This window comes from Symphalangus syndactylus, chromosome 14 (assembly GCF_028878055.3).
Source record: "Symphalangus syndactylus isolate Jambi chromosome 14, NHGRI_mSymSyn1-v2.1_pri, whole genome shotgun sequence".
In the NCBI taxonomy this organism is placed as follows: Eukaryota; Metazoa; Chordata; class Mammalia; order Primates; family Hylobatidae; genus Symphalangus; species Symphalangus syndactylus.
The window spans coordinates 41,813,599-42,101,956 of record NC_072436.2 but is presented as its reverse complement, the minus strand read 5'-3'; the positions used below and the strand labels follow the sequence as shown (position 1 = coordinate 42,101,956).

At 41.9% G+C, this 288,358-nt stretch overlaps 5 protein-coding genes and 3 pseudogenes across 5 annotated transcripts; 3 read left to right on the top strand and 5 right to left on the bottom strand.

Annotated features, from left to right (window-relative positions):
• Positions 1–47,900: 47,900 nt before the first annotated feature.
• LOC129462951 (serine/arginine-rich splicing factor 3-like) lies at positions 47,901–48,373 on the top strand (annotated as a pseudogene).
• A 3,859-nt stretch (positions 48,374–52,232) lies between these two features.
• On the bottom strand, positions 52,233–52,721 carry LOC129462128 (large ribosomal subunit protein eL22-like; annotated as a pseudogene).
• A 56,348-nt stretch (positions 52,722–109,069) lies between these two features.
• On the top strand, positions 109,070–111,397 carry LOC129462950 (glycosylphosphatidylinositol anchor attachment 1 protein-like). The gene is given in 3 exon segments (XM_063617042.1): positions 109,070–109,572; positions 109,803–109,836; positions 110,761–111,397. Coding segments are annotated over 3 exon segments (1,149 nt in total). The 3' UTR covers positions 111,373–111,397.
• A 537-nt stretch (positions 111,398–111,934) lies between these two features.
• On the bottom strand, positions 111,935–118,784 carry LOC129462949 (zinc finger and BTB domain-containing protein 45-like; annotated as a pseudogene).
• Positions 118,785–123,760: 4,976 nt separating this feature from the next.
• On the top strand, positions 123,761–138,355 carry LOC129462948 (zinc finger protein 532-like). Its single transcript, XM_055243422.1, is given in 9 exon segments — positions 123,761–124,137; positions 124,343–124,481; positions 133,479–133,497; positions 135,199–135,315; positions 135,318–136,350; positions 136,352–136,854; positions 136,857–137,354; positions 137,357–137,481; positions 137,483–138,355. Coding segments are annotated over 9 exon segments (3,684 nt in total).
• A 12,040-nt stretch (positions 138,356–150,395) lies between these two features.
• On the bottom strand, positions 150,396–169,430 carry LOC129462947 (uncharacterized). Its single transcript, XM_063616647.1, has 6 exons — positions 159,409–169,430; positions 159,105–159,184; positions 156,046–156,206; positions 155,770–155,934; positions 153,602–153,725; positions 150,396–150,448 (listed from the first exon to the last, which is right to left on the bottom strand). Exons 1-5 carry the CDS (start codon positions 159,741–159,743, stop codon positions 153,672–153,674), a joined length of 795 nt encoding a protein of 264 aa, XP_063472717.1. The 5' UTR covers positions 159,744–169,430; the 3' UTR covers positions 150,396–150,448; positions 153,602–153,671.
• On the bottom strand, positions 169,422–276,972 carry LOC129461778 (ankyrin repeat domain-containing protein 36B-like). The gene is given in 41 exon segments (XM_063616643.1): positions 169,422–171,301; positions 180,252–180,353; positions 185,622–185,651; positions 186,151–186,216; positions 186,218–186,245; positions 186,584–186,654; positions 188,174–188,326; positions 189,735–190,652; positions 191,780–191,963; positions 194,396–194,609; positions 202,163–202,304; positions 204,960–205,033; positions 208,942–209,014; positions 209,105–209,133; positions 211,110–211,182; positions 211,277–211,305; positions 212,980–213,052; positions 213,147–213,175; positions 214,848–214,920; positions 215,015–215,043; positions 216,716–216,788; positions 216,883–216,911; positions 218,584–218,656; positions 218,751–218,779; positions 221,075–221,147; positions 221,242–221,270; positions 227,485–227,557; positions 227,647–227,675; positions 231,240–231,312; positions 231,398–231,426; positions 233,561–233,600; positions 237,393–237,457; positions 237,878–237,938; positions 240,453–240,519; positions 243,290–243,320; positions 261,465–261,532; positions 263,986–264,123; positions 265,528–265,634; positions 270,015–270,188; positions 270,355–270,469; positions 275,695–276,972. Coding segments are annotated over 39 exon segments (3,855 nt in total). The 5' UTR covers positions 275,892–276,972; the 3' UTR covers positions 169,422–171,301; positions 180,252–180,353; positions 185,622–185,627.
• Positions 273,651–275,493, bottom strand: LOC129461780 (jun dimerization protein 2-like). The gene has a single exon (XM_055241141.2). The coding sequence runs from the start codon at positions 275,485–275,487 to the stop codon at positions 274,936–274,938; it is 552 nt and encodes a 183-aa protein (XP_055097116.2). The 5' UTR covers positions 275,488–275,493; the 3' UTR covers positions 273,651–274,935.
• Positions 276,973–288,358: the final 11,386 nt, after the last annotated feature.

Below are 288,358 nucleotides of genomic sequence, written 5' to 3'. Positions count from 1 at the left end.
AGTCTGGATGTTTCTTTTTCAAGTGATTACTTTGCAAAAAATTGTATTTAATAGAAAAGTAGGACTGTGCACCTGGCTAGGTGGCTACTATAAAAATGACAGCACCCAGTGTTGGCAAGGATGCAGAGCAAGTGGGGGCTTTGCTGCTGGAAATATAAATTTCACTTTGTCAAACTTTTTGACATTATCTATGAAAGTTAAACATTCACACACACTGTGACCCAGCAATTCTCCTAAATTCATAGATACAGTCCCTGAAAGACACGTACAAGAATACGATTTGTAAGAATAAAAAACTAGAAGCAAACTAAATGTCCATCAACAGCAGAACTTGTATCCGTGCAATGGGGGACAGTAAGCAGTTAGCGTGCAGTAACTGCAGTCTTCTCAATGCAGAGGAATCCCATGAACACAAGGTTAGGTGGGAAGAGACAGACACTAAAGAATGCATACTGGGTGGTTCAATTTATGTGAAGTTCAAAAAGAGGTAAAACTACTAATGTATGAAGTTAGGACTCCAGAGGAGGGTCTCTCAGAAGGGGCGCTCGAGCCTGGAAAGTGGGTACTGAAGGTTTCCGGGTTGTGCTCAGCAATGTGCTGCTTATACGCATGCCTGTACCTTGTGAAAATTCTTTTTATTTGTACGTGTATTCAAGCACTTTGCTAAATTTACATTATATTTCAGTAAAAGTTCACATTAAAAAAGAAAGGCAGGATTATGAAGATGTCTTCGGTTGGAGGTGGGGATAGATGTTTAAGATGGAGAGTAATGAAGTAGCACTGAAAACTAGAGGAGGAAACTTTTAGAGGAGTTTAAAAGAACATTTTACCTTTAATGATTTTTAAAAGGCTAAGCACAGAAACCCAAGAATTCAAAGAAAAGTGGCAAGGAGTCCCATAGCACCGAGACTGGAGAAGCATAAGGGGGAGGCAGAGCCCTGGGTGGTCTCAGGAGACAGCAGTGAGGCCAATAGAGGTCATTTGCGGGGTCCTGGCATCCAGTTGGAGGGCAACTGGTCCCAGCATGTCCCCACAGCCTGAGCTGTGTGTGTGCTCTTGCCCAGCATTCAGCCCACAGAGCTTCATGGAGCACTTACCATGGGCCAAGAGGCTCTTCCCGCTCAGTGGACACCAAACTCCCTGTGGGACTGATCTACTGTGTTCTCTGGGGCAGAGATGCGGCCTCTCTTCCAGCATTTCCCAGACTTGCCTGGGTGATGGCATCACTGAGGCACTTGCCATAAACACGGGTTCCCAAGCCCATTACGTGGAGGTTCTGATCTGGTTGGTCTGAGGTGGGGTCCAGGACCCCAGGCTCTTCTTTCAACCAGACTAGTTGAAGAAACAGTGCTGTCATGCAAGGGGATGCTCTTTTAGAAAGAATAAACACATTACTGTAAATGGTGAGATAATGTTTTGAAAATAATCCAAGATATTGTCAAAATATAATTTCCTGTTGGGAAAAAGGAAAAGGGGGAGGGACCCTGACAGTGAGCCTGGCAGTAAAGTTGCTGGATAGAAACACAGGATGCCCAGTTAAATGTGAATCTCAGATACACAATGAATGTTTTAGTATGAGTATTTCCTAATTATTGCACCAGATGTACTTATACTAAATTTCTTGTTTATTTGAAATTCAGACGTAGCTGGATACTCTGTATTTGTATTTGCTAGATGGGGCTGCCTCTCCAGGAAGGGCGGAAAAGGCTTTGGAAACTTGCTCCAGCTGTCTGTGTGTAGTGGCAGGGCACAGGGAACTTCACCCAAAATATGGCTCCCTGGTATGGTATTTTGAATTAAATGCCCTTAGGGATCAGCAGATGGTAGAAGACACTTTTTCCCTACCTACATGAAGACGGGACAGACCTGCCAAGGAGAAAAATTGTTCCCCAAGTACCTCCGGCCCCGTCCCTTTGTTTTCATTAACTGAACTCATAGCAAGGCGTGATGGCTCACATCTGTAATCTTAACTGTCTGGGAGGTCGAGGCAGGAAGACTGCTTGAGGCCAGGATTTCCAGACCAACCTGGGCAACATGGCAGGTCCCATCTCTATTATTTACGTATATGCATCAAAGGAAGGAAGGAAGACTGAAGACTATTAACAAGCCTGGACATTTTGTCACAAAGCACTGTCCACTCCCCGGCCCTGACTTTGTCACAGACCTTTGCATGTTCTTCAAGCCCACTGAATTCCCTTAAAAATCATTTACCACCTCCCCCCGCCGAAATCTTCCACACTTCCCCATCTCCCTTTTCCCTAAGAAGGAAGGTGTATACTTTTCTTTTTTTTTGGAGATGGAGTCTTGCTCTGTCGCCCAGGCTGGAGTGCAGCGGCGTGATGTCGGCTCACTGCAACCTCTGCCTCCTGAGTTCAAGCAATTCTCCTGCCTCACCCTCCCGAGTAGCTAGGATTACAGGTGCCTGCCACCAGGCCCAGCTAATTTTTGTACTTTTAGTGGAGACAGGGTTTCACCATATTGGCCAGGCTGGTCTCGAACTCCTGACCTCAGGTGGTCCGCCTGCCTCGGCCTCTCAAAGTGCTGGGATTATAAGCATGAGCCACTGTGCCCAGCCTGGAAGTAGGGTATATAAGAATCTGTACCCACTAGGATGTCAGGCTGTCACTGTGATTCTCCGGTGTGCACGGTGATGATATATTTGCATGCCTTTTCTCTTATTAATCTGCCTTTTTGTGAGTTGATTTTTCAGTGAACCTTCTGGGGGTGAAGAGGAAGCTTCCCAGCTGAAATGGCCATGGGCAGGGGGTCTTAGGTAGACTCTCAGGAGGCCAGACACAGAGTAAATACGACTTCCAATACATGGGCCAGTCACTTCCCGTGTTCATGTTGGCTGGGGGCCTGGGCTCCTCTGGTCAGTGACCATGCGCCTGGCCGGCTGTACTGCTCCACCGAGCGCTGAACTCGTAGTCTCCACTAAGCACACTCCCTGTCTGGCTGACCTTGCAGGACCCTTTGCCCAAATCACTTCCAGGAACCTCCTGCCCAGGCCCGGCATTCTCCACCTGACCTTTTGTGACTCCTCAGGGCACTGTTGCTTGGGGGTCCCTTTTTGACAATTCACTGTGTCTTTACTGGTATTGTGTGCCAACAGTTATTCATCATTTTCACTCTGAGTGGAGACTATTTCATATTTTTCTTTCATCTGGTTTAAAGTTTAATAATGCTTTTAGTTTCCCCCATATATTATTAGAAGCAAAACCCTATTTTTTTTTTTTTTTTTTTTTTTGATAGAGTCTTGCTCTCTCTCCCAGGCTGGAGTGCACTGGCAAGATCTCGGCTCACTGCAACCTCCACCTCCCAGGCTCAAGCGATTCTCCTGCCTCAGCCTCCACACTAGCTGAGATTACAGCCACACACCATCATGCCTGGCTAATTTTTGTGTTTTTAGTAGAAATGGGGTTTCACCATGTTGGCCAGGCTAGTTGCCAACTCCTGACCACAAATGATCCACCCGCCTTAGCCTCCCAAAGTACTGGGATTACAGGCGTAAGCCACCACACCCGGTCTTACTTTATTTATTTTTTTTTTTTTTGAGGCAGCATCTCCCTCTGTCGCCCAGGCTGTAGTACAGTGGCATGATCTCAACTCACTGCAACCTCTGCCTCCCAGGTTTAAGCCATTTTCTGCCTCAGCCTCCCAAGTAGCTGGGATTACAGGCATGTGCCACCACACCCAGCTAATTTTTGTATTTTTAGTAGAGATGAGGTTTCACCATCTTGTCCAGGCTGGTCTTGAACTCCTGACCTCGTAATCCACCTGCCTCGGTCTCCCAAAGTGCTGGGATTACAAGCGTGAGCCACTGCACCTGGCCTTTTTTTTTTTTTTTTTTTTTGAGATGGACTCTTGCTCTGTCGTCCAGGATGGAGTGCAGTGGCACGATCTTGGCTCACTGCAGCCTCTGTCTCCCAGGTTCCAGCAATTCTCCTGCCTCAGCCTCCTGAGTAGCTGGGATTACAGGCACACACTACCACACCTGGCTAATTTTTGTATTTTTTAGTAGAGACAGGGTTTCACCATGTTGGCCAGGCTGGACTTGAACTCCTGACCTCAGGTGATCCACCCGCCTCAGCCTCGCTAAGTGCTGGGATTACAGGCAGAGCCACTGTGCCCAGCTGGCCTTACATATTTTCAATATTTAATTTAATTAATTAATTAATTTTTTGAGATGGAGTCTCTGTCACCCAGGCTGGAGTGCAGTGGTGCAATCTCAGCTCACTGCAGTCTCCACCTCCCGAGTTCCAGCAATTCTCCAGCCTCAGCCTCCTGAGTAGCTAGGATTACAGGCACCCACCATCATGCCTGGATAATTTTTGTATTTTTGTAGAGACAGGGTTTTACCATGTTGGCCAGGCTGGTCTTGAACTCCTGACCTCAGATGATCCTCCTGCCTCAGCCTCCCAAAGTGCTGGGATTACAGGCATGAGCCACCACGCCCAGCCCTCTTTCTTTTTTAATAGCTGCATACTATTCCATTGTGCAGATGTGCACATGATCATTTAGCCAGGCCACCATTGATGAACATGTGGAACAAACAGTGTCACAATGAATACGCTCATGAGTACATAGGTTTGCACTTACACCAGTATATCTAGGATAATTACTGAAGAATAGAATCCCTGGATCTAAGGGTACATATGTATATTTCAAATCTTGGCCAATATTATCAAATTGCCTTTGTAGAGGTTGTACCAATTTACGTATTGACAAGCAACATATGAAGTGTCACGTTTCTCACACCCTCAGAAACCTAGCATGTGTTTTGATCTTGAGGCAAAAGCTGTTTGCTGAACACTCATCCTGTGCACAGCATTCTGCTGGGTGCTGCAAGCATGTAGAAGGCTGTGATAGGGAGCAGCCCTTGCCCCCCGGGCGGCCTAGTAGACCTCCCCTGCTGGGCACAGCAGCCCCATGAGATCAGCAGCAATGTTCAAGTCAGTGAGGTTCACAGAGGGCATGTGGATTGGGGATGTTGGTTTGCTGTGGTTCTGGTTTATTTTAAATGGCTGTCAGTTTGTGGGAAGGGTTATATGAAGGTCACAAAACAAAGGAGGAAATGGTTCAGATTCAGAGGGCAAGGGAGGGACAGGGACAGAGTGAGGATGAATGGTTTCTGGAGTCATCAACTGCTGGAGAGTCGGGAAGAGCATGGAGCACAAGGAGGAGAGAGAGTTTTGGGTAAAACCCCCCCCAAAAAACAAAATCTAAACCATGAGGGAAGATATATGGGTGTTTAAAAACACCTGGAAAATTTCATAGAACAGTTATTTTTAAAGGGGCTTGTAGTTAATTTCATAAATTTTAGAATTTCCTTGTCTCCCAGACTCTGGCTTTCATATCTCAATACCTTTTTATTTTTAGTTTTTAGGTGGTTTTGCCACTTTGCTCAATCACATCGGTATCTTGGGGAGCACTAGCAGTGTTGTGGGGAGCTGGGAGAAGGCGGGGAGGGCCCTGGGTTTGTGTTGAAGCAAGTTAAGCCCTGAGCCAGTGGCCACTGGAAGTTCTATGGGAGGCTGGACACTTCTTAGGTGAAACTGGAGAATCAAGCTCAAATCATGTTTGAGTCAATTGGTTTTAGTACTTTTTTTTTCTTTGAGATGGAGCCTTACTCTGTTGCCCAGGCTGGAGTGCAGTAGCACGATCTCAGCTCACTGCAATCTCCACCTCCCAGGTTCACACCATTCTCCTGCCTCAGCCTTTGGAGTAGCTGGGATTACAGGCGCCCGCCACCATGCCCGGCTAATTTTTGTATTTTTAGTAGAGACGGGGTTTCACCATGTTGGTCAGGCTGATCTTGAACTCCTGACCTCGTGATTTGCCCGCCTTGGCCTCCCAATGTGCTGGGATTACAGGCGTAAGCCACTGCGTCCAGCTTCTTACTATTTTTTTTAAGACTGAGTCTCATTCTGTTATCCCGGTTGGAGTGCAGTGACATGATCTCGGCTCACAGTAACCTCTACCTTCTGGCCTCGAGCAATCTTCCTGTCTCAGCCTCCTGAGTAGCTGGGACCAGATGCGTGTGCCACCATGCCCAGATAACTTATTGTATTTTTTTGTAGAGATGGGGTTTCACCATGTTGCCCAGGCTGGTCTTGAAATCCTGAGCTCAAGCGATCTGCCTCCCAAAGTGCTGGGATTACAGGCATGAGCCACTGTGCCTGGTCAGTTTCAGTACTTTCATTTAAACCCATTGTAGATGTGATAAATGTACATAAAGTTGTTTTCATTTCTAATCGTAAAGTTGCTGGCTTGAACAGGAAAGAGCTTACCTCTTAAATATGCCTATGTAAATAAAATAATGCTCACAGTCCCATAAATGTTTTATAAAAGATATTTGTCCTTTAAATGCAGCCTCTTCTCCCACATAGAGAACATTTGACTTTTTTTCACTCGGGAGGATTTTCTTTGTGTAGCTGCCATGAGCCGACACATCTGGGTCTGTGTGCCTTGCCGGCCACTTATAGGGCTCAATGCACTAAGTTAAGTGGCTCATTCAGTTATTTATTTGTATCAACAAAGACTTTATTTGGGGGGTTATAATTCAGAGCGTCGTGAGCTCCTGCATGCTGAGCCCTGTATCCTTTTGAGAGTCCCCGTTTGATTTTTGAGCACTTCTTGTATTTTGGCTCCATAAGACGTTCAGGCCCATCTTGTATTTTCCCTGCCCCAACCCTAGAACCAACTCCTCTCTGAGGAACCCTGGTTTCTCTTCTTGGAGAATGGGCTCTAGAAACAATATCTGGGAGCAGGGCGTGCTCTTGTTACTAAGGTGTCACTGCTAGATTTTCTCAGTCAACAGACCTAGCAATGCCTGTATCTACAGTGACTCATGCTCACACATCTGTGTGCACTTCTGTCATTTCTAAGTATGTATGTCTGTTTTTTGAGATTAATACAGAGACGGGGTCTTGCTATGTTGCCCAGGCTGGTTTTGAACTCCTGGCCTCAAGCAGTCCTCCCACCTTGGCCTCCCAAAGTGCTGAGATTACAGGTGTGAGCCACTGAACCTGGTCCGTGTATATCTATTTAAACCTCCATGAATTCATATCCACACCTGTGAGGCTGATCTCACACCATAAGTTCAACCTAGCCTCATTTGTAACTTATTTCTCCAGTTGTGGAAAACCTGGCTGTCCTCGACCACAGTACATTTACTGTCTTCAACCCGAGTGTACACCTGCCTCTGTGAGGAGAAAATCCACACCTGCTCTGTAGCAACTGTGTGCCATTCTTATGGTCCTGGCCTGATGGGATCCAGCCACAGAACTGCCTTCCAAAGTTCCTTAGGTCAGGGGATTTTTTTTTTTTTTTTTAAACAGGGTCTGACTCTGTTGCTCAGGATTGAGTGCAGTGGTGCGATCGTGGCTCACTGCAGCCTCAGACCTCCTGGGCTCAGGTGATCCTTCCACCTCAGCCTCCTGAGTAGCCGGGACTACAGATGTGCGCCACCATGTCCAGTTAATTTTTCTGTATTTTTTACAGAGATGGGCTTTTCACCATGTTGCTCAGGCTGGGTCAGGAGATTTTAATGATGACATGAACAAACCAGAAAACAGAAAAATAGTGATAGGAAAGGACAGCCTGGGTGGGAGAGGGTGGTAAGACAGAAGGAAAATGACACCACAGGGTCTTGGGACCAGCAATGCTTGGCTGGGAAACTGCTCCGCATGTGTGGCTGCGACCTGTCTTGTTGGAGTGTACGTTCTGTTTGGTTTTCAGTCCCGAGGAGTCACAGAGTTGCCTATTTCTCGGGGCAACAGCAGGAAAGGCCCTTCTGAGGCCTGTGGTGCCCTGTGGATGAGATCTTGGGGTCCAGGCCTTTGCAACCCCTCCCTGGGACAAGCTGCTGTATAGACCGGGCCTCGTTCCTCAGAGGACACTCTCTGATGGCTTTGGCTCTGTGAAGGCTCTCCAGTGAACACTTGTTCTTCCTGGGCACACTCTCAGGAGCGTGACCCCTGCAGTCCCCTGACAGGGGCAGCCTCCTGTGAGCTGAAAAGAGACTCTGTTGGAGCCCTACTTTTCCTTTAGAATCAATGTAAAATTGCCGGGCATGGCGCTCATGCCTGTAATCCCAGCACTTTGGGAGGCCGAGGTGGGTGGATCATGAGGTCAAGAGATCAAGACCATCCTGGCCAACCAACGTGGTGAAACCTCATCTCTACTAAAAATACAAAAATTAGCTGGGCGTAGTGGCGCACACCTGTAGTCCCAGCTACTTGGGAGGCTGAGGCAGGAGAGTCTCTTGAACCCAGCAGGTGGAGGTTGCAGTGAGCTGAGATTGTGCCACTGCACTCCAGCCTGGGTGACAGAGCAAGACTCCGTCTCAAAAAAAAAAAAAAAAGAATCGATGTAAAATTGTTTCCTCTTCCTCAACGCTGTCTATAGCTTCCTTTCCTGGCCTACATTTATTTTCTTTCTTTCCTTCCTTCCTTCCTTCCTTCCTTCCTTCCTTCCTTCCTTCCTTCCTTCCTTCCTTCCTTTTTAGAGATGGAGTTTCACTCTTGTCACCCAGGCGGAGTGCAATGGCGTGATCTCGGCTCACTGCAACCTCTGCCTTCTGGGTTTAAGTGACCCTCCTGCCTCAGCCTCCCAAGTAGGTGGGATTACAGGCACCCAAGACCACGCCCAGCTAATTTTTGTATTTTTAGTAGAGGCGGCGGGGTTTTACCATATTGACCAGGCTGATCTTGAACTCCTGACCTCAGGTGATCCACCCGCCTCGGCCTCCCAAAGTGCTGAGATTACAGGCGTGAGCCACCGCGCCCGGCCTGGATGACATTTTCTAAGAATGTGTTACCTCTGCCTGAAAATCTGGTAGGCAGTTAGGAACAGCCCTGGGAGCTGCAGACAGGCTTTTCGAAAGACCCAGAACAGCATGCCTGGGCAGCAGAGAGAGCTTGCCAAATAGGTGCACATGGGTTGGGGGACATGTGACATTCCATAGGCCTCCTAGATGGACCTTTGCAGCCTGAATTCTAACACCTTTTTTCAAATCCAGTGAGGACAAATAACAGGGTTGAACTTACATTTAAACTGGGCACCTTTATCTTGTGCTAGCATCTGGGGTCAGCAGGCATAGAAGAGCAGAGAGGTCAGCAGGCAACAATTCCTGGTGAGATTTGCAAGGAGCTGTAGCATATTTTCAATACCTGCTTCTCATTAGCAGTGACAAAATCCAGCCAGGCCTTCAACTGAGATTTTTTTCCCGCTACATTCTGGTTCAGCAAACTCTAAAATTCCTTCTGCCAAACGCTCTCTTCCTTCCTTCCCCCCTCATCTCTGCTCAATTTCTAAAAGCATAGTCAAGCACTTAAAGGGAAATTTCATCCATATGAGTTGGATTATCTACACTTAACTCATAAATGCTGCTCTTTTGTAAGAGTTATTCCATTGCCAAGTGTCTCTGAACAACAAAATGTTTTTCCAAAAAAAAGTGATAACTGAACTCCAAAAATTAGTATCTGTGTTCACTCTCTCTCCTTACCTAAATTGTATTCGATTTAACCAGCATTTATGAAATTTCCTGAGCTGGATTATGTACCTATTGGGGGTATGCACGTAGGGTACAAAGATCAAAGCTCTTTGGTGCCTGTTCTCTAGGAGTTATTGGTCCAATGAGGGAAACAGCTACCCACCATGGTACTGTGAACCCTGAATGTATCTGAGACAGGTCTCAGTCAATTCAGGAAATTCATTTTGCCAAAGTTAAGGATGCATGCCAGTGACACAGCCTCACAAGGTCCTGCTATGTGCCCAAGGTGGTCAGAGCACAGCTTGGTTTTATACATTTTAGGGAGATGGGAGACATCAATCAACGTATGTAAGATGAACATTGGTTCAGTCTGGAAAAGCGGGACAACTCGAAGCAAAGGTGGGACAACTCGGAAGTGGTGGGAGCACTTCCAGGTCATAGGTAGATGAGAGACAAATGGTTGCATTCTTTTGAGTTTCTGATTAGCCTTTCCAAAGGAGGCAGTCAGATACGCCTTTATCTCAGTGAGCAGAGAGGGATGACTTTGAATAGAATGGAAGGCAGGTTTGCCCTAAGCAGTTCCTAGCTTGACTTTCCCATTTAGCTTAGTGATTTGGGGGCCTCAAGATTTATTTTCCTTTCACAGTACCATTATTAATTAAGTTCTTAGCATGCTCCTGGCACGTGTGACAAAGGAGGCCACCCAGGGGCAGAGGAATCCCAGAGACCCTTGAGAATGAGCAAGTTGCTTAAGGCAGCACAGCCAGTGAGGGACTGAGCCAGGCCTGCCTTCCTCACCATCAGTAAGCTCCTGAGAAACACCTTGGGTATGGAAGGGGAGTGCGGGGCAGGGCTGGGGTTGCGGTGGGGGGTGGGTAGAATTCTGCTAAGCCTAGGCCTACCCCTTCCTGATTTTGTTTTTTCCCTTTGCCCCACCTTCTTCCTTCATGTACACTCAGTAACCAGGGAGTTCTGGACATTGACCTTGTGATTATCTCTTCTCAGCCTAGTCCTGGCTTTGTTTTCTGTTTTTCATGTCATTGATGGGGCACCTCCTAGGTCAGGGACAGCCAGATCTGCAGGTTTGACAATGTTCAACCATAAACACCAGAGCAATCAGCTCTGTCCTGCTGCAAGGCAGGTTCTTTATAAATGACAGAGCAAAGACCTTGGGTCTCTCCTGGCACTACAGAACTTGAGGCTAAAAATACATAGGAATGATGGGAAGTGTTTACGATAGCCGTTGCCAGAAGCCTAGCAAGTGTGTTTAAAGACAAATGGAAAAATGCACTGATGTTCAAGTAACACAACCAGGCCCCATCAGCTGTGGATTATTGGGAGAGAAATTTCTCTTAGATGACAGGTTTTTAGTGGATACCACATTAGCAATAGTGGTCTCAGTCTAAACGCGGGGACATGTGGACAGAGCCACCCAGAGCCACAGGTCGGTGATCAATCAGTGCCGCCAGGCATAAGGCTGGGTTGGACCGGGGCCTGGTGGGGCTGGTCTCTGAGCTCACTCAGGCCTGTTTCTAGGGCTCTGCTCTGAGCTGGATCCAAGCAGGAACTCCCAGGACTACCCTGCACTTGGCTAGGGCAGCTTAGCTTCAGGGGCCAGGCTAGGTCTAAAATGAATTTCCGAGAGTTCTGCCAGCCTCCAGAAAGGGGACTTGGGGGTACCTCAGGTATCTCCTGGGTTGCAAGCTCTGGTTCCTTCTGCCCCCAGAAGGGGTAAGGAGGGGATAGGGAGGGACAAGCAACCAGAACACAAATCTATAGAGTAAAACAGAGCCTCTGGACACATGCAGCCCTGTTTCCACCCCCAACTTTAGGCCCCCTGGAAAGTTCATTACCAGTTTTTTGTTTTTTTTTTTTTGAGGCAGAGTCTTGCTCTGTCACCCAGGCTAGAGTGCAGTGGCACGATCTTGGCTCATTGCAAACTCCACCTCCCGGGTTCAAGCAATTCTCCTGCCTCAGCCTCCCAAGTGGCTGGGATTACAGGCGCCCGCCACCGTGCCCAGCTAATTTTTGTATTTTTTAGTAGAGACGAGGTTTCACCATCTTGGCCAGGCTGGTCTTGAACTCCTGACCTCATGTTCCACCCGCCTCGGCCACCTAAAGTGCTGGGATTACAGGTGTGAGCCACCATGCCCGGCCCGTGATCAGTTTTCAATTTCTGCCTATCAAACCAAAATCCATCCCTTGCACATTTTAGGTTTTTGTGTTCTGAATCAGGAGTGGATAAAATGTGGCAGCAGAAAAAAGCCAGACACAAAAGGCCACATGGTACGTGATTCTATTTAGGGGAACTGTCCATGATAGGCAAACACACAAAACAGAAGGCAGAGAGGGGGTTGCCTCAGGCTGGGGGCGGTGGGCAGGGTGCTGGGTTTACAGCAGAGGGGTGGCAGATCTCCTTGGGGTAATAAAGTGTTCTAAAGTGGTTATGGTGGTGGCAGATGCACAACTCTGAGAACAGACTCTAAACCACTGAGTTGTTTACCTTAGGGGGTGGTTTTTATAGTATGCAAATTATATCTCAATAAAAATCAAATGTGAGAGCAGAACTGAGAGAAACAAAATCCAAGCTGAGAGGCCGTCTGCTTCTCTCCTTGTTAGGAAGGTCCTTAGGTTTTTGTTTGGTTTTGGCTCAGCTGGAGGCCGAGGCCGTGTGGGAGAAAGCAAGGAAGCCTGTGGGAGGGAGGCCCACTTCCCCACTGCGGCCCAGTGCCATTTCTCCTTTCCCTAAATCAATCATTTGGTTTCCCAAGAAGCAGCTAAGTGGCTGCCTGCATAAATTCACCTCTGAAATTGCACAGTGAAGGGCCCACATGCGCCTCATTCCCCATCTTTTAACTGTGACTCATTCAACTTGTATTTCTTTTTTTTCTTTTTTTTTTTTTTTGAGATGAAGTCTTGCTCTTGTCCCCTAGGCTGGAGTGCAATGGCGCGATCTCAGCTCGCTGCAACCTCCACCTCCTGGGTTCAAGCGATTCTCGTGCCTCAGCCTCCTGAAGAGCTGGGATTACAGGTGCCCACCACGGCGTCAGACATGTCTCATTATACTGTCTGCCCTTTTGGAATTCAGGCACAGATTACCAGCATTAACATCAACACAGAGACCTTAAGACTGATAGAGCAGACTCTTTAAGTCTGATAAGAAACATTTGCAGTCTGTTCTCTCTGAAGCCTGCTACCTGAATGCTTTGTCTGCTTGATAAAACCTTGGTCTCCACAACCCCTTATTTTTATTTTTTATTTTTTGAGAGGGAGTCTCACTCTATCGCCCAGGCTGAAGTGTAGTGGCACGATCTCAGTTCACTGCAACCTCCACCTCCTGGGTTCAAGTGATTCTTAGGCCTCACCCTCCCGAGTAAGCTGGGATTGCAAGTGTGTGCCACCATGCCCAGCTGGTTTTTTCTATTTTTAGCAGAGACAGGGTTTCGCTGTGTTGGCCAGGCTGGCCTCAAGTGATCCACCGGCTTCGGCCTCCCAAAGTGCTGGTATTACAGGTGTGAGCCACCACGCCCAGCCCACAACCCCTGGTGGGAGATAATTGAATTATGGGGTGGTTTCCCCCATACTGTTCTCGTGGTAGTGAGTAAGTCTCACAACATTTGATGATTTTATAAAGGGTTTGCCCTTTCACTTGACTCTTATTTCTCTCTCTTGCCTGCCACCATATAAGACGTGGCTTTCACCTTCTGCCCTGATTGTGAGGCCTCCTCAGCCATGTGGAAATGTGAGTCCGTTAAACCTCTTTTCATTTACAAATTACCCATGTCAGGTATGTCTTTATCAGCAGCATGAAAACAGACTAATATACCAATGTTCATGTTAAATATGTTGATTGATGTCTCATGTCTCCCTAAAATTTATAAAACCAAACTGTGTTCTGACCACCTTGGGCACATGTCTTTAAGACCTCCTGAGGCTGTGTCATGGGTGCGCATCTTCAACCTTGGCAAAATAACTGAGACCTGCCTCAGATATTCAGGGTCCACAGCAGGGTTGCCACAAACCTTTAATTTGTAAAAAATGTAATAGCTGCAAAGTGCAGTAAAGCAAAGCAAAACGAAATGAGGTATGCCTGTGTGTGTGCATGTGTGTGTGTACAAACATTGAGTATCTCTTATAATGTGGTTTGGGTCTGTGTCCCCACCAAATCTCATGTTGAATTGTAATCCCCAATGTTGGAGGTGGGGCCTGGTGGGAGGAGAGTGGATCATGGGGGTGGATTTCTCATGAATGGCTTGGGACCATCCCCTGGGTAATTTCCTCAGGATAGTGAGTTCTCACTATGTTTGTTTAAAAGTGTGTGGCATCTCCCCTTTCACTCTCTTTGCTCCTGCTCTGGCAGTGTGACAGGTAAGCTTCTTTTTTGCCTTCTGCCATGACTGGAAGCTTCCTGAGGCCTCCCCAAAATCAGAAGCCTGCTATGGTTCCTCTACAGCCTGCAGAGCTGTGAGCCAACTAAACGTCTTTTTTTTTTTTTGAGATGGAGTCTCACTCTGTCATCAGGCTGGAGTGCAGTGGCACAATCTCGGCTCACTGCAACCTCTGCCTCCCAGGTTCAAGCGATTCTCCTGCCTCAGCCTCCCGAGTAGCTGGGACTACAGGCACGCATCACCCACGCCCAGCTAATTTTTGTATTTTTAGTACAGACAAGGTTTCTCCATGTTGGCCAGGATGGTCTCAATCTCTTGACCTTGTGATCTGCCCGGCTCAGCCTCCCAAAGTGCTGGGATTACAAGCGTGAGCCAGTGTGACCAGCCTGAAACCTCTTTTCTTTATAATTTACTCAATCTCAGGTACTTCTTTATAGCAATGTGAGAACAGCCTATTATACCTTATTTGAAAAGCTTGAGACCACAAGTGTTTTTTTTTTTTTTTTTTTTTTTTTTTGAGAAGGAGTCTCGCTCTTTCACCCAGGCTTGAGCGCAGTGGCGCGATCTCGGCTCACTGCAGGCTCCGCCCCCCGGGGTTCACGCCATTCTCCTGCCTCAGCCTCCCGCGTAGCTGGGACTACAGGCACCCGCTACCTCACCCGGCTAATTTTTTGTATTTTTAGTAGAGACGGGGTTTCACCGTGTTAGCCAGGATGGTCTCGATCTCCTGACCTCGTGATTCGCCCGCCTCGGCCTCCCAAAGTGCTGGGATTACAGGTGTGAGCCACCGCGCCCGGCCTCACAAGTGTTATTTTTGGATTTTGGAATATTTGCATTATGCTTACCAGTTCAGCATCCCTAATCTGAAAATCCGAAATGTGAAGAGCTCCAATGAGCATTTCCTTTCAGCATCACGTTGGCATTCAAAAAGTTTTGGATTTTGGAGCATTTTGGATTTGGGATTTTCTAATTAGGGATACTCAATCTGTATGTGTATATCCATAGGGATGTGTGTGTGTGTGTGTGTGTGTGTGTGTGTGTGTGTGTGTGTATCTCCAGATTTGGGAAGTTTTTGGCCATTATTTCTTCAAAGACTTTTCAGTTCCACTCTCTGTTTCCTTCTATGACTCCACCAATAGCAATATTAGCTCTTTTGTTATTGTCATATGGGTCCCTGGTCCCCTTCTTCTCCAGTCTGTTTTCTCTATTGCTCAGATGGGGTAAATTCTACTGATTTGTTATCAGGATCTCTGATTCTATCTCCTCTCATTTCCTTATACTATTGAGCCCACTCAGTGAGTTTTAAAATTTCATTTCTTGTATTTTCTTGTTCCATCATTTCCATTTGAATCCTTTTTATAACTTCTCTTTCTTTGCAAATATTTTTTTTTTTCTTAAGGGAATTCTTAATTGCTTGTTGAAACATTTCTATATTGGCTGCTTTAAAACCCTTGCCAGATAATTCCAACATGAGATTCATCTTGGTGTTAATGTCTATTGACTTTTCTCATTCAGGTTGTGATTTTCCTGCTTCTTGGTTTGATGAATAATTTTCAACTCTACCCTGGATATTTTGGATACTAATTTTGAGACTCTGGATCCTCTGTAATCTCTTTGTATTTACCCAGTAGTCCCCTGCTGAGATGCAGCATGAAAGCTTATGATTGTGAATTCTGTTTCCCATGGGTCCTGCCAACACCATCTCAGCAAACATGGAACCAGCAGGTGCTACCGGTGGGGGTGGTGGTTCAGCTTGATTGATGCTGGACCCCACTGATACTACCTTGGTGGGAAAATCGGGGTATCACCTGCTTCTATCAGATAGGAGATAGATAGAAATTAATGACTTTTGCTTCAGCTATCAAATCTTTGCTCAGCTCTGCTGACACCACTAGACGGGGAAATTGGAGCACTGGCACCTGCTTCCATGGGACAGAGGTATAGGGGGAAAGACCAGCTTCTTACTCAGTTTTGCTAAAACTGCTGGGGGCAGTTTTTCCATTAACTTTTAGCTGGAGTGTGGTTGAATTTGCCAAAAAGGTTTTTTGGTTGTTAGGCCAGTTTTCTCAGCACTTTAGTTAGGGAGGACAGGATTTGGGGGGAATTTCTCTTCCTTCTCCTTCAGCTCCTTTTCTTTTCTCTTCCCTCTCTTCCCCTCCTCCTCTCTCACTTTTTCTTTTTTTTTTTTTTTTTGAGACGGAGTCTCACTCTGTTGCCCAGGCTGCAGTGTAGTGGCCTGATCTCGGCTCACTGCAACCTCCACCTCCCGGGTTCAGGTGATTCTCCTGCCTCAGCCTCCCAAGTAGCTGCGATTACAGGCGCCTGCCACCACGCCTGGCTAATTTTTTGTATTGTTAGTAGAGACAGCGTTTCACCATTTTGGCCTGGCTGGTCTCAAACTCCTGACCTCGTGATCTGCCTGCCTCAGCCTCCCACTGTCCTGGGATTACAGGCATGAGCCACCATGCCCAACCAAGATCATAAAGACTTCCTCCCCGATTTTCTTCAGAAGTTATATAGTTTTATATCTTATATTTAGGTCTATGATCTATTTCAAATTACTTTTTGTATATATGTGAAATAAGGGTTGAGTTTCATTTTGCTTCCTTGTGGGTATCTGATTATTTCATCACCATTTGTTGAAAAGACTATCTTTTGCCTATTGTGTCACCTTGGCATAATTGTCAGAGATGAAATACATGGATTCATTTCTGGAATATGTTCTGTTCCATTGATTTACATGCCTACTCTTATGCCATTCCTAAAGTCTTGACAACCTTAGCTTCTTGGTCTTAAAATTGGTTAGTATAATTCCTCCAACCATTGTTCTTTTTCAAACTTGTTTTGGCTATTTTGGGTATTTTACATTTTCATACAAGCTTAAGTTTAAAAATACCTGCTGAGATTTTATTGGAACTGTATTAAATCTATATAGCAACTGGGGAGAATTGACATATTAACAATAGCGAGTATTGTAATTCATGAACATGGTACACCTCTCCATTTATATAAATCTTTTTTTTTTGAGACAGGGTCTCACTCTGTCGCTCAGGCTGGAGTACAGTGGCATGATCACAGCTCACTGCAGCCTCAAACTCCTGGGCTCAAGTGATCCTCCTACCTCAGTCTCCTCAGTAGCTGAGACCACAGGTGCACACCACCATGCCCAGCTAATTTTTAAATTTTTTGTAGAGACAGAATCTTATTATGTTGTCCAGCCTGGTCTGGAAGTCCTGGACTCAAGCAATCCTCCTGCCTTGGCCTTCCAAAGTACTGGGGTTATAGGTGTGAGCCACCACACTTGCCCACTTATGTAAATTAAAGAAAAGTTTCTCTCAATGTCTTGAAGTTTTCAATGTACAGGTTTGCACTTCTTTTGTTTGATTTATCCCTAGGCATTTCATATTTGTGTATGCTAATATAAAAGGCATTTTTTTTGGCTGGGCGCAGTAGCTCATGCCTGTAATCCCAGCACTTTGGGAGGCTGAGGTGGGCAGATCACCTGAGGTTGGGAGTTCGAGACCAGCCTGACCAACATGGAGAAACCCTGTCTCTACTAAAAATACAAAAATTAGCATGGTGGCACATGCCTGTAATCCCAGCTACTCGGGAGGCTGAGGCAAGAGAATTGCTTGAACCTGGGAGGCGGAGGTTGCGATAAGCCAAGATTGTGCCATTGCACTCCAGCCTGGGCAATAAGAGCAAAACTCTGTCTCAAAAAAAAAAAAAGGCTTGTCTCCCCTGAATTTAAAATTCCAAAAGTTAGTTGCTAGTGTTTAGAACTACAATAGATTTTTGTATAAATATTTTGTATCCTGTGATTTTGCAAAATTCAAAAGTTTAAGTATCTTTTTTGTAACTTCTTTGGAATGGTTTATATAGACAATTATGCCATCTGCAAATTAGGATATTTATTTCCTCTTTCTGATCTGTTTACCTTTTGATTCTTTGCTTTGCTTTATTGTACTAGGTAGGACCTCCAGTAAAATGTTAATTAGAAGTGGTGAGAGAAAACATCCTTCCCTTATTCATTATCTTAGGAGGAAAGCATTTATTCTTTCATTATTAAGTGTGATGTTAGTTTAAAGTTTTTTTTTTGTTTTTTGTTTTTTGTTTGTTTTTTTTTTTTTGAGATGGACTCTCTGTCATCCGGGCTGGAGTGCAGTGGCGCGATCTCGGCTCACTGCAACCTCCGCCTCCCGGGTTCAAGTGATTCTTCTGCCTCAGCCTCCCAAGTAGCTGGGATTACAGGCATGTGCCACCATGCCCAGCTAATTTTTGTATTTTTAGTAGAGACAGGGTTTTGCCATGTTGGCCAGGCTGGTCTCAAACTCCTGACCTCAGGTGATCCACCCGCCTCAGCCTCCTTGTGCTGGGATTACAGTCGTGAGCCACTGCACCCAGCCTGTGCTTCACTTTGGATCTATTGCTGTGTCTATAAATTAACCCAGTTTTTTTTTTTGTAGTGTTTAATCTGCTGTTAATCTCACCTAGTGTATTTGTTCATTTTAGACCCTGTATTAAATGGTCCACTTACGTCTTTTAAATTTAAACATTTTATTTCTCTTAGCCAGGTGTGGTGGCATAAGCCTGTAGTCCCAGCTACTCAGGAGGCTGAGGCAGGAGAATCGCTTGAACCTGGGAGGTAGAGGTTGCAGTGAGCTGAGATCACGCCACTGCACTCCAGCCTGGACGACCGAGTGAGACCCCATCTCAGAAAAAAAAAATACATAAATAAATAAATAAAAATAAAAATTGTATTTTTCTATTTATGATGTTTTTCTATAGATCCTGAATATATTTATAATATTTAGAGTTACCCATTTTAAGGTTCTTGTATGCTCATTCTATCATCTCTGTCAATTCTTGATGTGTTTGTATTAATTGAGATTTTCCTTCTAGTTGTGGGTCACAATTTTTACCTTCTTTGCATGACAGCTTTTTTTTTTTTAATTTAGGTGCTGTATTTGTGAATTTTACATTGTTACATGCTGGAATTTTTTTGCATTCTTTTAAAGAGCATTAATTAGCTGGGCGTGGTGGCACGCACTTGTAGTCCCAGCTACTTGGGAGGCTGAGGCTGGAGAATCTCTTGAACCTGGGAGGCAGAGGTTGCAGTGAGCCAAGATTGTGCCAGCCTGGGCAACACAGTGAGATCCGTCTCAAAAAAAAAAAAAAAAGCATTGTACGTTGTTTCGCAAGCAGTTAAATTCCCTGCAGATATTTTTGTGGGTTGGTTGGAAAGGTTTGTTTGAGTGGGTATAAGGCGGCCTTTGTTCTAGAGCCACTTTAACCCCAGTTGTAAGGTGTGCCCCTTCTGAGGACTCTGTGTCCCAGGTTGTGAAGCCTCCTTACCTGCCTATGTGGGTTCTGGCAGTCTTGTCACCTACTGCTCTCTGGCGATTCTTTCTCGTGACCGTGGAATGTCATTCCACGCGTGCACTAGTCGGTTCTCAAAGGATCAAGGGCACGCCTCTGCAGAGCTCCGAACGCCCTTCCTTTGCGCGTTTTCTTTAGTACACTGCTCTGTGTATTCCAGTTGTCTTGGCCTCTTCATTCTACAGTTGACTCGTGAACAATGAGGGGGCTAGGAGGACTGACCCCCACCCGCCTCCCTGTGCAGTCAAAAACCCACATATAACTTTTGATTTCCTCCAAACTTAACTAATATAGCCTATTGTTGACCAAAAGCCTTACCAATGACCAGAACAATCAGTTAATGCATATTTGGTGTGTCATATGTGTTTTATACTGTAGTCTCACAATAAGCTAGAGAAAAGAATCTTCTAAGAAAATCATAAGGAAGAGAAAATATATTATTTATTAAGCGGAAGCGGATCATCATAAAGGTCTTCACCCTCATCATCTTCATGTTGCATAGGCTGAGAAGGAGGAGGAGGAGGGGTTGGTTGCGTTGTCTCCAGGGTGGCTGAGGCAGAAGAAAATCCTTGTATATGTGGCGTGCACAGCTGCACAGCTCAAACCCATATTGTTCAGGGGTCAACTGTTAGCTGTGTAGTGATTTTCTCTCAGCTTCTCAGCTCAGTGAGACCTCGATGGGGGACCAGCGGAAGGGAGGGCTCTTCAGCTTCTCCGCCCTGTGCTGCAGCCCAGACTTCGCCTCCAGTAAGTAAGCCAAGGCAATCACAGGGCTTATCTGGTTTGTTTCTCTTCTCTCAGGAATTGCTTCCTTTGCTTCCTCGCACTGCCTGTTGCTCAGTCTCTGAAAATAGCACTCATTTATTTTGTTTGTTTAAGTTTTTATGGCAGGAAGATAGTTCCTGTAGCAGATTGTCTTCCATGGGTGGAAGCTGACGTTCTGGATAATTTTTTAATGGTTACTTTTATATTGTTTTCCCCATTTAAAAAGTTCTTGCCAAAAAGAAATCTTAAGTCCATTTATAGTTAAGTAGTGTGTAGCGTCCGGAATGTTTTATAATACATTCAAGGTCAGAGTAAAAACATTAATGATCATACTTGTGTGGACCCAGAAAATCTGAGACAGGTCTCGGTTAATTTAGAAAGTTTTATTTTGCCAAGGTTGAGAACATGCGCCTGTGATACAGCCTCAGGAAGTCCTGATGACGTACCTAAGGTGGTTGGGGCACAGCTTGATTTTATACATTTTAGGGAGATGCGAGACATCGATATATGTAAGAAGTAGATTGGTTCGGTCTGGAAATGTGGACAACTGCAAGCGAAGGCAGGAAGACTGGATGGAAGTGGGGAGGGGGCTTCCAGGTCACAGACAAATGGTTGCATTCTTTTGAGTGTCTGATTAGCCTTTCCAAAGGAGGCAATCAGATATGCGTTTATCTCAGTGAGCAGAGGGATAACTTTGAATAGAATGGGAGGCAGGTTTGCCCTAAGCAGTCCTCAGCTTGAATTTTCCTTTCAGCTTAGTGATTTTGGCGGTCCAAGATATTTTCATTCGCATTTGCAAACAAATGTGAATACTTGCAAGTCTTATGGGGGATGCTGGTAAACCTTGTGGAGCCCATGCGAATACAAAACTTCTAATGAAGACGTGGCAAGCAGAGAAGATAAGGAAAGACTCAACAGATCCCAGGAGTCAATGTCATTAGAGGGCAGATGTGGTGACTTCTCCCCCGAAGGACATGGCCTAGCAACAGGTGGGAAGGTGATGGGGGAGGAAAGCGGGGGTTTAGGGAAAGGCAAGGGCAAAAGAGCGTTTGTGAATGACACAAACTTTAGAAACTACAAAGGAGGGACGTTCAGCCTCACGGCCTCTCGTGGCCGAGGGAAAGCAGTGGAGCTGAAGGTGCAGGAGACGCGTTCACAGGAGATGGGCTTCGGGCTCAGCCTTGCCGCTTGCTTTATAGAAGGAGAGACTGGGAAGATCGGTCCCCTTGTGCAGAGGCAGCATGCAAGCACACGAGCCCAAACCCCATGAGGAGCTCCTCCTGCAATTGGGGGCAGTCTCTTCATAAAAGGCGAGTCGGAAAAAAACACATTATTTTCTCTCATAGGGATTTTCCCTTCGAACCTTGTTAACCCAGAATATCTGAGACAGGTCTCAGTCAATTTAGAAAGTTTATTTTGCCAGCGTTGGGGACACGCCTGTGACACGGCCTCAGGATGTCCTGACAACATGTGCCCAAGGTGGTTGGGGGTACAGTTTGCTTTTATACATTTTAGGGAGACATAAGACATCAATCAGTATGTGTCAGCTGTACAATGGTTTGGCCTAGTAAGGCGGGAAGTGGGGGGCCTCCAGGTCAGAAGTAGATAAGGGACAAAAGGTTGCATTCCTTTGAGTCCTTGATCAGCCTTCCACTGAATACGCAGTTTAGTCTGGTTCAGTGAATCTGCATTTTTACATAAACAATAGGGCAGAAGAAGCAATCAAATACGCATGTGTCTCGGGTGAGCCTTAGAGGGATGACTTCTAGAGTTCTGTCTGCCCTTTGTCCACAAGGAATTTCCTGTGGGCAAATTGTGAGGGAGGTATCTTAGTAGCGATCTTAATTTAGGAGTAAAACGGAGGCAGGTTTGCCTGACATAGTTCCCAGCTTGACTCTTCTCTTGGCTTAGTGACTTTGGGGTCCTTAGATTTATTTTCCTTTCACAACCTTTACTTGAGTAAAAGTTTCTCCTTTAGAAACCACAAAGGCCAGTCAGTCCCTGAGCTTCTGGTTCTTTTGTCTCCTTAGTGACTATACCTGTGTGCCGTTTCACCACACACCTTTGAATCCCTTTAAATTCTGCTGAGGTACAGTAAACAATCACCTACCTACGTGGTTTGACCGGAGGGATCCCCAGAAGAGTGGTCTTCTGAAATGCTGCTGCCATGTGTTTGCCTCAATGCCAGGAGTCCCTCTGTGTGGTGCCTCCAGGCAGCGGCAGGGGACGTGGCAAGCCGGCCACCCTGCAGCCCCACATGAGTGTGACTTGGTGTGTTAGCTTCCAGTCCTCATGACAGTGACAGAGACCAGGCCATGGAGGAATGGGAAAAGAGTGGAACCTGGGATGTGGAAAGCCCTGTAGAGAGAACAAATTTGGAGGGTTAAAAAACCCCAGTGGTAGAGGGCATTAAAGCAGGCGATCAGAAAGAGGAGATGAAGAGACTACACAACCAAACTCTGCCCATACCATTCCTTGTGTCAGGTCGGGATCAGTGGCTCATGCTTAGTCACTGCTTTGCATTCGTACATCTTCTGTGCAACCTATGCTCCACGGCTGACCTGCTACCCACCACCTGAACTCTGGTCCGAAGGCGTCCTGCAGCAAGCCAGAGCATGTTCCATGTCGCCTGATTGTGCAGACGTGGTCTGGGCACCACCGTGTCTACCTTCTGTACTCCACAAAGAGATAACAAACCACCAGCCACACAGTAAGACATACTCTTGTAGTCAGATTTTATTTTGGAGCGTTCCTTCTATTCTGACCTTAGCTTTCTGTACTTCTGTCCTCTGCAACATCGGAGGGTTTGTATTGCTGGGAGTTTTGAAAGTGCTAGGCTGAGGGTCACAGCCAGTTTATTTCCCCACATCTTTCCTTCTCTTAGCCGCATTCTTTGGGTTCTGAATCAGTCTTTCTTTTTTTTTTTTTTAATTGCAACTACGTCATAGGTATATTGTTTTTTCCTGGAAACAGAGGTGGGGCTGCTTAGGTGATGATGACCTGTTCATTCCCAGACCTCAGCTCCGGTATGAGTAGGTCTCACTGAATCCCAACCCACACCCTACATCCTAACCTCATAATAGCATGATAATTATATCACAAAAATAGCAAACAAGGACGATCAAATTTGGGGGTGGGGGCTAGGAGAGGAATGTTCAAAAAGATTTGTCATTCTGAGTTACAGGGTTTCCGAATTAACAAAAAATAACCACTTGAGAGCTAAAGTAATAGGAAAAATAAATACATATTAACCAAACAACATTAGCACTAATTAAGGTCCAAATGTTTAAAATAATTGGCCAGAGGGGAAACTGCTGAGCTCCCAGGCATTTACCAAGCGCTGAGATTCGCTGGCTGTTGTTATTAATCACTGAGCTTTGAGTTGTAAGCATTTTATATCAAATTCTGCCACTGAGCTGTGTTGTGCAACTCTAATCGAATAGCACTGTGTCTTTGGAGCCACGTCTGTTGCCTAACATGGTATGTTCACATTCATTCAGACACTGCATAAATTAAAAAACCACGTTTTTATTTTCTGTATTTTATTTATTTATTTTTCAGATGGAGTCTCGCTCTGCCGCCCAGGCTGGAGTGCAATGGCACGATCTCGGCTCACTGCAACCTCTGCCTCCTGGGTTCAAGCAGTTCTCCTGCCTCATCCTTCTGAGTAGCTGGGATTACAGGCACATGACACCACGCCCAACTAATTTTTGTATTTTTAGTAGAGATGAGGTTTCACCATGTTGGCCAGGCTGGTCTCAAACTCCTGACCTCAGGTGATCCACCCGCCTCAGCCTCCAAAAGAACTGGGATTACAGGCGTGAGCCACCACGCCCAACCTATTTTCTGTATTTTAATTGTACTTCACCTTGTAGTTTGTTTTTCCAGCTGTTTTTCCAGTGTGTTTTATCTAACACACACTGTCAGAATTATATTCCTAAAACACCACCTTGCAAACGTCCTCCCTCTGCCCAAAAGTGAAGGTTGCCAATTACCTGTTGATGAGGTCCACGCCGCGTAAATCGGCTCTTGTCATGGAGAACTGGTGGACACCATGAATAGCAGTGCTGTAAAATGGACTGGAGCTGCCAATCGCTTCTCCCACTGCCAATCACTTCTCCCACCGAGGGAGAGACTACGTAGGCTGAGGGTGGTGGGTTAAATTAAATGACCCCTCTGCCCAGAGTTTTATTGGCCCTGGGGTTGAAACTTGAAACTATCAAGTCAGTCAGATGATATCTCCCCCACATCTGGAAGTGGGCTGAGAAACCCCTTTTTAGTGAGCCTTGAACAGAGCTGCTCAGCAGTTTTACCTGCTCCCTGTTCCCCGCTGAGCTTTGCACAGCACAGAGAACTGCTCTAGAAAGGAAAAAATAAAGCATGGACCAAGCATGGTGGCTCACGCCTGTAATCCTAACACTGGGAGGCCGAGGTGGAAGCATCACTTGAGCCAAGGAGTTTGAGACCAGCCAGGGCAACACAGCAAAATCCCATCTCTACAAAACATTTAAAAATCTTAGCTGGGTGTGGTGGCACGCGCCTATGGTCCCAGCTTCTTGGGAAGGCTGAGGTGGGAGGTTGAGGCTGCAGTGAGCTATGATCACACCACTGCACTCCAGCCTGGGCAACAGAGAGAGACCTGGTCTCAAAAAAATAACAAATAAAAATAAAAAAATTAAAGTAAGCCAGGCGCGGTGGCTCAGGCCTGTAATCCCAGCACTTTGGGAGGCCGAGGCAGGTGGATCACCTGAGGTCAGGAGTTCGAGAACAGCCTGAATAACATGGTGAAACCTCATCTCTACTAAAAAATACAAAAATTAGCTGGGCATGGTGGCAGGCGCCTGTAATCCCAGCTACTCGGGAGGCCGAGGCAGAAGAATCACTTGAACCTGGGAGGCGGAGGTTGCAGTGGGCCGAGATTGTGCCATTGCACTCCAGCCTGGGTGACAGGAACGAAACTTCATCTCAAAAAGAAATTAAAGCAGACATGTATAAAGGGCATCAAAGACTCAATAAGAGAAACAGCAGCAATTCAGTCTAAGTCAGAATCATACAGGATGCTCAAACCCCTTTAGGAATTACAAAATGAAGCAATGAGAAATCATTTTTTGGCCAATGATATTGGCAAATTAAAAACAAACTGGAGGCCATTGCACTCCAGCCTGGGCAACAGGGCAAGACTCCATCTCAAAATAAATAAATAAATAAATAAATAAATAAATAAATAAATAAATAAAAAATAAAAATGGGGCCAGGCACAGTGGCTCACGCCTGTAATCCCACCACTTTGGGAGGCTGAGGCGGGCGGATCGGGAGTTCTAGACTAGCTTGACCAATATGGAGAAACCCTGTCTCTACCAAAAATATAAAAATTAGCTGGGCGTGGTTGTGCATGCCTGTAATCCCAGCTACCCGGGAAGGCTGAGGCAGTAGAATTGCTTGAACTTGGGAGGCGGAGATTGCGGTGAGCCGAGATCGCGCCATTGCGCTCCAGCCTGGGCAACAAGAGCAAAACTCTGTCACAAAAAACAAACCAAAAAAATCCCGAAGTAGAATATATGCAGCGAGGGTGGGTGGGTAGGCAGGAAGATGCTTAGTTAGACCCAAATAGCATGGGGCTTCCTAGTGGCTTTCTTGCCGTCTTCTGGAGTGGCGTTGAAGCTTGCTCTGGCTCAGTCCCTGTGTGCGTCCATGAGGTCATAGTTCCATGAGGTTCCATCCAGCTCAAGCTCTGTGGCTGGGCCTGAGCCCCAGGGCGTTGTGTGGAGCCACTCCCGAGCCAGGACTCAGGCAGAGCCATCCCTGGGTCTCAGGCAGAGCCATTCTGGTTCAGTGCAGTGGACTCCCAAATATGAACTTGGGGGTGGGAGTTCAGGTCTCAGTTCCCAAGGAGCTCTTGGACTCTTACAAGAATGGAGCCACCGCCTCCACAGTTCTGCCAACCCAGGTTTTAGGAAATGGTTATCTAATGGACATCTCAAATCCAAACTTCTAAAGAGGAAATCTTGATCTCAGCCCCCCACAAAAAATAACAGTTTCCACCTGCACCTTTACCAGAGATGGGGCAGGTAAAGGTACCCCTAGTTGCTAAAGAGACAAACCAGTGACCAGAAGCTTGGTGTCATCTGGGTTCCTCTTTCTTAGATTCATGCCCCACGTATTAGAATATTCTTCCAAATGCATTCAAAATCCAGCCTCTTCTCATGACCAACACCTGGTGGGAGCTGCTACCACCTCTCACCAGGGCTGGGCCGGGGCCTCCTGTCTGTTCTTCTGCCCCTGTCCCCAGTTTATTCTCAGAGCAGCAGACCAGGAGCTCCTTGTGTGGTATCAATTAGGCCGTGCCACCCCTTGCGCACACTGGCATTGCTGCCCATTTCACGCAGATGCGGAGCCAAAGTCTTATTGGGAAAGAAGAAAGGCCACATGACTTCTCCAGTGTCACTTCCACTTCAGCCCACTGGCCCTGCCAGTCCTTGGAGAGGCCAGGCTCAGCCCTGCCCTAGGGCCTCTGCAATGGTCATTCCCTCTGCCCAAGATTCCCTTTGCTCAGAAGTCTATGTGACTACATCCTTACCTCCTTTAAGACTTTGTTCAAGTCTTCCTGCTGATGCCTGCCCTGACCGCTGCCCTCCCCAAGGCCTCCAGTCCCCTGAAACCTGCTCTGCCCTCTCCCATGGCACCAATTCCCTCTGATAGCCCTTATAATTCTGTTACTTATTATGGGCATTGTCTGTCCCCCACTTCTTTGACTTATGAAGACAAAGGTCATTCTTTTGTCCACTGAGGGGTTCTGAGCACTAGAAATGATGCTTGGTGCACAGTAGGCACTCAGTAAGTATTTGTCTGATGAGTGAATGAATGAATGAATGAGTGAATGAGCAATGGCTGTCAGGTTACTTCAGATACGAGGATGGAGCACCCAGGGGTTCTTCACAAAGATGGGGTGCCCAGGGGACTGCCCCTCACTTTCCACAGCAGGAAGCCTGGTCCTGCATTGATGCGAGTCCCCTAGAGGTGCCCAGTTTCAGCTCCACCGAGGGAGGTGTGCCACCAGGGCCATATAGTGCTGTCACAGACATTGAGTTGGAGAGGGAAGACCCACCAGCTGCTCACAGTACAACTGCCAGGAGAGAGAGGGCTGGAGGGACAAAAGGAGATATTACATCTTTCTCTATTTTATTCTGAATTGCTGGGATTTTAGCATTTAACAAATATTACCTTTTTGATAAAATAATTCACAATTTATTTATATAAACATATTTTAAATTCAGATCTACTGCCTAGTAACCCCCTTGCAGGAAATTGATGTTTACTCTAACCAGTGACATGTTTTGCAGTGCTTTCTTAAGGTGAAATTCACATTTCAAACCCTTTAGAGGCTGTAGCACAACTGCTGACAAAAAGAACCCAACTGGTTCTTTTCTTGCCTTCTATCCCCTATGACTGGCGTCTGCTTCCACTTAGATTTGACACAGCACCATTCCTTCTCCCAACTCATCCTAAAGAAACCCAGGGGAAGCAGTGCTAAGATTATGGGCTTACTGGAAAGCAATCTACACTGATTATACCCTTAGCCAGGCTGACATGCAGTTGTAAATATCCACGTTGCCAAATGGATTATAAAACACTGCTACAATTCTGTATTCATAGGTACCTTGCTGCAGCTTCTAAGCTCTCCAGATTCCTCCACCACCCGCCCTGCCCTCCCTATCCTCCCATGACCCAGCCACTGAAGGGAGAACAGGGCCCAGCAGGGATGGCTTTTAGGCCAGCACCCGCCTGTTCTGACTGGTTAGCACCCATGACGGGCTGGTTGTTCAATAGTTTGAATAGCCTTCTGCCCATTTAACCCCCCTTTTCTTCTAATGTTCAGAGCTCTTTAGTCTCATACCTTTTTTCTCTGTCAACCACACCACTTAAAAGTGTTGAATAAGTACCTAAATGTTTAGATGTAAATAAAACAATGCAGAACTTCTTGTTTGAACCTCTCAGATAAGCTCTCCTTGGCTGTATTGCAAAGCCCAAAGCCTGCCCTGTGGAAAGTGGCATAGAGGGTGTGGCCTAGACCACAGGTGCCAGCACCTCAGCAGTGCAAGTACCATCCTGTACTGAGGGAACATTGGTCTGGGCTTAGATAAACCTACTTGGCATCAGTTCTGAGAAGGTTTTCCTTTGTACCTCTAAAGCAAGACCCCAGGCCAGGCACAGTAGCTCACACCTGTAATCCAAACACGGAGGGAGGCTGAGATGGGAGCATCACTTGAGCCAGGGAGTTCGAGACCAACCTGGGCAACATGGCAAAACCCCATTTCTACAAAAAATTAAAAATTTCTTTTAGATGAAGAAAATTAGAAAATTTTAGCTGGGCGTGGTGGCACACACCTGTAGTCCCAGCTACTTGAGCCTGGGAGGCTGAGGCTGCAGTGAGCTATGATCACACCACTGCACTCCAACCTGGGCAACAGAGCAAGATCCTGTCTCTGAAAAAACAAAATAAGGCCGAGTGTGGTGGCTCACACATGTAATCCCAGCACTTTAGAAGGCAGAGGCGGGTGAATTGCTTGAGTCCAGGAGTTCAAGAGCAGCCCGGGCAACATGGCGAAACCCCATCTCTACAAAAAGTAAAAAAATTAGCTGGCGTGGTGGTGCATGCCTGTAGTCCCAGCTACTTGGGAGGCTGAAGGTTGCAGTGAGCCAAGACTGTGCCACTGTACTCCATCCTAAGCAACAGAGTGAGACCCTGTCTCAAAATAAATAAATAAATTAAATTTAAAAATAACAAAACAAGGCTGGGCACGGTGGTTCACTCCTGTGATCTCAGCAATTTGGGCGGCTGAGGCAGGTAGATCATCTGAGGTCAGGGGTTCGAGACCAGCCTGGCCAACATGATGAAACCCTGTCTCTACTAAAAATACAAAAATAAGCTGGGTGTGGTGGTGGGCACCTGTAATCCCAGCTACTCGGGAGGCTGAGGCAGGGAGAATCACTTGAACCCGGGAGGCAGGGGTTGCAGCGAGCTGAGATTGTGCAATTGCACACCAGCCTGGGCAACAGAGCAAGGCTCCCTCTCAAAAATAAATAAATAGATAAATAAATAAATAAATAAGTAAATAAATAATAAAAAATAAAAATGAGGCCAGGTGCAGTGGGTCACGCCTATAATCCCAACACTTTGGGAGGCCAAGGTGGGTGGATCACCTGAGGTAGGGAGTTCAAGACCAGCCTGACCAACATGGAGAAACCCCATCTCTACTAAAAATACAAAAAAAATTAGCCAGGCATGGGGGTGCATGCCTGTAATTCCAGCTACTCGGGAGGCTGAGGCAGGAGAATTGCTTGAACCCAGAAGGCAGAGGTTGCAGTGGGCCGAGATCACGCCATTGCACTCCAGCCTAGGCAACAAGAGGGAAACTCTGTCTCAAAAATAAAATAAAATAAAATAATAAAAATAACAAAACAAAACAAAACTTTAGCTTTGCTGCCAGCCAGGGAAACAATCAGCTGCTGCCACCATGCAGTGTGGGGTTTGGAGTCTGATGCCCCGCTCTGGGAGCCAGTTCCAGGGCTTTGCAATCCTGCTGCCCCTCACTCTGTTGCCCTAGACAGACCACTGAGCCTGGCTGCGCTGCAATTCCTTATCTAGAGGTGGAAATCATCACAGCACCTACCCTCTAGGGTTGTAAAGATGAAACAAGATAATGCATGCGATGCCCTTGGCACTGTGCCTGGCACAAGGGAAGGGCTCATAAAAGCCCTCAGCTCTAGCACATTATCATTTATATATGGCAGGAAGGTCTTTGATAATATTTAAAACAAATACTTGTATAATAAGAGTGGGCAAATTAGAGAAACAAAACGATTTTAAAAGTGATTTACTCGCTGGGCATGGTGGCTCACGCTTGTAATCCCAGCACTTTGGGAGGCTGAGGAGGGCAGATCACCTGAGGTCCAGAGTTTGAGTCCAGCCTGACCTACATGGTGAAAGCCCATCTGTATTAAAAATACAAAATTAGCCAGGGGTGGTGGTACATGCCTGTAATCCCAACTACTCAGGAGGCTGAGACAGGAGAATTGCTTGAACCTGGGAGATGGAGGTTGCAGTAAGCTGAGATCATGCCACTGCACTCCTGCCTGGGTGACAGAGCAAGACTCCATCTCAAAAAAAAAAAAAAAGCCGGGCGCAGTGGCTCATGCCTGTAATCCCAGCACTTTGGGACTTTGGGAGGCCGAGACGGGTGGATCACTTGAGGTCAGGAGTTTGAGGGCAGTCTGGCCAACGTGGTGAAACCCTGTCTCTACTAAAAATACAAAAATTAGTCAGGGGTGGTGGCACATGCCTGTAGTCCCAGCTACTCGGGAGGCTGAGGTGGGAGAATTGCTTCAACTCAGGAGGTGGAGGTTGCAGTGAGCTGAGATCATGCCATTGTACTCCAGCCTGGGCAACAGAGTGAGACTCTGTCTCAAAAAAAAAGAAAGGGATTTACTCTATCAGTTATATGTGGATTCCGTCCCCCATTGCCTATTTCTAACAGGAATTTGTGTGAAACCGTGGCTTTAAAATGAAATTTGGAGACACTCAAAAGTATGCCTGGGCCAAGCCTGGTGTTGGCACAAGGTGGGGCTGAAGTCTCACCTCTGCGAGGTGCCAAAGCCTCAAGGAAGCCAGAAACAGTGGCCATGTGTCCAGACCCCACCACCAAGGCCCTGGCCCGAGAGGTCCTGGGGGGCAGCCGTGGCTTTGGAGAGCGTTCCAGGTGCATCTGGTGAGTTCTACCTTCAACTACCAACAGCAGAAAGCACAGAGTCAGGGAGAAGTGAGCAGAGCATGGGAAGCAGGGAGTGAGGGAGGGGTGAGAGGAGACCTGGGGAAGGATAGGCTGAACCCCCTGGGCACTTTAGTTGTGTCAAGGCAGCAGCCTTGGCATGGAAAGTGGGATGGTTGATGATTCCCAAGACAGCAAGGTGTGTTCATAATAGGAAGGGGATTCAGCTCTGCTAAGGTGGCAAGGTAGCTAGTTTATGGGACATTCTCTCGGGTGGAGATGCCTGTGCCCTGCGCTGAGATCTCCTCCCTATGCCTTCTCTCTGCCTGCCCACATCCAGTCCCAGGGCTTCAAATGCTGTCTGTAAGCTGGTGACACATGTGCATAGGTCTTCTGAGTTCCAGCTTCCTATCTGCCCCTGGGGACCTGATATCTCCTCAGGGACAACTGAAAGGCAGCACAACCTTGACATGGCCAAGTGAGAACTTCAACTGCCCCGGCAAGTCCCCTGCAACTGTCTTCAGCAGCACTGTCCCTACGCCCAGTAACTTAGGCCGGCATTCTCTCTGTCCTTCTTGAGCCCACCTCTCCTCCCACTCTGTAAACATCACCATTTCCGAACCCCTCATGTCCAGCCATTCCTACCAATGCCAGGGGTGGGACGCAGCAGACCACTCTGTCCCTCCCCTGGGACCCTGCAGTGGCTCCTCACTAGCCTCCCACACCTGCCCTTGCCCCCATAGCTTCGCTGCACAGCAGCCAGGAGAGTCTTGCCAAGTCAAATAAGCCACTCTCTTGTTTCACAAGCCTCCAGTGGCTTTCACTCTTGATAAACCCCCAAATCCTTGCCTGCACGGTTCTGAGGCTTGCAGGACCAGCTTACCATCATCTCTGTGCCCCATCCTTCTACACTCTGATGCCCACTGGCTATGCAGAAGCCTGAGGAAGCCTCGCTGGCCTGGCCTGCCCTCCAACAAGCTGTGCACCAGCCTATCCTGGCCTCTGCTTGAAGGGCTGTCCTGGAGACCCCTGCCTCCTCCTTGCTCAAATCACACAATTATGAGGGGCCTTTCCACACTCAGAGTGAAGCAGCCCCCTTTGTTTCGGTCTGTTTTCTCTTTTGCGTGGCACTTAGCACCTGAAAGTGTCCGTTTTGTGTTTATCATCTGTTAAGCCCACTTCAGTGCAAGCCCTTCATGGCTGCCTGCAGTCTAGGCTGCTGCTCGCTTCTCCCTGCCTTCCCACTCACCACTAGGCCATGTGCCTCAGGGCCAGAGTCTACACTGCGGTGCATCCTGCCTGGCTCCTTCCTTGTCATCGAGGCTGATGCACCCAGCTGGTCCAGAGCTCGGGAAGAGGGTGATTTGCAATACCACGCTCCATTTTGGTTTTGAACAAATTGCTGTTGACTGCTGGATTTTTCTTTCCTCCTCAGATGAAAGATTGCATGTCCAGGTAGGCTGTTAAAACAGGCCTCCTAGAAATCTTTTCCCCAGTGGGCTCAGGGCTGCCCTGGCCGGCTGTGTCAAGTGACAGGCCTGGAATGGAGAAAACCAGGGTCAGTGGTCAGATGGATCCTGCCGGCCCTGCCTGACTCTGGCCACTCATTCTCAGGCTGACACCAGAGCCTCGCCCTCTCTGGGGCCTAAGCATCCTGTGCCCTCACTCTCAGGGCTATGTAGAACTTTCATGGGTCCTGGGCATTTTTGCCTTCCTGGGCCTTTTCCACTATAAAAAATTATTTATTTTATTTTATTTTTTTGAGACTGAGTCTTGCTCTGTCACCTAGGCTGGAGTACAATGGCATGATCTCCGCTCACGGCAACCTCTGCCTCCTGGGTTCAAGTGATTCTCCTGCCTCTGCGTCCCAAGTAGCTGGGATTGCAGGCGCGTGCCAGGAGGCCCTGCTAATTTTTTGTATTTTTAGTAGAGACGGGGGTTTCACCATGTTGGCCAGGATGGTCTTGAACTCCTGACCTTGTGATCTGCCCACCTTGGCCTCTCAAAGTGCTGGGATTACAGGTGTAAGCCATCAAGCATGGCCTAAAAAATTATATTTTACAATGATATTGGCATAAAGGCAAATATAATCTAGGCCGATTCATGATTATATATTCATTATTATATCTATTCATTTTTCTTCTGATTTTAAAAGAAATGAAAATGAAAGTCATATTCACGGCCCCTAAAGCAAGTCTCATGGGTCCTGCGCTGTGTGCCAGAGCGAGAGTGGGCGAGAGTGGGCTCTGCTTCGCTCCTCTGCATGGCCCTGCATTGGGGGGATGGTATCTGAGACAGGAGAAAACTTCTGTTTGACGGAATGTGAAAAAAATCCAACTTGAGGGTACAACCAGGGGAGGGCCAGCCCAGCCCTGCTTTAAACTTCAGCAGCCTTCCTCCACCTAGGTCTCTTGAAACCCTCCCTCCCCTTGAACTGGCCACCTGACATTTCACATTCAGACCACCTCTCCTCCAGAGCAGGGTTTCTGGAAGCACGGTGCAGACCCACTTGGGGGAGGAGAGATGGTGAACTGCAAATTCTGAGTCCCACCCAGTTGGAAATCTCCAGGACAGGTTCAGGGTTCTGCATCATTAATAAGCCCTCCTGGTAAGGCTTAGGGCCACTGAAGTTTGAGAAAAACTCCCTGAAGTCTAAATACAAACATCACTTCATCCCCTACAAAGGACAGCCTTGATTAGGAGGTAGAAGCTAAGCAGGAGCAGATGGGCCAGAGGGGCCAGCAAGGGCTGAGTGTCAGCTCCAGAATGTGCCTCTGAGCTGAGTGACAAGGAAACCCACGCAGCCTCTCAGTGCTCCAGCTTCTTCAGCTGGAAATTGGGAATAACAGCACCCACTTCACTGGGTTGGAAATCAATTGAGACCGTGAATTTGTGTTTGGTAAGCTGTGAGGAGAATGTTAGGGACTAGCTCTGCAGCAGTGGTCATGGTCTTGGGGTTCTTGGCCTGCAGGGGTCCGTGATCCTTGTGCCCAGAGAGTCCATGAGATCAGGATAAAAACACTCAACAGCTAGGAATGAAAGAAAACTTCCTCAGGCCGTTAAAGGGCATCTGCAAAGAGCCCACAGCTAACATCATGATTGAAAGCTCTCAATGAATGATTGATTGAATGATCGAAAGCTTTCCTCCTAAGATCACTCCGTTTTTGCTACTCTCACACTCAACATGATACTTCCAACAACAGATGTGTGGGTTTTCCCCATACAGCAATTCTCCAGGGGACACCAGCTGGATATCCTACAATTTAACTCAGTTCTGACACTATCTACCTGGAGTTGGAGTCAGATCCCACAGGTTAATGGCTCAGGCCCACAGGACTGCCCCCACTTCAGACGCCAATCACAAGTAGTAGGTTACCCACAACTACATGGAGGTTCTTTTTTCTTTTTTCGATAGGGTCTTTCTCTGTCACCCAGGCTAGAGTACAGTGGTGTGATCTCAGCTAACTGCAGCCTCTACCTCTGGGGCTCAAGTGATCCTCCCACCTCAGCCTCTTGAACAGCTGGAACAATAGGCACGTGCCATTATACCTGGCTAATTTGTGTGTGTGTGTGTTTTTCTCTTTTTTAAAAAGTTTTTATTTTATTTTATTTTTTTGAGACACAGTCTCGCTCTGTCACCAGGCTGGAGTGCAGTGGCATGATATCGGCTCACTGCAACCTCTGCCTCCCAGGTTCTAGTGATTCTCCTGCCTCAGCCTCCTGAGTAGCTGGGACTACAGGCACTCACCACCGCACCTAGCTAATTTTTGTATTTTTAGTAGAGATGGGGTTTCACCATGTTGGCCAGGATGGTCTTGATCTCTTGACCTGGTGATCTGCCTGCCTTGGCCTCCCAAAGTGCTGGAATTACAGACGTGAGCCACAGTGCCCGGCCTTTATTTTATTTTTATTTATTTATTTTTTTTGAGACAGGGTCTCTCTGTATTGCCCAGGCTGGAGTGCAGTGGTGTCATCTTGGCTCATTGCAACCTCTGCCTCCCAGGTTCAAGTGAGTCTCCTGCCTCATCCTTTGAGTAGCTGGAGTTAGAGGTGTGTGCCACCACCACCCGGCTAATTATCGTAGTTTTAGTAGAGACAGGTTTTCACCATGTTGATCAGACTGGTCTCGAACTCCTGACCTCAGGTCATCCACCTGCCTTGGCCTCCCAAAGTGTTGGGATTATAGGTGTGAGCCACCACGCCTGGGCTTGTGCTATTTTTAAAATTTTAGTTTCATTATAAATCCCATAGTAGGTTTTTTTTGAGGGGGGCGGGGTATGGAGTTTCGCTCTTATTGCCCAGGCTGGGGTGCAATAGTGTGATCTCGGCTCATTGCAACCTCTGCTTTTGGGTTCAGGCGATTCTCCCGCTTCAGCCTCCCAGATAGCTGGGATTACAGACATATGCTACCACATCCAGATAATTTTGTATTTTTAGTAGAGATGGGGTTTCACCGTGTTGGCCAGGATGGTCTTGATCTCTTGACCTCATGATCTGCCAGCCTCGGCCTCCCAAAGTACTGGGATTACAGGCTCGAGCCACCACACCTGGCCCATGAATTATATCTTAATAAAGCTGTTAAAAAAATTGGAAGGACTGGGGGGAGTCCATAGATACCTTAGATCAACAAGGGGTCTGCTTAGAAGACCTTTTCAGAAGCATTGACCAAGGCGATTCCACTGGGCATCATGAATTTCAAGGCTCAGCCACAGTGATGATTATTCTTTAAGCAAAAATTCATTTATTTCTCTTCCTTGACCAACATTTATGTAGATCAAAATTTGATGTCAAGCCTCAAGCTGGGAGTAACAGGAGGAAGTGAGCCTCTGGAAACTGCTGTTCTACCGAGGACTCGTGATTGGCTGCACCTGGCTGGATTCTGGACCATCACTGCCCTTACCAGCCAGCTTCGGCCAGCTAAAGTCAGCTGCTCTTTGTGGTTGACATAAATTTCATTTGACATTTCTACTGACTTCAGAAACTTTTGCCAATAGAACATGCGATGGGGAGACCAGTATGAAATACTGAACCTCCTCCCACACGCCTCCAAGCCCTTGTGTGACATTCTGATCATTATATATATACACACACATATATATCAATCTTTATACACACACACATACACTCACACACATATATATATAGTCCCTTCAGTGACACAGCATCACTGTGACAGCCACTATAGCAGCACTTGCAACCTATCAGTGGTTCTTAATTCTGGCTACATCTTAGAATCACCTGAGGAGCTTTAAAAAAAAATGGCAACGTGTGGGCTCCATCCCAGACAAATTGAAACCAAATCTCTTTCACAGGTAAGACCTGAGTATTAGAGTCTTTTAAAAGCCCTAGAGGTGATTCTTATGCACCATGCGGGGCTGAGAATCACTAGGCAGGCAGTGAGGTAATGCAGTTCCCCTACTGAAGTGCAGGCCTGTAAGAACTTGGCGTGCCAAATGTAAATTCTCAAGGCAGGGATCCAGGCACTAAATAATGCCATCATTGTTTACAGTTCTGATGGGACCTAATCCGTCATTTCATCCAATCTCCTTAGTTTTCACATGTGTAAATAACTCCAAAGATGTGAGTTGCCAAGGTTACCTGATTTGCTCTTGTCCCCAGAAGATCTGGGAGCCCCTTCAGGCTGGGACCTCGCGGCAGGGCACTGCTTTCTGGCAAAAGCCCTCTGTCTCCTGATTGTCACTGGCCCAGCTCCAAAGGAGGGCGGCCCTTCTAGCACAATGCCAGATGTGGGCACCTTTCTAGCTAGGCCTCTCTTCACCCAGCTCAGCAGCCTTGCTCACCTGAGATGAATGCCTATCAAGTCACAGACGCCACCAAGAGGGCTAGCGCAGCATCACTAAGATCACACAGAATGTGCCGCTGTGATCAGGATGTGAGCTGCCCCAAAACAAGATGGGGCAACGGCATTTCTGGAACTGCCAGAAATATTAATTCATATCATTACTACAAGTTCCTTCTTGAAGACTTCTGAGTAGACACTTGTTAGTATTTACAAGGACATTAAAAACCTCCCTTGGAAACACGAACTTTCTTTTTTGTACACGCTGCGGCTTTCTTCCTTTGCACCCTCTCCCAAGGAAGCAAAACCAGACATGTTTACTCAGCAGCTAAATGCTGTTATACCAGAAATTCCACACTGTGCCACAGGCTGATGGAACACGGGACGTGTGATTTGTTTCCAAAGTGGCAGACTCATAAAAGCTAAGCCTGTGCAGAAACACGCTGGGCGTGCATAAAAAATAATGAGATCAGGGATGCCTCAGCAGGCAAGTATCAGAGCAGAGACGGAATCAGAATTGCTGTGCTGGAATTTGCTCAGAGGGTGCCTTTTACTGGTCCATTTAAGGCCCAGAGATAAAAAACAGCATTGATCTCCAAGGCCGCACGGCTAGAGGCAGAAGCAGGATGAGGCCATCAAAAAGGGTGGTGGCTGTTTTGGTCTTCCAATTCAGTGTTTTCCTCACAAATATCAATCCACCGGTTTTTAACTTTTCCATTTCTTTCAGTATTTTATTTTATATATGAATATGTCACCCTCAGCCCTAGGTGCTGGATGCCCGCTAGTGTCTGCCAGTCAGAGGGAACACCATGGCTGCATGGGTGCAGCTGGCAAGGTGGCCCTACAACTAGGGGCCTCCTGAGCGAGCAGCCACCTTGCCCCAATTCCCACCAGCCTGCCCGTGGGCCACTCCTCTCTAGGTGGGCTCTAGGTGGTCTCCACGGAGCCCACTTGGCCTCAAGAATCCTTTGCAGCCAGTTGGCTCATTTAGGGATTTAGGCAACACGTTTGCTTCAGTGGGAACACAAGGAAGTCCTATTGCTCAAAGTCAAATGGTCTACAGTGCTTTAGTGAGGCGTGTGTGTGTATGTGGAGTGGGGTGAAGAGGAGGATGGCAGGCTAAGAGGCCATCCAGGTTAAAACTGATTTTAGTGTTGGCTGAGCTGAGAAGGTTGGAGCCATCCTGCCAGCACTAGGCCCTGGGGCCCTGCGGACTTGTTTGTCGGCATCCTGGAGCATAGCCCAGAGAACTTGTTGAAGAGCATCTTGATTCTGCTTGCAGGACACCTCCCCTTTCATAGAGGAGTTAATCTACACTAAGACCTGCTGGCCACAGGCCAGACACGGAAAGAGGCAGAGCCTGGGACTGCTCCGGCTCAGTGTGAACATGCTCATAGCTGGAAAGGAGGGTTCACAGCCCACAGCTCTCTAGTGTTTGTAAAACTCTCTCCCATCTCTGTACCGTTCTCAAGAACAGCACATTCCCCCATTGGTCCTTCTCTTTTTTTTTTCAATTTTTATTTTAAGATCCAGGTTACATGTGCAGGATGTGCAGGTTTGTTACATAGATAAACGTGTGCCATGGTGGTTTGCTGCACAGATCAACCCATCGCCTAGGTGTTAAGCCCAGCATCCATTAGCTATTCTTCCAATGCTGTCCCTTCCCTCACCCTCCCCACGACAGGCCTCAGTGTGTGTTGTTCGCCGCCATGTGTCCTTGTGTTCTCATTGTTCAGCTCCCACTTATAAGTGAGAACATGTGTTTGGTTTTCTGTTCCTGCATTAGTTTGCTGAAGATAATGGCTTCCAACTCCATCTATGTCCCTGCAAAGGACATGATCGTGTTCCTTTTTATGGCTGCATGGTACTCCATGGTGTATATGTACCACATTTTCTATCATTGATGGGCATTTGGGTTGATCCCATGTCTTTGCTATTGTGAATAGTGCTGCAGTGAACATACAGTCATGTATCTTTATAATGGAATGATTTATATTCCATTGCGTCTATACCCAGTAATGGGATTGCTGGTTCATATGGTATTTCTGCTTCCAGATCTTTGAGGAATCACCACACTGTCTTCTCCAATGTTTGAACTAATTTACACTCCCACTAACAGTTTAAAAGTGTCTTTTTCTCCACAACCTCACCAGCATCTGTTGTTATTATTGACATTCTTTTTTTTTTTTTTTTTTTTTTTTTTTCTAATTTTGAGACAGAATCTCACTCTGTCACCCAGGCTGGAGTGCAGTGGTATGATCTTGGCTCATTGCAATCTCTGCTTCCCAGATTCAAGCTGTTCTACTGCCTCAGCCTCCTGAGTGGCTGGAACTACAGGTGTGTGCCACACGCTTGGCTAATTTTTGTATTTTTAGTAGAGACGTTTCACCCCATGTTGGCCAGGCTGGTCTCAAACTCCTGACCTCAAGTGATCCACCAGCTTTGGCCCCCCAAAGTGCTGGGATTACAGGTATGAGCTACCACACCTGGCCAATAATCGCCATTCTGACTGGAATAAGATGGTATCTCATTGTGGTTTCAATTTACATTTCTATAATGATCAGTGATGTTGAGCTTTTTTTCATATATTTGTTGGCTGCATGAATGTCTTCTTTTGAGAAGTATCTGTTTATGTCCTTTGCCTACTTTTTAATGGGGTTTTTTTCCTGTAAATTTGTTTAAGTTCCCTGTAGACTCTGGACATGAGAATTTGTCAGATGGATAGACTGCAAAACTTTTCTCCCATTCTGTATAGGTTGTCTATTCACTCTGCTGATAGTTTCTTTTACTGTACAGAAGCTCTTTAGTTTAATTAGATTCCATTTGTCAATTTTTGATTTTGTTGCAATTGCTTTTGGCATTTTCATCATGAAATCTTTGCCCATGCCTATGCCCTGAATGGTATTGCCTAGATTTTCTTCTAGCGTTTTTATAGTTTTGGGTTTTACATTTAAGTCTTTAATCCATCTTGTGTTAATTTTTGTGTAAGGTGTAACAAAGGGGCCCAGTTTCAATTTTCTGCATATGGCTAGCTGGTTTTCCCAGCACATTTATTAACTAGGGAATCCTTCCCCCATTGCTTGTTTTTGTCAGGTTTGTCAAAGATCAGATGGTTGTAGGTCTGCAGTCTTATTTCTGAGTTCCGTATTTTGTTCCATTGGTCTATGTGTCTGTTTTTGTACCAGCACCATACTGTTTTGGTTACTATAGCCTTGTAGTATCATTTGAAGTCAGGTAGTGTGATGCCTCCAGCTTTGTTCTTTTTGCTTAGGATTGTCTTGGCTTTTCAGGCTCCTTTTTGGTTCCATATGAATCTTAAAATATATTTTTCTAATTCTGTGAAGAATGTCAATGGTAGTTTAATGGGAATAGCATTGCACCTATAAATTACTTTGGGCAGTGTGGCCATTTTCACGATATTGATTTTTCCTACCCATGAGCATGGAATGTTTTTCCATTTGTTTGTGTCCTCTCTGATTTCCTTGAGCAGTGGTTCTTGAAGAGGTCCTTCACTTCCATCAATCCTTCTCTTATTGGACACAGTTATTCTCAACATGGAAGGGGGACAGGTGGCGGGCACACCTCTCAGAACACTGTTGGATTTGGGTGGGTCTTAGGTGAGTTTTAAAAGCCAAACCCCAAGGGTGCACCTTGTACCCCACCACTGAGCTTAACCTGGGTCCTGCAGTGAGCTGGCAAGGCACCTGCAGTGAGATAAAACCTTGAAACTCAAATTGCCGGTTTTCTCGCCAGCTTTTGCACCCCTCCTCCCAGAAGCTTCAGGAAGCCAGCCTGCCTCCAGGGAAGTCAGGACTTTGTGGCAGGACTACAAAGATAACAGAAGAGGGAATGTATGGTCTTTACTTCTGAGACTCCAAAAGTAGGGAGGGCACGGAGGTATGCCAGGCCAGAGGCAGTTGGGTCTGGGCACCCCACCCCCAAAGGGGTTCTTGGACTAGGGTAAGTGAAAGCAGTGTTAGGCCTCCCCTTGGGGGAGGTGAGGCAAACCTGAGTCAAGCAAGGTGGGAGAACAGGGTGATCAGAGGCTGCTGGCACCTTGGTGGCAGTGCTTACTCACTCATGGGCTCCCTCTGTAATTACTTGCTGAGTGGCCACCGTGTGCCAGGCTGCTCTAGATACTGGGGATTCTGCAGTGACAGAACAGACCAAAGCCCCTGCTCCCCTCAGAGCACATCCCAGGTGGGAGGACGACAGTGAACACAGGAGTGACTTAGCCCTCCCCTCCCTCTTGGTTGTTCCTCACTTGCAGGAGGAGGTCCTCCCACCTGCGCCCAGATACCTCTTGGGGCCCAAGTGTACTCCTGGATGCCTGTGAGCTCCACATCCACTCCACAGGGTGAGGGTCTCGATGCCAGAAAGTGGAGGGGGTGGAAGAGAAGGAGCTAGTGCCTGGTCACGATGGCCTAGACAGGGGGGAAACCCATGGTGCTTGGGTATCAACAACCACCTTATCTAAATTGCACTTCAGCATGGTGCCATGAACTTTCATTAGTGGGGAGATGAACTCCCTCCCTGTGGGCTGGCATTTCTTGCTGCTGTCATGCCATCCTGGGGCTCTGTGGGAAGCAGTGGTATTTTTAACTGGGACCATGTTCAGGACCTCTGTCACCTCATTCTGTCAGTCTTCTTGCTGAGGACTCTCGGGAGAAAAGTCAGTGTTTACGGTGCCGGAAATGGTACTTTTTCTGAACGCTGCTTTGAGTTTCATATTTTTACACTGCAAGTTACAAAACTGAGGTTGTATCTTTTTTTTTTTTTCTTTTTTGAGATGGAGTCTTGCTCTGTCATCCAGGCTGGAGTGCAGTGGTGTGATCTTGGCTCACTGCAACCTCCGCCTCCCAGGTTCAAGCGACTCTCTTGCCTCAGCCTCCTGAGTAGCTAGGATTCCAGGCATGTGCCACCACACCTGGCTAATTTTTGTATTTTTAGTAGAGACAGAGTTTCACCACATTGGTCAGGCTGGTCTCAAACTCCTGACCACAGGTGATCCACCTGCCTTGGCCTTCCAGAGTGCTGGGATTACAGGTGTGAGCCACTGCTCCCAGCTGAGGCTGGTTTTTGTTTTTGCTTTTGGGGTGTGTGTGTGTGTGTGTGTGTTTCCCACCTGCAGAACGGAGGTGGCCAGGTGCAGTGGCTTATGCCTGTAATCCCAGCACTTTGGGAGGCTGACGCAGGCGGATCACTTGAGGTCAGAAATTCGAGACCAGCCCGGCCAACATAGCAAAACCCTGTCTCTACTAAAAATACAAGAGTAGCGGGGCGTGGTGGCTTGCACGCCAGTAGTCCCAACTACTTGGGAAGCTGAGGCAAGAGAATCGCTTGAACTCTGGAGGCGGAGGTTGCAGTGAGCCGGGATCGCGCCACTGCACTCCAGCCTGGTGACAGAGCCAGACCCTATCTCAATAAAAACCCCCCAAAAACAAAAAACAAATGAACAAACAAACAAAAACAAAACAAAACTGGAGGTGATGATGCCCCCTCCAGGATCCCTTTGTGAAGGGTGAAGATTATACAGGCAGGGTCCATGTCACAGAGGAGACCATTTCCAAGGATGCTGTGTGATTATTAACCACTTTCGCTACTAGGCTGCTAACAAGCTGCATGATCCTGGTCAGCTTCCTAACCTCACCAGTCCTGCTAACCAAGGAGTCTTCGAGTTTTTTTTAGTTTTTGTGTTTTACATTTTCCCAAAGGCCTGTGGCTAGGAAGGGGCTGAAACAGGGCTAAATGTGCAAGTGCTCTGGAGAGTGGGGAGCCACACCCTCTGGCCCACCGCAGGGAATCCACCGCTGAGAGGGAATGTGGTCGAGGACAGGCTTGGAGAACCTTTGGGGCCTCCCAGTAGATCCCAGTGGACAGAGGCAGGGAGGTGCTCTCACACTGGCTGCGTGCCACTACATGACATGCCCTGTTAATCAATTACCTCAGGAGATGGTGCTTGGCTCCCGCCAACCTCAGGGCTGCATGCTGGGACTGAATGAGAACCAGCTAGATGGAAGCCCTAACTTCAGGGGGCTACAGTTGGGGGCGCATGGGGTCAGGCACCATGTACTGCCCTGGTGCTTCCTAAACCACAAGCACTGTGCACCACCTTCATGGTTTCTGCTCTGATACCGAAACTGGTAGTTTCTAATACCTCCCTTGAAATCAACTCACATCTTTTACTATGAAAAGAAAACAAGCAATGTTCTAATACGTTAAGAAAACACTTAAGTATTAAAACAACAACAAACTGTTTATCTATGGGGTAGTCTGCCCCATATCTTACTTGATAAACACCAGAGATACAAATAACCTGTGGGAAACAATGAACTTTTTGAAGGGATGCTCACCACAGTCCCATGAGATTGGTTTTATCTTTCCCATTTTTCAGATGCGAAAATGAAGGTCAAGATTTGAGGTCTTACTTAAGGTCACCTAGCTAGTAGTGGATGGAGCTGGGACTCCAAGCCAAGTCTGTATCCTGGAAGTCTGTGTCCTTTTCACTACGTGTACCTGCTCAATGGATCCTTTATTCCTGAAACCCTATTTCACATAACACACCTGCACCTGGGGTGGGATGACTGATTTGCCCTCTCACAAACTCCCAACACAACCGGAGGCTCAGGTCCAGCGAGTCAGTGATGGCCACCCCTCCACAGAGAGCACATCTGATGATGCCCTGGGGCACAGAGGGCGTCCAGTGCTCAGAGTGGCCTCATGCTAACTGAAGACTTAGTTTTGTTTTGTTTTTTTGTTTTTTTTTGAGACGGAGTCTCACTCTGTCTCCCAGGCTGGAGTGCAGTGGTGCATCTCCGCTCACTGCAAGCTCCGCCTCCCGGGTTCACGCCATTCTCCTGCCTCAGCCTCCCATGTAGCTGGGACCACAGGAGCCTGCCACCACGCCCGGCTAATTTTCTGTATTTTTTTAGTAGAGACGGGATTTCATGGTGTTATCCAGGATGGTCTTGATCTCCTGACCTTGTGATCTGCCTGCCTTGGCCTCCCAAAGTGCTGGGATTACAGGCGTGAGCCACTGTGACCAGCAATACTATATTTTAAAGAATATATATACAGTGGTGTGCTAGTAAAGGTTTGGTTCTCTAGATTGAAAAGGAAAAAAGCCCCAATTACTGATTTCTATGGTGTAAATGCTCCCACCATAGCTGATTTCAAGCTTTCAGTGGTTTAACAGTCAGCTTGCTAAATTCCTGAAAATTGAATATTTGGTACCATCTGGCTCAAGCACACCACTGTATGTGTAGTAAAAGGATTAAAAAAATGCAGGGCAGACAAAATCCCCAAATGGCTGGAGAGCATTCAGCTGTTACTGGCCTTTTTGGACAGAGCGCAGATTTAACAGCTCTGCCATGTGAAGACGGCTGCTGACTTTGCAAGAGGGAGGAGCACACTGCCCTAGGACTCCCAGTCCAGCAAAGTCAGTGCTGGAAGGCCATGACTTTCCAACTTATTTTTTCATCTCTGACCAGCAGACGTTCCTTCACGTAGGAGAAATGAACTCTATTTTGTAGACGGGTTGAAAACATCAATATAAAAGATATTTACTTCTGGTTCCAAATGGCACACACCCAAACATGTTTTCATGACAAAACAATTTCTCTAATTCTATTTGTATTTTTCTTATTTAAAAAATACAAAGCTGGCTGGGTGCAGTGGTTCATGCCTGTAACCCCAGCACTTTGGGAGGCTGAGGCGGGCGGATAACTTGAGGTCAGGAATTTGAGCCCAGCCTGGCCAACAAGGCAAAACCCCATCTCTACTGAAAATACAAAAATTAGCTGGGTGTGGTCACTAATCCCAGCTGTAATCCCAGCTACACGGGAAGTTGAGGCAGAAAAATCGCTTGAACCTGGGAAGTAGAGGTTGCAGTGAGCCGAAATCACGCCACTACACTCCATACTGGGCGACAGAGTGAGACTCTGTCTCAATTAAAAACAAAAACAAAAACAAAACACTATTGGAGATGTGGTAAAGGTAACTGAAGACCAGAAAGGAAAACTCCCAGGTGTCCTGGCTGGAGGAAGGAGGGAAGTGCAGTGTGGTGGTATATTAGTCTGTTTTCACACTGCTATAAAGAACTTCCCTGAGACTGGGTAATTTATAAAGGAAAGAGGTTTAATTGACTTATAGTTCCACATGGCTGGGGATGCTTCAGGAAACTGACAATCATGGCGGAAGGGGAAGCAGGCACCTTCTTCACAAGGCGGCAGGAGAGAGCATGTGAAGGAGGAACTGTCAAACACGTATAAAACCATCAGATCTTGTCAGAACTCCCTCAGTATCAGGAGAACGGCATGGGGGAACTGCCCCCATGATCCAATCACCTTTCTCCCTCAACACGTGGGGATTACAGGTCCCTCCCCCAACACATGGGGATTACAATTTGAGAAGAGATTTGGGTGGGGACACAGAGCCAAACCATATCAGGTAGATTGTGACGTTGACACCTAAGCCCTGGCCAGGAACACGTTATATCATTTTGAGGAAAGGTTCAGAGAAAGAGACACCTTGTTGTCCATCACATGGGCTTTGAAAAGCTGTTTCTTTGGATGGGTTGAATAAACCTCTTGCTGATCTGCTTGTGTTTTCTAAGAGGTGTTCCTTGAAAGATGTAAGAATAAAAAGTGAGTTTACTCCAGAGAGCATCCAGTTGACTTGGTCCCCTTTGAGGCTACTTCAGAAAGAAGAATGACTAGCTTCAGACCTTCCTCCAGTGTCTCCATGACCACAGAGGAAGGGATGTGTAAGACGGACAACTGGATGACTTGTAAAAGTTAATAGAAGTGAAGCAGAGACAGAGAGAAGTAAAATGCATTCATGAGGTATTCAGTTTGGGGACTGCCTTAGTTCAAGCTGCGATAACAACGTACCACAGATTTGGTGGCTCATGAACAACATATATTTCTCACATTTCTAGAGGCTAGAAGTCTGAGATCAAGGTGCCAGCGTGGTCTAGTTCTGGTGACAGTCCTCTTCTGGGTTGCAGACAGCTGACTTCGTGTGTCCTCACATAGTGGAAAAGTTGAGGGATCTCTCTGGGGTCTCTCTCTTTTTCTTTTTTGAGACAGAGTCTCACTCTGTTGCCAGGCTGGAGTGCAGTGGTGCGATCTCAGCTCACTACAACCTCCGCCTCGTGGATTCCAGTGATTCTCCTGCCTCAGCCTCCTGAGTAGCTGAGACTACAGGCACGTGCCACCATGCCTGGCTAATTTTTGTATTTTTAGTAGAGACAGGGGTTTCACCATGTATGTCAGGCTGGTCTTGAACTCCTGACCTTGTGATCTGCCTGCCTTGGCCTCCCAAAGTGCTGGGATTACAGGCGTGAGCCACCATGCCTGGCCAGGGGCCTTTTTTGTTGTTGTTTGTTTGAGACAGAGTTTCACTCTTGTTGCCCAGGCTGGAGTGCAATGGTGCAATCTTGGCTCACCACAACCTCTGCCTCCCAGGTTCAAGTGATTCTCCTGCCTCACCCTCCCAAGTAGCTGCGATTACAGGCACGCACCACCACGCCTGGCTAATTTTGTATTTTTAGCAGAGACAGGGTTTCTCCACGTTGGTCAGGCTGCTCTCCAACTCCCGACCTCAGGTGATCTGTCCACCTTGGGCTCCCAAATTGCTGGGATTACAGGTATGAGCCACCTTGCCCGGCCAAGAGGCCTCTTTTATAAGGGCACTAATCCTTGTCACTTTATTACCTCCCTAAATGCCCCACCTTCTAATATCTTCACCTGGGGTTTAGGATTTCAACATATGAGTTTTTGGGGACACATTCACTTTATTTGCGGCAACCAAAGGAGAAATTAAAAATAAGTGTAAAATTTTAAATTTTTTGTGTCGGGGGTTGGTCCAATAGTAGGAGAATTAGTTGGAGTAAATATTGGAAGATGACCCAATATTTGAAACATCCTCCAATGGATTCCATGTGTCCAATTCAAATTGCTCAATTTTTAATATTTTTTTTTTTTGAGATGGTGTCTTGCTCTGTTGCCCAGGCTGGAGTGCAGTGGCGTGATCTCAGCTAACCGCATCTCTGCCTCCCAGGTTCAAGCAATTCTCCTGCCTTAGCCTCCTGAGTAGCTGGGACTATAGGTGTTCACCACCATGCCCAGCTAATTCTTGTATTTTTAGTAGAGACAGGGTTTCACCACATTGGCCAGGCTGATCTCGAACTCCTGACCTTGCGATCCGCCCCGTTTGGCCTCCCAAAGTGCTGGGATTATAGTTGTGAGCCACTGCGCACAGCCACCAGGCTGATCTTGAACTCCTGACCTCAGGTGATCCCCCAGCCTCGGCCTCCCAAAGTGCTGGGATTACAGGCAGGAGCCACCACGTCTGGCCTGTTTCATTTCTTAAGCTGGAAGGTTTGATACTTAAGTATTTTTCTTCTTTCTCTTTTTCTTTTTCTTTTTTTTTGGCGGGGAGGGCAGGGTCTCACTCTGTCACCCAGACTGGAGGGCAATGGCACCATCATGACTCACCACAGCCTCCACCTGCCAGGGCTCAGGTGATCCTCCCACCTTGGCTTCCCAAGTAGCTGGGACTACAGGCTGACACTATCATGCCCAGCTAATTTTATTTATGTATTTATTTTTTGTAGAGACAGGGTTTTGCCATGTTGCCCAGGCTGGTCTCAAACTCCTGGGCTCAAGAGGTTCACCTGCCTCAGCCTCCCAAAGCGTTGGGATTAAAGGCGTGAACCAGCATGCCTGGCCATAAGTGTACATATTATTGTTTATTCTCTTTTGAATGCTGTGAGTAAAGTATTCATTAATTGCAGACCTAGATCCTGGACAGACCTAGGCCGCCTTCTCACAACACTGTTTCCTTGAAAATGTATCAAGTTCAGTGTGGAATAATGTATGTTGGGAACTGGTCACCTGCTTTGTTTACTGTGAAGCCCTTGGTCTGTGGCACTGTTCCTGCCATGGGAATGCGCACAAGCCTGGAGTCTCCATCACAAGGAGAATATAAAAGACTCATGGGAAACCAAGGCAGGGACTTCCGTCTGTCAACACAAACCACATACATCTTCATCTTTTTTTTTTTTTTGAGACAGAGTCTTGCTCTGTCCCCCGGGCTGGAGTGCAATGGCGTGGTCTCGGCTTACTGCAACCTCTGCCTCCCGGGTTCAAGTGACTCCTGCTTCAGCCTCTCGAGTAGCTGGGACTATAGGCACGTGCCACTGCACCTCGCTAATTTTTATGTTTTTAATAGAGAACTGGGTTTCGTCATGTTGGCCAGGCCGGTCTCGAACTCCTGGCCTCGTGATCCGCCTGACTTGGTTTATGTGGGTTTATGCAGGCAATCTTGGAAACAATGGCAACAAGACTGAATTGGAACAGACTTTTGGCTACTATGGACCACTCTGAAGTGTGTGGGTTGCTAGAAACCCTCCTGGCTTTGCTTTTGTTGAATATGAAGATCCCTGAGATGCAGCTGATGTGGTCTGAGAACTAGATGGAAGAACACTACGTGGCCGCTGTGTAAGAGTGGAACTGTCGAACGGTGAAAAAAGAAGTAGAAATCGTGGCCCACCTCCCTCTTGGGGTCATCGTCCTTAAGATGATTATTGTAGGAGGAGTCCTCCACGTCGTCGCAGATCTCCAAGAAGGAGAAACTTCTCTTGCAGCCGGAGCAGTTCACTTTCTAGAGTTAGGAGAAGAGAGAGATCGCTGTCTTGGGAGTGAAATCACAAGCCATGTGATCCTTCTCTAGGTTTCGTAGCCCATCTAGGTCAAATGAAAAAAAAAAAAGCTGACTCCATCAGCTACTATAAGGATTATTCACAATCAAATGGAATTTTACCATGGAATGCAAAGATGTTTCAACAGAAGAAAATCAATCAATGTAGTACATCACATTATTTGAACAGAAGAAAAAAATCACATTATCATCTCAATTGACATGGAAAAAGCATTTGAGGAAATAACACCCTTTCATAATAAATACTCTCAGCAAATTAGTAACAGAGGGAAAATTTCTCAACATGATAGAGTGTGTTTCTGGAAAACTTACAGCTAACATTATATTCAATGGTAAAAAACTGAATGAGTTCCCCTTAAGACAAGGGACGAGAAAAAGATTCCCACTGCTATTTGACACTGAATTGAAAGTTCTAGCCAGACAAGAAAAGGCATGGTGGCTCGTGCCTGTAATCCCAGCACTTTATGAGGCCAAGGTGGGCGGATCCTTTGAACTCAGGAGTTTGAGACCAGCCTGAGCAACATAGTGACACCTTGTCTCTACAAAAAATACACACAAAAAAACAAAAAATAAAAAACAAAACTGAGCATGGTGGCACAAACCTGTAGTCCCAGTTACCCAGGAGGCTGAGGTGGGAGGATTGCTTGAACCCGAGAGACTGAGGTTGCAGTGAGCCAAGATTTCACCACCACACTCCAGCCTGGACAACAGAGCCAGATCCTGATTAAAAAAAAAAAAAAAAAAAAAAAAAAGTCGGCTGGGCGCAGTGTCTCATGCCTGTAATCCCAGCACTTTGGGAGGCCGACGCAGGCCACAGGCGGATCACCTGAGGTCAGGAGTTCAAGACTAGCCTAGCCAATATGGCAAAACCCTGTCAGTACAAAAAATGCAAAAATTAGTCTGGCATGATGTCGAGTGCCTGTAATCCCAGCTACTCGGGAGGCTGAGGCGGGAGAATTGCTTGAATCTGAGAGGTGGAGGTCCCAGTAAGCTGAGATCATGCCATTGCACTCCAGCCAGGGTGACAGAGAAAGACTCCATCTCCAAAAAAAAAAAAAAAAAGTCATCCAAATCTAAAGGAATAGGTGAAACTATTTCTATTTATAGATGACATAATCCTTTGTATACAAAACCCCAGAGAATCCACAAGAAAGCTCAGAGCTAATAAATGAATTCAGCAAAGTTGCAGTGTACAAAATCAACACACAAAAACAAATTGTTTTCTATATACCAGAAGGAAATTAAGAAAGAAATTCCATTTACAATAGCATCTAAAAAATTACTTAGAAATAAATCTAACTGAAGAGGTGAAAGATTGATACACTGAAAACTATAAAAGATAAAAACTACAAAAAAATTAAAAAGATCAAAGTAATTGAAAATACATTCTGTGTTCGTGGATAGGAAGACTTACCATTGTTAAGATGTCAAAACTACTGAAAGTGATCAGCAAATTCAATAAAATATCTTCTAAAATTCCACAGCCTATTTTTTTCCCACAAATAGGGAAGCTGATCCTCAAATTTACATAGAATTGAAAGTGACCCTGAATCTCCAAAACAATCTTTATAAGGAAGAATAGAGTTGGAAGACTCATACTTTCTGATTTCAAAACTTACTACAAAGCTACAGTAATTAAAACAGAATAGCATTGGCATAAGGACAGACATATCCAATGAAATAGTACAGAGACTCAGAAAAAGTCTCATATATATGGTCAATGGATTCTTTCTTTTTTATTTTTAATTGACACATAATAATTGCACACATAATAATTGCACAATAATTATGGGGTACAGTGTGATATTTTGATACATGTATACAAAGTTTGATGCTCAAATCAGGGTAATTATCATATCCATCACCTCAAACATTTATAATTTCTTTGTGGTAGGAACATTAAAAATCTTCTGTTCTAGCTATTAAAAATATACAATAAATTATTGTTAACTATAGTCACACTACAATGTTATAGAGCATTAGAACATTTTCCTCTTATCCAGCTATAATTTTTTGTCCATTAACTAACCTCCCACTATTCTTCCCACCTCCCTGCCTTTCCTAGCCTTTAATAACCACTATTGTACTCTTTACTTCTATGAGCTCAACTTTTTAATCTTCCACATATAAGTGAGAACATGTGGTATTTATCTTTCTGTGCCTGGCTTATTTCAGTTAACATGAAATCCTCTAGGTTCATTCATGTTGTAAATGAGAGAATTTTATTTTTTATGGCTGAATAGTATTCTATTGTGGTTATAGACCACATTTTATTTATCCATTAATTTGTTGGTGAGCAGGTTGATATCATATCTTGGCCATTATGCATAGTGTGGCAATAAACACAGTAATGCAGATCTCTCTCTCTCTTTTTCTTTTTTAGTAGCCATGTGTTAGCCACTTTAACAGAAAATGTGATCAAAACTTGATTACAAGAGTTCAAAAAGAGAAAAACCAGTGAGTTTCAATTTTATTACGTTTTTAAATCTGGGACTAGTTTAAAAAAATTTTTTTTTAACTTAAGTGCTAACTTCAGCCCAGGGTTTTTTTACAATCAAACTAAAAATTACTTACTACATGGGAAAATTAATGCAACAAATAAGTAAAATTTGTAAACTCAAGCCACAAACTTATAGTTAATAATCAAGGTAAGAGACATTGCCAAAGAGCAACTGATGCCTCAGTGAAGTTTGAAAGAAACTCTGCCTTCTGTGAAGGCAGAGAAGAAATATGCAAGCAATTCTGCTTCAAAGAAATTTGCATAGAAATGGAAAATGCTAGAACCTTTAACACAAGTGAAATTGCAAAGCCTCAACATGTTCAGCTCAATCCACAGAGCACCAAATGTTAAATTGGAGCCAAGGTAGGATTAAACATTGAATTTCCAGCTATGCAACTCGCAGAGCACAATTTCAGGTGTGGAAACCATCCATAGGCAAGTTCTTTTAAAAACATGAATTTCATACACCGTAAATTCTAAAACACACCCTTCTGCATTATTGTTCAAATTTCAGAAGGGCACCACAAGGCATCAGGGTCTTTCAAAGTCACTCACGGCAACAATTGCATCTTTTTTCCCAGCCTTGGTAGCCCCCTTCCGCGGTTCTCTAGCCTCTGCACGAACTGCAGCACACCACTGTTTGTAGAATGACTTCTGACATTAAATCCAGTCATGGCCTAAGTCGCATGAGGCAGCTATTTCCCAGGCACCTCCCATCTCTTTGGCATGGGAGGCTTCTCAGCCACTTACTTCTTCAGGCCCCACACAGGAGGCCACATCTGGAAGCACTATTCCTCCAGCTCCCTCTGCTGGAGACCAAAGTGACAGATTGTTGCAAAGACTTGTAGAAACAGATTACTTACACATTCATTTTCGTACACATTTAGTTAATTTAGAACCTGGGACTTTTACAATTGATTCCCCAAACCCCTTTATGGAGAGTGACGGACTGTGCAGCAACGCTGAAGGAGCACAGTTTCTCTCTCTACGAGGAAGAGGATTAGTAGACATAATTGTGTGCATCAAGAGAAATTTGTATTAAAAAAATCAAAGTAAGATGAATGGCCCAAAAACCTGCATTTTATTGACACTGTCATTTTCCCAGAAAATCTTAGAAAGATGTCACATTTTCTTTTAATGAATGAGAGGAGCCCACTTGTATCCCTGAATCATTCTTTGGGAAAAACCACAGAAATGATTGACAGTTAAATTTTTAAAAATAAAATGGTCACTCCCTTCAGCCCACACCTACACACCCTCATCTGCCTGCCCAATGGCTATCAGTTCCGTCAAGTCACCCTCTCCTTCTACTCTAGTATTACCACAAGAATTGACATTTTCAAGCCGAAAAAAAAAAGAAGTCATGTCACAAATAAGTGAGTGGAGGCCCAAAGGAAGCCCTTTGACTATGATTTCCAGTTTTCTCTTCAATCAATACTGCAGAGATACAAGGATAAACCACCATTTTGGTTCCCAAGTTTTATTCAAGAACTCACACAAAATATTCCAGATAAATGAAATTTAATCCTCGTCTTCCTCTTCTTCTTCGTCCTGGTTAATTTGGAAGGAACGTAATTTGTAACTCTCTTTGCTGTTAGCAACTATGCACAACCAATCACGAAGATTATTCTTCTTCAAATATTTTTTGGTGAGATATTTCAAATACCTTTTGGAAAAAGGCACCTTGGATGTTACGGTGATCTTGCTCTTGCTCCTTTCGACGGTCACCACCCCTCCACCAAGGTTCCCAGCTTTTCCGTTCACTTTGATCCTTTCTTGCAAAAACTGCTCAAAATTGGCAGCATCCACGATTCCATCTTCTACGGGGTGGGTGCAACCAAGAGTGAACTTCAGAACCTGCTTTTTTTGCCCCCTTCACCACAAGCTTTCTCACGGGCACCATGGCAGCAGCGGAGGCAGAAAGCCAGATATCTCTCTAACATACTGATTTTCTTTCCTTTGGATGTATGTCCAGTGGTGGGATTGCTGGATCATATGGTAGTTTAATTTTTAGTTTTTTGAGGAACCTCCATACTGTTTTCCACAATGGCTGTACTAATTTACATATCCACTAACAGTGTAAAAGAATTCCCTTTAATCTGCATCCTCTCCAGTATTTGTTATTTTTTTTGTCTTTTTGGTAACAGCTATTTTAACTGGGGTGAAATGAAGTCTCATTGCAGTTTAGATTTGCATTTCCCTGATGGTTAGTGATATTAAGCATTTTTTCTTATACTTGTTGGCCATTTGTAGATCTTTTGAGAAATGTCTACTTAGATCATTTGCCCATTTAAAAACATTGGGTTATTTGTTGTTGCGTTTTATTTGCTGTTATTTGAGTTCTTGGTTTATTCTGGATATTAATCCCTTGTCAAATGAGTAGTTTGTAAATAGTTTCTCCCATTCTGCAAGTTGACTCTTTACTCTTTGATTGTTTGCTTTTCTGTGCAGAGGCTTTTTAGTTTGATATAATCCCATTTGTCTATTTTTGTTTTGTTGCCTGTGCTTTTGTGGTCTCATCTATAAAATCTTTGCCCAGCTCAATGACCTAAGCATTTTCCTTATGTTTTCTTCCAGTAGTTTTGTAGTTTTGGGTCTTGCATTTAAGTCTGTAATCCATTTTGAGTTTATTTTTGTATATGGTGAGAGATAGGGGTCTAGTTTTATTCTTCTGCATATGGACATGCAGTTTTCTCAGTACCACTTATTTATTGTTTATTTATTTATTTTGAGACAGAGTTTCACTCCTGTTGCCCAGGCTGGAGTGCAAAGGCACAATCTCAGCTCACCACAACCTCTGCCTCCCGGGTTCAAGCGATTCTCCTGCCTCAGCCTCCCGAGTAGCTGGGACTACAGGCATGAACCACCATGCCCAGCTAATTTTGTATTTTTAATAGAGACAGGATCTCTCCATGTTTGTCAGGCTGGTCTCAAACTCCCGACCTCAGGTGATCCACCTGCCTCGGCCTCCCAAAGTGCTGGGATTCAGGCGTGAGCCACCATGCCCGGCCTTCTCAGTACCATTTATTAAAGAGGCTGTCCTTTTGCCAATGTGTATTCTTTTGTCAATGTATATTCTTTGTTGAAAATCAGTTGGCTGTAGATACTTGTATTTATTTCTGGTTTCTCTATTCTGTTTCAGTAGTCTATATATCTGCTTTTATGTCAGTACTATGCTTTTCTGGTTACTATTTTATAGTATATTTTGAGGTCAGGTAGTGTGATGCCTCCAGCTTTGTTCTTTTTCTCAGGTTTGCTTTGGCTAGTCAGAGTCTTTTGTGGTTCCATATGAATTTTAGGATTTTTAAAAATTTTTTTGCAAAGAATATAATTGATATTTTGATAGGGATTGCACTTAATCTGTAGATTACTTGGAATAATGTGGTCATTTTAACAATATTAATTCTCCCAACCCATGAACACGGAGTGTCTTTCCACTTTTAGGTCCTCTTTAATTTTTTTCATCAGTCTTTTATTGTTTTCAGTGTAGATGTCTTTCACCTCCTTGGTTAAATTTATTCCTAGGCATTTTTTGGTAGTCTTTTAAAATACGATTGCTTTCTTGATGTTTTATTCAGAAAGTTTGTTATTGGTGTATAGAAATGCTACTGATTTTTGTATGTTGATTTTATATTCTCAACTTTACTGAATCTATTTATCAGTTCTAAGACTTTTTGGTAGTCTTAGACCTTGGCAAATAAACTTTTTTATTTTTTTATTCTTGAGACGGAGTCTTGCTCTGTTGCCCAGGCTGGAGTACAGTGGCGGGATCTCGGATCACTGCAAGCTCCGCCTCCTGGGTTCACACCACTCTCCTGCCTCAGCCTCCCGAGTAGCTGGGACTACAGACACTCACCACCACGCCCGGCTAATTTTTTGTATTTTTTAGTAGAGACGGGGCTTCACCGTGTTAGCCAGGATGGTCTCGATCTCCTGACCTCATGATCCACCCGCCTCGACCTCCTAAAGTGCTGGGATTACAGGCTTGAGCCACCACAACTGGCCAGCAAAATAAACTTCTAAATTGATTGAGACCTGTCTCAGACACTTTTCTGGTGTATGCTTGCTTTGTGAAATGAATTTAGAATTCCCTCCCTTTCAATTTTTGGAGGAGTTTGAGAAGAATCAGAGTGAGTTCTTTAAAAGTTTGGTGGAATTCAGCAGTGAAAGTTTTTCTTCATATGCATGGGGAAAATTCTCTCCCCAAACCATGTTTTCCTCTACTCTCCTATCTCAACAATCATCTACACAGAAGAAAACTTCTATGACTAGATGTATGGGGATCTTTCCCCGCAACCAAGCAGCAGACACCAGCTGAATGTTCTTCAATTCTGTTCTAACACTATTTACATGGAGATAGTGCCAGATCCCACAGGTTAAGGACTCAGTCCCCAGGCCTCTTCTCTCCTTCCCCTCAACCACCGGTCCCAAGTCCAGGTCTTTGGAACTTCCGACTGATTGCCTTCAAGTTGAAGTTCCCACAACACCCTCTTTGGATTTAATTAATTTGTTAGAGTGGCTCCCAGAACTCAGGGAAACACTTACATTTACTGGTATACTATGAAGTATATTTTAAAGGATACAGATAAACAACCAGATGAAGAGATATATAGGATGAGGTCTGCAAGGGTCCCAAACGCAGGAGCTTCTGATCCTGTGGAGTTGGAGTGCGCCACCCTCCCAGCATGTGAGCGAGTTTTTCTTCACCTTCCTGTCGGCCTCCATGTGTTCAGCTATCAGGAAGCTCACTGAACCCTGTCTTCTTGGATTTTTATGGAAGTTTCATGGCAGCAGCATTCCTCCCACAGAGGTATAGGGTGAGACCCTCTCAAGACTCACAATCAGAAAGGCAGGGGAACATTAAAGTGAAAGGAGGGCAGGAGAATGTCAGAGGCCTGTCCCTGAGACTTAATGCTCCCAACATTATAACAAAAGTCTGTATCAAGGGCTATGGGAATTATGATCCAGAAACTGTGGATGAAAACCAAACAGGGACAATTTGACTTCCTCTTTTCCAACTTGGATGCATTGATTTCTTTCCCTTGTCTAAGTGCTCTGGCTAAGACTTACGGTGCTATCTGAGTAAGAGTGTAAAAGTGGGCATCCTTGTCTTGCTCCAGTTCTTAGAGGAGAGGTTTTTAGCATTTTCCTGTTCTATATGACATTGGCTGTGGGTATGCCATCTATGGCTTTTATTATGTTGAAGTATGTTCCTTCTATACCTAATTTGTTGAGGGGTTTTATCATGAAGGGATATTGAATTTTATCACATGCTTTTTCCGTATATGAATATTAAGTTTATTTATTTATTTATTTTTGCATCAGGGTCTGGCTCTGTCATCCAGGCTGGAGTGCAGTGGTGTCATCTCAGCTCACTGCAACCTCTGCCTCCGGGCTTAAGCGATCCTCCCACCTTAGCCTCCCTAATAGCTGGGACCACAGGCACTCGCCACCACACCTAGCCAATTATTGTATTTTTTGTAGAAACGGTTTTTACCACATTGCCCAGGCTGGTCTCCAACTCTTGAGCTCAAGCAATCCACCGGCCTTGGCCTCCCAAAGTGCTGGGATTACAGGCATGAGCCACCGCGCCCAGCTGAGTTATCTTTTTTGCTATGGTTTCTATTGATGTGATGTGTCACATTTATTGAGTGGTGTGTCTTGAACTATTTTTGCATCCTTGGAGTAAATCCCTCTAGGCCATAGCATATAATCTTTTTGATGTTCTGTTGGATTTGATATGCTAGTATTTTGTTGAAGGTTTTTCTATCTATGTTTATCAGGGATATTGGCCTGTACTTTTCTTTTTTGCTGTGTCTTTTTCTGGTTTTGGTGTCAGGGTAATGCTGGTGTGAAAAGAAAATAAAATCTTGAGACCTCAAACTCACTATGCCAAAGGGAAAAGTGAAGCTTGGAAACTGAGTCAAGCAAAAAACTGCCTTTCTTCTTGTTCTTAAAGCAACAGCTGCAAGATAGATGGGCATGCATCTCCTCAGGTGGCCTCCCTCACCCTGATAATGTAAATTAACAGCTTATCTTTATGAGTATAGGATAAGGCAAGGTTAGAAATCATCCCCCTACCTACTCTGAGATAAATGCATAATTGGCCTCTTTCTCTACGTTTACTTTATCTTACGTAAAATGAAGATTTACTGAGCACAAGACAAATACATAATTGATTGTCCCTTTACTCCCTCCTTTTATGTGCAACATGTGGATTCAGTGAGTGCTAATCAAAGCCTCATAAGAATATGACCACTTACTTCACTGCATATCCTCCCTCTTCTTTTTCTTTCATCTTTCTCCTCCTGCCCACATTTTCCACTTTAAATATTGAAGCCCTCAAAACCCACTTTGGAAAAATCTAGGCCCCAAATTCTACTGTGACTTGTGTCTCTTTTTCCCGGGTATATCCTCGAACTTGGCAAAATAAACTTCTAAATTGACTGAGGCCTGTCTCAGACACTTTTTTGGTTTACACTGGCTTTGTGAAATGAATTTGGAATTCCATTTCTTTCCATTTTTTGGAAGAGTTTAAGAAGAATTGGAGTGAGTTCTTCAAAAGTTTGGTAGAACTCAGCAGTGAAACTATCTGGTCCTGAGTTTTTCTTTTTGGGAGACTTTTATTTATTACTGATTTAATCTCATTGCCCGTTATTGGTCTGGTCATGCTTTTTATTTCTTTCTGGTTTAATTCTGGTGGGTTATATGTGTCTAGAAATATATCCATTTCTTTTAGGTTTTTCAATTTCTTGGCATATAGTTCTTTGTAATCTCTAATGATTCATTGTATTTCTTTCTTTCTTTTTTTTTTTTTTAGGTGGAGTTTTGCTCTTGTTGCCCAGGCTAGAGTGCAATGGCGTGATCTCGGCTCACCACAACCCCGCCCCCACCAGGTTCAAGCTATTCTCCTGCCTCAGCCTCCCAAGTAGCTGGGATTACAGGCGTGTGCCACCATGCCCAACTAATTTTGTATTTTTAGTAGAGATGGGATTTCTCCATGTTGGTCAGGCTGGTCTCAAACTCCCAACCTCAGGTGATCTGCCCACCTCGGCCTCCCAAAGTGCTGGGATTACAGATGCGAGTCACTGCGTCCAGCCGATTCATTGTACTTCTGTGGTATCACTTGTAATGTTATCTCCTTTTTCACTTCTGATTTTATTTATTTGGGTTTTCTGTCTCTTTTTTTAATTAGTCTAGCTAATGGTTTGGCAATTTAGTCTATCTTTTCAAAAAACCAACTTTTCACTTTATTGATCTTTTATATATAGTTTAGTCTCTATTTTGTTTGTTTCTGCTCTGATCTTTATTATTTCTTTCTTTCTACTAATTTCCTTCTGCTAATTTGGTTTGTCCTACATTTTCTAGTTCCTTGAGGTGCATTTTTGTTTATTTAAAATCTGTTTTTTTCGATGTCGGCATTTATTACTATAAACTTCCCTCTTAGCACTGCTTTTGCTTTATCCCATAGCTTTTGGTATGCTGTGTTTCTGATTTCATTTGTTTCAAGAAACTTTCAGATTTTCTTCTGAATTCATTAACCCATTGGTCCTTCAGAATCATGTTGTTTAATTTCCATGTATTTGTACAATTTCCAAAGTTCCTCTTGTCATTGATTTATAGTTTTGTTTCACTGTGATCAGAAAATATATTTGATATAGTTTCAATTTTAAAAGCATTGTTGGACTTGTTTTGTGTCTGTACATATGGTCTATTCTGAAGAATGTTCCATGTGCTGATGAGAAGAATGTGTGTTCTACAGCTGTTGGATGAAATGTTCTGTGTCTGTTAGGTCTATTTGGTCTAAAGTGCAGTTTAAATCTGATGTTTCTATGTTGATTTACTGTCTAGATGATCTGTCCAGCGCTGAGAGTGGTGTGTTGAAGTCCTCTACCGTTATTGTACTGGGATCTCTCTCTCCTTTTAGATCTAATAATATTTGCTTTATCTATCTGGTTTCCCCAGTGTTAGGTGCTAATATATTTATAATTGTTATCCTTTTGCTGAACTGTGCCCTTTATCATTATGTAATGACCTTCTTTGACTCTTGTTAAAGTTTATGTTATCTCAGTATATCCAACCATGTTTCTTGTAGGTTTGTGTTTTCCTGGAATATCTTTTTACATCTCTTTACTTTTAGTCTGTGTGTGTGTCTTTTTAAAAAAATTAAACTTTTTTTGTGGGTACATAATAGGTGTATTTATTTATGGTGTACATGAGACATTTTGGCATAGGTATCCATCCCCTCAAGCATTTATCCTTTGTGTTACAAACAATCCAGTTTTATCTCTTTTAGTTATGTTAACATGTACAGTTTAGTTATAATTGACTACAGTTCTCCTGCTCTGCCATCAGATAGTAGGTCTTATTCATTCTTTCTAACATTTTTTTGGTATCCATTAACCATGCCTACCACCCCTCTGTCCACCCATTTCCCTTCCTAGGTTCTGGGAACAGTCCTTGTATTCTCTATCTTCATAAGTTCAATTGTTTTGATTTTTAGATCTCACGATTAAGTGAGAACATGCAATATTTGTCTTTCTCTGCCTGGCTTATTTCACTTAACATAATGACCTCCAGTTCCGTGAACATCAAATGATAGAATCTTATCTTTTAAAATGGCTGTATAGGCCGGGTGCGGTGGCTCATGCCTGTAATCCCAGCACTTTGGGAGGCCAACACTGGTGGATTATTTAAGGTCAGGAGTTTGAGACCAGTCTACATTCGTCTCTACTAAAAATAAAAACAAAGTAATATAAAAAATTAGCTGGGCATGGTGGCACGCACCTGTAATTTCAGCTACTCAGGAGGCTGAGGCATGAGAATCGCTTGAACTCAAGAGGCGGAGGTTGCAGTGAGGAGGTGGAGGTTGCAGTGAGCCAAGACCGCAGCCACTGCACTCTAGCCTAGGCAACAGAGCAAGATTCCATCTCAAAAAAAACCATTGTGTATAAGTACCACATTTTCTTTATGCTTCATCTGTTGATGGAAACCTAGGTTGCTTCCAAGCTTGGCTACCATGAACACTGCTGCAATAAACATGGGAGTGCAGATATCTCTTTCATATACTGATTTCCTTTCTTTGGAGTATATACCCAGCAGTGGGATTGCTGGATAATATGGTAGCTCTATTTTTAGTTTCATGGGGAAGATCCAAACTGTTCTCCATAGTGCTTGTACTAATTTATATTCCCACCAACAGAGTATGAGGGTTCCCTTTTCTCCACATCCTTGCCAGCATTTGTTACTGCCTGACTTTTGGATAAAAGCCATTTTAACTACAGTGAGATGATATCTCATTATAGTTTTGATTTGTATTTCTCTGATGACCAGTGATGTTGAGCACCTTTTGATATGCCCGTTTGCCATATATGTCTTCATTTGAGAAATGTCTATTGAGATCTTTCGCCCATTTTTAATTGAATAATTAGATTTTTTCCTATAGAGTTGTTTGAGCTCCTTAAATATTCTGATTATTAATCCCTTGTCAGATGGGGAGTTTGAATATATTTTCTCCCATTCTGTGGGTTGTCTCTTAAGTTTGTTGATAGTTTCCTTTGCTGTGTAGAAGCTTTTTAACTTGATGGGATCACATTTGTCCATTTTTGCTCTGGTTGTCTGTACTTGTGGCATATTACTCAAGAAATTTTTGAGTAATGTCATGTCCAATGCCCTGGAGAGTTTGCCCAGTGTTTTCTTGTAGTAGTTTCATAGTTTAAGGTCTTAAATTTAAGTCTTTAATCTATTTTGGTTTAATTTTTGTATAAGGTGAGAGATAGGGATCAAGTTTCATTCTTTTGCATATAGATACCCAGCTTTTCCAGCACCATTTATTGAAGAAATTGTCTTTTCCCGAATGTCTGTTCTTGGCACTTCTGTCGAAAATGAGTTCACCGTAGGCATGCAGATTTGTTGCTGGGTTTTCTGTTCTGTTCCATTGGTCTATGTGTGTGTTTTTATCCAGTACTATGCTGTTTTGGTTACTATAGCTCTGTACAGGTAATGTAATTCCTCCAGTTTTGTTCTTTTTGTTTAGAGGAGCTTTGGCAATTCTGGGTCTTTTGTGATTTCCTATGAATTTTATGATTGTTTTTTCTATTTCTGTGAAGAATGTCTTTGGTATATTGATAGGGATTGCATTGAACCTATAGATTGCTTTGGGTAGTATGGACATTTTAACAATATTGATTCTTCTAATCCCTAAATGTGGAATATCTTTCCATATTTTTTGTGTCCTCTTCAATTTCTTGCTTGAGTTTTCATTGTAGAGATCACTTCTTTGGTTAATTCCTAGGCATTTAATTTCATGTGTGGCTATTATAAATGGGATTACTTTTTTATTTCTTTTTCAAATTATTTACTGTTGGCATATAGAAATGCTACTGATTTTTGTTTGTTGATCTTGTATCCTACAAATTTACTGAATTTGTTTGTCAGTTCTAATAGATTTTTTGTGGAGTCTTAAGGGTTTTCTAAATATGAGATCATATCACCTGCAAACAAGGATAATTTGACGTCTTCCTTCCAATTTTGATGTCCTTTATCTTTTTGTCTTGATTGCTCTAGCTAAGACTTCCAATACTACGTTGAATAACAGTGGTAATAAAACTGGGCATCTTGTCATCTTCCAGGTTTAAGAGAAAACGCTTTTAGTTTTTCCTTATACAGTACAATACTAGCTGTGAGTCTGTCATATATGGCTTTTATTACCTTGAGGTATGTTCCTTCTATACCCAGTTTTTTTTTGTTTATAAAATGTAATTTTATTTTATGTTACCCTGTTACTCTGCTGTTACATGGGGCATAACATTTTCTTTTCTTTTTTTTTTTTTTTTGAGACAGAGTCTCACTCTGTTGCCAGGCTGGAGTGCAGTGGCGTGATCTCGGCTCACTGCAATCTCTGCCTCCTGGGTTCAAGTGATTCTCCTGCCTCAGCCTCCCAAGTAGCTCTGGGACTACAGGCGCAGGCCACCATACCCAGCCATTTTCTGTATTTTTAGTAGAGACAGGGTTTCACCATGTTGGCCAGGATGGTCTTGATCTCCTGACCTCATGATCTGCCTGCCTCGGACTCCCAAAGTGCTGTGATTACAGGCGTGAGCCACCGTGCCTGGCCAAGAAGACACAACAATCTTTAATGTGTATTTGAGTAATAACAAAGCATCAAAATATAACTGTAAGGGGAAATAGATGAATCAATTATAACACATGAAGGCTTCAACACCCCTCTCAGAAATGGGCAGATTCAGCAGGCACAAAATCATAAGGATATAGTTAAACTTAACAGCACCATCAATTACATGAGTCTAACTGACATCTGGAGACTGCTTAATCCAAGAGCAGGTTACATATTCTCCAGCTCACATGAAATATTCCCCAAGGTAGACCACATTCTGGGCCATAAAACACACTTCCACAAATGTAAAAGAATAGAGTAAAGTAGAAATCATACAAAGCATGTAACATTTTCATTAAAGATATTAGTAAAATTGATAAATCTCTCATCAGACTAATCAAGAAAAAAGAATAAAGACACAAATTACTAATATCAGAATAAAAGAAGAATTATCAATATTGACCCTAGGGATGTTTAAATGAAATTTAAAGAACAATAAAGGAATATTTTAAACAACTCTATGCCTATAAATTGGATAACCTAGATAAAATGGACTAATTTATTGAAAGAATCACGCAAGGATGATCTGAGAAGGTCTACGTCTGTTTTAAAAATTGAATCCCTAATTAATAACCTTCCAGGACAGAAAGCACCAGGTGCCGTTGGTGTCTCTATTAAATTCTATCAAATATTTAAGAAAAATTGTACCAGTTCTCCATAGTCTCTTCCAGGAAATAGAAGCAGGAAACACTTCCTAACTCATTCTATGAGGCCAACATTACCCTAATACCAAAAACAGATAAAGGTATTACATGAAAAGAAAACAACAAACTAATATCTTTCATGAATATAGAAGTAAAAATCCTCAACAAAATGGTAGTAACTCAAGCCTAACAAAGTTAAAAAAAGAAATATACACCATGACCAAGTGGGACTTATTCCAGATATGCAAGCCTGTGTTAACATTTGGAAATCAGTTAATCTAACCAATTATGTCAACAGAATAACAATAAAATTCATGATTATATGAATAGATGCAGAAAAGATACTTGACAAAATCCAGTCCCCATTTATGATAGCTGTCAGCAAATCAGGAATGGGGGGAACATGGTCAACTTGGTTAAAAGCATCTATAAAAACCCTAAAGATGGCCGCGGTGGCCCACCCCTGTAATCCCAGCACTTTGGGAGGCCGAGGTGGGCAGATCGCTTGAGGTCAGGAGTTCAAGACCAGCCTGGCCAACATCCAAAACCCCATCTCTACTAAAACTACAAAAAATTAGCTAGGAGTAGTGGTGGGCACCTGTAATCCCAAGTACTTGGGAGACTGAGGCTGGAGAGTCACTTGAACCCAGGAGGCAGGGGTTGCAGTGAGCTGAGATGGCGCCACTGCACTCCAGCCTGGGCGACAGAGCAAACTCTGTCTCAAAAAAACTAAAAAATAAAAAACCCTAAAGCTATCATCATACTTGATGAGAAACTAGATGCTTTCACCCTAAGATTAGAGCAAAAGAAATGTATCCCCTCTCCCCACTCCTATTCAGCATTGTGTTGGAAGTTTTAGCTAGAAGAATAAGATAAAAAGAGGAAATAAAGGTGTATTGATTAAGAAGAACAAAAAACTTGTCTCTTTACAGATGACATAATTGTCTATGTAGAAAATCCCAGAGTATTGACAAAAGTACTTCTGGAACTGTTAAGTGATTACAGTAAGGATGCAGATTACAAGATTATATACAAAAGTCAATTGCTTTCTATATACCACCAATGAACAATTGGAATTTAAAATTTAAAACACAATTCCACAAAAAGGAAGTACTTAAAAATCTTAAAAAATATACAAGATACAGGCCAGGGGAGGTGGCTCACCTGTAATCCCAGCACTTTGGGAGGCCGGGATGGGCGGATCACCTGAGGTCAGGAATTTGAGACCAGCCTGGCCAACATGGTGAAATCCCATCTCTACAAAAAATAGAAAATTAGCCAGGCACGGTGGCAGGCGCCTGTAATCCCAGCTATTTGCGAGGCTGAGTCACGAGAATTGCTTGTACCTGGGAGGCGGAGGTTGCGGTGAGCCGAGCCCGCACCATTGCACTCCAGCCTGGGTGACAAGAGGGAAACTCCTTCTCAAAAAAACAAAAACAAAAACAAACAAACAAACTATATATGTATGATATATATGGGGAAGACTACAAAATTCTGATAAAAAATAAAGATTTGAATAAATAGAGAAGTATTCCATGTTCATGAATAGGAAGATCCAATATTGTTAGGATGTCAGTTATTCCCAACTTAATCTGTAGATCCAATGCAATCCTAATAAAAATCTCAGCAAGTTGTTTTGTGGATATTAACAAATTGATTCTAAAGTTTATATAAAGAGGCAAAAGACTGAGAATAGCCAACATGATATTAAAGGAGAATGAAGTCAGGGTACTGACACCATCTGATTTCAAGACTTACTCATTTATAAGTGAGAACATAATGCTAGAACAATCAGGACAATGTGGTATTAGCAGAACATTAGATGAATAGGTCAATGGAATAGAATTGAAAGCCTAAAAACAGATGGCCCCAGGTATAGTCGACTGATATTTGCAAAGGAGCAATGACAATTTAATACAGAAATAAATGATGCTGAAATGATTGGACATCTACATCTAAAAAAATCTAGTCAGGCGTGATGGCTCATACCTATAATCCCAATGCTTTGGGAGGCAGATGTGGGAGAATCACTTGAGCTCAGGAGGTCAAGACCAACCTGTGCGACATAGAGAGACCCCTGTCTACAAAAAATTTAAAAATTAGCTGGGTGTGGTGGCTAGTGCCTGTAGTCTCAGCTACTCGGGAAGCTGAAGTGGGAGGATGGCTTGAACCATCGGGAAGCTGAGGTGGGTGGCCGACGCTGCAGTAAGCCATGATGGCATCACTACACTACAGCCTGGGTGGCAGAGCAAGACCCCATCTCAAAAAATAATAAAAATCTAGACATAGACCTTACACCTTTCACAAAAATTAACTCAAAATGTATCAATGACTTCAATGTAAAATGCAAAACGATAAAACTTTAAAAATATAACATAGAAGAAAATCTAGGTAATCACGAGTTTTGCTGACTTTTTAGGTATGAAACCAAAAGCAATATCCATAAAAGAAAAATCGACAGTTGGACTTTGCTAAAAATAACAATTGCTGTTCTGTGAAAGACACTATTAAGAGAATGAGAAGACAAGTCACAGGCTGAAAGAAAATATTTGCAAAGATATATCTGATAAAGGACTGTTATCCAAAATATACAAAGAACTCTTTTTTTCTATTTTTTTTTTTTTCTTTTTGCAACTTTTAGTTTTGATTCAGCAGATATTTGTGCAGATTTGCTACCTGGGTATATTGTGTGATGCTGATGTTTGGGGTATGAATGATCCTGTCACTCAGGTGTCAAGCATAGTACCTAACAGTTAGTTTTTCAACCCTTGCCACCTCCCATTCCCCCCATTTACTAGTCCCTGGTGTCTATTGCCGTCTTTACATCCATGAGTACCCAATGTTTAGCTCCCACTTACAAGTGAGAACATGTGGCATTTGATTTTCTGTTCCTGGGTTTATTCACTTAGGATGATGGACTGCAGCTGCATCCATGCTGTTGCAGAGCATAGGATTTTGTTCCTTTTTATGGCTGCATAGTATTCCATGGTATATATGTACCATGTATTCTTTATCAAATCCACCACTGATGGGCACCTAGGTTGATTCTATGTCTTTGCTAGTGTGAATAGTGCTGTGATGAACATGTGAGTGCATGTGTCTTTTTGGTAGAACAGTTTTTCTTTTGGATATATACCCAATAATGGGATTTCCGGGTTGAGTGGTAGTTCTAAGTTCTTTGAGAAATCTCCAAACTGCTTTCCACAGTGGCTGAGCTAATTTACATTCCCAACAATAGTGTATAAGCATTCTCTTTTCTCCACAGTCTTGCCAGCATCTGTTGTTTTTTGACTTTGTAATAGCCATTCTTACTAGCATGCGATGCTTTTTCATTGTGGTTTTGATTTGCATTTCTTTGATGAATTAGTGATGTTGAGCATCTTTTAATATATTTCTTAGGCACTTATATGTTTTCTTTTGAGAAATATTTTTTTTTGCTTGTTGATTTGTTTACATTCCTTATAGATTCTGGATGGTAGACCTTTGTCAGATGTGTAGTTTGTGAATAGTTTCTCCCATTCTGTAGGCTATCCGTTTACTCCAAATTATACAAAGAATTCTTAACAGCCAATAATAATAAAATAAATGATCTAATTAACAAGTAAGTAAGAGATCTGAATAGATATCTCACCAAAGAAGATATACAAATGGCAAATAATTGTATGAAAAGATGCCCAACATCATATGTCACCAGGGAATTGGAAATTAAAACAACAATTACATATCACCAAACACCGAATAGAATGGCTAAAATCCAAAACACTGACAACATTGAATGCTGGTGAGAACATGGAGCAACAGGAATTCTCACTCATTACTGGTGGAAAAGCAAAATGGCACCATTACTTTGGAAGAGTTTGGCCATTTCTTACAAAACTAAACATACTCTTACTATACCATCTAGTAATGAAGCTCCTTGATATTTATCCAAAGAAGTTGTAAATTCATGTCCCCATCAAAAATGCACGAGTGTGTATAGCAGCTTTATTCACAATTGTCTCAAACTGGAAGCAATAGGTGAATGGATAAGCAAGCTGTGGTATATCTATATCATGGAATATTATTCAGCAATAAATGGATGTGAGCTATATATATTTTTTCTGTTTTGTTTGTTTTTGTTTTTTGTTTTGTTTTTTTTTTTTTTTTTGAGACAAGGTCTGGTTCTATTGCCCAGGCTGGAGTGTGGTGGTGTGACCTTGACTCACTGCAATCTTTGCCTCCCAGGCTGAAGTCCTTCTCCCACCTCAGCCTCCCAAGTACCTGGGACTACAGGCATGCGCTATTATGCCCAGTTAATTTTTTTCAATTTTTTGTAGAGATAGGATTTTGCCATGTTGCCCAGGCTTGTCTTAAACTTGGGAGCTCAAGTGATCCGCTCACCTCAGCCTCCCAAAGTGCTGAGGTTATAAGCATGAGCCACCATGCTGTACAGGACATGAACCATTAAGCCATGCAAAATCATGGAGAAACTTTAAATGTATGTTGCAAGGTGAAGGAAGCCTGTCAGAAAAGGCTACACACTGTAAGATTCCAACCATTTGGCATTCTGGAAAAGGCAAAACTATAGAGACAGTAAAATGATCAGTAGTTGGTAGGGGATGGAAGGGAGGAATAAATAGGTGGAGCACAGAGGATTTTTAGGGAAGTAAAACTATTTTTCATGATTCTGTGATGATAGACATACGCCATTGTGCATTTGTCAAAAGCCCTAGAAGTACAAAACATAAAGGCATAGACCGGCTGGGATGGTGGCTCACGCCTTTAATCCCGGCACTTTGGGGGCGTAGGCGGGTGGATCACCTGAGATCAGGAGTTCAAGACCAGCCTGGGCAATGTGGTGAAACCCCATCTCTACAAAAATACAAAAATTAGCCAGACATGGTGGTGTGTGCCTATAATCCCAGCTACTCAGGAGGCTGAGGCGGGAGAATCGCTTGAATCCAGGAGGCAGAGGTTGCAGTCAGCCTAGATCGCACCATTGCACTCAAGCATGGGTGACAGAGTAAGGTTCTATCTAAAAAAAAAAAAGTAGCCGTAATTAAAACTAAGGATTCAGTGAATAATAATGCATCATTATTGGTTAATCAGTTGTAGCAAATGTACTACAGTAAAGTTAATGATAGAGGAAACTGGAAGAGGGGAGATGAGGAGAAAGTAGGGGAGGAAGTAAAGGAGACATTGTATTTTCCACTTGGTTTTTCTGTAAAACCAAGCTCTAAACATAGTCTATTTGTTTTTAAAAAGGTAACGAAATGCTTGAAAAAAAGGTAAAGATATTGAGAAAAAGTCCTGGCTTCAATAGTTGAGTAATGAGCACAGCACATTTGATTGACAATTCTGAAATCTACATTAAACATACCAGCTAATTAGTTTCTATTACATTCCAATAAATGTATAAAGAATTAGAACAAATGAACTAATTTTCCAAAACTCTCCTGTAAACATGTTGAAAGATCTAAAGAGATACTAAATCAAACCACTGTTCTAGGTGGTGACACTGTATTTGGAAAATGTTTATAAATGTGCCAATCCAAAATTATAAAAAAGTCATTTCGATTTCTAGGAATGACAAGGTATTTGTGAAATCTCACATAGACTTAAGTGATGCTTCCATAAATATTCTTAATTTTTTTTTATTATACACAACAGATGATGCTATGGTTTAGATGCTGGCCTCTGAACCTCATGTTAAAATTTAATGCCCAATGTTGGAAGCGGGGCCTAATGGGAGGTGTTTAGATCATGGGGTTGGCTCCCTCATGAGTAGATTAATGCCCTCCCTGGTGGGGGATTTATGAGTGAGTTCTTGCTCTGTTAGTTCCCATGAGAGCTGGTTGTTAAAGGAGCCTGGCACCTCCTCCTCTCTCTCTTGCTTCCTCTCTCACCATGCGATTTCTGCACACCAACTCCGCTTTGTCTTTCTTCATGAGTGGAGTCAGCCAGAGGCCCTCACCACATGCTCAATCTTTCAGCCAACAGAATTGTGAGCCAAATAAATCATTTTTCTTCATAAACTATCCAGTGTCAGGTATTCCTTTATAGCAACACAGATGGGCTGAGACAGATGATATCCGTTCTTAGTAACATAGCACAAATTTTATATATATATATATATATGCCTTTCTTATCCTTGATTTCTTTATATATGAAACGTGATTCATACAGCACCATGATCTTCCCAATATTACTGAACATTTATTAAGAAAATACTCATTATTTTATCAGCATATGAGGTAATAAAAAAGACCAGCTTTAGTAGTTAAGTGAATCTAATAGGTACAAAAATGAATATTTTATTACACTGAGCAAGATCCCCAAATTTAGAAAACAGACATTTATGACTATAAAGTAATTACGACTAGACATAATCTAAATTCGTTTCGAGGTATAAAATTAGTTTTCCTTTCAAAGTGATTCAAATCAGCGACTCTAAAAAATGTTTTTTTAAATATGCCTGATGTTCAAGGACAACGCTGCCCTATAAGATCATTAATAGGCTTATGCCTGTAATCCCAGCACTTTGGGAGGCTGAGGTGGGCGGATCACCTGAGGTCAGGAGTTCGAGCCTGGCCAGCCTGGTGAAATCCTGTGTCTACTAAAAATATAAAATTAGCTGGGCGTGATGGTGGGTGCCTGTAATTCCAGTTACTCCAGAGGCTGAGGCAGGAGAACTGGAAAGGCGGAGGTTGCAGTGAGCCAAGATTGCGCCATTGCACTCGAGCCTGGGCAAAAACAGCAAAACTCTGTCTCAAAACAAAGATCATTAATAATACCTACACACTAAACTTTTGGTTCAGTTCAGTAGTAATTTGAATTTACTGTCTAAGGTAAACTAACTTTTGTTCCTGTCATTCTCAACCCAGTTGTTTAAGATCAAGGTTAGAACGTCATGGTCTTGCATTTCCATCAAACTGCTTCTTACAGGGTCCTAAATTTCCATTAAACTTAAGCTGAAGGAGATTGTCGGAAAAAAATATTAGGCTAAAGGAATTTTAAATTTTTTAACATTTATACCTTTTTTTTTTTTTTTTTGAGACGGAGTCTCGCTCTGTCTCCAGGCTGGAGTGCAGTGGTGCGATCTCGGCTCACTGCAACCTCCACCTCTCAGGTTCAAGCAATTCTCCTGCCTCAGCCTCTTGCGTAGCTGGGACTACAGGCGCACGCCATCACACCCAGCTAATTTTTCTATTTTTAATAGAGATGAGGTTTCACCATGTTGGCCAGGTGATCCACCCACCTCAGACTCCCGAAGTGTTGGGATTACAGGCATGAGCCACCGCACCTGGCCTAACATTTATACCTCTTTAAGAGGATCTGGCTCACAAATTCTTATCCTCTAAGTCTAAGCCAAATAAACAACACTAACCAATATACTTTCAAAGGACTAATTACAAGTTACTTTTCCATGGAAAATAAAACATTTTGGTTTTTCATTTTCTAGGTGTAAAAATTGCTTAGCCTGCATTATCTTTAAAGGAGTATTTATATTGTAACTCCCAGTACTATTGCATAACTCTTCAATTTTCTATACAACAGAGAATGAAACACAATTCGAATTCTTTTTTTTTTTTTTTTTTGAGACAGAGTCTCGCTCTGTCAGCCAGGCTGGAGTGCTGGAGTGCAGTGGCGCGATCTCAGCTCACTCCAGGCTCCTCCTCCTGGGTTCACACCATTCTCCTGCCTCAGCCTCTCCGAGTAGCTGGGATTACAGGCGCCCGCCACCACACCCGGCTAATTTTTTATATTTTTAGTAGAGATGGGGTTTCACCATGGTCTCGACCTCCTGACCTTGTGATCCGCCTGCCTCGGCCTCCCAAAGTGCTGGGATTACAAGTGTGAGCCACCGCGCCCAGCCCACAATGCGAATTCTATATTCCCCATTTAAAAAACTGGCTTAGGCTGGGCGCAGTGGCTCACGCCTGTAATCCCAGCACTTTGGGAGGCTGAGGTGGGAGGATCACCTGAGGTCAGGAGTTCAAAACCAGCCTGGCCAACATGGCGAAACCTTGTCTCTACGAAAAACACAAAAATTAGCTGGGCGTGGTGACATATGCCTATAATCCCAGCTACTTGGGAGACTGAGGCAGGACAATCGCTTGAACCCAGGAGGTGGAGGTTGCAGTGAGCTAAGATTGTGCCACTGCATTCTGGCCTGGGTGACAGAGAGAGACTCCATCTCAATCAATCAATCAATCAATCAATACTAGCTTAAAATAAACATGTATAAAAATGAATTTACCCTTAGTAATAAATTAGAGAAGAAACCATATACTGCCTGAAATATCCCTACAATTTAGCATTTGTGAAACCTTTAGCATTTTATTCATGTCTATGAATTGCATTATGACTTCTCTTTACTACACAACTCAGATGATTTGTTCCAAAGAAGTATAGAAGCCTAACTTTGGAATGAACACTCAGCTGAGTTTCTTTCAGTGGAGAGCAGAGAGAGGTATATTTGGTATGACCAGCGTTCAAAGCAAATTAATGGAACCTCCACGGTGGAAACACTGATACTCTTCCAGCTGATGTGTGCGGCTTCATCAGAGGATGAGTGTGTCTTTAGTGTCAGCTGAAACAGGGAAGATCACTTTGTTAAAGTTATCAAGTATTTGCAAGAAATACTTTCCGGTGATGGTAAAAGGCATCTGTATTGTCCTGAAAAGTCTCTAAGATGATTTAATATAAGGTAATAAACCCATAGACAAATAGATGAGTAGAGGCATCCTTTAAGAACAGTTCTGAGGCGGGTGCAGTGGCTCACGCCTGTAATCCCAGCACTTTGGGAGGCTGAGGTGGGTGGATCACCTGAGGTCAGGAGTTTGAGACCAGTCTGGCCTTGTCAGGCATGGTGAAACATGGCAAAACACTGTCTCTACTACAAATACAAAAAATTAGTTGGGCGTGGTGGCAGGCACCTGTAATCCTAGCTACTTGAAAGGCTGAGGCAGGAGAATTGCTTGAAGCCAGAAGGCAGAGGTTACAGTGAGCTGAGATCATGCCACCGCACTCCAGCCTGGGTGACAGAGTGAGACTCCATCTAAAAAAAAAAGAAAACAAAAAACACTTCTAATAGGTGCAAGATTAGAAATTTGAGAAATAATTACAATTATTATTTAATATGATACAATTGTTTTTAAGAAATTTAGCCTAATGAATGTCAGGGTTGGCTGGAACTTGACTTGATTTTTAACTACTGACAAGGTCACATAATGTGGTATGTTTTATGGACAATACATATGCTTTGTTGAATATATATTTCTTCCCTTAACAATAAAACCTGTTTCATAGCATGTCACACCATTTGTTAGCTTATCTTCAGAAAAAACTGTGATGTCATACAAGAGTCCCTTTAAAACCTGTTTGGATAATAATGAGTATTACAGTCATTCAAAACTTAATTAAAATGACAAACTCAAATATATGAAGAGATTTCTCAATGCCAGCTCACTTCTTTTCTGAGCCTCTAAAGCATTTTATAGATTTGTTTATGAATTTTGAATTTTCAGTATGATAGATGTTTGAGTATGTTTAAATCATATATAGCCAGAAATATACAATTCTCTAAAGTACATCACAGGCTGGTAGAGTTGAAGATGTGCTAAGTTAACATTGTGACCACATGAAAGGCTGCTGTGAACTGAATTCTGGTCATAGCACAAGAGTAGTGCATAGAAGCACAACCATGGGAGACTGTGTGGGTAAATGATACTTTTGCTGAGTTCATAGAAAATAGAGGAAACATCTAGGTGTTCTGGGTTATGCTAATGGTTGAAAACAGCAGCAGGGGGCTTTGTAACCCCTAAGCTTAACATATCTGGGCCTGAGATTCCTCACAACTGAATGAGGTTGAACCAAATGACTGGTTGAATCTCACCTAGCTACACTGCCTTTCTCTCTTGTCCTCATGAGGCAATTGTAAAAATTTGATAAGATCAAGGATTTCGCATGGTAGCTGGCATCTACTTACTGCTGAACAGGTAAAAAGAATCACTACTATAATAATAATTATTATTATTATTTTTTTTCGAGTCAGAGTCTTGTTCTGTCACCCACACTGGAGTGCACTGGCGTGATCTCGTCTCACTGCAACCTCCGCCTCCCGGATTCAAGTGATTCTCCTGCCTCAGCCTACTGAGTAGCTGGGATTACAGGCGTGCACCACTATGCCCGACTAATTTTGGTACTTTTAGTAGAGACGGGGTTTAACCATGTTAGCCAGGCTTGTCTCGGACTCCTGACTCGTGATCTGCCCGCCTCGGCCTCCCAAAGTGCTGGGATTACAGGCGTGAGCCACCGCGCCTGGCCCCTCTACTATAATTATTAACCCTATTTATAAAACCAAATTAATCTACCTTAGGTGTCAGTCGGGTCCCTACACTAGGATTGTTTAGGAACAGGCCGGATGATCCTTTGTTGATAAGGATTTAGTAACTGGTTAAAACTAGGACTAGGATCCAGGGAGCAGGGGAGAGGAGTCTAGATACCTCTGTTAGTTCTATTTATGTCAAACAAATTACCGGAAACCTCAAATTACCAATTGATTTATGTTGAATGTTAGGAATGTCTCTCAGACTTCCTTCATTTCTGACCCATAGACTCTCTTCAAAAGGACTCTTCTAATTAGACAAAATATACCTCTTGATTATGTCACAGTCAGAATACTATGGACCTTAAATATATCTGCAACCACCGCCCCCCCATCACCTCCAGCATTGCCATGTAAGGTTATCTAATTAGTGAAATGACATCCCAATATATTCAGAAGTCCAGGCCCCTCTCAATGGGAGGAGATTGTACAGGAGTGGACTCCAGGGGACAGAATCTGGGGGACTGTCTTAGAATTGTGTCTACCAAAATAGCCTTTCAGTCCCCTTCCAACTTGGAAAGTGGGAGGTTCTAATTTACAAGGAGGAGCACCTCAAGGTTTATCAGAAAGAACGGGGAGAGATGAGAGAGTGAAACAACAGGAATTGAGCACCCGCTGTTCAGCAGAGAGAGTGCTCTGTGTGCTTCAGCTGATCTGATTCTCACAAGAACTGGTAGCACCCTCATGAGGAGGCGTGAGCTTCCCAGGACAACACACCCACATCTTCATTGCATTTCGTCTCCTTTTTGGCTGTGATGCTCTGGATACTAAACCTCACTGCCTCATTTGCCCCATCAGTGCCTTGCCTGTCCAACCTTCTTCCTTCTTTCTGCTCCTACTGCCCTTCATCCCCTGCCACCAGTCCATCCTTGCCCCAGTATGGCTGGGGACACTCACCTGCATACTGCATGCTCTTGCGGCGTCTCCTTCTGCCTGTTTCCTCCCTCCTAGCCTCCTCTCCCTGCCCTCTCCTGCTTGTCAAGATGAGGAATAACCATGGCAGTGTAGGTGGGAAAGTATGAACAAGTTTGACATTTTAAAGGAGGAATTATATTAACATCAGACTTCATAAATTATGCATTATTTATCCATGTTTATATAAATATTTGCCATGTGTATGAACACATAATACTAATATAATGGTTAAGATGCATAATTTTGTGTCCTATGTTTCTCAGTTCATTTTCAGTTATTTTCTGATGGATCCAAATTTCTACTAATAAAATTATGTTTAGAGCTGCATAAAAAGCTAGAAACTGACCAACATATGGTATTTTTCAGCAACTTTGGCTGCATATGTATTGAAAAGTATTAATCTATTGAAAAGTATTTAACCTTTAACCTCATCACTTATTACTTGTCACAAAATTTTGCATTCGATAACCCAAATAATATCACAATCCTATTTTTAACTTACTTCAAAAAATTGAGTCACATGGGAAAATTCTGAGTTCTTAAATGAATTGTGGGCTAAAGTGTTCTTTTTAGAAATTTTTTATTTTTATTTTTGTGGGTATGTAGTAGGTACATATTCATGGAGTATGTGAGATGTTTTGATTCAGGCATGCAGTGCATAACAATCACATCAGGCTAAACAGGGTATCCATCCCCTCCAGCATTTATACTTTCTTTGCATTACAAACAACCCAATTATACTTTTTTAGTTATTTTAAAATGTACAATACATCATTGTTGACCGTAGTCACTCTGTTGTGCTATCAGATACTAGATATTATTCATTCCACCTAACTATATTTTTGTACCCGTTAACCACCCCTATTTCCCCTCACCCTCCACTTCCCTTTCCAGCCTCTGGTCACCATCCTTCTGCTCTCTATCTCCATGAATTCAATTGTTTTGATTTTTAGCTCCCACAAATAAGTGAGAATATGGGAAATTTGTTTTTCTGTGCATGGTTTATTTCACTTAACACTATGACCTCGAGTTCCATCCATGTTGTTGCAAATGACAGGATCCCATTCTTTTTTTACAGCTGAATAGTACTCCGTTGGGTATATGCACCACATTTTCTTGATGCATTTGTCTGTTGATGGACACTTGGGTTGCTTCCAAATATTGGCTATTGTGAATAGTGCTGCAGTAAACACAGGAGTGCAGATATCCTTTTGATATACTGATTTTCTTTCTTTTAGGTATATACCTAGCAGTGGGGTTGCTGGATCATCTGGTAGTTCTATTTTTCATGTTTTGAGAAACCCTCCAAACTGTTTTCCATAGTGGTTAAACTAATTTACATTCCCACCAACAGTGAATATGGGTTCTCTTTTCTCCCATTCTGTGGGTTGACTCTTTACTTTATTGATTGTTTCCTTTGCTGTGTATAAGCTTTTTAACAAGTGACCCATTTGTCCATTTTTGCTTTGGTTGCCCATGCTTGTGGGGTATTACTCAAAAAATCTTAATATAGGCCAATGTCCTGGAGGGTTTCCCAGTATTTTCTTGGAGTAGTTTCATAGCTTGAGGACTTAGATGTAAGTCTTCAATCCATTTTGATTTGATTTTTGTATATGGCAAGAGACAGGGATCTAGTTTCATTCTTCTGCATTTGCATATCCAGTTTTCCCAGTACGATTTATCCTTTCCCCAATGTCTGTTCTTGGCACTTTGTTAAAATTGAGTTCACTGCAGATGTATGGATTTGTTTTAGGGTCCTCTGTTCTGTTCTATTGGTCTATGTGTCTGTTTTTATGCCAGTACAATGCTGTTTTGATTACTATAGCTCTGTAGTATAATTTGAAGTCAGGCGATGTGATTCTTCCAGTTTTGTTACTTGTATTCAGGATAGATTTGGCTATTCTGGGTCTTCTGTGGTTCCATGTAAATTTTAGGATTTTTTTTCTATGTCTATGAATAATGTCTTTGGTATTTTGATAGCGATTGCATTGAACCTGTAGATTGCTTTGAGTAGTACGGACGTTTTAACAATATTGATTCTTCCAATTCATGAACATGGAATATCTTTCCATTTCTTTGTGTCCTCTTCAATTCTTTCATCAGTGTTTCACAGTTTTCATTGTAGACGTCATTCATTTCTTTGGTTAAGTTTATTTCTAGACATTTTATTTTATTTGTAGCTATTGTAGATGGGATTATTTCCTTGATTTCTTTTTCAGATTGTTTACTGTTGGCATATAGAAATGCTACTGATTTTTGTATTTTGATTTTGTATTCTGCAATTTTACTGAATTTATCAGTTCTAATAGTTTTTTGGTGGAGTCTTTAGGTTTTTCCAAATTTAAGATCATGTCAAATATAAGAATAATTTGACTTCTTCCATTCCAATTTGGATGCCCTTTATTTCTTTCTTTCATCTGATTGCTGTAGCTAGGACTTCCTAAATGGTTCTTGATAGAGTTTTTTCCTGGTTTGAGTTTTCTGATGAATTCCAGCACATAGTTATTCTACTTTGACTTTAGGATTAGTATTGCCCTGCTCTGAGAACTGTAATACCGACTGAGGAATGAGTGATCACTGGGCCCTGTCCCTCATTGGTTACACTGAAATTGTTCTGTACTATGTGAATCTTTGTGTGTCCTACATGAGTTGCTCTGAGAGTAAAGGGTTTCTTATGTTTATTTCACTTCCTTCTCCAGTATACATTATCTGATGTTCCCCTATTCCATTTTAACCACACCAGAGGTATATGGAAATCCAATTCTGACACTAACTATCAAGAGTTAGCATCAGACTTCACATATTTAAAGGCTCATTCCCACAAAGCTGTTCTTAAGATTTCAGATGCTAGGCACACCTTGCGGGGGCCCCAAGCCACTTGTACTTCTACACAACTGGCTATACAATCAGAGGTTTTCATTTCCCCTCAGATTCAATAATTCACTGAAATAACTCACAGAGCTCAAGAGTAAGCAATAATTATGATTACAGGTTTGTTATAAAACATACAACTTGGTAACAATTAAATGAAGGGATGTATAGGGCGAGGTCTAGAGGGAATGTAGAGCTGTGTGCCCTCTCCCCATGGAGTCACTGCTGGTTATCCTCCTGGTCAGCAAAGTGTTCACCAGCCTAGAAGCTCCCCTGAGCCTCAGTGTCTAGAGAGCTTTCTGAGGTTTCTTTATGTAGGCTTGTTTGATTAAATCATTGACCACATAATCAAACTCAATCTCCTGCTCCTCCCACCCCCAGGTTGGGCTGGGTCAAAGTATCAACCCTATAATTGCATAGTTGATCTTTCTGGTGACCTGTCCCCATCCTGAAGCTATCTAGGGGCTCACCACAGTCACCTCACTAGCATCTCTAAGACACTCCTATCACTCAGAAAATTCCAAGGGTTTTTGAAGCTCACCTGGATTTGGGCTCTAGAGAAATCCTTCCTTCTCTCCACAGCACTGCTCCTTGATTCAACTGGGAAATCATGAATGATTTGCAGAGCTGATGCTCTCTGGGCAAAGTTGCATGGATTTTGAACTCTGTGTGAGAACTGTGCGTGATCTTCAGATCTAAGGCAGGCTCCCAACAAGACAAGGCGAGCATGGAAAGGCACCCGGGGAAGAGCACCTTGAACACCAAGGACATTGAGGGCCCTTCCCTGGAGCAGGAAGGAAAACCCCTGACACCAAGCCCCTGACAGTCTCAGAAGCACTGAAGATTTAAATGTTTCCACAGTGGGTTGTGGAATTTATTCTCATAATTAATCCAACAAAATTAAGATTCATCGGAACAATCTAGGTTCTATTTAGAAAAGAAAAATATCTGTTATTTTTATTACTGTGGCCTCAAACCCTAGCTTAGTGCCTGAAACAGTATTGTCACTTAGTAAAAATCTAATCCATTTATTTATTAAAAAAATAGTCATTGATTTCCCAGCACTGTTCTCAATGTTGGAGATGGAGTAGTAATAAAGACATAAAACTGTGGTCAGGAAGATGTGTTCTAGTGGTTGATAAACTAGATTTAAGTAAACAAACAATGTTCAGGCAGTTGTAAGTGTGGTGAAAGAAAACAGATGAGGAAAGAGACAAAGCGGCGTATGTGGAAGCTGCCTGGCCTGACGGGCTGAGCACCTGATGAAACCCTACCTCCATACCCGACCTTCAGCACCTGCTGTCACACATCCCTGTCACCTGTGGTCACCACACACCTAAGACCCCTGCAGCCACTGACATGCTTAACTGAGTGAGTCATTTCCCTAACACAGCATTGGATGGATGAGAAAAAGACAGCCCTTCACTTATGTTCCCTGAAAGGACATCCTTAATGGAGAATGAAAAACAATGTACATGTTGGGAAGGACATGATCTCATGATCAGTTCTTGACCTGCCATGAGCATTCCAGAGTTCTGGAGAAACAGAACTTGCATGAATACTTCCCGGACACACTTACTAACAGAAGATCCAGGCTGAGAGGAGAAATGTGCTCATCTGCTGGCAAAGGGTAATCAACTCAGGAGAAAGAGCAAGTCCCCACGCACCCGTGGGTTCCAACTCGGCTGCCACCTGTCTTCCTCCACATTCTCCTTCAGGATAGTCTGAAAACTAAGCAGATAAAGCTGAAAAAGGATAAATAAACCATGAGGCCCCGGTCTTATTCACCCCATTATGGACCTCCAAGCCTTCATCTGGGAGTGAGTGCCACCAGGTCCAACCCACATGCACCTGCACGGTGATCTAAGACAAACAGGAGGAACCCTTTTTTCCCAGGTCACAAGGAAGAAGGCTTTAGCTACAGCAGCTCATAAGGAACATATGAAAATCCTCATTTTATAGAAAAATAAGAGGACAATTATAGTGTTTTTTGCTTTGCTTAGACCTGGTATTCAGGGATATCATGTAACTCCCTCCCTGATGGCAAATCCTAGGAGGACCTGACTCATGTCACATGGTGATTCTTGTTTGCACAACCAAGAATAAAACTTTGTGACTTAATACTTCTTGGTTAGGTGCGTTAGCGTTCTTTCCCTAACACTCATCCAGCCCTGCAGAGCAACAATCTCCCTGCTGTGCCCTGCCCTCACACTCCCTGTCCTGTCCCACCCTACCCCCTTCTTCTCCATCCTGCCCTGCCCCCAACCCCCACGCTCCCCCCGCCCCCACCCTCAATGCACTTGCCTTCAATCATCTTGACTCCCCAGCATGTGGGTTCAGGCAGCACCAGAGCCTCAATCCCAGCTCCATGCCCCAGGGCCTGAATGTGCAGCCAAGCACATTTGGAATCTGTTTAACAGTGGACATAACAATTCAAAGCCTCATCCCCTGTTGGAGGGTTCAGTGGTTCACTATGCTAGTTTAGCAACAAAACCCCTTTTACCAAAAAGAAGCGGGAGTGAGCCCTTTCTAATGCTACTGCTGTGTCTCACAGTCACCCTACAGCAGTGGAGCTCATAGAATACAGAAGGAAGTAGCTTAGTTTTGGGGGACATTTGACTCCTTTGGAAATCTTAGTGAAATGGTAGCTGGAGTTCTGCCTTAGTAATTATCATTGGCAGGAACATCTCGGCGTTTCATAATTTATGTTTTTGAAGCATTTGCCAACAGTAGACTACTTTCCAGAACAACGTTAATAATTGGATGTATTGCATGGACGGATAGTGATAATGAGTCATGAACAGGGTGGGAAGACAACTCCTTGAGTGAAGTCCCCAAAAGAGAAAAAAATCCCCATAGCATTAACTGAGACTCTGTGAATCGGTTACTTGAGTTTGCTTATTTAATCCACCTTGTTTAATCCTCTGGGTCAGGTGACTCACTTTTGGAGGCCAAGGGTAGATCATGAGGTCAGGAGTTTGAGACCAGCCTGGCCAACATGGTGAAACCCTGTCTCTACTAAAAATACAAAAACTAGCTGGGCGTGGTGGTGCATGCCTGTAATCCCAGCTACCGGGAAGACTGAGGCAGGAGGATGGCTTGAACCCAGGAGGTGGAGGTTGCAATGAGCCGAAATCGTGCCACTGCACTCCAGCCTGGGTGACAGAGCAGGATTCCATCTCAAAAAAAAAAAAAAAAAAAAATCCTCACAATAAGTGTGCTATTTGTGGATCAGCTGTCCATATAACAAGTGATGTGAAGTAAGTTCTAAAAGCTTTATGAATGTGACCAAGTCTCATGCTACAAAATGACAGAGCTAGAATTTAAACCAAGCTCTGCCTATCTCTGCCTCAAATTTCTACATGTGTTTGTCTTGAGAGAGGTGGACACCAGAGTCAGGTTTTACTGGGATATGTCTCCTGTCTGACCAGCGAGGAGAGGCTTTTCCTTGTTATCAGAGCCTTGTCTTTTCAGTCTGTACACACAGTCACTACCCTACCCTAAGCCCAGGTTCTACTCTATGCTCCCATGTCTCCTTATTTTTACTCTAAACCAAAAAGTGCCTGAGACAGATCTTCATTGATTAGAGGTTTATTTTGCCCAGGTTGAGAATGTACCCAGGAAAAACAAATGCAAGTTATAATAGGATCTGTGACCTATGCTTTTTCCAAAGAGGATTTTGGGAACTTCATTATTTAAAGGGAAAAGAGCAAGCAGGAGGGGAAGAAAAAAGAGGAGGGAGGGTAGGCAGCAAGGCAAGTGCTTTCATTCTTGTGGGGCTCTGATTAGCGCTCAATGAATCCACATTTCACATAACGCAAGCATGTGAAATTACAGCTGTCTATTTGGGAACAAAAGGAAGGCAGTTTTTGCCTGACTCAGTCTCCCACGCTTAACTTTCCCTTTGGCATAGTGAGTTTGGGGTCCCAAGATTCTATTTTTCCTTCACATTACTCATCCTTACTCATTGCAACACATACGTACCAAAGACCAACAGTTCTCATGTCCATCTGACATTTCGCATCTATTGATCAAGAGTCCAATCCCAGATGATTCTAAATGTTACCTTTTCCCTGGCTGTATTTGCCCTAACAGATAGGTGCTATGTCAAAGCCACCCTTTGACTGACTACAATCACCAAGGATCTTCCTGTTCATAAATCTTGGTAAGATCACTGTTATCTCCCTGTAATTAAATTCCATGGAGTGTTTCTCAGCCTTTGGGTTGGAACTAAAGCGGAATTGGAACATAACCTCTTTCTGGGAACTTTATTTTTCCTAGTATCCTCTGACAGCTCCAATTTCTGTCTATTATCAAACTATTCTAGTCACTCTGGACATGTGGATAATTGGAATAGAAGAGGGAGACCAAAATTAGACCCATGTAAATGCAGTCAACTGATCTTTGTCACAGAGAAAAAGGAGACTTTTTACATATAGTCTTCTTAACAAATAGTAAAGGAACAATTTGGTGACCATATGGGGAAAAACGAATATAGACATAAACTTTACAACATAAAAAAATTTACTAAGAATAGTGCATAGACTTAAATGTAAAATATAAAACTAAACTAAAAACTTTTAGAAGAAACCTTAGGAGAAATCTGTGTGGTCTTGGGTTTTGCATGAGTGTTTATATACAACTCCAAAAGCATGATGCATAAAATACAAAAAGTGATAAAATGAACTTTTTTTTTTTTTTTGAGATGGAGTCTCGCTCTTGTCACCCAGGCAGAAGTGCAGTGGCTCAATCTTGGCTCACTGCAAACTCCACCTCCCGGTTCAAGCGATTCTCATTACTCAGCCTCCCAAGTAGCTGAGATTACAGGTGCCTGCAACCACGCCTGGCTGATATTTGTATTTTTAGTAGAGACGGGGTTTCACCATGTTGGCCAGGCTGGTCTCGAGCTCCTTACCTCAGGTGATTCACCCATCTCAGCCTCCCAAAGTGCTGGGATTACAGGCGTGAGTCACTGCACCGGGCCGATAAAATGAACTTTATTAAAGTTAAAATTTTCAGAAGTGTGGAAGACCTTGTTAAGAGAATGAGAAGACGGGACACAGACTGGGAGAAAACCTTTGAAAAAGACATAGCTAAAAAGGGACTTGTATCTAAAATACTTTGTAAAAATTAACAACAGGAAGACAAACAACCCAATTAAAAACGGGTAAAGATCTAAACACCTCAACAAAGAAGATATACAGGTAAGCATAAGAAATAAACAGGAAACACACACAACATCAGTTTTCATTAGGGGAAGGAAAATTAAGACAATATGAGATAGTCCTAAACACCAATTAGAAAGGCTAAAATCTTAAAAAAAAAAAAAAAGACAATACCAATAGTCATCAAAGATGTGGAAGAAAATAAACTCTCATTCATTGCTGGTGGGAATGCGTAGCGGTACAGACACTATGGAAGACATTCTGACAGTTTCCCCCCTAAAGCTAAATATAATCTCATTCTATGATCCAGCAAATCACACTCCTGCTTATTCAGCCAACTTTTAAAAAGCTTATGTGCACACAAAAAGCAGCACATAAATATGTACAGCAGCTCTCTTCACAATGGTCAAAGACTGGAATAAATCAGGATGCACTTCAATAGATGAATGGATAAGCAAACCAGGCTACATCCATGCAGTGAAGCAATAGAAAAAAACCAGTTATCAACCCATGCAAAGATGTGGATGAACTCAACTCTATATTGCTAAGTAAATGAGTCGGTCTGATGAGGCTATGTACTGTATGATCCTATTTACATGACGTTCTGGAAAAGGCAAAACTGCGGAGAGGGTAAACAGATCAGTGGTTGCCAGGGGTTTTGTGGGCAGGGAGCTTGAAGAGGAACATTCTTTTTGATGCTTTAATGGTGGACACCTGCTATTATGCATTCATCAAAACCCATAGAAGGTTACAACCCAACGAATATGTAGTAAGGCATGCAAATTAACATAAATCACTGAGGAGGTTAGAGGATGTCCGGATGGAATGCAGAATGTGACAAAGAACCTAACCGTGTCACAAATGTATGAAACAAACGTACCTCCGATGGTGGGGGAAAGGTGCTGACCAAAGTGACTTCGGAAATGACGGAGATCCAGAAAGCTAAAGGCAAAGGAAACTGTCCATAAATAGTGCTGTCTCTTTTAGAAAGTTCCCACAAGAGTAACAGTTAACAGTTCTAAAGCCACTCTACCTCTAGTGCGGAATTGCACAATGAATTAAATACGTGGCAGATGGGTGTGAGCCTGGTTTCTCACTGCTGGAGTAAGAAGTCACAGATGAGAAGAGAAGCTGGAATGATCCATACGCTAATGGGTTAGAGCTGAAGACATCAGTGTGACTCATGCTTACCTTAATTTAGACACATGTTCCAGGAGTCTGTATCCACGTGAGAATATACACGTTTCCTTGTACTGTGAGCAGAGAGCACTGAGAAGCAAGGCTTCCCTTGTTAGGATGGCTATTATCAAAAGGACAGGAGATAACAATGGTTGGTCAGAATGTGGAGAAAAGTGAACCCTTGTACACTGCTCTTGGGAATGTAATATTTCTCAAACAAGTAAAAATAGAACTACCATATGATCCAGCAATCCCACTTCTCAGAAGATACCCAAAGGAAATGAAATCAGTATTGTGAAGGAATATCTGCACTCCATGTTTAGTGCAGCATTATTCACAAGAGCCAAAATATGAAAACAACCAACTGTCTGTCAACAGGTGAGTGGATAAAGCAAATGTGGGGTATATATAGAATATAAGGCAGAATGTTATTCAGCATTAAAAAGCAGGAAATTTTGCCATTGGCAGCAACAACATGGGTAAGCCTCGAGGACATTATACTAAGTGAAATAAGCCAGACATAGAAAGACAAATACTGTGTGATCTCGTATGTATGTGGAATCTGAGAAAGTCAAACTCATAGAAGCAGACAGTAGATTGGTGGTTGCCAGGAGCTGGGGGTGTAGGAGGTAGGGAAATGGGGAGGTGCTGGCTGAAGAATACAAACTTCCAATTATAAAACAAACAAGTTCTGGGGATCTAACGCACACATGGTGACTCTAGTTAATAATGTGTCACAGCATTTTGCTAAGAGAGTAGATAGTAAATGTTCTAACCCCATGTGCACACGTGATGCAGTGGATGTGCTAATTAGCTTGATTGTGGCAATCATTTCACAATGTATATGTATATCAAATCATCACCTTGCACACCTTAAATATATACAATTTTCATTTCTCAATTATACCTCAATGAAGCTGGAATAAAAGTTTCTCCCAAGGACAGATCTTATTAAGAGGAGAATGCTCTGGCATATTTCAAAATGGTGCCTGTTCTCCTCCACCTGCCTGAAGCCCTCTGAGATTTTTCTCCAGGATTCACTGTGAGAATCTGGTGGAGCTCCAGGAGGTAAGGCTCACAAATGTGCCCCCATGACTGGCTTCCCCTGCAGCTATCAGACTCATCCTCACTGAGCCCAGCGCCACCCTTCCTGCCTGGCACTCTGGTTCTGCTGTAGTAGTTGTGGTTCTTTTTTTGTTTTTTTTTGAGATGGAGTCTCACTCTGTTGCCCAGGCTGGAGTGCAGTGATGCAATCTGGGCTCACTACAACCTCCGCCTCCCGGGTTCAAGTGATTCTCTTGCCTCAGCCTCCTGAGTAGCTGGGATTACAGGTGCACACCACCACCCCCAGCTATTTTTTGTATTTTTAGTAGAGATGGGGTTTCACCATGTTGGTCAGGCTGGTCTTGAACTCCTGATCTTGTGATCTGCCTGCCTCAGCCTCCCAAAGTGCTGGGATTACAGGCGTGAGCCACTGAGCCCAGCCAGTTGTAGTTCTTTGTATTTGACTGTTGGTCTCTCCACCCTGAGGGGCTGAGGCTTGTCCTGTGACTTCACTTCTCTTACGGATCTAGAAGAATTCCAGATGCAAGTTTTTAATACGATCTTCCAATAAAAGAAACCAGAGCTTCTTGGAGAAATTGATAATAATGGGACTGGGGCAGCAAAAATACAAGATTGGATAGTACTGAAATAAGGAAGTGCTCAAAAAACAAAACTAAACAAACCCCGCAAAAATCGAATGTTGTCAAACAAAAGAAGGAGCTTTTGGAAAGCTCTCCCAGTGGCCAAAGCACGAACAATTTGAGCATCAAAATAAATAATGTAGTATTAAATTATAATTGAAAGCTTAAAATAATTATCCAGGTGTCCATGATGGTATATATTAATGATTAAATGAATAAATGAGTGAATAGAAATCCCTTATGCAGAAGAACTCCTAATGATTAATGCAGATAATCAATCAATAAGGAGGCAGCACAAACTCCCCACTTCTTAAGTGAGGGCTTTGCATAGTGATTTCATTCCAAAGAACACATGCAGTATAGACTGGGGAAAAGTTACTTCCCAGTGAAGAAAGCTGATAAACATAACCTCAGCCGGGTGATCAGCATTAACGTGAACAGGGTCTTGGGAGCATGTGCCCTTGCTATGATGTAAGAAGAATGGCACTTTGGCCGGGCATGGTGGCTCATGCCTGTAATCCCAGTACTTTGTGAGGCCGAGGCAGGCGGATCACGAGGTCAAGAGATCGAGACCATTCTGGCCAACATGGTGAAACCCCATCTCTACTAAAAGTACAAAACTTAGCTGGGCATGGTGGCACTTGCCTGTAGTACCAGCTACTCGGGAGGCTGAGGCAGGAGAATTGCTTGAACCCGAGAGGCGGAGGTTGCAGTGAGCCAGGATAGTACCACTGCGCTCCAGCCTGGCGACAGAGCGAGACTCCATCACAAAAAAAAAAAAAAAGAAAAATGGTACTTTACCTCAGATCATCTTTCTCAGAACCAAGAACCCCAATCTAACAATGAGAAAAACATCATTTAAACTGGAGGACATTCTACAATACACCTGACCAGCACTCCTCAGTATCTTCAAGGTTATCAAAAACAAAGAAAGTCTGACGAACTGCCACAGCCAAGAGAAGCCAAAGGAGACATCACTACTAAGTGGTATCCTTGATGGAACTCAAACAGACAAGGAAAATCTATCAGTCCGTTCTCACGCTGCTGTAAAGAACTGCCCAAGACTTTATGAAGCAGAGAAGTTTAATTTATGAAGCAAAGAGCTTTAACTGACTCACAGTTCCCCATGGCTGGGGAGGCCTCAGGAAAGTTATAATCATGGCAGAAGGCACTTTTTCACAGGACGGCAGGAGACAGAATGAGTGCCAGCAGGGGACATGCCGTACACTTAGAAAACCATCAGATCTCCTGAGAACTCACTCACTATCAGGAAAACAGCACAGGGGAGACTGCCCCCATGATTAAACTACCTCCCACTCGGTCCCTCCCATGACACACGTGAGGATTATGGGGATTACAATTCAAGATGAGATTTGGGTGGGGACACAGCCAAACTATATCAGGAAAACTAAGAGAATCTGAATAAAGTATTGACTTTAGTTTGTAGTAATAACTTAATATTGGTTCATTCATTGTGATAACAGTATATACTGATGTAAGATATTAGCAAGAGAGGAAACATATGGATGGGTCTGCACAACATGAAAAATCTTTGTGCTATCTTCCCAAATTTTATGTAAATCTGAAACTATTCAAAAATAAAAATTTAGTAACAATAATATAACACATAATAAATAATGATATGTATTATAAAAATATGTTAAAGTGACATTTGGAATTATATGCTAGTCTGTATCATTTGCTTTTCATTATAATAAATGTTATTATTAAAAAACGTTATTTTTTCAAACACCTGTTTAATTAGTTGTACTATTAATCACAAGTAATTGACAGTGATAACTGGCTGTACTTTTTTTTTGAAACAGGGTTTCCCTCTGTTGCCCAGACTAGAGTGCAGTGGCACCATCAGAGCTCACTGCAACCTGAAACTGCTGGGCTCAAGCGATCCTCCCGCCTTTCCCTCAGGAGTGTACCACCATGCCTCGCTGTTTTTTATTTTTATTATTTACTTATTTTTTTTGAGACAGAGTCTCACTCTGTTGCCCAGGCTGGAGTACAGTGGTGTGGTCACAGCCTCAGCCTCCCGAGTAACTGGGACTACAGGTGCGTGCCACCACACCTGGCGAATTTTTAAATTTTTTGTAGAGACAGGGTCTCACTGTGTTGTCCAGGCTCGTCTTGAACTTCTGGGTTCAAGCCAATCCTCCCACCTTGGCCTCCTGAAGTGCTGGGATTATAGCAGTGAGCCACTGCACCTGGTGCCTACTGTTTTTTACTAGGAGCATTAAAAACATTTATTATAATGAAAAGTAAATGATACAGACTAACATATAATTCCAAATGTCACTTTAACATATTTTTATAATACATATAAGTATTTATTATGTTATATTATTACTTTTTGTTGTTGTGTTGCTATGTCCTGAGCTCATTCTCTCTCTCTCTTTTTTTTTTTTTTTTTTTTTTTGAGACAAGGTCTCATTCTGTCACCTAGGCTGGAGTGCAGTGGTGTGATCATAGCTCACTGTAGCCTTGACCTCCCGGGCTCAAGCGATCCTCTCCCTCAGTCTCTGGAGTAGCTAGGACTATAGGTGTGCACCATCATGCCAGGCTAATTTTTAAATTAATTTTTTGTAGAGATGGGTCTCTGTACATTGCCCAGGCTTGTCTTCAACTCCTGAGCTCACATGAGCCTCATGCCCTGGCATCCCAAAGTGCTGGGATTACAGGCATGAGCCACTATGCCTGGCCAACGGTTCACTCTGTAAAAAGCTGATTACCTTTCACCAGGGTAAGATACAGACTTTAAAGAATCTATTTCAATTCATGGTCAACATTTTCAAAAGAGTAGCTTTATAAAATCATGCTCCAATGGTGAGTTATTTCCTTGTGAGTGGCTCTCTTATTCCAAAGAAACTTCTCTTAGTTCTGTTTCATGAGCATCTTTTAGCAGTGATACAAACACTCGCCACTGGAAAAACAATATTCAAGGATTGGAAGAATGTTAACAGAATTTATGATGATGATTTGATGTTTCATTGTGATGTTTTCTAAAACAGAAGTGTTTATGTATTTTTTTAGAAGTGTTTAAAAGAATATTCAATCTCATAATTTTCTAGATGCTTTGCAGAAAGTGATAAAATCAGAGAAACAAAAATTATGGGACACCATATGAGTGATTTTAGGTGTTGTTATGTTTTGTAAAAAAGAAAATTACTTCATAGAGCTATTATTGGAAGGAATTATTGGAAACCCAAACACTGGAATGTTTCCAATTTTAGCTGAACTTACAATTACGTTATGATGTCCATATAGCTAGTCATGTAGCTAATGATAAAAAGGGGTCTGTGCCTTATTTGTGTAATAAAGTTCAAAAGGAATTTTTAATGCTTCTAGGAAGTCACTTTAAACTTGAGATATAATTGAGAACACCAGAGGTAAAATACTCTTCTGACCTTTCAATCTGCATAACAGGAGTAGCCAATCATGACCAAATGTATCATATCACAAACTACGTTCTATTAGCTGTGCGTACTTAATGAACTAATAAATATACCTTATCAGTTACTGGTATTGTTCTGCATTGTAATTGCTACAGTACTGGTACCGTACCAGTAACTATATATATATATAAATATATATATATATATGCACACATAATACGTTACTGGGTCATAAGAAATTGTCAAACATAGCAATTATGTCACTTGAAAACAAAATACTGTAAGAAGTATACTTTAAGAATATAGTTTTGCTGATGGAAAAAAAATAGAATAAAAAAGTAGATAAAATTAAGAATCCTGGGCTGGATGTCGTGGCTCACATCTGTAATCTCAGCACTTTTGAAGCCTGAGGCCAGTGGATTGCTTGAGTCCGGGAGCTGGAGACCAGCCTGGGTAACATTAGTGAGACCCTGACTCTAATAATAATAATAATAATAAAGAATTCTGTATAAAACCACAAATAGAGGATAAATCAAGTCTTTTAACCGAACAAACTGGAAACCTAGAGGAAATGGGTGATTTCATAGAAAAATGTAAATTGCTAAAATGGACCCTGAAATAAGGAAAACAAAAACTGCAATTTGCATAAAGAGCTGTCATATGACCCCAAGACCATATGGGTTCACAGCTAAAGGTTAACTGACCTTCAGCTAATTCCGTATTGCAAACGGCCAAGACCTAGAAAAACAAACCAAAAAAAACGAGATTCTCCTGAATTCATCTTGTGTTTTAATATGAATACTTGATACAGCTAACAGTTCCTCTAATCCTCGACTCCGATGACTAAAAACATGCATCACCTGTGCACTCCTACAAATCTGCTGCCAATTAAACTGTGACTTTCTTAACAAAGGAACGATAAGTATTGTTGATGCATTTACTTCCATTATAGCCAGGAAAAGAAGACTGTAGTGAGATCTGATTTTGTTATAAACAATATATTTAAATGTAATGTAGTGGATTCTGCGCAGCTGTTTTCCAGCGTGTGCAGGGCTTTGGCGCTGTGGGAAAACAGACCAGCAAAACCTTGGCAACCGGGGCGCCCACCCCGCCGGCTCCAGCGTCTCAGCATCGGGACCGTCCCAGAAACAAGTCAGAATCTGCAAATATACCGCGATAGGCGATGACCAGGAGCGGCAAAGCCTCGAGGAGGCGAAACTTCTAAAAAGTGTTTTAAAAATGTTCTCTGACAAAGTAAAGAACCACATGGGAAAATCCCAGAAAAGTGACCGCTTGCGTGCGCAGTTTTTAAGAGCGGTTGGAGGGCCGGGCGCGGTGGCTCCTGCCTGTAATCCCAGCACTTTGGGAGGCCGAGGCGGGTGGATCATTTGAGGTGAGGTTCGAGACCAGCCTGGCCAACATGATGAAACTCCATCTCTACCAAAAAATGGAAAAAAAAAAAAAATTAGCCAGGCGTGGTGGCGCGCGCCTGTAATCCCAACTACTCGGGAGGCTGAGGCACCAGAATCGCTTGAACTCTGGAGGCGGAGGTTGCAGTAAGCCGAGATCGCGCCACTGCACTCCAGCCGGGAAGACAGAGGCTCTGTCTCAAAAAAAAAAAAAAAAAAAAAGGGAACGGTTGGGAAATCCGCGGCAAAGCTCCCTCCTCGGTCCGGGCCGCTCCCCTCCGCGCTCCGCACGACTGAACTCCTGAGAAGAGAGCTCGGTTCTCCCCGCGCACGCCGTGCCCCGGCTGCACACCGAGCACGCATGCACGGCGCGCTGGTGGAAAATAGCGGGATCGGGCGCGCCCTGCCGGTGGTCAGCACACAGTGCAGGACTACCTGAGCCCGCTATTCTGGAGTTGCATGCATCGCATGCATTGGCATCACTGAAATTCAGTGTACAGATTATGCCACGCGGTAATTTTGGAAATTCAAACTGAAATGGAGCCTGCTATTCCGTATCTTGATCGGAATGGATGGATGTAAGAATCAAAGTAAAAGGGCAATAATATAAGTTAATTGATTTCCTACATGTCAGTAAAGAACAATTGGAAGTTGATTTGAAATGAAATAAAAATCATTTACGTAGCACCCCCAAAATTGAGTCCTTGTATAAGCCTAACAAAATATGTACAAATGTGCATTCAGAAAACTTTGAAACACAGTTGGAAAAAAATTAGACAAAAGCTAAATAAATAATTCCTCCAAACTTCATCTATAGACCCAGTGCAATTCCAATCAAAATCCCAGCAAAGACACCAATAAAATGTTTCTAAACCTAAAATAGACAATATAAGACTGAGGAGGAACAAAGTTGAAGAATTCACACATCCCGATTCCAAGACTTATAAATCTATGAAGAGAGTGTAACATTGGGGAAGAAATGGTCACACAGACAAATGGAACAATATAGAGAGCCCCTAAATAGACCAACATAAATATAGCCAACTGATTCTGTCAAAGAGCAAAAGCTGCTCGGTGGAGAAAAGAGTCTTTTCCACAAATGGTGATGAAACAGCCAGATGACCTTGTGGGATAAAACAAATGTACAAACAAATTTTACAACATACACAAAAATACACACAAAATTATTCATAGAATTTAAAGTAGAAAACTGTAAAAATTCTAGGATAGAACATAGAAGAAAATCTACCTGACCTTGCATTTGGTGATGAGGTTTTATACACAACACCAAAAGCCAATCCATGAAAGGAAAACATGATAATGTAGACCTTATTAAAACTGAAAATGTCTACTCCACAAAAGACCCCACTAGGAGAATGAAAAGGCAAGGCACATACTGGGAGAAAGTATTTGGAAAACAGCTATCTAAAAAAAGGACTATTATTCAAAGTATACCAAGAAAGTAAAACTCAACCAGAAGAAAACAAACCATCCAATAAAAATGGGTGATGATCTGAACAGACACCTCACCAAAGAATACATAAAGATGGCAAATAAGTATTACCAAAAGCAGCTCAATAGCATATGTCATCAGGGGATTGCAAGTTACAACAACAGTAAGGTAGCTGTGTGGCTGTGAGGGTGTTTCTGGAAGAGATGAGCACTGAATGGGTAGAACGAGGATGGGCCATGCTCACCAGTGTGGGTGAGTGCCATCTGATCCACTGGGGGCCCAAATAGAACAATGCAGTCTCTCTCTTCTTGAGTTGCAACTTTCATCTTCTGTCCTTCCTGGTTCTCAAGCCTTTGGACTCTGAGACTGCACCAGTGGCTCCCCACTTGACTATCAGGTCTTCAGGCTTGTGTGTTATACCACTGGTGTTCCTGGTTCTCCGGCTTGCAGGCAGTAGACTGTGGGACTTCTTGGCCTCTATAATCATGGGCGTCAATTCCCATAATAAATCTCTCTCTCTCTCTCTCTTTTTTTTTTTTTTTTGAGACAGGGTCTGTCTCTGTTGCCCAGGCTGTTGTGCAGCAGCGCCCTCTCGGCTCATTGTAGCCTTGACTTCCTGGGCTTAAGCAATCTTCCCACCTCACCTCCCCGAGGAGCTAGGACCACAAGTGTGCACCACCACGCTGGCTGATTTTTTGTAGAGACGCTGTTTCACCATGTTGTCCAGGCTGGTCTCGAACTCCTGAGCGATCCACCCATCTCTGCCTCTCAAAGCGTTGGGATTACAGGCGTGGGCCACTGCACTGAGCATAAATATCTCTCTATATATAGAGATATGTGTGTATATATATGTAGATATATATGTATATAAATATAAAATTCCTATTGGTTCTCTTGGAACAACTCAAATATAAAAACAAAGAAAGACAATAGCAATTGCTATGGAGGATTAGGAACAACAGGAGCTTATCACTGCGGGTGGAAGGCATAATGGTACAGCCACTGGCAATCCCAATGGTAGTTTTGTCTCAAAGCTAAACATAGTCTCACCATATGGTCTAAGAAAGCAGCTGTGCTCCTGGGTCGTCAACTGCTTTGAAAACTTATGTCCAAACAAAAAAACATGCAGTTATATACAGCACCCTCTATTCAGATACTTTAAGTTTCCAGACACTTTAAATCAGGATGTCCTTCAATAGGTGAATAAAAAACAAGCTGAAGCACATTCACACAATGGAATACTACTCATCAATGAAAAGGAATGAGCTGTCAAGTCGCTCAAAGGCAGGAGTGAGCCTTCAATGTATATGACCAAGTGAGAGTGGTGGAGAGAAGAGGCTGCACTGTTCTATTTAGATGCCCTTCTGGAAAGGTGGAGGTAGAGATGCAAGGAGATCTGGGCTTGCTAGTGGTTTGTGAAGAGGCTGTTGAATAGGGGAATGGGGAATGGCAGGAGGTCCCTGGGGCCAGGGGACCATGGGCTTCCTCTGGCTGTCAGCCATGGGGAGCATTTGCGGAGAAGCTTAGCTGGCTTACCAGCGTGAGCATGGCTACTTTTCCCTAGGAAGGGATCCCATCACACGTGGATCTCTTTGGGGGCATTCTGGGGAGGACATTTTACCCACACTTTGTGATTCCTCAGGACCACGTGGAGGCCCGTCCTTGGGCGCAGGCCCAGCTCTTCGTGTTAGCCAAGTGAAGACGCACAGATGGGAACAACTTCATTCTCTGGGGCTCAGTTTTTCCTCTGCAGTGAAATCAAGCTCCAGTATTTCATTCTCTGTTTTAAATTTAATTCCTTTTATCTTGTCCTGGCATTCAATGGGTCTTAAGAAATGTTTTCCGGAACCTCAAGGGGTGGATGGGACACTTTCTTTAGGGAAAGGTTTTGTCACGTACATGGCATGCTCCTTGGTCCCTGCAGAGGCTCAGGCCTCAGGGCAGCTGCCTCGCTAGGCTTCAGGACCTCGCAGGTGTCCGGGGGGCCACAGGGGTCTGCATGCGAGGGCAGGGGCAGCAGGTGGGCCCATTGCAATGGGGCGTTGGTGACAGTGACGTCCTGCGGGTTCCCCACCTGCCACCTCCATTCAGGGAGGTCTCCCTTGGGCCCACCCCAGCTGGAGAGGCCTTGCCCAGAGTCACCCTCTTCCATGCTATGTGTCCTGTAGCTGCAGTTTACTGGTGAGCTTGGTAGGGCACAGAGAGGATGGAGCCACCAGCTGGAGGCAGACAGGCCCCAACCGTGAGCTCAGGATGCAGGAGCGGCCGGGATTGCAGAAGCCCCCCAGCTCTGGTGTCCTGGCTCTTCCTGCACAAGGTCTCCACGTGACGCTCAGCAAGCCGGATCTCAATTTGTTCACCCATCCTTTATTTTCTGTATTTATGACTAATATTTCTCCAGTTTGTCTTTTGTTGGCCTTAGTGACAGTGAGTTTTCCTGTTGAGTTTCTATTCTGTTGAATCTTTATTTTAGCAGCGGATAGGCAAATTTTGGGTGATGTTTATTGATGCAAAATGGAAGGTGATGATATGTCACACACATCCTTCTGCCTCCTGCAGCAGTTTCGCTGTGTGCTGTGTCAAAACAAAAACAAAAACATCAAAAAGGAAACAAAAAACCGGTAAAGAGTGATGGGGAGGACACTTCCTGGAATAATTCCCTTCGATGCCCATTGCGGGTTAAGTCAGAGACGAACTGACTTAGGAGCTGAGGAAGAAATCCAAGAATTCACGAAAGGAGGTGCTGGAACGCAGGCTGTATTTCCACAGGTGCATGGAATCTTGCGTTTCACGCTGGTAAATTACTCATACTAGCTCCTACTACCATGAGGAAACACAGTCTTCAGAAGTTGACAATTAGCAAATTAGAGAATTGCAAAGCCTGTTTTACCCTGAGAACCTGAACCCTTTCTTATTCCTGAAGGGCTTTCCATCAAGGAGTCTGTGTGGTGGACAAGAGACTGGATCAATTGAAAATAACAGATATTGTCACAGTGTTCTTCTAGCAACTGTCACTCACCATAACTATCCCACCTGAGGCTTAACCAGAACCCTCCCCTCCAAGAGCTGAAGTCGCCCTGAGAGGGAATGAGCAGGATACCTGTCCACTCCCACAGGGGCCATCGGGTTGCCATGGAGCTGGGCTGTCTGAATCTTGGTCCAGCCTGTTCCTGGCCTTCATCTGGGGCCCTAATGTATGTCTTAAACGCTACCTCTCTCACCATCTAAATATGAAGAGGAAGAAAAGAGAAGCTGATTCCTGGGGCTAATGCATTTTAGTGTGGAAGCCAAGTAAAGGCCTCAGAGTCACTCTTGTCTTCTGTCTTTGCTGTTTCACTCCAGTCTCAAAAGCAATCCTGGTCTTAGGTCTTAGAATCACAGACTGCCGAACGACAGCACCTGCCCTCAGTTCATTTTGCCGCACTTCTTACTTTGACAGTGCCATTTGTGGGATTCCTGTTTGCCCATCTTCCTTTCATGATGAGGAGGCAAGTGCATCCCTTGACCAGGCCACCACTGCAGGTGTGTGTGTCAGACTGAGGAACAGCAGGGAGAGGAGAACAGCGCATGGTAGGCAGCCCAGGGGAAGCACGCTGGGCCCTTAACCCAGAAGGAGGGTCTCAGTGTGTCCAGTTGCTCGTTTCCTTGAAAGAAAACCCAGATGTCCTGTGAGGTGAACCTAGTGATAGTTTTTCCTTGTAGTTTTAAATGTGCTCATTCAAATTAGAATGCTTAGCCATCCGTCCCGTATGCCGGCATTTTTCCTTTAATCTATGTTTGCAAGGTTGTGAGTTGTGCTGGATAGTATGAAATGTGTTGTTAGTGGACGCACCACTGTTGACCTCAGAGCATGTGACCAGACAGTGCAGGAGGAGATGTTGTCAAGTTACTTTGGATATAAAATGTCCCTAGATGACCTTGTGGGCCTGATCCAAGGTGAAAGGTGGGGAGAGGGTACTGGAGCAGGGCGGATGGGCTGGATGAGCCTGGGTGGGGAGGAAGGCGTGACTGAGGGAAGACAGCTCAGCCTCCCAGGGGAAACCTGAGTCCAGTGTTGGGGAATGTGAGGACACAATGGCGGGGCAGGATGGCCCTGGCACCAGCGGTGCTGGGGACCGTAGGGGGCCGTGCTTTGTGAGAGGCAAACTCGGCTCCAAGGATGTGAGGCTGGGAGCATGGAGGTGAAAAGGCCGAGAGACAGAGGGGAGCTGAGGCAGGCAGGGCAGAGACGGGGGCCCAGCAGGGCCTGGGGCAAGAAATTAAGGATGGGGCAGGGTACCTCCAGCAACTCAGTCACACTGAGGGGATGGCAGAGGCAGTAAGGGACTGGGTGGGGACAAAGTGACAAGATGGGGAGTAGGGATGTGGGCACTAGTTTGTGTGTTAATAGGTCAGCAAGTCTTTTAGAGTCCTGGGAAGTAAAATAAAAATTAAAACAACAAAAACAAGCCGGGCATGGCAACACATGCCTGTAGTCTCAGCTACTAGGGAGGCTGAGGTGGGAGCTTGTGTCTGCAGTGAGCTACAATCACCGCTGCACTCCAGCGGTTACAGAGCGAGACCCTGTCTCCAAACAAAACAAGCAAAACCAAAATGAAAACCACACAAATTTCATGTTTTTGTTTGGGATTATTGCCTGACTCTCATTCCACCTCTGAGAGATCCTCCTCCACTCCAGAGACACCAGCACAGCCAGGTGGTCATCGCACCTCTGAGAAACCCTCCTCCACTTCATAGACACCAGCACAGCCAGGTGGTTGTCCCACCTCTGAGAGAACCCTCCCTCAGCCAGGTGGTGGTTCCTTCTCAGAATTTCAGCCCCACTTTCTATTTCTTCAATCATTTAGGTTCTGAGAACCCCAAACTCTTACCTTGTTTCCTCCAGCTTTGGGGTTGGCACAGTTTTAGATCTGTGGCATCTTTTTGTCAAATTCAAGTCTCTTTTTTTGTTTTTTTGAGACAGAGTCTCGCTCTGTTGCTCAGGCTACAGTACAGTGGCGTGATCTCGGCTCAGTGCAACCTCCACCTCCTGGGTTCAAGTGATTCTTGTGCCTCAGCCTCCTGAGTAGCTGGGATTACAGGTGCATACCACCACAACAGCTATGTTTTCGTATTTTTAGTAGAGAGGAGGTTTGGCTCGGTTGGCCAGGCTGGTCTCGAACTCCTGGCCTCAAATGATTCACCCGCCTTGGCCTCCCAAAGTGCTGGGATTACAGGCATGAGCCACTGCACCCAGCCAGATCTCTCTGTTATAGGAAGCTTGTGTAGCTTCTGTTTTCCTGACAGATTAATGACCAACACAACTGATGAGGGTAAGACAAATTTAGAAGGTCATCTTCTCCAGCACTGATGATGCGTCAACATACGGGCACTCATTCAGTGTCAGGAGTGTAAATTACTGCAGCCTTTGTAACAAAAATCCGGCAGTAACTCTTATCGTTCAAAATGCATAAGCAATTCGGCTGAGCAATTTTACTTCTACATCCCTAAATTAGAGCCACATTCTCTGATGCGTCTAAAGGCACTCTTGCATATTTATTACTGCAATGTTTGGATTTAAATATCCACAACTGGATAACAGGGTAATTAAACAGTTAATTATAATATGGCTCATCCATCTGTTATGCAAATGAAATCAATCTCTGTGCACTGTGGTGGAAAGATTTTCTGAACATAGTTCAGATTTTTTAAAAAAGGCCAACTGTTGGCCGGGCACGGTGGCTCACGCCTGTAATCCCAACACTTTGGGAGGCCGAGGCGGGTGGATCACGAGGTCAGGAGATTGAGACCATCCTGGCTAACATGGTGAAACCCCATCTCTACTAAAAATACAAAAAAAGTTAGCTGGGCGTGGTGGCGGGTGCCTGTAGTCCCAGCTACTGGGGAGGCTGAGGCAGGAGAATGGCGTCAACCCAGGAGGCAGGGCTTACAGTAGCTGAGATGGCACCACCGCACTGTATCCTGGGCACTCTGGCCTGGGCGGTAGAGCAAGACTCCATCTCAAAAAAAAAAAAAAAAAAAAAAAAAAACAGAAAAAAAACAGGCCAACTGTTGAATAATGCTTCTGGTATAACACCATATATATGAAAACGTATGCAATACACCATAATATCTAACTCATGTATATATCCAAATGAATACTTTTATTTTTATTTAGTTTTTCTGTGATATTTTTGAACTTAATGGTAATTTCCTACCTATGAGCCAAATAACATAATCACAATTTGAAATACTTAGATCTATAAAGTATTCAATTATTACAAGATAATTAAGATAATCTGCAATTATTAAGTGATTCAGCAAAATGTTTTTATTATAGAGAATCTATTAGTATCATTCTTAGCCTGAGTTTTCTAAAAATATACTTTATATTATACTTTTTATATTATAAAATGAGATTTATTTTATAGTTCATCTCCGTTGGAACTTATCTAAAGGGATTCAGTTCTTGAGTACAAAAATAATCATTACATGTAGGTTTTGTGCTGTGAGAGATCCCACACAATACATCTTAGGGCAGGATAATAATAAGACTCCAGTGTTAGGAACTTTGACCGCATTATCCTAGTAACGAGAGATATTAACTAGATCAATGTAATGGATTAAAAATTAAACAGGCTAAAGATATATTTGTATGAAATGACCACATTGGTCAAGCTATGTATATTTTGCATGTTGATTAGCTGAATGATCCAATTCCGTTAGACCACTGAAATAACCAGGTCATGCTTGAGATAGTAATATAGACAGAAACCAAAGCTACTTATTGTGGATAAAGAAACCTAAAATCTAATATCAAATATCTTTACCTCTCCACACCTATGTTGTGTTTTAACATTCTAATGACTCAACATTTTCTAAATAAATACATGCTTAGTTTTTGTTTTCGTTCTTATTTAAGTAACTCAAAATTCTTTTATGAGTTACTAGAAACTATTCAAACACTGCTTCTTAAAAGAGAAACCTTTTTTTTTCTTCTGGGCAGTTTACACAAAGTAAATATATTTACCTCATGTGTAATTATTAAAACATTAAGAAGCCAGGTTCAGTGGCTCACGCCCGTAACCCCAGCACTTTGGGAGGCCGAGGCCGGTGGATCACCTGAGGTTAGGAGTTCCAGACCAGCCTGGCCAACATGGTGAAAACCCGTCTCTACTAAAAATACAAAAATTAGCTGGGCATGGTGGCACACACCTGTAGTCCCAGCTACTCGGGAGGTTGAGGCATGAAAATCGCTTGAAACTGGAAGGCAGAGGTTACAGTAGGCTGAGATTGCACCACTGCACTCCAGCCTGATGACAGAGCAAGACTCCATCTCAAAACAAAAACAAAAACAAAAACAAAAACAATTAAGAAGTATTCTTTAACCATTTATGTTAAAACCTATAAAAAATCAAAAGCATCGGCTGAGTTTGTTGGCCCACGCCTCTAATCCTAGCACTTTGGGAGGCTGAAGGGGGTGGATCACTTGAGCCCAGGAATTCAAGACCAGCCTGGGCGACATGGTGAAAACTTATCTCTACAAAAAAATGCAGAAATTAGCCAGGCATGGTGACGCACACCTGTATTCTCACCTTCTTGGGAGGCTGAGGTGGGAGGTACCTCTCTTTGCTAAGGGTACCCTCTCTGCTGTCACTCACCCCAACAGGAGGTGGCCAAAGAGAGGCGGGCAGAAAAGGAGCTTGGCCAAGCAGCCTTGGAAAGGAATTTCTGTGTATCACTCATGTCCTTCTCACCACTAGAAAGGCATTTCTACATTGGAGTGGAAGGAAACCTCTGTGCTATGGGAGGGAATGGATCCACACAAAAGAGCAGGGAGGAAGGGAGGAAATGTGCCCAGTGCCAGAATTTTGTTAATTAAGGGGAGGGTGTCAAGGTGCAGTGAGCCGTGATTGTGCCACTGCACTCCAGCCTGGGCATCAGGGTGAGACCCAGTCTAAAGAAAAAAAAAATCAAAAGTATCCAAGTAATGAAGGCCAAGAATCTCAAGGAAAAGTGGTTCAAGGCAGAAAGCATGGTGAAAAATGAAAAAAAAGAAAAAAAACTCAGAAACTTAAAATGTGAAATATAAATACACCCTTACAATTTATGATACAGAATTCTGCATTGAACCCCAATTCTTTCAGGACATGTGATCTTAGATAATACACTCAAGCTGCTTGACACTGAATTTTCTTGAAGGTAGTGTTTGAGAGCTGTTTCCAGCTCTGCTGCAGGAAGCACATCCATGTGTGTTAATGCCCTTAGCATAGTGCCTGCCACACAATAAGAACCAAAAAATAGGCAGTTCTTTGACTCGCAAAACTGTCAAAATGGGCATCCCCCAAAAGCAGAACGCTGGCAAGTGTCTTTAATGACACAAAATTCTGGCACTGGGCACATTTCCTCCCTTCCTCCCTGCTCTTTTGTGTGGATCCATTCCCTCTCATAACACAGCGGTTTCCTTCCACTCCAATGTAGAAATGCCTTTCTAGTGGTGAGAAGGACATGAGTGATACACTGAAATTCCTTTCCAAGGCTGCTTGGCCAAGCTTCTTTTCTGCCCGCCTCTCTTTGGCCGCCTCCTATTGGGGTGAGTGACAGCAGAGAGGGTACCCTTAGCAAAGTCCAGCAAGGTTGCAGGGCTACAATGTCCAGCAGCCAAGAGCTGAGGTGCCTGCCCACATGCCCAGGCCCCGGCACCCCTGGCTGCAAGCCTCGTGCATCTTCCCAGGCTGACATGGAAAGAAAAGATGGGGATCTGGGAACATTTTCACTTGGCAAAGGTAGATGAGCAAAGCCCACACAGCCATGCTGACAGTCCTGGTCTCCTGGCTCGTCCCCACCACCTCCCTGTGCAGAGCCAAGAGTGCTGTACTCCCTGCTGCCCCAGAGTGTGCCACGTGGTGTGATGGTTAATGTCAGTGTCAGCTTGACTGGGCTATGAGGTGCCCAGATAGCTGGTAACACATGGTTTCTGGGTGTGCTTGTGAGGTGTTTCTGGAAGAGATTAGCATTTGAACCAGTGGATGGCATAAGAAGATCTCCCTTACCAGCGTGGGCCGGCCTCATCCCATCCACAAGGGCCATACAGAGCAAGACAGCAGCAGAAGAGCAGACTCTCTTTCCTTGAGGACTGGAGTCTCCCTCCCCAGCCCACCCTCACCTTGTCCTCAGGCCTTTGGCCTCATGCTGAATGACATTGTCGGCTTCCCTGGGTCTCACACCTTCAGACTCAGCCTGAATTATGCCACCAGCGTTCCTGGGTCTCCAGCTTGCAGATGGCAGATTGTGAGACTTCTCAGCCTCCGTAATGGTGTGAGCCAGTTCCCATAATAAATCTCCTCTTATCTATAGGTCTATACATATCCTATTGGTTCTGTTTCTCTGGAGAACTTTGACACACACATATGGAGACAGGCGAGGGGAGCTGGTGGGAGCTGACACCCTCCCCAAGCTAGTGAAACAGAGAGCACCTCTCCCTCAGCCTATGTCAGGAAGGGCATGGGGTCTTGGGTGCAGGGAAACCTCAGCCCCACCAAGATATTCAGGGGCATGGATTTCTCCCCACCCTTCTGAACTCAGGGCTGCCCACCCCAAACCTTCAAGTTCCACTTTTGGGATATGTGAAGCCTCTTGTCTTTCACTATCCCTGGATGCTCCGTGGGGAGATTCGGCCCCTAAGGCTCACAGCCTCCTCCACTCCACCTCCTGCCAAATGCATCTCCAGGCAATGGGGGAGGCCTGAGAGGCCCAGGGCATGGGGCTTGTTCTTTTTTGAGCATTTTCACTTTTACAAGCCCTGGAACATTTGTTCATTGGGTTTTTGCTTTGTCTTTCTAATGACAGTCTATTAAAAATAACAATTTTTTGGCCGGGCGTGGTGGCTCACACCTGTAATCCCAGCACTTCGGGAGGCTAAGGCGGGTGGATCACCTGAGGTTAGGAGTTCGAGACCAGCCTGGCCAACATGGTGAAACCCCATCTCTACTAAAAATACAAAAAATTGCTGGGTGTGGTGGTGGGCGTCTGTAGTCCCAGCTATTCTGGAGGCTGAGGCAGGAGAATTGCTTGAGCCCAGGAGGCGGAGGTTGTAGTGAGCTGAGATCATGCCATTGCACTCCAGCCTACTGTTTCATTGCACTCCCGCCTAGGCAACAAGAGTGAAACTACCTCTCAAAATGAATGAATGAATGAATGAATAAATAAATAAATAAATAAATAAAAAGCTGGGTGTGGTGGCTTACACCTGTAATCCCAGCAATTTGGGAGACCGAGGTGGGTGGATCACCTGAGATCAGGAGTTAGAAACCAGCCTGGCCAACATGGTGAAACCTCGTCTCTATTAAAAATACAAAAATCAGCTGGGTGTGATGGCAGGCACCTATAATCCCAGCTACTCGGGAGGCTGAGGCAGGAGAATCAATTGAACTGGGGAGGTGGAGGTTGCAGTGAGCTGAGATCGCACCACTGCACTCCAGCCTGGGTGACAGACTGAGACTCCATCTCAATAAATAAATAAATAGATAAAACAATTTTAAAAAGTGAGATAACTTTACAAATGCAAGTGAGTGAAGCAGGACGATGGCAGGGCAGTAAGCCACTGTCATCCTCTCTCCCTGATCCTTTCCCTTCCTAGAGGCCATGGCCAGCTCTCAGTAAAAGCTACCGCTGACCCATTCCTTTCCCTAAGCCCAGGCTCCTGGGACACCCCAGACCTTCCCCCGTAGGGCACAGACAGATGATGCCCTCCCCTTTTGTAAGGAACACATACATTTGGGAAGAATAAATGTCTTTGGTTGTGAGAATCAGAGGCCGTCCTGTTTGGAGGATATGGTGTTGAAAGAACTAACTGATGTTCTGTATTTGTGGTAAGACCCTTCTGGCGACTGTGGAGGAGGACATGGGCCTCAGACATGGCTTAGGGGTGTCCAGGGCTGGCAGGGCCTGGAAGATGCTGCCTTTCCTGGGGAGTAAGAGTGGGATTGCTTAAAACCATGGCGTGACCCAGCAATCTCACTGATCTCGAGGCATGTGACGCTGTCTCAGGCCCCTGTTTTCTACCTTTGGGCTCTACTTGTCCTCAGGTTCCTCCCAGGTGGGATTTCCTTCCATGTATAAACCCTGCCCATGAGCCCAGGCGTCTCTGTTAGGACGCTGGTATGTTCCTCTGGTTTCATATCTCTTTGCCCACAGCAGCTCCGATGTCAGGTGGCCTGGGCCCTGCACAGGTCGGTGGGAGGGTGCAAGCCCTGGGTGAGGAAATCAAGGATGTGATGGCTCATTGGACCTCAAAGGTGATGAGAAAGAGCAGTGTCTTCCCTGGCTCACCACATAGCAGTATGTTGGCCTCCAGGGCTGTTCCATCACCCATGACAGCATGGACCACGCTGTAGCCACTCTGGAAAGCGACCCTTAGAAGGGAGCTTGTGCAGGAGATAGGAGGACTGATGTGCACCCAGCAGTGTCATGGGGACAGGGCACTGGCCAGCTGGGTGGGACTCACACTCCTGACACCCAGTTTCCAGGATACTCCTTCACCCCCACCCCAGGGCAGATCCCTGCCCTAGATTTTCTCCCTCTCATGTCCAGCAAATGCTGTGCTAGAGCCCTGGAATTCCATGGGGCAAGCTCGGAAGAGGGAGAGCTGAAATGAGGAAGTCATCACCTTTTCCAAAGAGAAAGTAGGCCCAGTACCACCCGGGTGCCCCTTGGGCGAGCTCTCCAGGCTGGGGAACAGGAGTAGGGGCTAAGTCAGGTGCAGACAGAAGGAGGGAATCTTCCAGGAGGCACTGTAGAATGTTCCATTGCAGCAGCTCATACCCTGTCAGGCTTAGACATTTAGACATTGAGACTTGGAGATCCCCAGCAATTCGTATTCAAGGTCAAAGGGCTAGTGACAGAAAGAGGAAGGCCCACTGTGTCATTCACAAAGTGCATCCAAACCCATTGTCCCAGGTGACCCTCACAATAACCCCGTGAGATTTGCAGGTCAGGAGCCTCCTCAAAGGAGGAGTCAGGAATGTCGGGGTTTAGCAACTCCTCCAAGTCAGGACCAGGAAATGCTGTCTCCAGCACCAACCTAGGTTCCCTATGCTTCCTCCCACACCACAGCTTATGGGCGACTGCCGCCTCATGGACAGAGCCCTTTCCTGTCCAATTTCCACCAGGCTCCTTCCTCTGATCATCCCCTCAGACACCTTATTTTCTGAGGCCAGTCACTCTGGGAACTGTTGTCCTTGGCAAGTGGGGACCTGGGACTTTGCAGAAAGCAGATACTAAGGTCATACTTGGCTGGGACCAGCATTGGACAGCAAACCTCACCTTTTATTTTTAAATTTTATTTATTTACTTATTTGAGACACAGTCTCATTCTCATCTAGGCTGGAGTGCAGTAGTGTGATCACGGCTTGCTTCAACTTCCACCTCCCCAGCTCAGGTGATCCTCCCATCTCAGCCTCCCTAGTAGCTGGGACTGTAGGCTTGTACTGCCATGCCCAGCTAATTTTTGTATTTTTTGTAGAGACAGGGTTTGGCTATGTTGCCCAGGCTGGTCTCAAACTCCTGGTCTCAAACGATCCTCCTGCCTCAGCCTCCCAAAGTGCTGGGATTATAGATGTGAGCCACCGCACCTGGAGAAACCTCACCTTTTGAAACTCATGCCTTGTTTGTCCTCCTGCCAACACATTGGTGCTGCCTCCTAAGGAAGCAGCAAACATCCATTATCAACAAATATGCTGACCTTCTAGGGTGATTTAAGATTGGTGGTCTTTGATAGTGATAGTAAAGTGATTGAAATATTTATTCCATCCTCTACAAAACTCAAGTAAAGATAGTTTTCTGCATGTGGTCCTCAATATATTCAGTCCATGGGTTCAAGCAATCGCAGATGAAAAATATTAAAAAAAAAAATAAAAAAGCAATACAGCATAACAACTATTTACATAGCATTGACACTATATTAGGTGTTATAAGGAATCTAGAGATAATTAAGAGTACACAGGAGGATATGCTCAGGTCATATGCAAATACTACACCATTTTCTATCAGAGACTTGATTGAGCCTCTGTGGATTTTGGTATCCTTGGGGATCTGGAATCAGTCCCCCACGGACCCTGAGGGCCGAGTGTGCGTCCATCCTAGGATTGATCAGTGTCTCCCCAGAGTCTCCGAGAGGCTCAGTCTTGCTCTTTCAGTGTGATTTTGTGATATTATAAGCATGCGACTGGTCTGTGTCCCCAGTCCCTGGCAGTAGAGTTCCTAAACCCTTGCAGTTTTCTGAGACCTGTAGGGGTGACAGGAGCTTCTTCTGTTCTGAGGCGACTCTTGGTAGGCTCCTAGGAAGCTTCAAGGTGGCCCTGGTCAGAAAGACCACTCACATGATTAGACGGTTGAAACAGTCTGTCCCACCTCTGCACTCCCAGGGAGAGAAGAGGGCTGGAGATTGTGTGAGTCACCAGTGGCCAGTGATTTAATAAATCATGCCACATGATGGAACCCCCATAAAGCCCCCAGGCAACTGGGTTCTGAGAGCTCCCAGGTTGGTGACCACAGGGAGGTGCTGGGAGGGTGTTGTGCCCAGAGGGTATAGGAGCTCTGTGAGCCCCCTGCCACGGTGCCCTGTGCATCTCTTCCTCTTGACTGTTCTGGAGTAGTGTCCCTTATAATAACCAGTGATAGGAAGCTGAGTGCTTTCCTGAGTTCTGTGCATTATTCCAGCTAATCATGGAGCCTGAGGATGGGATTGTGCAAACCCTCCATTGATAGCTGGCCAGTCAGAAGTACGAGAGGCCTGGGGTTTGTGATTGGTGTCTGAAGTGAGGGCAGCCTTGTGGAGTTGAGCCCTTAACCTGTGGGGTCTGCACTAACTCTGTTTAGTAAGTGTTAGAATTGAGTTGTGCATAAAAGCAGTTCGGACTAGGCTGGCCCTAGAGGAGATGACAGGCCTGGTGCAGATTCACCTGGGAAGGGAAGGCAGCTGATGAACAGGGGCTGCGGGATACTCTCCTGGGCTGCCTGGAGCCAGTCTATGGCCCCAAAAGCATAGTGTGTAGGGTTTTAGCCTGGAATCCAGGAGAGACTGGAGAGAAGCGCCAGTCTGCCCTCCACCTCCTGCCCCGCCCAACCAGTTCCTCTAGACTGATGTTCTCTTCTCTCCTATGACCCCTGGGGGGGTCTCTGTGAGCCAATAATTGATTTAGAAAAGTGAAAAGAAAGCAAATGAAACCAAGAGTCAGAGTCTTTTAGTGGGCTGGGCTTAGTGTTCCTTTATCAGATGGATGTCTCTGTCTTTCTCGCATATTGATGACTTTGGATACACTGAATGCAGTTGCATTACAGGAAAAAGATGTCCACCTCACACAAATAATGGAAGAGGGTTCCAAAGCCCTAGGCTCACCAAATACAGGAGAAGCCACCCTCTCGTCATCTGAAGTGTGCTGCTGCCTCAGCAACGGGCCCAGAGAACACTCAAAACGAATGTTGAGTTCCAGGCCTGCATCACAGCGCTGGGGGAGGAAACTGCTCTGGGTCCATTGGGGCAGACCCACTCCTCCTAGCACCTAGATCCCTCCATCCTGGTCTGGGACTACCTGTTTTTCATCAAACTTACTTTACTGCAAGTTTCTTTCTTTCTTTTTTTTTTTTTTTTTTGAGACGGACTCGCTCTGTCACCCAGGCTGGAGTGCAGTGGCGCGATCTTGGCTCACTGCAAGCTCTGCCTCCCGGGTTCACGCCATTCTCCTGCCTCAGCCTCCCGAGTAGCTGGGACTACAGGCGCCCGCCACCACGCCCGGCTAATTTTTTTGTATTTTTAGTAGAGACGGGGTACTGCAAGTTTCTTTACTCCACCTACAAGCCAGACATTGGCAGAGTTTCCCTCCCATCCTTAGAGATAGAGGGTAAAACCACGTTTGGAGGTTTAAAGATTTCCCACAAGTCTTTTTCTAATTTTCTGGTATTAAATTGAAAAGAAAATAGAATGCACAGATGAAACATACAAGGTGATGAATTTTCGCAAAGTCAATGTGCTGTGCAAGTAGGACTCAAGTCAGAAAACAGATTTATCCCAAATTTATCTGATAAGAGGACCCCAAATGCTCCTCAGGCATGCTGACTGCTCAGCCTCCTACTCCATGACATCTCCACATGTGCAACACCACCTCCCCACAGCTCCTGTGGAAGGCCTGGATTGCTGCCATGTGACCTTGGAAATGTCATTTCTCCTTCTAGCCATGCTGGGTTGAAGTTAAATGATTTCATATATTGTCTTCCTCCATTAATCCTTCCAGTGGCTTCTCTTTATATCCAGATTAAAACCCAAGTACCTTTCTTGCCTATGTAGTAGGCAGCCTCACTAATGGCTCCCTGTGATCCACACCCCTGGGATACACATCCTTGTGCAACACCCTCCCTTTGAGTGTGGACTAGACCCTGTTCTAATCACAGAATATGGCAAAAGTGATGGGATATCTCCTCCAAGCTTTAGTTGTTAGTAATCATGGCTGACATTTTCTCAGATCTTCTCAGCTCTCTCTTCCCCCCTCTCTTCCTCCTCTCTTTCTCCTTTCCTCTCTCTGAGCTCTGGCTCTGGGGAGCAGCTGCTCTGTTAGGAGCTGCCCTGAGGGGAGGCTCCTGTGGCTTAGGACCCAGAGAGGACAACAGAGGGGAACTTGGCCCTTCAGTCCACGTGGAATCCTTCTAATAGCCCCATGAATGAGCTTGAAAGTGGATCCTGCCCCAGTTGAGTCTCAGAGGAGACCTCAGCCCAGCCCCCTGAGAGACCATGTGGTAGAAGCACCCTGCTGAGCTGGGCTGGGCCTGGGTCTGTGGAAACAGAGATAGTGAGTGCCCATTGTTATGGGCAGCTACGGGTGGGGCAGTGTTTCCACACAGCAGTGGGGCCCTCATACAGTGGACCTGGCCCAGGATCTGCTCCACCCTTCCCTCCCTCCCTTGCTCTCCCCCCAGCTCTCTCCAGCCACGCTGTCCCCCTTTCTAAGCTCCTCTCTGGACAAACTCGTGTCTGCCCTAGAGCCCCTGCACAGTTCCATCTCCCCACACTGTGCTGGAAATGCCTGCAGGGCTGGCTCCCCTTTGTCATTCTGCTCATGGCATGAATGTCACCTCAGGGAGGCCTTTTCAGATCCCCCCACCATGAAGTGGCCCCCAGCCTCCCCTGCAGCAGTTGCTTTACTTCGACACAGCACTTGCTCCTTTCCCCACTTATATGTTTTGTGGCTTGGTCCTTCTCCCCCTCCAGATGGTGCACTCCTGGAGAGCAGGGACTATACCATGTCTGTCTTTTTCACTGCAGCACCCAAGCTTAACTCAGGCCCTGGAACAAGGTAAGTGCTCTGGGCATCATGACTGAATGAGTAAATGAGAGGATCTGGAGCCCCTCACTCCCACATCCTACCACGGACCAGCTCAGACTGTGGAGATGGGTGCTGACAATAGGAGATGCAGGTCAGGTTGGAGGCAGGGGAATGGCCTGAATGACCCCTGGCTCTTCTCTGGCTCAGGTGCTCCCGCAGAACACAGTGGGCACATGTCTCCCCCTGGTGGCCAGAGCTAGCACTGCATCCAAAGAAGGAAAACCACAACACAGAACTTGCAAGGCAAATCCACGCTCCCACATCCCAGGGGGCAAAAATCCAAGAGGATTGAGAGAAATATCAGAAACCCCTCTTACCCCTACTGCCAGCACTGGCCTGGGGTCCAGACACTTCCAAGGTCTCCTCACCAGATCCGGGGAGGTGGCCCCGGCTCCACTTCCACAGTAGGAGGACCTGAGGCTCCCACACTGAGGTCTTTGCCCTTGTCCAGGGATGCGTGGTCCATGCTCTGCCACTCCAAGTCTCAGTGCATCAACTGCCCTGCCTCTCTCTGCTCAGAAGGAACTCCACGGGTAGAAAGCATTTTCTAAGAACCTTGGAGCACAGTGGGTCACCTATGGAGAGCTGGGGCAACGTAGGCTTTCTGAGCCGGTGGGACTCTTGGGGTGACCCACGCCAAGCACCTCAGTATGTAGGGAAGGAAACTGAGGTCTCCTTTCCTGTAGCCCCTTCAGTCTAGGGGGCTCATCCTGGTTGAAGGTGCACAGAGCAGTGGACACAGGACCCCAGGCCCTGCTTTCCCCTGACTGCCATGGAGGTGGCACCAGACCAGGCTGACCCAGGGGACCTTAGGGATCCCCCAGCCTGGCCTCTTGGCATCTCTCCCCTTCCCATGCTATGGGCCCTGGTCATGGTGCTGGTGATTGGATACTGCTGTCTGTAGCAAAGCTGCCTCAGCCTCTTTCTTCTTTCCCCTTGTTACCTCCCCAGGATCTGCTTCTCCTCCCATCCTACCCTTAGTCACCCCCTGTGATGTCAGCTTGTGTGTGCCTGTGGGGATGCACCTGTGGGGATGCTGAGAGGAAACAGCCTCTCCTGGGAAAAGTGAATTGGGGTCTGTAGGATTTTAGGGGCTCCGATTCCCAAAGCCAACCCCATGGGATATGGTTCAGCCCTGGCCTAGGAGATGGTAACTGGACTCTGCCCATGTCCTGTGTCCTGGGCCCAGCCCCTCCTCTCTCTGGGCCTGGGTTTCCCAAGTGTCTAATGAGGGGTTGGACTGGAACTGCATATGGAAGCCTCAGTGTGGACCTGTCTGGCTCCCTCCACACCTGGTGGGTGAGTGGGATGTGCTCTGGGGTACCCTTGGGCCTCCTCATGAGTGGACATGCATGAACCTTGAAGGGGATGCCTGGGCCTCATGCCCATGGCGACACATGCACACAGGGTCTGCATGGGCCCCAGGCGGCAGGTGCACCAGAGCCACACTGCACAGCACATTGCATGGCACCAATGGTTCCTCCAGCGCGCATCCCACGTGTCCCCTGGTTCCTGTCTCCTGCAACCAGAAAGTAAGCCAACCTTACTTAACCACATAGACTTGGGGGAAGGGAGTAGTTTCCCAAGGGGAAACTGAGCCTCTGTGACTATAAAAAGTGGCGATGGATGTGGGACCGGCGAGAGCCCCAGATCTTTACAATCATGCCAGTTGCCTACACCCCTGCCTCTTGCAGGAGTGTGTGTCCCAGGGAAGGGCAGGACTGGTCCCAGCTCACAGAGATTCAGGGAAAAGTGAGTGCCTCAGCTGGGGTTAGATTTGTCTACACACAGCAGAAAGTTCAGAACAGTTGTGGCATAGACAAGAGAGAGTGCTTTCTTTCTCCTGTTAAAGAACTCTGGAGGTGGCTCTCCATGCTGACCCGGGCTGTCCCCAAGGCCATCAGCCAGCACCTGTCCTGCTGTCCCAGAGTCTCTGTAGCTGACTTCTGTCCTCAGTGCTGTCTCTGGACCCCAGAGGGCTGTGCTTCAGAGATAGGAAGAGGAGAGAAGGAAGGACCAAGGCCTGCTCAGCTGTGTAAGTTCCAGGCAGACAGCCCCTGCGAGCCCCTCGCAGTGCCTCTGCTCATGCCCGGCCAGCTTGGACTTGTTCTGGTCACCTTAGCTACAAGGTAGGTTAGTTAGGAGTGGTAGCCTTTTTGCTTGGCAAATTGCTGCCCAGGATAAAACCGAGCCTTCTGTTCTTAAGAAACAGGGAAGTATGAAAATCTCGGGTGAAGCCCAGCGTTGTCTCCCTACACTGAACTGCAAGATGAAGGGGAGGAATTGAGTTACCCTTAGATAAATTGGAAATTTATTTGTCTACAACAGACTCTCTTTTCTTGGTATGTGTTTATCGAAGACAGAGAAACAGTCATGGCTCTCAGCCAGGATGTGTGAGTAGGAAGGCTGCTTTCAGTGCCTAAGCAGGATGATAGGAAGTGATGTGTTGGCTTCCACCTGCCTGTAATTTGTAATGAGCTCTGAGAAAATCCTCTTCTGTTTCATCAATGGGGCAAGGCCGGCACAGGGGTTTATGGAGACTTCTAGGCAAGCAGCATGTTCCTAAAAGCTACGACTAATTTAAATCTCTAAACTAAAAAAGTAGAATGGTTTGACCCCAGCATTTTGACGAGAGATATTTTAATTCTCATAGTGAAGATTAATAATATAAGTAATCCACGCAAAATGGATAATGGTTAAAACTTTATGTGGTACAACTTATTATGACTAAAAATTGTTGGAAGAAAAATATTTTGGAAAATATTTTGTTGTGTTTAATTTGATCCTGAAAAGTTGACTTAAAGAAATACTGATCCCTAAAGAAAACTTACGATAGCAGAATCTGAAGTCAGTTAATTTTGATGTGGCCCAAAATAGAGTCATTTAAATAAAAAATAAATAATCCTGATAAAATAGTTTTGGTGAATTAAAAATAAGAGTCGATGAGCTAGAGGCTGGGCATGGTGGCTCACATCTGTAATTCCAGCACTTTGGCAGGCCGAGGCAGGTGGATCACTTGAGGCCAGGAGTTCAAGACCCACCTGGCCAACATCCAAAAAGTAGCCAGGCATGGGCGAGGCATGCCTGTAATACCAGCTACTCAGGAGGCTGAGGCAGGAGAATGGCTTGAACCCAGGAGGTGGAGGTTGCAGAGAGCCGAGATGATGCCACTGCACTCCAGACTGGGTGACAGAGCAAGACTCTGTATAAAAAAAATAAATAAATAAAGTGGATGAGTTAGAATTGGGTTTCTATCCTTTATTTTTATAAAACGGATCAAGGTTTTAACATGTCTGAATAAGATTTGCCGTGGGCAGCTGCCTAACCTTGACCTGCTCAATCTCTTCCAGACCTTCTGCCAAAAAGTGGGCCTGCTGTGCACACTTCAGGGTAAGCTGCAGCCCCAGGACTGGACGTTGTTGGACGAACTGCTGCAGGGCCTGCAGACACTGCTGCTCACGATTTTGCGGCAGGCCTCCCATGGCCTCTTCCTGCGCTGTCATGTGGAGGCCCTAACCCTGTGACACATCAATAGCTTCCACCAGTACAAGTATGACCTGGTGGCAGTGGGCAAGGCTTTGGAGGGCATGTTCTGCAAGCTCAGCCACCTCCTGGAGCACCCGCACCAGCCGTTCTTCCTCTACCTGCTCCCCACCCTGTCCCGCTTCGCCTCCATCGGCCTCTACATGCCTGCCACCAGCTTCTTGCTCCTGGTCCTTGGTTTCAAGGCTCTGCAACTGTGGATGCAGCTGCATGAGGCCGGAGTGGGCCTTGAGAAGCTCAGGGGACCCCTGGCCCTAGTGTCCCCCCTCCCCCAGCACAGGGTGGTAAGCACACAGGTCCCAGACAGGGGCTGGATGGCTCTGAAGCTGGTAGCCCTGATCTACCTAGTACTGCAGCTGGGCTGCATCGCCTTCACCAACTTCTGACTGGACTTCCTGCTGGCCGCCGCTATGGTGCTGCTGCCATGCTCGCCGAGCCTTTGGGCCCTGGACCCTCTATGCTGCCCTGCTGGTGTTGACAAGCCCGGCAGCCATGCTCCTTGGCAGCCCATTCCTGTGGCGGGAGCTGCAAGAGGCACCACTGTCACTGGCCGAGGGCTGGCAGCTCTTCCTGGCAGCACTGGCCCAGGGTGTGCTGGAGCACCACACCTAAGGCACCCTGCTCTTCCCACTGCTGTCCCTGGGCCTCTACCCTTGCTGGCTGCTTTTCTGGAATGTGCTCTTCTGGAAGTGAGATCTGCCTGTCCAGGGCACCAGGCTGGTACAGAGACTCCCCAAGGACCCCATTCTGCCTCCTTCTGGGGAAATAAACAAGTGCCTGTCAGCTGCTTTAAAAAAAAAAAATACAAAAAAAAAAAAAAAAAATGCCCTGGAAAATACTGTGTTAGCAAAAAGATTTAAAGATTGGTATAATTCTGATTTAAATGTTTTATTTAGCACAGAATCAAACATTGCATAAGAACAAAGTTTTCTGAGACAAAATGGCTGGGTTTAAATGGGTTTAAATGTCTAGAAAAATACTTAGCTAACAGTGTGGATACATTTTTACTTATTTTATTTATTTTTGAGATGGAGTTTCACTCTTGTTGCCCAGGCTGGAGTGCAGTGGTGCGATCTCAGCTCACTGCAACCTCCACCTCCCAGGTTCAAGTGATTTTCCTGTCTCAGCCTCCTGAGTAGCTGGGATTAGAGGCGCTTGCCACCACGCCCAGCTAATTTTTGTATTTTCAGTAGAGATGGGGTTTCGTCATGTTGACCAGGCTGGCCTCGAACTCCTGACCTCAGGTGATCCACCATTCTCAGCCTCCCGAAGTGCTAGAATTACAGGCGTGAGCCACTGCCCTGGTCAAGTTTTTTTTCTTTTTTTCTTTGTTTTTTCTTTTGAGATAGAGTCTCGCTCTGTTGCCCAGGCTGGAGTGCAGTGGCACGATCGAGGCTCACTGCAACCTCCGCCTCCTGAGCTTAAGCAATTCTCCTGCCTCAGCCTCCCGAGTAGCTTGGATTATGGGTGCCCACCACCACACTTGGCTAATTTTTTGTATTTTTAGTAGAAATGGAGTTTCACCATGTTGGCCAAGCTGGTCTTGAACTCCTGACCTCAAGTGATGCGCCTGCCTTGGCCTCTCAAATTGCTGCAATTACAGGCGTGAGCCACCGCGCCCGGCCCCGGCCAAGTTTTTAAGCAGATACATTAGTTACGTGTCCTGAAGTATCAGATGACTCCCTCAGATTTCATTGACTTCACATTATATTTTGGGCCCACCAGAGGTTGCTGGCTGGGCGTTCAGGGTAGAGGCTGCTCCCCTCCGCGTGGCCATGCAGGAACCCAGAATCTTTCCATCAGGTGCCTCCGTCATCTCTGGGACCTCCTCCCACCTGCATCTATGGGTAGAAGGGAAGAGTGTGAGAAAGGCATTGGAGGCTTTTGTAGGCCAGCTCTGGAAGTGGCTCACGTTAGTCCATTGTCTCCCTTTGGCAAAAGCTGGTCATAGGACTACACCTAACACAAGGGGACTATGAACTAGAGCATTTATTTATTTATTTATTTGTTTGTTTAGGCCCCATGGGGGCTGTGAACTATAGCTTCTATTTATTTACTTATTTATTGATTGTTTAGGTACCATGGCCTACAGTCCTTTATTAGAGTGAGGGTCCCAAGGATCAGCCCCCATATATGATGGGTCCACTTGAGCCTCCTTAGGTGCCCCATGAGGGAGTGATGGCTTGGGTAGGGAGCCAGGGACCTTGCCCAGCCCGACACTGGAGCAGGAGAGCGGCCTCAGTCTCCACCTCAACCCCAGGAGAGGTCGGGGCGAGAACCGGAGTCAAATCTTGGGCCGGGTCCAAGGGCCTGAGCGCCCGGTTTAGGCTGGAAATGGTCTAGTTCTCAGAGGTGGTCTGATCCCTAACCAGTCCCAGCCCCAGCCCCAGGCCCAGCCCCAGCCCAGCACCACCTGGAAGGTTCAAGTACATGGAGGAGAGGAGTAAGGCGGACTTGGGCATATGGAGAAAGGGGTGAAGGGAGAAAGAGGACTTGCGCTCAGGAAGGATCGTGGCCTACTGGCGGGAAAGCGGGCGTGGCCGCCTGTGCGGGAGGTTGCGGATCCACAGTGGGCGAGACCAGGCCCCAGCCCCATCAGGGCGCGGAGTGCGCGGCCAGGTGGTGCTCCAGCAGCGCGTGGTGAGAGAAGACCTTGCAGTAGATGGGGGAAGGGCGCGCGCTCAGGCCGGTGAGTGCGCATGTGCATATTGAGCGAACTCTTCTGCGTGAAGGGCTTGGCGCAGACCGCGCACTGGAAGGCGTGCACGCAGGTGTGCGTGACCGTGTGCTTGAGCAGGCAGTCGCGCAGCGAGAAGGATCGCCAGCACACGGCGCACTGGTGCGGCCTCTCCCCCGAGTGGATGAATATGTGCTTGGTGTAGTTTTTCTTTGAGCTGAACGTCTTGCGACAGTGGCCGCACTCATAGGCAAGTGGCTCGGCACCTGGAGTGCGAGCAGAGGTGCCTGAGGGGGTCGTGGTGGGAGCAGCAGAGGGAGCCGGGGCCTCCCACAGCTGAGTGCCGGGGGCTGCCTCGGGCTGGAGTGTGGGGTAGAAGGCGGGTGGGGGAGCAGGGGCTGGCCCGGATGGTGCTGAAGGGGGTGGTGCGGGTGGTTCGGGAGCACCCAAGTGAAAGGGGAAGAGTGCGACGGGCGGCCCTGGGGTCTTCACGCCAGGCGGGCGGGGTCCAGCCAGTATGCAGTCGGGCTGGACAGGGGTCTCAGTGGGACAGCCTTCGGGGACAGCGCCATCCTTGTCGTGCCAAGCGGTTACATAGCTGTCTGGAAATACGTCCTCAGCTGCCCCAGATCCCGGAAGAAAATCCCTCCCACACCACTGTAGTCAGAGAGGCCAGTGGGTGCAGGGAACTCCTCGCACGCGCTGTCAGCAGCAGCAGTGAGGAAGCCGGCAGCAGGGTCTGGGAAGGAAGGAGGTGCTTGGCTCTCTCCCGGGCCGCCACCTTCGCCGTCCTCGCCATCGGTCTCATCGTCAGTTTCCTCGTCATCGTTGTCACCTCGGTCGTCAGGGGCCGCGGACAGTGAGGGGTAGGCACCAAGGCCCTCGGCTTTGGCAGGTGTCGGGGGCGCAGGCAGCTGCAAACGCGCGGGCTGGCGCTGCTTACCGCTGTGCGCGGCACCGGGGTGCCCCGGGGGTGCGCAGCCAGCAGGTGGCGCAGGCGGTGACGCAGCTGCTCAGGTGCGAGTGGCGGGGGCACAGGGGTGGGCAGGGGCGCGGGTGCAGAGGTGCTCGGGGCTCGAGCGCGTGCAATAATCTGCGTGCATTCGTCGATAACTGTCTATGCGAAGCACCGACGCAGCCATGAGTACCTGCAGGGCTTCACTCTGTGCCACAACGAGCGAACCGCTGTACAGGAACTCGACTAGCTGTCGCACCGTCTGCACGGGCACCACCGAAGGCACACGGATCTCAGAGTGGCCGAGCAGCAGCTTGTCTTGGAAGGAGGGCGAGCCGACTGCCAGCACGCAGCGGTGCGCACGCAGCGAAGCTTCACGAATGCACACAGTCACGTCGCAGAAGTGCCCACCCAGCTTCTGCCCATTGAGGGTCTCAAGCAGAGAGCGTGAGAAGTTCTGCAGGTGTATGTGGCGCACAGCCTCTGCAGCCGCCGACTCCGACTCCTCTTCAGGCACCAGTCCCGGCCGTGGCCGCCTGCTCACCCCAAGGCAGCACTTCCGGGCGCTTCTCTTTACTTTTATACAGTTTTATTGAGATATAATTTACATGCTATCCAGCCCATCTATTTCAAGTGTACCATGCAAGGGGTTTGTGTATATTCACAGAGTTGTGTATCCATCACCATCGTTTTAGAACATTCATCACCCCAGAAGAAACCACGTACCCATCAGCAGCCACTGCCCATTTCCCTGATCTGCCCCGCCCTAGGAAATCCGTAATCACTTTCAGTCTTGGATTTGCCTATTCTAGACCATTCATATAAATGAAGTCACACAACACTGGGTCTTATGTGACTGGCTTCGATCAAAGTTTGCAAGGTTCATTTATGTTCATGGTATGTATCAGTAGCTTGTTACTTTTTATGTTTGACTTCTATTCTGTTACTTACCTACACCATATTTTATCTATCTCTTCTGCAGTTTATGGGATTTAGGTTGTTTCCACGTTTTGGCTGTTCTAAATAATGCTGCTCTGAGCATTCACATACAAGCTTTTCACATGACTTCATTTCTCCAGATCTAGGAGTGCAATTGCTATATTACATGGCAACTCCGTGTTTCACTTTTTGACAAAGTGGCAGACTGCTTTTCAAAGGACAGCAACATTTTATATTCCTGCCAGCAATGTCGAGGAGTCCAGTTTCCACACATTCTCACAAACACTTATTGTTATCTGTTTCTCTAGTTATTGCCTTCCTGATGGATGTGGAGTGCTTTCTCACTGGTTTTGATTTGCTTTGTTTAAATGAGTTATAAGACTGAGCATGTTTTCGTGTTTATTGGCCGCTTGTATATCTTCTTTGGAGAAATGTCTATTCAGATTGTCTCCCCATTTTAAAAGTGTGTTATTTTATTTTTTACTATTGACTTGTGAATGTCAATAGTAAAATATATATATATTTGTGAAAAAATATATATATATTTTTTGAGATGGAGTCTTGCTCTGTTGCCAGGCTGGAGTGCAGTGGCATGATCTTGGCTCACTGCAACCTCTGCGTCGTGGGTTCAAGTGATTCTCCTGCCTCAGCCTCCTGAGTAGCTGGGACTACAGGCGTGCACCACCACACCCGGCTGATTTTTGTATTTTTACTAGAAACGGGGTTTCACCGTGTTGGCCAGGATGGTCTCAATCTCCTGACCTCTAATCCACCCACCTTGTTCTCCCGAAGTGCTGGGATTACAGGCGTGAGCCACCGTGCCCGGCCCAAACATATTCTTATACAATTCTCTTCTTAGATTTATGGGTTTGCAAACATTTTATCTCACATTGTAATTATTTTTTCGTTTTCTTGAAAGTCTACTTTGATACATGAATGTTTGTGAATTTTATAAAGTACAGCTTATCTATATTTTCTATTATACTTGTGGTTTTGGTATGATATCTATAAAATCATTGCCTAACCCAAGGCCACAAAGCCTCAGTCCCATATTTTCTCCTACGTGTACTAAACTTTTGGCTCTTATATTTAGGTCTTTGATCCATTTAGGGTTAACTTGTATAAATGGTGTGAGGGAGGGGACTAACTTCAGTCTGTACATGTGAACATCAATCTGTCCCAGGACATTTTTGAAAAGACTATTCACTCCCCATTGAATTGCCTTGTCTCCCTTGTCAAAGTCACAACAATTACTGTCCTCATTTTTGTATCTGGTCACATGTTCCTAGTTAGTAACTATAACTACCTTCTTCTACTACCCATTCTGTATTCCCTTAGCTTTCAGCAAGCAACTCAGTTGGTCTTGATTCTTTATATGGGGCAATAACCCAAACTTTCCTTCCTGAAGGAATTGGGCCATTGGCAGCTGTGCCTGAATTGAGTTGTTGTAGTTTTCCATTAAATTAATCACAGGGCATGGTAGTAGGTAGCACTGAAGACACCCTAGGAGATCCCATGTATTCCAGAAGTATTATTTCTTACTTCTGTGGGGTAGGAGCAATTAACCCTTGGTAGTCAAGATCAACCACCTCTGCCAGCACGGTAGCTCCCTTCTTTGCCTGTCTATTCAGAGGCATGAGGAGCTCAGTGGACAGGGACTATCTTAACTTCCAGTTCAGTAGAATCATTTCTTTGTATTGTGGGGGATGCATTCCTCCTTTTGGGACCAAGACTTCTAGACCAGCAGAGCATAAGATTGAGGGACAGGAAATGAAAATTTTGCTGGTGTGTCACTAGGGGTAATAGTGATGATGAGAACCAACTGGTGTGGGAGACCATGAGGGTGGATAAAGCACTCTGTATGTCTAGACAGTAGTGTGATTTTTATGAAGTACAATTTATCAGTGGTGACAGGAACATTGAGGGTAGGAGGGGAAATTCTCATATATAGTGTCTGTTTCAGTGAGAACAAGACACTGCCTCTTCTATGATGGAGGTGGTTCAGAGCCACAGCCAGGTTACCTTAGGAGCGGAAGTCCATGCCGCAGAGCCCAGGCATCACCTCTGACCCTGCCACCATGGCCACTGTATGCATGAGCCCATTGAGCAATGACAGGGGTGGCTGGGGAAAGAGGCTGAGTGGTGTCCACAGAACAGGTCATCCTATCTGCTTGATTATTGAAATCCTTCTCTACCAAGGCCACCCTTTGGAGAGCATTTATGTAGCACTCAATGCACTCTTGCTTTTGGTTTACTCTTTTACTAGGTGAAACCAGTCCTAGTGGCTCATAATTGGGTTTTCCTATCATACTTGTCCTCAGTCCGTAGGTGAAACAACAAACGTAGGGGTGCTGAAAGTTGCTGTGTATGTGTCTATTCCAACCGCAGGGTGGGTTCAGGGACACATTGGATCCACTGTGATACAGACATGAGCTCACACTCCATCCACCAGCTAACCTCGATAAGTCCCTACTCTGGTGGACCACAGTGATGATTTTGGTCTCTGGGAATTCCTGTCAAATCAGAGTCAGTGTCCAGTAATTCCCCAAATATCTGAGAATTTTCTTTTCTCTAAGTCACAGTCATCCTGGTAGAAGGCTGTAGGTCCCTTTGGGGAAGACTGGGAAAAAGATTAACAATGTAAATTTTTGGCAATGTAGCAGCGTACTTCCCCAAGATCACCCAGCCTCCCCTTCACTTAAGGGGTTGTGGGCCTGTGAACTGGCTCAAGTCTGGGAATTGATTGAGGGTTTTAGATCTGTGTTTCATTAATTTGAGTTAGTCTTTTATTCAGTTGACCTAGAATTCTTCATTTTTTAAAGAACAACTAAGACTTTGGTACAGCCCATTAGCTCTCCCTGTGGATACCATGGACTACACAATGCCGTGGGTTTCCATGAGTCAAACCATTCCGACTGCTGCTTTGACATTGCTTTCCACTGTGGTGACCACACCCACCTCATCTTTGGTGATTAAGGACAGCCCATGTTCCCTGCCACCCCAGGATTCAATTATCCTCATTTTATTTAAAGATCCCAGTCCAGCGGCTGCAGTTCCTGCTGTAACATTTTGCCTACTGAGAGCACAAGCTCAAAGCTCTTCCAGCATACTGGGCTCCTCTCACAATATTCTTTCTCATGATCGTTGTGAGAGGTATGTTCTGTAGACCCTCCAGTGTGAGTGAGCAGCTCTGACATAATAAATCCAGTCTCCGTGAGTTTTTGCATACCTTCCTGTACACATAAACCAAGGAAGTTGTGGCATCTCAACTTTATGTACCTTAGGTAAACTCTGATTCTGTTTCAGCCAACCAACCAAGTAACCAAACAAATAAGCAAACAGCCAACCAATCAACCAACAAGAAATCAAGCAACAAACCAACCAAACAACCAAGCAAGCAAGCAACCAAGTAACCGACCAAACCAACCCTTGGAGCCCTTTCTAAAGCTTTGACCTACAACCCTGAATCCAGAATCTCTGTTTAGTGGGCCAACATTAATAAATTTAGCCTAATCCAACTTTATGTTACTTCCACCATGGTGCCACACACTTAATATCCATTCCCACATATATTCTCCAGATTTCTTTCTGTATAAATTGTGTGTGTGTGTGTGTGTGTGTGTGTGTGTGTGTGTGTAGAAAGAGAGCATCAACTGAAAAATCACACAATTTTATAAATTTAGAAAACAGAGCTTTATTTCTTATAAGGGTTTGCAGCCTGCAAGGTGGCCATTATGACAGGCTGGGAAGTGTGGCCTATAGCCAAGGCCAGAGGCAGGCACTTTCAGCCAGGGAAGGAGAGGACAGGAATTTGAGCCAAATGAGTTGGCTACATATACATACTCAATAGGATATCAGAGGAGCTATATCATTTTATGAGAATACTCATAAAAGAGGTCCTAACACCTGCATATTCAATAAACATGCATGTTCATTCTCGGGTGGAGACTTGGCATTTAAATGTATTCTAATTAGGACCTACACATCAAAAAGTGAAGCAGGGACATGAAGGTACTCAGCCTCTGTAAAGGCACAGCCTCCAAAACTGGCCAGAACCAGTCCATGGAGGATGGTCTCTTATCAGGAGAAAGTTACTGAAATCAGTCCCTTGTCCGGTGAAAGCTGTCCTTAAGGTTGGTGGGGCAGGAGATAAGTTACTCAGCGTCTGTGAACTGGGTGAGTTGTAATTGTTTTAATCTTGCTTCTCTCACAGCCAGTGCTTGCTTGGCTGCTAGAGAAAAATAAAAACTATGTGGTAGTTAGAATCTAGTTTATTCTTTAAGAGTAGGGTATAAGACTTAACCCTTGCCTGGCATGGCCCTTGGTCCCGTTTATAATTTGGGGTCTTATTGCCACAAAGAGTCTGTTCTGTCAGTCTCATGATCTCTATTTTCAATATTAATGCTGTTCAGTTGTTGGGTCTAAACCATAAGAGGGAAGGAGGTACAGGGAGGTATGTCTGACCTCCTATCCTGTCATGGCAAAGAATTGAATTTTAAGATTTATTTGAGGTTCTGTTGGCCAACAGGGGGTCTGTTAAGTCAGGCGGGGGGCTTCGGATTTTATTTTTAGTTCTCAAGGGAGATAAAATAATTTAATCAATTGGCCCCTGTGACTGTTGGACTAACATGGCTATGATCTGTTGGACAGACTTCAGGCTGGCACCCAGGCAAAATTCTATACTGTAGTAAATGCATCATGCACATTTGTAACAACATGTACATAACAATGTCACAACATACTTTCACGGTGACACCTAGATTAGTGTTTTATTGAATAGCTGATGATATAAACTGGCTCATTTGATGCCACGACTGACCATCACCACCATACCAAGGTCATCACTGATCAGAGGCCTAACCCAAGGAGGGGGTCATGTGCAGACCCAGCGGTGGGGAGGAAAGATGCTGCAGAGGAGACGGATGCCCACAGAGGCCCCTGAGTGGATACAATGCTCACTAAGTGGTAAGTAGAGACTCCACGTAGGCTGTGAGGTCTCCCCCTGTGCAAATGGGACCCCATCCACTTGAGAGTCAAGGGTCTGTTTGGGTGGCAGGGATAGCCACTTCTGCAGGTAGAAAGGAAAATAAGCCACCAAATTGGTATCTTTCTGTGAAATGGACATCGTGCTTAGAATCTCCATTTTCCCCACAACCTGGAGGAATAAGTATTGTCATCTGCATTTTATAGCTGAGGAACCTGACTCAACAAAATTAAATTACTCGCTTAAGCAATTAGCAACTAGCAATTAACCAAGTCTTTCTGACTCAGAAACCCAGCTGTTGCCTGTTCATATCCAGCCCCTGTATTGGGATCAAGATCTGCCCTATTCTCAATGCAGCAAGATCCAGGCAGATCACACTAGATTCCCAGCACTGAATCTGGCTCAAGGGGACATCAAATTTGACTGGGTCATGGGGCTCAGGAGCATCACTCTCAAAAATAGCAGTACAGGAAGAGGCGATGGCCCTAAACAGCATTTGCAGGCAGATCCCATGTTAATCGTAAGGGTCAGGACTCTCTCACTTTTCTGTCTCTCTGTCTCTCCTCTAGGGCTGACCCCACATTGGACACAGCTGCATCCCTGTCCATCACACAACACAGCTGCCTTTTCTTCTGCCTGCTTATGGGAAAGTCCCCTCTTCTCCTCCGTTTTCTTCTCTTCCTGCCCTATCACACCGTGCACGTCTCCCTTTCCTTAAAGAACCACCATCAACTTTAGGAAGAGAGAAAGGAAAAGCCAGAATCCCCTCTAGCCAGCAGAGAGAGAGGAATGGCTGCATGTTTTCTCCCCCAGTCCAAGGCACTGGGTCTTGGCTGGGTTGCAGGCTCCAAGCTGCTCTCCTACTGTGTCGGTGAGTTCTGGTCAACCTGCAACCTCCTGATGTGGCCACTGCAGTTCATCGAGTCTTCAGGGACTCCCCATGGCCTGGAGTACTTTGCCTTGCTTACACGGGAGAGGAGAATGGATTTATAGAGAACATCATCTAAATCCAACCTGACCATTGTGTGGCCACACTTGCTAGATTGCTATAGTCTAAATCTAGCATTGTAGAAAGACAGGGGAGCTTGGAGCTGCACAAACTCAGGTCTGGAACTGGCTCCTTACCTTGGAAGGTGAATGATCCTGGCAGGACTCTTAGCCTCCCTGGGCCTCAGTTTCTTTATCTATTTCATGGGAATGAGGATCTCTGCTGGGTGGTTGGGTGATGTGGGGGCTGTGTGAAAACAGCTTGTCAATACAAGCCAAAATAGAAATATTTCTCCACAGAGTATGAAGGTCAAATGAGAGAATACATTTAAATTAAATGGAAAATTAAAATGGCAAAAAAGGCAAAGCTGTATTGAAAGTTCCAAGCTTCTCTATAAGGAGCTTTTTGACTAGGTAAGAATCCTGTACTCGTTCCCCCTAAATATAAAAAAAAAGTTGAAGGAGGCAGAAGGGTGAGTGATGCACGATGGGCGAGGACTTCACCTGCTGTTGCTGGCTTTGAGGATGGAGGAAGGAAGCCACAAACCTAGAAGCTGGAGCCCCTAGAAACTAGAAAAGGCAGGGACCCGATTCTTCCCTTGAGCCTCCAGAAGGGACATAGCCCCGCCAACACCTTGACTTTAGCCCGGTGAGATCCTCTTAGGACTTTTGGCAACCAGAACTGTAAGACAGAAATGGAAGCCACTGAGTCTGTAGGTGTTTGTTGCAGCAGCAATAGAAAACTAATGCAGAGCCCAAGAAATCACTGGTGATGAGATCAGGAAAGTGGGATCAGGAGGTCTGGATCTGTGATGAGATGGGGAAGTGGGCTCAGGAGGTCTGGATCTGTGATGAGTTGGGGGAAGTGGGCTCAGGAGGTCTGGATCTGTGATGAGATGGGGAAGTGGGCTCAGGAGGTCTGGATCTGTGATGAGATGGGGAAGTGGGCTCAGGAGGTCTGGATCTGTGATGAGATGGGGGAAGTGGGCTCAGGAGGTCTGGATCTGTGATGAGATGGGGGAAGTGGGCTCAGGAGGTCTGGATCTGTGATGAGATGGGGAAGTGGGCTCAGGAGGTCTGGATCTGTGATGAGATGGGGAAGTGGGCTCAGGAGGTCTGGATCTGTGATGAGATGGGGAAGTGGGCTCAGGAGGTCTGGATCTGTGATGAGATGGGGAAGTGGGCTCAGGAGGTCTGGATCTGTGATGAGATGGGGAAGTGGGCTCAGGAGGTCTGGATCTGTGATGAGATGGGGGAAGTGGGCTCAGGAGGTCTGGATCTGTGATGAGATGGGGGAAGTGGGCTCAGGAGGTCTGGATCTGTGATGAGATGGGGAAGTGGGCTCAGGAGGTCTGGATCTGTGATGAGATGGGGAAGTGGGCTCAGGAGGTCTGGATCTGGGGTGGGGATCTGGAGTGGAAGGGGAATTCATTTGTTCATTGTCTATCCTTTTGCATTGATTGAATTTTTTTCTATATATATATGTGAATTTTCACAATAAAATTTTTTTCAAAAATAAAAGAAACAAAAGGGGCTTTTTGCAACTCAATTCCTATCTATGTCTGAGTCCACTTATATTGAATGAGTCTTTCTGCTAACGTCCTTATATTTGGGTGACGATCTGAATGTCAGTGACCAATCAGAGCAGAGGCAGACCTTGGAGTGGGCAGGGCATCCTGAGGGCCCTGATTCCTGCCATGAGACATAACCCTTTAGGTGCCAGACCATGGGGAGGTCCAGGGGTTGCAGGGGAGGGCTGTGCATCTGCAATGGCTCTCAGGGGGCTCCCGGTGGTGGCAATTGGTGAATCTGCACAGTGGTGCTTCAATATTGTCACAACCCTGCTGTCTCTCATGCTCTCAAAAAGCATTTCTCTTACCTGTGACAGACTTCCTATACCTAACAGCTTGCAGAAATGTTCCAGGTTAATGAGAATAATCTCTCGGAGCCATACCTCCCTGCTTGGGGTCTCAGTTTCCCCAACTGTCTCCAGACAAGTTAGGCTAGAAGGTCCCTGAGCCTCAGCCCCTCTATCCCCCTTCTGTCACCCAGACCTGATCTGAGTCTTGCACCCTGGGTGCAGCACGACAGGGGTGGGCAGGGGCTGGCTCTGGGCCAGAGGACCCTTTCTGATGGACTTCAGCTGTTGGCCTCCCAGGGGAGACTGATCAACCTCACAAGAGTCATAAGTTGAGTAGCGGTGGGCAAATCCATCCCCCTCATCTTAGATTTATGGGTATACAGAGAGAAAGAGGAGACACTCCAGGAAGACCTGCAGGTGGGGAGTACCAGGTTGAAACCAAGGGCACCTTCCTGGAGGAGCTGCTGTTTGAGCCAGCTTTGAGAACAGGTGGGGACAGGACTGGAGAGGAGGAGGGGGTCCCCTATGAGCACAGACTGGCCACCACCCCATCTAACACCCCCACAGCGCCTCTGTGGCATCCCTGTCCAGTCCCTGTCACCACCCAGTTTTTCCCTCTGGACCCAGGAATTCAAAGTAAGCAAGGAGGTCCGCTGCTCCAGTTGGCTGCAAATAATTACAACTTTGAGCCCAAGCAGCACTTTGGGTCCTGGTTTGGGACCATGAAGCGGCTCGGTGAGACTGAGAGGTAAGGCCAGGGCAGGAATTGGGACAGTAGGATTGAACTCTCCCTGGGGGCCAGCCTCAGAAAGCCTGCGGCCATGGCCTCTTAGTCAACATCAGATCCTGTGGTCTGGCAATGCCTGGGGTACCCAGACCTCACTCTGGACAGGCCCTGGGAGGGGGCCCTGGTGAGATTCCTGGCAGCCTCACAGCCACTCTTCTGTCCGTAGCTACAACCTGTCATGCCAGCTGGAGGCTCCATCCCAGTTGGCTGGGAGCACAAAGGCCAGGAAGATAGACATCACCCACCACAGGGGCCAGTCGGGGCCTGAACCAGGGCGGACAGAGGTTGGCTGCCTTGGGCTATGGGTGAGCTCAGGGAGTCAGACAGCAAGGTACTAGCCTCCCATCTTACTGCTGACCAGCCCTGTGACTGGGGAGAGTCACCTTACTTCTCTGGGCCTCAGTTTCCCCCTCTGTGGAGTGAGGCGAAATGATCTCTCTGGAGACTGGGATCAATAGGGCACTGGTGATTGACCAGGCACTCAGCACATGCCTGGAGCACACAGTGCAGGGCTGTGGTGGGGAGGTGGCCTGAGTCCCTGGGGAGGCATGCATGTGTGCCTGCCCTTCCGACCAGCCACCAGGCCCTCAGGGCAGAGCCCACTACCAGCGGCAGCTCACACCCTGAGACCAGCTCAGAGGCGGCCCCTACCTCCGCAACAGGGACATCACGGACACTTTGAGCTGGTACTAGGGCGGCTTCTCCAGCTCCCACGTGGAGAGAGGTCCCAGCTGAGTCCCACTCATGTGGAGTCTCATGCCCCTGAAAGTGCCATTCACCACTGGCCAGGCTCATGAGGCCGCATGAGAGGGGGGTCACTGGGGAGGAGATATCGGGGGAACAGAGAGGGTGGTTGAATTTTTGTATAATAGGCAGTGCAAGTGTTTACTGTTTGGGAGGGGAAAGGTTTGTTATTATTAGCAATGCTATACTTGAATATTATACTAAAATCCAGTTTCTCTATAACCTGGGAGTTGCTCTTTTGTTCTTTCTTTTCCCATCTTAATTAAAATGAGATGCAGACTCTCACGGTTCGCAGTCGATTAAGAAATCTTGCACGGCCATCAGGTTATGTCTTGGAGAGCAGGGTTTCAGTACCATCAGCCTGGCAAGGAGCTGGGCCTGCCCCTCAGAGCTCCCGGGACTGCAAGATTTGGCACGTTCACAGGGCACCGTCACAGCCTCTGAAACACACTGTCTAAAAAAGACGTTTGCAGGCTGGATGCAGTGGCTCACTCCTGTAATCCCAGCACTTTGGGAGGCAGAAGCGGGTGGCTCATTTGAGGTCAGGAGTTCGAGACCAACATGGCCAACATGGCAAAACCCCATCTCTACTAAAAATACAAAAAATTAGCCAGGTGTGGTGGCAGGTGCCCATAATTCCAGCTACTCGGGAGGCTGAGGTAGGAGAATTGCTTGAACCCAGGAGGCGGAGGTTGCAGTGAGCAGAGATCGCACCACTGCACTCCAGTCTGGGCAACAAGAGCAAAACTTAATCTCAAAATAAAAAAAAAAACAAACATAAAAAAGACATTTGCAAGGACCATGTCCTCACCCAGAATGGTGCCTGCCTTTCTACAGTTTTTCAGGAAGAGGAAACATTTTCTGCTTCTCTCACTGAGGTTTTTTTAAACCACCCATTAGGAACCTATAGATTTCAGGATCGAACACTGGGATTCCCTCAGCACTACAGGAGGAAAACTGCAAACAGAGCTGAAAGTGCAATGTGGAAAGGTCAGGCTGAGGAAGGTTCTTAGCCAGTAGACCAAGGGCAGGAAGGACACTGCCTCCTCAATCTCCCACTAGGGAACTTGTAGTTCTTGTCTCCTGACCTCAGAATTCCTTGTCATGTTTGTTTTGTCTCCAAGGGAAGGGTTTGCATTACAGAATTTAAGGCTAGAGTGGGCCTCGTGCAGTTAACCTTAACCCTCTCTCTCCTTCGCTGGCCGAGGTGAAGTCCGGGACCATGTAGTTCTGACATCCACTCTCTCAGGGGATCACCAGTTCACCCACCTCACCCGGCAAGCTGGGCTCTAGTTTGGTGACAGGCATCTTCCACCCACCTGGGAGGCAGGGTTCAACACTCTGTCTCTGACCTTGTTTCCTTCCTCTGCCACCTGCTTAGGCAGCCAGAAGGGGTTGTCCAGCCAGCACCTGGGCTTTGGCGCTCCTCACACAGGTGGAGGAAGTTTCAGGCACCTGGCTCCTCAGGTGTCTGCCATCCAGGTGCTCTTCAGGCCTGCCCAGCAGAGCTCTCTTGATCCAGCTAGAACTGGCCAGAACTGACTCACTCAGGAATGTGTAGACTTTGGCATCAGGGGCTGCTTTAATTTGCACAATTTCCAAATATCTCTTTTTTCTTCTTTTTCTGATGAGTCATCTCCCTAGACTTGCATTTTAAAGAGATAGATAGCTATCAGGTTCCAGAGAAGACATGGTAGAACATTTATATCTCAAAGGCACAGAGCTGAGACTTCAGGTTTAGATACTATAATTTGCCTAAACCAAAAAGGAGGGTGTAGGTAAAGTTCTAGTCAAGACAGGATGGCCAGGAAAAACACCTTAAACCAAGGGATGGCTTGCTTTGCTGATTTAAGCCAATGGCTTCTTTATCATAAGACTTCCCAGTGATTTAGTCCTCCCTCTCTTCCAGTGCACAGAGACATACCGCTCCTTACAAATAAAAATGTTCTCTATAGATGTAAATTTATTTTACAAAAATGTTTCAAAATAACCAGATGAAAATCATCCTTATGCCAGAAAGACTTTTTTTTTCATTACTAGAAATGAAACAGTATTTGTTGTATTGACATACTTAGGCTTAGACCTATGCTTAACAAGAAAGCCTAATAATAGCACTGTGGTTAGACTCTAGCCTATTTTTCCAAACCATTATTTTATTATTAAGGAAACAAAGGATCAAATACCTTTCATTCATCTGATATGATCCTTTAAAACACATTCCACTAATAAGTCCCATTTGGAACAGCTGAAAATCTTTTAATAAAACTTTTTAAAGATGAGCTCATGGCTTAGTGTAAATTTCACAAGCTTAATTAGGTCAAATGGAAGGAACTCAGAAGAGTAGTTGCCCAATCAGAGCCCATTATTTGTGAGTCATCAGCCCCCTCCATGACCTTAAAACTCCACTCTGACCTAATTATTGCAAACCTATATACAACAAAGTGAAAGGATTAATTTTCATTCATCAACCTCTCAATCCCAGATTTTCAAAGAAAAAACCTATGTAAGGAATACTTACCAAAACCAGACAGGAAAATTAGAGCCTGCATACTTAAGAGTCAAATTTGTTCCACTGCAGCCAGGTCGCATACAATTACATCATTTGGTTCTTCATACACTCTAGAACTGACCAGGACAGAGTTTAGCACAGAAAAACTGTAAGAAATAGGTTCCGAAACATAGAAATTGCAAAGTTCAAAAGGCTATGAAAAAAACTAATGTAAATGAGAGACTCCTCTCCCTTTGTTTTAAAGAAATAGACCCATCAGAGAAATGCAAATCCAAACCACAATGAGATACCATCTCACACCAGTTAGAATGGTGATCATTAAAAAGTCAGGAAACAACAGGTGCTGGAGAGGATGTGGAGAAATAGGAACACTTTCACACTGTTGGTGGGACTGTAAACTAGTTCAATCATTGTGGAAGACAGTGTGGCGATTCCTCAGGGATCTAGAACTAGGAATACCATTTGACTCAGCCATCCCATTACTGGATATATACCCAAAGGATTATAAATCATGCTGCTATAAAGACACATGCACACGTATGTTTATTGTGGCACTATTCACAATAGCAAAGACTTGGAACCAACCCAAATGTCCAAAAATGATAGACTGGATTAAGAAAATGTGGCACATATACACCATGGAATACTATGCATCCATAAAAAATGATGAGTTCATGTCCTTTGTAGGCACATGGATGAAGCTGGAAACCATCATTCTCAGCAAACTATCGCAAGGACAAAAAACCAAACACTGCATGTTCTTACTCTTAGGTGGGAATTGAACAATGAGAACACTTGGACACAGGAAGGGGAACATCACACACCGGGGCCTGTTGTGGGGTGGGAGGAGGGGGGAGGGATAGCATTAGGAGATATGCCTAATATAAATGATGAGTTAATGGGTGCAGCACACCAACATGGCTCATGTATACATATGCAACAAACCTGCACATTGTGCATGTGTACCCTAGAACTTGAAGTATAATAAAAAATTTATATATAAAAAAATAAAAAATAAAGAAATAGATGTTCTGTAAAAATATACACAATTTTTACAGACAAATACATTTACAAGTTGTTTTTATCTTAAAAATTGGGGATATTTCATATTTATAACTAATTATTGAGCCTTAAGTTTTCTTGACCATTTCTAGGCTAATAAACTAAGAATCATGTTAACTAAGCCAAAGTAGAATAGACATAAAAGTCCTGAACACTTCAACTTCCTATTCTTCAAGAAGTATACTTGGCAAAGCTCATTTGAGAGAGGAAAACTTTCCTCCACCCTCTGTTTTACAGCGCTGAGGCTTCTCATCACAGTTCTATGACTTGTAGCTTAAATCCATGTTACATGGTCACTGGCATTGTTAGTGCTTCTCTTTTAACACTGTAGGAATTAATCAATTCGGTGGCGTATTTAATTAATTCTATCACTAGCCTGGCTACTGGCCACCCTTCTCTTCTCAACAAGGAAATCAAGTCAGAAAGGCTTATTTTCACTAAGTAAGACTCTGGGGACATAGCAAAGTTCATGACAATAAGAAAGAAGCGGCAGCAAGGGTTTGAAAAGAGTGGTTTCAGTCAACTGAGGGGTTCCCATGGGAGAAGCAGGATCAAAGAGAGAGAGAGAGAAAAAACAGGGAGATCTAATTAGATTAGTTCACAGTTGTCCCAAGAGCGATGCCTTTGGGGGCTTCCCTTAGAGGGGAAACAGTCCAGGCCAAAAGGATGACCCATGAGATGGCTGCTGTAAAAGTGGACAATTCTTTTTCCAGTGGCCTGGCTATTTGCAAAAAAGGCAGACATCTTAGGGCACAGGGGTCTTTAGTTTACATGCACAAGTAGAAGTACTCTCAATCCCTGCAGTTGTTGTAACTGGGAAGACATGCACCTGTTTACCTTTGTAAGGGTTTCCCCACTGTCACCACTGTAACTCTAGGTTATCTTTAGGGAGGCCAAGCTTATCTACCTACTGAACCCAGTCCAGTTTCCATCTGATCATCAGACTGAGTGGCCTCTTCTCTCCATCCAATACAGTTCACCATCAAATCCAATTTGATGCTGGACTGAGTCAAGTTTTTACCAATGACTCATCAGCTACCCAAACCTCAAAAGGCCATATGTCATCTCATAGCACAAACTGGCCACTGGCACCCACCCCAAGGTTATTTGCCCTCTCATAGCACAAAACCCTGGATTCGAAACCCAAAAGGATCAAGGTTCAATGCAAAAAGAACAGAGTCTGGCCTAAGAGGAATGTACAACCTCAGAAGGAGGGCAAATGGGCCAGCAGTGTCTTTCCTGCATTCCTCAAGGGGTCTTGGGAGGTGGATCCCATCCAGCTTGCCAGAACTCTCAAAAGACAAAATTACAACAAATTTACTTTAAACTAACTAAATAAATAAAACTTAGCTTTTATTTATTATTTCAGAATCAACTTCGAAACCCAGTCTGGATAAAAAAATAATAAAAAAAAAAACCTTACAAAGGTAAACAAATGCATAGCTCAAAACACAAATCCTTGGAGCTTCAAAATTTGAGAGAGAACTTGCCCAGGACCCCTGCTGCTGTGAGAGATCTGCATGCACAATGGACCTGGTGGGTCACTGTGCTTGGGCACTCCATGCTTCTGGGGTTTGATGGAAGTTCTACTTCAGATTGCATTTCCTACACTAATCTGTTAAAAAAAACCTTTACATACGTTAAATTTAGCAGAGTTTATTTGAGCAAAGAAACCGTTTAGGAATCAGGCAGCAGTTTGCACCAAAAATGGCTCAGAACACTCCAATGCCACCGTATGTGCGGGTTATATTTACAGCTAGAGAAAAAGAAGTGCACAGAAACAGCCTGATTGGCTGCTGTTGGCATTTACCTTATATAGTCATGTTTTGGCAGCTTTCAGCCTCTGATTGGCTGAAGGCTCAGCTGTTTTCATTGGCTAAGACATAGTTACATGTTATAAGACTATAGTCTTGGGTTAAGTTACAGTTATTTTTACACATTAAGTTAGGTTACAACTAGCTATGTATAGAGAACTCATTAGGCCAAACTTAAAATAAGTATGGAGGCAGCTTTAGGGCAAAGATAATTCAATTTAGTGATACCCTTATGTATATATTTACTCTTTTTATGTATTTCTATATATATTAATAAATATAAGTAGTTGTATGTACATATAGAAAAACACACCTATGTGTGTACATACACATGTATGTGAGTATATATGTTTGCTTCTACCTTGTATGAGTGAAGTATGCCAGAGTGGCAGAGTGCTACATACATATGTGTAAATTTCTATATTAAATATATTTATGTATGTTACCTATATATTTATATGCTCATAAATATATATTTCCTTGAATAGTCACCTATGTTCTATATTTCTAAATTTATAAATATGCATATTTATGTGTGTGTGTATATGTGTATATATGTATATTTAATTTTTATGTGTTTGCTTCTGCCTTATTTGTAAGGTAGCCCAAAATGGCAGAGAGATTACATATGTATGCTATAAATGTTTATAGTATATATTTATGTTTATGTATATATTTAAATATGTTACATAGGTTTTTTTTCAAGAATTTGAAAAAGTTTCTAAATTGAGGAAACATTTATGTAAGATTAAGCACTTTAAAGTGTATCATTCACTGACATTTAGGACATTCTTAACACTCTCTAGTTCCAGAATTTTTTTTCTTTTTTGAGAGGGGTCTCATTCTGTCCCTTAGGCTGGAGTGCGGTGGTGAGATTTTGACTCACTGCAATCTCCACCTCCCAGGTTCAAACAATCTTCCCACCTCAGCCTTCTGAATAGCTGGGACCACAGGCACATGTGCCACCATGCCCAGCTAATTCTTCGTATTTTTTTTTTGGTAAACATGGGGTTTCACCATGTTGCCCAGGCTGGTCTTGAACTCCTGAGCTCAGGCAATCCACCTGCCTTGGCCTCCCAAAGTGCTGGGAGTTTTTATAGTTTGAGGTCTTACATTTAAGTCTTTAATCCCTTTTGAGTTACTTTTTGTATATGGTGATAAGTAGGGGTCCAGTTTCATTCTGGCATCTAGATAGCCAGTTATCCTAGAATCATTTATTGAATAGGAAGTCCTTTTCCTATTGCTTATTTTTGTCACCCTTGCCAAAGATCAGTTAGTTGTAGATGTGTGGCTTTATTTCTGGGTTCTTTATCCTGTTCTAATGGTCTACGTATCTGTTTCTGTACCAATACCACGCTGTTTTGGTGACTGTAGCCTTGTAGTATAGTTTGAAGTGAGGTAGCATGATGCCTCCCGCTTTGTTCTTTTTGCTTAGGATTGCTTTGGTGATTTGTGCTCTTTTTGAGTTCCTTATAAATTTTAGAATAGGTTTTTTTTCTAATTCTGTGAAAAATGACATTGGTAGTTTGATAGGAATAACATTGAATCTGGAGATTGCTTTTGATAGTATATGGCAATTTTGACAATATTGATTCTTCCTATCCTTGAGCATGGAATGTTTTTCCATTTGTTTGGGTCAGCTCTGATTTCTTTCAGCAGTGCTTTGTAATTATTGTTTTCTTGTTGTAAAGATCTTTCATCTCCCTGGTTCCCTTTATTCCTTGGTATTTTTGTGTGTGTATGTGTCTATTGTGAATTAAATTACATTCTTGATTTGGCACTCAGCTTGGATATTGTTGGTGTATACAAATACTGCTGATTTATGTACCTTGATTTTGTATCCTGAAACTTTGCTGAAGTTATTTATTAGATCTAGGAGCTTTTAGGCAGAGACTATGGGGTTTTCTAGGTATAAAATCATGTTATCTGCAAACAGAGATAGTTTGACTTCCTGTCTTCCTATTTGGATGCCTTTACTTCTTTCTCTTGCCTGATTGTTCTGGCTAGGATTTCTAGTACTGTGTTGAATAGGAGTGATGGGAGTGGGTATCCTTGTCTTGTTCCAGTTCTCAAGGGGAATGATCCCAGCTTCTGCCTGTTTGGTGTGATGTTGGCTGTGGGTTTGTCATAAATGGCTCTTATTATTTTGAGGTATGTTCCTTCAATACCTAGTTTATTAAGGGTTTTTAACATAAAGGGATGTTGAATTTTATCAAAAGTCTTTTCTATATCTATTGAGATGATCATGTGGTTTTTGTTTTTAGTTCTGTTTATGTGATAAGTCACATTTATTGATTTGCATATGTTGAACCAATCTTGCTTGTTTATCCCAGGGATAAACCCTGCTTGATTATGGTGGATTAGCTTTTTGATGTGCTGGTAGATTCAGTTTGCTAGTATTTTGTTAAGGATTTTTGCATCTGTGTTCATCAAGGATATTGGCCTGTAGTTTTTTCTTTGTTGTGTCTCTGCCAGGCTTTGGTATCAGAATGATGCTTGCCTCATAGAATGAGTTAGTGAGGAGTCTCTGCTCCTCAATTGTTTGGAATAGTTTCAAGTAGGGATGGTAGCAGCTCGTCTTTATACGTCTGGTAGAATTTGGCTGTGAATTCATCTGATCCTGGGCTTTTTCTTGCTCAAAATCATAAAATTAGATGGAAATTATTTTATTACTGATTCAATTTCAGAACTCATTATTAGTCTGTTCAGGGTTTCAGTTTCTTCCTGGTTCAATTTTGGGCAGTTGTGTTTTCAGGAATTTTTCCACATTTTGTAGGTTTTCTAGTTTGTATGCCTAGAGGTGTTCATAATGGTCTCAGAGTTTTTTGTATTTCTGTAGGGTCATTGATAATGTCTCCTTTGTCAATTTTGATTGTGTTTATTTGGATTTTCTCCCTTTCTTCCGCTGTTTGTCTAGTTAGCGTTCTATCTATCTTATTCAGTCTTTAAAAAACTTCTGGTTTTATTGATCTTCTGTATGTTTTTTCATGCCTCACTTTATTTCAGTTCAGCTCTGATTTTGGTTATTTCTTGCCTTCTTCTGGTTTTACGGTTGGTTTGATCTTGTTTTTCTAGTTCTTCTAGGTGTGATGCTATGTTGTTAATTGGAGATCTTTCTAACTTTTTGTTGTGAGCTTTTAATGCTATAAACTTTCCTCTTAACACTGCTTTAGCTGTATCACAGAGATTCCGGTATGTCTTATCTTTTTTTCTTTGGTTTTGAAGCTTATTTCTGCCTTAATTTCATTATTTAGCTAGCAGTCATTCAAGAGCAGGTTGTTCAATTTCCATGTAATTTTATGGTTTTGAGCAATCTTCTTAGTATTCCCTTCTATTTTTATTGTGCTGTGGTTTGAGAGCGTAATTAGTATGATTTCAATTTTTTAAAATTTGTTGAGAATTGTTTTTTGTCTGATCGTGTGGTCGGTTTTAGAGTATGCCCCATGTGGTGATGAGAAGAATATATATTCTGTTGTTTTGGGGTGGAGAATTCTGTAGATGTCTGTTAGTTCCATTTGGTCAAGTGTTGAGTTCAGGTCCCACATATATTTTTTAGTTTTCTGCCTTGATGATCTGTCTAATCTGTCAGTGGAGTGTTGAAGTCTCCCACTATGATTGTATGGGAATTTAAGTCTCCTCACAGGTCTCTAAGAATTTGTTTTTATGAATCTGGGTGCTCCCAGGCTGCACACATAATTCTTGTGTTGGATGCATATATATTTAGAAGAGTTAAGTCTTCTTGTTGAATTGAACACTTAACCATTATGTAATGCCCTTCTTCGTATTTTTTTGATTGTTGTTGACTTAAAGTCTGTTTTGTTTGAAATTAGAATAGCAGCCCCTGCTATTTTTTTGTTTGTTTTGTTTTTGTTTTCTGTTTACTTGGTAGGTTTTCCTCCATCCCATTACTTTCAGCCTATCTGTGTCATTGCATGTGTGAGATGGGTCTCTTGAAGATGGGATACAGTTGGGTCTTGTTTGTTTGTTTGTTTGTTTTAATTTTTTGAGGCCAATCTGTCTCTTTCATCCATGCTGGAATGCAGTGGCACAATTATGGCTTCCTGCAGCCTCAACCTCTTGAGTTCAGGTGATCTTTACACTTCAACTTCTGGAGTAGCTGGGACTACAAGTGTATGCCACCATGCCTGACTAATTTTACATTTTTTATAGAGACGAGGTTTTCCCATGTTGCCCAGGCTGGTCTCGAACCGCTGGGCCTAAGCGATCTGCCAACCTTGGTCTCCCAAAGTGCTGGGATTACAGACAGAGCCACTGCACTCAAGTGGGTCTTGCTTCTTTATTCAACTTGCCACTCTGTGCGTTTCAATTGGGGCATTTAGCCCATTTACGTTCAAAGTTAATAATTCTATGTATGGAATTGATCCTGCAGACTAGACTTGATTTTGTAGTTCTTTATAGTGTTAATGGTCTATGTACTTAAGTGTGTTTTTGTGGTAGTTGGTAATGGTCTTTTGTTCTCATATTTATTTTATTTTATTTTGAGACAGGATCTCACTCTGCTTCCCAGGCAGAGTGCAGTGGTATGATCTGGGCTCATTGCAACCTCTGCTTCCTGGGCTCAAGCCATCCTCCTGCCTTAGTCTCCTGAGTGGGTGGGACCACAGGCACATACCACCATTCCTAGCTAATTTTTATATTTTTTGTAGAGACGGGGTTTCACCGTGTTGCCTAGTCTGGTTTTGAACTCCTGGGCTCAAGTGATCTGCCTACCTCAGCCTCCCAAAGTGCTGGGGTTACAGGCGTGAGCTACTGCGCCTGGCTTGTTTCTATATTTAACACTCCCTTAAAGACCTCTTTTAAGGCAGGTCTGGTGGTAATAAATTCCCTTAACATTTGCTTGTCTGAAAAGTATCTTCTCCTTTGCTTATGAAGTTTATTTGACTGTATATGAAATTCTTGGCCTCCTCGGCATTGCGCCATCAAAGACAAAGTTGTCCTCCCACTTCTCGTCCTGCATTGCTGCCATCACAGCTCTCAGCACTAAAAAGGCGGCTCAGACTCCTCCAAAGAACAAGTGGCCAATTCGAGGGAATCCTCCCCGTTACCAAAAGAAGTAAACGACCGTCTGAGAGCCGCTGCCAAGTCTCCTGAATCCCAGAATCTCATCGACGGCACAAAAAAACCATCCCTAAAGCAACCAGATAGTCCCAGAAACATCTCAAGTGAGAACAGCAGCAAGGGAACCCAGTCCTCTCCTGCAGGATCCACACCAGCAATCCCCAAAGTCCACATAAAAACCATTAAGACATCTTCTGGGGAAATCAAGAGAACAGTGACCAGGGTATTGCCAGAAGTGGATCTTGACTCTGAGAAGAAACCTTCTGAGCAGATGGCTTCTGTGATGGCCTCTGTGACATCCCTTCTGTTGCCTCCAGCATCAGCCACCGCCGTTTCCTCTCCCCACAGGGTGCCTCTCCAGTCTGCAATGGTGACCAATGCAGTTTCCCCTGCAGAGCCCACCCCTAAACAGGTCACAATCAAGCCTGCGGCTACTGCTTTCCTCCCAGTGTCTGCTGTGAAGACAGCAGGATCCCAAGTCATTAATTTGAAGCTCGCTAACAACACCACGGTGAAAACCACGGTCATACCTAATGCCTCTGTCCAGAGTGCCAGCAGCACCATCGTTAAAGCTGCCAATGCCATCCAGCAGCAAACTGTCATGATGCCAGCATCCAGCCTGGCCAATGCCAAACTTGTGCCAAAGACTGTGCACCTTGCCAACCTTAACTTTCTGCCTCGGGGTGCCCAGGCCACCTCTGAACTCCGCCAAGTGCTAACCAAAACTCAGCAACAAATAAAGCAGGCAATAATCAATGCAGCAGCCTCACAACCCCCCAAGAAGGTGTCTCAAGTCCAGGTGGTGTCGTCCTTGCAGAATTCTGTGGTTGAAACTTTCAACAAGGTGCTGAGCAGTGTCAATCCAGTCCCTGTTTACATCCTAAACCTCAGTCCTCCTGCCAATGCAGGGATCACATTACTGATGCATGGGTACAAGTGCTTGGAGTGTAGGGACTCCTTTGCACTTGAAGAGTCTGACCTAGCACTACGACAGATGGAGCACGTGCATCGAAGTAACATGCAACCATTGTACAAAGAACCTCGTTTTTTACAACAAATGCAGCCTCCTTTCCCATGCCCGTGGGCATAAGGAGAAAGGGGTGGTAATGCAATGTTCCTACTCAATTTTAAAGCCAGTCCCAGCAGGTCAAATGACAGTTTCTCCATCAAGCAATACTTCTTCTTCATCTTCCACTCTTCAGAACCCTGTGAGAGCTGGCATACACACTGTCACAAAAATTCAGTCTGGCATAACTGGGACAGTCATATTGGCTCCTTCAAGCACTCCCAGCACCACAGCCATGCCCCTAGATGAAGACCCCTCCAAACTGCGTAGACATAATCTAAAATGTTTGGAGTGTAATGAAATCTTCCAGGACAAGACATTACTGGCTACACTTTTCCAGCAGGCTGCAGATATGAGTGGACAAAAGACTTGTACTATCTGTCAGATGCTGCTTCCTAATCAGTGCAAAGAATCCATCAGCACAAATCTCCCTACACCTGCCCTGAGTGCAGGGCCATCTGCAGGTTGGTGCACTTCCAGACCCACGTCACCAAGAACTGTCTACACTACACAAGGAGAGTTGGTTTTTGACGTGTACATTGCAATGTTGTGTACTCTGATGTGGCTGCTCTGAAGTCTCGCATTCAAGGTTCTCACTGTGAAGTCTTCTACAAGTGTCCTATTTGTCCAATGGCGTTTAAGTCCGCCCCAAGCACACATTCCCACACCTACACACAGCATCCTGGCATCAAGATAGGAGAACCAAAAATAATATGTAAGTGTTCCATGTGCAACACTGTGTTCACCCTGCAAACCTTGCTGTATCGCCACTTTGACCAACACATTGAAAACCAGAAGATGTCTGTTTTCAAGTGTCTAGACTGTTCTCTTTTATATGCACAGAAGCAACTTACGATGGACCATATCAAGTCTATGCATGGGACATTGAAAAGTATTGAAGGGCCAGCTTGGGTGTAAACTTGCTTTTGAGCATTAAGCCTGCAACTTATAATTCAGCATATCAGAACAAAGAGGACAGCAAATCCATGAATGGGAAAGAGAAATTGGAAAAGAAATCTCCATCTCCTTTGAAAAAAATCAATGGAAACCAAGAAAGTGGCCAGTCCTGGGTGGATGTGTTGGTAGTGTGACCGCCTGTTCATGCAGAGAGATGTGTACATATCCCACGTGAGGAAGGAGCATGGGAAGCAAATGAAGAAACACCCCTGCCGCCAGCGTGACAAGCCTTTCAGCTCGTCCCACAGCCTGTGCTGGCACAACCGGATCAAGCACAAAGGCATCAGGAAAGTGTATGCCTGCTCACACTGCCCAGACTCCAGAGGTACCTTTACCAAACGGTTGATGCTGGAGAAGCATGTCCAGCTGATGCATGGCATCAGCGACCCTGACCTGAAAGAAATGACAGACGCCACCAATGAGGAGGAAACAGAAATAAAAGAAGATGCCAAGGTCCCCAGCCCCAAGTGGAAGTTGAAAGAACCGGTTCTGGAGTTCAGGCCTCCCAGAGGAGCAATCACTCAACCACTGAAAAAGCTGAAAATCAATGTTTTTAAGGTTCACAAGTGTGCCATGTGTCGCTTCACCACCGAAAACCTGCTGCAGTTCCACGAACACATCCCTCAGCACAAATCGGATGGTTCTTCCTACCAGTGCCGGGAGTGTGGCCTCTGCTATATGTCTCACGTCTCTCTGTCCAGGCACCTCTTTGTTGTACACAAGTTAAAGGAACCTCAGCCAGTGTCCAAGCAAAATGGAGCTAGGGAAGATAACCAACAGGAGAACAAACCCAGTCATGAGGACGAATCTCCCAATGGTGTCATGTCAGACAGAACGTGCAAAATGTGCACAAAAACTTTTGAAACTGAAGCTGCCTTAAACACACACATGCAGACACATGGTATGGCCTTCATCAAATCCAAAAGGATGAGCTCAGACGAGAAATAGCCACAGACGCTCCATGAGGAAAATCCCTGTCCACATTGGGATAAAAAAGACACTTTCGTTTCACAAAGTATGCAGTATAATAGAGTTAACGGTACTGTCTAGGCTGGTGCAATATATTCTCTTTCAACGTGCCTTCTTCTTCATCTTGTCATATATATCCTCATTAAGTATTAAAACAGAATTTGAGTTTAAAAGAGTTTGTATATATTTAAATGAATAACTTTTTATACTCTTTGTTACATGTTTGTATCAGTAATCAGTGGAAAACGTTTTCAGTTGTTTTGGGTTAGAATTTTTCTTTTTGTACTGTTTCTTTAAAACAGAGTTCTTAGTAACGGGGCAGTTCCTGAATTCAAATAAATCATTTTGGCCGGGCGCGGTGGCTCACGCTTGTAATCCCAGCACTTTGGGAGGCCGAGGCGGGCGGATCACGAGGTCAGGAGATCGAGACCACGGTGAAACCCCGTCTCTACTAAAAATACAAAAAAATTAGCCGGGCGTGGTGGCGGGCGCCTGTAGTCCCAGCTACTCGGAGAGGCTGAGGCAGGAGAATGGCGTGAACCTGGGAGGCGGAGCTTGCAGTGAGCCGAGATTGCGCCACTGCACTCCATCCAGTCTGGGCGACAGAGCGAGACTCCGTCTCAAAAAAAAAAAAAAAAAAAAAAAAAAAAATCATTTTGTATGTTTTGAATTTGAATGGGTTAACTACTTACAGGCTAAAATAATGCCCTTTTTAGTGTTTTTAATTTTTAGAATTCACTACATAAATTGGAAGTAATTATGGGTCTCAAAAACACTAGGAACTTCTAAATGTCTTAGCACCTCCTCGATGTGCCTGCCCCAAGGGAGTGAGTGCACGTTTGAGACGACTGCACTCCAGTGTGGGCACACCTTTGTCTTCAGGCCACGCCGAAGGGTGTTTAAAGCAGCCTTGCAGGTCGCTCCTTTCCCAGCCGTGGAAACTAATAAAAGTGAAGCCAGGAATCTAATAAGGAATGCTGATTTCCTCAATTCCATTTTGAGGAATGGGGAAGGCTATTCTAAAGAAAAAAAGAATGGGACAGGTTTTCTGGGCAGATCTGCAAGGCTGGCTTTAAGAGCACAAGGAGGGAAAGTAACAAAAGGGCTGGACTACTTTAAAAGTTACAAATACCTAGTTAGACCAATAGATCTACATAGTCAGGTTTTTGTCATGTAATTTATTAACTATTACAGAAACACAACTGAGAATATCAAGTATTTCTCTGGCTCTTGATAGAAAAAAAAAAATCAGCTGACATAATCCTTTGCTTTCAAAAGAGTTGGCGTTTCCTGTTCTGGGTGCTACTGCCAAACGTTCTGGTGCTTAGAGTTGGGGTGCACGACGTCAGCCACCGACTTAGCAATGCAGCCGGCGGTGTATCGCAATTGGCCGTTACCTTAAGCACTGAGCCACGTGGGATTAGTTCAGCCATTTCAAGAGGTATATTTAACGTCGGTAGTTGCGCTTTACTAAAATGCAGTAGAGGTACTCTTCTGTCCCTTCCGTTTATAGTTCTCTGAGAGAGTTATATTTTTTGGTTTTGTTTTGTGTTTTCTTTTGCATTTTATATCTTGTATTTATCCCTGAACATGTTTTGTACTTTTTTTTTTAAGGAAAGGAATTCTTTTGTGTATATATAGATACTTGCATGATATACTGTAGTCAATGTTCGGTTCCTCGAAAGGTCTTGCTGCTGTCAGGTGTTATACACTCCGTCCATCATAACTGTATGAAACACATTTCATATGTAAATAAACGTGGGACATTTGAAAAAATATTTTGTTCTATGTAGTTGAAAATCATTGGCTAAGTTCATTATAACCTCCTTTCTGCATCTTACCCTCATCCACACTCTCTTACAGGCTTTCATTAATTGTAAATTCTTATGTCTATATTTTCCATATCTACTTAGTACTACTTTTTGGAATGAATCTTTTATGCCCTGCTCTGGTCAATAATCTTGGGTGAAATGAGAACACAAAGCCAGAGAGACCAGATTTCTGTAGTTCTCTAACACCAGATTCTAATACAAATTCTGCTGTGCAGTGCCCAGGCATTGCCACCCCTCTGGAGAGAATTCTATGGCTACATCCCTGAATGTCAACAGTTCCATTTCTAGGCTTGCAGCAGGTTCTGGTGTCTTAGCTATGGATCTCCAAATGCCTGCTGGTCACAGGGCCATAGAGACTGGGCTTCTAGGAACAGAAGACACAGAACAGTGAACAGGAGCCAGTTTCATTCTGCCTATGGATAGGCAGTTATCCCAGCACTATTTATTGAATAGAGAGTCTTTTCCTTATCGCTTATTTTTGTCAGCTTCATGGATGTTCACTTGGTTGTAGGTGTGTGACTTTATTTCTAGGTTCTCTATTCTGTCCCACTGGTCTATGTATCTGTTTTTGTACCAGTACTGTAGCGTTTTGGTTATGTAGCCTTGTAATATAGTTTAAAGTTGGACAGTGTGATGTCTCTGGCTTTTTTCTTTTTGTGGCTTAGGACTGCTTTGGTGATTCCTGCTCTTTTTTTCATTCCGTATGGATTTTAGAGTAGTTTTTTTCCTAATTCTGTGAAAAACAACATTGGTAATTTAATACGAATAGTGTTAAATCTAGAGATTGCTTTGGGTGGTATGGCCATTTTAATGATACTCATTCTTCCCATCCATGAAGATGGAATGTTTTTCCATTTGTTTGTGTCATCTGTGATTTTATTCAGCAGAAATTTTTGTTATTCTCGTGGAGTTCTTTCACCTCCTTGGTTAGATATATTCCTAGGTATTTTTTTGTGTGGCCATTATAAATGGGATAGCATTCTTGATTTGGCTCTCAGCTTGGATGTTATTGGTGTATACAACTGCTACTGACCTTTGTACATTGATTATATATTCTGAAATTTTACTTAAGTTATTTATCAGTTGTTGGAATTTTTGGTAATCTTTTAAGTTTTTCTAGGTATTGAGTAATATCATCTATGAAGAAAGATAATTTGGTGAATCACATTTATTTATTTGCATATGTTGAACCAACCTTGCCTCCCATGAATAAAGCCTACTCAATCATGGTGAATTAACTTTTTGATGTGTCGCTGGATTCAGTTTGCTAGTATTTTGTTGAGGATTTTTGTGTCTGTTCATCAGGAATATTGGCCTGTAGTTTCCTTTTTTTGTTGTGCCTGTGCCAGAGTTTGGTATCAGGATGATGCTGGTTTTATAGAATGAGTTAGGGAGGAGTTCCTTCTCCTCAACTTTTTGGAGAATGTTTCAGTGGGATTGGCACCAGCTCTTCTATGCATGTCTGGCAGAATTTGGCTGTGAACTAATTGGTCTAGGACATTTCTTGGTTAGTAGGATTTTTATTACTGGTTTATATTTTTCAAACTTGCTATTGGTCTGTTCAGGATCTCAATCTCTTCCTAATTCTTCCTTGGGAGGTTTTGTGTTTCTAGGAATGTATTCATTTCCTCTAGATTTCTAGTTTGTGTGCACAGTGGTGTTCATAATAGTCTCTGAGGCTCTTTTGTATTTCCGTGGGTATCAGTTCAGATTGTATTTATTTGAATCTTCTTTCTTTGTTAGTTTACCTAGCATTCTATCATCTCACATATTCTTTGAAAGAACCAACTTTTAATTTCATTAATTTTTTATATGGCTTTTTGGGTCTCAATTTTATTTCTGCTGTGATTTTTGGTATTTATTTTATTCTGGTAGCTTTGGATTAGTTTGTTCTTGTTTTTTTAGGTCCTTTAGGTGTGATGTTAGATTGACAATTTGGTATCTTTCTAGCTTTTTGAGGTAAGCAAACCATTTAAGCACTATAAACTTTCTTCTTAATACTGCTTTTTCTACATTCCAGAGATTTTGGTAAATTGTGTCTCTGTTTTCATTTATTTTAAATAATTATTTGATTTCTGCTTTAATTTTGTTGTTAACTCAAAAGTTATTAAGAAACAAGTTCTTTAGTTTCCATTTTATTGTGTGATTTTGAAGTATCTTCTTGATATTGCCTTCTATTTTTATTCTCCATGGTCCAAAAATATGCTTGGTGTTGTTTCTTCATTAAAAAAAGTTATTGAGACTTGCTTTATGGCCAAATATGTGGTTGATCTTAGAGTATATGCCATGTGCAAATGAAAAGAATGTATCTTCTGTGGTTGTTGGGTGGAACATTTTGTCAATTTTTATTAGGTCCAATTGGTGAAGTGTTGAATTTAAGTCAGAATTTCCTTGTTAGTTTTCTGCCTCACTCATCTATTTTTCTAATTAGTATGATTCAGTTTTTTTTTCTGACATTGCAGTTTTCTGCACCTTTCACAACATTTCAAGAAGACTATTACAAGAATACTACAAATTTTACACATAATATCATCAAAGGAGTGACACATTAGAGAAAAACCATGATAAATATTCAACAAAACTAGAACATACATTTGTATATTCTTTCATTAATTGTATTAGTTTTTTCCTCTTTTTGTGCCCGTACTTATTAGAATCTTTTTCATAAAAAAAGCAGTTTTCTTTCTTTTTTTGTTTTTTTTGAGACAGGATCTTGTTCTGCAACCCAGGCTGGTGTGCAGTAGTGTGATTATGGCTCATTGCAGCCTTGAATTCCTAGGCTCAAGCAAATCCTCCCACCTCAGCCTCCCAAGTAGCTGGGACTACAAGTTTGTGCCACTAGACCCAATTAAGCTTATTTTATTTTATTTTTTTATTTTATTTTATTTTATTTTATTTTATTTTTGTAGAGTCAGGGTCTTGGTATATTACCCAGGCTGGTCTCAAACTCCTGGGTTCAAGTGATCCTCCCACCTTGGCCCCGCAAAGTGCTGGGATTATAGGTGTTAGCCACCACACATGGCAGCACTTTTTGACTACAGCTGATTGCAAATATTTGTAGAGAAGAATTGAGAATAATAACACTGGATGACCAAAATTCGGTGTAGCTATGGTTAAGATTTGATAAAAGTTCCCAATAGACAAGGAAATTTTGTTATTTCTATTATTTGCAGCATTTTAAGATAACAACCAGAATCATTATGACAGTGTCATGTTAGAGACATCAGGCTTTCATAAATTTTATATCATCTTTAGAATATTCACATTAATAACATACCCATACAAATATAACTTAAGATTTAACGTAGTAATCAAAATTATGACTGATAACAAATCAGCTTTTTGTAAATTTACATAAGTTTTGGAACATTTATGTCAATAATGTACCCATAATTGTAACAGAAAGATCTAATATTATCATTTGATGATACTTTACAAATAATCTACCAGATAAGTCTAATTATTTAATACAAGAAGACTTAATTTAGGATTTTCATCCTGGGGGAACATGACAAAGATGTCAAAAGTTTCAAAAAATTAGATCAAAATAAAACCATAGGTCACTGGAAAATAAAAGTTATTCACACAAGTAGAGTGGTAATCAAAATACTTCAAAAGAAATACAGAAATTTTTATGAAGGTAAAATCCTTAACCCTTTTAAATTTCAGTTTTCCTAAGTAATATGAAACCTAATAAGAATAATGCAGAAATTGTTTTAATAAAACATAAAATCTTTGTTTTTTAGACCAGCTACTATAAAGGTAAACAAACAAACAAAAATCCCCACAAAACCTCCTATAGTGTTGATTTAGCTTGGATGTGTGTCCCCTCCAAATCTCATCTTGACATGTTACCTCTAGTGTTGGAGATGGCCTAGTGGGAGGTGTTTGAGCCATAGAGGCAGATACTTTGTGAATGACTCATTGCCACCCCCATGGCAATGAGTGAGTTGTTGCTCTGGTAGTTCATGCAAGAGCTGGTTGTTTAAAGGAGCTTGGCACCTCCTCCTCTCTCTTGCTCCCTCTTTTGCCATGTGACATGCCTGCTCCTCATTCACCTTCCACCATAAATGTAATTGTAATCTTCCTGAGGCCCTCACCAGAATCAGATGCTGGCACTGTTCTTCTTGTACAGTCCGTAGAACTGTGAGCCAAAATAAATGTCTTTATAATTTACCCAGTCTCAGGTATTTCTTTATAGCAACGCAAAATGGAGTAACACAAGTATCACTAATTCTCCTTATGGGAAGCCCATTTAGATAGCCTGGAAGTCAAGCCTGATAAAAAGGGTAGTTGAGCTTAATCAGATGTAAGAACAGTGTGTTCAGGGTTATAGGTGTACACGATAGTACAAAGGAATGTAAACAGGAAAACTCATACCTTGAGCACAGAAATACATGGCTCTCAGCAACAGCATGAGAATTCCCCTCTACTGAAGAAAAGCCGAGAGTACAGAGTCAAATTATTCTAGAAGAAAACACTACTATTCTAGACCTTCAAGATAAACATTTTAGTGTCCAGTCACAACATCAGAGGTAGAGTGGAAGAAAATAGTTACGGGAGTTAATAAAAAGATTGGAGAGTTATCATCCCAGGTAAGCAAAAAGATTTACCTTTTAAGGGAATAAAGAACAGAAGGCAATGATACATAAACTGCAAATCACATTTAGTGAGATAGAGCAGAATTTGAACTTCTGAGACATAAATTTGAGAAATTTCAAAAAGAAACAGATAAAACCTCTTGTAATTTTATTAATAACAAATAAATACTTTCAGAAAATCTTATTCTAACATAGGGGACCAATTTTTAGTTTTGCATTAGTGTATTTTTAATATCAAAACTCCATATTTAAAAAGATAAATATTTGTGTTATAGCAAACTTAATCACATACAAACTTCCTTTAATAAATCTCTTTTCAAATATCTTATCGTGACTTACACAGACTATTTAAGACATCCTGGGACTTTTTGCTCTTTCTTATACTTCCTTTTTCTTAAATACCCAGTCATTTCACTGTAGGAAAAAATTTACTATACAAGATTCTTTCTTATACAAAATTATTCTCTTTTCTTTTTAACCTCTTTTTGTTTTTTCACAAAAAAGTACATTTCCATATCCATAACCTTTTTCACCTTTCTCTTCCAATTACTTGTTTCTTTCTATCTTATTTCATAAATAACCTTTAAATAACCTCTGAATTAGACAAAATTTTCTTTTTCCCAATAACACATTTCATGCCTTTCTTGCATTTTTTTCTTATCAAAAATACATCTTATTTTTTGGCATACTTTGTATACAAAATTATATGTTAGTTAGAGCTTTTAACTCTTAGTAACCTTAAATTTTGGTGTAAACTTAGTAAGCAAGATCTTGACTTGTCTGCCACATATCAGTATTTTATAGAAAAGAGCCATTTCATCATTTTTTAAAAATATGTTTTCTTATATTTTCTTAATTGAAAATGACAATGAGTTTCTATTATTTAATTTATCATAAGTTTAAGATTTCAAATTACATAAAAGGTTTATTTATAAGCATTTTTCATTTACATTTGCCTAATTTACTTACTGTTAACAGTATAACAAGATTACTTATGCAAACTGAGATATTAGACAAAGCTGGTATTTCAAGTTATTTCATTGTTAACAACTTTTATAGCCTATGAATATCAAATGTTCATTTAAGTAAGAACCTGAAAGTTACATATATGGGTATTTTGACTCTAACTCATAAGATAGGTCTGTTTTCGTGAAACCAACAATATTAAATCAGCCTTACTTATCAAAAAACACACAAAGATCATTCTGTTTTTGGCTTGATCTATAGTTTTATAGCCTTCATACCAAACCCTGACACTTTAAAATACCTAGCAGAAACAACTATAAAACTTTTTGATCAGTAAATGCAGGCAAAAATGTGTGCTGACATTTCTGAAGACATTTCTATGTATATTTTATTAATAATTTTAAAACCAGCTTACTTATTAAAGATTTAAGTCATGTGAACTTGGAAAATATTTGTACTTCCTAATGCATGCATGTTTATTTATAAGTCAATTTGATACCATATAGACAAAACATAAAAAATACATGTACACATACATAAACACATCTAAACACATACACACAGATAAATATCTTATAGCTTTCATTCTATAATTTTAGTCATGAGATGGTAATATAAACTCACCGGCTTACCAAAGATGGCTGGATTCAAACTGTATTCCTGACAAAACTGGAACCTGTTCAGATGGCTAAATTTCATTTGCTGCAGTGGGTAATATAATGAAGGCTCTGAAACAAAGTTTTGGAAAAAGCAGTTTGCATGGCAATTTGATTTAAAAAACCCACAAAAGCATTTGAACTGGCTGAACTGTATAGGAAAAACAAAATCTCCAAGTAGCTTTGGATTAGCAATACCATGCATTAGCAGTGCATTTTATCTCAACAGCAGCACAAAAGTCAGCAAATTCAATGCGGCGGGGGGGGGGGTGGAGGGAAGAGAGAGAGAGGGAGGAATTAGAAGACTCTATGGTTTGGCTGGGCGTGGTGGCTCACGCCTATAATCCCAGCACTTTGGGAGGCTGAGGTGGGCGGATCACAAGGTCAAGAGATGGAGACCATCCTGGCTAACAGGGTGAAACCCTGTCTGTACTAAAAACACAAAAAATTAGCCGGGCATGGTGGTGGCGGGTGCATGTAGTCCCAGCTACTCGGGAGCCTGAGGCAGGAGAATGGCGTGAACCCAGGAGGAGGAGTTTCCAGTGAGCCGAGATGGCTCCACTGCACTCCAGCCTGGGCAACAGAGCAAGACTCCATCTCAAAAAAAAAGAAGACTCTACGTTTTAACTCTTATAGTTGTAGGTTGCCCATTTGAGCTCTGAATTTTTCTTGATGTAATTTACCTATTAGTTTAAACGTGCACACAAGAATGAGCCATAATATGTAGCTAACTAGAGTCCTAGAAAACCTGTCATGCCTTAATATTTGAGAATCCAGTTTTTGGCCATTTCAATGTTAAATCTCCTGTAGTAAACCCCTCCTATTCAGGGAGATACCTGTAAGTGTAGGCTCTGTATGTGTTATACATGAGGCCTACTGGATCACGACTGGAGATTGGTTGTCAGGTACCACTGTTGTTTCGATTTTGGATAATTTATTTCCCATTCTGAGAACTCAGCAAAGCATAATGCTAGTGAGAAATGTAGTGGGGTCAGGTTTGCTGCTTTGAGCATTGCCAATAGTTGTTTCTTTTACACGTCTTGGTTTCTCCCTCTGGTTATCAAAAGCAATCATGGAGGCTCAGTGCACTGGGTGACTGACCGTCATGTGTGCTTCCCCAGATGAGCCAACTATTACTTACCTGTGAAATGGAATTTCCTATGGGACCACTGCATGTTACAAGGATTGTACCTCTGACACTTCCATGAGATTTGCAATCACCTGGGAATGCCAAATCAGAATTTGGCTGGAAGGGGCAAGTGTCCCTTGTCTTCAGAGATGACTCAGGTCAAATCTTCCTATATTTTTAATAGTTTCTGTCCTGTGAGCCTTGTTCATAAAGTCAAATTGAAAGGGAAAGTACCAGCACAACCTAGCAATTCAGACAGCTTCACATATCCATTCCTTCCTAGTATCTTTTAAATAGGAGAATTCCTCTTCTTGAGAAATGAAAAGTCTCAAGGAAGAACTTATCTTTTTGTCAAAGAGTGAAAGCAGCTAGCTGAATAAACTCAGGTCTGAGTTTCAGGAGAGACACCCAGTCATCCACAACCATGGAGGAGCTCCAGGGACTCCAAGGGCTCGCTGGTACTGAGGTGCTGGTTCCCTGCAATGTTTTAGATGACCTTGGGCAGTCTACTCTGTGTCCTTTCATGGTCATCATGATTCTTAACCAAATTTAAAAAATCAAGCTTCTAAAGAATTAAAGTTGTTTTTATTCAGAAATCTTATTGAGGACTATAGCCTAAGGACTGCAGCCCAGGAGCAGTCCTTCAGGAGGTTCTGTCAGACTGCTCTGGTACTATTTTAGCTCACAGCTTATATATGGGTCATGTGGGTTCATTATGTGCAAAATCACATCAAACTTGCTCACCAGTTACATTAAAGCAGAATCGCATCAAGGTTCAGGTGTAAAGAGTACATCTGGTTACAGACTATAGAAATGTAATCGCTCTGTCAGATGTTATGTTATAGGCAGGAAAAGGCAAGGACTAGGGTCATTCGTCTTTTAAGGAAGATAGTGACTCAGGCAAGAGATGTGTGGGGCCATGTGCTGTATCTTGTTTTGTCTTTAGTGCAGAGCATCTTTCCAGAGAGCTCACATCTTCAGATAGTCAGGGGCTTTGTGAAAATATGTTGGCATGCAGAAATGAGCAAACATGGCTTCTTACATTTGCTACTTTGTCTCATCATACATAAGTATATATACATCTATGTAGTCATATAAAATATCTATATTTATTTATATATAGATTTATGTGCATATATTTCTCTCCTGTATGGAGAAAGACCACCTGAGTGGCAGGTAGCACTACAAAGTTATATGTATAAATATGTTTTTAATTTTTATTTCATATGTTGCTTAAATTTATGTTACACATTGCTTTATATATTCTAAAAATATCCACATTTAAGTGTCTATAATTATTTCCAGTTATGTCTTTGTATGTGTCCTGTATGAGTAAAAAACTCCAGGCTGACTGACTTTGCTTCATTGTTCCTTGAGCGCATTGATTCCAACACATGGAGATGCCCCAGATGTGTTATTCCTCTGGTGGACTGCAAAGATGCAGCTGTGCATGTGACTCTGAGTGTCAGGGCCATTTCTTGGCATTTGGGAAAAGTTGATATCCTACTCTAGGAGAGAGCACATATAGGGGACTGGCTTTTGGCATGCAGAGGCCCTAACCAATTACACAAAAAAGGTCCTTAAGGATAGCTGTGTGGGTGTCTCATTATTAAACAGCAAAGTTGTTCTTATGAGGCAGGCTGTATTAGACACACTCATGGCAGCCCAAGGGGAAACCTCCACTACCTTAAAAACTGAATGTGTGTCTATATTCCAAATGATCAGAGAGCAACACTAAATTAATGGCTGATATGAAAACCCAAATACCTAACCTTTCAGAATCAACAGCTTCTCTAAATGATTGGCTAAACAGCTGGACTGGATCTTGGCAAACTTAATGGCAGAGCTGTTATTTATTACAGGAATTATAATCATTTGTTGTGTTTTGTCATGTATTTTTTTTTCTCATTGCTGCTGTGGCATTTGTTCACAATGGAGTTGATGCATAAGTGTAGTGACTAAAATAATGGTCACTCAGAGAATTGCACTAATTAAAGATGCAGCTGTGTAGTTTGACTCAGGTGCAAAATCACCTGGTACATATTGCTTTAAATTCAGCCTATACTCCATTTGCCTTGTAGCTTGATCAGTTCCCCAGCTGTGGGACATGACCCTCTAGGAATGAGCCTTCCTCACAACACAGAACTACATTCCTGAACATAAATGGAGCCAAAACAGTTTGAGTTCATTTACTAAACTTTCTTTGAAAGATCTTGATAAAAAGAGGGAAATGTGAAACTAAGTCATTCAAACTTAAAGCTGTTGGAACTTTAAATGATTCTGAGCCTTGAGAGGAGTGTGGCTATATGGCCTGAGTCACGTGGTAGTTGCAGCTTCTGCCTTTTTAAAATTTTTCTGTAAATAATTCGGAAGACCAAGTGGCACTAGAGATAAGGTCCCCTTCAGATTATTACCCCTCCTCACAGAGTAATAAAGTAATCTTCCTTGGAATGTAGCGATCTGGAACCAATCAAATCTCTGTAATGTATGCACTGTCCTTGTATGGAAAATGTAATCCTGCTAAAATTTCTCTGTCAGTGCCTATGTAAGTAAACCTTTACTTTCCACTTTGAAATGCTGATCCCATTTGTTTGGAGGCTGTGTTTCCTGAGGTGTCATCCTCAATCTTTGTACTCAAGCTTTATACTTAATTATTAAGGTTGATGGAGGGGGCAGCATGTCCAGGGAATAAAGCTGCCTCAAGAGCTCCTGAGGTGAAGAGGGCCTTGTCCCAGAGTCATGCACCTACCTGCAGCTCAGGAGTGGCTCCATGCCCAAGGCCAGCCTCAAAGATCCACTCCGCAGGTCCTGGGTTCTCGGCATCACTTCTTTTAGCATCACCCTGTGGGAGGCCTGGGGGTCCAGGGTTCTGCTGGGGTCTGAAGTAACTAACAGGAAGGAAAGGTTCCCTTTCAGGCCCCTGCTGTCCAGAAGCACATCTCACCTCAACCAGAATCCAAAAGGAACACTGGCCACTTCCAACTCCTCCCTGAGTGTCTGACATTAGAAAAGGTTGTGATATTAATGTGATGGAGAAATTGATAAACACTTAGAATCCTGATGTGCCCCTATAGCCTGCTCTGCCTCTGTGTACAGAGCAGCCTTCTCAGTGAAGGGCAGCAGAATGTATGTTATCACCCCAAAGCATGCCATGCTGCCATATAGACTGTTTTGAGCTGAAGGCATTTGAGAAGAAGCAGATACAAGAAAAGCTCTTGGCCCTCCATTTGCCTAAAAGTAGGACATAAACTTATAAATGTATCCTCCCTTCCTCTCTCTACCTGGAAGGACAGAGGCAATCAATCACTAGAGACAGGTACACGCAGAGGAATCTACATAACAAACTGCTAAAACTGGTCTTTATCTGCCATCCATTTCCTCACATATTTACCTTCCCTCAACTTACCTCCCTAGAAACTCAATGCCATTTTCCTTTGTTTTGTCACTTCTCTGAAAATTTATTGTTCTCTTTTAAAGATGCTAAATAAGCCCAAGTTCTAACCACACCCTTGAGTTACTCATCCTTTGGTGTCCCCGTGGGTCTGCCAAATGCATGTGTTAGAAACTTGTTTGTTTTTCTCTTGTTGACCTATCTTTTGTTAAGTCTCATTTACAGGGTCTCAGCTGGAAAGCCTAAAATGGGTTGAAGAGAAGGTCAATTTTCTTTCCCCACCTCAGGCTAGCTGTGTCCTTGATGGGGCCAAAGGCCACGGTGTCAGGGCCTCCCCACACTGTACTGCTTTCAGGTCTGGGAGGGGAGACACTGCCCGGTGTGGTCACACATACCTGCTATACTTTTGTACACAGTCCCTTATTACACTCCCAAGTTTCCAGTCTAGAACGTGCCAGCTGTTTCACGCTGGACCCCTGTTCTGTGCATTGCTATACTCTTCAGAGTCCGCTTAGGCAAGTCAATTCTCATCTGTTTCTATGCCTTGAATTGAGACGAAGATCCTTATGAACTTTAAATCTCTGGAACCTGGTCACTTGGATTCAGCGTTTCTCGCCTTTTCTTATCATTGTTGGCACCCTCAGGCCTATTCCACCCAACTCGCTCATCTTCAAACCCTGCACAATGACCCACATCAGATGGCCATCATTGTTTGTTGAATGAAATTATCCTCAGATGGTAGCTCATGGAATTGGCTGGAGAAAGTGTTTACTCAGGATCCACAACATTCAGGGCAGAGTGCGGTCTAGAATCTGGAGACCCAGATTCTTAACTCTCCTTACCTCCAGGGCCCCCAGGCCCGAGGTTCTAGGAGAATCCAGACTCCTCTCTCCCTGCCTACGGGACACTTTAGTTACTTGTGTACACTTTCTGAGCCTCCTAAACAAAACAAACAAACAAAAAACTAACGACAGGGGTGTTTCTGGGAGGGAGGACTGACCATGGCTTTAGTGGAGGGTTGGAGGGGAGGCCTGAGCAGGTGAGCAGTACAGGCTGGACTGTGAGAGTCTGACCCTCTGAGCTGAAATCTCAGCAACTTCACCCTCAGTTTCTTCATCTTTAAATGAAGCTAGTGATAGTACTTACTTGACAGAGTTGTTGTGAGGACTGAATTAGTTAGCGGATAAAGTGCTTATCTTAGTACCTTGTATTTAATAAATACAAGCAGTCAATAATTGTTACCACTTACTGTCATTAAAAGGGGATGAAGGAAAAAGAGACCATGCCTCTAAACATTCATAGAACTCAATCAACATAAGCAAACAAATCCATCTTAGCCTCTGGGTAAACTTAGAGGAAGGACAAAGAGATCCCTTGGTTACACCCTAGAAGAGATGGCATATAGATGAAGAAAATTAGAAGGAGGTGAGATGGGATGTGAAGTCTGGAGTCCAACAGCCTGAATGTGGCCTTGTTCCCATGGGTGGGAATAATTTCTCTAAATGACATGTGTTCTAATGAGTTACTCAAGTCACTGGACCCTGTGGCTAACCAGGTGTGCATGACAATGGGGGGCTGTGGAAGCAGGGACCCCTGGAATCTTGTAGCTGGATTTGAATGGATTAAGGTGTTAAATCGGGTTTTGGGTATAAGATTGTCACTGCCAGGGAGCTGAGGTCGCCCCTAGGGACACATCTGCTGCTGTGGCAGTTTGTCTGGTTCCTGCCCCCACCTTGTGCTTTGGTGCTCCTCATTGGAGGGTGCAGGCTGGGCCGTCAGGAGCACATCCCGCTGGCAGCTGGAGAGAGGCTGTTCACCAAGCTGACCAGAGGCCTTGGAAGAACAGCCAGCCAGTCCTGTAATTTCCCTTCTAGGTTTTGGGCCCAGAAAAGAACAGTGATGGACAGATGAGGGCAGCATTGCTAAAGCAATGAAGGCACACGACCTGATCTGAGTTTGGGATTCCTGTGACCTAGTTCCTGACTATCAGGTGCTCCTGGGGCCACAGGCAACTGCCTGGTGGGAGTTAAGACCTGATGTGGGCTGTGGTCTTGGCCCCTCAGAGATACATGCCACCTTGGTGTTATTCTGCTCTGTTCACTGTAGGACACTAGCACGTGGCCTGCGTGTGGCCCTGACAGGCTCAGGCAGGGGTTCCTGAACAGAGGCCCGCTGTGCCTGCCTTCTCTTCCAAATGCTGCTCTGAGGGCAAGACTAATGAATCCCACTGCCCGCCTGAGCTCTGTCTGGTGGGTCAGAAGACCAAGCAGTGGACTGGGGAGATAATCTCGGACACACATCTTGGAGGAGATAAAGAGCAAGAAACCCGGGTTGATCTCCCAGTACAGGCAAAGTGCCCTGGGTTTCTGACCAGAGTGCAGAGCCCCAGCCCCCCAGGGGTATGAGGCCCCAGTGCATGAGTGAGTGGTGTGTGGTGTATGTGTATGTGTGCATGCATGTGTGTGTGAGTGTGGATGTGCACACCTGAATGTGCCTGCACGTGTGTGATTTGTACATATGTGTGTGTCTGCATGCATGTGTGGTTGCATACGTGCACGTGTGTGTGCCGATGAGCCTCCATGGGGTCAGGGGACTGGGCAGTGGTTCTGCACACACGAGTGTGCTCCGGTGCCCCCTGGCAGCCTTTCACCTTTCTGCTGGCTCTGGCTGACGGTCCCTGTGCCTGAGAAAGTGCCGATGCCAGGGTCGCAATGGCTTGGTCAAGCTCCAGCTAAAAGCCCAGGGCAGTGGTGCTGGGACACTGGGACGGCAGCCTGGGGAATGAGGACACAGGAGAACAGGACAACCTCAATATGTTCATCTCACCCAGCCACAGACCTCCCCAACCCAACGTTCACATCACTCTCCTGCTTTTGAAGCTTTTTGTGTGGTTGTGTGTGTGCCTCTCACCTTCTATTTTTCCCTCTATTTCCAGAGCCCATTTCCATCTCCCTCTTGCACTGGGACACTCACCATCCTGTGCTAAACACATGTGGATAGAACCCTGCAGGACACATGGTGGTGCTTTGCATATGAATGCTTTGGTTTTTATACATCTTTCTTCCCTTCCTACATGTTATCCTGTTTTTTACTTTTCTTTTTTTAACTCAGAAAGGTTTACAAACCCACCCATCTTTCATTTACACATCTCCTCTGCCCCTTCCTGCTATTCTGACCCTTCCTTCTGTGGGCCACACTTTCTTGCACCCCAGACACCCCCAGCCACCCATATCTGATGGCAGCCATGCCAGGCACAGTCTTCTGGGGACCCACAGAGAGATTTTTGAAATAGCCACTCAGAGTAGTTTTTCTGAGTTATAGGATAATTTCACCAAAGTGTTGATTAATTGCTTTATTCTTATTAATTTGATAAGAGTTTCATCCCATCCTTTCTTTCTCTTTAAAAAAAAAAAAGTTGCTTTCTAAGAAAAAAACTTAACCTGCCTTGCAGTTAGTGATAGCTTGGGAGGAATGCAAGACTTCGTGCAGCCTTGCAACCAGCTTCCAACCAGGAAGCAAAGGGGAATCTTTGGGACATAGAGGCTTGTTTTGTTTTGTTTTGTTTTTGTTTTTTTGTTGTTGTTGTTTGTTTGTTTTTTGAGACAGGATCTGTCACCCAGGCTGGTGTGCAGTGGCATGATCTTGGCTCACTGCAACCTCTGCCTCCCCCTCCCTGGTTAAAGCGATCCTCCCACCTCAGCCTCCAGAGTAGCTGGGATTACAGGCATGCATTATCACACTTGGCTAATTTTTGTATTTTTAGTAGAGACGGGGTTTCACCATGTTGGCCAGGCTGATCTCTAACTCCTGACCTCAGGTGATCCGCCAGCCTTGGCCTCCCAAAGTGTTGGGATTACAGGTGTGAGCCACCGTGACCAGCCTGGGACATAGAGTTTTTAGCTTAGTCTCAGACAGGGTTCAAAAGAAGGTGGTATTCTTGGTCCCTCCCTTCTCACAGTCACTTGGCCAGGTGTCCTAGCTCACCAGTGTACTAACGAGAAGTTTGAGAAGGGAACTGGCCTAGAGCGAAGATCAAGGAAGGCTCAACCCATGCTCTGCAGCGTGGGGTGAGGACAGCAGGGTTTTTGGCATCTGTCTGACCTCCTCCTCAACTCCCCACCAACTGGGCCCACAGGGTCTTGGAGGGCCCCTTATCCAAGGATATGGTCACAAAAAAGGACACATTTTCAAGGGACCCACCCCTTTCTGGAGCATGACCTTCATGAAGGACAAGTGGGGTGGGACCCTAGCCCAGCCTACCCAGTCTGCCTCCCCAGAAGGGCCAGGAGCTCCATGGCAGGCTGGGCAGAGCAGCCGCCGACCTTGGTCGGTAAGCCCCTTTATTCCCTTCCAGCTGGAGAGGAGGGGGTGTAGCTGAGACTGGGCTTCTGGCAGGATTGTGGTTGGTTCTGTCAGCTTCTATAAGCTTCAGTTCCTCGACTATAAAATGGAGATGGTGATAAGTTCATTCACAGGTTTCCTGTGACAACTGAATGGGTTCAATGAGGCAATGGCTGTCGTGTGTGTATAAAACAGCTCCTCAGGGGCTGTGGAGGGACCCAGTAGGGAGTCCCAGAATCCCCTATTCCCTGCAGGAGGGGTGAGGCCAGCTCCCTGTCACCATCTGCCCGACAGCCATATGTGCTCTTCTTCCAGCGGGAGCGTCTCCACCCCCTCTCAATGCTGGCAAGACAACGTTGCTGTGCCCCCTATTATCTTGATCACTGGGCAATTCACTCCCCAGGCATGCAAATCACTTCTTAGTTCATGCTAGGAGTTTTCACCTGCTGTCCTGCCAACCCAGGCCCCTGCCCTCACCTGGAGGAGGCTGCTGGCACTCCCTTTGAGAAGCTGCAGTGTGGCCGTCCCACGGTTCCTGGCTTTGCCCAGTGTCTGCCCTGGCAGCGGCTTTGGGATCTGTCTCAGGGTCTCCACCCCTGCCCAGAGCTTGCAGCTCAGTCCTGCTGAGGCCTGCAGAAAGTCCTGGAAAAACCAGGGTCACCCTCTTATCTGTGGGCATCCTTCTTGGCTCAGCAGTATCCAGAAGGGGTGGGTGGCTGCTCCCCGGGTGGCAGTCTGGGGATGGGGGCTGACCTGGAGTCCCTGGAGCTGCTGGGCCGTGGCCCTGTAGAAGGCCAGGGCATCACTCCTGTGCTTGCTCAGCTGGGATGCAACATGCAGGTTCTGGTCCTCGAGCTTGTCATAGACTGTGCGGACGCTGAAGTCCTCCAGGGTCTGGGACAGGAGCGGCTCCCCTGCAGGAAGAGGCCTTGGATTGAGACTTCAGGATGAGGAGACCTTGGGCCAAGAGGTGGGCTCAGCAGCTTTCCTCTTTCCTGCAGGGCTTTGAAGGCAGAATGGGCAGATGGAGGAGGTGGGAGGCCCACTTGCAGGAGGGGCCAGCTCTGGGGAGGGAGTCAGCACCGAGGGGTGAAGGTGGGAGGAGGCTTGATGGAGGCAGAGGAAGAAGGAGGCCTCCAGGTGTAGGAGGTGGCAGGATGGGCGTGACACCAGAGCTGGGTGGCAGCACTGCCTCATGCTTTGCTGAGAGTGAGTCTCCCTGTCTTCAACCTTGCTGGGGAGGCTGTTTGCTGGGTCCTCCTAGGCCTTGTCTGACTGCCTTCCCCTGCTTTCCCCTCCACCTGAGTTCACCTCACTGTCTACCTGTTCTCACACATAGCAAAATGACAAAAGTAAGTCCCTCCTTATCATAACTACCTTAAATGTAAATGGATTGAAGTCTCCAATAAAAAAACAGAGATTGGCAGAATGGATAAAAAACACATGGTCCAAGACATGATCATAAAAACACATGATCAGCTTTGTAGATCTGCTATCTACAAAGTCTCACTTTACATTCAAAGACACAACTAGATTGAAAGTGAACAGACAAAGATATTCCATGAAAAGAGTAACCAAAAGAGAGCAGGGATAGTTATATGAGTATCACACAAAATAAACTTTAAATAAAAAAAGTTTACAAGCGACAAAGAAGTACACTATATATTAATACTAATAAAAGTTTCAATGCAGCAAGGATATGCTTGATATGTCATGATATGCATGACACACTGAATGACAGGCCACTAAAATATGCAAAGTAAAAACTGTCAGAATTGAAGGGAGAGATAGTTTTACAATAATGGTTGGAGACTGCAATATCCATTTATTTATTTATGTATTTAATTTTACTTTAATTTCTGGGATACATGTGTAGAATGTGCAGGCTTGTTACATAGGTATACATGTGCCACGGTGGTTTGCTTCACCTATCAACTCATCATCTAGGTTTTAAGCCCCGCAGGCATTAGGTATTTGTCCTGATGCTCTTCCTCTCCTTGCCCCTCAACCCTGTAACAGGCCCTGGTGTGTGATGTTCCCCTCCCTGTGTCCATGTGTTCTCATTGTTCAACTCCCACTTTTGAGTGAAAACATGCAGTGTTTGGTTTTCTGTGCCTGTGTTAGTTTGCTGAGAATGATGGCTTCCAGCTTCATCCATGTCCCTGCAAAGGACATGAATTCATTCTTTTTTATGGCTGCATGGTATTCCATGGTGTATATATACCCACTTCTTAATAACAGAACAACCAGACAGCATATAAGTAGGGAAACAGGGGACTTAAACACACAATAAATCAACTAGATCTAACAGACATATAGAAAACATTACCCAACAAAAGCAGCATGCATATTTTTCTAAAGTGCTTATGGGATGTTTTCCAGGATAGAGTATATGTTAGGCCACAAATTAAGTCTCAATAGATTTAAAAAGATGGATATCATAAAAAGTATCTTCTTTAACCACAGTGGGATGAAGCTAGAAATTCGTAATTGAAGAAAAACTAAAAAATCCAAGCACTTTTGGAAATTAAACAACACATTTTTAAACAACCAATGGATCAAAGAAGCAATCATCGGGGAAATTAGAAAATAATTAGAGATGAATGAACATAAAAAAGCACCACCTACCAACCCAAGGGGTAAAATGTGTACCTATAAATATTTGTATCAAAAAACAAAAAAATCTCTCTATGAACAACCTAACTTTACAACTTAAGCAACTAGAAAAAGAGGAACAAACTTAAAGCTAGCAGAAGGAGGAAATAACAAAGATTAGAGCAGAGATAAACACAAAAAGAATACAAAAAAATAGAGAAAATCAAAAGTTGTTTCTTGGAAGAGATGAACAAAATTGACATATTTTTAGCTAGATGAACTAAGAAAAAAAGAAGGAGATTCAAATTACTAAAATCAGAAGTGAAAATGTGGACAAGTCTACAAAAATAAAAAAGGACTATAAGAGTACTATGAACAATTGTATGCCAACAAATTAAGACAACCTAGATGAAATGGGCAAGTTCCTGGAAACACGAAACCCACCATGACTAAATCATGAAGAAATAGAAAATCTGAATAGACCTATAACTAGTAAAAGGATTGAGAGGCCAGAAATAACCCGTTCCAGATACAGTCAAATCACTTTTGACAAGGAACCCAAGACCCTTCAGGGGGAAGAAGGACAGTCTTTTCAATAAATTGTGCTGAGAGAACTAGATATCCACATGCAAAAGAATGAAGTTGGACTCTTTCCTAACACCACACACAAAAATTAACCAAAATGGATCAAAGATCTAAATGTATGACCTAAAACAATAACATTCTTAGAAGAAAACACAGGACAAAAACATCACAATATTGGATTTGGCAACGAATTTTTGAATTCAATACCAAAGGCACAGGCAATAAAAGAAAAAATATGCAAACTGAATTTCATGACTTAAAAAACATTTCGTGCATCAAAAACCACTATAAACAGAGTAAAAAGGCAACCCACAGAACCACAGAAAATATTGTCAAATCATGTATGTGATAAATAGAGAGCTCTTAAAAGTCAACAACAACAACCACAAAAACCAAACAGCTTAATTCAAAACTGGACAAAGAACTCCAATAGATATTTCTCAAAAGAAGATATACAAATGGACAATAAGCACATAAAAAGATGCTCAATATGACTAATCATTAGGGAAGAATGCAAATCAAAACTACAAAAAGATATCAATGTATACGCCCCCAGTAGGATACCTACTATCTAGTAAAAGTAAAATAACAAGTATTGTTGAGGAGGGGTTGGCTGCACACCAGCATGGTACCTGTGCCCCGGCTCATGGCCTTCTCGGAGTCAGCTCCTTCCCCAGATCCCCAAGGGCCAAGGTCTTCATAGAACGGGAGGCTGAAAGGAAGAACCAGCCTCAGTGCCCAGACATGAGCGGCAGTGCTGAACCCCATGTGGAGCCCACATCACAGGTTAACTCTAAAGGGCATCTGTCCCAAGTCCACAGGGACAGGGGGAGCTTGGCCAGTGCCCAGGCTCCTGGGGAGTGGCCAGACCCGCCACAGCAGTCCCCGGGCTGGGCCAGGGCTGGGCTTGGTGTGTGGGGGGCAGGGGGGATTCACCTGTCCCTGAGGATCACATACTCAGCAGGCACCTGAGGCTGTCCCAGGCTTCTCCACCAAGGCTTCCAAGCCTGCATGGGGCAGGCGTGGGGCAGGGAGGGACTCAGCAGGAGGCCCAGGACCATCAACAGCACAGTTGCCAAGTCAACAGGAGCAGCACCCCTGGAACGTGGGCAGGAGAGGGGAATGGGGCTACATGGTGGCCTCTCCGAGCCCCTCCAGGCTGCCTGGCAACGTGAGAACCGCTGTTTTGCATTTGCCTCAGTGGCCCTGGCCTGTGCCCTGCTGCCCTTGCAGTTGAACTCTTCACAGCTCCCTTCCTGCCTCTGGGCCATTAGTCTCTCCCTGGGAGGCCCTCCCCACTACCCTGTGCCCTTCTGTGTGAGGACCCTCCTGGGACAGCCCCACATGAGGCCTGTGCTCTGAGCGTATGTGTGCATGCATGCATGTATGCGTGCGTGTGTGTGTATGTGTGAGAAAGAAAGAGCTGCTGCCCTGTGCCCAGGGCTCTGATTCTTAGCCGTCAGAGGGCTTTGTCCTCTCTGCCCATTGGGCAGGCCCCAGACTAAGGAGCTCAGTGCGGATTGCTGACCTCTGGAGAAAAGAAGGAAAGAAGATGGGAAACCCACACTGGGGGCTAGTCTAGGATGTCTGTGATCCTGTGACTCCACTCAGGGACCTTGTCCACTGGGGCAGCTTCCAGGACCAATGGAGCGTGAGAAATGGGGAAGGGGAGGTGAGAAAGGAGGCCCCAAATGGAGAAAATTTTTGCCTGCAAATGAAGTCCCAGGTCAAGGACAAGCTGCACCATGCCACTGTTGCTGTCATCATATCTGGAGTTTGGTGGCTACGCCCAGATCCTCAGACAGAGCTGACACACATTAGGGGCCCAGGAACTCGGACAGGGCTGACACACGCTCAGGGCCCTGTGGCATGGCACTCCTCCCTACCTGCTCCAGTCCTGGCTGCTATGTCCTGTCAATCAGTACCTGTGACCACTGCCCAGTCTGGACCCAGGTTTGGCAGCCTGTGCCTGAGGACGCTTTGCCTGCCTAGCTGATATGGGGATGAGGGCTGCACAGGGGACAGGCCAGGACTACAGGCCACCCCCTCCTCCTTCACCAGCACCACGGCCAGGCTCTCTGGCTGCCCATTGTCTTGAAACATGTATGTGCCTGGATCTAGGAACTGGTGGGCAAACCTGAGGAGCAGAGATCAGGAGTCAGAATGTGAAGGTTCACCTGCAGTGGGCCACTCATACCAAGCCAAGTCTCAATGCTTCCCCACATATGGAACAACGTGGTCCAGGGAAGCTGCCATGACCCCTGCTGGGGACCAGGAGGCCCCGCCTGCCAAGCTCCCCTCTGCCCCATAAACAGGAGGCCTCTCTTGCCCCTGGGCTCTGGCCTGGCCACCTGCATGGTCTGCAGTCTCCTGTGTTCTCCTATTGGCCCATCGAAGGAGAGGCTGTGAGTCACATGGAGGAACCTCACCCCTTCCCCTCCCACCTCCCAAACTCCAGGGAGCTCAGCTGTGTTAGCTTGAGAAGTTGAGGTGCATCTCTCGCACCAGGTGGCTGAGTCTGCGGAAGGCCCTGGAGTCCCACTGGAGGTTGCTGTTGAACAGATGCTGCTTCGGGTACATGGGGTAGTGGCTGGCCGAGCGGTCTGGGGGATGAATGCAGGGCTGGGCTAGGTTCCAGAGCCCGTCCCAGCCCCAATCCTGAGCAACCCAGGTCCAGGGAAGGACCCAGTATCTGTCCTCAGAAGAGTGAGGGGAACTGAGGTATGCTTCCCATGAGATGACACAATTCACCCTGTCATGCCTGTGATGGTGCATTTAATGATCTTGGTGCCAGGGCAAGCCCTCCTCCCTCTGCCTACAGAGGCCACTGGCACACAGAGAGCATGCTCTCAGCAGGGCCACCAGGCACCATGCCTTTCGTGGTGAGCATGGTCAATGCCCTGGCCTTCTTTGTTTGTGTCCTCTCTTATTTCCTTGAGCAGTGGCTTATAGTTCTCCTTGAAGAGGTTCTTCACACCCCTCATTAGCTGGATTCCTAGGTATTTTATTATCTTTGTAACAGTTGTGAATGGGAGGCTTTATGCAGGGTCTTTATTTGAAGCTGACTTCTCATTTCTGGTTTCAGAGGGGAGTATATTAGGAAGGTATTTTTGGTGCTGAAGCTTTGGGATGTGATCCAGTAGGTGGCACTTCGGCTTACTGGTCAATTGGTAGTCTCTTGCTTGGTCATGTGGCTCCCCTATATTTCCTCATAGTTGCAGCCATGTTCCCTCTCAATGATCTGAAAATGTGCTTCTCTCCTCCTTAAGTGCTGGCTGTAGATCATGGCTTGGCACTCCTAGGCTGCCCACTGCAGCTCTGGAGCAATCTCAGTGTTTATATTTCTTCCCTAACTTTGAGGCAGAAGAGGAAGGGACATTAGTAGTGGTTGTAGCCAAGGGTCTTTTGTTTGTCTCCTCAGGGTTCCACCCCTGGAGAGATACAGGTCAGCAACTGTTCATTGCAATCAGCCCAGGATGGAGAATTTGTGATGTGGGGGCCAATCCAGGGGTTCCCTGTCTGTTATGAGCAGTGGGGAGTGTGTAGAACCCATGGGAGAGGGGCTTGGGTCAATTAAAGCTTGTTGAAGATGTAGATAAGGGTGTTAGCTCCTTCATCAGTCTGAGGGTAGCATGGACAGTTCCACTGCAGAAGCAGTGGCAGGGAGGCTTTCAGTTGCCCCTGGAGGCTCTGTCCAGGGAGTGGCTGAGTTGCTACTGGCTCGACAGCTCTGGTAGGGGGGTTAGGTAGAGGTCCAGCCTGCAAGACTTGCCTAGTGAGAAGATATAGGAATGGGAACCCAGGTAATAGTCTGGCCACTTTTCCATAGGGCTGCTGCAGTATGCCCAGGGCCCACTCCAGTCTCTAGTAGCCTCAGATTTTCCAGTACCTGGAGTTATCATCAGTGAAGACTGTGAAACAGCAAAGATGGCAGCCTACCGCTCCCTTTGGAAGCTTTGCCCTAGGGAGGTATGAATGAACTTGTTGCTGGCCCAAACACACCTGTAGGAGGTGGCTGGAGACTGCAGTTGGGAGGTTTTGCCCACGGAGGAGGAATGACATTGGGAAAGTGCTTAAAAAGCAGTCTGGCCACATTTTTATAGAGCAGCTGTGCTATGCTGAGGGTCCACATCAGCCCCTGGTCTCCTTGGACACTCCAAAGACTGAAGGTTGAAGTGGCTAAGTTGCAAAAACAGCGAAGATGGTGGCCTGCCCCTCCATCAGGGAGCTCCAGCTCAGAAAAAATTGAAATCTGTCAGCAGGAGAACACCAGCAGGGGTGGTTGGAGGCCCCAGTTGGGAAGTCCCAAACAGTGAGGAGGAATGAATCAGGGACCTGCTTAAAGTAGTAGTCTGGCTATGCTTTTGTACGGTAGCTGTGCTGTGCTGGGGGGCTATATCCGCTCTAAGTTAGCTGGGACTCTTTAAAGCCCAAAGGCTGGAATGGCTAAGTTGCCAAAACATCAAATATGGTGGCCCACTGCCCCCTTGGGGCATTCCATCTCAGGGAGAATTCAAATCTCTGTCAGCCCGAGAATACCAGAGTGGGCAGCTAGAGGCCCTGGTTGGGAGGTCCTGCCCAGTGAGGAGGAATGGGATTGGGGACTTTCTTAAAGCAGCAGTCTGGCCATATTTTGGTAGAGTAGCACTGTGCTGTGCTGGTGGATCCCCCTGCCCCTGGTCCGCTGAGACTTTCCTAATCCCAAAGGCTGGAGCAGCTAAGTTGCCCAAACAGCAAAGATGGTGGCCTGCCCCTTCTCTCAGGAGCTTCGTCTCAGGGAGGCTCAACAGTGCTGCTGGTGGCTGGCTGGAATTCCAAGCCAGTAGCTCTTATCCTGTGAGGTGCTGTGGAAGTGGGGCCTGCAGGCTGTTGCTGCTCAGCTTCCTGAATTCAGCCTCTTCCCTAGGGATATGTATGAGGGTCTAACCTCCCACTTTGCCAGAGTTGCAGCTACTTTTGCAGGAAAGCCCAGGTACCTAAGGCTCCCAGGTCTCCATGTGTCCCTGAGTGGCTGCTGTGCCAAGATTCCACGTAGCTCCATCAGACTGAAGGCCCTGGTAAAGTGGCTTCATGAGAAGATCTCCCGACCCAAGGATTGCAAAGATCCATGGAAAAAGCATGGGTTTCCAGGGTCACACATTCACTCACTGCTTCCCTGGGTGAGGGAGGTTCCCCTGGCTCTGTGGTACTCCCAGGTGGGCTGTCATTTTGCCTTTCTTTTCTTCATTCTCCCTGGGTCAAGTTGTTTCCTTGGTTAGTCCCAATGTCAGTACCTGGATGTTTCAGTTGAAGGTGCAGTATTGACTCTCCCCTTGTGTTCCTCTCCGTGAGAGCCAAACACACTAGCTGCTTCAACTCAGCCACCTTGGCCAGCCCACTGCCCCCTCACTGCTATATTTTTACATATAACATTTACAACTCTATAAAGTACTTCATTATACTCATTTTACAGGCGAAAATATTTTAGACACACAAAGACTGAATAAGATCTAAGTCCTTTCCTTATAAGATACAAAATCTGGAATTGACAATGTACATAACTGCTACGTGTCTCAAACTTAAGATGTAATTAGGCATTTCTAAAGCTCCACACTTTTTAAATGTTTAAATATTTTGTTAGAGTTTTAAAGAATGATTTACTTAAAAAATATGATTATGGGTGTGTGTGGCCAAGATGACTGACTAGAAGCAGCTAAGGTGCATGGCTCTCATGGAGGGGAATGAAAGGGGCAAGTCAATACAGCACCTTCAACTGAAACAACCAGGTACTCGCATTACTCACATAATCAAGGAAACAACTCCGGCCAGCCACCAGCAACAGTGTTTTACCTACCTGAGACTGAGTTCCTAGGGGACAGGGCAGGCCACCATCTTTGTTGTTTGGGTAACTTAGCCATTCCAGCATGTTGGGCTTTTGAGAACCCAAACCAACTGTGGGCAGAAGGGATCCCCCACACAGCACAGCTGCTCTACCAAAATGTGGCCAGACTGCCTCTTTAAGTGGGTCCCCAATCCATTCCTCCTCACTGGGCGGGACCTCCCAACTGGGGCCTGCAGCTACTCCTGCAGGTGCTCTCAGGCTGACGGAGATTTGAATTCTCCCTAGGATGAGTTTCCTGGGGGAGAAGGGGGCCACCATCTTTGCTGTTTGGGTGACTCAGCTATTCCAGTCTGTGGGCTTTGGAAAGTCCAAAGTGACTAGGGTGGAGGGGATCCCCAGAACAGCACAACTGCTCTACCAAATGATGGCAAGATTGTTTAAGTAGATCCCCAATCCATTCCTCATTGGGTGAGACCTCCCAAGTGGGGCTTCCACCCCTTAGTTCTAGAGCTGACAGAGATTTACATTCTCCCTTGGACAGAGTTGTCAAGGTCCTGCCAATTAAGAAGGAATGGGTCAGGAACCTGCTAAAAGAATCTGCCTGACCAAGATTTTATAGAGTAGCTGTGTTGTGCTGGGAGATCCCTTCTGCCTCTGGTAGGTATGGATTCTACAAAGCCCTCAGGCTGGAGTGACTAAGTTGCACAAACAGCAAAGATGGCAGCTCATCTTTGGCCATCTCATCCCAAGAATTCAAGTATCTTTGGGCCCGAGAACACCAGCAGGAGTGACCGGAGGTCCCAGTGGAGTGATCCCTCACCGGGCAGGACCTTGAGACCTCCATGCCAGGGATAATTCAAATCTCTGGCAGCTGAGGACACCGGGAGAGGGGGCGGGGTGGTGGCTGGGGACCCGAGTTGAAAGGACCTTCACTGGGCAGGAACTGGAGACCTCCATGCCAGGGAGAATTCAAATCCCTGTCAGCCCCAGAACATGGGGGGGTGGTTGCAGGCCCTAGTTGGGAGGTCCACCCTGAGACCTCCATGCCAAGGAGAACTCAAATCTCTGTCAGCCTGAGAACACCAGTGGGGGTGGCTGGACACCACAGCTAAAAGGACCCTCATTGGGTGGGACCTTGCAAATTACGTGCCAGGGAGAATTCAAATCTCTGTCAGCCTGAGAACACCAGTGGGGTTGGCTGGAGGGCCGGTTGGGAGGTCCTTCACTAGGCAGGACCTCAAGACCTCCATGCCACGGAGAATTCAAATCTCTGTCAGCCCCAGTACACTGGCGGGGGTGGCTGCAGGCCCCCGTTGGGAGGTCCCTCACTGGGCGGGACCCCGATACCTCCATGCCAGGGAGAATTCAAATCTCTGTCAGCCTGAGAACATTGGTGGGGGTGGGGGAAGTTGGCTGGAGGCCTGAGTTGAAAAGACCCACACTGGGCAGGAACTGGAGACCTCCATGCCAGGAAGAACTCAAACCTCTGTCAGCATGAGAACACAGGTGGGGGTGGCCAGAGGTCCCAGTTAGGAGAACCCTAACTGGGTGGGACCTCAAGAACTCCATGCCTGGGAGAATTCAAATCTCTGTCAGCCCCAGAACACTGGCAGGGGTGGCTGGAGGCCCCAGTTGGGAGGTTCCTCACTGGGCAAGACCCCGAGACCTCCATGCCAGGGAGAACTCAAATCTCTGTCAGCCTAAGAATACCGGTGGGATTGGCTGGAGACCCCAGCTGAAAGGACTCTCATTGGGAGGGACCTTGAGAACTACATGCCAGGGAGAATTCAGATCTCTGTCAGCCCGAGAACACCGGTGGGGGTGGCTGGAGGCCACGGTTGAGAGGTCCCTCACTGGGCAGGACCTCAAGACCTCCATGCCAGGGAGAATTCAAATATGTCAGCCCCAAAACACTGGCAGGGGTGGCTGGAGGCCGAGGTCCTTCACTGGGCCAGACCCTGAGACTTCCATACCAGGGAGAATTCAAATCTTTCGCCCCGAGAACAATGGTGGGGGTGCCTGGAGGCCCGACTGGGAGGTCACTCACTTGGCAGCACATCAAGACCTCCATGCCAGGGAGAATTCAAATCTCTGTCAGCCCCAGAACACTGGCGGGGGTGGCTGGAGGCCCCGGTTGGGAGGTCCCTCACGCGGCGGGACCCCAAGACCGCCATGCCAGGGAGAACTCAAACCTCTGTCAGCCCCAGAACACCAGTGGGGTTGGCTGGAGACCCCAGCTAAAAGGACCCTCATTGGGCAGGACCTCAAGAACTATGTGCCAGGGAGAATTCAAATCTCTGTCAGCCTGAGAACACCAGGGGCAGGTGACTGGAGGCCTGAGTTGAAAAGACCCACACTGGGCAGGAACTGGAGACCTCCATGTCAGGAAGAATTCAAATCTCTGTCAGCATGAGAACACAGGTGGGGGTGGCCAGAGGCCCCAGTTAGGAGAACCCTTACTGGGCGGGACTTCAAGAATCAATAACTGCATACCTGGGAGAATTCAAATCTCTGTCAGCCCCAGAACACTGGCGGGGGTGGCTGGAGGCCCCGGTTGGGAGATCCCTCACTGGGCAGGACCTGAAGACCTCCATGCTAGGGAGAACTCAAATCTCTGTCAGCCTGAGAACACCGGTGGGGGTGGCTGGAAGTCCGATTGGGAGGCCACTCACTTGGCAGGACCTAAAGACCTCCATGCCAGCGAGAATTCAAATCTCTGTCAGCCCCAGAACACTGGCAGGGGTGGCTGGAGGCCCCGATTGGGAGGTCACTCACTTGGCAGCACATCAAGACCTCCATGCCAGGGAGAATTCAAATCTCTGTCAGCCCCAGAACACTGGCGGGGGTAGCTAGAGGCCCCAGTTGGGAGGTCCTTCACTGGGTCAGATCCCGAGACCTCCATGCCAGGGAGAATTCAAATCTCTGTCAGCCCCAGAACACTGGCGGGGGTGGCTGGAGGCCCCGGTTGGGAGGTCCCTCACTCGGCGGGACCACGAGACCGCCATGCCAGGGAGAACTCAAACCTCTGTCAGCCCCAGAACACCAGTGGGGTTAGCTGGAGACCCCAGCTAAAAGGACCCTCATTGGGCAGGACCTCAAGAACTATGTGCCAGGGAGAATTCAAATCTCTGTCAGCCTGAGAACACCAGGGGCAGGTGACTGGAGGCCTGAGTTGAAAAGACCCACACTGGGCAGGAACTGGAGACCTCCATGTCAGGAAGAATTCAAATCTCTGTCAGCATGAGAACACAGGTGGGGGTGGCCAGAGGCCCCAGTTAGGAGAACCCTTACTGGGCGGGACTTCAAGAATCAATAACTGCATACCTGGGAGAATTCAAATCTCTGTCAGCCCCAGAACACTGGCGGGGGTGGCTGGAGGCCCTGGTTGGGAGATCCCTCACTGGGCAGGACCTAAAGACCTCCATGCTAGGGAGAACTCAAATCTCTGTCAGCCTGAGAACACCGGTGGGGGTGGCTGGAAGTCCGATTGGGAGGCCACTCACTTGGCAGGACCTAAAGACCTCCATGCCAGCGAGAATTCAAATCTCTATCAGCCCCAGAACACTGGCAGGGGTGGCTGGAGGCCCCAGTTGGGAGGCCCCTCACTGGGCGGGACCTGGAGACCTCCATGCCAGGGAGAACTCAAATCTCTGTCAGCCTGAGAACACTGGTGGGGGTGGCTGGAGGCCCCAGTTGGGATGTCCCTCACTGGGCAAGATCCTGAGACCTCCATGCCAGGGAGAACTCAAATCTCTGTCAGCCTGAGAATACCAGTGGTGGCTGGAGACCCCAGCTAAGGACCCTCATTGGGTAGGACCTTGAGAACTACGTGCCAGGGAGAATTCAGATCTCTGTCAGCCCAAGAACACCAGTGGGGGTGGCTGGAGGCCACGGTTGGGAGGTCCCTCACTGGGCCAGACCCTGAGACCTCCATGCCAGGGAGAATTCAAATCTCTGTCAGCCCCAGAACACTGGCAGGGGTGGCTGGAGGCCTCGGTTGGGAGGTCCCTCTCTTGGCAGGACCTCAAGACCTCCATGCCAGGGAGAATCCAAATCTGTCTTCCTGAGAACATGGCGGGGTTGGCATAGCAAGGTGCTCTACCAAAATGTGGCCACACTGGGTCTTTAAGAAGGTCTGTGATCCATTCCTCCTCACTGGGCGGGACCTCCCAACCAGGGCCTCCAGCCACCCCCACCAGTGTTCTCGGGCTGGCAGAGATTTGAGTTCTCCCTGGCATGGAGGTCTCGAGGTCCTGCCCAGTGAGGGACCTGCCAACTGGGGCCTCCAGCCACCCCCGCCAGTGTTCTGGGGCTGACAGAGATTTGAATTCTCTTTGGGATGGTGGTCTTGAGGTTCCATTCAGTGAGGGACCTCCCAATAGGGGCCTTGAGCCACTCACGCCAGTGTTCTGGGACTGACAGAGATTTGAATTCCCCCTGGTATGGAGGTCTCGGGGTCCTCCTCAGTGAGGGACCTCCTTACTGAGGCTTCCAGCCACCCTCACTGGTGTTCTGGGGCTGACAGAGATTTGAATTATTTTCGGGATGCAGTTCTTGGGGTCCCTTCCAGTGAGGGACCTCCTAACTGGGGCCTCCAGCCACCCCCGCCAGTGTTCTGGGGCTGACAGAGATTTGAATTATTTTTGGGATGCAGTTCTTGGGGTCCCTTCCAGTGAGGGACCTCCTAACTGGGGCCTCCAGCCACCCCCGCCAGTGTTCTGGGGCTGACAGAGATTTGAATTATTTTTGGGATGCAGTTCTTGGGGTCCCTTCCAGTGAGGGACCTCCTAACTGGGGCCTCCAGCCACCCCCGCCAGTGTTCTGGGGCTGACAGAGATTTGAATTATTTTTGGGATGCAGTTCTTGGGGTCCCTTCCAGTGAGGGACCTCCTAACTGGGGCCTCCAGCCACCCCCGCCAGTGTTCTGGGGCTGACAGAGATTTGAATTATTTTTGGGATGCAGTTCTTGGGGTCCCTTCCAGTGAGGGACCTCCTAACTGGGGCCTCCAGCCACCCCCGCCAGTGTTCTGGGGCTGACAGAGATTTGAATTATTTTTGGGATGCAGTTCTTGGGGTCCCTTCCAGTGAGGGACCTCCTAACTCGGGCCTCCAGCCATCCCTGCCAGTGTTCTGGGGCTGACAGAGATTTGAATTATTTTTGGGATGCAGTTCTTGGGGTCCCTTCCAGTGAGGGACCTCCTAACTGGGGCCTCCAGCCATCCCCGCCAGTGTTCTGGGGCTGACAGAGATTTGAATTATTTTTGGGATGCAGTTCTTGGGGTCCCTTCCAGTGAGGGACCTCCTAACTGGGGCCTCCAGCCATCCCCGCCAGTGTTCTGGGGCTGACAGAGATTTGAATTATTTTTGGGATGCAGTTCTTGGGGTCCCTTCCAGTGAGGGACCTCCTAACTGGGGCCTCCAGCCACCCCCGCCAGTGTTCTGGGGCTGACGGAGATTTGAATTCTCTCTGGCGTGGAGGTCTCAGAGTCTGGCCCAGTGAGGGACCTCCCAGCCGGGGACTCCAGCCACCCCCAGTGTTCTGGGGCTGACTGAGATTTGAGTTCTCCCTGGCATGGAGGCCTGGAGGTCCAGCCCAATGAGGGTCTTTTCAGGTGGGGCCTCCAGCCACCCACACCGGCGTTCTCAGGCTGACAGAGATTTGAATTCCTGGAATGAGTTCCCATACGCAGGAACAAGGAGCCATCTTTGCTGTTTGTGCAACTTAGTCGTTACAGCCCGTGGGCTTTGGAGAATCCATACCTACGAGGGGCAGAAGGGATCTATCAGCGCAGCACAGCTACTCTACAAAATCTTAGAAGGCAGATTCTTTTACCAGGTTCCTGATCCATTCCTCCTTACTGGGCAGGACCTTGACGACTCCTTCCTGGGGAGAATGTGAATCTCTGTCAGCTTGAGAACACCGGAACACCGGCAGGGTGGTGGAGGCCCCAGGTGGGAGGTCCCACCCAGTGAGGAGGAAAGAATCAGGGATCTGCTTAGAGAATCTGTCTGGCCACTATTTGGTAGAGCAGTTGTGATGTGCTGGGGGATCCCTTCCACCCCCAGTCATTTTGGACTCTCCAAAGCTGGCCCCACCCTCTCCCCCAGGCCCCATTTGGAAGGACTCCCACTGGGCGGGAACTTCAGAACTCCCTCCCAGGGAGAATTCAAATTTCTGTCAGCCCCAGACACTGGCGGGGTAGCTGGAGATCCTGGTTGGGAGGAACAGATTGGGAATCCCCTTAAAGAATCTGTCTGGGGCTGGTCGCGGTGGCTCATGCCTGTAATCCCAATACTTCGGGAGGCCCAGCAGGGCGGATCACTTGAGGTCAGGAGTTCCAGACCAGCCTGACCAACATGGTGAAACCCCATCTCTACTAAAAATAAAAAAAATTAGCTGTGTGTGGTGATGGGCACCTGTAGTCCCAGCTACTTGGGAGGCTGAGGCAGGAGAATTGCTTGAACCCGGGATGTGAAGGGTGCAGTAAGCTGAGATCATGCCACTGCACTCCAGCCTGGGTGACAGAGCAAGACTCCTTCTCAAAAAAACAAACAAACAAACAAACAAACAAACAAACAAAAATAAACAAAAAAAGAATCTGGGCACATGTTGGTAGAGCAGCTGTGCTATGCTAGGGATCCCTTCTACCCCATCAGTTTGCACTGTCCAAAGCCCAAAGGCTGGAATGGCTGTGTCGCCCAAACAGCAAAGATGGTGGCCAGCTCCTCCCCTGGGAAACTCATCCCAGGGAGCTCCAGCATCCTTGGCACAAGCTGGCAAGTATTGGCTGAAATGACAGGTGCCCTGGAGAAATTTGAAAGGGTTATCCACATATGGTTGCTGATTATTTTCACAATTTTCCTGAGATGTCGTTATCATTCTCTGACTCTCCTGTCTATCGTCAGGCATTTGGCTCTCAGAGGTGACTTTCTGGCTGAAGAATGTGGATTCGTCACTGTCTTGTGCTCAATGTAGAGGGGGCTCTGTAATTCCGTAAATGTCCATATCTGATGAAAGAAAGCAAAGAAGAATGAAACAAAAAGAGATATGTACCATATTCGTAAGTAGATTCAATGCTATTAAGATGTCAGTTCTTTCCAATGTATAGATTCAATGCAATTCCAATCTAAATGAAAATGTTTATATGGAGAGGCAAAAGACCTTGAATAGCTAACACCATATTGAAGGAGAAGAACAAACTTGGAGGACAGACACTATTCAATTTCAAGACTTATTGTAAATCTACACTAATGGAGACAGTGTGGTATTAGTGAAAGAACAAACGGATAAAATGATAGAGAGTTCACAAATAGAAACACATTAATACATTCGATTAATTTTTGACAAAAAAGTAAAGGCATTCTGATGATGAAACAGTTTTTTCAGGAAGGGCTGCTGGAATACCTGGATATCCACATGCAAAAAAACTAAATCACAGACTTTACACGCCCACCAAAATTAACTCAAAATGGATCAGCAACATAAATATACAAAAAACTATACAATTTATAGAAGATAATATAGAAGAAAATACAGATTGTCTTGGGTTTAATGATGACCTTTAGAAAAAAACACCAAAGTTGAAGTCAATAGAAGAAAGAATTGATAAGCTGGACTTGATGAAAATGTAACATTTTTACACCATTAAAGACACTGAAAGAAAAGAGAAACCACAGGTGGAAAAAAAATTTGCCAAAACATATCCAATGAAGAACTATTATTCAAAACACATTAGTATTCTTAAAGCTGAGCAGTAAAAGACATGAGCTAGAGACCTTAACAAGTACCTCACCAAGTAAATTACACAAATGGAAAATAAGCATATGTAATGAGGCTACACATAATATTTCCTCAGAGAAATGCAACCATTAGATGCCACTGCACATGTCTTAGAATAACCAAAATCTAGAACCACTGACAACATCAAATGCTGGCGAGGATGTGGAGCAAGGGGAAACTTCATTCATTGCTTGTGGGAATGCAAAATGGTGCAGCCACTTCTTGAAAGTTGTATTCTATGTACCTCAACAGCATGGCCTTCACTGTTCATATTCCTATTATCATTTTGGTCGACCACTTAACCAAGGTCTAATAAGTTCCACAAGTTTCCTCATCTTCCTGTCTTCTTTGCCTATTACCCAGTTCCAAAGCAAATTCTGCATTATCAGGTATTTTTATAGCAAAACCCCACTCCTTGGTACTAATTTCTGTGTTAGCAACACAGAATAACACAGAAAAGAGCAACACGGAAGAGCACAAATTTTTGTGTTGCTATAAAAAAATACCTGAGACTAGGTAATTTATAAGGAACAGAAGTTTGTTTGGCTCACAGTTTTGCAGGCTGTAGAAGAAGCATGGCAGTGGCATCTGTGCAGCTTCTGGTCAGGGACCCAGAAGGCTTTTACTTGTGGCTAAAGGTGAAGAGACAACAGGTATGTCACACATGGCTAGAGAGGTAGGAAGAGAGGGGAGAGGTGCCACACTGTTTTAAACAACCATCTTTCATGTAATGCAGTGAGAACTCACTCATTAGTCAAAAGAGGGCAAAAAGCTATTCAGGAGAGATCAACCACCATGACCCAAACACCTCCCACTAGGTCCCGCCTCCAACATTGGGGATCAAATCTCGACACAATATTTGGAGGGTACAAAATTGCAAACAGTATCACTCTCTTTTTGTCTTTAACTTTGGACAATTTGATTATAGTGTATCTTGTTGTGAGTCCCTGGATTCACCTTATTTGGTTTCCTTTGGGCTTTCTGGATCAGGCTTTCTGTTTTCTTCCCCATACTTGATAAATCCTCTGTCATTATTCCTCTAAACATTTTTCTGTTCCTTTCTTCCTCTCTTCTCCTTCAGGCATGCCACTAATGTGTGAGTGGTCCTGCTTGATGGTGTCCCATAACTCTCTAAAGTTGTCTTCACCCCGTTTGCATTATCTTTTTTTCTGATCCTCAGATTAGACAATTTCCAGTGACCGGTCTTAAAGTTCACTGATAGATTCTATTAATGGACACCTCTATTAAATTTTTTCGCCGGGCGCGGTGGCTCACGCCTGTAATCCCAGCACTCTGGGAGGCCGAGGCGGGCGGATCACGAGGTCAGGAGATCGAGACCATCCTGGCTAACAGGTGAAACCCCGTCTCTACTAAAAATACAGAAAAATTAGCCGGGCGTAGTGGCGGGCGCCTGTAGTCCCAGCTACTTGGGAGGCTGAGGCAGGAGAATGGCGTGAACCTGGGAGGCGGAGCTTGCAGTGAGCCGAGATTGCGCCACTGCACTCCAGCCTGGGCGACAGAGCGAGACTCCATCTCAAAAAAAAAAAAAAAAAAAAAAATTTTTCAGTTCAGTTACAGTACACTTTAGATCTATGATTTGTTTGACATTATCGTATAACGTTTTTCCTTGAAGTTCTCAGCTTGTTCTTGCAAAGCTGTCTTGACCTCAGTGATTATTGTCATGACCATTATTTGGAAATCTCTGTCAGATAAATTGCATATCTGCACTTCACTCGGGTGCTGGAGATTTATCTTGTTTTCTTACTTTGAATATATTTCCCTGTTTCTTCATTTTTCCTTGACTCTCTCTGTTGGCTCCTGTGCATTTGATAAGACTGGCCTCATGTAGGAAAAGGATCTCACCAAACTTTCCAGCCAGAGATCTTCGGGCACCTCTCAAATCCTTGTGTGCTATAGTGTTGTCTGTTTTTGGTGGCTCCCTGGAACTTAGGATGTGCCACGCCTTGTCAGTAACCAGAAACTGGTTAAGGTAGGAGCCAGACAATCCAGATGTAGCTAAAAAGTTAGAAGGCTGGATGAGTGTTTCAGTTCTTTCCAGCTACATGATGAAGATTAGTACGGACATTTATCTCTCACTCTGTCTCCATTAAGCTTGGGAGAGGATCTGTGACAAACACACGTATGCACACTCTGGATGCAGCCTCTGATCCTGAGGAGATAGCTTCTGAATGTGGGCCCATTGTATGCTTACTTCTTTGTTTTCTATGGTCTAAATACATTCAAAAATACAAAATCCTGTTGACTCACAGAGCAAAGTTGTTAAGAAAACAGTTCCTTGGGCACTAACCATAGAGGTTGTGGAATTTGATGCATAATCAAGCTCCTTCCGGGAAGAATGGGTAGGCTTGGATTTATTACTGGGTTGAGCCCGACATAAGACTGGTAGTGTCAAACTATGGTTCCATCTGCCAGATGAATTATACTTTGTATGCCACATTAGGCCCCACGATGCCAGTATTTAAATACAAAGCTAGAAATGATTAATAGAGTGAGAAAAGAATGTTGAAAGCTCAGATAGGCTGAAAGCTAGGCAACTTACATTAAACAGTAAACTAAGCTGTGAATGCAAAAAAAAAAAAGTTCTTAAAGGAAATTAAACAGGCTACTCCAGTGAATGCACAAATGATAAGTACAATGGTATTACTGCTGATGTGAAGAAAGTTTTAGTGGTCTGAACAGAAAATCAAATGAGCCACAACATTTCATTAAGTCAAAGCTGAATCCAGAGGTAAGCCCTAACATTCTTTAATTCTATGAAATCTGAGACAGGTGAGGAGGCTGCAGAAGACAAGTTTAAAGTTAGCAGAGGTTGGTTCATGAGGTTTAAGAAAAGACTCTTCATAACATAAAAGTGCAGGGTGAAGCAGCCAGTGCTGATAGAGAAGCCACAGCAAGTTATCTAGAAGATCTAGCTAAGATCATTGGTGAGGGCAGTTATGCTAAATAACAGATTTTCAATGTAGACAAAACAGCATTATACTGGAAGAAGAGGATACCTAAAAGTTTCACAGCTATAGAGGAGAAGTCAATGCCTGGCTTCTAATCTTCAGAGGACAGGCTGACTCTGTAGGTATTGGCTAATGCAGCTGGTTACATTAAAACATTAAAGGCAGTACTCATTTACCATTCTGCTACATTTTTAAGTTCTTCTAAACCTATGCTACCTATACTCTATATATGAAACAACAAAGCCTGGATGAAAACACATCTGTTTACAGTATGGTTTACCAAATATCTTAAGCACACTGTTGAGACCTATTGTCCAGAAAACATGTGTGTGTTTTGTATACGTGTGTGTGTATACATGTATATGTGTGTGTGTGTGTGTGTGTGTGTATCTTTTAAAATATCACTGCTCGTTGACAATGCACTTATAACCCAAGAGCTCTGATGGAGTTGTACAAATAGATTAATGTTGTTTTCATGCCTGCTAACACAATATTCATTCTGAAGCCCATGGATCAAGGACATTTTATTATTTAAGAATACATTTTGTAAGCCTCTAGCTGCCATAGACAATGATTCTTCTGTGTATCTGCACAAGGCAAATTAAAAATCATCTGGATTTTTTTTAGAAAGCAATCACTATTCTAGATGAAATTAAAGATATTTGTGATTCCTTGGAGGAGGTCAAAATATGAAGTTTGGAAGAAGTTGATTTCAGCCCTCATAGATAGCTTGGAAGGTTTCAAGACTTCAGTGGAAGAAGTAACTGTGAGTGTGGTGGAACTAGCGAGAGAACTAAAAGTAAAATTGGAGCCTGAGCCTGTGACTGAATTTCTGCAGTTTTGTGATCAAACTTGAATGTACTAAAAGTTGTTTCTTATAGCCCATCCATCTGAGATGGAATCTATTCCTAGTGAAGATACTGTAAACACTGTTGAAATGACAAAAAAAAAACAAAAAACCTATCTTATTATACAAACTGACTTGATAAAGCAGTGGCAGCATTAGATAGGATCGACTCTCATTTTGAAAAGTGTTCTACTGTGAGGTAAAATGCTATCCAACAGCATGGCACACTACAGATAAATCTTTCATCAAAGGAATCAATTGATGCAGCAAACTTTACTGTTGTCTTATTTTAAGAAATTGCCACAGCCACCTCAGTCTGCAGCAACCACCACTTAATCACTCAGCAGCCATCAACACAGACGAAAGACTCTTTATCAGCAAAAATTAAAATTCACCGAAGGCTCAGATGATCATTTGCATTTTTAGCAATAAAGTAGTTTTTAAAGTATGTAATTGTAGACATTAGGTTATTGCACACTTTATAGACTATGGTATAGTATAAAAAACTTTTATATGCAGTGTAAAACCAAAAATTCAAGTTCTATGGTTGCCTGGAACCATACCTGCAATATCCCTGAAGTATGCCTGTACAAGAAAATATGGATAACATACTAAAATAAATTTGGGAAACAACTCATTCACAGAATGATAGTTCTGAAGTAGAAATAGATATTATAACAAAAACAAATAGAAATTCTAGATACAGAGAATACAACAAACTAAAAATTTCATACAATGCTTCAGCAGCTGATTTTATTGGCAGAAAAAAAGAATCAGTGAGCTTAAAGAAAAAACATTTGAAATGATTCCATCGGGGAAAAACAACAACAACAAAAAAAGAGTAACAAATGCATATGGCAATTATGGGACTCAATCAAACAACCCAACTTTCATATAATATCAGTTTCTGAAGGAGAAGAAAAAGAAAAAGGCCTAGAAAGCATATTTAATGAAATAATAACTAAAAATTTCCCAAACATGAAGAATGATGACAACATCGAGGTATGAAAACTGCAGAGGTCATGAATCCATTTCAATCCAAGAGGAGTTTGTCAACACACATCACAATGAAGTTATTAAAAATGAAAAACAAAGAATACTGAAAACAGCAAAAAAACAAGAAATATATCACATTCAGGGGAGCTTCAATATGGTTTTCAGTGGATTTCTCTGCAGAAAACCCTACAGTCCACGAGAGAGGGATGATATATTCAAAATGCTAAAGCAAACAAACAAAAATGCCAATCAACAATACTGTGCCCGGCCGGGTGAAGTGGCTCATACCTGTAATCCCAGCACTTTGGGAGGTCGAGGCAGGTGGATCAGGAGGTCAGGAGTTCAAGACCAGCCTGGGCAACATGATGAAATCCCATCTCTACTAAAAATACAAAAATTAGCTGGGCATGGTGGCATGGGCCTGTAATCCCAACTACTTGGGAGGCTGAGGCAGGAGAATTGCTTGAACCTGGCAGGCGGAGATTGCAGTGAGCAAGCTTGAACCAGGGAGGCGAGCTCACACCACTGCACTCCAACCTGGGTGACAGAGCAAGACTCCATCTTGAAAAAAAAATGCTGTGCCTAGCAAAGCTGTCCTGTAGAAATGAGGGAGAGGGAGATATAAAAACCTTTCTATACAAAAAAAACTAAAAAAGTTTATAATCAATATCCCTGATTGATCAGAATTACTAAAGGAAGAGCCTTACATTGAAATAAAAGCCTAAATAGTAAGAAAAAAACATATAAAAATAAAAACCTTCAATGCTATCAGTAATACACAGTCATGCTCAAAATGCTCTAATATTCTAAGGGTGGTTTGTAAAACAATTTTATCCCTATTAGTAGGGTTAGCGGACAAAGCTACTGAAAATAACTGTAGCTACAATGAATTGTTAAGGTATATAAATATGAAATAAAAGTATAAATTTTGACATAAAATTGTACAATTGTATGGGAGAGAGAATGAAAATGTAGACTCTTGGATGCAATTAAAGAGAAGTTGTTATCAGAAGTTGTTAGAGTAGCTTGTTATAAGAATATGATATTTTATGTAAGTTTCATGATAACCACAAAACAAAACCTATAGTAACTGCACAAAATAAAAAAGTTTATTTTGCAATTTATCCAAAATTTTAAAGCATACCACTACAGAAAGCCATCAAACTATAAAGGAGTTCAGCAAGAGAGGAAAAGGGAGCAAAGAACTTATAAAACAATCAGAAAAAAAATTACAAAGTGGCAGTAGCAAGTCCTTCCCTATAAATAATTACCTTGATAGTAAGTGCATTACATTGTCAAATAAAAGGACATAGAACATCTCAATGGATAGAATAAAAAACAAGATTCAATCATGTGCTGCCTACAAGAGACCCACTTTACTAGTCAAGACATATATAGGCTGAAATTGAAAAGATGAAAAAAGATATTCCATGCAAATGGAAACTAAAATAGAGCAGGGGGAGCTATACTTATTATCAAAAGAAGTAAACTAAGTCAAAACCTATAAAAGAGATAGGGTTCACTGCATAATGATAAGGGAGTTAATTCATTATGAAGACATACATAATACTTGTAAATATATATGCACTCAAGGTCAGAAGACCTAAATTCATAAAGCAATTATTAAATAATCTGATGAGAAAAATATACTGCAATACTATAATAGTAGGAGACCTCAATACCCCAATTTCAACAATGAAAAGATCATTTAGAAAGACAATAAATTAAGAAACATTATATTTGAATTACACTTTGGAGCAACTGGATCTAACAGACACACCCAGAACATCCTATCCAACAGCAGAAGTGTGCATGTTCTTCTGAAATGTGGGTGGACCATTCTCCAGTATATATCATATGTTAGGCCACAAAACAGATCTTAACAAATATTAGAGAATTGAATTATAGAAAGAAAATTTTTGGGTCCCAAGGGCATAAAGCTAGAAATCAGTAACAGAAGAAATCTTGAAAAATACATAAAATGGCAAAATTTAACATATTCATAAATGGCCCATGAGTTACAGAAAAAATAAAAAACATATTTTAAGACACACAAAAGTGAAAACACAACATACCAAAACTTATAGAATGCAGTTAAATCAATCATTATACCTCAATGAACTAGATGAGAAACAAAGCCAAGAACTAGCAGAAATAAGAAAATAGCAAATATTAAAGTGGAAATAAAGAAAATAGATATGAGAAACCCAACGGAAAGAATTAATACTGAATTTTTTTAAGGCGATAAACAAAATCAACCAATCTGTATCTAGACTAACTAGAAAAAAGACTATTCCAACAAATAAGATCAGAAATGAAATAGGAGAAATTACAAGTTTTAACTCTAAAATACAAAGGATTACAATTGTTCACATAATGAACATTTGTATGCCAACAACTCGGATAACACAGAAGAAATAAAAACATTTCCACAAATATACAACTTACTAAGACTGAATCAAGAAGAAACAGAAAATCTGAATGGACTATTTTTCTTTATTATTTAATAAAGAAATTGAAGCAGAATTTTTTTTTTTTGAAGCGTAGTTTCGCTTTTGTTGCCCAGGGTGGAATGCAATGGCACAATCTTGGCTAACTGCAGCCTCTGCCTCCCAGGTTCAAGCAATTCTCCTACCTCAGCCTCCCAAGTAGCTGGGATTACAGGCACCCACCACCACGCCCAGCTGATTTTTTGTATTTTTAGTAGAGACAGGGTTTCACTATGTCGGCCAGGCTGGTCTCGAACTCCAGACCTCAGGCAATCCACCTGCCTCAGCCTCCCAAAGTGCTAGGATTACAGGTGTGAGCCACCACGCCCAGCCTGAAGCAGAAATTAAAAGCCTTCCATGAAAGAAAAGCATAGGACCAGAAGGCTTCACTGCTAAATTCTGACAAACCTTTAAAGAACTAATACTAATTATTCTCAAACTCTTTCAAAAAAGTGAAATAGAGGAAATACTTCCAAACTCATTTTATTAGGCTACCATCATTCTGATACCAAAGACAGACGAGGACACTACAAGAGACGAAAATACTAGGCCAATGTCAGTAATGAACCCTGATGCAAAAATCTTCAACAAAATATTAGAAACCAAATTTAAGAATATATGAATGGAATCATTCACCATGATCAAGTGGGATTTATCTTTTGGATGCTAGGTGGCTTCAACATATGCATATGAATACATGTGATAAAATGCATGAACAAAGTCAAAGACAAAAATCATATGATTCTCTCAATACATGCAGAAAAAGCACATGACAAAATTTAAAACCCTTTCATGATGAAAGCTCTCAACAAATTAAGTGTAGAGAAAATGTATCTCAACACAAAAAAGAACCATGTATGACAAGCTCTTAGCTAACCTTATTCTCAACAGTGAAAAGTTGAAAGCTTTTCTCCATGTTCAGGGACAAGACAATGATGACCACTCTCACCACTTCTTTTCATCGTTAGCAGTGGAATTCCTAGGCAGAACAATTAGACAAGAAAAGAAAATAAAAGCATCCTACTCAGAAAAAAAACAAGCGAAATTATCTCTAATTGCAGACAACATGATCCTGTATACAGAAAACCCTAAATATTCCACCAAAAACTGTTAGAACTGATGCATGAATTCAATAAGGTTTCAGGATATAAAATAAACTAACAAAGATCAGAAGTGTTTCTGTATACAAATAACAAACTACCTGAAGAAATTAAAAAAAAATCCCAAGTACAATAGCAACACAAATTAAATACTTAGGTGTAAATTTAAGCAAAAAATTAAAAGTCCTGTATATGAAAAACTATAAAACACCAATGAACAAACATTTAAAAACACAAGTAAATGAAAAAAAAATTCATGCTTGTGGATGGGATGAATTAATATTGTGAAAATGAACAAAATACCAAAAGCAACATATTTGATGCAATCACTATCAAAATTCCAACGCCATTCTTTTACAGAAATGGAAAAAAAATCTTGACATTTGTATTGAACAGACCTAAAATAGACAAAATAATCTTGAGCAAAAAGAACAAAGCTAGAGACAGCATGCTACCTAATTTTATTACATATTGTAAAACAATTGTAATCCAAATAGCATGGTAGTGGCATATAAATGGACAAATTGGCTAAACAAAATGGAAAACCCAGAAATAAACCCACACACAGTCAACTTATTTTTGACAAAGGTGCCAAGGACATACAATGGTTAAAGGATAGTCTGTTCTACAAATGGTGTTGAGAAAACTGAATATCCATCCACAGGAACAATAAAGTTAGTCCCTTAACTTACACCACATACTAATATCAACTCCAAATGAAGATTTAAATAGAAGGCCTGAACTGTAAAATTACTAGAAGAAAACATAGAGTTAAAGCTCCACAACACTGGTCTCAGCAATACTGTTTTTGATGTAACCCTGATAGCAGTCAACAAAAACAGAAATAGACAAATTTGTTGTGGCTTAGTTTTGAATTTCTGGTCATTTACTCAATCTGGTCATTACTTTCCCACACTTCATGGTTACAAGTACCAGCCACGAGGTGGATCCACCTTCCTACTGCAGTATCTGAAAATCACTGTCTGTTCTATCCTCTGCCTGACCCTCTCTGGCATTCTTGGGATCTACATTTTGAAGGAAATGTAATGCTCTGGAATCCTAGGCATATATGAACCAGAAACATGCATGCAGACTCTACTTACAGACAGCAACATAGTTGGAAATATAGTAATCACAATTGGATAGGAACAAATATTTTATATCTGTTTCTTACAGATCTGGATTCCACTAAAATGGATTCATGGGTGTCAGGGCATTAGGGGTGTGGACTGATAACAAACCTCTCCCTTTTCAGTGCCAAACCAACTTAGAAATAAAAACAAGAGGTCAGATCAATATCCAAATACATTATTCCTTGTAAAGCTGATTTAGAAACTATGGCTTAATGTTGACCAAAAAAGACTTCTAATATTTTCCCCTAGCCTTGACTTTAGAACCTGAACAAAAAAAAGTTCATCTGAAGAACAGTTACCCACCCAGTGTAGGGAGGGTCTTCGCCTGCCTTCCACTTCTCCTGTTCAGAATCCAGAGGAGAAAGAGAGACTAGATGTACTCATTGATCACTGAGTAAGTTTGCCTTACTAATAGGCAAACGTGGACCAATGGATTTGATGGGACCAATGGATAAGATTCCCCATCCACCAAATAAGTCACATCTTCTCCTGGCTCTGGGAATGAGACAGATAAAGGTGAAGAGTTGGCAGTGTTTCTACTCAATATTTGTGAGAAGACCGAAGGTGTTGTCAATGGGTAGACAGAGATGGAATGAGGTGGGAAAGTTTTACTCATTACCAACTTCTTTTCATTCACGTAGTATATGCTGAAGGTAGCCGCTGGAAGAATTGACTTCTGGAAAGACGATTCCCCTCACAATTGCTTGATCTTGAGTATTTTTATTTTTGTGTTAAAGAACTGATGTTGGTTTGTGTACACTGAAATAATGGGGGGAAGCTCTGTATGGAAGGAAAAGAAAGTTTCCTTTCTTCTCTAGAGCCTTCTGTTCAGGTTATCTGAGTCTCCTTATTCGTGGGATGAGTGTCCACAACAAACTCCACAATCCTGTGTCTGATCATTGAAGGTATATATCAGAGTGACACTTGGAAGCATGGTATAAAGAGGAAATATGCATTTGTCAAATGAAAAATTAAAGTGTAAAAAAAGAGTTTAAAAGGGAAAAACAGAATGAGAAGGGCAGGGACTTGATTAGAATTTTGTCAACTGGGACAAACATTGCAGTTTTAGACAAATATTTGCCATCTTTGTAGTGGAAGACTTTGACATGTAAGTTCTAGATTATACTTTCATTTATAAATAACTGTGTAGCTTAATGAGATGGCCCATTCGTATCTTAGGCCATCTATTGAAGGTTTACTAAATTCTTCCAAGGCATGTGAGTCAGTGCTCCTAAGCAAAGCAGTGACAAATCTGCTTTTCCCTGGTTTCCCAAACTGTGTAAAACCTTATTAAAGAATTCCTGAACAATATAAAGTTCCCTCAGCAAGACAGAACTTCCCAAGCTCTTGTCTCAGGAGAGAATGTGGATTATAGAAAGATTGTGGGTGTCAGTGGAGTGGGAAGTTATTTAGGTAATAAGATTTTCAGGCTCGGTGCAGTGGCTCACGCCTGTAATCTCAGCACTTTGGGTGGCCAAGGCGAGCAGATCACAAGGTCAGGAGATGGAGACCATCCTGGCTAACACGAAGAAACCCCATCTCTACTAAAAATACAAAAAAAACTAGCCAGATGCCTGTAGTCGCAGCTACTCAGGAGGCTGAGGCAGGAGAATTGCATGAACCCAGAAGGCGGAGCTTGCAGTGAGCCAAGATCGCGCCACTGCACTCCAGCCTGGGCGACAGAGCCAGACTCCATCTCAAAAAAAATAATAATAGAAAAATAAAAAGTTAAAGAGGCCAAGAAACATCATTTAAAACACGATATAAATTTTCATCAGACATAAAAGATACAAAAATATTTTCATTTAATAAACATCTTTGCATGTCACACATTTAATGGGAAACAAAATATCATGTCAACAGCCTAGTAATACAATTTTATTATCTTTTAGATTTTTTTGTCAGCACGTATTCTGTTTTGTTTTGCGTTTGAGATGGAGTCACTCTGTCGCTCAGGGTGGATGGAGTGCAGTGGCACGATCTTGGCTCACTGAAACCTCTGCCTCCCGGGTTCAAGTGATTCTCCCACCTCAGCCTCCCGAGTAGCTGAGACTACAGGCATGCACCACCACACCCAGCTAATTTTTGTATTTTTAGTAGAGACAGGATTTCACCATATTGGCCAGGCTGGTCTTGAACTCCTGACCTCAAGTGATCCACCCGCACTGGCCTCCCAAAGTGCTGAGAATACAGGCATGAGCCACTGCAGCCAGCCAGCACATATTCTTGTTATGCTTTTAAAACTAGTTATTGATTTAGATTTTACTCATTAGTAGATTCTAGTGCAGAAGCTGTAGAGCAGCAGTCCCCAGCCTTTTTGGCACCAGGCACCAGTTTTGTGAAAGATAATTTTTCCACAGATGGGGGTTTGGGGATGGTTTCAGGATGATGATTCAAGCGTATTACATCTATTGTGCACTTTATTTTTATTATTACTATATTGTAATACATAATGAAATAATTACACAACTCATCATAATGTAGAATCAATGGGAGTCCTGAGCTTGTTTTTCTGTAACTAGATGATCCCATCGTGAAGAGATAGGAGACAGTGACACATCATCAGGCATTAGAGTCTCATAAGGAGCATGTGACCTAGATCCCTTGAACGTGCAGTTCACAATAGGATTTTCACGCCTATGAGAATCTAATGCCTTTGCTGATCTGACAGGAGGCAGAGCTCAGGTGATAATGTGAGCAACGGGGAGTGGCTGGAAATACAGATGAAGCTTCACTCGCTTGCCTGCCACTCACCTCCTGCTGTGCAGCCTGGTTCCTAAGAGGTCATGGACCTGTCTGTGGCCTGGGGGTTGGAGACCCCTGCTATAGAGGATTCAGATTTAAATTCAGAAGTTAGAATGAAAAAGAATTATATTCTTTATCTAAATGATTTCACAGTTAGCTAAGAGAAAGTCAGTATAAGTTGAAAAGTTTATCAGTGTTAATAAGAATGAAAAATATGTACAATATGCAATTACTATTAAATATAATTTGCCCATAGTTGCACACTGAATTCATTATCATGGCAGTTAGGTATCAGAGCTTCTGGTTTCTCACTCTTCATTCATGTATTCAGCAACCATGTGCTAAGGTACTAGGACAAGCACTGGAATAACAAGATAAAGATACGGTCCACCCCTCAACAACTGTATGCTATAATCTGAAAAAACAAAGAGGCAATTCCCATACAGAGTCATACATACAATGACAGGCATAAGAGAGCACTTATTGGAAGACATAGACGGGATACTAGCTCAGGTTTGTGTCAATATTGTAGGCTTTTTGGTAGAGGCAATTCATAGGTTGATATCTGAAGGGGAAGGAAAACACACGTAGGATAGAGGGAAGAAGTAAATGCAAAGAGCTGGAGGTGAAGACGATCACTGTGGAGCTCCATGTAGTCTAGTTTGGCTGGATGCTAGAACAAAGGGGCAGAGTATGGTAAGTGGTGAAAGATAAGGCTGAATAACCTGACAAGAACCACACTGATGTGAGAGTTTTGATTCCATGCTAAGGAATTTTCAACTTTTCCCAGGGGCAAAAGTAAACCAATGACAAAGTCAATGACTAGAGATTTAAAATGTCACTGGTCAAGTGACTGCTTGTGACCTGTAGTTGCTTAACTAATTATTATCACATGAGTGTGGGGTCTGTTAGCCTTAAATCACTACCTTAACCTTGAGAAGTTGATGATGCCTTTGTTTTCTGAGAACAGTTTCAGTGTGCAGGCTGACAGTTCTATAGGGGTGGCAGAAGAACAGTGGAGGGCCAGAAAAAAAGGGATACACAGACTTCTTGTGATTTTTTTAAAGCTATGGAACATGATGAATTAACAAAGCATAAGTATACTCTTCACTATGAATGTTTATGTTTTCACATCTTTCACTAGATGTAAGAAAAAATATTTAATGTAGCATTTATTAACCAAGCAATTGAGAGGAATACCGTTCACTACTTAGAGTTTATTTCAGAAATCAATGATTTGAATTTAATTCATAAATTTTGGCAACATACCTTCATCTAGCTCTTGAACACCTGCCGCATCTGAAATAAATTCAATATTACTTATAATGTTTCAGTCAACCAAGAGACATTATCATGTAAACCCACTGTAAGTCAAGGAGCATCTGTACTGTAGATTGATCATCCCTAATCTAAAAATCTGAAATCCAAAATGCTCTACAATCTGAAACTTTTTGAGCACGGACATGACACCACAACTGCAACGTTCCACACCTGACCTCATGTGACAGGCTCTGGTGAAAACAGTAAAAACTTTGTTATCTGCAAAAAATTACTGTAAAACATTGTAGAGAATTACCTTCAGGCTATGTGCATAAGGTATATATGAAACATAAATTAATTTCATGTTTACACTCAGGTACCATCCCCAAGATATTTCATTAGGTATATACAAATATTCCAAAATCTGAAAAAAAATCTACTTTTGGTCCCAAGCATTTTGGACAAAGGATATTTAACCCGTCCTACTGGAAAAATAAAATTCCTTTTCAGTATGACAGAAATTAAGAGATCAGCTTACCAAACTTAAATGCTGCAGGATTTTCTCAAGCCGCTCAATTTGGTCATCCTGTTTTTTTAATAGTTTTTCTCATCATGGCATTTTCTACTTCAAGCCTAAAATGTGCATTTTAAAATAATTACTCTCACACATCATTTTTTTTAAATCATGTAAATTCTAAACAAACTTCTGAAGGTATAATTACACAAATTCTTAGCGATAGCAAAAGTAGATGATCGGGCTACTGTGTCATTTTTCTACCTGTGTTTTGTTGATAATACGCAAAATTTAGGAATAATGTAGAAAAATGATGTATTTCAATATAGCTTACAGATGAAACTTTTTTGGCTTCACAAAGACATACTTATTATCATAACTGATACAATTTTCATACTATAGTGCTCTTTTGCTTTATAAATACTCAAGTTATTTTGTGTGCTGCTTCAAATTTTACTTTTGTGCGTCGCCTTCCATCTCCTCAGTACATCTTATAGTAGCTATAAGTTGATCCCGTATTTCTTCAAACTAAAACAAAGAATTAAAAAAAATTACATTTGGAAATGACCTAAATGTTCACCAGTAGATGAATGAATCAACAAAATATATATAAAATATTTTAGACTATCACAATCTTTTTTTATTTAAAAAAGGTCATAATCTAGGAGAAATCATCTCATTACCTGTTTTTTGTAATTAATTTTAGTGGGACACTGCTATACCCCTTCAATCTGCATATTGTTCATGGCTACTTTTGTGCTATAACAGCAGGGCTGAGTTATTGCAACAAGGATCGTATGGCTCACAAAGCCTTAAATAATACTATCTGATCCTTTACAGAAAAGCTCACGGACCCCTGATCTAGGACTAAAACACAACATTTTTCTTGCTTTTGAATTACATTTTATCAGTTAAATACTCAAACTCACAAACTGGTAAAATGTGGAAAGATAAAGGCTTACCTCATGCTAAGCATTTATATTTTGAATTCCAAACACTACCACATCAACTATAATTTTATTTTTTGTATGTATGCATTTAGTTTTATTATAGCAAAGCAGCTTGCACATTTTTAAATATTTAAAACTAAGCGTCATCTTTCCTTTCTAGGGAAACAACAAGAAAATTTAAAAACAAGCAGGAACAAAATTAAAATGGACAAAGTCAGTTCCAAATAAGATCCTACAGGATCTTATTGACTCTCCCATTGAATAGCAGGACTCAAGTCATCATTAGGAGAGAAGTAATTTAAAAGCATCATCTTAAACTGCAAAGATGTCCATTAAACATGCCAAAGGAGAAGCCTTGTTGTCTAAATGCCCACTTAACCAACCCAAACATCTCAAATCCATCCTTTGCTGATCTTCTATAACCCCCTTTTTAGTTTAGCTTTTTCTATAAATAAGAGAAAATAGATACATGGTGGCAAATGCTAACTGTCCATATTCATATAGAGACAGAGTGTGCTCTCTGAGCCCAATAGAAAGAGAGTAAGGATTTTCATCGAAATAAAAATTTATTCAGTAAAATGGCCTTTCTGAACAAGTTAACCTGAAATCTATGAAATAAGTATACACAGAATCTTTATACATTCAGAAAAGTAGAGACTAAAAATAAGATAATTTTCTGAAACATTCCATTAGACATTATCCTCTGAATTAATCTAGCTTGCCTCACCATGCCAATAGAGAAATCATTAAAAATAGACTGTTTAACAGGAAAAAAAACTCTCTCAACTTCTGTGAGAAAGGATGCATAACTGTCAACTTTCCTAAGGTTAAATATTTAAGAAAAAAATATATGTATAGAAAATGGCAGAATGAAAGCCAGAGATTAAGATATAGGTGTGTTATAATAAAATTTTAATAAAATTAATAAGGAAAATACAAAAGAAAGCCATCCACTATAAAATTTTAATAAAATTAATTATAACAAAAATACAAAAGAAAGCCATCCACTAAAATTAGTACCCCAAAACACTTTATATTAGTTAACTAGCTACAGATTAACAGTTGTTGGCGTGCAAAGTTTCATACATCATACATACTTGAGTTCTCATCTGGCCTAATTTCTTCCTTGAATCCTGCATCTCATTTTCTAAATAGATGCAGTGACGCGATGAAGCATCCAGCAAAGCTTCTGTTGCTGACTGTTTGTTTAAGATATCATCTCGTTTTTGTTGAAGCTGTCTCACAGCTACCTGATAAGACGTTATTTTTGTTACTGATTTTACAAATCACCTTATTATTAAACCATTAATAACATTTAACTCTAAAGCATACACTTTGAAAAATATCACCACACAGACCGATTCACCTTCTTTTCCTCATGCGTACACATCCCTGTGTATTACTGAATCCAGTTAAGGATACAGAAGGTGTTATCTTCCTGCCAAACTGGTATTGTTATTCACACAACATATTCAGCCCACTAGTCATTCCTCCCCTGATCAATCTGCAATGCTTAAAAACCTTCTGAAGTCTCAAAAAGAAATGAGTATGTGGGTGAGACTGATGGTAGGAAATTACACATTGTGGAATGATTTCCCTCTTTTTTTTTATTAGAAACTCAAATCAACCTCAGAGTTCCTCACATTAAATCATCTGCTTAAATCCTTCCAATAGACGTCTATCTCAGAAGAAAAGTAAAATTCCAGTGGCCTTAGATGCTCTAAGTAACCTGCCCTCCACCTCCTGCCCTGACTCAGCTGCTATATTTCTCCTCCCTACTCACTCCATTCCTACTCTACGTGAATCCTGCCACTCCTCGTTAGTCTGAAATCCTCCTTAGTCTGAAAATGGGGATCCAGTGTCAAACTAATAAATCACAGATAGCTATGCCTCTCTTTGTCCTGGACAAAGTTATATCCAAATGATAGTAATTGAGCCTTGAAATAAAAATTATGAGCAAATTTTTTATTTAAAAACTGAAAGTAAATTATAAATGCCAGTGGGAAGATTAAATCAAAGATGATTTGGCTAAAATTTGCTGCATTTTCCCCATATTATAAGTAAAATTAGATGCCTTTAAAGAATAGAATGATCATATCTATACATAATTTGAGATTGAAATAGTTTCAGATTTAAGTCAAACTGACATGAAGAAAAACAAAATTTTACCAACTAAGACATACTTAAAGCTACTGGAGAAAAGTAATTATGAAATAGGGAATACACTTCAGTTCATCTAGGAAATCTGGAATTAACTGTCAAAGTACCCCACTTAATTGAATCAATTTCAAAATACCATTTTAGGTATGAGCATTTCCATATATCTGATTTATCATGGTCTTAAAATGTTGCAACATAAATACATTAAAATTATTATTTCAGCAGTATAAGACTACATTATTAATATTAGTCTATATTAACATTTTATAACTTAAAATTTTATAAGTGACACATTGACTTTAATCAGAGGAAAGCATCTCTCAGTTCTAACTTTGACTTGCTGGAAACAAGGAATGTTTCTAAGCTGATATAGCAGATATATTTATCATATGTATCCTTTTTTATATTCAACTAGATCCAACATTCAGCTGTAACCAAATATTACTTTAAATTTTACTTCAGGAAGTTTGAAAAATACTTATTTTTCTTGATACTTACTTCTCTTTCTGCTTTCTCTTTTTCATATTGGCATTCTTGTTCTTTCAAATGATTCAATTCATTGACCAACATTTTATTGTCTTCTTCTAGTAAAAGACGGCGCTTTCTGCACTCAGCTCGAAGGTTTTGTACTCTAGCATCACCTCTGGCTTGAATGTTAAGTATTGCTTTTTCTCGATTGTCAGCTTTGTTGCGAGCATCATCCAGTTGCTGTTGAAGCAACATATTTTGTTTTTTTAGTTGACAAAACCTTTCCTGCTTTTCTATGCATTTTTCCATTGTATCGTATCCACTTTTGTACATTTTTTCAATGTCCTTCATTAGACTCTGTTTTTGCCTTAGCTCACTTTGCACGTGTTCAAAAACCAAAGCCTTTTCTTTCAGAGCCTCTCTTGTGTAATGGAGCTCAGTTTTGAGGACTCTGGACTTACTCTCAGCTTTAGAAATTTGCTGAGAAAGAATCAGAACGCAAGAATTAAAATTGTCCAGTGAATGACACCATTTATCTACTGTGCCCTGGAAAGCAAGCTCTTGGTCTCTTTTTGATGAGTGACTTTGATCACGATCACATAGGGCAGCATTTGGTCTACAACGGTATGATTGCATTTCTGTTTCCAGTCTTTGCCTGCTCTCTCTTTGCTTCTCCAGATTGGAACGGAGTGTTGTGTTTTCATCTGTCAGAGCAGCAAGCTGTCCACTATAACAGCCTATTGTTTTTGCTAATGTTTCCTCACTCCGTTTTACAGCCTTTTGAAGGTCTTCATGCTTTCTTTTCACAATTTCAAAGTCTTTTAAGTATTTCTTTTCCAGGTTTTGGTTTTTTATTGTGTCTATATCCAGCCTGAGCCTGGCAATTTCATCTTGCATCAAGCGGTTTTCATGCAGCAGGTCTTCTTCTTTTTCATCAGCTTCAGAAATCTAAGTAAAACAAAGAAAACTTGTAACTAGTATCCAACAGGATAACATATTGTGATTGCTTCTGAAATTAAATAATAACCTGTACATTTATACAATGAGAGGTTGCCATAACTGGATATCTAACTGGGAAAAAAGAAGTTGAGTCAAAACCTCAAACCTCATACAGCATAAATTCCCCAAAGTTCAAAAGTTTATTTGAAGACAGTGAATCCATGAAAGCAAAAAAGAAACCATTAGATAATTTTTTTTTAATTCAGGATTTAAAAAAGCTTTTAATGAATTAAAACAAATTGCAAGGCATAAAGAATTAATAACTATGACCACATTAAAAAATTGGGTTTACACTCTAACATCTAAACTATACCTCTCCCTATAGTGAGAGCATTAGCTTGGCAGGTATTTGGACAGATGAATGACATTTTCCAAATTCTTTAAGTTCCCTTTTTCTAAAATATTGTATAGATATTCTACTTTTCTAATATTGTTATGGTCAGTTTTAAGAATGACATTTATTGATAAATGATAAGTCTAGGCATTGTACTAAGCAGTTTTACATGCACAAATCAATGAACTCATTTAGTTATAATTCTATAGCAAAAGGTTAAAAATATAAGCAAGCTGCAGGATTTTTCCCAGCTTTTCTGACTCTACTCCTAGTGCTCTTCCACCAAATCTGTAACTTCTGTGAGGTAGATATATACATACAAAAATAGTCTTTTATTTCAAGACACCAAAAGTCAAGCAAATTAAATTTATAAAGCTCTTCTTAGAAAATCATGAGATTATTTGCTATTGTGATAACATTTATTTCTTTTCCATAACATTTGAAATGTAATTAACAGGAAATAGGGAAAATATGCTGAACTATGTCACTAGGAACAAAACAGTTACAATATCATTAAGTATATATTATAGAATAGCATTGTTTTCAAAAGGCCTTTGAACTAAAATAAAGTATTTCAAGATTTATTACAAATAATTGTAGCTATAAATGCCATGATTCATTTTTAAGATGAAATAAAATTTGGGGATTGTTTAGGCCTAAATAATATACATTAAATGAAAGAGATATTATAAGTAATATTAATAAGAGTAGAAATATGAAGTTTTACCAAACATTAATTTACCTGATTTGAATTATTTCCTCCTGTCTTCAATTCCACCTCTGCTGATTTGATAGCCAGTTTCATTTGTTTTGTCACATCAGCTTCCATCCTATATTGCTCTTCTGTTATTCTTAATTTTTCCCTAACTTTTTGGTGCAACTCTTCAACATTTCTTCTTTTCTTTTTTTCTTGCTGTATGGCAAATCTGTAAATATACTTATCTTAGAATTTATCTTATCAGTGAGGACTAAGCTCTAATTTTTTATCTTGCCCAAATTCCTACCTAAGGGATCCAGGGAGTCATGCCCTACAAACCATGGATTCTCATCAGAAGGGTTTTATTTGACCCTGTATATTGTGACTTGCGTTTCAATCTGACTCTGGCATAACATTATGAGACAAGGAAGAAAATATTTAATCCAAAATATATTTCCTTGCCATGACTTGAAACTGGACTGCAAAGTCTCTTGTGGGAAAAATCCACATTCTATAGAGAACCCCCTTTCCCCTTTGTTTTCCTTCCTTTCTATGCAGATCCAGGGGATAATCAGCTAAGAGCCAGGCACCCTTTTGGGTCCGACAAGAAACATTTTACAACCTGCTCTCTCTGAAGTCTGCTGAGAGATTCCTCTGCACAATGAAACTTGGTCCCCACAATCATTTATCTTAACCTGAACATTTCTTTCCATTAATCCCAGCTCTTCAAATAAACTCAACCAATTGTCAACCAGAAAATGTTTAAATTTACCTATAGCCTGGCAGCCCCAGCTTTGAGTTGGCCTGACTTTCTGAACCAAACCAATGTATTTCTTAAATGTATTTGATTGATGTCTCATGCCTCTCTAAAATGAATAAAACCAAGCTGTGCCCGGACCACCTTGGGCACGTGTTCTCAGGACCTCCAGAGGGCTGTGTGGGGGGCCACGGTCACTCATATTTGGCTCAGAATAAATCTCTTCAAATATCTTACGGAGTTTGACTCTCTTTGTTGATATTAGAAAATAAAACATTCATACGTTGGTTTATTATCCTAATAAAGTTTCTATGTTCTTAAATACTATTTTTCTTTCTAGTTCTCATGTTTTTAATTTCTCACCTCAATCTCATCCAAAGGACATGCATAAGTTGAAATGTATTGATAAAAGAACATCCTGCATAAGTTTCTGTTACTAGTAACTCTAGCAAATATTATGAAAAAGGATGTTGAAAATTATTCAGTAAAGTTACAAGATAAAAATTATCTTTCCTTCACACCGTAATTACTCCTCAATTAGGATGAATCATTTAGAGTTAATTAACATAAAGTTACTTTTTATAAACAAGTTGATACATTCACTAGAAATACATTTTCATCTTCATGAAATATTCATTTCAAGTATCCCTAAACATAATTTACATTGTAAGATAGCATTTTCGATGTCTTTATGAAACATGTATCAGCAGATTACTGTAATCCAAGACTAGGTTAAGAATGTAATATGTTACCCTACACTTTTTAAGATTGTTTTTTGGGTAACACTTTCAGTCTATCCTGTTGATTAGTATGTATTTCATAACCAACTTTAAAATCTGTTTTGGCAGCCTGGGGGACAGAGCCAGACTCTGACTCAAAAAAAAAAAAAAAAAAAAAATCTGTTTTGGAACAACACAAGATCTAATATTTAATTAAACAATAAAGAATAATATATGTCTTCAGCATAAAACTGAATTAATTTTATCTACATAGCAGAGACAGAGATGTTGAATAAGCTAATCAGTAATCACTTTCCATTTTACTTTTTATTCCCTGCATATTAAGAATAAAACTGGATAATTTTTTTTTTTTTTTGAGAGGGAGTCTCATACTATCACTGGGCTGGAGTGCAATGGTACAATCTCGGCTCACTGCAACCTCTGCCTCCCAGGTTCACGTGATTCTCCTGCCTCAGCCTCCTGAGTAGCTGGGATTACAGGTGCAACCACCACACCTGGCTAATTTTTTGTATTTTTAGTAGAGATAGCATTTCACTATGTTGGGCAGACTGGTCTTGAACTCCTGACCTCGTGATCTGCCCACCTCAGCCTACCAAAGTGCTGGGATTACAGGCATGAGCCACTGCACCCGGCTGATAATTTTTTAAATAATTATTCTGGGTAAAGAAAAATATCTGTTTCATACTCTGTTGGTTGAATTATAAATTAATATAAACATTCTTAAGAACAATTTAGAAATATCGATCAAAGATCTAAAACAGATCTAAAAAAGTTTCTATACTTTAACCAGAAGAATTTATCCAAAGTAAATAATTAGAAATGTAGAAAACTATGTGTATATAAAAGATGTTCCTTGTAGCATTATTACAAAAACTTTTTAAAACCTAAAATTCAATTCATCAATTAAATAATGAGATTTCCAAAGGGTAAAATTCTGTACAGCCATTAAAACTATGATTTAAAAGAATACGCATTTAATTATTAGAAAAATATTCACAATTAAGAACTTGTGATATTATATCCAATAATTTCACACTCCATAAGATTAAGAAGCTTTCTTCCCTGTTAAATCCTAGAAGGAAAGTTCGCAATTACAAAACTTCTCCTTATATGTCTTTAATATAAAACAAATAGTTCAAACGTTTATTTAAAACTAGGTCATACCTGAAACTACAGAGTTCTTTTTCCAATTCAATTCCTTCATGCTCTAACTGCAATTTTGTTTCTTCTTTTTCAGATAGTCGCTTTTGTAGTACACGAGCCTTATTTTTCATTTTTTGAATTTTTACTCTAAGTTGCTCACAGTGGTTATCTTTAAGTTCGATTGATCTTTTACATAAACAAAATGTATTTTTAATTTTCAATAGGCGAACACAATCTGTAACCAGGAAAAAACAAAGTAGAGATAAAATACATGAGTAGATTTTTGGATATAAAGGACCGTGCATTTTTAACATGTATTCATTCATACATTGAACAAGTATGTACATATTGAGTGCCTACAAGGTGGAAGATACTATAGTAAGCTCTGCAGATAAGACAACACCTCTGCTATTGTTTTAGCTTAAAGTATGGTGAAGAACAAAGATAAAAAGGTGACAGTTATAAACTCAGATAGGTCCTGTAAAAAAAAAAAAAAACCATAGTTATATGATTGTATAAGATAATTTGATCTATACTTCACCCAGGGAAGATTTCCCTGAGGAAGAGATGCTACACTGAGAAATGAAGGATGAGAAAGAAGCAGTTAAGCAAAGAGGAAAGCAAAGCACTCTGGCCAGTTTGCAGCATGTGCTGTGCTGAAGCTCTGCTGCAATCTGTTACTAGCTCTGATGGAGTAACAGATACTGATTTTTTGCCTTATCTGAATGAATAAAAAACAAAACAGACAAAATATATTAAACAATGATTTTCAACACAGTGGACTTCAGGCAATGAAGATGGTAGGTGATCACTGAAAGACAGAAAACAAATATAGCATGCCTTACAAATGTCCCAGCTCTTTTGACAGAGTTTTGACAGAGGTTCAAGGCCATGACAAAGGGAGAAAATCTGACATAGAGCTGGGGTGATGAAGCTGAGAGGCTAGTAAAACCCAAGCAGATAGAGATCACAGGACAGAAAACCGGAGAGAAAAAAGCAGTATAGGAAACAAATCCTGGAGATGTACAGAGATTCCCTCTTGGGTATTTAGTGGAGTAGTGAAAAGGGCTTGTGTGCTAGGAAACTTCCTAAGAACAACGGAAAATAAAATAAAAAACAGTTAAAGAAAATTAGCAGAAACTATGTCTAGGGTTCACACAATGACTGGAAGATGGTCCATTCCCATGAGCCAGGCCAAAATACCACATACTTCACAGGACAATCAATATTCAGAAAGGTCTTGCCTCAGGAGTGAGGAATTACCCCAAATCTAAAAGCAAGAATGGAAAGATTATAAGTAAATCTCTGTACTCCAAATAAAACTCAAGACAATAAGTGGAGTCAGGGAAGGTTTTTAAAAAAAAAATCAAAAAACTTGTAGAGATGCAAATTACATTGTCAGAAGTAAAAACTATAGTGGATGGAAATAAACACAAATTAGAGATAACAAAGGAAAAATTCCTAAATTTGACACGATAAACTGCAAGAAACTTTCAAGCAGCTAATAGGTAACTCCCCAAATAAAAAAGGAGACAGAAAAAAAATTCAAGAAAATATGGCCAAAAATATTCTAACCTTAATACAAACCATAATCCCACAGATTCAGGAAGGAAGTGTCTGGGACAGAAAAAAATGAAAATGTATCATCGTCATTTTTTATACCATCTATGATGTATAATATTACTGAAGGTGAACTGTGATAAGTTAAAATTATATACTAAAAATCCTAAACACTAAGATAGCAAAACAGTTATTTCTAATAAACCCAAAAATATATATAAAATTGAATCATAAAAAACAGTTGACTAATCTAAAAGAAAGCAGGAAAAGAAGGAGAACAAAGAACAGTTGGGACTAATAGCAATCAAACAGCTACTAGACAAACATAACTATATCAGTAATCACATTATAAATGACACTTGTCTAAGAACCTCAACTATAATACAGACTGTCAGGCTCAGCAAGAAAGCAAGACCCAACTACAGGCTGCCTATAAGAAATGCACTTGAAATGTAAAGACACAAATTGGTTGTAAGGATAGAAAAAGATACATGCTAACAGTTGCCAAAGGCAGCTGAGCAGGAGTGGCTGTATTAATACCAAAGTAGATTTCATCGCAAAAAATAAATCCAGCAATAAATAACAAAAGGTCATGTTACAATAGTAAAAGGTTCAGTTAATCAACAAAACATAACAATCCTAAGTCTTTATGCCCCTAATAAAAAACTAGCCTCACAATATATGAGACCAAAGTGGATAGAACTACAAAAAGAAACAATTTCTAAGTAATCTGAGGTTTCAATACCCTTTACTCAATAAGTGATAGAACAAGAAGGCAGAAAATCAGCGAGAATAGACTTGAACAACACTATGCTTTTCAAGTACCCAAGGAACACTTACCAAAATAGACCATATTTTAGGGCATACAACAACTCTCAATTAAAGGATTGAGTCAGAAGGATTTAAGTCATACAAAGTATGTGCCCTGACCACAAATCAATCAGATTAAAGACCAATAACAAAAATAACTCTGGGAAATACTCAAATATTTGGAAACTAAGTAGCACACATCTAAATAACCCTGGGTCAAACAGGTAATGAAAATAGAAATAGAAATTAGAAAATATTCTGAACTGAATAAAAATTTGTCAACCAGAATTTGTGGAATGCAGCTACAGCTGTACTTGAACACAAATTTTTAGCACTGCCAAATGTCTATATTAGAAGAGTCTTAAATCAATGACCTTGACTTCTACCTTAAGCAACTAGACAAAAGAAGAGTGAATTAAACCCAAAGCAAGCAGAGGAAAGGAAATAATAAACATCTGCTGTGGTCTGAATGTTTGTCTTCCCCAAAATTTATATGCTGAAAGCCAATCACAGATGTGACGGTATTAGGAGGGGGGATTTTTATTATTATTATTATTATACTTTAAGTTTTAGGGTACATGTGCACAATGTGCAGGTTTGTTACATATGTATCCATGTGCCATGTTGGTGTGCTGCACCCATTAACTTATCATTTAGCATTAGGTATATCTCCTAATGCTGTCCCTCCCCCTTCCCCCCACCCCACAACAGTCCCCAGTGTGTGATGTTCAGGAGGGGGGATTTTTACAGGTAGTTGGTCATGATAGCCAAGCCCTCATGAATGGGATTAGTGCTTAGTGCTCTTATACAACAGACCCCAGATCTCCTTCGCCCCTTCTGCCAAGTGAGGGCGCAGAGAAAAAGAATTCATTCATGAACAAGGACATGTTCCCTAACCATACACCAAACACGACACCATCTGGATCTTGGACTTTGCTGACCCCACGACTGCGAGAAATCAACTTCCATTGTTTGAACCAGTCTATGGTATTTTGTTATACTGTTGGTTCCAGAAGAAACAATAGAAAAAAATCAACAACACAAAACACCTTGAGGAGATCAATAAATGTGAAAAAGATCCATTTAGCCAGGCTGCTCAGAAAAAAAGAAACAATACAAATTACTAATTTCAGAAATAAACAATGTGACATTATTATAGATTCTACAGATACTAAAAATATAACAAGATATTATAATTTCTATGTAAGTAAACATGACAACTTAGATAAAATTAACAAATTCCTTTAAAAATGAAAATTAGCAAATCTCGATCAAGAAGCAATAGATAATGTGAATTGCCCTATATCTACAAAAGACAGTTAAGTTATAGTTAAAAACCTTCCTAAAAGAAAACTCCAGACCCAGCTAGCTATGCTGGCGAATTCTACAAAACATTTCTGGAAGAAAATAATACAATTATACATAAACTCTCCCAAAAGAAACAGAAAGAAGGAGTATATCTCAACTCAGTCTGTAATGTTAGCTTTACCCTGAACCAAAACCAGAAAATATTACCAACAAGAAAGTTCCCTCATGAGCACGAATGTAAAAATTCAACCAATTTGTGATGCAACGAAGGTATCCTCCAATAGCGGAGTGAATAAAGTGTGGTTACACAGCCATACAGTGGAATATCACTCTACACATAAAGAAATGAGCAATCAATTCATGAAAATATGTGAAGGAACCTTAAATGCATATTACCAAGTGACATAAGCTAATCTGAAAAGACTACTTACTGTATGATTCCAACTATATGATCAGGAAAAGGCAAAACTATGGATAAAGTAAAAGGGTGCCAAAGGGTAAGAGACAGCAGGAAAAGATACATAGGCAGAGCACAGAGGATTCTTAGGGAAGTCAAAATAATTTATATAACGTGGATACATGTCATTGTACATTTGTCCAAATCCATACACGTACAGTACCAAGAGTGAACCCCAATGCAAATTATGGGCTTTGGGTGATTGTGATGTGTCAATTTAGGCTCATCTATCATAGCAACTACCACTATGGTGGTGAAGGATACTGGTAATGAAGGAGGCTAAACATGTCTTGGGTTGGGGGTATACAAAAAATATCTGAACCTCCCTCTCAATTTTGACAGGAACATAAAACTGGTCTAAAAAATAAAAGTCTTTATAATAAATTCTAAATGAGACTTTAGTAAATTGTATCCAACAGTATAATAAAAAGGTAATACATCATAAACAAATGGGGTTTATTCCAGAAATGGAAGGTTGGCTTACCATTGAAACATCATCATTATTTACCATAAAGTGAACTAAAAGAGAAGACCCATAGGATCATCCCAACAGATACAGGCATCTGATAAAATTTACTCCTGATGTTTCAAAGAGAAACACTCTTAGCAACATAAGAATCCAAGGGAAGTTCTTCAGCATGATAAACAACATCTATGATGAATCTACAGCTAACATGCATCATAGTGAAAAACTGAATGCATTTCCTATAAGATGAGGAAGAACATGGGAATGTCTGCTTTCACTACTTGTTTGTTGCATTGTTCTAAAGATTCTAGTTAATGCAGTCAGGCAAGAAAAAGAAAAAAGAGGCATCCAAGTTTAAAAAAAGAAATAAAATTGTCTTTATACACAACCATCACCATACAATAGGTATGGGTAAACCCCAACCTGTGGGCCAGCTTCTTGTCTGATAAGCTTTTATTGGAACACAGCTGTGTTCATTAATTTATGGATGATCTATGGCTGCTCTCACACTAAAATGGCAGAGTTTATCAGCTGCAAAAGAGACCCTTTTGCCACAAGTCTAAAATATTCACTATCCTTAGTAAGAGGGTAGTTTGAGAAAGAAAGGTTTAACAACCTTTGGTCTATGAAGAAAATCTGATCAAATCTACCAACAATGTGCCAGAACTAATAAGTGAGTTTAACAAGATTGAAGGATACAAATTCAATATAGAAAAATTAACTGTATTTCTATATGCTAGCAATAAACAATCAAATGAAAATTTTAAAACTATCATTTTCTATAGTTTTATAAAAATGTATATTTGGATTAGCAATGCTCAACCTGTATAAAGAAAGTCAAATACATCTACACTAACTAAACTATCATTTACAACTTCATCAAAAATGAAATACAGATAAATCTGATAACATATGAAAACACCTATAAACTACAAACTACAAAATACTACTGAGAAAATTAAATATTACCTCTATAAAAGCAGACATACACTTTATTGAGTAGATTCAGTATTAAGATGTCAATTCTCCCCAAATTAATCTATAAATATGACACAATCCCAACTTAATTTCCAACAAGCAAGCAGTCTTTATATTATTGAGAAGCTGATTCTAAAGTTTATGTGAAAATGCAAAGGATCTAGCATAGTCAAAACAGAACAAAGAACAAAATTGGAGGATTCATTTCAAGAATTACTATAAATCAATAGTAACCAAAACAGTGTGCCATAGGTACAGGCTGAGTATCCCTTATTCAAATGCTTCAGACTAGTAGTTTTTCAGATTTTGGATTTTGGAATATTTGCATATACATGATGAGATATCTTGGGGATAGGACCCAAGTATAAACACAAAATACATTTATTTTTCATATTTACCTTATACACAAAGACTGAAGGTAATTTTAAACAATACTTTTAATAATTGGGGCATGAAACAATGTTTGTATACATGAGGTCGGATGTAGAATTTTTCCACTGTGGTGTCTACGTTGGCAATCAAAAAGTTTGGGGTTTTAGAGTATTTCAGATTTGGGATATTTAAATGAGCAATGCTCAACCTGTATAAAGAAAGTCAAATACAGACAATCCCCAATTTAAGGCGGTTTGACTTATTGACTTTACAGTGGGTTTACTGAAGTATTAAATTGCTTTTGACTCAAACACTGGGTTTCCCACAATTTGGGGAGCATCTGCAAATTAATAAAATTCAATAGACAGTCCAGAAATAAATAACACATATGCAACCAGCTTATGACTGACAAAGGCAGGATGGCAATGCAGTGGAGAAAGGACAGCCTTTTCAACATGTGGTGTTGGAATAATTGGCTGTCCACATCCAAAAAGTGAACTTGAATCCATACCTCACCTCACTCCATATACAAAAGGAAACTCAAAATGGAGCACAGATTTAAATGTAAGATCCAAATCTATAAAATTTCTAGAACAAAGTATAGGAAAAATCTTTGTGACCTTGTGCTAGGCAAACATTTTTTACATATGACACAAAATGCAAAATCTGTAATTCAACAATTAAATTGGACTTCATTACGATTAAAATCTTCTGCTCTTCAAAAGATACTACAAAGCAAGTGAAAAGTCAACCCAAAAACTGGCAAAAATACCCTTGTAAAAAAGTAGCTAAAAAGTAATAGTATCCAAATACACACAGAATTAATAAAACTCAACAAGTAAGAAAATATCAACCTACTTTTTTAAATGGCAAAAGATTTGAAAAGACAGTTCAACAAAGAAGATGCACAGACGGCAGATAAACACATGGAAAGATGCTCAACATTTTAGTCATTAGGACTGTGTACATTAAACCCACAATAATATACATAATACACCCATCAGAATGACTAAAATTAAAAAAAAATAAACACAGCCGTAGTGTGACAACATAGCAATTGGAATGGTCATTTACTGCTGATGAGAATAGAAAATAGTACAAATATTTTGGAAAACCATTTAGCAGCTTTTAAAAACAGGAATATAAAGGGCCATGAGGAGACGTTAGTGGGTGATGGATATATGTTGACTATCTCGATGACAGTAATAGTTTCACATGTGTATACATCTGTTAAAACTTAGCAAATGGTAACTTTTACATGTGTGCACTTTATCGCATATCAATTATACCACACTAAAGCTACTGATTGTAGGAGCAAACACCTAAGGCACTGGCTGTGGCACAGAGAAGGGTAGGCAATAAAGCTCAAGGACTGAGATCCATACCTTATAGCAATAAATGGCAGCTGGGTTTTCAGCAAGCACGTTAACATGATCAGGTGTGATTTTTTACATCTATATAGTTATGATTGCAGAACAGGCCGTGGTTTTGGAAGGTGGAATAGTAGGAAAGACAGTTAGAAGGTTATCACAGTATTTCAGGTGGGAGGAAATGGTAACCTGACCATGGGTAAATGGGTAATGGCATAGAAGAGAAGCAGAGTAAACAAACACATTGGGTGTGCCATTCACACTGAGAAAAGTACAGTGAAATGATCATAGCTCTTTGGCTGAGAAGGTACAAGATACAGTTGTTTTCATTCTATTTTAACATAAGGCATGTTTCTGAGATGAACATTCTTGTAACATATCAGTACTCTATGGTACAGTGCTAAGCAATGTGTGCATACATTGCTATAGGATTTTTAAAACGCCTTATATTTATGCATTGGTCCTACCTTTACACTTCATTTCATGTTGATCAATGAGTAATATGACTTTCTTACAATTAGAGCAAAGCAAATCATCATCCTCTGAGGCTATTTGACATGACTGAATTATGTCATCAAGGTCATCCCTAGAATGTATTTGGTTTTTCACCTACAAAATAAATAACACTGTTTCAAAATGTGCCCAAAATATTTATAGCATATACTAAATGTACAGAAGTGGGAATTGCCCATCTGTTTATACGAGCACAAACACAGGTACTTGTTCTGTACTTTTTTTTAAGCAATTTCCTTTATGTTGACTCTAGTTAAGAAGACCACATGGTCTATGGATAAATTAGTTTCCCAGTTCCTATGCCATTTAGAAAACTGACAGAGAGACTTGGGTTAATTAAGGAACAAAGATTAAGAGAATGTCTTCCTGAGCTTGAATTATTTTAATTGCAAAAACAATCCATTTATACATACAATTATGTATTTAGATAACCCCATTTTACACAAGAGATTTTCATAAGTAAAAAATTCAAATGGATCAAATAATTGGTGAAGAGAAAAATCAGAGTAGCAGCAAGTGACCCTCTAAGTCTTTTTGAAGTTGAACTTTCTCCAAAGCCAGGAACTCTACTTTACTTGTAATATGCTAACCTCATTCTTAAATCTTTGCATATATCACTTAATTCCACTTCTAGACATACTGCTGATGTTCTGTCATCATGTGGTGGAGAATAATGCACATTTTCTAATTCAAGTTTTATGCTTTCATACTTATTTGCACTACAGTTGTCATATAACAGCTTCTGGAACACATTCTGTATTGGTTTTGTACTGTGGTGTTTTAACAACAGAAACACCATAATTTTTTTTTTTTAATCACATGCTTCATTTCTTTGGAGCAGGTAAGCCACATATCTAAAAGGCTTTTTGAATCACTAAATTGAGGCATATGTCCAATGTTTAATTTCCAATTAGTGGTGTTTTGGTTTTTTGTCATTTGCCTAACAACCTATTTGTCTTCTTTTATTTCAACCATAACTACTTCTGGGTTTCTTGCTTTCGTACTTTATGTATCATTATAAAAATTTTCCTTGTCTGGGTTAAAAACATGTTCAGTATCTGGTTTGTTGTCATTTTCACAGTCTACTTTATTTCTATTTAAATAAAGCTCCGAAGGTGACTGGCAAGCATATTCTGGGGACCCAGAGTATGAATGAGATAGAAAGGCATTTTTGAGACTGGGTTATTTTTGTTCAGGAAATATCTGGACTACTAGAGAGACAGACATGCCAGATGCATCACTTTCCTGACAATCAGGTGAATCATTTGCCAAATTAGAGGGTATTTACTTAAGTTTGTTCTTCCTGTAGAATTATTATGTAGTTGCTCTTCCTTAATACAAGCAGTTTTGTAATTTTCGCAAATTTCACCAAAACTGCTTTAACTTTTTTGTGATGAATTTTAAAGTTTTTTTACCCTAATTTGTCTTGTTTGATCCACATTCTCTCATATTTTTGTGCACATGTAAGTCCTGCATATATAAAGAGGTCCTTTCTATCACAACACTTTTTCACTACTAGTTGTTGAGACATTTTTGCACATGCAAAAGTGGAAGATAAATTTGCTAGTTTTGTTTCTCAGATGTCTTTTCTGTCAGAGTACACGTTTTAAAAATAACTTTATCCTTAAATAATGAAGTGTAAAAAGAGAAAAATTAAAAAATAATTAAAGTTTAATATTAAACTTCTTAATCTATGTTTACCTACTCCCAAATCACTGGATTGTAACTAAGAAGTGAAAAATAATTTGCATTAGCCTAAAATAAGTGAAAAACATAAACCACGAAACTTTAATTTGTCACTGTTTGTTTGGACTAAACTTGACTAATTCATTATGTGTTAAATTTCCCAAAAATGAATTAGGAGATGACTTGTGGTACTATAAAGGCACTGTCACTTTAAAAGATTTTATCACTATACGTACAGTGTACACTTGAGTGCTTTTTCCAAAGATTACTCACTAATGATTAGGCAAACTTTAAATTATTAGGAGCCAAAATCAACACCAGTCAGTAAGAAAAGCAAATTCTTACATTTTAATGCAAATTACATATTGTAATATGATTGACAGTGTTATATATTTATATTGATTATAGGCTTAAGTTCTAAGGTCTACTAATGACAGTGGATTTAATAAATTTAACAATATTTATAGATTTTCTATATTGAAATACATTAAGCAGTTATTGTTTGTATGTTAATACCAAAGGTGCCAATCTGCAAGGTATAATTCTCTTGATAGCCAGTTGGGTTGATTTTATGACCCATTCTCTCCCTGAACATAGAAACTGAAGTCAGAGATCAAAAGGGAAAATAAATTCTTAACCTTGGTGTTAGTGACTGGCAATTTAAAAAACTGCAAAGTTTGAACCACTAGTAATAATTACTCCTTTAATCTGAATCCAATACGGTGGTCATCACTGTTAAATTGTTCATAATTTCTATTGCTTAAAATTGTAATTCAATATTTGATGTTACCTTATTATAATAGGAAGTTATAAAAATAGAAGTGCAAACAATATCAGGAACTTTTTAACTCAATTCCAAGGGTAAAGATTAGATATAAGTTGCTATAGATTCCAACAGTATTTTAAGTTTTATAACTAGTTAAATGTTTTTAAAATTAAATATTAAATTATAATCAACTGATACTAAAAGGCTAATCCAAAGGTAAATTCATTTCAAATATGCTGTATTACCAAAGCAAGGAAAACAAGATTAAACCAGAAATTTGATTTTAAATTTTTACATACCTGTGGCTGGTTATTTTCATATTCTTCAAGCCTCTTTTGCTCTCCCTCTGATGCCATTTCTAAGTCTTTTTCTGCTAAAAAGATTATATATTTAGTTAAAATGAGCTACACAGAACAGCTAGATAAAAGCCATGGTCAGCCATGCGTGGTGGCTCACGCCTGTAATCCCAGCACTTTGGGAGGCCGAGGCGGGCGGATCACGAGGTCAGGAGATCGAGACCATCCTGGCTAACAAAGTGAAACTCCGTCTCCACTAAAAAATACAAAAAATTAGCTGGGCGTGGTGGCGGGCACCTGTAGTCCCAGCTAGTCAGGAGGCTGAGGCAGGAGAATGGCGTGAACCCGGGGGGCGGAGCTTGCAGTGAGCCGAGATCGCACCACTGCACCTCCAGCCTGGGCAGCAGAGCGTGACTCCGTCTCAGAAAAAAAAAAAAAAAAAGCCATAGTCTTTCTAAAACCAGAAAATAAATGTGTTTAAACAAAGCTTAATCTTTAGTATAATATTTACTTCTTTAAGAAATGCTTTTAATCCTCCAAAACTTCAGCAAACCACTTGGGGAGGCACTAGATGTCACCAGGTTCAAGCCATGCAAACATGGTCAAAGATTCACTCACAAATTCATCCACCCAACATCAATGAACAAAACCATCAGAAATAAAACAAAATGTAAAAATCCAATAGAAACAGAAAAAGTAACAGCACACTGTTCTTTACTTCACAATAGTACCTTTGTAACAGCACATTGAGCCTGCTGTTCATTATTAATCATTTCCAAAATGACTGCTACTGTTTACACTTTCATCAATGTGCCGTCTCTTCTTTATATCTAAAATATTTTCCTCAACTATTCTGACAAATTTCTTTCATAATTTAAGACTCAGACAGCTATGTGAAGTCTTCCTTGATTCTGGTTATCTTTCCTCAGATAAACAGTTTTATTTAATACAGGTTTTATAAAATATGTAGTTAAGGTTTCAAAAGTGAGATTATGTCTCAACTAACTATAACTAAAATAGAAGAGTGTATCTATTCCAATGTAAACATGTTGACTGATAATGAGAAAAATGATCCTTATAAATAGCAAATCATGATCCTGAGAGAGTAAGTGTCAAAGCTGATGGGAGGATGCTATGGCCTATCTTTAATGCAATACATCAGATTCAATTACACCATTATACTACAAGCATTTATCATGTCCAACTATTGTTCCTATTATTTAGGAAGTACAAAGTTGTGAAGGCACTTCCAGTAAATATATAATTTATTTCTCATCAGAGAAACTGTTTAAAATTAATCAGCTTAGATGGACAGTTGTAGAACAAAAATTAATAAAACTATTCATTTTTTTCATTCCTAGGTAGGCTACTGCTATGTCTACATTGCTTGTATCCTGCAGTTTGGCCCTGTCAAGAAGTTTCTGAATCCACTCATGCAAGAAGATATATAAACCACATCAAAAGTAGTGTATAGGCTGGGTGTGGTGGCTCACACCTGTAATCACAGCACTTTGGGAGGCTGAAGCAGGTGGATCACAAGGTCAGGAGTTCGAGACCAGCCTGACTCACATGGTGAAACCCCATCTCTACTGAAAATACAAAAATTAGCCGGGCATGGTGTCATGTGCCTGTAATTCCAGCTACTCAGGAGGCTGAGGCAGGGGAATCGCTTTAACCTGGGAGGTGGATGTTGCAGTGAGCCGAGATTGTGCCATTGCACTCCAGGCTGGGAGACAGAGCGAGACTTCGTCTCAAAAAAAAAAAAAAAAAAAGTGTAAAATAAGCTTTCAATGTGTAAATAATTGTCAAAAATGAAAAAATTAAATTTCCACAGACTTATTAATAACATTTTATAATTCAAAATCAGTGCAATGTTCACTGATTATTTTGGTTTTGTTATTCAAAGAATGAACGCTGTAACTTTTTGTTTCTAAAATTAGTTTGATTTGATATACCATGCTAATCTCTAAGGCACTTTCATGGAACTGTGATCCTATTAAAAAAATAGGTTTCTTAGTAAAATCAGTCAAAGTTTCTTAGTTCAAATAAATTTCATTTGATTAACTAATATCAACACTTCTATATAGCTCTCATAAATTATTCCCACCACAAATAAAGAGGAAAGCCTCTTAATTTAGCAGTAGTATCTTACATGTATAATTTCTATTTCCTAAACTTGTGTTCCTTTCCGTCTGGCTAGAAACATGCTCAGAAATAGTAGCAAAATGACACTGTTATGTTTCAAACTGCTATCAGACGGCAAACAGGTGTATGGAAAGGTGCTCAACATCACTGATCGTCACAGAAATGCAAACCAAAGCTACAATGAGGTATCTTCTCACCTCAGTTAAAATGGCTTTTATCCAAATGGCAGGCATTGAGAAATGCTGGTGAGGATGTGGAGAAAGTGGAACCCTCATACACCATTGGTGGCACTGTGAATTAGTACAGTCACTATGGAGAACAGTATAGAGTCCTCAAAAAATTAAAAATACAACTACCCACATGATCCAGCAATCCCATTGCTAGGTAACTACTCGACAGCAAGAAAATCAGTATTATAAAAGAGAAATCTGCCCTGACATGTTCATTGCAGCACTTTTCACAATAGCCATAATTTGGAATCAACCTAAATGTACATCAACAGACAAATGGGTTCTAAAAATGTGATACATATACTGCTCAGCCATATGAAAGAATAAGATCCTCTCATTCGCAATGACATGGATGGAACAAGAGGACATCATGTCAAGTAAAATAATCCAGGCAAAGAAAGGAAGGATTCACATGTTGTCAGTCCTTTGTAGGTGTGACAAATTTAAAAAATAGAGCTCATGGAGATGAAGAGAAAAATCACCATTACCACAGTCTAGGAAGGGAGTGGGGGTGGTAGGAAATGAGAATGCTTAATAAGTACAAACTATAGTCAGAAACAATGAATAAAATGTAGTATTTTATGGCACAAAAACATGACTACAGTGAGCAATAACTTGTTGTACTATTTAGCATTACTGAGGAAGTACAAATTAAAAGACAGCACAAAGAAATGGTTAATGCGTGAGGTGATGGATAACCCATTAACCATGATGTCATTATTACACATTGTATGCCTGTATCAAAATATCTCATTTACTCCATAAACATAAACACCTACAATTTACTCATTAAAATTAAAAACAAAAAAATAAAGTAACACACACACAGACACACAGTGTGCTAATCAGAACATCGGATTGGCTTAATATAATAAGCTTAACAAAATTGACTAGAACCAATAAAAGTTAAAACAAAACAAATATGTTACCAAATAAAACATTTCATTAGCTAAAAGCCATAATTTGAACTGACTTTTAAAGCAAAACAAATATTTTACAGTATCAAAATTGACCTCTTTAAATCGGTAAAAACTATTGAAATTCCAAATCAGAAACTTCAGAGTATCAAAATGTAAAAGGAGAAACATCTGAATAAAACCTTATATTTTTAGGCCAGGCACAGTAGTTCATGCCTGTAATCCCAGCACTTTGGGAGGGCGAGGCAGGAGGATCACCTGAGGTCGGGAGTTCAAGACCAGCCTGACCAACATGGAGAAACCCTGTCTCTACTAAAAATACAAAATTAGCTGGGCATGGTGGTGCATGCCTGTAATCCCAACTACTCGGGAGGCTGAGGCAGGAGAATTGCTTGAACCAGGAAGGCGGAGGTTGCGGTGAGCTACAATTGAGCCATTGCACTCCAGCCTGGACAACAAGAGAAAAGCTCTGTCTCCAAATAAAAAAAAAAATATGTTTTAAAAATATATTTTCCTTATGCATGTAAATCTCATTTTTGAAAACATAAAGAAAAATGATAACAGCTGCATTATTTAGATGTAATCCTGAAATAAAATATAAAAAGTGAAATAATTGAGAATAGAAAGACTATGAGCATTAGAAATAGATTAATGTACTTCTTTCCAGAGTTAAATCTGCATTGCAAAGTTTACCTGGTGTGGATGTTTGTACATCCTTCATTTTGGTGGCTGTATTCAGAACAGAATCTTTATTTTCAATTGTGGCCTGAATGGGTTTTAAAACAAAATGATTAGCACATGATGTATATTGGTATATGCAGTTAATAATTAAAAATATAAATGTAAGAGTAATTACCTTCAAGGTGGGCAGATTCTCAGGATATTCTAACAAGCAAGAGAAATATATAATCAATCATATGTAAATATGGTAAGGCCAACCATACATTCATGGAGTGTTAGCATCAAACTGAATACTCTTGCCTGTATTAGTGTAGGGTTTCATGTTTTTCTAGTTTGTTTCTTTGGGACAGTAACATGATAGAAATGCAATGAAGAAAATAGGAATACAGGCTTCAAAAAACATACAGTTACAAGTTAAAAAGTGAGATTATGCACCACATCTATTGCTAAAAAAAAAGTGTTAATATCAATGTGGATATGCTGATTAACAAGGAGAAATGTGATCTAAAATCAGAGGAGCAAATCATAACCCTAGAAATAAGTGTAAAAGCTGGTGCTAACTGCGACCGCATGACTTTCATGCAAGACATCAGAAGGATTTATACCATTGTAACACAAATATTCATCATGCTCTTTAACTTGTTCGGCAACTGAGAAGGTACACAATTACAACGACACTTCAGTTGAACGTACACTTCACGTCTCTTCAGTGTAAGTGTCCTGAATTGATCTGCTTGGATATATGTTTGGTGAATCCTAGTAGTTAATATTCATTATTTATCATGGCCATGTGGTGTAATAATCTGCCTATGTTTCTTATATCCTCTAGTTTAGCCTTCAGAAAGTTTCTTCATCCACTAATGGCAAGAAGGTATAATATACAAACCCCATCAAAAAGTATAATAAATTATACATACTTACACAAAATGGAATTGCTCCAGGCATTAGATATTAATAAACTTATACATTTGGAAATCAGTCCAATATTCATTAAAAATAACCATTTCAGGATTCAATTAATGCATTCAACATTATTTTTGTCTGTAAAATTAGTCTGCTCTGGAATATCACTTTACTATAAAGAATTTTCATTAAATACCTATTTTAACAAAACAGCCAGCACTTTGGAAAAAAGCTAATATATTCATATTAAATTTCAACTCATTTGAATAACTAATAAAAAATATATGTCTGGCCCGGGCACGGTGGCTCACGCTTGTAATCCCAGCACTTTGGGAGGCCGAGGCGGGTGGATCACGAGGTCAAGAGATCAAGACCACGGTGAAACCCCGTCTTTACTAAAAATACAAAAAAATTAGCCGGGCGTGGTGGCGGGCGCCTGTAGTCCCAGCTACTCAGAGAGGCTGAGGCAGGAGAATGGCGTGAACCCGGGAGGGGGAGCTTGCAGTGAGCTGAGATTGCGCCACTGCACTCCAGCCTGGGCGACAGAGCAAGACTCTGTCTCAAAAATATATATATATATATATATGTCTGATGTCTGATAGTAATAAACATGAATAATGAGGCACTGTGGTTTGTCCCAATTCTAGCACTCCTTACTGATTCCAGTAGTCATTGGAGCAGCCAGAAATCAGATCTTCTGGTATGCAAATATTCTAAATGCATCTGAAGTGAGTTCAGATTTCCTCAGCAGAAACCCCAAAATTACCTAAATAACTTCTTCCTTCCCCTCTTTCTTGCCTTGCAATCCCTCTTTCTTGATGAAAATAATTACTACATCAGTGGTCACCTTGCTCCTCATTCTCCAGTGTTTATGGGTTATTATGACAACTTCCTCCCTCTGGTTTTAGCAGTACCATCTGACATCTATAATTTCTATTACTCCTTCTCTTTCTCCTTCCCCTTTCCATAAAAACATGCTCTGAAATAAGAGCAAAATTATGCTGTCTCCTGATCCTCTTATCTCTTACGTCTTGAACTGCTTTCCAACAGTTCTTCTACACAATTTCAGTGTAGGGAACTCTATAAGCTTGTTACTAAGATCATGGCCAAGGACCGATAGCATCAGCAACACCTGAGAACTCACTAGAAATGCACAATCGCAGGCCTGCTGAATCAGAAAGTGCATTTTCAATGAGACCCCCGCTGATCTATTCAGGGGTGGGACGTTGTCTTCTGTCTTGAGTGCACATGACATTAAATGTGTATTGCCAAATTACCTGTTCTAGATTTCCTACCACCCATTATTCTTGTGGCAATATTCAAAAAAGAAACTTTCTTTTTAAATGTAACCTGAATGGAAAGAGAAACAAAATAGTCAATACATAATATATATTTCATAGGCTATGCAATAAATAATTCAAAATATAAATGAAAGAGTAACTACCTTCCAGGCCGATTGTTTCTGAGGAGACACTGAAAAGTAAAAGAAATATATAATCCATCATATGTAAATATGATAAAGTTATCCATACATTCATGCAGTGTTAGCATTAAGCTGTATCCTCCTGCCTGTACTAGTGTAGGATTTGATGTTTTATAGTTTGTGTCTTTGGGACAAGAACATGAGGAAATACACTGAAGAAAATAGGAATACACGCTTCCAGAAAATATACAGTCAGAAATTACAAAGAGGTATTATGCGTCATGTGTGTATTACTGAAATAAAGACTGTCAATATCAATGTGGATATGCCGAATGATGAAAGGAAATGTGATCTAAAATCAGAGGAGCACCTCATACACCCAGGAATCGATGTCAAAGAAGGTACTAAATGCTACTGCATGTTTTTCATGCAAGACATCAGAAGGATTTATACCGCTGTACTGCAGTATTCATCATGCTCTTTAACTTGCCTGCTAATTGAGCAGGTACACAATGACAATGACACTTTAGTAGAATGTACACTTCACAAGTCCTCAGTGGAAGTATCCCAGGTTCATCAGCTTGGATGTAGGTTTGGATAATCCTGTATATAATATTCTTTATTTCTAAAACCCATGTGGTGTAATAATGTGCCTACATTTGTTGTGTCCTCTAGTTCAGGCTACAGAGAGGTTCTTCATCCACTCATGGCAACAAAGTATAATATATAAACCTTATCAAAAAGTATAATAAATGATCAAATTTGACATACTTATACAAAATAAAGTTGCTACAAGCATTAGATATGAATAACCTTTTACATTTGGAAATCACTCCAATATTCACTGAAAATAACAATTTTAAAAGTCAATTAATGAATTCAACATTAATTTTGTTTCTAAAATAGTCCGGTTTGAAGTATCATGTTATTCTCTAAAGCATTTTCATTAAACTGCTACCTTATACAAAGTTAGCTAATTGAAAAGCAAAGCCAATATATGCATATTCATGTTTATCTCATTTGAATAACTAATAACAACAAAACATATATCTCTGACGCCCAATAGTAACAAAGAGGAATAATGAGTCACTGTGGTTTATCCCAATTCTAGGACTCCTTCCTGCTTCCACCGGTTCCTAAGGCAGCCAAAATCAAAGCTTCTTTTAGGAAAATATTTGAATATGCATCTGAACTCACGTTTCCTCAGAAGAAACAACAAAATTACATAAATAACTTCTTATTTTCCCTCCTTCCTGCCTGACAATCCTCTTCCTTGAGGAAAGTCATTGCTACATCAGTGGTCTCCTCAGTTCTCGTTCTACAGCGTTTATGGGTTATTACAATCATTTCTCCATCTGTTTTTAGCAATACAATGTGACGTCTGTAAAATCTATACCTCATCTCTTTCTCCTTCCACCCTTGGTGAAAACAGGCTGTAGAATTAAAGCAAAATTATGCTGTCCCCGGACTCCTTATGTCTTTAATGGCTCTCCAACCTTTCTACTTCTCAATTTCAACGTGGGGAAGTCTATAATCTTACTGCAAAGATCATGTCGAAGACCAGCAGCATCAGTGTCACCCGAGAACTTATTACGAATGAAGAATCTCAGGCCTGCTGAATCAGAATGTGCAGCTTCGATGAGCCCCCTGCTGATTTATTCGGGGAAGAGAAGTTCTTTTCTATCTGGACTGAACATGACATTAAATGTGTTTTGCAAAATTACCTGTCCCAGATTGTTGTCCATCCTTTATTTCTGTGACTATATTCCTCACAGAATCTTTCTCGTCACTCGTAGTCTGAATGGGATTTGAAACAAAATAATCAACACATGAAGTAGGTTTCATAGACTATACAGTTAATAGTTCAACATATAAATGAGACTTTAATTACCTCCTCAGCTGGTTGTTTCTGAGGAGACACTGAAAAGCAAAAGGGATACATAATCACTCATATGTAAATATGATAAAGTTATCCATACATTCACGCAGTGTTAGCATCAACCTCTGTCCTCCTGCCTGTATTAGTGTAGGCTTTGATGGCTTCTACTTTGTGTCTGGCGACTAGAACATGACAGAAATACACTGAAAAAAGGGAAAACAGGCTCCATGAAATATACCCTTACAATTTCACACATGGTGTGATTTGTCATATGTCGAAATCTAAAATAAAACCATGTCAATATCAATGTGGATATGTCGAGTGATGAGGACAAATGTGATCTAAAATCAGAGGAGCACCTCATACACCCAGGAATCGATGTCAAAGAAGGTACTAAATGCTACTGCATGTTTTTCATGCAAGACATCAGAAGGATTTATACCGCTGTACTGCAGTATTCATCATGCTCTTTAACTTGCCTGCTAATTGAGCAGGTACACAATGACAATGACACTTTAGTAGAATGTACACTTCACAAGTCCTCAGTGGAAGTATCCCAGGTTCATCAGCTTGGATGTAGGTTTGGATAATCCTGTATATAATATTCTTTATTTCTAAAACCCATGTGGTGTAATAATGTGCCTACATTTGTTGTGTCCTCTAGTTCAGGCTACAGAGAGGTTCTTCATCCACTCATGGCAACAAAGTATAATATATAAACCTTATCAAAAAGTATAATAAGTGATCAAATTTGACATACTTATACAAAATAAAGTTGCTACAAGCATTAGATATGAATAACCTTTTACATTTGGAAATCACTCCAATATTCACTGAAAATAACAATTTTAAAAGTCAATTAATGAATTCAACATTAATTTTGTTTCTAAAATAGTCTGGTTTGAAGCATCATGTTATTCTCTAAAGCATTTTCATTAAACTGCTACTTTATCCAAAGTTAGCTAATTGAAAAGCAAAGCCAATATATGCATATTCATGTTTATCTCATTTGAATAACTAATAACAACAAAACATATATCTCTGACGCCCAATAGTAACAAAGAGGAATAATGAGTCACTGTGGTTTATCCCAATTCTAGGACTCCTTCCTGCTTCCACCGGTTCCTAAAGCAGCCAAAATCAAAGCTTCTTTTAGGAAAATATTTGAATATGCATCTGAACTCACGTTTCCTCAGAAGAAACAACAAAATTACATAAATAACTTCTTATTTTCCCTCCTTCCTGCCTGACAATCCTCTTCCTTGAGGAAAGTCATTGCTACATCAGTGGTCTCCTCAGTTCTCGTTCTACAGCGTTTATGGGTTATTACAATCATTTCTCCATCTGTTTTTAGCAATACAATGTGACGTCTGTAAAATCTATACCTCATCTCTTTCTCCTTCCACCCTTGGTGAAAACAGGCTGTAGAATTAAAGCAAAATTATGCTGTCCCCGGACTCCTTATGTCTTTAATGGCTCTCCAACCTTTCTACTTCTCAATTTCAACGTGGGGAAGTCTATAATCTTACTGCAAAGATCATGTCGAAGACCAGCAGCATCAGTGTCACCCGAGAACTTATTACGAATGAAGAATCTCAGGCCTGCTGAATCAGAATGTGCAGCTTCGATGAGCCCCCCGCTGATTTATTGGGGGAAGAGAAGTTCTTTTCTATCTTGACTGAACATGACATTAAATGTGTTTTGCAAAATTACCTGTCCCAGATTGTTGTCCATCCTTTATTTCTGTGACTATATTCCTCACAGAATCTTTCTCATCACTCGTAGTCTGAATGGGATTTGAAACAAAATAATCAACACATGAAGTAGGTTTCATAGACTATACAGTTAATAGTTCAACATACAAATGAGACTTTAATTACCTCCTCAGCTGGTTGTTTCTGAGGAGACACTGAAAAGCAAAAGGGATACATAATCACTCATATGTAAATATGATAAAGTTATCCATACATTCACGCAGTGTTAGCATCAACCTCTGTCCTCCTGCCTGTATTAGTGTAGGCTTTGATGGCTTCTACTTTGTGTCTGGCGACTAGAACATGACAGAAATACACTGAAAAAAGGGAAAACAGGCTCCATGAAATATACCCTTACAATTTCAAACATAGTGTGATTTGTCATATGTCGAAATCTAAAATAAAACCATGTCAATATCAATGTGGATATGTCGAGTGATGAGGACAAATGTGATCTAAAATCAGAGGAGCACCTCATACACCCAGGAATCGATGTCAAAGAAGGTACTAAATGCTACTGCATGTTTTTCATGCAAGACATCAGAAGGATTTATACCGCTGTACTGCAGTATTCATCATGCTCTTTAACTTGCCTGCTAATTGAGCAGGTACACAATGACAATGACACTTTAGTAGAATGTACACTTCACAAGTCCTCAGTGGAAGTATCCCAGGTTCATCAGCTTGGATGTAGGTTTGGATAATCCTGTATATAATATTCTTTATTTCTAAAACCCATGTGGTGTAATAATGTGCCTACATTTGTTGTGTCCTCTAGTTCAGGCTACAGAGAGGTTCTTCATCCACTCATGGCAACAAAGTATAATATATAAACCTTATCAAAAAGTATAATAAATGATCAAATTTGACATACTTATACAAAATAAAGTTGCTACAAGCATTAGATATGAATAACCTTTTACATTTGGAAATCACTCCAATATTCACTGAAAATAACAATTTTAAAAGTCAATTAATGAATTCAACATTAATTTTGTTTCTAAAATAGTCTGGTTTGAAGTATCATGTTATTCTCTAAAGCATTTTCATTAAACTGCTACTTTATCCAAAGTTAGCTAATTGAAAAGCAAAGCCAATATATGCATATTCATGTTTATCTCATTTGAATAACTAATAACAACAAAACATATATCTCTGACGCCCAATAGTAACAAAGAGGAATAATGAGTCACTGTGGTTTATCCCAATTCTAGGACTCCTTCCTGCTTCCACCGGTTCCTAAAGCAGCCAAAATCAAAGCTTCTTTTAGGAAAATATTTGAATATGCATCTGAACTCACGTTTCCTCAGAAGAAACAACAAAATTACATAAATAACTTCTTATTTTCCCTCCTTCCTGCCTGACAATCCTCTTCCTTGAGGAAAGTCATTGCTACATCAGTGGTGTCCTCAGTTCTCGTTCTACAGCGTTTATGGGTTATTACAATCATTTCTCCATCTGTTTTTAGCAATACAATGTGACGTCTGTAAAATCTATACCTCATCTCTTTCTCCTTCCACCCTTGGTGAAAACAGGCTGTAGAATTAAAGCAAAATTATGCTGTCCCCGGACTCCTTATGTCTTTAATAGCTCTCCAACCTTTCTACTTCTGAATTTCAATGTGGGGAAGTCTATAATCTTACTGCAAAGATCATGTCGAAGACCAGCAGCATCAGTGTCACCCGAGAACTTATTACGAATGAAGAATCTCAGGCCTGCTGAATCAGAATGTGCAGCTTCGATGAGCCCCCCGCTGATTTATTGGGGGAAGAGAAGTTCTTTTCTATCTGGACTGAACATGACATTAAATGTGTTTTGCAAAATTACCTGTCCCAGATTGTTGTCCATCCTTTATTTCTGTGACTATATTCCTCACAGAATCTTTCTCGTCACTCGTAGTCTGAATGGGATTTGAAACAAAATAATCAACACATGAAGTAGGTTTCATAGACTATACAGTTAATAGTTCAACATATAAATGAGACTTTAATTACCTCCTCAGCTGGTTGTTTCTGAGGAGACACTGAAAAGCAAAAGGGATACATAATCACTCATATGTAAATATGATAAAGTTATCCATACATTCACGCAGTGTTAGCATCAACCTCTGTCCTCCTGCCTGTATTAGTGTAGGCTTTGATGGCTTCTACTTTGTGTCTGGCGACTAGAACATGACAGAAATACACTGAAAAAAGGGAAAACAGGCTCCATGAAATATACCCTTACAATTTCAAACATGGTGTGATTTGTCATATGTCGAAATCTAAAATAAAACCATGTCAATATCAATGTGGATATGTCGAGTGATGAGGACAAATGTGATCTAAAATCAGAGGAGCAACTCATACACCTGAGAATCAATGTCAAAGCAGATTGTACATGATCCTGCATGTCTTTCATGCAAGGTATCAAAATGATTTACACTAGTGTACTACAAACATTCATCATGCTCTTTAACTTGCCTGATAACTGAGAAGGTACACAATTACAATGACACTTCAGTTGAATGTACACTTCACCTGTCTTCAGTGGAAGTATCCTAAATTGATCAGCTTGGATATATGGTTGGTGAATCCTTGTAGATAGTATTCATTATTTATCATACCCATGTGGTGTAATAATCTGCCTACATTTCTTGTATCCTCTAGTTTAGCCTTCAGAAAGTTCCTTCATCCACTAATGGCAAGAAGGTTATGTAATATATAAACCTCATCAAAAAGTACAATAAATTATACATATTTGTACAAAATGCAATGGCTCCTGGCATTAGATATTAATAAGCTTTTACATTTGGATATCGGTCCAATATTCATTGAAAATAACTATTTTAGGATTCAATTAATGCATTCAACACTATTTTTGTCTGCAAAACTAGTCTGCTCTGGAATATCATTGCATTATAAGGAATTTTCACTAAATAGCTATTTTAATGAAAAAGCCAGCACTTTGGAAAAAAGCTAATATATTCACATTAAATTTTAACTCATTTGAATAACTAATAAAAAATATATGTCTGATGTCTGATACTAATAAACAGGAATGAGGCACTGTGGTTTATCCCAACTCTAGCACTCCTTCCTGATTCCAGTAGTCATTGGAGCAGCCAGAAATCAAATCTTCTGGTATGCAAACATTCTAAATGCATCTGAAGTGAGTTCACTCAGGTTTCCTCAGCAGAAACCCCAAAATTACTGAAATAACTTCTTCCTTCCCCTCTTTCTTGCCTTGCAGTCCCTCTTTCTTGATGAAAATAATTACTACATCAGTGGTCACCTTGCTCCTCATTCTCCAGTGTTTATGGGTTATTATGACAACTTCCTCCCTCTGGTTTTAGCAGTACCATCTGACATCTATAATTTCTATTACTCCTTCTCTTTCTCCTTCTCCTCTCCATAGAAACATGCTCTCAAATAAGAGCAAAATTATGCTGTCCCCCGATCCTCTTATGTCTTGAACTGTTTTCCAATGGTTCTTGTATCCAAATTCAATGTAGGGAACTCTGTAAGCTTGTTACTAAGATCATGGCCAAGGACCAACAGCATCAGCATCACCTGAGAACTTACTAAAAATGCACAATCTCAGGCCTGCTGAATCAGAAAGTGCATTTTCAGTGACATCCCGCTGATCTATTCAGGGGTGGGACGTTGTCTTCTGTCTTGAGTGCACATGACATTAAATGTGTATTGCCAAATTACCTGTTCTAGATTTCCTACCACCCATTATTCTTGTGGCAATATTCAAAAAAGAAACTTTCTTTTTAAATGTAACCTGAATGGAAAGAGAAACAAAATAGTCAATACATAATATATATTTCATAGGCTATGCAATAAATAATTCAAAATATAAATGAAAGAGTAACTACCTTCCAGGCCGATTGTTTCTGAGGAGACACTGAAAAGTAAAACAAATATATAATCCATCATATGTAAATATGATAAAGTTCTCCATACATTCATGCAGTGTTAGCATCAAGCTGTATCCTCCTGCCTGTACTAGTGTAGGATTTGATGTTTTATAGTTTGTGTCTTTGGGACAAGAACATGAGGAAATACACTGAAGAAAATAGGAATACACGCTTCCAGAAAATATACAGTCAGAAATTACAAAGAGGTGTTATGCGTCATGTGTGTATTACTGAAATAAAGAGTGTCAATATCAATGTGGATATGCCAGATGATGAAAAGAAATGTGATCTAAAATCAGAGGAGCAACTCATACACCCAGGAATCAATGTCAAAGAAGGTACTAAATGCTACTGCATGTTTTTCATGCAAGACATCAGAAGGATTTATACCGCTGTACTGCAGTATTCATCATGCTCTTTAACTTGCCTGCTAATTGAGCAGGTACACAATGACAATGACACTTTAGTAGAATGTACACTTCACAAGTCCTCAGTGGAAGTGTCCCAGCTTCATCAGCTTGGATATAGGTTTGGATAATCCTGTATATAATATTCTTTATTTCTCAAACCCATGTGGTGTAATAATGTGCCTACATTTGTTGTGTCCTCTAGTTTAGGCTACAGAGAGGTTCTTCATCCACTCGCGGCAACAAAGTATAATACATAAACCTTATCAAAAAGTATAATAAATGATCAAATTTCACATACTTATACAAAATAAAGTTGCTACAAGCATTAGATATGAATAACCTTTTACATTTGGAAATCACTCCAATATTCATTGAAAATAAGAATTTTAAAAGTCAATTAATGAATTCACCATTATTTTTCTTTCTAAAATAGTCTGGTTTAAAATATCATGTTATTCTCTAAAGCATTTTTATTAAATTGTTTTTTTTTTTTTTTTTTTTTTTTTTTTTTTTTTTTTTGAGACGGAGTCTCGCTCTGTCGCCCGGGGTGGAGTGCAGTGGCGCAATCTCGGCTCACTGCAAGCTCCGCCTGCCGGGTTCACGCCATTCTCCTGCCTCAGCCTCTCCGAGTAGCTGGGACTACAGGCGCCCGCCACCACGCCCGGCTAATTTTTTGTATTTTTTAGTAGAGACGGGGTTTCACCGTGGTCTCGATCTCCTGACCTTGTGATCCACCCGCCTCGGCCTCCCAAAGTGCTGGGATTACAAGCGTGAGCCACTGCGCCCGGCCTAAATTGTTATTTTTATCCAAAAGTTAGCTAATTGAAAAGTAAAGCCAATATATGCATATTCATGTTTATCTCATTTGAATAACTAATAACAACAAAACATGTATCTCTGATGTCCCAACAGTAACAAAGAGGAGTAATGAGTCACTGTGGTTTATCCCAATTCTAGGACTCCTTCCTGCTTCCACTGGTTCCTATAGCAGCCAAAATCAAAGCTTCTTTTAGGAAAATGTTCTAATATGCAACTGAACTCAGTTTCCTAAGAAGAAACAACAAAATTACATAAATAACTTCTTTTTTTTTTTTTTTTGAGACGGAGTCTCGCTCTGTCGCCCAGGTTGGAGTGCAGTGGCGCAATCTCGGCTCACTGCAAGCTCCGCCTCCCGGGTTCACGCCATTCTCCTGCCTCAGCCTCTCCGAGTAGCTGGGAATACAGGCGCCCGCCACCACGCCCGGCTAATTTTTTTTTGTATTTTTAGTAGAGACGGGGTTTCACCGTGGTCTCGATCTCCTGACCTCGTGATCCGCCCGCCTCGGCCTCCCAAAGTGCTGGGATTACAAGCGTGAGCCACCGCGCCCGGCCTCATAAATAACTTCTTATTTTCCCTCCTTCCTGCCTGACAATCCTCTTCCTTGAGGAAAGTCATTGCTACATCAGTGGTCTCCTTAGTTCTCGTTCTACAGCGTTTATGGGTTATTACAATCATTTCTCCATCTGTTTTTAGCAATACAATGTGACGTCTGTAAAATCTATACCTCATCTCTTTCTCCTTCCACCCTTGGTGAAAACAGGCTGTAGAATTAAAGCAAAATTATGCTGTCCCCGGACTCCTTATGTCTTTAATGGCTCTCCAACCTTTCTACTTCTCAATTTCAACGTGGGGAAGTCTATAATCTTACTGCAAAGATCATGTCGAAGACCAGCAGCATCAGTGTCACCCGAGAACTTATTACAAATGAAGAATCTCAGGCCTGCTGAATCAGAATGTGCAGCTTCGATGAGCCCCCCGCTGATTTATTGGGGGAAGAGAAGTTCTTTTCTATCTGGACTGAACATGACATTAAATGTGTTTTGCAAAATTACCTGTCCCAGATTGTTGTCCATCCTTTATTTCTGTGACTATATTCCTCACAGAATCTTTCTTGTCACTTGTAGTCTGAATGGGATTTGAAACAAAATAATCAATACATGAAGTAGGTTTCATAGACTATACAGTTAATAGTTCAACATATAAATGAGACTTTAATTACCTCCTCAGCTGGTTGTTTCTGAGAAGACACTGAAAAGCAAAAGGGATACATAATCACTCATATGTATGTATGATAATGTTATCCATATATTAATGCATGGATATCATGTTAGCATCAAGTTATATCCTCCTGGCTGTATTACTGTAGGCTTTGATATTTTATACTTTGTTTCTTAGGACTAAACATGAAGGAAATACACTGAAGAAAATAGCAATACAGGCTTCAAGAAATATGCACTGACAATATCAAATGTGCTATGACTTGCTCCATATGTCTAAAACTAAAATAAAACCATGTCAATATCAATGTGGATATGCTGAGTGATGAGGACAAATGTGATCTAAAATCAGAGTCCAACTCATACACCTTGGAATCAACGTCAAAGCGGGTGATACATGCACCCGCATGTCTTTCATGCAAGATATCAGAATGATTTGGAACATTTTACTGCAAACATTCATCATGTTCTTCAACTTGATCGATCAGTCAGAAGGTACACAAATATAATGACACTTTAGTTGAATGTACACTTCACATCTCTTCAGTGGAAGTGTCCTAACTTAATCAGCTTGGATATATGTTTGGTGAATTCTAGTATGTAATATTCATTATTTCTCACACCCATATGGTGTAATAATGTGCCTACATCTCTTGTATCTTCTAGTTTAGCCTTCTGAAAGTTTCTTCATCCACCCATGGCAACAAGGTATAATATATAAACTTCATCCAAAAGTATAATAAATTACCAAATTTGACATACTTATACAACATAAAGTTGCTACAAGCATTAGATACGAATAAGTTTTTACATCTGGAAATCACTCCAATACTCATTGAAAATAACCATTTGGGAGTCAAGTAAAGAATTCAACATTATTTTCACTTCTAAAATAGTCTGGTTGAAGTATCATGTTATTCTCTAGAGAATTTTTATTAAATTGCTATTTTATCCAATAGTTAGCTCCTTGAAAAACAAAGCCAATGTATGCATATTCATGTTTATCTCATTTGAATAACTAATATCAACAAAACATATGCTCTGGTGCCCAACAGTAACAAAGAGGAGTAATGAGTCACTGTGGTTTATCCCAATTCTATCACTCTTTCCTGCTTCCAGTAGTTCCTGGAGCAGCCAAAAATCAAATCATCCTTTATGCAAATCTTCTAAATGCATCTGAAGTGAGTTCACTTAATCTTAAGAGTCATAATTTAAAAAATCATTTTCTTTATACTCATGAAGACTCCTGATGTTTTTACATTTCTTGGATTCAGCAGTTCGGCCTTCTCACTGTCTCTTCGTCCACTTTTGCAAAAACATACACATCAATGAAATAATGTGTAATCAGATTCCTATGAAAATAATTTTCTAAATCACTAGAGACTTCTTTTCTTATAAATAACCAACCAATATGACATAATGCATATATATATATATATATATACATACATATATATATATATATATATGTCATGATTGTCATGATTATTGGCAGTTATCCGTTTAGTACTCTAAAAATGCATTCTTTGATTCCTTTTTTCTAAATCTAGTTTCATATGATATACCATAGGGGTCTCCCAGGCTCTTTTACGAAGTAACTACCTCAGCAAACACAGCTTTCAAAAAAAAAAACACTTTTTCTAGATTAAGCTGTATCCCAATATGCTAACTGATGTGAACGAAGCATGTATCATTGATGTGCAAAACTTCTAGGGAGGAGAAATGAGACCCTGTGGGTCACCCTCATCCTTCCAACTTCTGTTTTCCATTAAGTGACTTCCCACAAGTCTCCTCATCAGAAACCTCCAAATTACCTAGCTAGCTGCTTTCTTTGTTTACACCTGCCCAATTTGACATACACACTTTTTCGTTCATAAATCTAATATCCATATTGGTGGACTTGATTCTTTGACCTCCACATTCGTTTCTTCATTATTTCACCAACACTGTATTGTGACATCTGTACAATCCCATTCTGACACACGTGAAGATAAGGTTTTGCTTTATTAAAATGTTAAATGGGTCAGACACTTGACTAATGTGTACAAATTCCTTCTTCACAAAAGCAGCCCCATGGCCTCCTCTCTCCCATAGACACTCTGTTTCACAGCTGTTCTTCACTCACATCAGTTTGAGTATCTATCGTCTCTCATTTTGTCTCTATGCTTTCACCTCATATTATGAGTTATTATCATAGGCTCAGCAGCCTATCTTACCTATTTTCCTCTCCAGGAGACAGTACTGAGCAGTAAATTAGAATTTTCCAGGATATGAACACTTTTATATACACAACACTTTGTGGAGCTATTTTATGTTTAACTACCCATAACACCACTATGTCTAGGCTTTCCAGAGAAACAAGCTCTGAAATTTTATTGAATATAACCTATTTAAAAACTTCTTTAACTACAATGACAGTCTCTCCTTGATGCACCAAAATCTTCAGAAATAACTTGTGAAGACTTGAAAATATGTCAGTAACTGACATGAAAAATGAAGCATTGACATAATTTTTTGCAGGTATAAATAAGATAAGCTGAGATCCTTACTAGATCCAAGAAGAGCAAAGTACATTAGACAGGAAATAAATATGGAACAGAAACATTTTCATTTGTAATGAAAATTCCTCTATTTACAGTTTTCAGTAGAAACACACACACACACACACACTCACACACAAACACCAGAGCAACATGGCTTTACAGGGTTTTTCTTCATCAAAGGCCTATTTGTCATTTGACATCCAGGAACACTCTATAGGGATCAACAAAGGGGTTCTACATTGTGATCTGAGTAGTTTAGAGTTTAACATTCATGAAGGGGAGCTGAGAGAACAAGTAACACTTTGATCATTGGCCATTTCCTCTCCTTACTGTTATTCTCTGAAAAGCACACACTGGATTTTCTCAGAGTCAGGACATGTCAAAAAGACATGCTTTAAGGGGGAAACAGTTGCAATCAACACAGCCATGGGAGAGATACAGCTATGCTTGCTAGGATTTCCAATACTTCTGTTTCATTTCTAATATAGTACAGATCAATAAAAGCAACCACGTAAGCATATCCATGTTGCTATGTCATCATATTTAACTCCATATGGTATCAGCATGAAGAGAGCATAATATGCTGTAGTCATCACATGGCATATCATGAGATCATACAATAAATCAAGAAATACCTCACTGGGTCAATGTGGATAGATCTGAAATACACATCACTGATTTTACAAAGACCAAGTTGCATTCATTAAGTGCACTGCCTGCACTTTTCTACAAGTTTTTAATACACAAAATCAAGTTCTACATGTTATCTATGAATGTGCACATATGTTGTAAGGGTTTTTAATGTGCATTTGGGTAATTTCTTTTTTTTTAATTAATTCAAGCTCTTGGTTACATGTCGGCAGTAAGCTTTAGTATTATAGAAAACCCAAAACCATAACAGCTCAGAATCACCATCTTAAAAGGCTGTGTCTACCAAAGAGTCAGGAAAGCATGACTACTTACTTTCTTCATTTTTAAAACTCAGAGGTACCTCATGCACACTCCCAAATAAAACTGCACAAGTTCCTTAGTTTAATTAGATCCCATTTGTCAATTTTGGCTTTTGTGGCCATTGCTTTTGGTGTTTTAGTCATGAAGTCTTTGCCCATGCCAATGTCCTGAATGGTATTGCCTAGGTTTTCTTCTAGGATTATGGTTTTAGGTCTTTCTTAAACATTTAAGTCTTTAATTTATCTTGAGTTAATTTTTGTATAAGGTGTAAGGAAGGGGTCCAGTTTCAGTTTCCTGCATAAGGCTAGCCAGTTTTCCCAACACCATTTATTAAATAGGTATTCTTTTCCCCATTGATTGTTTTTTGTCAGGTTTGTCAAAGATCATATGGTTGTAGATGTATGGTGTTACTTCTGAGGCCTCTGTTCTGTTCCATTGGTCTATATCCCTGTTTTGGTACCCATACCATGCTGTTTTCATTACTATAGCCTTGTAGTATAGTTTGAAGTCAGGTAGTGTGATGCCTCCAGCTCTGTTCTTTTTGCTTAGGATTGTCTTGGCTATATGGGCTCTTTTTTGGTTCCATATGAAATTTCCAATAGTTTTTTCTAATTCTGTGAAGAAAGTCAATGGTAGTCTATAGCACTGAACCTATAAACTACTTTGGGCAGTATGGCCATTTTCATGATATTGATTCTTCCTATCCATGAGCATGGAATGTTTTTCCATTTGTTTGTGTCCTCTTATATCCTTGAGCAGTGGTTTGTAGTTCTCCTTGAAGAAGTCTTTCCCATCCCTTGTGAGTTGTATTCCTAGGTATTTTACTCTCTTTGTAGCAATTGTGAATGGGCGTTCACTCATGATTTGGCTGTTTGTCTTTTATCGGTGTATAGGAATGCTTGTGATTTTTGCACACTGATTTTGTATCCTGAGACTTTGCTGATGTTGCTTATCAGCTGAAGGAGATGGGGGCTGAGACGATTTGGTTTCCTAAATATACAATCATGTCATCTGCAGAGACAATTTGACTTCCTTTCTTCCTATTTGAATACCCTTTATTTTTTCCTCTTGTCTGATTGCCCTGGCCAGAATTTCCAATACTATGACCAGAGTGAACAGGCAACCTACAGAACAGGAGAAAAATGTTTGCAATCTCTCCATCTGACAAAAGGCTAATATCCAGAATCTAAAAGGAACTTAAACAAATTTATGAGAAAAGAACAAACAACCTCATCAAAAAGTGGGTGAAGGATATGCTCAAAAGACTACATTTATTCAGCCAGTAAACACATGAAAAAAAGGCTGATAATCACTGATCATTAGAGAAATGCAAATCAAAACCACAATGAGATACCATCTCCTGCCAGTTAGAATGGTGATCATTATAAAGTCAGGAAACAACAGATGCTGGAGAGGATGTGGAGAAATAGGAATGCTTTTATATTGTTGGTGGGAGTGTCAATTATTTCAACCACTGTGGAAGACAGTGTGGTGATTCTGCAAGGATCTAGAACCAGAAATACCATCTGACCCAGCAAACCCATTACTGAATACATACCCGAAAGATTAAAAATCATTCTACTATAAAGACACATGCACATGTATGTCTATTGCAGCACTATTCACAATAGCAAAGACTTGGAACCAACCCGAATGCCCATCAGTGATAGACTGGATAAAGAAAATGTGGCATATACACATCATGGAATACTATGCAGCCATAAAAAAGGATGAGTTCATGTCCTTTGCAAAGACATGGATGAAGCCTGAAACCATCATTCTCAGCAAACTAACACAGGAAAAGGAAACCAAACGCCACATTTTCTCACTCGTAAGTGGGAGTTGAACAATGAGAACACATGGACACAGGGAGGGGAACATCACACACCGGGGCCTGTCAGGGTGGTGGGATCCTGGGGGAGGGATAGCATTAGTAGAAATACCTAATGTAGCTGATGGGTTGATGGGTACAGTAAACCACCAAGGCACATGTATACCTATGTAAAAAACCTGCATGTTCTTCACATGTATCCCAGAACTTAAAGTATAATACAAAACAAACAAACCAACATTAATTCAGCTTGTTGGTTACCTGTCGGCAACAAATTGTAGCAGTATAAAAGATTCTAAGGCTAAAACAGCTCAGAATCATTGCTTTAAAACCCTGTATCTACCAGAGTCACCAAAAAATGATTAATGACTTTATTCATTTTCCAGAATCAGAGGTATCACACACACCCAAACTCAGAAACAAAAGCACACACGCACATACACATGCAGAAATTCAAGCTGGTAATCAGAGCATGTGATTGGGTGAAGATTCGAAGGTTCTCAATGTGACAACACCGACATAAAGAAGTTGAAGTTCTAACACAATTGTAATGTCAGCAGGTATAGCTTTTCTCTAGGTAAAGGACAGTATTGCAACCAGAAATTGAAGCACTGAAAAATATTTATAGTTTCAAAATTCACCTCCTTGAACCCCTAACATGCATACAAATTCCACATTGGGATCTTTATCACAACCTAAAAGGAAAAGCATCTCAGCTAGAGCTCACATTTTTAAAATTTCTTTTCCTTGTTCTTCTAAATATCATTTTATAAGCATAGACACTAACAACATCATCAGCATCATTTAGATCAAATCCTTCTATCTCATTGGGGTAAAAGAAGTAAGAATCAGAAGACTATGAACATTTCCAATATATTCACATCCTTCTTTCCAGATGAAATTTGTATTGGTAAATTTACCTTTTCCTGGAGGTGGTGAATCCTTCCTTCTCATGGCTACTTTTGAACTGGGATCTGCTTCTTTCAGGGTAAGCTGAATGGGTTTTACAACATAATGATTAATATATCATGTATATATCACAAAGCATTTTGTTAATTAAAGATGAAAATACATTTGTTTACCGTGCATAAAGGAGGTCGCTCAGAAGATTCTACAAAGCAAAAGGGACACATAATTAAGTACGTGTAAATATGACACAGCCCACCATCCACTATGTAGTGTTTGTATCCAGCTGAAATCTTCATGCTTGGTCTTGAAACTGTTACCTATTAGGCTCTGGGTTGCTTTTGCTCTTGTTCTGGTTAGCATACAGACATGACAGGAATATACACATGGAAATCACAATATAGGTTTCATAAAACATGTAATCCAGATTTCAAGAGAGAGAGATTAGGTTTCACATGACTACAACTAACACAGAAAAGTACTTCTACCAATGTGATCCTCTTAACTGAAGCCAAAAAACGTGATGTTAAACAAGAGGACCAAATAGGACCCCAGAAGGATAAATGTCAAAGCCCATGGTAGAACGCTATGGTGTACCCTAAAGAAATCACCCAAGAACCATTTATACTAAAATACTACAATAGTTCTCCTGTCCTTCATTTTGTCCTCTAACTTAAAAACTATGAATTTCATTAAAATGTATCATTCACTTCTGCTTGCAGGATGTATTCTCAGTTCATTAGTTCAGATATCTACATACAGAAGCATAGTTAACAAAAATACTCATGTTGTCCACAGTCATGCAGGCTTCTGGTGTTTTTCCATTTCCTGGATTCTCAACTTTAGCCCTCCTGCCATCTCTTCATTCACTTACGCAAAAAATGTATACATTACACTCCAAATACCTAATGTGTAATTAGATTCCCATAAAACAAACCTAACCAAAATATTTGAAACATCAGAGGCTTTTTTCATCTTAATCACCTTTTATATATCAAAATATTTGCCATGATTATTGACAGTTACATTTTAACAAACCTGCACGTTGTGCACATGTACCCTAAAACTTAAAGTATAATAATAATAAAATTAAAAAATAAATAAATAATACTTAAGAAATATATTTCTTGATTGTTTTGCTTCCACAGTCAGTTTGACATGCAGTGCATCGCATTTTGCTAACATGAAGCACCTATCCTATTGTCGATGTGTGACCCCTACAGAGAGAATAATTGAGTCCCTGTGGTTTACTCTCATTCTTCCACCTTCTGCTTCCAGTAAGCTCTGAAGCAACAATAATCCAATATTCTGTTCGAGTGTGAATATACCAGGTCCACATAAAGTGAGTTTTCTCAGGTTTCCTCATCAGAAACCCCCAAACACCAAGCCAGCTGCTATCTTTATTTACACCATCCCACCCCACTTGCACTCTTTTTTGTTGATAAATCTAATCTCACTATCTGGTCTTCATTCTTTGCCTTCCACATTTTGTTCTTCATTATTCTCACCATCCGTGTGATCAAACCAGTAAAATCTCACTTTTATAAATATGAAGATACGGTTTTCCTTTATTAGAATATAAAAGTTACAGAAAATGGACTAACTTGTACAAATTCCTTCTTCACAATAGCAGCCCCATGTCCTCCTCTCTCCCATAGACACACTGTTTCATAGTTTCTATTCACTCACATCAGTTTCATTGAGTATCAACTCTCATTTTATCTTTACGGCTTTATTTTACACTGGGGTTATTATCAAAGACTCAGCAAACTATGTTACATATTTTCTTCTACACCAGCGATTACTGAGCAGTAAATAAGAATTTCTTTGGATATAAACACTTTTATGTACACAAACTTTTTGTGAAGCTAATTTATGGTTAAATACACATTACACCATTATGTATTATGTGTTCCAGAGAAACAGGCTCTAAAATTTTATTAAACATATTTAATTTAAAAACTTCTGCAATTACAACGACACAGTCTCTGCTCAATGCAGCAACATCTTCAGAAATCACTTCTGAAGACTTGGGAAAATGTCAGTCATTTACGTGAAAAATGAGAGCATTAAGTGACAACACTGCTCGGTGGTATAAATAAGACAAGGCTAGATCCTTACCAGATTCAAAGAGATCAGAGTGCCATGAGACAGAAACAAATACATAAAACAGAAAGATTTTCATTTCTACCAAAGGACAAAATACAAGAAAACACAGCGGTGAGGCGTTATAGAGCATTTCTTCATCTGGAGACTATTTATCATTTGACATCTGGAAACCCTTTATAGGGCCCAACAAAGGGGTTCTAAACTGTGATTTGATCATTCCTGGAGTTCAACATCTATGTAAGGAAGCCAAGGTACCAAATGATACTTTGGCCATTTCTTCTTTCCAATGTCATTCTCTGAAAAGCATACACTGGAGTTTGTTTCAGAGTCATAACATGATGGAAAAACATGGCTCTAAGGGGTAATGAATGTAGTCAATACAGCTATGGCAGTGTATATAGCTATACTCAGGGTGTCTGAAATACTTCTATTTAATTTCTTATATAGTACAAATAAATAAAGGCAACCACATAAGCAAATCTATGTTGGTATGTCATCATATTTATGTTCATTTTGTATCAGCATGAAGAGACTTTAATTAATTGTGGTGCAGTCATAAAATGGCATACCACAAGACCATACAACAAATCAAAGATAACCAAATTGTGTCAACCCGGATAGATCTGAAATATATACCACTGATTAGAAAAGCCGAGTTGCAGCTATTATGTACGCTGTGTGAAATCGTATAGAAGACCTGATACTTGGAAACAGATATATTCTACATATTACCTATGAAAGTGCAAGTATCTTGTATTTTTAATGTGCACTGCAGTGATTTAAAAGTAAAAAACGTTAATTCAGGCTGTTGGTTACCTGTAGGCAATAAATTGTGGTAGAAGAAAATATTCTAAGGTCAAAACAGCTCAGAATCCTTGTTTTAAAACACTGTATCTACCAAAGAGTTACAAAAGAATGATTAATCATTTTATTCATTTTTAATCAGAGATACACACACACATACACATGCAGAAACTCAATCTGGTAATCAGAAGATGTGATTAAGTAAAGATTCTCAATGTAACAACACTGACATAAAGGAGTTGAAGTTCCAAAACACTTGTAACATCAGCAGGTATAGCTTTTCTCTAGATGAAGAAGAGAGAAGAGTACTGCAATCAATTTTGAAGCACTGAAAATATTTAGTTTCAAAATACACCTCCTCAAATCCCTTGCATTTGTGCACTTTACTGTGCACTTTACTGTGAATTGTTGCTTCAGAGCTTACTGGAAGCAGAAGATTTTCGGAAGAGTGAGAGTAAACCACAGGGACTCAATTCTTCTCTCTGTAGGGGTCACACATCGACAATAGGATAGGTGCTTCATGTTAGCAAAATGTGATGCACTGCACGTCAAACTGACTGTGGAAGCAAAACAATCAAGAAATATATTTCTTAATGCATGCACAGGAATTGAAAACTGAGATCTTTAGATGATGACAACTTTAAAGGAAAAGCATTTGGGCTAGAGCTCACAGTGTAAAATGTCTGCCTTATGCCTTAAATATCATTTTATAAACAAAGATATTAACAAGAACATCAGCATATTTACATCAAATCCTTCCATCTCATTTGGAAAAAAATGGGAATCAAAAAACTATGAGCGTTTTCAATATTTTCATCTACATTTTCTAGAATGAAATTTGTAGTGGCAAATTTACCTTCGCTGGAAGTTAGTGAATCCATACTTCCCAAGAATCTAGTTGAAATGTGATCTCTGTCTTTCACCGTATACTGAATGGGTTTGACAACATAATGATTAACATATCATGTATATATCACAGAGCATTTTGTTAATAATTAAAGAAAACATGTTTACCGTGAATAAAGGCGGTTGCTCAGGAGACACTACAAAGCAAAAGGAACACATAATTGACTACAGGTAAATATGACACAGCCTACCATCAATCATGCAGTGTTTGCATCCAGCTGAAATCTTCGTGCTTGCCCTTGAAATTGTTACCCATTAGGCTTTGGGTTGCTTTGCTCTTGTTTTGGTTAGCACACAAACATGACAGGAATATACACATGAAAAATCACAATATACATTCTATAAAACATGCAGTCCAGATTGGAAGGGTGAAATTAGGTTTCACATGACTACAAGTAACATAGAAAAGTATTTCAACCAGTGTGAATCTGCTGGATGAAGCCAAAAAAAGTGACGTCCAATGACAGAACCAAATCGGACCCCAGAAGAATAAATGTTAGAAACTATGAAGTTGCAATGAGAGTGCATGAAAATGTATCATTCGCGGCCGGGCGCGGTGGCTCACGCCTGTAATCCCAGCACTTTGGGAGGCCGAAGCGGGCAGATCACGAAGTCAGGAGATCGAGACCATCCTGGCTAACACAGTGAAACCCCGTCTCTACTAAAAATGCAAAAAATTAGCCGGGCGTGGTGGCAGGCGCCTGTAGTCCCAGCTACTCGGGAGGCTGAGGCAGGAGAATGGCGTGAACCCGGGAGACGGAGTTCGCAGTGAGCCAAGATTGCGCCACTGCACTCAAGCCTGGGTGTCAGAGCAAGACTCCGTCTCAAAAAAAAAAAAAAGAAAAGAAAATGTATCATTCGCTTCTGCTGGCAGGAAGTGCTCTCAATCATTAGTTTAGATATCTACTTGGAGAAAAATCGTTTCTAAAAATACTCATGTTATCCATAGTCATGAAGACTTCCGATATTTTCAACTTCTGGATTCTCAACTTTAGTTCTCTTGCCATCTTTTCATACACTGATGCAAAAAACGTATGCATTACACATCAAATAACTAATGAGTACTCAGATTTTCATTTACAAAATGTAACCAAAAATCTCTGAATCACCATTGACATTTTTTCATAATAATCAACTTTTTTTTTTTTTTTTTTTTTGACATGCAGTCTTGCTCTGTTGCCTAGGCTGAAGTGCAGTGGCACAATCTCGGCTCACAGCAACCTCTGTCGCCTGGGTTCAGGTGATTCTCGTGCCTCAGGCTCCCTAGTAGCTGGGACTACAGGAACATGCCACCACGCCTGGCTAATTTTTTGTATTTTTAGTAGAGATGGCGTTTCACCATGTTAGCCAGGATGGTCTCCATCTGACCTTGGGATCCTCCCGCCTCAGCCTCCCAAAGTGCTGGGATTACAGCTGTGAGCAACTGCGCCCAGCTTAATCAACTTCTACATATCAAAATCTTTGCCATGATTATTGACAGTTACACTTTTAGTACTCAAGAAATAAATTTCTCATTTGTTTTTTCTAAAGTCAGTTTGATATGCTATAGCATAGCAGCCTCTGAGGTACTTTTATACAATGGCTATTTCATTAAAAACAGCATTGTTTTTAAAGAAAACCGCCAATGTTTTGATATCCAAGTGCATCCCAGTTCACTAACAAACATGAATGAAGCACATATCATTGATGTGTAACCCCAATAGAGAGAAGAAATGAGTTCCTGTGGTTTCCTGTCGTTGTTCTACCCTCTGCTTCCAGTAAGCTCCAAAGCAGCAATAATTTAATCTTCTCTTTGAGTGGGAATATACTGAGTCTACATAAAGTGAGTTCCCTCAAGTTTCCTCATCAGAAATCTCCAAATTACCTAGCCAGCTGCTTTCTTAATTTACACCATCCCGCCTCACATTTTTTTGTAAATCTAATGTCCATTTCTCAACAGTGAATATTATATTTTGATCTACAAGTTTAAATATTCACCAAAGTTTTAAGAATATGTTTAAATTAAATTATATTTACTATTAAAATTAATAAATTATATTTATAATTTAATTAAAATTAGGCTTCTAATTTAATGTAATTTAACAATTAATTTAATTTCAAATTTATTTTAAATTACATTTAAATTAGTTATATTTATTTTCAAAAATTTTATTAAAGCATAGAAAATTATTCAGCTATATTTACTACCTCACCACCTTTTTTTTTGTACACAAAAAATAGCATTATCATTATTTGATTGCTCTCATGGAGCACTTTTTATAATACCAATACCATTTGCTTTTTGTCCAGTTGCTGGTAGTGCTTTTCCTTCCTATTTAAAAAAAAAAACAAAAAGAAATCTTCAGAAAATATTATATTTACTACTCAATCAGTCAGTAATTCAAGAAACATTTTCTGTGTCTATAAATTCATAAGGTCTATCCTGGAAAATCTGATAATATGAATAAAATACTAATTTTATTTATTTATCAAGTGAAAAAAGAAATTTATAAAAACAAACAAAAGAAGAAAGACACAATACATTATTTCTGCAATTCAAGTCAATAAAATACAGTGACAGCACAAAGGCCGTAACAATTATTTCTACTTGGGAAGCTTCTGAGACACTGCAAATTTAGGGTTCTATTTTTAAAGCAGACAAGTGAAGAGTAAGAGTGTGAAGGGTTTCTAGTGAGGGCAGCATGTGCAAAAAAATAAAGCATGAAACAGCATAGCCAATAAGAAATACCACAATAACGTGGTAAAACTTGGACACAGACAGAGAAAGTGGGGTGGAGAGATAAAATGGGAGAAACAGGCCAAATCGCAAAATAAGTGTTATGCTAGAATGTAAATGTTTCCTTCATGTAATGAGGATCCAGCCACAAGCAGATGAGTTAGATAGATCAAAGTAAACATGTTTAAGAAAGGTCACCCTGAAAGACATATATAGATAGATAAACACGGGGAGAAGACAGGAACAAAAATGAACATTCCGAAAGTACAGGGCAGACAGTGTATTACAGTAACAAGATATGAGAAATGGTTAAAGGTAGAAAATACAAAATTTGGTGAGTCACTGGATTGGCAATGTGAGGGAAACCTGGAGTGCAGTTTTTCTGCTTCAGTGTTTCATTGCTACTTGCTTGGTGCTATTTACTAAAAATTGGGAAGCCAGATGACAGAGTAGATTACAAAGAGTCAGAAAAGAATCTGGAAGGCAGTTTGAGACCTATCAAATTTGAGGCACAAAGGGGACTTGGAAGAAGAAGAAGAAGGGTAAATACATTTGGAGTAGAAATAGATGACCTTACTCAAGAAAACCATATGTTGTTGAGAAGGTCAACATTTGTAAAATATACTAAACTAGTAGGATTCAATAATTTAAACCTATGAAGAACTCTGAAGTTTTGGAAATAAAAAGAAAACAAAACATGGGATTCAAATTTTCAATTATATATTTCTATACTGGATTAAAAGATATAAAATATATTTTCTTAGTGTATGCAGATATTTATTTCTGGAATATTATGGTCATCTGCATTTTTGAACTTAATGAAAACAGTTATCTAAACCAGTAATTCAAGGTATCCTAAGAAAGTTCATTTTTAAAAAATCATCTGACCGGGCGTGGTGGCTCATGCCTGTAATCCCAGTACTTTGGGAGGCCGAGGTGGGTGGATCACGAGGTCAGGAGATCGAGACCATCCTGGCTAACACGGTGAAACCCCGTCTCTACTAAAAATACAAAAAAAAAATTAGCCGGGCGAGGTGGCGGGCGCCTGTAGTCCCAGCTACGCGGGAGGCTGAGGCAGGAGAATGGCGTGAACCCCGCGGGGCGGAGCCTGCAGTGAGCCGAGATCGCGCCACTGCACTCCAGCCTGGGTGAAAGGGCGAGACTCCTTCTCAAAAAAAAAAAAAAAAAAATCTTAAAAGTTTTTAACTTGTAGAAATGTTTATTCTATTATAGAATTATGAGGCATTTTAAGTACTACTAAAATATAAGAGAGAATGTAAAACCCTATTTTAAAGTTCATATGGTTTTCTGATTCTCCTGTAAATGATATACTAATAGCTCTAATTGCCTACTTACGCCATAAAGATGATAGTTAAAAATCAGAGAAAGGATCAAGTAAAATAATCATATGAGTATGCAAACTGAAGATTTACATGTCTTCAAATACACTATGCCTGTCAATCAGGACCCAATACTCACATGAAGAGAGAAGAAATTTATTTTAAAAATCAAGTCAAAAGGATTCCTGAGTTTTAGAGCTGAATAAATTTATGTGCAAGGTATAACAACTATAAATACTAAAGTTAATAATGCTTCCAGAGAATAATACGCGTAGATGAAATGAGTGTAATTAAGAATCAATAATGCTTCCAACTGTAGGAGATAGTTTTAAAAGTAAAAAGTAATATTCCAGAGATAATTCTGTGTACTCTGTTGGCAATATTCCTTTCCTTATGATTCTATAAAAACAGGTACTTTGATTAGAAAACAATGAGTGTTGATTGCATTCATCACATGTGTGTTCTTAAAGTACAGATGTTATCAGCACAAGGTAAGTCAGACTAGCTCCAGAAATAAGTAATAATTTATTTCTTTAAGAGGGTTCCAGGTTAAAAATATATATTTCTCATTCAATGAATATAAATTAAAAACCTCCTTTAAAATTAACCAGAAATGGCCAGGCGTGGTGGCTCATGCCTGTAATCCCAGCACTTTGGGAGGCCGAGGCGGGCAGATCACGAGGTCAGGAGATCGAGACCATCCTGGCTAACATGGTGAAACCCCGTCTCTACTAAAAATACAAAAAAAATTAGCCAGGCCTGATGGCGGGCGCCTATAGTCCCAGCTACTGGCAAGGCTGAGAGGCAGGAGAATGGCGTGAACCCGGGAGGTGGAGCTTGCAGTGAGCCGAGATCGCCCACTGCCCTCCAGCCTGGGCGACAGAGCCAGACTCCGTCTCAAAAAAAAAAAAATTAACCAGAAATTTTAATTTTTATTAATTTATGTATTAATTTTTATTAATTTTTATTTTTTATGTAATTGCTTATTTATTTTCTCTCTTATTATCAAAAAAGGCTAAAACAGCTGCCAAGATTATGTAAAAGTGAAATAAATTAGTTAAGCAACTTAGGAATATACCAAATATTACTTTAAAAACCTTTTAACAAGAGTTAAAAATTAATGATTCATTCAAAATCTGATATAGCCTAAAACAGATTTTACTTTGCATTATCTATGAACACAGCATTTACTAGATAAAATATAAGACATCACTTTACTGAAATTTTAAAAAGTGAGGATTAAATTTCTTTCCATTTAGAATTTTTTAATTAATAAATAGATGCATATATTTTCAGTGTACATGTGATGATTTGATCCATCTATATAATCTAATAAGGGTAACAGAGATACACATTACCTTAAATATGTATGTTTTATTTAAACTAGAAATATTCAAGTTATTCTCTCCTGGCTATTTTTAAATGTAAAACAGAATGTTAAATATAGTCACCCATAAATTTTCTTTCAATCCTTTATTAAAATCACCCGTAAGTCACTCAGAAGAATCTGAGCATTTTTTAAATTACTTGGCCTTCTTTTCTTAATCTGTATTTAAAATAATTCTATAATACGATATGGAGACATTCTACTCTCATTTAAATTCACCATTTTTGAGGTGTTTTATACTAATCTTTGTCATCTTGACACTCTTATTCAACCTCTGTGTTCTTACTTCTTTCCCCTCCTCACCTTTGTATTTGTGGAGCTGTTCTTTCAGGTTGCTTTCTACTTCTTTCCTTCCCTAATGGCAAACCTAAGAATCATTTACTCCCACCACCTTCTAGGAATCCTAGTCCCATGCATATATTTCCCTTGTTGTTACACTTCTTTTCTATTATTATCTTGAGAACTTCCCTTCCTTTATAGGATCCTTGTCATCGTTATAAAGACAGGGAGATGGCAATGAATAAAGCATGGGAAAAATATTTTCCAAATAAAACAATTTACCCTTATAAAATTAGAGATTATTAACAGATAAGAGGGAGTTGGTGAACAGGACTGGAATCTGATTATTCTATGTTGGCTTTTTACCACATCTTCATTTACCTTAACATTTTGGTCTTCAAACAAGGTTCCATTTTCTGTTTTTTCAATGCCACATGCAGCATCTACTACAGTAAAAACAAAGTCAAGAGTAGATGAAATGCGTATAATTAAGAATCAATAAATAAGAACCGGGTGTAGGGGCTCACAACTTTAATCCCAGCACTTTGGGAGGCCGACACAGGCAGATCATATGAGGTCAGGCATTCAAGACCAGCTTGGCCAACATGGTGAAACCCCATCTCTATTAAAAATAAAAAAATAGACGGGTGTGGTGGTGCACACCCGTAATCCCAGCTACTCGGGAGGCTGAGGCAGGAGAATCACTTGAACCCAGGAGGTGGAAGTTGCAGTGAGCCAAGATCACGCCACTGCACTCCAGCCTGGGCAATAGTGAGTAACACTCTGTCTACAAAAAATAAGAAACAAAAAGAGAAAAAAAAGAAGCATCAGTAGATAATACAATAGTCAGGTTTCAAATAGCTTACAATTTTCTGCAGATTGTTGAGAAGTAGTCCTTCTGTTCGTAAAGTATGGTTCTGAAATATTCTAGAAGAAAGACACAATAGGTTTAAGAATAACATGCAGCAAGTTAAAATAATGATAATTGCCACCATTACTACATGGTCTAACACAAAAAGGATAGACTTTGAAGTCACTCATATGTAGATTCAAATCTCAAGTCTGCCATTTACTTATCTACATATTCTCATGGGGTGATGGTTATGACTGGTGATACAGATATTCTCAAAATGTTACTCCTTTAAACCCTAGTTGATTACTATACAAATACTATGATATCCATTAGTTTCTTTTATTAACCACAACAAACTAGGGCAAAAATGTACTCATATGTAATTCAGAGTATTACTGAATAAAACTAATAATAAAAAAGTAAATTAATCATATTATTTTTCAAAATAGGTATGCATGATATATATTTGTGTGAATTGCATTTTGTGGGAAAAAAATGTGAGAATGTAGTTTTTAGTAGTACTATATTTAAATGGGTTGGCATCAGAAACAGTACAAGTTGCTTCTGTGTGTCAAAAGCTAAAAACAAATTATTGTATAACCTCAGCTCCTTCCAAAAAAGACAGAACAAAGCAACCATCCACCTTATGGAGCAATGATTCATGAATGAAGTCCACACACAGCTACTAAATAGAAAGCTGTAACTAAGTGTCCTGACAATAGAAACAGAGGTGAAATGAAAGAATAGACACTAAAGACATGTGGTCTGCAAGGAAAAAGTTAGACTGAGGTAAATCATTTTTAAACAAAGGGGAAGGAGGGTGAAACAAACAAAAAAAGAGACATGACCAGTCAATCAAATACGACCTTAAAAGAAAAGCTTGTGTTCATAATATATGCCTAATAATCCTGGTTAGCATTTACTCGACAATTTGTTTTGTGTAAATACTTATGTAATAAAGAGTTTAATTTGTTTACTATAAAATAACACATCCCAAGAGTTAACCATGATCACTCATCTGAAAACTGACACATTCTTACCACAGAGAGAGAGAGGGGAAAAAAAAACAATAAAGTTCCAGGAACTTAACACTTGGAGAAAGAATTTTTATTCAGAATTCGAAAGAGTAATGTATGTCCTGAAAAATATGTATTTAATAGAACATAGTTGGGGCTTTAAAAATTTAAGAAAATTTAATCTAAAATCCTAATCCAAGCTTCCAGTTGGAAGATATTAGAAAATACGCTGTATCCACCTTTCCTATTTCCTTTTCATGTTTTCTAAATTTTATTTTCTTCTATATGACATATTTTCTCAACCTAACTCACCTCAACTTATAGATTCTCACAATTAGAAGAAAAGATAAATTCAAAACATTCAAGAAATTTAATAGATTTAATTATTAGATATGTCATGCATGTTACCTGTAACATTCCATTATAAAAAAGCCCATTTGCCTGTTTGTTGATTCACATTAAAAACTATTAAAATGTTTCTTACATGCAAGACCTTATTCTGTGTATTCCAGGATACATACAAATAGGTTTTCTAGCTTCAAGTGGCTCATAGTAATGCAGGAGCTTTACAATTATTTTTTCAATAACTTAGCACAAAAGCCTCTGAAATTTGAAATTCAGAATGAGATACAAAGACCCTGAGTGGATTCTTTTTAACTACAATGCACAAACCTTGTGAAATTAAAGTCTGACCATAGGAATATGAAGAGTCTCTGCTTATCAAACAGGTTATTTTAAACAAAATGCATATTTTTCAAATAAATAAAGAGTTGAAAATATACTCAGTAAAAAAGACTTGGAAAACACAGTGTAAACCTTCTCTAATACAGATTTAGAACAGAATTTAAATTTCTAATCTCCCACAACTTTTTAAAATTAGAGATAAGGTCTTGCTATATTGCCAAGCTTGGTCGTAAACTCCTGGGCTCAAGAAATTCTCCTGCCTTGATCTCTTGAATAGATGGGACTATGATACCATGGTCATGGACATGACACCATGTCTAGTTAAATTTCCACAATTTCTAATATTATTTTAGTCTAATTATAGAACCAAGAATAAAAATAAAGAAATAGCTCTCTGCAAAAATACTGTATGATATATCAAAATAGGTGTACAAGAAATAAAAAGAAACTAGATGCTACGTGTAACAGGGTGATTCCATGATTTCTATGATAAGGCAACTGATGTGTTAAAGATTCATTTAAACAGAGGTATTATTAGTTATACTTACATGATATACAACTCAAAGTAAAAACACTCAAATAAGCCTAGACCAAAATTTGTATCTCCTCTATTGTGGGAAAGCATTCCTGAGCATCATTTTTCTGTCACTATGTATTTTCCAGCAATTTTTTTTTTCAGACCACACCTCTCAAAGTATTTATCAACTATTATTTGCCAAAGTAAAAAAAATTAAAATTAACCCCTCCTATTTCTTTAAAATGGTTATCTCTAACAAAAGTTTTAATACTAACATAAAACAATGATAGGTAGACAACTGCTAAGTTTTAGAATAATATAAAAAATGAAATTCAGAGTGAGAAAATTAATTTCACAAGAGAGTACCCTACCTCAGATTCCGAAGTAAACTCATCCTTTGTCACAGGCTGTGCAACACTATCCGGTATGTAGAGACTCCTACAGAGCAAAAAGATACAACAAAAATGAGCACGTTCATTTCTTAAAAGAAAACTAAAACCGTCAGTCTATGCATGCATGTCACCTCCAAAAAAATGGCAAAACAAAGTCTGAGGAAGGTCAGTTATCCTTATATTAAATAATATTTCTTGGTATAATTAAGATATGGCTTCTGTTTTAGAAAACATTTCAGTAACCTATTTCTGCGTCCACCTCTCCCAACCTATAAAATATCCAATGCAGACTCACCCTTAAACCCGTAACAAACAGTGGCAGGCTATATAATGGCACAGCCAGACAGTAATTTGTCCTTATAAATTATCTACCCTAAAGGCTAAACTGAAAATCCAATTGATATCTGACACAACTTTTGTTACTGAACTGGAGTAAACCTGATAACCTAAAACAAGGTAGAAAAGGCACTGTCTCTTCTCCATTATCTATTTCTGATTCAAAGACTAATCTGTGTCACTGGAAAATGGGAGTCTTGGATCCTCAGCATGTAAGCTACTTAGATTTCCCATTGATTCTCTTCACCCTAGAACACTACGGGGAGCCCCCTGAAACTCTGCAAATGTCTGAAAGCTGAGTGTACAAAAGTCAAAGTACAAATATGTATGTTGTTATGTTGTTATTGGGAATATTCTTCACAGAAGATTAAAACATTAAAATTTTTTAAATCCAATTATTGTCATTATATAGATCCTGCCTTATTGAGATCCACAAAAACCAGCAAGCTTAAGAACCTTCATGGACACTCAGATACCCAAGAGAGAGAATGCTGGAAAAGTCTCCCTCCTAAGTACTTAAAGCTCCATTTCATTCATCACTATCTAAGTATCTTCCTTCCTGTGGGCTCCCACTTCTGGATCCCTCTTCTGCAGGGATCCATGGCAATATCCAATCTATATCTTCAGCCTAGGAAAGCCCAGATTCCTCAAAAGATGGGCTAACATAATTGAGAGTAGGAACTCTCTATTCCTCTGCTTCTGGAAAGTAAGTTAGTCTCAGTCATCCACCCCAAGCATACGCATGTTCCCAACTACCTAAATGAAGCTTCATTTCTGATTTGCCAGCCAATCCTACATTTGCCCTACCCTACATGTCCATGAGAGAATTGAGAAAAGAGTCAGAAAAAAAGAGACATCCACGCTGGGTCACAGATCTATGTACTTAAGCAATCTCCAGCTCCCTAGTTCTTGAGGGATTCTAAGCCCTCCGTAAGCTGGGATGGAAGATGATACCACATTCCTATCTGCTCTGGAGACTCTTTCCAGTGGCTCAAATTCTTTTAACATTCTTCAATAAAACCTTGAATTTTGTCAGTTCCTCCAGTTAAACAAACAAAAAGGCAGCAACCTCTTTAGAACTCGTGAGCGCCGTATTCTAATATGCCTTTCTTGATAACTCCCAACATCCTGTATTTTCAATTCTCTTATCTTTATCAAACTTGTAATAAACCAAATATTCAGATTTTTTCCTAAAACCCTCATTTCTATCCAATTAAGTGTTTGTTTCTCTTCAAATTTGGCTGTCCCCTGCAAATTCCATTCTTATCCACTTTCATTGGGTTCAACAGCTCATTCCATTCTCATCCTCTTCCACTGCGTTCACTAGAGCCACTCCCTCTTTCTAAAACTAAAATCACTCAATGACAGAATGATGTAAAAGAAGACTGGGTTTTGAACTAAGAAACCTGAGTGCAATTCTCATTTCTCTGATTTACTGTATCCAAATAATTTTCTCTCTTTGAGTTTCAGGTTCTCCACCTGAACAACCACTTGATCAGGATGTTAAGCAAGGATTCAAGTACTAGAGGATATTTTGTTTAGTCTCTAGGATTTCTTAACATTCTGAAATTCTATGCACCTCTGATTTTTCTGCAGGAAAATGGGGAATATTTAGCTGCCATACATGAAAACTATAATAGAAGATCATAAACCCTAAGAAAAGCAGAAGACAAAGTGAAAAGAAATCAAGAAAATATTAAAATGTCACGGAAGGAAAAAAGAAGAATCCAGAAAATAAGACAAAGCTTCAGCGAACTAGACAGGGTACTCAAAGAGAAAACCTAACTCGGTAGGCAGTAAGTAGAGAAATGAATTAGAAATATCCTTTTAATATATGCTAAATATAGTTAACATAACATGGACTATATGCAGATATTCTCCATGCATAGTAAGATACTATTTTTCTAGGACTGGCCTGGTCTTGCTTACAAAAAACTTAGGGTCCTGTGGTCACAGGTAACTGCTATCTGCCTTTAAAATTTTGATGGTTAGAAAACAAAATGTAATATGGTTACCACTGCCATTTCCAAAATATTTGGACAAAGTTTTGGAGTAGCCAGGCTTCTAAGGAACACTCTAAAGAGAGTTAATATATAACAAAATGTGACTTTCTGAATTGATCTGATTTAAACCAGTACCTTGATCGCATTGCTGCATAGGTCTCTATCCATCTATGCTTAGGGGCAAAAGAAGTGATTTGAGAGCCAGGCAGGATGATGGTCAAATAATGGGTTGGCTACCTGTTAACTGTGGAATCATGAGCCAATATTTCAACCTCTTTAAAGCAGAGTTGCCTAATTAATAAAAAAGCAATAATAGCACGAATAGTTTGTAAAGCTGTGTGGAGATGACATGACATGATAAATGTTAAGCATGTAATAAGGTGTCTAGCACAGAGTAGAACACTAAACAGATACTAGTTTCTATTCTCTCTATTCACTAAGTTAACATATCACTTTAAAAAGTCTGTGAAATCATACCTGTCAAAACACTCTTCAACAGGAGGAAGCCCTATTAAACAAAAAGTAAAATGCATTTTGAATCAACAATAGGAATCTATAGAATATTAAAAACATAAAAGAGCACAGTGACTTCTTCCTATAATCTCAGCTACTCAAAAGTCTGAGGCAGAAATATCACCTGAGAACCCCAGGAGTTTCAGACCAGCTTGGGCAACACAGAAACACTCTATCTTTATTTTTAAATAAGTTAAAAAAATTTTTTTTTAATCACATAGGCAGAGCTCAGTGGGTCACACTTGTAATCCCAGCACTTTGTGAGGCTGAGGTGGGTGGATCACTTTAGGTCAGAAGTTCGAGACCAACCTGGCCAATATGGTGAAAGCCAGTCTCTACTAAAAATACAAAAATTACCAGGTTGATGGCACACACCAGTAATCTCAGCTACTCAGGAGACTGAGACAGGAGAATCATATGAACCCAGTAGGTGAAAGTTGAAGTGAGCCAGGATCACGCATGTCTTTTATATAAGACATCAGAAGGATTTAAAACATTGTACTACAAAGATTCATCATGCTCTTTGACTTGCCTGGTAATTGAGAAGGTACACAACGACAATTACACTTTAGATGAATGTACACTTCAAAACTCCTCAGTGGAAGTGTCCCGAATTGGTCAGCTTGGATATATGTTTGGTGAATCCTATTATATGGTATTCATTATTTTTCATATCCATGTGGTATAATAATGAGCCTACACTTTTGTATTTTCTGGTTTAGCCTTCAGAAAGTTTTGTCAATCAATCATGGCAACAAGGTATAATATACAAACCTAATCAAAATGTATAAAAAATTATCAAATTTGATATACTTACATAAAATAAAGTTGCTACAAGCATTAGATACAAATAAGGTTTTCCATTTGGAAATCACTCCGATATTCATTAAAAATAACCACTTTAGGAGTCAGTTAATGAATTTAACATTATTTTTGTTTCTAACATAGTCTGGTTTGAAGGATCATGTTATTCTCTAAAGAATTTTCATTAAATTGCTATTGTATCCAAAAGTTAGCCCCTTGAAAAACAAAGCCAATGTATGCACATTCATGTTTATTTCATTTGAATAACTAATATCAATAAATCTATGTCTCTGATTCCCAATAGTAACAAAGAGAAGTAATGAGTCACTGTGGTTTATCTGAATTCTAGTAATCTTTCCTTCTTCCAGTAATTTCTGGAGCAGCCAAAATCAAATCATCTTTTATGCAAATATTCTAAATGCATCTGAAGTGAGTTCAGTTATACTTAGAGTCATAATTTAAAAAATCATTTTCTTTGTACTCATGAAGGCTCCTAATATTCCTACATTTCCCAGATTCAGCAGTTCAGCTCTTTTGCCATCTCTTTTTCCACTTTTGCCAAAACATACATGTCAAAGAAATAATGCATAATCAGATTCCCATGTAAATAAGGTAAACAAAATCTCTAAATCACCAGAGACTTCTTTTCTTATTAATAACAAACCAAATATATACATACATACATATATACGTACGTATGTATTATATATCTATATATATCATGATTGCCAAGAATACTGGTAGTTTTTTTAGTACTTAAGATATACATTCTTTTATTTGTTTCTAAAGCTAGTTTGATATAATATACCATAGGGGTCTCTCAGGTCCTTTCATGAAATAACTACCTCAGCAAACACAGCTTTCCTAAAGAAAAAAAAAAACACTTTTTCTAGATTAAGCTGCATCCCAATATGCTAACTCATGTGAATGAAGCACATATCATTGACGTGCAAAACTTCTAGGGAGGAGAAATGAGACCCTGTGAGTCACCCTCATCCTTCTAACTTCCGCTTTCCACTAAGTGACTCCCCACAAGTCTCCTCATCAGAAACCTCCAAATTACCTAGCTAGCTGCTTTCTTTGTTTACACCTGCCCAATTTGACATACACTCTTTTTCGTTCATAAATCTAATATCCATATTGGTGGACTTCATTCTTTGCCCTCCACATTCATTTCTTCATTATTCTCACCACTGCTGTATTGTGACATCTGTACAATCCCATTCTGACACATGTGAAGATAAGGTTTTGCTTTATTAAAATGTTAAATGTATCAGACACTTGACTAACGTGTACAAATTCCTTCTTCACAAAAGCAGCCCCATGGCCTCCTCTCTCCCATAGACACTCTGTTTCACAGCTGTTCTTCTCTCACATCGGTTTGAGTATCTATCGTCTCTCATTTTGTCTCTATGCTTTCACCTCATATTATGAGTTATTATCATAGGCTCAGCAGCCTATCTTACCTGTTTTCCTCTCCAGGAGACAGTACTCTGTAGTTAATTAGAATCTTCCAGGATATGAACACTTTCATGTACACAAGACTTTGTGGAGCTGTTTTATGTTTAACTACGCATAAAACCACTATGTCTATGCCTTCCAGAGAAACGGGCTCTGAAATGTTACTGAACATAACCTATTTAAAAACTTCTTTAACTACAATGACACTGCCTCTCCTCAATGCACCAACATCTTCAGAAATAACTTGTGAAGACTTGAAAACATGTCAGTAATTGACATGAAAATTGAAGAATGATGTAATTTTTTGCAGGTATAAATAAGACAAGCTGAGATCCTTACTAGATCCAAGAAGAGCCGAGTGCCATGAGACAGGAAATAAATATGGAACAGAAATATTTTCATTTGTAATGAAAATTATTCTATTTACAGTTTTCAGAGGAGAAAAAATATACACACACACACACACGCGCTCACACACAAAAACCAGAGCAATACGGCTTTACAGGGTGTTTTTTCTTCAAGGGCCTATTTGTCATTTGACATCCGGGAACACTCTATAGGGATCAACAAAGGGGTTCTAAATTGTGACCTGAGTAGTTTAGAGTTTAACATTCATGAGGGGGAGCTGAGAGGACAAAACACTTTGACCATTAGCCATTTCCTCTCCTTACTGTTATTCTCTGAAAAGCACACGCTGGATTTTCTCAGGGTCATGACATGTCAAAAAGACATGCTTTAAGGGGGAAACAGTTGCAATCAACAAGGCCATGGGAGAGATACAGCTATGCTTGCTAGGATTTCCAATACTTCTGTTTCATTTCTAATATAGTACAAATCAATAAAAGCTACCACGTAAGCATATCCATGCTGGTATGTCATCATATTTATGTCCATATAGTATCAGCATGAAGAGAGCATAATTAAATATGCTGCAGTCATCACATGGCATATCACGAGATCATACAATAAATCAAATACCTCACTGGGTCAACGTGGATAGATCTCAAATACATCACTGATTTTACAAAGACCAAGTTGCAGTCATTGTGTGCACTGTCTGAACTTTTCTACAAGGTTTTAATACACAAAATCAAGTTCTACATGTTATCTATGAATGTGCACATATGTTGTAAGAGGTTTTTAATGTGCATTTGGGTGACTTATTTTTCGTTTTTTAAAAAAAATTTAATTCAAGTTCTTGGTTACATGTTGTCTATAAGTTTTAGTAGTATAGAAAACCCTAAGACCATAACAGCTCAGAATGACTGTCTTAAAAGGCTGTGTCTACCAAAGAGTCAGGAAAGCATGACTACTTACTTTCTTCATTTTTAAAACTCAGAGGTACCAAACGCACACTCCCAAATAAAACTGCACACAAGTTATTTAGTTTAATTAGATCCCATTTGTCAATTTTGGCTTTCGTTGCCATTGCTTTTGGTGTTTTAGTCATGAAGTATTTGCCCATGCCTATGTCCTGAATGGTATTGCCTAGGTTTTCATCCAGGGTTTTTGGACATTTAGAACTTACTTTTAAGTCTTTAATGCATCTTGAGTTAATTTTTGTACAAGCTGTAAGGAAAGGGTCCAGTTTCAGTTTCCTGCATAAGGCTAGCCAGTTTTCCCAACACCATTTACTAAATAGGGAATCCTTTCCCCATTGCTTTTGTCAGGTTTTTCAAAGATAAGATGGTGTAGATGTATGGCATTATTTCTGAGGCCTCTGTTCTGTTCTATTGGTCTATATATCTCTTTTGGTACCAGTACCATGCTGTTTTCATTACTGTAGCCTTGTAGTATAGTTTGAAGTCAGGTAGCATGATGCCTCCAGCTTTGTTCTTTTTGCTTAGGATTGTCTTGGCTATATGGGCTCTTTTTTTGGTTCCATATGAAATTTCCAGTAGTTTTTTCTAATTCTGTGAAGAAAGTCCATGGTAGTCTACAGCATTGAACCTATAAATTACTTTGGGCAGTATGGCCATTTTCATGATATCGATTCTTCTATGCCAAAAAATAATGAATACAGCTACCTGGATGCTCTCCAAATCCAATCCTTTTGGGATTTTATGAAAGCTTCATTACATAGGCATGACTGATTAATTGAACATTTAGCCCCTCTCACATCCCAGGAGGTGAGGGGTGGGGCTGGAAGTCCCAACCCTCTAATCACACCCTGATCTCTCTGATGATGAGCCCCACCCTGAAGCCATCTGGAGGCTGCCTGCCATAAGTCAATCATTAGCATACAAATGATATCATGTTGGAAATTCTGAGGATTTTAGGAGTTGTATGACAGAAAATGTGGTTGAAGACCAAATATATATTCCATAATATGACATTGGTGGTTTTATTGACTGCAGATTCAGTTACCCATGGTCAACTATGGTCCATAAACAAAATTCCAGATGTATATACATCATAAGGTTTAAATTCCATAAGATTCTGAGTAGTATGACAAAATTTGAGCCATTACATCCCAGTCTGCCCAAGATGTGAATCGTCCCTTTGTCAAGTGCATACACATTATATATGATACCTGCTCATTAGTCATTGACATAATCTGTTCCCAACATCCAACCAACAATATCATCATGGCTCACGGATCCAAGATCACGTGAAGCAAATGACCTTCTTTCTGACATATAGTCAAATAGAAGGTCAATAGTAGCCTAAGACTACACGGCAATGCCTACTGCATTTGCCTCACTTATCACATAGCCATTTTATCATCTCACATCAGTGCAGAAAGTAGGGTGACTATAGTACATGATATTTTGTGAGCTCACATTCACATAACTTTTATTACAGTATATTGTTACAATTGATCTACTTTACCATTAGATATTATTAATCTCTTATTGTGCCTAATTTATGCATTAAATTTTATTATAGATATATATGTATTTTTAAAAATTATTGTACACATAGAGTTCAGCACTATTCATGTTTTCAGGCATTCACTAAGGGTCTTGAAATGTATCCCCCATGTATAAGAGGAAATTACTGTACTTATTTTGTTGAAACACAACAGTTTCTCCACCTCTTCAGTTTAAACTATTCAGGATGAAGCACTCCAATACAAAAAATCTAGGTCTATGAAAACTGTACTCTATTTTATGGCAAAACACAGCATACAGACCAAGGTCAAGGATCCCTGCAAAGACTTTTCAGCTGCCAGTGCAGAAGAGCCTAAGAGAGATCAGTGTCCTTACTCTCACTAATCCTCTCCTAGGGAAGATTCTGGTAAGTTTGCTTAGTTCTAGCTATTCATTCACCCTATGTAGGGCACAAACAATGCTTAAATTCAGCTTTCATTTTAGCTCCTTCAAAAAAACACACACAGAGGAAATAGCACTCCCTTAAAAGCTTATCCAATCTGAGTCTTGTCTCCTTGTCAGAGAGAAGCTTATAAAGAAACACTGGAGAGGTATGGTAAGTTGCCAGGGAGGACTTTCTAATATATAAAATATATATAAAGGAACCATAAACTCACTGGAGCTACCAAGATGTGCCAACAGTTGTCCCACTACCTAGTGGGAAAAACAACAACAACAACAACAACAAATCTTTGTCACTTTAGGTAAACAAGAATAGTATGACTCTCTTGTCATTTTTCATGACAGAGAAACTAGTTATAAGTGAGTCATGTTATAATAATATAGACTGTTTTCAAACTGATCCCTCAAAGAAAGAAGGTCAATAAGAAACATTTGTATGCCTATGGTATTCACTAGCTGGTCTTATTTCCAACTGCAAGGTAAATAGGAAAGACTTTCTGACTCCAGTTTTATAAAGTACAGCCTCTTGAGATTGTCCCTTTCCACTTCTAGTCTACCTGGACCCATCTCACAGAGAAGGATGATCCAGTTAGTGCTGTGTAGTACACAGCATGAAGTCATTTTCCTCAACCCTCCCTATTATGTGGCAAATGTCTATATAAATTATGCTTTTTCAACATGTAAACATATGCATTAAATCCTACATTAATAAACTAAAAGCAAAAAAGCACAATGGATAGCTTAATTGAATACATTCAATTATCCTGGAAATTTATGTTTTGTAATATTGAAGATATCCACTATATTATCCTTAATATATGACTATGCTGGACATATCAAAACTATGGAGACAGCAAAAATATTAGTAGTTGACAGGGGTTAGTTGGAAGGGAGGAATAAAAAAAGAGAAACGAATTTCAGGGCAGCGAAAAGTATTCTAACGGCAGGTACATCTATTATACATTTGTCCAACTATATAGAAGGTACAATACCAAGAGGGAACTTAAATATAAACTATGGACTTTGGGTGATTATTATGATCCAGCAATGTAAGCTTCCCAGTTGTAACAAATGTATCACTCAGGTGGGAGATATTGATAATGGGGGGACCTATGCATGTGAGGGGGGATGGCATATATGAAAAATCTCTTTAGGTTTCTATTTGGGCGGGTGGAGCCAAGATGGCGGAATAGGAACAGCTCCGGTCTCCAGCTCCCAGCCCCAGCGACACAGAAGACTGGTGATTTCTGCATTTCTGCTTGAGGTACCGGTTTCATCTCACTAGGGAGTGCCTAACAGTGGGTGCAGGACAGTCAGTGAAGCGCACTGTGCGTGAGCCGAAGCAGGGCGAGGCATTGCCTCACTCGGGAAGTGCAAGGGGTCAGGGAGTTCCCTTTCCTAGCCAAAGAAAGGGGAAACAGACGGCACCTGGAATATCGGGTCAGTCCCATCCTAATACTGCGCTTTTCCAACGGGCCTGGAAAACGGCACACTAGGAGATTGTGTCCCGCACCTGGCTCGGAGGGTGCTAAGCCCACGGAGTCTCGCTGATTGCTAGCACAGCAGTCTGAGATCACGCTGCAAGGCGGCAGCGAGGCTGGGGGAGGGGCGCCCGCCATTGCCCAGGCTTGCTTAGGTAAACAAAGCAGCCAGGAAGCTCGAACTGGGTGGAGCCCACCACAGCTCAAGGAGGCCTGCCTGCCTCTGTAGGCTCCACCTCTGGGGGCAGGGCACAGACAGACAAAAACCCAGCAAGAACCTCCACAGACTTAAATGTCCCTGTCTGACTGACAGCTTTTTTTTTTTTGAGACGGAGTCTCGCTCTGTCGCCCAGGCTGGAGTGCAGTGGCGCGATCTCGGCTCACTGCAAGCTCCGCCTCCTGGGTTCACGCCATTCTCCTGCCTCAGCCTCTCCGAGTAGCTGGGACTACAGGCGCCCGCTACCACGCCCGGCTAATTTTTTTTGTATTTTTAGTAGAGACGGGGTTTCACCGTGGTCTCGATCTCCTGACCTCCTGATCCACCCGCCTCAGCCTCCCAAAGTGCTGGGATTACAAGCATGAGCCACCGCGCCCGGCCTGACAGCTTTGAAGAGAGTAGTGGTTCTCCCAGCACGCAGCTGGAGATCTGAGAACGGACAGACTGCCTCCTAAAGTGGGTCCCTCACCCCTGAGCAGCCTAACTGGGAGGCACCCCCCCAGTAGGGACAGACTGACACCTCATTCAACCGGGTACTCCTCTGAGACAAAACTTTCAGAGGAACTATCAGACAGCTGAATTTGTGGTCTCACGAAAATCTGCTGTTCTGCAGCCACCGCTGCTGACACCCAGCCAAACAGGGTCTGGAGTGGACCTCTAGTAAACTCCAACAGACCTGCAGCTGAGGGTCCTGTCTGGTAGAAGGAAAACTAACAAACAGAAAGGACATCCACACCAAAAATCCATCTGTACATCACCATCATCAAAGACAAAAAGTAGATAAAACCACAAAGATGGGGAAAAAACAGATCAAAAAAACTGGAAACTCTAAAAAACAGAGCACCTCTCCTCCTCCAAAGGAACGCAGTTCCTCACCAGCAACGGAACAAAGCTGGATGGAGGATGACTTTGATGAGTTTAGAGAAGAAGGCTTCAGACGATCAAACTACTCTGAGCTACGAGAGGAAATTCAAAACAATAGCAAAGAAGTTAAAAACTTTGAAAAAAAATTAGAAGAATGGATAACTAGAATAACCAATGGAGAGAAGGGCTTCAAGGAGCTGATGGAGCTGAAAGCCAAGTTTCGAGAACTACGCAAAGATTGCAGAAGCCTCAGTAGCAGATGCGATCAACTGGAAGAAAGGGTATCGCTGATGGAAGATGAAATGAATGAAATGAAGAGAGAAGGAAAGTTTAGAGAAAAAAGAATAAAAAGAAATAAACAAAGCCTCCAAGAAATTTGGGACTATGTGAAAAGACCAAACCTACGTCTGATTGGTGTACCTGAAAATGATGGGGAGAATGGAACCAAGTTGGAAAACACTCTGCAAGATATTATCCAGGAGAACTTCCCCAATCTAGCAAGGCAGGCCAGCATTCAGATTCAGGAAATACAGAGAACGCCACAAAGATACTCCTCGAGAAGGGCAACTCCAAGACACATAATTGTCAGATTCACCAAAGTGGAAATGAAGGAAAAAATGTTAAGGGCAGCCAGAGAGAAAGGTCGGGTTACCCACAAAGGGAAGCCCATCAGACTAACAGCTGATCTCTCAGCAGAAACTCTACAAGCCAGAAGAGAGTGGGGGCCGATATTCAACATTCTTAAAGAAAAGAATTTTCAACCCAGAATTTCCTATCCCGCCAAACTAAGCTTCATAAGTGAAGGAGAAATAAAATACTTTATAGACAAGCAAACGCTGAGTGATTTTGTCACCACCAGGCCTGCCCTAAAAGAGCTCCTGAAGGAAGCACTAAACATGGAAAGGAACAACCGGTACCAGCCACTGCAAAAACATGCCAAACTGTAAAGACCATCAAGGCTAGGAAGAAACTATAGCATCTAATGAGCAAAATAACCAACTAACATCATAATGACAGGATCAGATTCACACATAACAATATTAACGTTAAATGTAAATGGGCTAAATGCTCCAATCAAAAGACACAGACTGGCAAACTGGATAAGGAGTCAGGACCCATCAGTGTGCTGTATTCAGGAAACCCATCTCACGTGCAGAGACACACATAGACTCAAAATAAAGGGATGGAGGAAGATCTATCAAGCAACTGGAAAACAAAAAAAGGCAGGGGTTGCAATCCTAGTCTCTGATAAAATAGACTTTAAACCAACAAAGATCAAAAGAGACAAAGAAGGCCATTACATAATGGTAAAAGGATCAATTCAACAAGAAGAGCTAACTATCCTAAATATATATGCACCCAACACAGGAGCACCCAGATACATAAAGCAAGTCCTCAGTGACCTACAAAGGGACTTAAACTCCCATACAATAATAATGGGAGATTTTAACACCCCACTGTCAGCATTAGACAGATCAACGAGACAGAAAGTTAACAAGGATATCCAGGAATTGAACTCAGCTCTACATAAAGTGGACCTAATAGACATCTACAGAACTCTCCACCTCAAATCAACAGAATATACATTTTTTTCAGCACCACACCACACCTATTCCAAAATTGACCACATAGTTGGAAGTAAAGCTCTCCTCAGCAAATGTAAAACAACAGAAATTATAACAAACTGTCTCTCAGACCACAGTGCAATCAAACTAGAACTCAGGATTAAGAAACTCAGTCAAAACCGCTCAACTACATGGAAACTGAACAACCTGCTCCTGAATGACTATTGGGTACATAATGAAATGAAGGCAGAAATAAAGATGTTCTTTGAAACCAATGAGAACAAAGACACAACATACCAGAATCTCTGGGACACGTTCAAAGCAGTGTGTAGAGGGAAATTTATAGCACTAAAGGCCCACAAGAGAAAGCAGGAAAGATCCAAAATTGACACCCTAACATCACAATTAAAAGAACTAGAAAAGCAAGAGCAAACACATTCAGAAGCTAGCAGAAGGCTAGAAATAACTAAAATCAGAGCAGAACTGAAGGAAATAGAGACACAAAAAACCCTTCAAAAAATTAATGAATCCAGGAACTGGTTTTTTGAAAAGATCAACAAAATTGATGGACCGCTAGCAAGACTAATAAAGAAGAAAAGAGAGAAGAATCAAATAGATGCAATAAAAAACGAAAAAGGGGATATCACCACCGATCCCACAGAAATACAATCTACCATCAGAGAATACTACAAACACCTCTATGCAAATAAACTAGAAAATCTAGAAGAAATGGATAAATTCCTCGGCAAATACACCCTCCCAAGACTAAACCAGGAAGAAGTTGAATCTCTGAATAGACCAATAACAGGTTCTGAAATTGTGGCAATAATCAATAGCTTACCAACCAAAAAGAGTCCAGGACCTGATGGATTCAGAGCTGAATTCTACCAGAGGTACAAGGAGGAACTGGTACCATTCCTTCTGAAACTATTCCAATCGATAGAAAAAGAGGGAATCCTCCCTAACACATTTTACGAAGCCAGCATCGTCCTGATACCAAAACCTGGCAGAGACTTAACCAAAAAAGAGAATTTCAGACCAATATCCTTGATGAACATTGATGCAAAAATCCTCAATAAAATACTGGCAAACCGAATCCAGCAGCACATCAAAAAGCTTATCCACCATGATCAAGTGGGCTTCATCCCTGGGATGCAAGGCTGGTTCAACATACGCAAATCAATAAATGTAATCCAGCATATAAACAGAACCAAAGACAAAAACCACATGATTATCTCAATAGATGCAGAAAAGGCCTTTGACAAAATTCAACAACCCTTCATGCTAAAAACTCTCAATAAATTAGGTATTGATGGGACGTATCTCAAAATAATAAGAGCTATCTACGACAAACCCACAGCCAATATCATACTGAATGGGCAAAAACTGGAAGCATTCCCTCTGAAAACTGGCACAAGGCAGGGATGCCCTCTCTCTCCGCTCCTATTCAACATAGTGCTGGAAGTTCTGGCCAGAGCAATCAGGCAGGAGAAGGAAATAAAGGGTATTCAATTAGGAAAAGAGGAAGTCAAATTGTCCCTGTTTGCAGATGATATGATTGTATATCTAGAAAACCCCATTGTCTCAGCCCAAAATCTCCTTAAGCTGATTAGCAACTTCAGCAAAGTCTCAGGATACAAAATTAATGTACAAAAATCACAAGCATTCTTGTACACCAACAACAGACAAACAGAGAGCCAAATCATGAGTGAACTCCCATTCACAATTGCTTCAAAGAGAATAAAATACCTAGGAATCCAACTTACAAGGGATGTGAAGGACCTCTTCAAGGAGAACTACAAACCACTGCTCAATGAAATAAAAGAGGATACAAACAAATGGAAGAACATTCCATGCTCATGGGTTGGAAGAATCAATATCGTGAAAATGGCCATACTGCCCAAGGTAATTTATAGATTCAATGCCATCCCCATCAAGCTACCAGTGACTTTCTTCACAGAATTGGAAAAAACTACTTTAAAGTTCATATGGAACCAAAAAAGAGCCCGCATCGCCAAGTCAATCCTAAGCCAAAAGAACAAAGCTGGAGGCATCACGCTACCTGACTTTAAACTATACTACAAGGCTACAGTAGCCAAAACAGCATGGTACTGGTACCACAACAGAGACATAGATCAATGGAACAGAACAGAGCCCTCAGAAATGATGCCGCATAGCTACAACTATCTGATCTTTGACAAACCTGACAAAAACAAGAAATGGGGAAAGGATTCCCTATTTAATAAATGGTGCTGGGAAAACTGGCTAGCCATATGTAGAAAGCTGCAACTGGATCCCTTCCTTACACCTTATACAAAAATTAATTCAAGATGGATTAAAGACTTATATGTTAGACCTAAAACCATTAAAATCCTACAAGAAAACCTAGGCAATACCATTCAGGACATAGGCGTGGGCAAGGACTTCATGTCTAAAACACCAAAAGCAATGGCAACAAAAGCCAAAATCGACAAATGGGATCTCATTAAACTAAAGAGCTTCTGCACAGCAAAAGAAACTATCATCAGAGTGAACAGGCAACCTACAGAATGGGAGAAAATTTTTGCAACCTACTCATCTGACAAAGGGCTAATATCCAGAATCTACAATGAACTCAAACAAATTTACAAGAAAAAAACAAACAACCCCATCAAAAAGTGGGCAGAGGACATGAACAGACACTTCTCAAAAGAAGACATTTATGCAGCCAAAAAACACATGAAGAAATGCTCCTCATCACTGGCCATCAGAGAAATGCAAATCAAAACCACAGTGAGATACCATCTCACACCAGTTAGAATGGCCATCATTAAAAAATCTGGAAACAACAGGTGCTGGAGAGGATGTGGAGAAATAGGAACACTTTTACACTGTTGGTGGGACTGTAAACTAGTTCAACCATTGTGGAAGTCAGTGTGGCGATTCCTCAGGGATCTAGAACTAGAAATACCATTTGACCCAGCCATCCCATTACTGGGTATATACTCAAAGGACTATAAATCATGCTGCTATAAAGACACATGCACACGTATGTTTATTGCGGCACTATTCACAATAGCAAAGAGTTGGAACCAACCCAAATGTCCAACAACGATAGACTGGATTAAGAAAATGTGGCACATATACACCATGGAATACTATGCAGCCATAAAAAATGATGAGTTCGTGTCCTTTGTAGAGACATGGATGAAACTGGAAACCATCATTCTCAGTAAACTATCGCAAGGACAAAAAACCAAACACCGCATGTTCTCACTCATAGGTGGGAATTGAACAATGAGAACTCATGGACACAGGAAGGGGAACATCACACTCCGGGGACTGTTGTGGGGTGGGGGGAGGGGAGAGGGACAGCATTAGGAGATACACCTAATGCTAAATGACGAGTTAATGGGTGCAGGAAATCAACATGGCACATGGATACATATGTAACAAACCTGCACATTGTGCGCATGTACCCTAAAACCCTAAAGTATAATAAAAAAAAAAAAAATCTCTTTAGGTTCTTTTCAATATTGCTGAGAATATAAAACTGCTCTTAAAATAAAGTTATTAATTTTTTAAAAAGATTTTCACTGAATCTTCTATTACTAATATATTGCTATAATATATTGCCATATATTATAGCAAGATGTACTCAATTTGAAACACAATATGAATATTCTCTCCAGAATTATAGTATATAAAAGTAAATAAAGCAAATAACTGTACTAACAGACAAGAAAATAACTGATGATTGATTTTTTAAATTTCATAATTATAAACAGAAATTTAACAAAATATAAAACAAAACTGAACCATCTATATAATTAAAATGAAACAAATTTATTTTAATTTTAAATCAGAAATCGTTACTTATTTTATCTAATCATTTTACTGAAAGGTTAATCGAATAAGAACAGATTATAATTACCTAATATTACCATAGTAACTTCTGTAGAGAAACCTGTTAAATATTCACCAAAATTCCAAAATCTAACAGCACAGAAACTTAATATTTCATATTAAGTTGCAACTGACACAAATGAAATAAGCACCATGCCATGTTATATCACCATGTTATTCACTATTAAATAGAATTTTTAAGACACTAAAATTAAGTTGGGGCTGTAACTGCTGTGAAGAAAATAATTCATATAACAGTCATAAGACTGTCATTCTTAGAAAGGCCTACATGCAAAACTGGCCCTTCGCTGGTGTTTGGAAATTTGCATTTTAAAGGTTTGTCACCATTTCCTGAGAAAAGTAGCTCACTGTACCTAAACTGTTTGCATAAACACTGTGGTTGACTCTTAACGGCTGCTTTTCTTCTGGAAGTGTGGAATTTTTGTATATGTGTGAGAGAGAATGCCTATGTAACTAGCTTCCATAAAAACCTTGGATACTGTGTAAGTCTCTAGTCAGACTCATATTGGTAGACAATACTGCCCATGTGCTGTCAAAATTCAAAGCTACAGGAATTCAGCATATCCTGGTAACTCCATAGGAGAGGGCTCCTGGAAGCTTGTGCCTGGCTTCCCCAAGACTTGCCACAGGCCCCTTTGCCCTGAGCCAATTTTACTTTGTATTCTTTCACTGTAACAAATCAAAGCCCAGAGTAGGACTGTTTGCTGAGTCCTTACAAGTGAATCACCAAACACAGAGGTGGTCTTGGGAAACCCTGACATAATGGCATTATATGAAATTAGTTTTCTTTAAGGTGATGTGACCTGTGACTACAATCAGAAGGCTGTTTATAGAATACCTTTCCCTAATCTGTTTTCCTTAACAGTTGCCTTTGAGATTCCTGTATTTCTGCATGAATAAATCCATAAAGGAATAGAAATAATTATGCCAAAAAAAATGAAAAACAAGCAGCAATCCTATTTAACCAGAATAAAAAATTGAGAATATGGATGATTAAAAATATACCCCATAGTATGAAAGCTTCTAGAAGAGAAACAAAAAGATCACAGCCAATTGTCTTCAACTCACCAAGGTTTCTTTTATAATAATTGGGGATCAGGCCAGGTGCAATGACACGCACCTGTAGTCCCAACTACTCCAATGGCTGAGGCAGGAAGATTGCTTGAGATCAAAAGTTTGAGGTTGCAGTGGAGATTGTGCCTGTGAATAACCATTGCACTCCAGCCTGGGAAACAGAGTGAGACCCTGTCTCTAAAATGTATTAGTAGGCTGGGGGCGGTGGCTCATGCCTGTAATCCAAACACTTTGGGAGGCTGGGGCGGGTGGATCACAAGGTCAGGAGATGGAGACCATCCTGGCTAACACGGTGAAACCCCATCTCTACTAAAAATATAAAAATTAGCTGGTCGTGGTGGTGCACGCCTGTAGTCCCAGCTACTTGGGAGGCTGAGGCAGGAGAAGGGCTTGAACCCAGGAGGCAGAGGTTGCAGTGAGCCGAGATCACGCCACTGCACTCCAGCCTGGGCAACAGAGCGAGACTCAGTCTCAAAAAATATATATACTAATAAAAACATACGTAAAATAATTTGCATCATTCAGGTCATTGTGATAATTATAGAAATATATGTAGCCATTGGATATAATACTGTACTATCGATCATAGAGATCATTTAATTTGTTTCTAATCTTTTTTCTTAAGTTCTTATAAAACTAAAAATATCTATTAAAACTAAAAATCATCTGTTAAAGGCAGTTCTTCAGAGAACAGGTCAAAAAGTCAAAAACTGCATTTAAAATGTAGGATGAGTTATCCACTTCTTCTCCCAAACAGTGGGTTTTTATTATTAAGGGCCAATAGGACTTTAAACTCCTTTTGGGGAATAAAGGAAGTTATGGACCAGCACGATGCCTCATGACTATAATTCCAGCACTTTGGGAGGCTGAGGCAGGAGGATCACTTGAAGCCAAAAGTTTGAGACTGGCCTGGGCAACAGAGAGAGACCCTTGTCTCTAAAAAATAAAAAATAAAAAAGTTAGCTTGGTGTGGTGGCATATGCCTGTAGCAGTCTCAGCGACTTAGGAGGCTGAAGGAAGAGGACCACTTGAACCCAGAAGTTTGAGGCTGCAGTGAGCTATGATCACACTATTGCACTCCAGCCTGGGAAACAGCAAAAGACTCAATCTCAAAAAAAAAAAAAAATCAAGAAAGTTATATATAGATGGTTAAAGGTGTGGTAATCCAACTGACCAAATATTCCAGCTAAGTAACAGATTACCAATATTTGAAGAAATATAATACCAGAAAACTGTTTTACATTAAAACTATGTCAAGTTTGAAAATTTAAAAGACACCTTAAGTGTCATAACTTAATTTGAAAATTTAAAAGACATTTAAAGTTTGAAAATTTAAAAGAAACTTAAAATCTTAAAGGACCAGCATCACTTACACTGTCATTGTGCTAAAGATATAAAGAAGTTTAGCATTAAAGATTAATAGAATACCAGATATACTTTAGAATAGGTAGCTAATTCTCTTAAAAGAAAATCATATATAGTTGTCAAAAATACCTATGTTAGAAATGTGTTCTAATAATATTTTCTTTAGGGATGAAATTCAAAAGAAAACAGTAAAAGCAGAGATATTAGAAGAGGTCACGAAAAGGGAATTGCACTAAAACAAAGTGTCGCAGAACACAGAGACTTGGTATACTTAGCATATCACCTTATATTTTTCTCCATGACATTATATAAAAGATGTCAGCTTCTCCAAACTGCTCGTCTGTAGACTACTTCCAGTTGAAACTTGAAACTCTCGAAATGCGGCTGTGTTATGATTCCATGTTGGAGGGAGTTGGGATGTATGTGCTTTGGACAAGCTAGTTCCGGTTACTGCTGCCAGACTTTTGTTTCAGAATGCATCCAGAAGAACTTATCAGGGATTTCAGTACAAACTAAGTATTTCCACAAGGAGCAGATAAGAAGACCACAGTTTTTCTCACACATTACCCTTAGGTTTTGACAATTCTGTAAAAGTGTGGGCACATGTACTCAGAAGTCAAGACGATTTTCCCTGACCCTGTGCACGTAGCTTCTGCAGTTACAAAAGAGTTACGTAGGATCTTGGTAGATTTGTTCCTCCATATTTGGACACCAGACATACCAGTCACATCAACAGCCCACATTACACCTCAAAAATGGTTCTTTTGAAAAGGGTACCGCCAAAGAGCTTTTAAAAGTTAAATCTAATTGGTTTTTTAGTAATCTTACTTGTTAGAATTGATACTCCCTCCTTAAAATTCTCACATTTTTTATTTTTGCCACATCACTTCCTCTGACTCCTCTCCTACCTTTCTCTAGCCACTGCTCATTCTTCTTTACCAACTCTTTTTTTTTCTGGGGGCGGGAGGGAATGTTGACATTCCCAGGGTTTTGTCACTGGATGCCTCCTCATTCTACATCTGCATCATGGACAGCTCATTGAGATTGATGACTTTGCCTAATAATTATAATAACATCATTCTACGTCTGCATCTCCAACCTCAGAGTTGGAGGGAAGGGAAGTTTTTCTTCCCTGTTGACCAGCTGTACTTCTCCATTCAGTGAACATGTCCTACTCATTTCTCATGTGCAGTATAAAGGCCAGTACACAACCTGGAAACCTATGAATGATCCAAGATTTCTCTCTCCCCACTAATGTTTTACATTCAATGTTCACTAAATCTTATTAACTGTACCTCTTTTCTGCTTCTGCTTTATATTTCTACTGCTACCAAATAAATATGTTTATATTTCCTAGATCAACATGGCCTCTTCATTGATGGTTTTCACAGGAAAAAAAGTCCCTACCAACTATTATTGTTTCTTTATAAATAAAAAATTAAGTAAAACAAATGAAGAAGGCATAAGGGCAAGAAAAAGACCAACATTTTAAAATGAGTAAATGGAGTAAATTTATTTTACCATGGATGGGTGAACACCTTACACTAGACTGATAGTAGTTCAAGCATCGAACTACAAGGAAACTACAGCTTTAACTACTGCAAAAGCTTCCATTCTCTAGCTTACTTTCTTGTACTCAGAATACAATATATAATATACATAACATACCAAATATGTATTTTCATCAGCATGGGCATTGGTAGCACTAAATCCCATGTTGTTCAAGGGCCAACTGTAATTATTGATTCATTTACTAACTGCAAAGAATTTATTTTACAAATTAAATAGAAGTTCTAATTTTATAAAAAGTCTAATTCATTATTATGTGACTATAAAAAAACATGCAATGTAATAACTTAAAAATTTGTTTTCTTATTTACACAAAAAGATCATCTAGAATATTAGGAACCATAATTAAATAATAATTTTTTTCAAACAATACTGAGATTATAAACTACCTACAATTAACTTTTTAAATAATTATAAAATCTACACTACTAAGTATTTTTTAAATGTGTGCAATTTAAACAGTGATTTTTTTAAACTGTTTTTTTGTAATCAAAACATCTTTATTCTTGTTTATCTATGGTAGTACCATCAAGAGTAATTCACTATCAGAAATCTTACCTGGATTGCTATTTGTAGAAAACTCTTCATATTTCTTTCTTTTGTATTCAGAAATTAGTTCAAAAATGCTATGTATAAAAATAAATGAAATTAATATTTTAATAGTATTATCAAAAACATTTACCAAATATACTAAATTATTAGAGTATCTGGAACAATATCAGGATGTTAATTATCCTATACACTTCTCTTCTGTAAGCTCTACAAACTTCTTAGTACCTTTCTAATTAAATAATAAAAACAGGTGAAGTACTCATGAAGTGAAGGCAATATAGCTCAGCAAACTATCTCACATCGGCTTGACATAATGAAAAGTCACCTTCCTGGCTCTTACTGGTAGGTCCTGGCTCTATAGCCAACAGGTATTTGCTCTTAAACAAGTTGCTTCTCTTAGGCACAATGTCTTCTTCTAGATTTTACTATCTTCTTTCACTAGGTTGTTATATAGGTTTAATGAAGTAGCATTTTTAACAGTCACAGAGAAATAGTAAAGCAGCGGAATTTGTTCTTGAACTTTATTGCTGAAACTATTTTGAAATCCCAAATCAAACCCAATGTGTATTTCTTCATAGGTTCTAATATTCAAATGCTTCAGTTTAAGAAAAATGTTAAGTCCTAATTTTGCTTATTGTTCTATTATTTGTGGCTTATAATTCAGGGCATCTCAACTATTTCATAATTCATAAATAAATTAATTTATGAATACATTATTTCATTAAAATAGGTAACATGATTGTTCACTATTATTGAGCTCATCAATTCCAAGGGCAGAAAACTAACAGATGTCAAGATCTGGCTTGGGCTACCACTGTTACTTCTCTACAGCCTCTAACTGAACCAGCAGATGTTTGCTAGAATGATGGTTAATCTCCATCAGTGATGTTATCTCCAACTGACATGGAAGACAAAACCCTACTTTCATTTTTTTAAAGTTCCATGAAGTAGATGAAAGTTGACATTTTCTCATTTCCAAGATACATACTTACAAAATATTTACACAACATCCCATGTGTTACTTATCTCCATTCTCAGTTTATAGATCACCTTACACAAATGTTTTTCTAGTGAAAAATCACAATTCTAATATAAGGGGCCACCCATTTCGTTTCGATTCAAACTGTGACTTAGCTAGCCAGCAAACAGTCAAATGACCTTCACGTGACTGCAAAATATGAAATGCTTCGCCATGCTAATTTTCTCCGTATTGTTCCAATTTTAGTATTTGTGCTGCCAAAGCAAGCACAAAGCCTTACTTTTACCTATAAATGCTGATAAGTCATGGATGAGGGTTAGCTCTGTTAAATCTAACTAACCAACTTGAGACTTAGATAATTCCAATGAATGGCTTCCTGTGAGGTAGAATCCGAAAATATTTTACAAACTTGAGATAGTGATGCAAGCAGCTTGAGAGATCTTCATTATTATAGAAAACAGATCACTTGAGGGGCCAACCACAAGTTGATGCCTCCTACTCTAAGGAAGGATGGCATAGAAGCTTCCACTACCTTAGAAAAGCTCTTACACTGTTTATTTAAAAAGTCTCAGGGTACAGATCTGGTAGCAATAAAGAAAAAAACTGTCATCTCTTTCTACAACATTATTTGAATATCTCTGACAGTTTAGAACTATCCCAACTAATATTTGAAGAGAAAAAAAAGGGACTCAAAAAATAACTCACCATGAAGGTCTAGAAGCCCAGGTTAAAATGTGGGCTTTACATCAGGTTTTGAGTGTGAGTGAAAGAGTCAATTTGCTCAGTGTGTATGTTGATAAAGTTAGAATATCCAGCTAACAGAGCAAGGTTCTGCTGTTTTGCAAACAATGGCTGAGCATATAAGTATGTGCAAGTGAACTAAAAAAAATAGTTGTAACTTTGAAGCCTTTTTATGGATCAACATGAAGATTGAGGGATCTCAAACAGAAAGGGCATCCTGGTGGCAAAGGTTAATCATTACCAGACTGCAAGAGTACTTTTAATGGCAAGAAAGCAGCAACAGAATCAATGAAAACGAAGCAATGATTAGAATGTCCTTTCCCCTCCTCCTTCTGACTTGTAGACACTGATTGTCTTCCTTAGACTTAGGGAACCCCTTAGGTTCTTGAAAGATTCAATGATCAGGCTATAGTAGATGGTCCCCAGTACACAGTACAAGATTTTTTGATAAACTGGACATTTTGAGACCCAAATAACTAATTAGAAAAATCAAAGATGTGAAACTACTTTATCCTATGCATAGGGGTTATACTTGAAATTTAATGTACAACATTGGAATCCCTAAGGAGAAAAGTCCTAAAAGTTCCAATATCAAGAATCCTGCACCTACTGCTACTTATCTTGCCTTTTGCTTGATTTCTGGCTAACAAAGTTGCACAACCCTCGAAAACTTAAAACTTGAAAATTTGTCACTTGAAAACTACTTGAACCAAACTATGAAATCTCACCTGATATATAAGATGCAATTGTTACAATTATTTTAAACTTCAATTTAGTGTTCACTAGCCTTTTTATGTAAAGACTTACACTCTATTCTCAGTCTCAATGGCATAATCTACTGCAGTCTTTCCATACGCATCTCGAGAAAACACATCAATATTGTGCTGCAGAAGAAGAATGGCTATATCTTTTTCTCCAAGAGTAACAGCAAGTATGAGGGCTGATCTAAAATAACAGAGAGGTAATTAAAAACTTTAATGACATTTTAAAAGCTAAGTTTATATACTTTATCAACTTACTATGTTGCCTGTCCATGTAGAATTAACCCAATTACGTGTACTAAGAAACAAGCATCTTGGGTGCTCAAGGGTTTATCTTTGCAAGTTACCACAAAGGTTAAAAGCAAGGAACAAAAAGGAAGCCTCTTGTCCCACTGTGGTATGACATAAAGTTGCTAACTTAAAGTCCTTTGATGGGCAAGAAACTATGCTCAGGCCACCTATCTACAGTAGGCAAATTTCAGTGAAAAATTATTCATTTCTTCCCTAGTCTGATACGATACATTATAATGCAAAATCAGCTAAAGGGTCAGATAAGAGCTATCTGCAGGCTTAAAACAATAATATTAATAGGAATGCTAATAGTAGTAGGCGTAGCTTCAGTTAATGATGCTGATAAGCATGTGCTAGGCATTTAAATAAACACTATATATGGAGGATAATAATATATCCTTCAAGGGTGGTTGTGTATAAGTAACATCATATATATATAAAATATATATATAGTATATTACATATTATCTATAAAATATATAATATACATTGTATATTATATATTATCTATAATATATATTATATATGATGTTACTTACATTATATTCTTACATATGTGTGTGTGTATATATATATTATATATATATGCACATACTTATATGCTCAGCCACTGTTTCCAAAACATCAGCACCTTGCTCTGTTAGCTGGACATTCTAACATTATATATATAATGTTACTTACACACAACCACCCTTGAAGGATATATTATTACCCTCCTTTTCACAGAAGAAAACATACTTGGTGATAAGTAATGTTACCAAGGTCACACATCTAGCAAGTGGGAAAGCTAGGGATTAAACCCAGTCCTGTGTGAACCTAAAGCTTGTCTTCATTAAAGTAAAGTTTTATCCATTTAAAGCTATCTTTTCTCCCTCTCCCCATATCAATTAAAAACAACATCAAAACACAGTAGAAATGAAAAACTAACATGAAACCCCTTTAGCTAACATAAGATCATACAATCAAAAGCATCGCATTATTACATTATAAATAACACCACATCATATTACAAATAACAAACATCTATCAATATACAGAGCTTTCTATATATAGAAGCCTTTTATGTGTATAATGTCTATAGAGAGAGACGAATCCTGCTATACACTGTTCTTTATGTTACTCAGTCCAAATAATTGTTTTTCTACCTAAGTGATGATCTGTGTTGATATTTCTCACTATATCCCAATGATTAAAAGTTAGTCTTCTTATTAATACAATATTTGTGATTGAGTGACCGCTACCACTCTAAAATGACACTCAGGTTTAAAAACAACACAATAAGAACTAAGGTCTGTACCTGCTAAGATAATCAATTGCATTTATATTTGCATTTTTATTTAATAAAACTTCTACCATTTTCCGTTTTCTTTGAGTCACAGCCAGCAACAAAGGTTGATACTCATTCTGTAAAACAACAGCAACAATTTATAATCACAAAACTATATTATCTATCAACTGAACTGAAAACCTTATGTAAGATCCTGCGAGCTTAAATATATACAATTGAAAGGACATAAGAGGTAGTCCCTTTCTTTTCACTCCTCGGTGCTTTTCTATGTTCTGCTCCTTCCCCTGGAAACAACCTCCTCTGCCTCACCACAAGAACTCTGGTCATCTCCAAAACTCACTTCAAACATTTCCCAGTTCCAAGAATCTTTGCTTCTGTCATAGCATTTAGCATGGCATGTTTCAAGGATTTTATTGTTTCCTGCCTGAACCAAGAGCTTCTTGAGGGCAGCAGCTGTATTTTTTTCTCTATGTCCTCAAACTCTAAGACACAGTAATAAATGTTTCAGGTATTTTTATTAATGATCTAAATTATTATCTATAGAGCAGTGTTTCTTAAACTATTAATATATTCCAAAGGATATTTACTTTACCAGGTGCTCAGGAGCACCTGACATTGTCATCTGAGATTCTGACACAATTGACAGTTCATTTGAAGCGTATCTCTTTTTAATTCGGAGAGCCGGGCTCTGAATTAATAGAGATAGGCTTCAAATGAACTTTCACTGCTTATTATTAAATAGTCCATGAGTTCTCTCTAGTAATATTTTTATCTTAGCTGTCAGAAAGCTCTGTATGAAATGTTATTCTCAATTACAATCTTAGGACCCTGATTCAAATATTTATGTAATTATAATCTTAGGACCCTGGTACATAACTCCTTTAAAAATTTATTTGTATTCTAGTTTCCATATTAATTCTTACTTTTTACATTTTAGGTAAAATATAAATCAGAAATAAAAATACAATGGCTTACCAATTAAAGCTCTAATAATGACCTATATGAATTATTTATAGCATAATGAAAGCCACTAAATTATTTGCATCTTTTATTTATTTATTTGAGATGGAGTCTTGCTCTGTCGCCCAGGCTGGAGTGCAGTGGTGCCATCTCGGCTCACTGCAACCTCCGCCTCCCGGATTCAAGCATGAGCAATTCTCCTGCCTCAGCCTCCCTAGTAGCTGGGACTACAGGCGTGTGCCACAACACCCAGTTAATTTTTTGTATTTGTAGTAGAGAGGGGGTTTCACCGTGTTAGCCAGGATGGTCTCAATCTCCTGACCTCGTGATCCACCCACCTCTGCCTCCCAAAGTGCTAGGATTACAGGCGTGAGCCACTGTGCCCAGCCAATTACTTGCATTTTTAGAAGGCAATGCTGAAGAGAAAAATATAATGTTGTCTGCAATATGCATAACCTATGCAACTATACCACAATTCAGCTTAAAAAGCTTACATGCATTCTAATGGGAAGATGATTATTTATGGTATATATAAACAAAAATAGTTTATAAAACACCATCTAAATTCAAAAGTTCAACCCGATTACCAAGGGATTTATATAAAATATAGACTCCATATTTAAACAAATATAAAATGTCTTGAAAACCTTAAAATATTTACTAAAATATATTATAAAACAGGGCTTGTAAAGTCATCCCTACAGAGGCAAGGGAGATGACCTGAGGAAGTGAAGTACCTAGGTAGGCACAGTAGCAAAATGGAGACCACATGCCTCATAGAAAGGGGCAATCTCTGCACGGCATCCTAAACGTGAGACAGGCTCAAGGGACACCAGATTGGATTCTTGAAGAGAAGCCTGGAATCCAGATCTGTGCACGAGTCTTCTAAACCTTCCATGTTGAGACCATTTATAGAGGCAAACTAAACACATCTATGGGACACATTTAGACTACAGACCTTGTATTTTTATATTTGCTATGGATATGTCTCCAAGCGATTGTATATAAAACAAGTATTTTCATGTAAAATACTTCCTTTCTTTAGTTTCAGATTTTTTTTTTTCCAAAACAGGCCCAAGAATGCAATAAAAATTGTTACTAAGACTCATAATACCCACTTTGAGCACTTTTACAACATTTATTCATTTATAATTTATGTTTAATTTTCCCAGATTGTTCACCAAATGGATAATTAGTTCATAGGACTGCTGCAACTAAATTATTAAAATAATATTATTATTCTAGTTTCTATATTGTAACCTAATTTTTTTTATTTTAGGTAAAATATAAATCAGAAATAAAAATACAATGGCTTATCAATTAAAGCTGTAATAATGACCTATATGTATTCTCTGTATTCTTACTAACTTCATGGTTTTCAGTGTTTAAAACTGCTATCCTGATTATGCCATAGTTCTATGTACTTAACTGACATACTGAGGCAGTCCGTAATAGAGCTTCAGCTTTAAAAAAAGGTTTAGAAATTTTTACTATTGTAATTGAGAGAACCCTGCTTTTTTTTTTTTTTCTTTTGTTTTTTGAGACGCAGTCTCGCTCTGTCACCCAGGCTGGAGTGCAGTGGTGCCATCTCCACTCACTGCAAGCTCCGCCTCCCAGGTTCACACCATTCTCCTGCCTCAGCCTCTCTGAGTAGCTGGGACTACAGGCGCCTGCCACCACGCCCGGCTAATTTTTTTGTATTTTTAGTAGAGACGGGGTTTCACCGTGTTAGCCAGGATGGTCTCGATCTCCTGACCTCGTGATCCGCCCGCCTCAGCCTCCCAAAGTGCTGGGATTACAGGCGTGAGCCACCATGCCTGGCCTGAGAGAACCCTGCTTTTAATAATGATGTATTGACCTAATCACCAGAATGATAACAAAGAGACTCAAAGTCCTGAAAGAGTCAGTCTCTACTTATTAAGAGTCCACAATAGCAAATTTCTAACGACCCTATGAATGGCAGCGAATAAGTGATGGTGGCAAAGAAAAGGTGTTATTCTTACGCTGATAAATACTGCAAATAATAGTCTTTTTAACTTCCCAACCACAGAGGTAGAGACAGGTAAAAGTCAGGCTAATATTATTAGAAAGGAGAAATTTAAAGGAAGCAGCATCTATCATCCAACTCTTCTAGAGATTTTTTACGTGTTTGAGATATGGGAATTTATATTACACTTATTTATTCAGTGGTTCTTAACCAGCAGCGTATCAGTGTCTCAAGACATTTTTTATTGTTGTTGTTGTTGTTGGAGACAGTGTCTTATTCTGTCGCTCTGGCTAGAGGCACCACCATGCCCAGCGTCAAGGAAATATTTTAAAACATACATGTCCAGTAATATTTAATAATAAATATTAGATTTACTGTATTAAATCTTCAGGGGCTATCCTAGACTGAGAGATTTGCTTGTAATTCCCCCAGGTTACTGTCATGCACAATTCTAACTTCGAACCAGCACAGTTGATAATCGCTTCAGTCTCATCTCTCACCCACATGGCAAATTCCCTTTATCATTTGGGATTTGGCCAAAAAGAGGAAAGAGCAAAAGATAGAGCCATTCACTGAAAACTTCATTTACTTTTCCTGGGTAGGGGTAGAGAAGAGACTAGTAAACTCAAAATCCAATTTGAATTCACTATTTATAAGCTCCTCATCTCCCACCTGCCCATCAAGACATTCTGGACTTGAGAGTAGAGTTTAGATGCTTATCTAAGTGGCTGTTTCTGCCAGAATTGAATAATATCCATTAATTATATGTTCTTCTCTCTGCTGAAGTGTGTGCCACTTCATCACCACTATTCACTGCCAACCTGGTTTCTGGTTTCCTCAGAGTCCTACCAAAATTGATCCCTAGGCAATTTTACAACTCACAAACTCTTTCCCAAAGTAAGAATAATCATCCCCAAAATTGAAGCGATCCTTGTCTAAACGTATAAATTGAAAACAAACAACAAAACACACAAAAACCCTCTCCACAGTATTTTCCCTCATTACCTAATTTCCAAATTAGCTTGTGCATTTCTGATTGCTCTCCTTTTCTTCATTTTTCCCTCTTAAGCCTTTCCACAGAGGAATCACTTTCAAATGAAATCACCTTCACATACAATACTTGTCAACAGCAACAAGATGTACATTTATTGCGAAATTCTTTAATTTTCTTTGAAATTTAAAATAAAGCCTATTTATAAGGGCCAATTTTACTTTCCTGTGTCACTTCACACTGATTAGAAAAAAAGTAATTTAATGGAAAAACACTTAACTATTACCTTTCCCAAATTCAGTTGTCATGAATTATAAATTCATTGTAATTCGTTTGTTTTCATAATTATTTACCGTAAGTGCATGAAAAAAAGCTGTGCCCTATAATGCTTCTTTAAAAGTTCCAATATTTAAAGTAAAATCTTAGACAGTTAAGGCATTTCAAAATATTTTCATTCAAGAAATGTTTGAGCTTCCAAATATGAAAAATTGACCCTTGTGTCAATGTTAAAATAAATGCATTTCAGATAGTTTGAAAATAACACTGGTTGACCTATACCTTGCTGCATTCTTCAATATTTGTACCATATAAAAGAAGTTTTTCTATCATGGATGTATCTTCATTATACACAGCATAGTGTAGAGCAGTCCTTCCAAAGAAATCCATAATATTTGGATCGGCGCCATTTTGCAGCAGAATAGTTGCACAAGCCTCCTGCTTCAGTTGCACAGCCTGTCAGTATTAGACCGAGAAACATGCAAATACTGAAAAATCAAAATAAACACTCCGTAGGATTTACTAACTAGTTATATAGTGGTATTGCAATGAGATAAATTCATTTTATCCTATGTACTTAAACCAAATCCATCTCATGCTCAAAGAGTCAGCTACTATATACCTTGATCAGAGGTGTCCTGCCTTCACGGTCGCAGAGGTTAAGCTCACATCTTCTGGACACCAGGAGAAATACCATTTTCGGTTGGCCAGTGGCACAGGCCAAATGTAGGGCAGTCCTGTGAGAGTGACAGGACTTTTTAAAACATGTAACTGTAAGCATTAATTAGCATGTTATTTCTCTGTCTTCAAAACAAATATGTAATTTTCTTGTGAATAAAGTACATTTGTTAGCGCTTATTACTCACCACATTAATGAAAGAGCAGGCTATTTAATAGAAAAAGCTTGGCTTTTGGATTCAGTTTAATTGGGGCTTCAAATTTACTGTAAGCTCTGTCACTTAGCTGTTATTTAGCCTTTCTTTGCTTCAATTTCCTTATCAATAAAATATATAATAGTAGCTATCCCACAGAACACTGTTGTGATGCTTACGTAAGAATCTATGCACAGCATTTAGAACACTTTCTAACACAAATAACAGCTCAATAATTTTTAGATATTACTACTTACAAAGACATTTTAATTAAGTAAAATGATACAATCATATCTACATTGAGGTATGTATTAAAGATTAGATGTATCATTGTATTTCAGTCATTCTCAGATGCTCATTTTCTCACTATTATATAAGTTACTATTCTCTTATATATTAACATCTCCTGACATTGGAATACTGTTTACAATTCATTATTTATTACAATTATAACTGGCAACATTTTAAACATTATCTTATTGATATATAAAGTAATGTGGCATCACCCAATCCATGATGCCTTACATTAAGTGGGATACAGTCCATAGAACAGGCAGTTCTACTCATATAATTGGCACCTAAATAAAGTATTGTGGAAAAAGAAGTCAAAAATAAAAAAACAAATTTTTAAAACAAAGTAATTCTTACTTCAATTTTCAAAAAAAAAAAAAAAAAAGCCAAAGAAAACTCAGGATTCAAATGAATAGGTATGGCTCATTTTTTTCAATACTTACAGAATGTTATGTAAATTAGGTATTTGCAATGATTAATAGTAGTATTTGAGACTGTCATAAGTTTTTGAAATGGCAGTTAAAGGTTATCTTTCACTATTTTCTAACTTCAGAATTGCTTTTGTTTAAAAAAAAAAAAAGGAATAAAAGATCCAATTGGGATTCAGTCCTAATGCTTCCATTTTAAATCTCAGCTTGCTCAGGCTGGGCAGGTAAACATGAAGTTGTCAAGGGTGGAAGAGTCCTGAGAGATGGTGGAATGTGTCTGCTACATAATAGGTATTCAGGTTATGCTTGATGAATAACTGGATTGAAAGAATGCATACATCTAGTTGGGGAGTTTATTATGAAAAAAACTATGAATTAAAGCAGTGCTTTTGGAATAGTGATAATCACTTATATTTGCTCGTTTTCATTTTCATGAGGACACTGATAAACTAAAATAATTAATTTAAAATTGTTTGCTTATATGTAATAAAACTATAATAAAAACCTATTTATATCCTAAAATCTATGCATAATAAAATAATCAAGCACAAATAAAAATATTCCCTCTGCCTCTGAAGAGGCTAAAAGTTTACAGAAGATACCAATAAACAAAAAAATAAAAATAAGGCCAGGCAGAGTGGCTCACACCTGTAATCCCAGAACTTTGGGAGGCCAAGGCGGGGGGATCACCTGAGGTCAGGAGTTTGAGACCAGCCTGGCCAACATGGTGAAACCCCGTTTTTACTAAAATATACAAAAATTAGCTAGGCATGGTGGCACACACCTGTAATCCCAGCTACTCAGGAGGCTGAGGTGGGAGAATCACTTGAACCTAAGAGGCAGATTGCAGTGAGCTGAGATCATGCCACTGCACTCCAGGCTGGGTGACAGGGCGAGACTCCATCTCAAAAACAAACAAACAAACAAACAAACAAAGAAATAATAAAATAAAATAGAAAGTGAGAATTATTTTTTTCTTTGCAAGATTTATATTTCTTCTTTTCCCAAGGAAAATTTCATTAATAAAAAACATTTACTAGAAGTTTTAAACATACTGATCATTTATACATCACAGATAAGAAAAAATATCACAATACACCTGCCAGAAAAGAAGAAATGTTATATTTTGTACATATATTTGGCTTACAAACACCATAGACTGTTTGTGTGTATGTATAATCAAACCAACTTTTTTTCAGAGTACATCTTCACACCTCAACATAAATCTGTATCTACTGACATCTGCAGAGGTCCCATATTGTCCCATCCTATGGATGCACTGAAATTTGTTGATAAATTTATAAAATTTATAAAATCCATTGTAAGGGGTTTTCCAAATACATTGCTATTTTAATCAGTGCTGAGAAAAACAAATTGCATGTATCTCTATTTCCTAGAGATATTTTAGTATAATGGAATTGATGGGTGAAAGGCACATACATTTTTAAAGTGTGATACTTACCAACAAATTGTCTATTTGAAAAGTCATCAGAAATGTAAACTTTAAACAGCAGTATATGTACTGCTACTCTTTAACCTCACAAACTTGTGGATAGAAAACAGTATTTCATTCCTTTTTTAACTTAAATACCTTCTCCTCCCAGGAACACTAAATATTTTTCCCATGTGCATAGGTTGCTTGAATATCTGAAAAAAAAATGCTTTGCTCTATTTTACATGAAAGTTCTTATTTGAAGAATTCTCTGTAAAATGAAAATCACTTATCTAATATATATATACACATATTGTCTTTTGTTAATTTTTTCTTATAAACTGGATGTTTTTTTATTTTGCGAAATCGACCTTCAGAATGTGTGCTTGTGATATTTGTAGGAATATAAACATGTGTCAATATAAGTAGGCATTTGTGTTTTTTTCTGTTATCTTTCTTATTTTGTGCATTTAACATTTTTAATCTACATTCCATAACGAACTTATTTCTGTGACATAAAAATCTAGCCAGATTTCTCGTAATAGTTAGCAGGCACTTCATTTATGAGTAATTCATCTTTTCCTACTAATATGAAATGTCACCATTATCCAATTCTATTAGATTGGTGCAAAAGCAATTGCGGTTTTCGTCATTACTTGTAATTGCGGCAAAAACCGCAATTGCTTTTGCACCAGCCTAATAAATTCTTACACATATTGGTGTGTTCCTGGATTTTCTAACCTGTTCCATTCACTGATTTGTTGTTTCAGCTGTTAGTAAATAATTTGTGGAAATTAACAGCACATTTTCATATCTAGAAAGGCAAGTCTTTTTTGATTCCATTTCAAAAGTTTTCTTAATGTCATCACAATAGTAAAAGACAGCATGAGTAATTCAAAAATGTTAACACTTTGATAACTTTATTTGGATTATGTAAAATTTATAAACACAGAAAGAGCTCAGAACTTTAGAAAAATGTGTCTTTGTGTGTGTGTGTGTGTGTGTGTGTGTGTGTGTGTGTGTAAGTAAGAACAATGTTTACTGAGCGATACAGGACTGAGTACTATGAAGGGTTTACAAGGATGGAAATGCACCTCGCCCCGGCCCTGGCCACCCCCGACACCCAGAGACTACAGTACTTAGGAGTTACACACAACGGCCTTAACTGGTGGCTATCTGTTCATAACAAACAAACCATAGCATATTTATACTGTATTACATCGAGTGATTATAGAAATCCATATATATATTGCTTGTATAAAATCTTTTTTTGTAAAAAATATTTAAAAAAAAAGGAAAGTATAAAAAACACGTGCAGTTGAAAGCCGTGCCAGGACAGCCAGTCTGTAAACATTCGGTGAGTATGTGCTTCGGAAGGGCGCCCGCGCCTCAGTGCCCACAGCAAACTCCAGCAGGGCTGGCGAGGGTGCGCCCGGCTGCCGCCTCCTGGGCAGGGCCGCGCTGGACCGAGGTGGGTGGGGGCATCAGGGCCCCATAGCACGCCCCTCTCCAGTTTCGCATCAGGGTGAGGGGCAGGGCTAGGGGCAGGTGGGTTGCAGTTTCATTCTGAGTTCCATCCTCAGCCGCATTTTGGTTGCAACTCATGGCTTTTCCTGGCTGTTCGGAGGTTCCTCGGATGGGTGCCCTGGTGAAGAGGCCGGAGAAGAGCCCAGGGCTGCCTCATTGGGCGTCTCCCTGGCCCCGGCGCCTCTGTCCTGCCTCCTTCAAGTGGGGCCCCAGGCAAGATAACCCTACCCGAGGGTCAACTTTGGTCTCAGCGCTTGGTCCCTCTGGGTTTCCTCAGCCCGCTCTTCCTCCTGGGTGGCTGATGTTAGTTTCACAAAAAAGCTCGGCTGATGCTGGCTGTGCTGAACCTCATTGTACAGTTTTTCATGCACCAAAGGAAGGGCCATGTGGGGCCCCCCTCCTCCTCCCTCTTCGTCGCTTTTCCTCCTCCTCTTCCTCCTCCTCCATTTCCTCCCAGCCCGTGGTCACTTCTTCTCGAGCTACTCAAGCAGCGGGTTGCCTTCTGACTCGGGAGTCTTGACACTGTCCGTCCGGACGATGCAGGTGGGGCGGTGTCGGTTCAGCATCAGGATGAGCTGTTGCCGCTCCTGCTTCAGCTCCTCAATCTGGGTCTTCAGCTCTGCGTTCATGAGTTCCAGCCGCTCGGATTCCCGCTACAGAAACTCCGTGTGCTCCTTCTTGTTCCGGCATCGGGCTGCTGCGACATTGTTCTTCTCCCGGCGCCGTTTCCTTCGCTCCTCTTCCTCATCTAGCTCACTTTTCATGGGCTGGGGCCTCTTGCCCAGTTTCACCTCCAGGAAGTGCAAGGGTGCAATCATGGCCCCGAGGTTGCGGATGTCAGCGTATTTCAGCTCCTCCACAGTCAGGGCCGAGCTGGGGAGTCCGGTCAGGGGGCCACGCCCTGGCAGGGAGCCTGCGGTCACCGAAGGGTCCGGGATCTGCCCAAGCATCATAGCAGGAGGAGTGGCAGGCCAGCCGTGCAGAAGCTGCGGGCGGAGGCGGCGCCCCCGGGGCCGGGGCCCGGCTGCAGGCGCTGTGCCCGCTCCGCGCCGCTGCCGCCCGGCCGCGGAGCTCCGCCCGGTGCCCAGGCCTGTCCCGGCCCGGGAGCCGCCGCGGCGCCAGCCCCCCGCCGCCGCTGCAGCGTCCGCCGCCGCCAGCGCCCCCCGTCGCGGCCACCCCATGCACCCCCTACTCCCCACTCCCATACCCCAACTCACTCTACACCCCGCCACCCCATATACCCCCACTCCCCAGGCCCCGCTCCACTCACTTCTACCCCAGCCAGGCACCCCCTAGCCCCCGTACATACCCCGAGCCCGGGACCATCCGCCCAGCAGCCCTCAGCCTGTAAGGGGGTACTTCTCCAGATCCACAGGCCTCCTCCCGCAGCCCGGGCTCCCGGTCCCCATTACCTTTCCTTCTTGTCTCTCTTATTGGCGTCATGATACGTGAGCAGAAGGTACTCCAGTTTCTCCAGATTACTATAGAAGACAGCTCTGTGGATCCTCCTCAGGTGAGACGATTTAATGTGGTATTGGGGAAATGAGAAGCCATCCGAGCACAAGCGCTCCCTGAGGGTGGGCCACCTCTCCAGCTCGTAGTCTTTCATAGTCGTCGCCCGGAAATTGTAGCCTGGGAACGCTCCAGCCCTATTTCAGCTCGCCTTCGGGGATCGCCGCCTCCGAAGCGCAACAAGCAATGCAGTCTGTCCACGGGCCTTCGCACAGACTCTCAGCGCCTCCCGCCTCTCAGCAGAAACGCCCAACAGAACAGTTAGGACCAGCGAGCACGAGCACCTTAGCCGGCCCCGCCCAACAGGCCCGAGGCGGAGAAACCGCCCTAACAGCTCTCTCGCGGCGCCCAGTGCAGGCGGCGGTTGCTGCGGAGGTGCCGCAGGCTGGCGGGGCTCCCTGGAGCGCGAGGCGCGCCCTGCCCCGGGGCCTGTTTGACTGTCGCCCGCGAGCACTTCTCCTCTTCCACCGGCTCCCGACGCTCGGAGCCCCCCGCACTGGGCCCTCTGCAGCCCAGGGATGGGGTTGAGTGGTGCTTCTCCGCCTGGTGCTGTCGCCGGCCCCACAGCCCAACTTCGCCACTGCGTCGCCCCCGGGGTCCGCGCTGATGGGCGCGACGCGGGAGGACGGGATCCGGGGTTGCCACCGCTGCAGCCAGCGTACCACTTGCAGGTGGCAGCTGCAGCTCGGGCTCCGGCGGGGGCTGGCGGGGCTCCCCTGGGATGGCTCCTGGCCCCTGAGTGCGCCGCCCATCCGGCCGGAGGGTGCGCGCCTGCTGCACCCCGGGCGAAGCCCATGCCCGGCGCTCCTGCCGCAGACTGCCTGACTTGCCGCGGCCAGGCTGGCCCCCGGGCCCGCGCGGCTGGAGGCGCAGGCCTGGTCGGGGATTCCCAATCCTCGGCGACCCCTGCTCCATGTGCTGGTGGCGGCTGCAGCTGCAGCGCCCGTGGGCTGACGTGGCTTCCCAGAGCTGCGGCCAGCCGTGCCCAAGGGCCCCACCACTCCCTTGCACACCCAGCAAGAGAATGAGTTCATGGCCTTCATGGACCAGGTGCGCGCCTTCCAGGAGCAGATGGACAAGCTGGGCCGCCTGCAGGTCGACTCGGCCGAGCACGGCTGCCTCAAGGCCATCGCGCTCTTCACGCCCGACGCCTGTGGCCTCTCGGACCCGGCCCATGTGGAGAGCCTGCAGGAGAAGGCACAGGTGGCCCTCACCGAGTATGTGCGGGCGCAGTACCCGTCCCAGCCCCAGCGCTTTGGGCGCCTGCTGCTGCGGCTCCCCGCCCTGCGCGCGGTCCCTGCCTCCCTCATCTCCCAGCTGTTCTTCATGCGCCTGGTGGGGAAGACGCCCATTGAGACACTGATCAGAGACATGCTGCTGTCGGGGAGTACCTTCAACTGGCCCTACGGCTCGGGCCAGTGACCATGACGGGGCCACGTGTGCTGTGGCCAGGACTGCAGACAGACCTCAAGGGCCAGGGAATGCTGAGGCCTCGAGGGGCCTCCCGGGGCCCAGGACTCTGGCTTCTCTCCTCAGACTTCTATTTTTTGAAGACTATGAAATGTTTGTCTTTTCTGTTTCTTAAATGATCATGAAACCAAAAAGAGACTGATCATCCAGGCCTCAGCCTGGTCCTCCCCAGGACCCCTGGCCAGGATGGAGGGTCCAATCCTAGGACAGCCTTGTCCCTCAGCACCCCAAGCATGAACTTGTGGGATGGTGGGGTTGGCTTCCCTGGCATGATGGACAAAGGTCTGGCGTCGGCCAGAGGGGCTGCTCCTGTGGGCAGGGGTAGCTAGCGTGTGCCAGGCAGATCCTCTGGACACGTAACCTATGTCAGACATGACATGATGACTCAAGGCCGATAATAAAGACATTTCCTACAAAAAAAAAAAGAAAAAAAGAATGTCCTCAATTTCTCAGAAAATTTTTAAAATACATAGAACTGAATGAAAATGAAACTATCACATAAAATTTGTGAAATGTACCTAAAGCAGTGCTAAGAGGACGTAAGCATTAAATACTTACATCAGAAAAGTCTCAAATCAATAATCTAAGTTTCCACCTTTAAAAATTAGAAAAAGATCAAAATAAAACCAAAACAGGCCAGGCAAGGTGCCTCACACCTATAATCCCAGTGATTTGGGAGGCAGAACTGGGACAATTGTTTGAGTCCAGGAGTTTGGGATTAGACTGGGCAACACAGCAAGACTCTATCTCTACAAAAAATGAAGAACATTAGCCAGGTGTGGCAGCATGCACCTGTAGTCCTAGCTACTCAGGAGAATGAGGTGGGAGGATTGCTTCAGTCCAGGAGGTCAAGGTTACAGTGAGCTATAATCATGCACTCCAGCCTGGATGACGGAGAAAACCTTGTCTCTAAAATAAATAAATATAAGAAAACCAAAACAGAAAGAAGGAAGGAAATAGTAAAGCGCAGAAACTAATATAATTGAAACCAGAAACACAGTAGAGAATCAATGAAACAAAGAGTTGATTATTTTAAAAGATTAATAAAATTAATAAACCTCTAGCAAATCTAACAAAGAAAGCAGAAAGACACAAATTATCAATATCATGAATGAAAGAGGGGATAAAGATATAGATATTTCAAACATTAAATGATAACAAGGGAATACTATAAACAACTCTACAAACATAAATTTGTCAACTTAGATATATGGACCAATTCTTTGAAACTTACGAACTGCCACAACTCACTCAAGATGAAATAGATAATTTAATTAAAGAAATTGTATTTGTAATTGTAAAACTCACATAAAAGAAATCTCTAGATTCAGATAATTTCCCTCGAGGATTCTAACAAATGTTTTTAAAACTTTAAACACCAATTTTACAAAATCTCTTACAAAAAAAGTAAAAGTCAGGGAATACTTCCTATTTATTTTATGAAACTAATATTACCCTCATACCAAAACCAGATAAAAACAGTATTTTAAAAATTACAGACCAATATTTGTCATGAAGATATATATAAAAATCTTTAACAAAATGTCAACAAATAAAATTTAGCAATATGTATTTTTTCTCAATCATGACTAAGTTATTCCAGGGATATAAGGCTGACTCAAAATTTGAAAAGCAATCAATGTAATTCACCATATCAACAGACTAAGGAGGAAAAATTACATGATCATATTAACTGATGGGGAAAAAAAGCATTTGACAAGTTCTTTTTTGCATAAATGAACATTCTTATCTCTTTTCTGCTGAAGAAAAGAGGAAACTTACCAATGAAATTGATGCACCATTTTTAAAATTAATATTATAATGCCTTAATTCAGGTCACTAAATAACCAACCCCTCTCAAGAAGTATAATAGAAAATATTATATAAGTGTTCCCAAAATACCTGCAATACCACCAAGTTCTTTCTCAAAGCCAAAACTGTGATAATTCTACTTTGGAAATTGTCCAAGTATTTGGAAAGGTAAATATCCAAGTATTTCCTTTAATTGCCCAGCTGAGATTTGGTAATGATGATGTGAGAGAGCAAGAATACTCTTCTCCCGTATATGGAAGAAAGTGATCATGTAGTGTATAAAGGGGGCTCTTTGGGAGAAAGGATTATAGCAGACTTCTCTCATTAAGAACTCTAGCCAGGCCATAGCTAAGTGGAAAGGCAAGACAGAGGATGCACAAGACAAAGTATCACTCCTTGGGCTGGGCATTGTGGCATGGGCCTATAGTCCTAGCTACTCAGGAGGCTGAGATGGGAGGATCACTTGAGGCCAGGAGTTCAAGGCTACAGTGTGCTATAATTATATCTTTGAATCTAGGTTCCTGCACTCCAGCCTGGGCAATGTAGTGAGAGAAAGAAAAAAGAAGAGAAGAGAAGAGAAGAGAAGAGAAGAGAAGAGAAGAGAAGAGAAGAGAGGAGAGGAGAGGAGAGGAGAGGAGAGGAGAGGAGAGGAGAGGAGAGGAGAGGGGAGGGGAAGTGAGGGGAGGGGAGGGGAGGAAGGAGGGGAAGGGAGGAGAGGGGAAGGAAGAAAGAAAAGGAAAGGAAGGAAGGAGAGATGGAAAGAAAGAAAAGAAGACAGACAAGAAAGAAAGAAATGAAAGAAAGAAAAAGAGAAAGAAAAGAAGGAAAGGAAGGAGAAAGAAGGAAAGAGAAAGAAAGAGAAGAAAGAAAAAGAAAAAGAAAGAGAAAGAAAGAAAGAGAAGAAAGAAAAGAAAGAAAGAAAGAAAGAAAGAAAGAAAGAAAGAAAGAAAGAAAGAAAGAAAAAAAAAGAAAGAGAAAGAAAGAGAGAGAGAGGGCTGGGCGTGGTGGCTCACGCCTGTAATCCCAGCACTTTGGGAGACCAAGGCAGGCAGATCACTTGAGATCAGGAGTTTGAGACCAGCCTGACCAACATGGTGAAACCCCATCTCTACTGAAAATACAAAAATTAGCCGAGTGTGGTGGCATGCACCTGTAGTCCCAGCTACTCAGGAGGCTGAGGCAGGAGAACTGCTTGAATTCCGGAGGCAGAGGTTACAGTGAGCCGAGATCGCACCACTGCACTCCAGCCTGGGTGACAGAGCAAGACTCCGTCTCAAAAAAAAAAAAAAAAAAATACAGAATGGGAGAAAATATTTGCAAGCCATATAAATGATAAAGAAATTATATTTAGAATATACAAAGACAATTAAGGCATTTACTGTTATGTAAATATGTTTACCCAATAAAATATCTTTAAAAATTATGGCTCAATAATGAGAAGACATGGGCAAAGGATAAACATTATTTGCCATCTGTGTGATGTTATTGAAAAGACATTTCAGTTAAAACCACAGTCTTACATGGTTAAAGTAGAAAATAACGATAACACCAAACACTGGCAATGCACAGAAAATGGATCACTCAGACACTGCTGGCAGGCATGTACAATGGCAGGACCACTCTAGAACAAAGTATGGCAGGTTCTTACAAAGTCGATGTGCCCTTATATGACTGGGAGCACCACTAGGCAATAAAAATGAATTAACTATTGATTCATGCAACAACTTGGCTGGATATTGGGAATTACGCTAAGTGAAAAACACCAATCCCAGATTATATACTGGCTGGTTCCATTTAGGTAATACTGGGGGCTTTTCATTTTTGTTTTTGTTTTTTTGAGACAGGATTGCTTTTTCACCCAGGGTGGAGTGCAGTGGTGCTGTTACAGTAGGTAGCTAGTCAGTTCTGAGCAGGGCAGGAGAGGGCCCCCCACAACCCCAAACCAGGAATGTTAGGCAACCACCAGGTGATGGTCAAGCAGTTGTTAACTGTCTCTCTAAAATAATAATTGGTTACAGCCAGCACCAGGGAAAGGCAGTTTCCTGATAAATAGAAAACACCTGAACCTGGTGATCAGCAGCTTCCCAGTAAAATCTCAGGAGTTGAACAAGTAGGCACACACATGCAGACTAAGAGGCAAAATGGCAGAGTTTAACTGGTTTATGACCTCCTAGGGGCATTCGGCTGGTAAAGGAAGAATGCCTCAGGTGAGCATGCCTACAACTCCTGTCAGCACACTGCACATGCTTCTCTCACAAGCACTAGCAGGCCAATGTGCATGCAGACAGCCCACCCCAAAGAAAGAATCAGGGGAGAAGGAACACAAAACCCCAGAAGTATGCCTGCATACAAAACCCCAACAAACCCTGCACTTTTGTCCTGCAAGTCGCCCACTTGGGCCTCTTCCAAGTGTTCTTTCCTTCCTTTTGTTCCTTCTCTAAAGCTTTTTAATAAACTTTTACTCCTGCTCTAAAACTTGCCCCAGTCTCTTCTTCTGCCTTACGCTCTTCAGTTGAATTCTTCTGAGGAGGCAAGAATTGAGGTTGCTGCACACCCACGTGGATTCACCACCAGTAATAGTACAAACATAGATCACTGCAGGCTTAACTTTCTGGGCTCAAGCGATTCTCCCATTCGGCCCTACAAGTAGCTTGGACTATAGGTGCACACCACCACGCCTGGCTAATTTTTGTATTTTCTATAGAGATGGGGTTTCACCATGTTGCCCAGGCTGGTCTCAAACCCCTGAGCTCAAGTGATCCGCCCACCTTGACCTCCCAAAGTGCTCGGATTAGAGGCGTGAGCCACCATGCCTGGTCAATATTGTTCAAATAACAAAATTATAAGGTTATAGAGATTAGTGGTTGCCACGGATTAGGGAAGATGAAGTTCTAAAAAAAGTAATAGGAAGTATTCTTATAATACAACTGTTCTGTAACTTGGTGGTGGTCACACAAGTGTATACATGAGAAAAAATTGCATAGAACAAAATGCACACACACTAGCAAGTGTATATAAGACTGATGAAATCTGAACAAGGTCAATGGATTGTACCAAACTCAATTTCCTATTGTGATATTGAACTATAGTTGCAAGTTGTTACCACTGGAGAAATTTTGATGAGGGGTATCTAGAGCCTCTCTGTATTACTTCTTACAATTATATGTGAATCTATGATTATCTCAAAATAGTAAAGCTTACATTTTTAAATTTTAATATGATGATACTAAACACAAGGCAATAAAAATAAATATTTGTAACTTTTTAGTATAGATGAGAGGTTAATCAACTTTTAATTTTGCATATTCTCAATTTTCTGCTATGTGAATGTAATATTTTCATTTGAAATCATTAATGGATTTGATTGAACACAAGATGAGGCCCCATGGGAAGGTCATGTTGGAGTAAGAGCAGGTAACTCCAGCATTCAGGCTGGGACACTAACCCCCTTCCCTGTGAGGCTCATGGCCTTTTCCTTGAGTGCCTTTTATAAACCAAAGTGCCATTCCTCATGGAATGAAGTGATGTCATCAGTGAATCTAGACCAACGCTCTGGAATCTTGGAAGCATTTGGTCCCTAATGCTTGGCTACAGCCAGTGCTCTTTCACACTGTCATGGGGCTGGGTTCTGGGTAAGTCTAAGCTCCACATCAAGGGCCTGGAACTCCAGAGAGCCATGAAGGCACTCACTCAGGGTGGCTATCACTCATTCCTGTACTAGACCAAGTCTCGGATCCTGAACTATCTTCTCCCAAGGAGTCTCAGGGGATGGGGAAGGGACCACCTGTGAGTCTCTAGATGAATGATTGGGGATGCAGCAGGAATAAAAACAGTTTTTGAATTTTGGGGGAAGACAGGAAAGGAGGGAATGTGGGCAAAAGAGAGAAGGAAGGAGGGCTGACAGGAGAGCCAACTCCCACAGAGAACCTGGCCATCAGTGGCTGCCTCGAGAGCCTTGAGGAGCCACAGGGACAATGCGGGAGGAGCAGGAAGAGAGCATCTCCCAGAAATGAGGAAGATGCCTCAGACAGGGGTAGGTGTCACCAGCCTTCTTGGAGGGCATCTAGGCACTGCCTCAATCAGCTTCAAGGGCTATTGTATGCAGGTCTGCGCCACTCTGGTCATATTTTTGGGCCAGGCCTGATTGCCCACGAATTTATAGTGGTTCACAGGGATATTTAGACACAGCTGAGAGCACAGAAAATAAGTATGTCAGGTCATCAGTTTGACCCTACTGGAAATGAGACTGAGGCTAAGTGTCACTGTAGCAGGATGAGCTACAGACAAAACCCTTCAGACACCAGGTTAAAGGGAGCTCAGAAGGCCACAAATGTTAACAAAGTCTTTGAGGTCATTCAAGGAAAAGATGAGAGCTCAGTTCTTGAGACACAAGTAGGCCAATGCTCCTGGCCGAATAAAGCCTCTTCCTTCTTTAACCCGGTGTCTGAGGGGTTTTGTCTGCGGCTTGTCCTGCTACATTTCTTGGTTCCCTGACCCAGAAGCGAGGTGATTAATGGACAGTCGAGGCTGCCCCTTAGGCAGCTTAGGCCTGCCCTGCGGAGCATCCCTGCAGGCGACTCCAGCCAGCTTGAGCAACGCAGATCCTGAGAGCACTGCCAGGTAGGCGTTTGCCCTGGTGGAACGCCTCGTCAGAGCAGTGCACGGCAGGGCCTCATGGAGGATCAATGCAGCGGCTGAACACTCCCAACCAGCGCTTGGAGTCTGGACATCTGGAATACAGTAGGACCACTCCTGGGAATTTGCCCACTCCGTTTGAGTGGAAGCATCGCCTGATCACCCACAACGTGCCCTTATCAGCACTTTGATCTCAGTATTGATTTTGATTTGACTTGACTTGATTGCAATCGGCACTTTGATCTCAGTATTGATTTTGATTTGGCTTAACTTGTTTGCAAAAAGAAAGTGAAAGTGAATGAGTGCTTGAGTTTGAGACGGGCAAGACGAGTGAGTGACCCCTTTACACTTTCCTTCTTGTGGTGTGAGTGTTGTTTTGTCTCAGGAGGAAGATGGGTGGAATGCAAAGTAAGCCCACTCCGCTAGGAACTATGTTGAAAAATTTCAAGAAAGGATTTAATGGAGACTATGGAGTTACTATGACACCAGGAAAACTTAGAACTTTGTGTGAGATAGACTGGCCGGCATTAGAAGTGGGTTGGCCATCAGAAGGACGCCTAGACTGGCCCCTTGTTTCAAAGCTATGGCACAAGGTAACTGGCAAGCCAGGACACCCAGACCAGTTTCCGTACATAGACACTTGGTTACAGCTGGTTTTAGACCCCCCACAGTGGTTAAGAGGACAGGGAGCAGCAGTACTAGTAGCAAAGGGACAGAAAGCCAAGGAAAAATCCTGCTCCACCCACTGAGGGGAGTCAGCTCCTAAAGTCCTGTCCGACCCCACATCAGAAGATTCATGGCAAGAAATGGCACCAGTGGCCCCCCGTTTCACCAAGAAGGAAGGCCTCCCACTCCTGAGCCCACTGTGCCTGAGCTTCCACAAGGCCTACATACCCCTAGGCCACCCAGGGTAGAAAAGACAGGATGTGAGACCTCGGGAGAAACCCTTCCCTTGGCAGCCCGTTTGAGGCCTAGAACTGGGATACAAATGCCCATGAGAGAGCAACAGTATACTAGGGTAGACGAGGATGGGCATATGGTGGAAAGGCATGCCTTTGTGTACCAACCCTTCACCTCTGTCGATCTCCTCAATTGGAAAAACAATACCCCATCCTATACTGAAAAGTCTCAAGCTATAATTGATTTGCTCCAAACTATTATCCAGACCCACAACCCCACCTGAGCTGATTGCCACCAGTTGCTCATGTACCTCTTTAACACAGATGAAAGGAGGAAAGTACTCCAAGCAGCAACTAAGCGGCTGGAAGAACATGTTCCAGCTGATCACCAAAACCCCCAAGAGTATGTGAGGATCCAATTACCAGGAACAGACCCCTAGTGGGACCCAAATGAAAGACAGGGTATGCAAAGGCTAAACCGATACAGGGAAGCCCTTCTGGAAGGGTTAAAGAAGGGAGCTCAGAAGGCCACAAATGTTAACAAAGTCTCTGAGGTCATTCAAGGAAAAGATGAGAGCTCAGTTCTGGAGACACAAGTCTGCGGACGCTCCCGGCCGACTGAGACCTGGGAGGCAAGACCAAGCCCAGACAACATCTGCATAGTGACTCTGAAGAAGACAAGCCCTGCTCCAGTCACACTCGGAAGCTGACTGGTCCACGCACAGCTGAAGCATGAGGATAGTTACAGACATGACAAAGCTGGCACATGTGCCCGTGCAGGTTTAGCATAGGCTTGATCCTGGATTCGTGTTTGGAAAATGGTTTCCAGCTCTAGGAGGATTTAAAACTCTTATAATAGGAATAATAATAGTATTAGGAACCTGCATGTTACTCCCCTGTATGTTACCCATATTTCTCCAGTCACTAAGAGGCTTTGTTACCACCTTAGTTCATCAAAAGACCTCAGCTGTCTCTCAGGAAGACCTGGATGGTGAAGATGAAAGTGAGAACTCCCACTAGTGAGTGAGGTTCTCAAAGGAGGGAATGAGGAGAGAGGCCATTTCTCTTACTGTCTCTTGTCTCTGAAGAGAAGGAGGAAGTAAAAGCTGAAAAAGATTAACCCTGCACTCTAACCACATATGCTATCTATAGATCCTAATCTATCACGACCGTGTCACGTGGACCCCTTAGAGTTGTAAGCCCTTAAAAGGGCCAGGAACTCTTTCTTCAGAGAGCTCAGTTCTTGAGACGCAAGTCTGCCGATGCTCCGAGCTGAATAGAGCCTCTTCCTTCTTTAACCAGGTGTCTGAGGGGATGCCTCTTTTCTTGTAGCTCCCGCCCATCCCCACCTTCCCCCTCCCGCAACAAAGAAGCGGCGAACTTAAATCAACAAGCAAAAAACAACCCCATTAAAAAGTGGGCAAAGGACACATACAGACACTTCTAAAAGAAGACATACAAGCAGTCAACAAACACGAAAATATTCTCAATATCACTAATCATCAGAGAAATACAAACCAAAACCACAATGAAAGACCATCTCACCCCAGTTAGAATGGCTATTGTTTTTTAAAAAAGTAAAACAATGACACATGCTGGGAAGGCTGCAGAGAAAAGGGATCACTTACACACTGCTGGTGAGTGTCAATTAGTTCAGCCACTGTGGAAAGCAGTGTGGAGATTTCTCAGAGAACATAAGAGAACTGCCATGTGACCCAGCAATCCCATTACTGAGTATATCTATCTAACAAAAAATAAATTGTTCTATCAAAAAGACACGTGCACTCATGTGTTCATCCAAGCACTATTCACAATAGCAGGGACATGGAATCAACCCAGGGGCCCACCACCAGTGGATCGGATAAAGAATCACCAGCCTGATGAGCAGCAGGGCAGGTTTTCATTTCCGCAGTCCAGGCTTTCTCTGAACTTATGTAAGGCTGTACTGAAAGCATAGTGAGACCCACTGCTGCAGCTGTGAGATAGGTGCCACCCAGGTGAGTTTGTTCAGGGGTTAGGAAATTGCAAAGAAATTTTGGCATTTTAGAGAGCAACTGAGGATTTGAGAATGGAAAAGTGAACAGCACTGGGAGCTCAGGGGAGGTAACCAGAGGGCTAGAAATTCTAGAAGCAAAGCCTAGTCCCTGAGTGGCAGTGGATGGTTTTGGTGGGACTCGAGGATGGGGACGACTTCACGTCTGAGTCATTGCATCCCTCAAGCGGTCGTGGAGTTTGCTCAGAGATCCAAACAGGAAAATGAAGGAAACAGAGGACAGAGAAGCTCCCGTAAACTTCCAGAAACTCAGGAGTGGTGACACCTGCCACAGCTGGTATTAGCTTCCTGCAGTCAGGAGTATGCCATCTGCCCTGTATCTGCTGTAGCCAGTGCAGGAGAGTAAAGGCTTCACCTTCTCCTCTATCCTCCAGGCCCTGCATGGGCATCTCCCACTGGAAGACTCTCATCTGGCACTACATGGGGAAAACAGCTGGAAGCTAAGGAGAGACAAAAGGAGGCAGTGAAGATGCCAAGCTGACTAACATTCAGCCCATGCATGGGGCGCAGTGAGATGAGCCACAAATGAATTAGTGCAACAGAGCGGGGAGTTTGGAGGGAAGTGACACTGGAGACAACACCTACGCCCTACTCTGTGGATTTGCAGAAATTTGCACAGAACATGGAGTGAGAAAGGTTTGACCTCATCTTCTCTAGATCCTATGGGGCAGGCAGATGGCAGCTAGGGATGCTAACCATGATGGTTTTGCTAATGCATCTTCCTTCAACTTTAGAGTTGCATACATTTACCCACATTTCCAGCTGATGAAACTGCCTTAATTTCTGAATTGGTACAGTAAGCAGCACTTACATTATTCTTATTTTTATTTTTTGAGATGGAGTCTTGCTCTGTCACCCAGGCTGAAGTGCAATGGCACGATCTCGGCTCACTGCAACCTCTGCCTCCCTAGTTCAAGTGATTCTCCTGCCTTAGCCTTCCGAGTAGCTGGGATTACAGGCATGTGCCACCACACCTGGCTAATTTTTGTATATATATATATATATATATTTTTTTTTTAGTAGAGATGGGATTTTGCCATGTTGGCCAGGCTGGTCTCGAACTCCTGACCTCAGGTGATCCGCCCACCTTGGCCTTCCAAAGTGTTGGGATTACAGGCGTGAGCCACCACACCTGGTCTAAAATATTCTTGATAGGCACAAAAATGAACATAAGACAAATGAAAGAAACACAAGTGGCACCAACTAGCTTCCAACCTCCATCCTTATGTTAAGCTCCCCTAATGATATAACCATGTGGATCACAAGCTAGTGCGCTTGAGTTCTTAAAGCACATGGCCTACAGCGTCACAAGGAAGAATGCCTGAGTGTGACAGATCCCTTAACTACACAGACAAGGCAAGCACTGAGAATCTTATTTCCAGTGATTTATATATTTTATTTAGTATAAAAATTTTATTTTACGCTGGGTGCAGTGGCTCATACCTGTAATCCTAGCACTTTGGGAGGCCAGGGCAGGAGAATCACCTGAGTACAGGAGTCTGAGACCAGATGGCACCATAGCAATACTTCATCTCTACAAAAATTTTAAAAATTTAGCTGGGTGTGGTGGTATGTGCCTGTAGTCCCATTTACTCAGGAGGCTGAGGCAGGAGGATTGCTTGAACCCAGAAAGTTGGGCCTGCAGTGAGCTGGAGTGAGCTATGGTCATGTCACTGACGCCAGCCTGGGCAACAG

Coding starts and splice junctions, on each gene's coding strand:
- LOC129462947 (XM_063616647.1), bottom strand. CDS start 159,743: ATGGCCCAGAGGCAGGAAGGGAGCTGTGAAGAGTTCAACTGCAAGGGC. Junction 156,207..159,104: donor GGCCATGAGCCGGGGCACAG/GTACCATGCTGG, acceptor CTCTTCCTGCAG/GGGAGCCGCTCCTGTCCCAG. Junction 155,935..156,045: donor AGCAGCTCCAGGGACTCCAG/GTCAGCCCCCAT, acceptor TGGTTTTTCCAG/GACTTTCTGCAGGCCTCAGC.
- LOC129461780 (XM_055241141.2), bottom strand. CDS start 275,487: ATGGGAGTGGGGAGTAGGGGGTGCATGGGGTGGCCGCGACGGGGGGCG.